The 288,358-nt window shown below is 41.7% G+C and overlaps 3 protein-coding genes and 1 long non-coding RNA gene across 8 annotated transcripts in view; 3 read left to right on the forward strand and 1 right to left on the reverse strand.

Annotated features, from left to right (window-relative positions):
• The first annotated feature begins 3,487 nt into the window (after positions 1-3,487).
• MCCC1 (methylcrotonyl-CoA carboxylase subunit 1) lies at positions 3,488-85,529 on the forward strand. The gene is made up of 19 exons (XM_058662214.1): positions 3,488-3,626; positions 6,255-6,301; positions 15,233-15,369; positions 18,498-18,593; positions 33,886-34,007; positions 34,193-34,340; positions 34,411-34,532; positions 46,702-46,813; positions 48,433-48,514; positions 61,062-61,189; positions 65,840-66,023; positions 68,948-69,057; positions 70,493-70,709; positions 73,160-73,246; positions 78,366-78,415; positions 79,766-79,903; positions 80,930-81,037; positions 83,869-83,940; positions 85,177-85,529. The coding sequence occupies exons 1-19, from the start codon at positions 3,538-3,540 to the stop codon at positions 85,303-85,305; spliced, it is 2,178 nt and encodes a 725-aa protein (XP_058518197.1). The 5' UTR covers positions 3,488-3,537; the 3' UTR covers positions 85,306-85,529.
• A 28,452-nt stretch (positions 85,530-113,981) lies between these two features.
• DCUN1D1 (defective in cullin neddylation 1 domain containing 1) lies at positions 113,982-154,608 on the forward strand. 3 transcript variants are annotated; one of them, XM_012928734.2, is made up of 7 exons: positions 113,982-114,121; positions 135,028-135,244; positions 136,389-136,557; positions 138,147-138,277; positions 149,751-149,833; positions 150,002-150,098; positions 153,338-154,608. In XM_012928734.2, exons 2-7 carry the CDS (start codon positions 135,070-135,072, stop codon positions 153,415-153,417), a joined length of 735 nt encoding a protein of 244 aa, XP_012784188.1. In that variant the 5' UTR covers positions 113,982-114,121; positions 135,028-135,069; the 3' UTR covers positions 153,418-154,608. The 3 variants fall into 3 exon arrangements, with proteins under 3 accessions (XP_012784188.1, XP_058518198.1, XP_058518200.1); XM_058662215.1 differs by lacking the exon at positions 113,982-114,121 and adding an exon at positions 120,198-120,363; XM_058662217.1 differs by lacking the exon at positions 113,982-114,121 and adding an exon at positions 120,803-120,959.
• A 24,844-nt stretch (positions 154,609-179,452) lies between these two features.
• Positions 179,453-277,250, reverse strand: ATP11B (ATPase phospholipid transporting 11B (putative)). Of its 3 annotated transcripts, XM_058662213.1 has the most exons (31): positions 276,954-277,250; positions 251,177-251,293; positions 247,091-247,180; positions 245,160-245,240; positions 241,355-241,462; positions 241,052-241,180; positions 240,509-240,612; positions 234,780-234,827; positions 232,900-232,964; positions 229,592-229,673; positions 227,353-227,503; positions 226,270-226,467; positions 222,562-222,804; positions 221,901-222,076; positions 221,104-221,172; positions 220,805-220,878; positions 220,627-220,730; positions 218,252-218,433; positions 214,747-214,950; positions 212,792-212,945; positions 211,585-211,687; positions 209,028-209,173; positions 207,928-207,987; positions 206,114-206,241; positions 204,552-204,690; positions 201,157-201,222; positions 200,679-200,782; positions 199,304-199,469; positions 195,883-195,968; positions 187,642-187,775; positions 182,961-183,160 (listed from the first exon to the last, which is right to left on the reverse strand). In XM_058662213.1, the coding sequence occupies exons 1-30, from the start codon at positions 276,978-276,980 to the stop codon at positions 187,670-187,672; spliced, it is 3,510 nt and encodes a 1,169-aa protein (XP_058518196.1). In that variant the 5' UTR covers positions 276,981-277,250; the 3' UTR covers positions 182,961-183,160; positions 187,642-187,669. The 3 variants fall into 3 exon arrangements, with proteins under 3 accessions (XP_058518195.1, XP_058518196.1, XP_058518194.1); XM_058662212.1 differs by lacking the exons at positions 182,961-183,160; positions 195,883-195,968 and adding an exon at positions 179,453-179,599; XM_058662211.1 differs by lacking the exon at positions 195,883-195,968.
• A 140-nt stretch (positions 277,251-277,390) lies between these two features.
• Positions 277,391-288,358, forward strand: part of LOC131479931 (uncharacterized) — a 147,103-nt gene continuing 136,135 nt past the window's right edge. Inside the window, exons 1-2 of the long non-coding RNA XR_009245185.1 lie at positions 277,391-277,558; positions 288,313-288,358. The exon at positions 288,313-288,358 is cut by the window's right edge and continues 59 nt beyond it. This is a non-coding gene — a long non-coding RNA (uncharacterized LOC131479931). The remainder of the gene's footprint in view (positions 277,559-288,312) is intronic.

The raw sequence follows: 288,358 nt of genomic DNA on the forward strand, positions 1-288,358 counted from the left end.
TCACATATCACCCAGCTTCTAGAGGGGAAATTGTCCCAGGTTGGAATAGAGGTGTTGAAATGTATTGATGGGAGAAGGTGCAGAGGGATGCTTTGGCAAGCCTCAGTAGAAGAATGTTTAAATGAATTATTTATTTGACAGAAACAGAGATGCAGATAGAAATACAGCAAGGAGCACTCCCACCCAAAGGTTCACTTCTCATGCATTATAGGAGTTGGGCCACACCTGGGAGCCAGGAACTCCATCTGATTCGGTGTCCCACATGGGGGACCTAATTACTTGAGGCACCAAGTATCCTGGAGGGTCTTGCTACCTCTGAGGGTCTGTACCAGCAGAAAGTTGGAGTCAGGAACTAGAGGTTGGAATTAAGTTAGACACTCTGATACAGGATGCAGTTGTTTTAAAGATTCATTTTTTATTTTAAAGAGTTACAGAGAGGGCCCGGCACGGTGGCCTAGCGGCTAAAGTCCTCATCTTGAATGTGCCAGGCTCCCATATGGGCATCAGTTCTAATCCCAGCAGCCCCACTTCCCATCCGGCTCCCTGCTTGTGACCTGGGAAAGCAGTCGAGGACGGCCCAAAGCATTGGGACCCTACACCCACATGGGAGACCTGGAAGAGCTCCTGGATCCTGGCTTTGGATTGGCGCAGCTCCAGCTGTTGCAGCTGCTTGGGGAGTGAACCATCAGACGGAAGATTTTCCTCTCTGTCTCTCCTCCTCTTTGTATATCTGACTTTGCAATAACAACAAATAAATCATAAAGACGAACAGAGTGAAGGAGACACAGACACACACACTCCACCTCTGCTAGTTCACTCCCTAAATGAACACAATGGCTGGAGTAGGGTTAATCAGTTAGAAAAAAAAAAGATTTAAGAACCAACAAATTAGTTGAACGGGAAGAAACATCAGCTAACTATAACATTTGGGCCTTTACTGGGAGCTGGTTTAATTAAACTGCAGAAATCAAATTTACAATGTTTCAAAAAATACATAGAAAGTACACTTATAGAAACCTGAAAAGTATATTTTGTGATATTAACTAATCATTGCTAACTTGGCATAATTAGGACATTTTGCTTTACTTCTTAAAAGAGTTACTACTTTTTTTAAAAAAGATTTATTCATTTTGTTACAGCCAGATATACACAGAGGAGGAGAGACAGAGAGGAAGATCTTCCGTCCGATGATTCACTCCCCAAGTGAGCTGCAACGGGCCGGTGCGCGCCAATCCAATGCCGGGAACCAGGAACCTCTTCCAGGTCTCCCACGCGGGTGCAGGGTCCCAGTGCATCGGGCCATCCTCGACTGCTTTCCCAGGCCACAAGCAGGGAGCTGGATGGGAAGTGGAGCTGCCGGGATTAGAACCGGCGTCCATATGGGATTCTGGTGCTTTCAAGGCGAGGACTTTAGCTGCTAGGCCACTGTGCCGGGCCCGAGTTACTGCTTTTGTACATAAATATACTTATGAAGGAAACTAACTGGTGGTTTGCATTTGTCTCAGAATAAATTGGCAGGAGGAGACTCTTGGTGGGAGATAAATGAAAAAGATCTGTCAGGAGTTAGTAATTGTTGAAACTGTATAATGGGAGCAGGGATTTATGATGTAATTTCACCTACAATTATGAATTTAAAAACCTTTTTGTAATAAGCATTCTTAAAAGCCAAGGTAAAAAAATGTCCTTTCTTTGATGTATGTTGTATCTCCCGTCATGGCAGGACCCACTGCGACCTTTCTGTGACACTCACTGGGAATAGCAGGCAATATGGACAGCCCGTGGCTGTGCCCTGAGTGACAACATCAAGCTGTTTAGTTACCAGTTCTGCAAACAGCCTGTTCTTCATCCTTATTACATGAGACAACAAGTTTCGATTGGGTTTTCTGTGAGTTCTAGGCAAAAACATCTTCACTGATTTGGGGGATAACCAGAAATGTGTAAGACTGACAAAATTATGGGACTGACGATGACAAAACTGCCTGAGCCTTTCTCAGATGCTGCAAAGCCAAGTAGGCATGTATTCGTTTCTGGTGCCACTGAGAGGTCGACCTATGACACAACAACACTGGTCCTCACATGGTTTTACATTATTATTTATTTATTTTGTTTGGAATGCAGAGAAAGAGAGAGAGGGAGAGAGAGAGAGAGAGAGGGAGAGAGAGAGAGAGAGCGCTCTTCCATCTGCTGGGTCATTCCGCAAAGGCCCACAACTGAAGTCAGCAGCCGAGAACTCCGTCTGGTGCTACTCGGGGCACCGGGGCCAGTGCCTGCTGCCAGGCTGTGCCTTAGCGAAAGCTGAATGCAGGCACTCTGATACACAGCGTGGATGTCCCAAGCAGTCACCTAAGTGCTGTGCCAAATCCCAGAAGTATTTTTTAAAAAATTATACGATGGACCAGTGAGTGCCGTAAATACGGGGCTGTAGGTACTGTCTAGGTGTGTTTTCTGCTGCCATAGCAGAACACCGAGCCATTTATGTGGGTGCACTGTGTGGGGACGGCCGAAGCGGCAGGAGAGTTCTTTGATAACATTCTGTTTTGCAATAAGTTTGCTTCTCTTTTTCCTCTTCCAGGATCTATTTTGATAAAGTGTATTTGCTTGTAACATCATTTTCTCCAGACTTCTGTTCATTATGGAAAAGAATCAACTTCGTACTGAATTTATCTGTAACCTCATATTTGCATTTATCATGCCATGTGAGCATTTTTTCCAACTTAAAAAAAAAGATTTATTTATTTTTATTGGAAAGGCGGATATACAGAGAGGAGAGACAGAGAGGAAGATCTTCCGTCCACTGGTTCACACCCCAAGCGGCTGCAAGGCTGGAGCTGAGCCAATCCAAAGCCAGGAGCCTCCTCCGTGTTTCCCACGCAGGTGCAGGGTCCCAAGGCATTGGGCTGTCCTCGACTGCTTTCCCAGGCCACAAGCAGGGAGCTGGATGGGAAGTGCAGCCGCCAGGATTAGAACCAGCGCCCATATGGGATCCCAGGCGCGTTCAAGGCAAGGACTTTAGCCGCTAGGCTATCGCGCTGGGCCCGGCAACTTATTTCTGACCAAGTATTTTGCTGATCTTTTTTCTCTGAATCCATCTCAGTCTTCTTAGTTCATTAACTTCTTCCTTAACTGCTTTCCCTTACTTCCCTCCTACTCGGTTTTGTGTTTTCTTACAACGTTTGGTCTCTGCCTGTTTTCTATAAATATCCGAGAAACGTCACAAGCGGGGTCAGCGTCAAGGACGCCAAAGCCTGCCGTTCGATGTACGCATGCGCAGCCCGGCCTCCCACGCCCTTCCGCTCCGCGCAGGCGCAGACCCGAGGTGGCTGCGGAGGCTACACCCCTCGGGCCCAGACCCCGACTGCCCAATCAGTGCCGCGGCAGCTCGGATCTGCGGTTTGATTGGCTCTCTCGGAGACACCTCAGCCTGCCCGGGATCGGACGGTGGCCGGTGCGGGACGTCAGCCTGGACGGAGATCCCTGGAGCGCGCGCGGGTGCGACTCGGCTGGCGGTCAGCTCGCTCTCGGTCGCTCTCCCGGGGAATGGCGGCGGCCTCTGCGGCGGCGGTGCTGCTGCTGGCGGCGGAGAGGCAGAGGTGGCAGCGTCTGCCGGGACTCCTGCTGCCGCCGAGGTACTGGCGGCGGAGGGGCGGTGTGTCTACGTGGCGCCCGGTGATGGACGGGAGGAAACCCCGCGCCCTTCACGGCGTTCTGCCCGTGCTCCCTTCCCTTCCCGAGGGAGACGGCTCCTCCTGCAGCCCGCCTGTCCTTCCCCCTTCCCCCAGTCCTTTCGGCTCGCGTGGGCGTCTGTTTCCACGTCAGAGGTGTAACTGGGCCCGCCATCCCCTACGCTGCAGCAGCCCCCCAACCCTTTGTGCTTTAGCAGCGCTGGCAGCCCCAGGGGGCTCACCGACTTGCCCGAGGTCACTACCTTGTGAGAAATGGGGCCAGGACGTCCCCCCCAAACCCCCCAGTCCGTTTCCCTGCTGGGGCTGCCGTTTAGAGAAAGACCGCTGGACTTCTCTGTTGTTGCAAGGACTCAAACCAACACGAATACATGTACCTTCCCGAGCGCCACGTGTTTCACAGAGGTTGTGTGTGAACAGGTGGCTCTCGGGGCGACCTGACTCCACATCCGCCTCAGACATGGAGCCTCCCTGACCGTAACTGGCAGGTAGCCGGCCTTTTCATCCTCCTTGGCTTCCTGGGGTCGTGGTGCTGGATTGTTTTAGCACGACAGGCCAGCTTAGTGATGAACAAGGGCGACAATGGGGTGTCGCTCCTTGAAGCTACTCAGCCAGGCCTGTCACGGTGGACCGAGTGTCTGGTGCTTCTCTTTCCTAGCCTCGGAAGTGACACAGTTCTTTTGTGCAAAGTCAGTGAATTAATGCTTGAAAAGAGCTTAGAACAGAATCCAGGACGTTTGGCTCAGTCCCCAGATACAAGTTACCTCATGGACCCCACTGCCTGCCTGGATCAACCTGTTTTTCCTTACCTTTCTACCAGTTCTTATAGGTGCCTTGACTTTTCAGTTACTGAATTATAGGACAAGATTTTGGTGGGTGTACTGTTAGTGTCTTTCTCTCTCCTGATTTTCTTTTGTTTAGGTCCTGGGGGCTTCTTCAGGATACTAAGTGAACTCCGTGTCTATTTCTGTCTCCCCTCTCCGAGTTTAGCCAAAGAACCATTCTCCAGTCCAAAGAACCATTCTCCAGTCGCTGTCACCCAGAGGATGTTAGAGTTGTCAGTGGCTTATAGAATTGAAAGTCTTTGTATAGGAAACTGGATATTAATTTCTGTGCAGTGGTTCTTCATCTCCAGTGATGGAATTGTGGCCCTTTAGAATGAACTGGTAGAGAAACTATCCTGGATTAGAGTGTGTTGATTTTCATGGAAGCAACTTCTTTGTCTTGTGAGTTAACCACTGCTTTAAGTTGTAGTTTAAGTGACCGGAACAATCACAATGTCATTGAGGGTAAGGATTGGTATATATTTGCAAAGTCTCCACGTAGTTATGTATGATTACATGTGCCAGGAAATAAAAAGTTCATGGGAAAATGGAATGAAGGTGTTAAGTAAGGACGCACATTGGTTCACTAGTTAAAATATCAGATGGGACTGGCATTGTGGCAGTTGGACCACCTGTGACACTGGCATCCCATATGAGCACAGGTTCAACTCCAGGCTGTTGTGCTCCTTGCTGCTGTGTCTGGGGAGGCAGTGGCAGATGGCTCAAGTCTTGGGGCCCCTGCATCCACTTGGCAGACAGGAAAATGGGTAAGAGTATTATTTCCATTTTGTTTCCTTCATGTATCTGAGGGGGATTTTAAGGGAGAAACCCCACCCAGTCTCCCACCCACATGCTTTTTATTATTGCTGTTTAATTCAACAATAAAAACTTACTTTCTTGTGCTTCTGGAGCCTGGGAGTGCAGGATTCAGGTAGCAGCAGGGTTGGTGTCTGATGAGGTGTTTCTTCCTGGCTGACAGCCACCTGTGTCCTCCCGGGGCCTCTTTATCTGTGTGTGCACAGAGAGCAGTTCCTTGGGTTTTCATCACTCCTTACTGTGTTTTTATGCCAGGCTCAGGATCAAACAGGTTAGGTGACTCAAGGGGAGAAATTTAACTTCTTTTTTCTTTTTTTAAAAGATTTATTTATTTTTTATTACGAAGTCAGATATACGTAGAGGAGGAGAGACAGAAAGGAAGATTTTCCATCTGATGATTCACTCCCCAAGTAAGCTGCAGCGGCCAGTGCTGCGCCTACCCGAATTCGGGAACCAGGAACCTCTTCCGGGTCTCCCACGCGGGTACAGGATCCCAAGGCTTTGGGCCGTCCTCTCCTGCTTTCCCAGGCCACAAGCAGGGAGCTGGATGGGAAGTTGGGCTGCCGGGATTAGAACCGGCGTCCATATGGGATTCCGGTGTGTTCAAGGTGAGGACTTTAGCTGCTAGGCCACGCCGCCGGGACCGAGAAATTTAACTTCTGATTTCTAGATTAGTTTTTTTCTCATAAATGAAGTCCTATTAAATCCCATTTCTGGTCAGATTAAGGCTTTTATTATTATTATTTTATTTTTAAGAGCAAAACCTTTTTAAACTTTTAAAAAAATTGTTTCTATGATACAGTTCAGATGAAGGTTCAGTTTAGTTTATACTTGGACTTGGCTTCAAACTAAAAAGTATAGATTCTTTTCAAAGAATAATTACTAATCTTGAATTTTCTGTATAGTTACAATTTCACTTGGATTTATTTTTTAGGAGATGGGCTTGGAAGCAAAGAACCATGAAGTATGCAACAACCACAGGTACTGATAACATTTCTTATACTAATTGGCTTTGGTTCAGGTTGTAAACTAAGGAAAAAACTGTTTACTCCCTTAATTTGTGCATACCAGAATTAGTTCTCATAAACCTTTAACATTTTGGATTTAAATGATAATTTTCTTAGTAAGTGTTAAATTGTGGTTTTTAGTATCTTCTATATTCTCTTGCTGTTAAGTTTAAAATATAGGAAGTAATAATGGAGATATTTTATGTTTGTATTTTCTGACTGACTTGTGTAACTATGCTGATTAAATCATTGTTTTATTTTGAAATACTTGTTTATTTTTATTGGAAAGACAGATCAGAGTACAGAGAGAAGGAGAGACAGAGAGAAAGCTCTTCCATCTGTTAGTTCACTCAACAAATGGCTATAATGACTGGAGCTGAGCCGACCCGAAGACAGGAGCTAGGAGCCTCTTTCAGGGCTCCCATGTGGGTGCAGGGTCCCAAGCCTTTAGGCCATCCTCTACTGCTTTCCCAGGTCACAAGCAGGGAGCTGGAAGGGAAGTAGAGCAGCTGGGACAACCCATATGGGATCCTGCTGCTTGCAAGGTGAGGATTTAGCGATTGAGTCATTGTGTTGGGCCCTAAACCACTGTTTTTAAAATAATAATTTTAAATAGCAAGAATTTTTTCCAAATGAAAAAATTTACATGTAATTTCCAACTGTAGGATTTATAAAAGTATAATTTCCGGTTATTTGTGTATTAATTCCCTATCAATCCCATCCCTACATCCTCCTGCTGTCCTCCTCTCCAGCATAGTGCATGTGTGTTCTCTCTCTCTTTTTCTCTCTCCCCGACCTGGGACAGTTCTTGGGTTCCATTGATCACCCCTGAAGAACACCGCCTTAGGTTCTGTGAAATCTAGAGCAGGTTTGTGGCTTAGTAGTTAAGATAACTGCATTGTACATCAGAGCACCTGGTTTTGGTTTGCAACTCAGGCTCCTAACTCCAGCTGCTTGCTAGTGCAGAACCTGCAAGGCAGAGGTGATGGGCATGTAGTTGGATCCCTGCCACCCTAGGGCAGCCCTGGATTTCCGTCTACTGGCTTTGCCTGGGAAACCTGGTCCCAGGGGTGCATTTTCTATGAAAATGGCAATAGCATGTCATGACACTGATGCTGGTAGACTGGCACAGTAGTCATTTACATTGCAGGAGAAGCACACATCGCTGTGTGTGGAGGCTGCGCATCCGAGCAACTATGAGCTCCAGTTTTGTAGTGACATAGACTCGGGTTCCAATCCTGAGCCTTCACTTTTTTTGGGAAGGTAATACCTCTTTTATATATATATATATTTTTATTAATTATTTTGCATTATGTGACAGTTTCATAGGCTCTGGGAATCCCCCCACCCCTCCCCCTCCCCCCTGGTGGATTCCTCCACCTTGATGCAGCATTACAGTTCAAATTCAATCAAGATTCTTTCCTTGCAAACATATACCAAGCATGAAGTCCAGCTACTTATTGTCCAGATGGGTTGAACAGTTTCTTGGGGAGACCATTTCTGGTCCGAAGTTAGAGCTGGTATAATATCATCCCAGTCAATTAAGAGTCCCAATGTAACATCAACAGCAATTTGCAACATTATAGAATTGACATGGTTTTGAGTAACCAGTATGTTAAAAAAAAAAAAAAAAAAGCAAGTCCTAACCACAACCTATGATTAGCTCATTGACATCTCAACCCTAGTTTATATACAGGACCGGACCGGCTGCTATATACCTTAAAATGGCTACAGGGCACCATTCAGCTGTCTCGTGTCTACCTCATTTCAGTATTTAGCCATTTGTTGTGTTGAAGTACAATTTTGCTGATCTTGGCAGATTTCGGGATAATCTAGACTGGCTTGTAACTCTAACAAGATATTTGTCGACATTTAAGGTGCAGAACATTTTTTTTGGGGGGGGGGTGTGCAGGAAAATCATCACACCATGGTGAGGAGTGACTAATCTTTGTGTCCCACCCAGCGAGGCATGAGCCAATCCACTCCAGCTCTTTCCTGTCAGATTCCAAGCTCTACTTTTTGTTGTTTGTCTATTTATTTTAGTTTTTTTTAGTTTGTGTGATTGTTTGTTTGCTGTGAGGGGTTTTTGAAGCGATCCCGATGGTCATTGCGAGGGATGGGGGGTCCAGAGGTGGAGCCAGGCTCGGGCCAGAGAAAGCTCTTCTCCCTGGTCCCGAAGGACGTTTATTGTTCTTCTGTGTCTGCGGACTGCTCAGGGCTTCTGGTTGTCTTTCCGATGAGGTTGGTTTCTGCGTGGTAGTGTTTGGACTTCTTCCATCCCCTGCGGAAGCTCCGGTTGGGGGTGGGTGACCTCAGAGTACTCAGCCTCCGAGGGCATCCAATTCCCTGTGGCCTCCTTGGCAGTTGGGATATAGTCCTTGTTGCTCGTATTAATAGTTTGTGGTGAAGGTCTGGGAGTCTTCGTGGTTGGGATCCAAGCTTCCTCCTTACCACCTGCTCCACTCTGGAGTGCCCCCCTGCTCCACGCACATGACCTCCTGTTAAGAGGTTGTCAGGATCGCACCCGATTCCCACCTCATGCATTGGTATAGTAGTTTTATTGTTGTTTAGTGCCGCTTTGAGTCTGCTGTCTATGAATTACCAGATTTGATCTTGATAGGCTATATTGTACTTTTTTCTCACTCTTTTTATGGTCCTGAAAGATTTCCCTGCACTCCCTCCCCATTACAGGCTAACATAGCGTATTGAGGGTATAGTAGGTTTTACAGTTTTTCAATGTAGATCTTAAATATTCTGACATTAATTGTTGGTTTATAGATTATATTGCGTTATCTTATTGCATTGGATACAGGTTGTTAGAGATTGCACTAATATTACAATATACAGGTACTATCTTTCAAGTTGTCATCTTTTCATCTCAGATTAAGGCGAACATGTGGTATTTAACCTTTTGGGATTGGTTCATTTCTCTTAGCATGATGGATTCCAGTCGGGCCCATTTGTCCACAAAGAACTGCATTTTGTTTTTTTTAATAGCTGAGTAGTATTCCATAGAGTAGATGAACCATAGCTTTCTTATCCAGTCTTCTGTTGATGGGCATTTTGGCTGCTTCCAGGTTTTTGCGATTGTAGATTGTGCTGCTATGAACATAGGCGTGCATGTTGGTTTCTTGTGTGGGAGATCTTTTGGATATATCCCAAGGAGTGCTATTGCTGGATCATATGGTATGTTGATTTTCAGTTGTTTTAAGTATTCGCCAAACTGATTCCCATAGAGGCTGTACAAGTCTGCAGTCTCACCAGCAGTGAAGAAGGGTTCCCTTTTCCCCACAACCTCGCCAGCAAGTGTTGGTGGTATTATGTATGTGTGCCATCCTTACTGGAGTTAGGTGGTACCTCATTGTTGTCTTCATTTGGATTTCCCTTATTGCCAGGAAACTTGAGCATTTTTTCATATGCTTGTTTGCCATTTGGGTTTGTTCTTTTGTGAAATGTCTGCCCATTTCCCACGCCCATTTCTTGAGCAGTTTGTTTGTTCTGGTGTTTTGGTTTCTCTGGAGATCTTTGTATATTCTGGAGATCAGCCCTCTATCTCCTATGTAGTGTGCAAAGATCTCCCATTCTGTAGGTTGTTTTTTTACTTTGTTGATTGTTTCTCTAGCTGTACAGAAGCTTCTTAGTTTGATGAGGTCCCAGTTGTTTATTTTGGTCTCGATTTCTACTGCTTTTGGAGTCTTTTTTAGGAAGTCAGGGCCTACCCCTAAGTGTGGCAGTGTGTTTCCAACATTTTCTTCCAAAAGTTTGAAGGTTTCTGGATGTAGGTTTAGATCTTTTATCCATTTAGATTCGATCTTGGTGTATGGTGAGAGATGTGGGTCTATCTTTTTGTTTCTGCAGGATATCAACCAGTTGTCCCAACAGCAGTTATTGAACAGACCTTTCCATTTGCTTGGGTTGTTGTCTGTCTTTTTGTCAAAGATTAATTGACTGTATCTGTGTGGGTTTCCATCTGTTGTTTCTATTCTGTTCCACTGATCTTCCTCTCTATCTTTGTGCCAGTACCAGGCTGTTTTGATGACCACTGCCCTATAGTATGTCCATAGATCCGGTGCTGTGATTCCCCCTGTTAAGTTCCTGTTCTTCAGAGTGGTTCTGGCTATTCGTGGTTTTTTGTGTTTCCAGATGAATCTGTATGTCATTTTTTCCAGTTCGATGAAGAATGCTGTGGGTAATTTGATTGGGATTGCATTGAATGTATATATTGCTTTTGGTAGTATAAAAATTTTGATGATATTAATTTTGCCTATCCAGGAGCATGGGATGTTGTTCCATCTCTCGAGGTCTTGTTCTATTTGTTTTTAGAGTGTTTTGTAATTTTCTTCATAAAGGTCATCTACGCTTTTGGTTAAATTTATTCCCAGATATTTCATGCATTTCTCTGTTATTTTGAATGGTAGCTTGTTGGTTAGATCTTCTTCCATCTTGCGGCCGTTTGCATACACTATGGCTGTTGATTTTTGTTCATTTATCTTGTATCCTGCCACTCTGCCAAATTCTCGTATGAGTTCTAGGAGTCTTTGTATTGAGTTTTTTGGTTCTTATATGTAAAGAATCATGTCGTCTGCGAATAGTGAAAGCTTGACTTCTTCATTTCCAATTTGGATTCCTTTGATTTCTTTGTCTTGTCTTATGGCTTCTGCAAGTACCTCTAGGACTATATTGAATAGCAGTGGTGATAGTGGGTAGCCTTGTCTTGTTCCAGATCTCAGTGGGAAGGGATCCAGTTTTTCTCCATTTAGTATGATGCTGGCATTGGGTTTTTCATATATTGCTTTGATTATGTTGTGGATTGTTCCTTCTATCCCCACCCTGGTTAGGGTTTTTAACATGAAGTGGTGTTGAATTTTGTCGAAGGCTTTTTCTGCATCTATTGATACTATTATATGGTTTTTGTTTTTCAGTTTTTGGATGTGATGTATCACATTTATGGATTTCCTTATGTTGAACCATCCCTGCATTCCCTGGATGAAACCTACTTGATCTGGATGGATGATCTGTCTGATGTTTTTTTGTATTCTATTGGCTAGGATTTTGTTGAGAATCTTAGCGTCAACGTTCATCAGGGAGATCAGTCTGTAGTTTTCCTTCTCTGTTAATTCTCTATTCGGTTTGGGGATTAAGGTGATATTGGCTTCATAGAATGAGTTTGGAAGAGCTGCTTCCTTTTCTATTGTTTTGAAGAGCTTGTAAAGGATTGGGGTTAGCTCTGGTTGGAATGTTTTGTAGAATTCTGCGGTAAAACCATCTGGGCCTGGGCTTTTGTTTGTTGGGAGCTCTTTAATCACTGATTCTATTTCTGATTTGGTAATGGGTTTATTCAGGTCTTCTGTTGCTTCTGGGGTGAGTTTTGGTAAGTGATGGGAGTCTAGGAATCTTTCCATTTCCAAGTGGTTATCGGATTTGTTGGCGTATAGTTCTTTGTAATAATTTCTAATTATTTCCTTAATGGTAGTAGTGTCTGTTGTTATGTTGCCTTTTTCATCTTTGATGCTGCTAATTCTTGCTTTGTCTTGTTTTTTCTTTGTCAGTCGGGCCAGTGGGGTATCTATTTTGTTTATCCTCTCAAAGAACCAGCTTTTTGATTCATTTATTTTCTGAATGGTTTTTTTAATTTCTTTGTGATTTAGTTCTTGTCTTGTTTTGATAATTTCTTGTTTCCTCTTGTTTGTGGGGTCCTTCTGCTGTTGCTTTTCCAGTTCCTGGAGGTGTGTGCTTAATTCCTGCATTTGTTGCCTTTCTTGGGCTTTGACGTGCACGCTAATTGCAATAAACTTACCACGTAACACTGCTTTGGCGGTGTCCCATAAGTTTTGGACGTTTGTATCTGGGTTTTCGTTGGTTTCCATAAATTTTTTGATCTCATCTTTAATTTCTTCTCTAACCCATTGTTCGTTTAGTAGCATATTGTTCAGCCTCCAGGAGTTTACATGTTTCCTGGGACATTTTGAGTTGTTGATTTCCAGTTTCACTCCATGATGGTCTGAGAAGGTACATGGTATGATTCTGATATTTTTGTAGTTAGTTAAACTTGCTTTGTGTCCTATTATGTGGTCTATCCTGGAGAAGGTGCCATGCACTGCTGAGAAGAAGGTGTAGTCTGTGGCCTTAGGATGAAATATTCTATAGATGTCTACTAGGTCCAGTTGTTTTATTGTTTGTGTGAGTTCTGTGGCTTCTCTGTTGAGCTTTTGCTGCGTTGATCTATCTGTTGGTGTTAGTGGGGTGTTCAGATCTCCCAGAATTATCGTATGTTCATCTATGTCTCGCTTTAAGTCCAAAAGTAGTTGTTTCACGTAGCTGGGTGCATCCTGACTAGGAGCATGTATGTTAAGAATTGCGATTGGTTCTTGTTGGATCCTGCCTTTCAAGAAGATGTAGCGCCCTTCCCTGTCCATTTTGACGTTTGTTACTTTGAAATCCGTATCATCTGAGAATAGGACTGCCACACCAGCCTTTTTTTCTTGTCCATTGGCATGGAATATTTGTTTCCACCGTTTCACTTTTAGTTTCCTGAAGTTTCTTCTGGTTAGATGTGTTTCTTGCAAGCAGCATATAGTTGGGTCCTGATTTTTAACCCAGTCTGCTAATCGGTGCCTTTTGAGTGATGAATTTAAGCCATTTGTGTTGAGGGTTAATATTGAGAAATTATAATTTTGCCGTGACATATGCCTGTGTTTTTGAGGTTGTTGGTAATTGATTGTCGTTTCTGTGGATGGACTTTATTGAGATCTCCCTGATTGCCATCCTTGCTTATGGCTTGCTTCCTTTTTCTCTGGGAGTAGCGCATTGCTAAGGAGATTTTGTAGAGTTGGTTTTGTGTTGGCATATTCTTCTAATTTCTCTTTGCTGTGGAAGTATCTAGTTTTGTTCTCGTATACAAATGAAATCTTTGCTGGGTAGAGTATTCTTGGTTGACAGTTGTTCTCTTTCAGTACTTGTAAGATTTTGTTCCACTCCCTTCTTGCCTGGAGCGTCTGTTCTGAGAAGTCGGCAGTGATTCTGATGGTCCTGCCCCTAAATGTAAGCTTCTCTTTGGTTCATGCTAACCTTAGGATTCTTTCTTTGTATTCATTGGAGGGTAGCTTGATTACCACGTGTCTTGGGGAGGATCGTTTTGGGTCCACCCTGTGGGGAATCCTCTGGCCTTCCTGAATTTGGATTGGGTTTATGTTCCAGGTATTTTGGAAGTTCTCCTGCATAATTTCCTCAAGTACTGGTTGTATGCCTGTTTCTCTTTCCACTCCTTCTGGGAGCCCCATTATTCTGATATTTGACTTCTTGGTGTTGTCGTTCATCTCCTGAATCGTCTTGGTTGCCTTGTGTAGTTGTGACTCTAGTTGGTTAATAATCTGCCTGCTTTCATTCTAGGAATCTTCTAAGTCAGATATCCTGTCTTCTGCTGCTGTAATTCTGTTGGCTAAGCTCTCAACTTTATTCTTCAAGTCTAGGATCTCGTTTTTGAGTGATTTTGTTTCTGTGATTATGTGGTTTTTAAAATCTTTGAGCTCGTCCCATCGTTTTCATTGTCTCTGAAGAGTTTTATAATTATTTTTCTGAACTCCTTATCAGAGACGTCTTCAATTTCTTCATCTGTAATCTCTGCGATTGACCAGGCTTTATGGTGGCTTTTTGGGGTGGAGCAAGCTTTGTCTACGTCACTAACTCTCTTATTCCGTTTCATATTTGTGGCCCAAGGTGTTGCTGGATGATCACCCTTGACCTCTGTTGCTACCTAGTGGGTGACCTGAGGTCTTGCTAGCCTAGGTTTTTGTTTTCCTTCTGGCCCAGGGAGTTGTTGTTTTTGTTTCCCTTCTGGGTTTCAGGTTTCAGTGCCTTAGGTTTCAGCCCTAGGCGCTGGAGTCTCCTCTGTTGGATTTTTTTTTTTTTTTTTTTTTTGCTTTTTTGCTTCGGCCTGGGTTGGCCCAGAGTTTAGTTTAGCTGTGATCCTGGGGTAGCTGCCGGCTACCGCACTTCAGGGTCCTAACGCCCTTCCGGTACCGTAGCGTTCGTTATGGGGGAATGTGTGTTACTTAGCCGTCCCTGTCTTTGTCTGGGTCCCGCCAAGGTTATTAATATCGCCACCAGTGCTAGAGGTTTCAGCACTCCTGCAGTCTCCAGCCGCCACTGGAGGGGCCTTGTGCAACGATCTCCCAAAATTGCCTGTATATTTTCCGGTCAAAACTCCCGCCGGCCTTTCCCCTGCTGGGTTCCCAACTCACCGTTTTCGAGCTGCGGTGCCGCTGAGCCGGCCGCTGAGCACTGCCTTGGTTTTTTTGTTGTTGTTATTTTTGGTTGATTCTCCAAATTGCGTGGATCTTGTTGATTCCGCAGTGTCCTGTGGGATTCGCACACCTGTTTATACTATTTTTAACTAGACTTGCTCCTTCTTCTGGCACTTTTTGGCCCTCTGTCTCTGCCTTCCCCTTTACATCAACCCTCCATGGTCGGCCATTTTTTCTCCTTGGTAATACCTCTTTCAGCATTAGTTTCTGCATCTTTAAAATTGAGACAATGCCAGCAATATTCGCTTTTATTAGGATTGTTGTGAGAATTTAAGTACAGATTGAGTCTTTGGTGCGGAATTTAGGGCTTTGAAAGTACTTGGGAAAAAACAGTTGTTATTCATTATGGTGATTATTTTAACTTGTTGCAATTTGATCTTTTGTGTACAAAGCATCTTTTCATTTCAATGTTTTTGGTTAAAAATCAGAGTAATTTAAGAATTCATATAAGAGTATCTTCAATTTCAGTTGATGAATACGTTAATATCAGTTAAAATGGTAATTTTAGGCTCTCTTATGTTGATCTTAGCAAAGACATTTCTCTTTCTTATTCCTTCCTCTCCAGTAACAGTTGTGTATGATTTTCATGGTATTTTAAACAGGAAGAAACATTACCAAGGTCCTCGTTGCAAACAGAGGAGAAATTGCCTGCAGGGTGATGCGAACAGCCAAAAAAATGGGTGTACAGTCCGTAGCTGTTTACAGTGAGGCCGACAGGAATTCCATGCATGTAGATATGGTATGTCATGAAACCCTGGCAGTATCTTATACATGACCACTTTTGTTTATTGTGTCAGTATTTTAGTCCTTTCCAATGACAGTTGATACTTTTGGAGTCAGCAGGATCTAAGTTGTTCAAACTGCTCAGAAAAGTTCTTTCCTCTTGGGACTGTTTTCTTAATGGAACATACGTTGAACTAAACACCGTACTGAGTGGTGAGTTACAAGCAAATCCTCATCTCTTCGAGGATTGGTTAGAACCAGAGTGTGGCTGATCCACACATGAGTTATTTGGAGCAACTTGTGTCCAGATCCTTGTTGTGCAAGGGCAAAGTGCAAGGCTGTGTTTTGAACAGCCATCTGAGTGGCCTTGGCCTTGGGTAAGCTGTTTTACAGTTCCTGAGCCTTGTTTGTTTTTTTGTTTGTTTGTTGTTTTTTAATTAATTTATTTTTATTGGAAAGCTGATATACAGAGAGGAGGAGAGACACAGAGGAATATCTTCCATCCGATGGTTCACTCCCCAAGTAGCTACAGCGGCTGGAGCTGCGCCAATCTGAAGCTAGGATCCAGGAGCTCTTCCGGGTCTCCCACATGGGTGCATTGTCCCAAGGCCTTGGGCTGTCCTTGACTGCCTGCCCAGGCCACAAGCAGGGAGCTGGATGGGAAGTGGAGCATCTGGAATATGAACCGGCACCCATATGGGATCCTGGTGCATACAAGGTGAGGACTTTAGCCACTAGGCCACCATACTGGGCCCAAGCTGCTTTATTTCTGATCCCATTCTTGCTTATGGTCTGGGAAAGCAGTGGGAGATGTCTCCCTGCACCAATGTGGGAGATCTGGGAGAAGTTCCAGGTTCTATGTTTCACACCTGCTCAGCTCTGGCTGTTGGGAAGTGAACCTCTCTCTCCATCTCCCAGTTTAACTCTGCCTAGTTAAAAGACCTGATCTTTGGCCCTCTTATTTTCTCAATATCTGTTCTTACCCTAGATCATGTGACCTACTCCAGCTTTACAGGAAAAAAAAAAAAAGAAAAGAAAACAGCTCCCAAATTTCTGTTTTCAGCCCAGACTGTTGGACATGTTACATGTTGTTCCAGTCACCTATGCCTTATTGTCTCCTCTAGGTCATGTCATAGATATGCAATTAGTCTGAAACTGAACTCTATACTTCTCATCTTATTAAATCTGATTTTTTTTTGCACACATACTTTACCCAATAGAGGGCTGTGAAACTCATAAAAATTATAGTGCCAGAGATCTGGGCGTTTTTGAGTATCTCTCTCCTTTCTTCTTACTTGAACACTTACCTACCACCTCTCCGTCTAGAAAGATCCCCAGGTGTTATTAAATCTATTTCCCAAACACTTCTTTCTGTCCTCTTCCGGCTATACCTCAAGTCCAAGCCACTACCATCCCTTGGGTGGCCACGTGCTGTGCTCCAGAGTCCTCTCCTTATTTCAGTCACCTCCTGTGATCTGTGACACCATGGATTAAATCACCCCCTATGGTGCTGGTTTTCTGTATGAGCTCTGGTTTGAATCCTGGCTGCACTTCATATCCAGTTCCCTGCCAATGTGCCTGGGAAAGCTGTGAAAGATGGCCCAGTTTCTTTGGCTCCTGCACCCATGTGGGATACCCAGATGGAATTTCTGGCTCCTGGCTTTGTTTTTTGTTTTTTTTTTTGTCAACCTTTACATAGTTAATTAGGGTAAAAAGGTTCAAGGGCTATAGGAAAGTGGGCAAGACCATTATTTCCATATTGTTTCCTTCATGTTTTTTTTTTTTAAAGATTTATTCATTTTATTACAGCCAGATATACACAGAGGAGAGACAGAAAGGAAGATCTTCCGTCTGATGATTTACTCCCCAAGTGAGCCGCAACGGGCCGATGCGTGCCGATCCAAAGCCGGGAACCTGGAACCTCTTCTGGGTCTCCCACGCGGATACAGTGTCCCAATGCATTGGGCGGTCCTCAACTGCTTTCCCAGGCCACAAGCAGGGAGCTGGATGGGAAGTGGAGCTGCCGGGATTAGAACCGGCGCCCATATGGGATCCTGGGGCTTTCAAGGCGAGGACTTTAGCCGCTAGGCCACGTCGCCGGGCCCGTTTCCTTCATGTTTAAAGGGGGCTATTTAGGGAGATGGTCCACCCAATTTCCCATCCACCCCAGGTCCCGGATGTAGGGCATGCTCTGAGGTTCTTGGTCAAGTGGTTTCGATAGTTCACCAGTTATGAATCGCTGCCAGTCTTCCCACTCCAAGCACAATGAGGTCTTTGAAGACTCCACTGGCTCTGTTTGCCCAGTATTTCCCTGCCCACATACAGCTGAGATGGTTGATTGACCTGTTCTGTCTTCTGTCTTTTCTTGGATAGGGTTCCGAGTCCAGCATTTCGATTGGGGCTCCTGGCTTTGGTTTGGCCCAGCTCCAGCCCTTGTGGCTATTTGGGGAGCAAACCAGTGGATTTATGATCTCTCTCTCCTTTTAACTTCCTTTCTTTCTCTCTGTGACTCCACCTTTCAAATAAATAAAACAAATCTTTAGAAAAACTTCCGAATGATTTAATGGATTGGTAGTCATATATGTGTGCAAATCCTCACAGTGTGATGGTCTTCCTGTTGAGGGTTTTCACAAAATCTGCATCTTAGTGACAGTCCCAACACAGATGGTGGATCCAAAAATAGGCTGCATGGAAGTTCCAGGGGACAGTGTAAAATAGCTCACAAACATGTGGAAGAAGCACTGTCTTCATACTTTCAGAGCTGTATACACTTTTGTAAATGTTTTCATGCAGAATGTATCTATTCAAATGCTTTGTGTCTATTTTCAAATGTTAACTGTGAGACATAAAATGTAGTTTAGATTATTGTTACAGTTAATCATATCATGACTAAAGGCCATTGCTCTCCAGTGTGTGACACTTGAATTTCACTCCAGTGCGAAGAGCACATGTGAATATCTTTTCATATAAATGATTTCAGGACTGGTTCATTTTTCATAACACAAACACGAGCCAGTACTGTTGTTTTTGAGTGCTTGCACTGTTCTTAGGGAGCCAGGATAAAAAGAGTCCAAAGCATTTCTCTGTGGTAAGAGAGTATATACTTTTGCATTATCTTTTAAGCGCATCCTATTTTTCCAACAGGCTGATGAAGCTTACTTTATTGGCCCTGCTCCCTCCCAGCAGAGCTACCTTTCTATGGAGAAGATTATCCAAGTGGCCAAGATTTCTGCTGCACAGGTAAGAGTTGTAAGGATATTTGTTATGTGTGTACAGCTTAGGCACAATTAGCTATTTGCAAAAATGGTCTACTTAAAAAAAAAAGTCTTCTTTGTTTTTTTTTTTTAATTTATTTATTTTTATTGGAAAGGCAGATTTCCAAAGAGAAGAAGAGGCAAAGATCTTCCAGTCTCTAGTGGTTTACTCTCCAAATGGCCGCAACGGTTGCAGCTGAGTCTACCTGAAACAGGGAGCCAGGAGCTACTTCCTGGCTTTCCATGTGTGCAGGGGCCGTCCTCAACTGCTTTCCCAGGCCACAACCAGGGAGCTGGATCAGAAGTAGAGCAGCCAGGACACAAACCAGTGCCTATATGAGATGTAGTGCTTAGAAGTGAAGGATTAGCCAATTGAACCAATGCATCAAACCCACATTTTTTTTTTTTTTTTGCTTATTTTATTTTGAAATGCAGAGACACAAAGAGGGAGACAGAAATTTTGCATCTGCTGGTTCACACCCCAAATGCCTGCAGCAGCTGGAGCTGTGCCAGGCCAAGGTTAGGAGCTGGGAACTCACTCTGGGTCTCTCATGTGGAAGGCAGGGACCCAGGAACTTAAGACCGCCTGCTGCCTCCCAGGGAGCACATTAGCAGGAAGCTGGAATCAGTAGTGAGGCAGGAACTTGAACTCAGGGGTTCTGACATGGCTTGCAGGCATCCCAAACAGCTTCTAAAGTGCTCTGCCAAATATCTGCCGTTTTCTATTTTTAACCTTTCCCAAGATTTTATATTTATTTCTAATAACATTTATTTGAGAGGCATTGCATCCTGGATGTCTCTAGTGACTGTGGCTGGGCCAGGTGAGAGCCAGGAGCCAGATACTTGATCTAGTTCTCCTTCAGGGCTTGCAGGCTCACCAGCCGTGCCATTATCACTGCCCCCAGGATGCACACCAATAGGAAGCAGGAACCAGAACTGGGCTCTGAACCCCGGTTCTCCAGTATGGGATGTGGGCCTCACAACCAGCACCTTACCAACTAGGTCAACACCCCACTGCTCAACTCGGGGATTTTTAGATTTGCTTATTGGGTTGCTTGTGTAAACCAAGCATGCCAATTTTTGATCCTTAGCCACTCTGCCTTCTGGCTGAAGCCAGTACATTTCAGACCTTTTGGGAAATCAGTGGAGGAAGGGCTTAAATTATAAAATGAGAGGAAATTTAGCTCTCTATCAAAAATGGATACTAGAAACATCATATTCTAGGGGAGAAGCTGATGGTGCTGTGCACAAGGTAAAATACGTCAGAAGAGCTCTGCTTCCTCCTTTGCTCCCAGCCTTATCCGAGGGCCTCTGTGCTGTACATCCATTTCTCAAATGTCCAGTCTCAAAGTTTTGCTGGGATGCCATCTCCTTCATCCTTCAAAATGACACAGGAGCCAAGTTGTGTTGGGCCATGCTTTGAAATGTCTCAGAAATCACACAGCCAGATCTTGGGATCTCTTTTCTGATTTTTAAATTGCAGCTGGTTTCTCTACTTCTTCTTTTTTTTTTTTTTAAACATTTTTATTGCATTTCATTTTTTTTAAAATTAATTTCATTGCATTATGTGATACATTTTTTATGCACTGGGATTCCCCCCGCCTCTCCCCACACCCTCCCCCCACAGTGGATTGCTCCACCTTGTTGCATTTTCATAGTTTAAATTCAGTTGACATTCTTTCATTGAGGTATTTACCAAGCATGAAGTCCAGCATCTTATTGTCCTGGTAAGTTCAATGGTTTCTTGGTGAGAAACCAATCTCTGGTCTGAAGGTAGAGCCGGCAGAGTATCATCCCAATCAATTAAAAGCCCCAACATAATATTTCCAACCATTTATAACATTGTGGCATTAATTGACATGGTATTGATTAACCAGTATGTTAATAGGAAAATGCAGGTTCTCAACCACAACCTGTGACTTCTTCATAGACATTTCCATTTTGGTTTATATTCAACCGTGTTCTGTACACCTTAAAATGGCTTAGATTGCTATTCAGCTGTCTCATGCCTATTTTAATTTTAGTATTTAGCAGTTTATAGCATTGAAGCATGTTTTCGCTGAACCTGGCTGTTTTTCAGGTGGTCTAACTCTATAATTCTAACAGGATATATGTCAACAGTTTAGGTGAGCATGTTTAGGAGGGGTGTGCAGAGAAATCTTCCATACCCCAGTGAGGAGTAACTAATCTTTGTGTCCCACCCAGTGAATTTTAAGTGCATCCCCGCTGGCCGTTTCCTGTCTATTTCTAAGCTTTCCTTGTTGTTCTCTATCTATTCTAGTTTGGTTTGTTTGTTTGTTTGTTTGTTTTGAGGGGTTTCTGGTGCGCTCCTGATGGTTATTACACGAGGGAATGGGGACCCAAAATTGGAAGCAGGCAAGGACCAGAGAAAGCTCCTCTCCCTAGTCCCGAAGGAGGTTTCCCTACTTCTAAACCTCTTACCAAGCCATGCAGTTCTAACGGCTACTGGATGAACATTTCTGAAATGCTGAACTCATTATTTCCTGTTCTATCTGTGTCTCATTTTGCACTCTTCCCCATCCTTTCTGCCAGTTAGTAAATCTTCATTGGTTATAAGACAAAGTTGAGACTTTCAGGCTGCATTTAAAGTGGTCCCATTCTATTTGTCAAAACTTATTTCCCATCTCTTCTGTTTTATCACTGGTTCAGTGAACGTTCCTGCTGCTCCTTTTTACACCGTGCTAGTTTCTTCTTCTCTGCAGTTGCTTATGCTGATCTTTCTGCCCTTGGTTCTTTGTGTATTTACTCTTCCAACAACTGCTGAGTGGCTCTCTCTTCTAGGACAGTTCAGCAGTGGCTGAGGCAGACCCAGTCCTGTCTGTCCTGGGAAGCACACTGTAGTAGGTAGTAGGTAAGACAGACAGTAAGCATTTAAACAAATAAAGAAATAATGCAACAGGAAGTATGGCAGGATGAGGAGGTGAAGACTGAATAGGCGGGTCAGAGGAGGGTTCCCTGTGGAGGGGACTGTTACACAAAGGCTGATGCTGTGAGAAGGAGCCTGCCCCGGGAGGGATGAAAGCAAGAAGGTGCAAGTAGCTGGAACTGCCATGACGCGGAGATGGAAACAAGCTTGGCTCAAGGGCACAGGAGTTCTCATTCGGGTTGGCTGCAGTGAGGGGCTGAGTTTTCAGGGCATAGTTGATGGAACTACAATTCTAAATCCCACTGTTTCAACAGAGGGAATTTAATTTAGGAATTTGTTACACCAGGTTTAGAGGGCTGTGGGGGTAGTTGAAGAGGTCTTTTGAAGAAGTTGAAGAAGTTGCCCAGTGACAGTGATACCAGAAATTGCCCATGGGGAAGAAGCTGGAGGAGCCATCTTCTGTAGCTCTTGCTCACGCCTGAGCAGGGAGCTCTATGTGGCTGCAAGGGACTTGGGGAGCCTGGTGCTGAGAGACTCAAGGAAGCTGAAGACCAACACACTGCTGATCCCCATGAGGCCAGTGCTGTGGCATAGCACTTAGTTCCTTCACCGGTAGTGCCAGCATCACATATGGGCACATGTTCAAGTCCCATACTCCACTTCTGATCCAGCTCCCCGCTAATGTGTGCGGGAAATCAACAGAAGGAAATAAACCCACATGGGAGACTCCCAGGAAGCTCCAGGCTGGCCTAGGTCTGATTGTTGTGGTCATTTGGGGATTCAGCCAGCAGGTGAAGGCTGTCTTTTCTCTGTCTGTGCGTCTGCCTGTCTGTCTCTCTTTCTCTCTGTGTAGTTCTGCCTTTCAAATAAAAAAGGAGTGAGCTTACCTTGCTTTGGCTTTCATTATGGTGGCTCCAGCTGACAGAAACTGACAGGAAGACCTCCTGACAAAGATGGAGAGAGCCCTGTCCCAACGTGCAAGATTGGGTTTGGACCTGAGACGACCAACTCACACGAAGAAAGTATAGCTGCCAAAGCAGAGAGAGTAGGGAAGGGTAGCATTGTTTACAACGTTGAAGGCCTTAAAATAGTGTTCGTATTTAATTGTGAATAACCAGCTGGAGGTTTTAGAGGAATAAATGGTCTGGTTTGCATTTTAATAAGATGGCTGTGGGTGTGACGGCATGAAGGCGGTGTTAGAAACAGTGACAGTGAGTATGGAGAGTGATGAGTTGGTCATGGAACCCGTGTCTTGCTCCACTGCCTGAATTCCTGTCCCTTCAAGTCCTTTCCTTTCCTCCAGTCATGTTGATCTTTCTACTTGCCTTTAGCATTTGGTTTCCTGTTCCAGTCCTTCTGTCTAGTTGTGTCAAAGGACAGTATTATGACAACTTGTTTAAATGTCTCAATTGGCTTTATTTTTAATTCCAAGATTGAGTAACATTTTGCTTTTTATGACAGAGTAAATGTTTGCATCAGTTGATCAGAGGGTATAGAAAGAGCCTGGAAAAAGCCGAAGAACATACAGGGGTTAATCATTTCTTTCTTGAGCAGAGAGGGAGTCAGAAGGGCAGTGATTAGTTAGTGTCAGGTTAGGCAGGTTACTTTTTGTGTAAGCATAAGCATTTCTTTCTTTTTTTTTAAGATATATTTTTATTATAAAGTCAGATATAGAGAAGAGGAAAAAGAGGTGGATCCCTCACTGCTTCACTCCCCAAGTAGCCACAATGACAGGAGCTGAGCCAAGCCAAAGCCAGGAGCCAGGAGCTTCTTCTGGTCTCCCACACAGGTGCAGGGTCCCATGGCTTTGGGCTGTCCTCAACTGCTTTCCCAGGCCACCAAGCAGGGAGCTGAATGGGAAGCGGGGCTGCTGGAATTAGAGCCGACGCCCATATGGGATCTCTGAACATGCAAGGCGAGGACTTTATAGCTAGGTTACCATGCAGGGCCCTGTGTAAGCATTTCAAACAAAGGAAATTTCATTATTATGCCAATTAAAATTGATTTTTAGAAATATTATCTATTTGAAAGCAGTTACACACAAATTTCTTTTTTTTCTTTTTTTTCTTAAAGATTTATTTATTTTTATTGCAAAGTGGAGAGGCAGAGAGGAAGATCTTCCATCCGATGATTCACTCCCAAAGTGACCTCAATGGCCGGTGCTGTGACGATCCAAAACTAGGAGCCAGGAACTTCCTCCAGGTCTCCCACATGGGTGCAGGATCCCAAGGCTTTGGGTCATCCTCTCCTGCTTTCCCAGGCCACAAGCAGGGAGCTGGATGGGACATAGAGCCACTGGGATTAGAACCGGTGCCCATATGGGATCCCGGGGCGTTCAAGGCGAGGACTTTAGCCGCTAGGCCACTGCACCAGGCCCTCTAAAGCTTTCTTTGTTATTACTTTAAGTACATGGCGCTTAGGAAGGAAAGGAGATGAGAATAATATTTTATATAATATGTATCCTGAAGAATCCAGACACTTTCTCATGTCACCTGTGACTTAGTAGTATTATTGCTTCCATCTTATAGATATAAATGCCCATGTACATGACGGTAACATTGCATAACCTTCCGAGTCTCTTGCTAGTGCAAGTGTGGTCCACAGTAGCACTGGATGCCTTGGAAGCTTGTTAGAAATGTGGCTTTTAGACCCCTACCCAAACCCTCTGTAATTTGCATCTTTATGCGAAACTTGAATTTTAAATCAAGATTTCCCAGGTGATTTGATAGCAGAATTTGTCTAATTATTGAAAGAAAAAGAATTGAACCAGAATATCCCAATCCCAGCCCTCTCCCTGTTTATTAGACCAGACCAAGCTTGGAATATTTATGCACAGCATTTGAGGGGAAACCAAGAGTGTGTGGTATGCTAATTCCAGGGGATTGACCAACTCTACCTGTTCAGATTAAAATTATGTTAGATGCTATGATACAGACAGTGAAGAAAGAATAAATAGTGTTTGCTCTGAAATAGTGTATAAATTAAATTTTGAAAGGAGTATTTTCTTTTTTCTTTTTTAATACATTTTTTATTATTATTATTTTATAATACAGTTTCATATTCCCTTATCCCCTCCCCAGATCCCTCCCCCCCAGTTCCGCTATATCATTACTAACATATAGTTCTTCATACTCAGTCATATGTCTATCATTGCGGGCACGGACAATGGCAGAGAGTCCAGAATCCTATTGTCAAGATATAGTAAACAGTTTCATTGTAAGTCCATCTTTGTCTGGAAGTAGAAATGCATGCCACACTAAATCCTCACATCTGAATGTTAGTCTCCATTTTACAGCTACCATACATCCCCTTAAATGAAAAGTCATGATTCAAAATCAACAATAGAAAGAAAAATAGAAATTTACAATGCCATGAAGTTAAATGACATGTTACTAGATATGACAGTCTCCATTACACAACTGCTGTACATTCCGTTAAATGAAAAGTCGTGATACAAAATCAACAATGAAAAGAAAAATAGAAATTTACAATGCCTGTAGTTAAATGACATGTTACTAGATATGACAGGCTCCATTACACAGCTACTGTACATCCCCTTAAATGAAGAGCCACAAAACAAAATCAACATCTGGGAGAAAAAAGAAATTAACAACACCAAGAAACTAAATAACATGTTATTAAATGACTAATGTGTAGCTGAAGAAATGAAAATCAAGAACCTTCTTGAAGAAAATGATGCCACTGCATAATCTATGAGTCCTTGAATGATTTAATCAGAAGGAAGTGTTTTGAAGAGATGAAACTGACAGAAAACAACAAAACCCATGTGATATAGTTTCTGCTGATCTTTGTTGAAGTGAGTCTCCTCCAGAAATAAAAAAATGGGTTTTGATTTTTAATCCAGTGTACTAATCTATGACGTTTGATTGAGCTTAAGCCATTTACATTCAGAGTTTAATATACATGGGTGGTACTTTGGTCCTGTCATTTTAGGAATGGGTTGTTCATTGGTTTAGTCTTCTGTTGTCATTTTACTGGGATGTTCTTCCTGTTTGCCTTTGGTTTGGGTAGGTGCTATTCCTCTTCTCTGTCAAGATAACATCTTGAAGTATCCCTTGTAGGGCAGGTTTGGAAGAAGCAAATTCCTTTAGCTTTTCTTTACTGTGGAAGAATTTTGTGTCATTTTCAAAGACAAAAGAAAGCTTTGCTGGATATGTTATCCTGGGCCGAAAATTTTTTTCTTTTAGAATCTGAAATATGTCACTCCATTCTCTTCTTGCCTGTAGAGTTTCCTGTGAGAGATCTCCTGTCAGCTTAATTGGCTTTCCTTTATGTCAATTGATTTTTTTCACGTGCACATTTAAGGATTTTTTCCTTATGTTCAATTGAAGAGAGCTTGATGATCATATGTCTTGGTGAAGATCGTTTTTGATCAAGCCTGTTGGGAGTTCTGTGCCCCTCCTAGATTCTGTTTCCCAATTCTTTCTCTAGATTAGGGAATTTTTCCTTTATTATTTCATTAAATATATTTGCAAACTCAGCTTCTCTTTCTGCACCTTCTGGGACTCCCATAACTCTTAGATTTGGCCTCTTAATAGTGTCTTTCAATTCTTAAATACTTTTTTTGGCCTGATCCAGCTCTGCTTCCAGCTTTTTATTTGCTTCCCGCTGAGGACAGGAAATACCTTCCAATTCTGAGATTCTTTCTTCTGCTTGCTTCATTCTATTTTGGAGACTCCCCACTGTACTCTTAATTTGCTCCACTGTGTTCTTGATTTCTGATATACCAGCCTTGATTTGCTTTATTGCTTCTTTAAATTCTTTGAACTCTTGCATGAGCTTCTCATTGTTAATCAGAATCTTTAAAATGAGTCTTATGGATTCTGTGTGCCCCATTTTCTCAATGTCTTCCTCAGTTAACTCTGAGGTTGGCATAGGGTTTTGCTCCCTTGCAGGGGAATTTTCGGGAATATTCATTGTGCCTTTGTCTCTTCTTTTGCTCTTGGTCATTGTACTTCTGGTTAGCAGAATCTTCTCCTTGGGGCAGGTTTCTAAGCTCTGTCATCCACAGGTCTACAATGCGATTTTACTTATTGCAGTTGGTACACACCTTTTTGCTTGCAGCCACTTGTGCCACAACCTCCAGCGAGTTCCAGGTCGGGGTTCTTACATCAGATTTCCACCGTGGTCTCCACAGCCCCAGCTCTTGGCTCACCCTTCTCCACCTCCTGTGATACCGTGCTGAGTTTGCACTGTTGTCTCTGCAACCTTTCTCCCACTTTCAGTTGGAGCAGGTCCCAGGATTAGAGAGACACCAGGTGTCCTATATAGCTAAGTTGTTGGTGGCGCTGATCTTGTCAGAACCTGTTGGACGTTAGGTCTGCATGCCACACGGACCCCAGCAAGTTCTCGTGAGATCAGCACATGCGTAGTTCACTATTGTCCCCTGCAGTCCCAAAGCTGGATATACAGAGAGGAGGAGAGACGCGGGTGCAGGGTCCCAAAGCTTTGGGCTGTCCTCGACTGCTTTCCCAGGCCACAAGCTGCCGGGATTAGAACCGGCATCCATATGGGATCCCAGGGCGTTCAAGGCGAGGACTTTAGCCACTAGGCCACGCCACCGGGCCCAGTTGGGTTGGTTTTATGGTATATAAGTTATATTTCAGTAATGAAATTTTGAAAGTTTAGCATGGCCACACTTCCATAGAATAGCCAGAATCACAACTAACAAAAATATATTGTCAGGGTTCCAGAGAATCCTGGAACCCACATTGTTGTTAGAAATGCAGATAGTATAGCCACTTAAAAAAAAATTTTGGCTTTAAGATTTATATATTGGAAAGGTGTTGTTATGGAGTTGAGGGGTTGTAAAATAGATGGAGAGAGATATAGTCCGTTGCTGGTTCATTCTCCAAATGGCTGCAATGTCCAGAGCTGGGTCAGGTTGAAGCCAGGAGCCAGGAATTCTGGTTCTACCATGTAGGCTCAGAGGTCCAAGCTCTTGGCCATTTTTATTGCTTTTCCGAGGCCACTGGAGGGAGCTAGATTAGAAGTGGAGCAGCTGGGATACAAAGCTGCGTCCATCTGGGTGTTGCAGGTGGTGGTGTAATGTGCTATGCTATAACACCAGCCCCAACCGTTTCTGAAAAGTTAAACATATACTTACCATGTTGTAACCCAAAAATGGCACTCCTGAGTAGTTACTCAAAGAAGCAGAAACTTTATTCACACTGACTGTCCATGAAATTCCATAAGACCTTTATTCAATATAACAGCAAATAGAAAATTAATGGCAATTAATAAACACATGTGCTGCATCAAAAAAGGGAATTTGTTAGAAAAAAAAAATGACCCATGAATTTATAAAATAGCAAAAGCAAGCCTCAGAAATGGCTGTTGAGTTGAAAGCAGACACCTAAAACTATACTATGTGATTTGATTTGTGTGACATTATCTTTTTTTTTTAAAGATTTATTCACTTTATTACAGTCAGATATACAGAGAGGAGGAGAGACAGAGAGGAAGATCTTCCGTCCGATGTTTCACTCCCCAAGTGAGCCGCAACGGGCCGGTGCTGCGCCGATCCGAAGCCGGGAACCAGGAACCTCTTCCAGGTCTCCCATGCAGGTGCAGGGTCCCAAGGCTTTGGGCCGTCCTCGACTGCCCTCCCAGGCCACAAGCAGGGAGCTGGATGGGAAGTGGAGCTGCCGGGATTAGAACCGGCGCCCTTATGGGATCCTGGGGCGTTCAAGGCGAGGACTTTGGCCGCTAGGCCACTGCGCCGGGCCCGTGTGGCATTATCTTTAAAGGCAACTGTGAAATGACAGAAAGCAGGTCAGCAATTGAGTCTTAGGATCAGGGATTGCTTATTGGCACCGGGAAACTTTTTCAAATGATGAAAGTGTTGTAAAAGCAGACACTTTTGTGATAGTTACACAGTTTAATATGTTAGTTCACCAAACTATAAATGACTGAGTGTTGAGTACTATGCATCATATCTTTAAGGAAAGCCAGCTCCAAAGAGGACTAGGTTTGTGTCCTGGTTGCTTTCTTATGATCCAGCTCCCTGCTTTTAGACTGAGAAAGCAGCAAAGGGTGGCACAAGTCTGGGGCCCCTGCACCCATATGGGAGACCTGGAGGAAGCTCCTGGCTCCCATCTTTGGATTGGCTCAGTTTCAGCTGTTGTTGTCATCTGGGGAGTGAACCAGTGGGTAGAAGTCTCCCCTCCCCCCCTTAACTCTGACTTTCAAGTTAAAATACATAAAACTTTAAAAAACTGCTAAAATAAAAATTTGACTTAAGAGGGGGAAAAAAGTACAAAATGATAGCAAAATGTGACTCTCCAGCATTTTATCTTCATCTGGCATTTGGTGGTTTGTTATCAGAAGGATGTGGGGGAAACAAGATGGCAGTATAGGGTAAGGACACATTGAAATAGATGGAGAATCTTTAGCCAGGGTGAAGTGTAGAGGATGCGATCCTGGGAAATAGGAGAGGACAACGCCAGAGGGACACGTGGAGACCCATGGTACACAGGGAAACAGCAGAGACAGTGGAGCAATATTGCAGTGACTAGATACCCCAGTGGTAGTCAGCAGTCAGAGCGCCACCAGCAGCCAGGTGGGAAGGGAAGTTCACCAGGAACTCAGGAGGTAAATCCAGGCATAGAAGTACCCATCCTGCCCGGAGACACAATGAATATTACTGATGCTTCCCCTGTGAGGGAGCAAAAGCCTTTGTCAACCTCAGAGTTAACTGAGGGATGCACTGAAGAAACCAGGGATAAAGAAGTTAAAGAACTTGTGATAAAGCTGCTTAACAAAAAGAAACACATACAGGAATTCAAGGAATTTAAGGAATGTCATATAGGAAATAGCAACACTGAAGCAAAATCAAGCTGAATTATTAGAATTGAAGAACACAATGGATCAAAGTAAAAATTCAGTGGAAAACCTCAATAGTAGAATAAAGCAGGCAGAAGAAAAAATCTTAGAATTGAAAGATATTCCTTGCCACAATGGGGAAGCAATCAAAAAGCTAAAAGAGGAACTGAGCCAAGCTAACAAAAGTTATTCAAGAATTAAGGAACACTATTAACAGGCTAACTGTAAGAGTTATGGGAGTTCCAGAAGGTACAAAAAGAGAAGCTGGGTTTAAAAATGTATTCAGTGAAATGATAAATGAAAACTTTCCTAGTTTGGAGAAGGAATTGGGAAACAATACCGGAAGGGCACAGAACTCCTAATAGAGTTGCCAAAAGCGATCTTTGCCACAACACGTGACAGTAAAGCTAGCCTCTTTTGCACACAGGGAAAAGATCCTTGAATATACATGTGAAAAAATCAGTTAAGATGTAGAAGAAGCCCCACTGGACTCACTACTGACCTCTCAGAGGAAACCCTACAGGTTAGAAGAGAATGGAGTGGCATATTCCAGATTCTAAAAGGATTGCATCAGCCCAGAATAATGTACCCTGTGAAGCTTTCCTTTGTCTTTGAAAATGAAATAAAATACTTCCACAGTAAAGAAAAGCTCAAAGAATACACCTCTTTCCAGTCCTGCACTACAAATGATACTTAAAGTTGCTCTGTTAATAGAGAAAAGGAATAGCACCTACCAAAACCAAAGGCAAATGTGAAGAACATCCCAGTAATATAAGAACAGAAAGCTAAATCAAATAATTAACAACCTATTGCTAAAATGACAGGACCAAATTACTACCTATTTATATTAAACCTGAATGTAAAGGGCTTAAACTCATCAATCAAGTGCCATAGATTAGTGGACTGGATCTATAAGTACAGCCCAGGTATCTGATGCCTACAGGAGACACAGCTCGCCAATAAAGATATGTGGAAACTGAAAGTGAAAAAGATATTCCAGGCTAATGGAAAGGAAAAACGAGTTGGTGTAGCCATTCTTATATCAGATAATACATGCTTTGACATGAAAATTGTTAAGTGAGATAAAGAAGGACACCATAAAATGATTAAAGAATCCATTCAGCAATAAAAGATCATCTTGATAGTCTTAGGATGTTTTCTTTTTCATCTCTAAATTTATTTGGTTTTCTCTTCTTTTCTAATCTGACTATAAGTTTGTTTTTCTCATATTTAAAAAGTGGCTCTTTATTTTTTTAAAAAAATTTATTCATTTTTATTGGAAAGTCAGATATACAGAGAGGAGGAGAGACAGGAAGATCTTCCATCTGATGATTCGCTCCAAAAGTGACCACAACGGCCGGGTCTGCACCGATCCGGATCCAAAGCCAGGAGCCAGGAACCTCTTCCGGGTCTCCCACGCAGGTGCAGGGTCCCAAAACTTTGGGTTGTCCTCGACTGCTTTCCCAGGCCACAAGCAGGGAGCTGGATGGGAAGTGGAGCGCCGGGATTAGAACCAGCAAAAAAATGGCTCTTTATTGCTAAGGCCAGTACGGTGAACAACATGTCCAGCTGCTCTTTGGGGACATGACAACCAGTTCATTGAGGCCTGTAAAGACATCTAGTACCATGGAGGACAGAACTAATTGGACAGCTCTCCCAGAGAAGTGTCTGGGAGAATTGAGACTCAAAAGTGGACTATGTCAGGCAGTGGACCTTGGAAGGATTTCCTCAGCCTTGGAGCAATGAAATCAACAGTATCTCAGAACTATCAAAATCACTGAAGCAGTATCCTCAGAAAATGCTCCATATTGGGTACTCTGGCATGACATTGGGCGGCCTTCCCTGATTCCTGGGTAGTGATGCAGTTGTGTTGCTGGGAGCAGCCCTCTCTTCTTTCTCCACTTTGCCCAGATACCAGAAGAACAGGCGAGGTTGGAGGCAGTTATCTTGTCCATTGTCCGCCATTCCTCCACCCACCCCACCCTAATTGAAGATCCACATGGGCATGCATCCCTCTCAACTGTGTTAACATCATCAAAAATAAAATGAATTTTTTATTAAAAAACTCCAAAATGGTTATTTCTTGTTACAATTTATAGTTTTTTTAGTTTCAATTCCATTTATTTTTGCTGTGGTTTTTATAATTTCTTGCTTCCTGTTTAATTTTTCTTTTTAGTAAGTCCTTGAAATGCATTATTAGATCATTTATTTGAGATAATTGGATTTTTTGTAAGCACCTGATGTTATTAATGTCTCTTTCAACTACTATTTTTGCTACATCTCCTAGGTCTTGACTTTTTTTTAATGTTCATTTTCATTTCTTCAAAAAAGATTTTTAAAATTTTTTCAGTGACACGTCCTACAGTAGCATCATTTTCTTCAAAAAGGTTTTAAATTTACTTTTTCATTTCTTGAGCGACACATTGTTCATTCAGTAGCATGTTATTTAACTTCATGTAGTTGTAAATTTTCTATTTTTCTTCCTGTTGTTGATTTTGTTTTATGGCTTTTCATTTTAAGGATGTATAGTATCTGTAATAGAGACTGTCATATCCAGATGTGAAGATACAATGGGATGAAACTGTTAAATGTATCTTGACGGTAGGATGCTAGACTCTGCCCTTGTTCATACCTACAATGTCAGGATGCACTTTCATAGCAGAATGATGAACATAGAACTGTTTATGAAGGACTATACTATTATAATAATACAGGGGGAATCAGTGTAGGGGGAGGGGATTTGAGGAGGGACAAGGGGAAAACCCAGAGTCCATGGAACTGTAGCATAAAATCAAATACGTAAGTAAAACAAATAAATAGATATAAGTTGAGACACGATGTGGGTTTTTCTGATTATTTGAGTTTGCCAAACATCTGAAGTTACTCCTTTAATTTTGAGATGTTATTTGAACTTAATTATTTGGAAATACAGTTGACTGAACCTTTTCCTCTTTTTTCAGTCTCCTGAGTATAGTTATATTACAGATTTATTGTTTTAGGAGAGCAATGTGCCCTCAAGGTTATTGATGTTGGCTAGAGTTGTGTCTTCCCTCACTAAATCATCCAAGCCTGTCTGCCCTCTGCTTTCTTGTTTCCTTCCTTACTGCTGTCACTGTTTATTCTTAGAAATCTGGTCTTCCTTCAGCTGTTGATTTCCCTCTTCTCTTGGCTGAAAACCAGATCAGTAACTTTGTTCAAAATCTGAGTAACTTAGGAATGACTAGGGCAGGGGTGGGGGAGTGTGTGGTGGTTCTCTTCACATAAGGCTATGTGGACTTGAATACATTACACTTTTGCTGTGTTTCTAAACTTCTCTCTGGGACGATAACCTTGAAAGACAGGGACCTGAAGATAAATGAGATAACATTGTGCTGGTGCCCTCTCAGCCTTTAAATACTGTAGTTTCAGTTCTGGGCCAGTTTTACCAGAGATAGTAAACAAATCCCACTCTCATTACTCTCAAACTATTCTTTGACATTCTACTCTAATAGCAATATGATTTTCAGTTGAAATATTGTTTCTCCTATACTGTGTGATCAAGCAGTTCTGCTTCTAGGTATGCCTAAAATAATAGAAGGCAAGGACTTCAGTATACATAGCCACATTATTCACAACAGTTAAAATGTACCATGGAGCTGGTGCCATGGCATAGCACACTAAGCCTCCAGCTGTGCACCAGCGTACTATATAGGTACCAGTTTGAGTTCCAGCTGCTCCACTTCCCATCAAGCTCCCTGCTAATGGCCTAGGAAGGCCTTGGAGGATGGTTCAAGTCTTTGGGCCCCTGCTCCTACATGGGAGATTTGGAAGAAGCTCCTGGTTCCTGAATTTGGACCTGTCCAGTTCCTACTGTTGTAGCCATTTGGAAAGTGAACCAGCAGATGAAAGATCTCTCCCTTCCTCTCTTTCTGTAATTCTGCCTTTCAAATAAAAAACAAGTAAAATTTTAAAAAAATGACAATAATCTGTTAGCATGTGCATCAACAGATGAGCAAACAAAATGTGGAATTGTGCTTATGTGTGGTAGAATATTATTTGGCTTAAAGAAGAATGAAATTCTGATACATACTACAACATGAGTTACGCTAGAATACATGGCACTAAAATGAAATCAGCCATAGACACAGTCAAAATGCTAACTTACAGGAGGTACCTAATAGTCATTTCCATAGAATGAAATGGAGATTTCTACGGGCTAGGGAAACCAGGGAATGGGTAATTGTTTGGTGGATGGTGGTCCTGCTTGCAGCCTGCGATTGTGCTTGATGTTTCTGAATCATATGCTTAGGTGCTTAAAATAGTAAATGTTATGATATTTATGTATTATTACAATTTTAAAAATACAGGTTCTTCTGGTTTAGCCCCAATATCAGGACCGTAGTATGAGTGTTTAAGACATTTCTTCGGAAGCAGATTTTGATGCTGACTACAGTGTCCCCATCACGAGTGTAAGGAGAGGCCTACCCAGAGGACGACCACGTTACCTGCATCAAACCTGTGCTGGCTGAAAATTAACTAGCCAGTCTTTTGTGTTTCTCATTTTTAGGCCATCCATCCCGGATATGGTTTTCTTTCAGAAAACATGGAATTTGCCGAACTTTGTAAACAGGAAGGAATTATTTTTATAGGCCCTCCTTCATCTGCAATTAGAGACATGGGTATAAAGAGGTAAGAATTTTTATCTTTGTTAATGTAGCCACACGAATGTAGGTCAATTAAAAGAGGAGTTTTTTTTCCTCCTAGAAGCAGGCATTTTAAAGAGGGTGATTGTTATTTGCAGACTAGGCCGTTTTTGTATCTTTTTTGTATGAAACAGTTCATAGAATGAGAGTGTCTTGTCTTTAACTGCAAAGCACATCCAAATGCATAATGGCTGCTGCTGGGGTGCCCGTGGTGGAAGGTTATCACGGTGAGGAGCAGTCAGACCAGTTGCTGAAGGAGCACGCAAGGAGAATCGGTTACCCCGTCATAATTAAAGCCATCCGGGGCGGAGGAGGAAAAGTAAGTTTTGGAATGCTTGTGGAGTCTTTGTTTTCCTGTGCTGTGGTCCTCACCGTCTTCTCTCTCTTAGGGCATGAGGATCGTTAGGTCAGAAGAAGAATTTCAAGAGCAGCTGGAATCTGCACGGAGAGAGGCTAAGAAATCTTTCAATGACGACACTATGCTGATCGAGAAGTTTGTGGACACACCCAGGTGCCTTGAGCTGGTCTTTCTTACTCAGATTTTTTGAAATTTCATTATGCAAGTAATGCATTCACCTTCTATAAAGTATAAAATTTTGATGGTAGATCAGTTATTAAGTTCTGCTGACCCACTCCATGGTATAACCAGTGATTCTATCCAGAATCTATGTGATAGTATAGACTCTTCCAAATATTTTCTGTGCATATTTGGGCCTTTGTGTCCATGGGTTTACCTCTGTGGATTCAGCAAACCACAGATTCAAAATAGTAAAAAAAAAATGTCATTAACTTTTAGATTTTGAATTTGCCATGCACTGAGTAATGCACTGAATCCATAAATGAAGTAATATAAGGCATTGTATTAAGTACTGTATGTAATCCTGAGATGATTTAAAGTATATAGGATGCTATATGAGAGTTATGCATAAATGCTCATGCAGTTATATACGGTATAACATTACAATCAATGGTGGACCGTATATATGATAGTACATACCATGTGGGCTAGTGTATAGGTTTGCATAGATAGATTGTATGATGTTCTCACAACAAAATTTCCTAACGATGCGTTACTCAGAATGTATCCCTGTAGTTAAGAGATATAGCTATACTGTGCCCAAGAGATTTGAGTATATGCTGATTTTGGTATTTGAGGAGATGTCTGGAACCAATTCCCTGTGGTTATCAAGAAATGATGATATATATGTGCATGTCTATATATGTGTGTATGTATACATATGTGTATGTATATGTGTATGTGTATTCTATATACACAAAAGTACACACTAAAGAACAGTGAATAGAATCTTATACACTGATACAGACATCTTTTCATGTCAATAAATGTAGGTATTCCTAAGTTTTAGAATAAAGATTTATATATTTTTATCGGAAAGTCAGATTTACATAGAGAAGGAGAGACAGAAAAATCGTTCTTCTAGTTTACTCCCCAAGTGGCCACAGCAGCTCAAGTTGAGCTGATTCAAAGCTAGGAGCTTTTTCTGGTCTTCTGTGTAGGTGCAGAATCCCAAGGCCTTGGGCCATCCTTGACAGCTTTCCCAGGCCACAAACAGGGCCAGGAGCAACTGGGATACAAACTGCACCCATGCAGGATCCTGGTGCATGTAAGATGAGGACTTGAGGTACTAGGCTACCATGCTGGTCCCAGATTTTCCCAATTTTTATTGGTGCCTGGTTTTGAGTTAATTGAGGAATTTTGTGGAGACAGCCAGCTATTCCAGTGATTATAACTCATTGTCTACAGCATTTCTTAAAGATGTAATTCTCTTTTCAAAATTTTACATATTTGTTTGAATATGAGAGTTATAGAGAAAGAGAGATGGTGACTCATGCACAGAGAAAGAGATCTTCCATCAAGTGGTTCACTCTCCATATGACCACAATGGCCAGGGTTAGGTCAAGCTGAAATGAGGAGCCACAAAATTTTTCCGGGTCTCCCACTTGAGTAACCAGGTCCCCAGCAGTTGGACCATCTTCTGCTGCTTTCCCAGGCCATTAGCAGGGAGCTACATCAGAAGTGGAGCAGTTGGGATATGAACTGCCACCCATATATAGCATGCCAGCATCACAGGCAACAGCTTTATCTTGCTATACCACAGTGTTTCCAGTAAAAATAAATAAATCTTTAAAAAAAAAAGTATGAATGCATTACAAACTTCTGGAAAATACAGGATCTAGAAAACAAAGCAGCTCACAATCTTATTTACATAATAGAAATATGAACATTTCTGTGTATTTCTATTCTCTGTTTTCTTGTAATAACTTCTGACTATTGGGAGAGCCGTAATGCTTTAGATCCTACATAATTGCCTTTGCATTAATAGAGTGCCAGAAGATGGTCAAGATGATTATTGAGAAAAGCACATGCCAAGAAATTTTACACATCACAACTCTTGGCCTTTTCTGAAAGTGTACTGTATAAGAGAAACAAAAGAAATCAAATTATCTTCAGTTCTTCCATCTGTGTTCTCGATTAACATGTAAATAGAAAAATAAAGACATCAGAATTCTTACTAAATGTCAGAGACCTCTGAGGGAATGCATCTGGCACTGTCCATCTCTGCCTAACTAACCAGCCTCCAGCAATGGCTGAATTGGAGCAGCTGGAATGGGTTGCACCTCCTGGTTCTGAACCACTTCTGTATACCTGTCTCAGAACCTCTGAGTTAGATAGAACTGCACCGAAAAAGTCAGACACAAAAGTAGAAAAGAGTAAGAGTTGGATGAATGATAACAAAAATCATAATATGGAACACAGACCTGTAGTAGACGTCCCTTGTAAGCTACGTGAGCGAGAGCTGCGCTGGGCTCTTGGGATGGCCCCTGCATCTTCCCTTCATAAACTCAAGTCCCTGGTGTCCATGTCCCTTCGCTGGAGCAACTAGAATGTAAGGGAGAGTCCACAGAAGTGGTAGAATTTCACAAGTGGAATTTGAAAAACAAACAGTTCAGCTCTAACCTACGAAGAGCTTGGAAGTCATCACTCACATCCAAAACACAGGTAAAAGCTGAACAAAATCAAAATCAGTGGCTTTCAGACCCTCAGATAATCAGAGGCAGACAGCATACCACCACTCTAAAACCTGGATGGGTGTGTGATCCAGCGGTCATAACCCAGGGCAGTTTAATTGGAACTGAAGCTGCTGGAATTAGACTGTATAAGGGGGAATTGTGGCCAGTAGCTGAAGGTTGACCTTGAGCTAGTTTGAAAGTGAAAAACTCCTTGGAACTCAGTCTTTTAAAGGAAACCCCCCTTTCATGACTTCTATCTCCAAGAACCTCAGCAGGTTCTCACCATGGAGAACATTCATTGTAACCTTAAGCCAGACCGTCCTAACTCCAGGGAAATGATAGCAGTTTTTTATGTTTGAACTCCCTTTCCCCTTCCTGCCTCACGTAACGGAAGCAAAGAGAAAACAGACTAGAAAACACAGGCCCATTAACAGACCTTGTCATCTAGCAAATTTATCTTTCAAGTGGCAAGGAGAAATAAAAATTTGTGTACACTGAATTTAAGGAAATTTACCATCTGGAGGCCTTGCCAAGAGGTGGGCTAATGAAGTTTTTCAGAGAAAGTGAAAATGGCACAGATGAGGAACTGCTATCTTCATGAAGAAAGAAGACTTAGAGGAGAAGCAAGTAATGGGAACATAGAATCTCTTATTTTTCTTATTTTGAGTTGGCCTAATAGAGAGAAAACAGTTTGTTCAAAGTCGTGGTGACAGCAGTGTCTTTGCCGAAGATAGCTTCTGGGCAACAGAAAGAGAAGGAATGATCAAGAAGGCAAAGCCAAAAAGAAGTATTGCCTCCCTGGTGTTGGGCATATTGGAAAATGTTTTCAGTGGACCCTTCAGGCAAAATGCTGTATCAGGAAGATATATTCCTTGAAGTGGTTAATGAAGTTTGCTGCAGATCATCCATATGGAATGGAACTGACCTGTTGTGCCAAAGCAGCACGTTCACAGGACTTTGGGACTGGTTTATTATAGGAAATAGGAAGAAAAAACATTGGCTGAATACTCACATTTTGGGAAGTATAAAGTTTATTTAAAAGGTGAGGAAATCAGAGACATTATTAGGCCATCTTCAGGTGTGGAGTGGGCAAGGAGGGTAAAGGTGAGTGAGAGGCATTTCTGCTTCCGCCTTGTGTCTTAGGGAAGAGAGAGGACGCCCCTGCCGTTAGCCTGACTTCTTGTGTATCTGGGAAGGAGAGTGGCTGAGTGATACCATACCCCACATCATAGATGCAGAGGTAGGCAGACAAAGGCTCACTTCTGTATTGGGGTGGTGGGAAGCTGCAGTGAGAACAAATGAGAAGAAACCTGGGGGGAGTGCACTGTCATGGTCACCAGGTAGCCTGTGCTGGCTTCCCAAAGTGTTACATGCAATCATTATTAATATAATATATATAATATGTAGTATTTCTGCTTCATGATTTGACTATTTTGTATTCAGCATTAAAGTATCTTTCTATGGTTAAATGTTAGTATATCCTAAAACCACTAACAATCCATATATATTTCTTTTTTTTTTTTTTTTTTTTAAGATTTATTTATTTTATTACAGCCAGACATACACAGAGGAGGAGAGACAGAGAGGAAGATCCTCCGTCCGATGATTCACTCCCCAAGTGAGCCGCAACGGGCCGGTGCTGTGTCGATCCGAAGCTGGGAACCTGGAACCTCTTCCAGGTCTCCCACGCGGGTGCAGTGTCCCAAAGCATTGGGCCGTCCTCAACTGCTTTCCCAGGCCACAAGCAGGGAGCTGGATGGGAAGTGGAGCTGCCGGGATTAGAACCGGCGCCCATATGGGATCCCGGGGCTTTCAAGGCGAGGACTTTAGCCGCTAGAACACGCCGCCGGGCCCAATCCATATATATTTCTATAGTTTCTTAATTCTTCTGTGGATTAGCAGGGGTTTTATTTTTAAAACTAGAATTATAATTATACATTTTTTTTAAAGATTTATTCATTTTATTACAGCCAGTTATACACAGAGGAGGAGAGACAGAGAGGAAGATCTTCTGTCCGATGATTCACTCCCCAAGTGAGCCGCAACGGGCCACTGCAGCGCAGATCCGAAGCCGGGAACCTGGAACCTCTTCCAGGTCTCCCACGCGGGTGCAGGGTCCCAAAGCTTTGGGCCGTCCTCGACTGCTTTCCAGGCCACAAGCAGGGAGCTGGATGGGAGGTGGAGCTGCCGGGATTAGAACCGGTGCCCATATGGGATCCCGGGGCGTTCAAAGGCGAGGACTTTGGCCGCTAGGCCATGCCACCGGGCCCATAATTATACATTTTTAAATTGTTTTCTGATACAATTTAGTTCGCACTGGGCTCTCCCTCTCCCCTCCCCAAATTTCCTGCCCTTCCCTCTGTTCTTCCCTCCAGGTTCATGATGTGTGTCCTTCGTGAATTTTCCCAAGACCATCATGTTTCCACTGGAGTGTCTCCCAACCATGTAGGAGACTGTCATTTTGTTGTGGGTTCATTCTTGTATCCTGGGGCCCTAATGTAGGTACAGCGAGGATTAGATCTTCATTATTTATGGGCAGTACCAATAACAGTGATAAAGGGGACATTGACTATCTCAGGTGATTATAAACAATCAGCCTCTTATGGATGGTTGATTAATGAATTACATCACAAATTCTTGTTGCAGAAGGTACAGGTAAGTATGAAGTGACATAGAGCAAGATTCATATGTAATATACCTAGATTTGACATCATATTATCTTATATTAGAACAAACATATGATATCTGACCTCTTGGGATTGGCTCATTTCCCTTAGCATAATGGTCTCTAGTTTGGCTCATTTGGCCACAAAGTAATGTATTTCATTTTTTTTAAATCACCAAGTAGTATTCCATAGTGTAGATGAACCAGTTTCTTTATCCAGTCCTCTGTTGATGGACATTTAGGTTGCTTTCATGTTCTTGGCTATTGTTGATTGTGCTGCAATAAACATTGGGGTACATGTTGCTTTGTCATGTAACAAGCCTTTTGGATATATTCTTAGAAGTGGTATTGCTGAGTCATATGGTAGGTGAATTTTTAATTGTCTAAGTGTTCTCTGTACTGACTTTCATAGTGGCTGCACCAGCCTGCATTCCCACCAGCAGTGGAGTAGGGTTCCCTCTTCTCTGCAACCTTACCTGCAGGTGGTGTTGGTAGTTTTCTGTATATGGGCAATTCTTTCTGGTGTTAAGTGGAACCTCAGTATTGTCTTTATTTGGATTTCCCCTATCACCACTGCTATTTAATATAGTACTGGAAGTACTCACAAATGCTATTAGACAAGAAAAAGGAATCAGAGGAATTCAAATGGGGAAGGAAGAAATCAGATCATCTATGTTTGCAGATGAAATGATCCTATACATAGGAGAACCAGGAGACAAAAGAGCTAATATGAGAGTTTGGCAAAGTGGTAAGGTATAAGATAAATAAAAATGAATCAGTAGCCATAGTGTATGCAAACAACCCTAAGGCTGAAGAAGAACTAACCAGCATGGTGCCCTTCAAAATAACAGAGCAGAAAATGAAATACCTAGAAATAAACTTAACAAAGGATGTGGAAGACCTATACAAGGAAAACTACAGAACATTAAAACAAGAAAAAGAAAAAAAACTTCAAGAAGTGGAGAAAAATACCTTGTTCCTGGATGGGCAGGGTAAATATCAAAATGTTCATACTAGCAAAAGCAATATATACTTTCAATGAGATGCCAATAAGAATACCAAAAACATACATCACAGAGCTGGAAAAAATGATGCAAAGGTTCATCTGGAAACACAAAAAAACATGAATAGCCAGAACTACCCTGAAAAATAAGAACCTAGCAGGAGGGATCACAATCCCAGATCTTCAGACATATTATAGGGCAGTAGTGATCAAAACAGCCTGGTACTGATGCAGAAATAAGGAGTAAAATAGAAACTCCAGAAGGGAACCCACACATGCACAACTATCTAATCTTTGACAAGGAAACAGAAAGCAATCCGGGAAAAAAAGGAAGGTCTCTTCAGTAGATACTGTTGGGACAGCTGGCTAATAGCATGTAGAAAAAAGAGGCAAGACCCGAGATACTAAGAAATGAGTTGGGGGATTCAAGATGGCAGAATAGGGTAAGGACACGTTTAAGTGGATGGAAAAACATTTAATCAGGATTAAACACAGAGGACACATTCCAGGAAATAGGAGAGGACAGAACAACAGCACAGGGGTACCTGGAGACTGACAGACACAGGAAAGCAGTGGACACAACAGTGTGGTGTTGCAGTGACTGATACTCCTGCAGCATTCAGCTAACAGCGATCTGAACTCCATCAGCAGCCAGAACTCTACCAGCAGCAACAAGATGGGAAGGAACTTTCACTGGGAGCTTGGGAGGTAAACCCAGACAAAGAACCGTCTGTCCTGCTGATCCGTTTGATTTGACCAGGAGCAGAGACAGAGCAGCAGACCTCAGACAGGCAGTGCGAGAACAGAGTGGATTTCACAGCCCAGTCAGTGCCCCCTAGAGCCAAATTGGGCACCATTTTGCGTAAGGAGGAAAAGGCAAGGGAAAGGACTGAGCATATGCTGAGCTGGGAGTGATCTGATTTCTGACTCAGTGAACTGCATCAACATGACATTCTACAGGTTTCACCCAAGACAGGTCTGTGTAGCCTTCAGACCTGATGGCCAGCAGATCAAGAACTCTAGTAGTGGTACATCAGGCGCCATTTTGTACACTGTGGCAAAAGCTTTAGGACTGCAGGGGACAACAGTGAACTGTGCCTGTGCTGAGCTCACAAGAACTCACTGAGTTCCGTAGATTGCACTGGTCCTGCAGGAAAATAATACCGACTGTGGCATCGTACGGGTCAAAATAGGTCTGTGTGGCACCCAGACCTAACGTCCAACAGGTTCTGACAAGATCAGCGCCACCAACAACTTAGCTATATAGGACACCTGGTGTCTCTCTAATCCTGGGACCTGCTCCAACCGGAAGTGGGAGAAAGGTTGCAGAGACAACAGTGCAAACTCAGCACGGTATCACAGGAGGTGGAGAGTGATGAGCCAGGAGTTGGGGCTACGGAGTTCTTTGCGAAATCTAACATAACAACCCAGACCTGGAACTTGTTGGAGGGAGTGGCACACTTGGCTGCAAGCAAAGAGTTGTGTACCAACTGCAATAAGTCAAATCGCATTGTAGACCTGTGGATGACAGAGCTTAGAAACCTGCCCCAAGGAGAAGATTCTGCTAACCAGAAGTACAATGACCAAGAGCAAAAGAAGAGACAAAGGCACAATGAATTTTACTGAAAACTCCCCTGCAAAGGAGCAAAACCCTATGCCAACCTCAGAGTTAACTGAGGAAGACATTGAGAAAATGGGGCACACAGAATCCATAAAACTCATTTTAAAGATTCTGATCAACAATGAGAAGCACATATAAGAGTTCAAAGAATTTAAGGGATATTTTACACAAGCAATAGCAGCAATAAAGCAAATCAAGGCTGGTATATCAGAAATCAAGAACATAGTAGAGCAAATTAAGAGTACAGTGGGGAGTCTCCAAAATAGAATGAAGCAAGCAGAAGAAAGAATCTCAGAATTGGAAGATATTTCCTGTCATCAGGGAGAAGGAAACAAAAAGCTGGAAGCAGAGCTGGATCAGGCCAAAAAAACGTATTCAAGAATTGAAAGACACTATTAAGAGGCCAAATCTAAGAGTTATGGGAGTCCCAAAAGGTGCAAAAAGAGAAACTGGTTTTACAAATATATTTAATGAAATAATAAAGGAAAAATTCCCTAATCTAGAGAAAGAATTGGGAAACAGAATCTAGGAGGGGCACAGAACTCCCAGCAGGCTTGATCAAAAGCGATCTTCACCAAGACACATGATCATCAAGCTCTCTTCAATTGAACATAAGGAAAAGATCCTTAAATGTGCACATGAAAGAATCAATTGACATAAAAAGGAATGCCAATTAAGCTGACAGGAGATCTCTCACAGGAAACTCTACAGGCAAGAAGAGAATGGAGTGACATATTTCAGATTCTAAAAGAAAAAAATTTTCGGCCCAGGATAACATATCCAGCAAAGCTTTCTTTTGTCTTTGAAAATGACACAAAATTCTTCCACAGTAAAGAAAAGCTAAAGGAATTTGCCTCTTTCAAACCTGCCCTACAAATGATACTTCAAGATGTTATCTTGACAGAGAAGAGGAATAGCACCTACCCACACCAAAGGCAAACAGGAAGAACATCCCAGTAAAATGACAACAGAAGACTAAACCAATGAACAACCCATTCCTAAAATGACAGGACCAAAGTACCACCTGTACATATTTTTTTTGTTTATTAATTACATTGCATTATGTGACACAGTTTCATAGGCTCTGGGATTCTCCCAACCTCTCCCCACGCCCTTCCCCCATGGTGGATTCCTCCACCTTGTTGCAGTATTACATTACAAATTCAGTCAAGATTCTTTCTTTGCAAACAAATACCAAGCATAGAGTCCAGCATCTTATTGTCCAGACAAATTCAACAATTTCTTGCCACCCATACATATTAACCCTGAATGTAATTGGCTTAAGCTCAATGAAACATCATAGATTAGTGGACTGGATTAAAAAACTAAACCCATCTATTTGTTGTCTAGAAGAGATACATTTCACCAGCATACATCAACGGAAACTATGCTGCATGGGTTTTGATGGTTTTTGTTAGTTTAATCTCTTCAAAACAGTTTCTTCGGATTAAATTCTTCAGTGATTCGTAGACCATACAGTAGTATCATTTTCTGCAAGAAGGTTCTTGATTTTCATTTCTTCAGCTACACATTAGTCATTTAGTAGCATGTTATTCAACTTCATGGTGTTGTTAATTTCTTTTTTCTTCCTGCTGTTGATTTTGTTTTGTGGCTTTTCATTTAAAGGCATTTATAATAGCTGTGTAATGGAGACTGTCATATCTAGTAACATGTCATTTAGCTTCATGGCATTGTAAATTTCTATTTTTCTTTCTATTGTTGATTTTGTATTATGACTTCATTTGAGGGGACATACGGTAGCTGTGAAATGGAGACTAATATCCAGATGTTAGGATAACAATGTAGTATGCATTTCTGCTTCCAGACAAAGGTACTAACAATGAAACTGGTAACTGTATCTTGACAATAGGATGCTGGACTCTCTGCCATTGTCCATGCCTGCAATGATGGACATATGACTGCATATGAATAGCTATACTTTAGTAATGATATAGAGGAACTCGGTTGGGGGAGGGAGGAATTGGGAAATTGGGGCTGGGATAAGCCTATGGAACTATTTCATAAAATGATAATAAACAATAATAATTAAAGAAACCAGACCGACGCCTTCCGCCATACACAAAGATCAAATCTAAATGGATAAAAGATCAAAACCTACACCCAGAAACCATCAAACTCTTGGAAAAAAAAGTTGGACATACTTTGCAAGATATAGGCATGGGCATAAACACAGAAAAAACACCAAAAGCAGAAGAAGTCAAGACCATAATAAACAAATGGGACTACATTAAGCTTAGAAGTTTCTACACAGCAAAGGAAACAACAAAGTAAAAAAAGCAGTCAACAGAATGGGAGAAGATCTTTGCACACTACGCAGGAGACAAACGGCTAATTTGTAGGATATACAGAGAACCCCAGAACAACAATAAGATTAAAAGAAATAAACCAGTCAAGAAATGGGCGCAGGAAATGGGCATACATTTTACAAAGGAACAAATTCAAATGGCTAATAAACACATAGTAATCACACATTTTAACGGGAAGCAGTATGATATTTCAACACAGGTATGCAGTGTGTAATGATCAGATGATGAGCCATTTTAATTTATCCTCGATGTTACCTGAAATCTGACTACTTACAGTTTAAGAAACTAAGGGTTGGGGTGGGCTTTGACCCAGCAGCTAGGGCACCAAGCCTCCTGCATCCAGTGTGGGAAGCCTGGATTCACTTCCCAGTCTCCACCTCTAGATACCAGCTTTCTACTAAGGTGAACCCTGGGGCAGCGATGATGGCTCCAGGGTCTGGGTTCTTGCCATCCACTTGGGAGATCTGGATTGAGTTTCTGGCTCCTATGTTCCACCTTGACCCAGTCTCATCCTTGGTGGGTATTTGAACCATTGGAAACTGTCTCTCTCTCTCTGATAAACTAGTTTTTTTTTTTTTTTTTTTTTTTTTTTTTTTTTTTTTTTTTTTTTAAAGATTTTATTATTATTATTGGAAATCCGGATATACAGAGAGGAGGAGAGACAGAGAGGAAGATCTTCCATCCGATGATTCACTCCCCAAGTGAGCCGCAACGGGCCGGCACGCACCAATCCGATGCCGGAAACCAGGAACCTCCTCCGGGTCTCCCACGCTGGTGCAGGGTCCCAAAGCCTTGGGCCGTCCTCAACTGCCTTCCCAGGCCACAAGCAGGGAGCTGGATGGGAAGTGGAGCTGCCGGGATTAGAACCGGCGCCCATATGGGATCCCGGGGCGTTCAAGGCGAGGACTTTAGCCACTAGGCCACGCCGCCAGGCCCTGATAAACTAGTTTTTAAAAACTCCTCATAAAAATATTTCCATTAACCTTGTGAGGATATGTGAAACATGATGATAATTTGGCATTAAATTTTTTTAAGATATATTTATTTTATTGTTTGAAAGGCAGCATTACAGAGAGAAAGAGGCAGAGACCAAGAGAAGGGATCTTCCATCAGCTATTTCAGTCTTCAGATGGCTGCAGGAGCTGGGTTGACTGGGGCTGGTCCACACTGAAGCTTTGAATTTTTTCCAGGTCTTTTATGTGGATGCAGGGGCCTAGGTACTTGGACCATCCTCTGCTGCTTTCCCTTAGTGTATTAACAGGGTGCTGGATCTGAAATGGAGGAGCTAGAACTCAAACTCACACCCATATGCCAGCACTGCAGGCAGCAACGTAACCTGTTAAGCCACAGCACCAGCCCCTATTTATGTATTTGAAAGGCAGAGTTACAGAGAGAGGGAAAATAACATGTCTGGTTGCTTCACTCCCTAAATGTCTGCAGCTGCCAGGGCTAGACTAGGAGAAGTCAGGAGCCTGGGACGCCATCTGGATCTCCCTCATGGGCGTCAGGGACTCAAGTCCTTGAGCCGCCTTCTGCTTCTTTCCACTAGCATACTAGCAGGGAATAAAATTAGAAGTGGAAAGCAGCCAGGACTCCAACCAGCACTCAATGTGGGACGTTGCTGCTCCAGACAGTGGTTTAACTTGCTGTGCCACACTGCCAGCCTCTGTAATTTGCCGTTTTTACGTAGCCGTATGTGTCAGTTGCGTTCTTGCAGTGTGTTCTATTTATGACTGCCACTACTGTGAGTCTCATCTTGCTCCCCTTTACTTACTTCCTGGTCATTTCATACATGTAAACGTTCTTTTTTAATGTTTACCCTACACATGGAAGCTTTCATTGAGCTTTCACAAAACTATAGATCTGTTTCTAAATCCAAAACCTCTCTTTTGAGACTGAAAAACGAATATCAAATCTTCCTTAAAAATAAAGACCGGAGGAATCCTGCTCATTGTGGTCAATGGTATGATTTACTGAATTGTGTTTATCATCCTCAACAGGATGTATTTACAAGTGTTCACTTTTCGCCAGGCACATAGAAGTCCAGGTGTTCGGTGACCACCATGGCAATGCCGTGTACTTGTTTGAAAGGGACTGCAGCGTGCAGAGGCGCCATCAGAAGATCGTTGAGGAGGCCCCGGCGGTAAGCGCCTGGTAAAGGAAAGTGTCAGCTTCTCTGTGGCGGAAGCCTCTTCCACTCTCACTTTCTCATCAGAAATCGTGGAAGCTAGTGCCTCTCTCCCTCAAAGTCCTGTGGCCGCCTACTTCCCAGGAGAAATGTAATGATGAGGCCTCACTCTCCTGTTGGGGATGTGGATGGGCTTGAAGTTCTGGGGCTGGACACCACTTCTGGATAGACTGGGAGAAAGCTACACAGTTTAAGCAGCTTTACAGAGCTGTCTCAGCGTGCACTGTAAATTGTGATTAACTGGTATTGATTATGGACATGGATGGAATGGTCTGGTTAATTGAATGTATTTTGTATAGAGAAGAATCTTTTGAATCTTTTGTTTTCACTTCTATTTCCAGTGTTCCAAAAAAAAAAAAATGTGTTAGTTCATCATCCTGGCTTGTAGATTATGCTGTAGAAAAATGAGGATGGCTTTCTTTTTAATTTTTTTAGAAGATTTACTTATTTTTATTTGGAAGGCAGGTAAGGGGAAAGAAAGAGAGAGAGACATGAGGTCTTAAACCCACTGGCTCACTCCACAAATAGCCACAGTGGCCATAGCTGAGTCTATCTGAAGCCAGGAGCTTCTTCCAGATCTCCCATGTGGGTGCAGGGTCCCAGGGACTTGGACCATCTTCCACTGCTTTCTGAAGCCATAAGCTGAGCGCTGTATTGGCAGTGGAGCAGCTGGGACACAAACCAGTGTCCATGTGGGATGCCTCTGCCACAGAGCAGAGGACTAGCCTCTGTGTGGCCCCAGAGGAGGGCTTTGGTCTGGCCACTTCTGCCGCCTCAATGTTAGTTGTTTGTTTGTATCTCTTTGAGTCTTCTTCATCGTTGATTTGAATTGTTATTTGGGTTAAGGCCACTTACTGGGACTGCTTATTTTCAGATTCAAGCTTTTGGACCTTACCACTGCCATGAGTTCTCATTCAAAAATATATACATGTTGTTTTGTTGATATGTATTTCCAAAAATGTCACGAAACAGATTTCTGTTTAATCAGTTTGTTTTTCTTAGTTAATTTCCACTGCAGAGTGTATAATACTATTTGAAGTAAATGTTGACAAATTTCAGGAAACATTATTTACGCCAAGACTGCTTCAATATGTATTTATAGAGCACCCTCTTAGAATGATAAAAAAAAAAAACCTTTGATGTGTTTCTTTTACAGACTTTATTAATTTGGAATCTTAAGGCTTTGTCCATTATTCCAAGGTCATCATTAGGATCAGCTTGCTGTGTCATTCTGAAGGGAAATGGGATCACAGGAGAGTTTCCATGTTGGTCCATGTAATTGTAGATGAGTATGTAGCTATGACAGTTATAATACAGGTACAAGGAATAAGGATTTGTAATTATACTAAGTAGTGTATGTGATCCTTGCAAATTATTAGCAGAGCCGCTAAACATTAGTATTTGGACAGTTGAACTGCAATAGGACAATGTGCCTTGATGAAGTAGATGTGTTAACTTTTTATCTTTTTGATGCAATATTTGGTACATGGAAATAGTGCACTTTATTTTAATGAAAATTTCTAGTAAGGCAAACTTTGAATGGAGATTTACTTTAAATATGTATTTTTTTATAGCCTGGTATTAAGCCTGAAGTAAGAAAAAAGCTTGGAGAAGCTGCAGTCAGAGCTGCTAAAGCTGTAAATTATGTTGGAGCAGGTATGGTTTGTTAAAATTTGCTTCTAACAGAAGAGTTGAAACAACATTATGTTTCAGAAGGCAAGAAAAAAATATAGTTTGAATCAGTGAGTTTTTACTTGACTATAACCACAGGGAGAAATGCATTCTTTAACATTTTTACCTATTTATTTAAGAAGCATAGAACAGAGGTCATCCATCTGCTGGTTTACTCCCCATATGTCCCAAAGGGTGAGGTTTGGGACTGGCATTTTAGCTCAGGGCATGAAGCTGCCACCTGTGACGCTGGCATCCCACAGGGACATCAGTTCATCTCAGGTGCTCCAACTCCCATCCAACTTCCTACTAATGTACCTGGGAAAGCATTGAGTAATGACCCAAGATCTTGGCTCCTTGCATCCACGTGGGAGACAACTGGTCCAACCCCTGGCTTCTGACTTTGGTCTGTCCCAGCCCTGGCCTTTATACCCTTTAGGGGAATGGAGCAGCAGAAGGAACATAATTGCTCCATCTGTCACTCATGCTCTCCCTCTATTTATAACTCTGCCTTTCAAAAGTGGATTTTTTTTTTTAATTAGGAGAAAGTAAAAGGAAAGGCAGACCAAAGCCAGGAGTCTGGAACTCAGTGCAGTTCTCTCGTATGGATAGAATGGATCCAAACACTTACGCTGTCACTGCTGCCTCCCAGGAGTCCCATTAGCAGGAACCCTCTCATATGGACACAGGTATCCCTATCAGTGTCTCAGTCAATGCATCAAACTTCTACCCCAGAAATAGATTTTGTTGAGACCGTCTTTGTATATGTGTTAATCTTTGCATTCATGTTTATTTTAAATTTTTGTTTGTTTATTTCAAAGAGTTACAATGAGAGGGAGAGAAAGAGAAAATGTCCATCTGTTGATTTGCTCTCCTGATGGCCACAACTACAGGAGCTGAGCCAGGCTGAAGCTAGAAGCCTGTATTATCTGGGTCTGCATGCAGAGAGCAGGGGCCCAAGCACTCAGGCCATCTTCCAGTGCTTCTCCAAGTAGGGAGTTGGATTGTAAATAGGTGCAGCCAGGATTTGAATTGGAACCTATATGGGATGCTGGCATCATAGGCAGCAATTTAATACATTGTGCCACAATGCCAACCCCTCATATATGTTTGAAATAAAGATTTTACCAAACAGTACTTGGCTGTTATTATATCTGATGAGTTTTTATACACTTTGGTTCTATTTTAAAATACATCACTGGGCCTGGAATGATAGCCTAGTGGCTAAATCCTTGCCGTTTACACACCAGGATCCCATATGAGTGTCAGTTTGTATCCTGGCTGCTCCACTTCCCATCCAGCTCTCTGCTCATGGCCTGGGAAAGCAGTAGAGGACGGCCCAAAGTCTTGGGACCCTGTACCTGCACTGGAGACCCGGAAGAAGCTCTGTTGTGGTGACTTGCAGAATGAACCAGCCAATGGAAGATAGTTCTGTCTCTGTTTCTCTCTGTATATCTGCCTTCCCAGTAAAAAAAAAATAAATAAAATAAAAACTTAAAAAACCAATATATCACTAAATTAATTTTCTTTTTGACTTTGTACATTTTAAATTTACTAAAATATTTTTTTATTTACTTGAAAGCCAGAGTTACAAAGAGATAGAGAAAGAGATCATCCAACTCTGTTTCACTCCCTAAATAGCTTTAATCACCAAGACTGGGCAACTCCGAAGCCAGGGGCTACATTCAGGCCTCCCAGGGGGGTGCAGGAGTCTGAGTACCTGGGTCATTGCTGATTTTCCTAGACAACAAGCAGGGAGCTGGAAGGGAAGTGGAACAGCCAGAACACGAACTAGCACTCATACGGAATGCTGGCTTTACAAGTGGTGGCTTAAAAGTACTATGCCACAACGTTGATCCCAAAACTTTTATATTTTAGAACAATTTTTTAAGATTTATTTTTATTTTGAATGCAGATTTTTACAGAGAGAATGGGAGAGACAGAGAGAAAAGTCTTCCATCCACTGGTTCACTTCCCAAATGACCACAACAGCCTGAGCTAAATCAATCCAAAACCAGAAGCCAGAAGATTCTTCCAGGTCTTCCATGTTGGTGCAGGGGCCCAAGGACCTGAGCCATCTTCCCTTGCTTTCCCAGGCCACAAACAGGGAGATGGATTGGAAGTGGAGCAGCTAGAATCCGAACTGGCATGCTGGTACCAGAGGCAGAGGATTAATCCTCTGTGCCACTGCGCTGCTCCCTTAGAACAAATTTTAAGTTCCTTGCAAAATTGAACAGAGTAGAATTCCCATATACTTCCTCCTGCCCTCACCCGGTACACACACACACACACACACACACACACACTCTCTCCAGCACTATGTTCATGTACCACAATAATTCATTTGTTAAAATTGCTGAGCCTACACTAACAAGTCACTATCACTCAAGTTCATAGTCTATGCCAGGGTTTACTCTTGATGTTGTGTGTTCTGTGGGGTTTGTGGACTGTTTAAGTGCATATGTCTGCCATGGTAGTATGATGTGGAATAGTTTCATTACCCTGAACCTCCTATGTACTCTGTCGATTCATCCCTCTCTATCCCCCCAATCCCTGCACCTGCAGACATTTTGACTACCTCCATAGCTTGGCCTTTCCCAGAATGTTACACAACTGGAATCCTACAGTGTCTAGCCTTCCCAGGCAGCCTTCTTACTCTTAATGATATGCGCCGATGTTTTCTCCCTGAGAGCTCATTTCTTTCGTACAGTGAATAATCTTCATTTTAAAATGTATTGGATTTTATCTCTTTACCTACTTATAGACATCTTAATTGCTCCCAGATTTTGACAATTATGAATAAAATAACAATAAGCATTCACATGCAGGTTTTTCTTTGGGCATAATTTTTCAGCTCATGCATGTTAATTCCATGGAAAGTGATTGCAGGATTATATGAGAAGCGTTGCTTAGTTTTGGAACACACTGCTGAGCTGCCATCCAGAATGACTGTACCATTTTGTACTTTAGCCAGCAACGACTGAGGGTGCCTCTCACTCCAGTCCTCCCCAGTGTTTGCGACCAGCAGCTTTGGCTTTGGGTCGTTTGCTGTTATGTTTGTTTTAATTTTCACTTCACTAATGATGTAATGCTGAATATCTGTTGCATCTAGTAGGGTTTTATGTTTGGTTTTTTTTTTTGGTTTTTTTTTTTTGCCATCTTTATAGCGTCACTGGTAAAGTGTTTATTCGTGGCTTTCATCCATTTTTTAAAATCTGGTTGTATCTTCCAATTGGTGAGTTTTGAATAATAATCCTTTACCTCTCACTCTGGTGCCTGTCTTCTCATTCTCTTGATACTATCTGTTACAAAGATTTTTATTAAACCCAATTGCTCAGCTCTTTCATTGATAGGTTAGGCCTTTAGGAAGAAGTGTCATCATAATACCAGTTTATTTAGGTATCCTATATTTTCTTCTAGAAGTTTAGCAGCCCCAAAAAATTAAAATTAAAAAAAAGTAAAATAAAGAAGTTTAATAGCCTTGCATACATCTAGATGTATTATCCATTTTGAGTTAATTTTAGGAAAGGAAATGAAGTTAGTATGTAATTTTTGTTTGCCTGTTTTTTTGCACACCATTTTTGGAAAAGTTCCATTGTTTTGCCTTCCTGACTTTGTCAAAGATCGGTTAAGTGTGGGACAGTAATTCAGCCTAGCAATTAAGATGGTGATTAATTTAACTTCCTTCCACATCAGGGTATGATTCATGACCCAGCCCTAACTCCTAACTCCAGCTTCCTACCAAAGCAGACCCTGTGAGGCAGCACTGCCACCGGTGTGGGAAGCCTGGCTTGAGTTCCCAGCTCCCAGCTTCTCCTAGTCAGTTCTAGCCGTTGAGTACATTTGGAGAGTAAACTAGCACATGGGAGCTCTGTCCCTCTGTCTCTTTGCCTCTTGAATATTTAAAACCATTAGTTAAGTATATTAATATGCATCATTTCTGCAGTCTGTCCTATTGAATTGATGTATTTGTTCTTTCATCATTACCAAAATATTTTTGGCTATGGTAGCTTTTTCATAAGTTTTGAAGTTGGGCAGTGTCATTCTTCAGCTTTTGTTTTATTTTTTTTTTTTAAGATTTATTTATCTTTATTGGAAAGTCAGATATACAGAGAGGAGGAGAGACAGAGAGAAAGATTTTTTTATCTGATGATTCACTCCCCAAGTGGCTGCAATGGCCAGAGCTGCACTGATAAGAGGCCAGGAGCTGACAGCCAGGAGCCTGTTCCAGGTCTCCCACGCAGGTGCGGGGTCCCAAGGCTTTGGGCCATTCTTGTCTGCTTTCCCAGGCCACAAACGGAACTGGATGAAAAGCTAGGCTGCCAGGATTAGAACCAGCGCCCATATGGGATCTCTGAACATGCAAGGCAAGTTTAGCCGCTAGGCTATGGCACTGGGCCTTATTTTCTTTTATGCTTAAGTAGGATTTCTAGTATGAGGCTAAAAAGAAGCGGTGAGAAGGAACATCTTGTTTCATTTTGGCGGGAAAGCTTCTAGTTTTTCACCATTAAATATTACGTTAGCTGTAGGATTCCTGTAGATTCATCTCTCAACTTGAGGAACCTTTCTTCTGTTCTTGGTTTGTAGAGAACTTTTATTATTGTGAATGAGTATTAAGTTCAAAGCTTTATCTGCATGTATTAAAATGGATTGATTTATTGTCAAATATTGAATTAATCTTTCATACCTTGGTCTTGGTGTACATTCCTTGTCTATATTGTTGGGTTCAGTTTACTAGTATTTTGTCAAGGATTTTTACCTCCATTGGTATTCCTGAGACATAAGGATCTATGGTTCTTGTAATATCTGTCTGGTTTGGATATTAGACTATGCTGGTTTAAAGACTGAGTTAAAAAGTGTTTTGTCTGCTTTTTCTTCTGAAAGAAATTGTACAGACTTATTTAAGGCTTTTAGGGAAGACACTTCAAGGAGAGATCTCTGAGTCCGGTGCTTTCTCTTTGTTATGGGATGCAGCCAGTGATAGCCAGCACCCATTGACAGTGGGCAAATGAAATTTGGCTGTGTTCTCTACCCTGTTGTCCTGAAGGTGGGCCCTAACAGCAATGGAATGTTAATTCCATCATAAGCTCCCCCATCCTAATTTAGCCAGGATATTGGATACAGACAAGTCCAATTAGTCTAGGCATTTTTAGCTATAAGCCCAGTTCCTGTTCCTGCCCATCCCAACAAGCACTAATCAACTCCTTAGCTCACAACACTTAGGAATTGGCTCCTGCCCACCTGTGACTCACCTATCAACTGAGAGGGGACAGTATTGCATTGTTGTTTAACCACTTCCCACACAAGCCCCTTTAAAAGGCCCATGAGGCAGGAGCTCTCACTCTCTTTCTGGCCAGGTGCTTCCATTACTCTGACACCTCGACTCTTGGCTGACCCAGGACAGGTAATCCCCCAAGCATGGTCCCTGTGTACTGCTTAGATGGGACAATGGATATAATAATGTTTGTGGTTTGTGTGCTGTCAGGAGTTCCAGGAGGGGTGAGGCCTAGCAGCAGTGGAATGTGGGCAGAGAAGCCAGGGAAAGGGGAATGTCTGCAGCTTTGCAAGTGTGTCCGGGTTCTTTGTGAGTGTGTCCGGGTTATTCATTGCATGTCTCTTAGGATAACTTATCTTGTTGGGGAAGCTGGGACATAGGTCTTCAGCTTAATAGATGGACTTAAGGATAATGACCATTTGTTCCTTTTGGGATTATGTTTGGTTGAATTATGATTGGTTGGATTGCTGAACTTGTGATTAGCTATTGTACTCTATTATCACCAAGCTTAATTAATAAAGACTCCTTAATAAACGTTAGACATGCCTGGTGTGATCTTGCTCGCACCCTGCAACATCTTTTGGGAGGTATTAATTATTGAGTGTTTCTTTAATAGGTATAGTTGCTTCAGTTGTCCATTTGGCAGAGTGCGTCTTTCAAGGAATTGGTTCATTTAATCTGGTTATCAAATTTGTGGGTATGGAATTAACTATAATATTTGCTGATTATCCTAGTTAAAAATGTTTAAAATTTTCTCTTTAGATTTCTTTTTTGGACATGTGTGTTATTTAGAAATGTTTTGTTAAATATTCAAATATTTGGAGGTTTCACGGTTATTTTTTATTTTTCTAAGATTTATTTTAAATCAGAATTACAAAGAGAGGGAGAGAGGCAGAGCTCTTCCATTCTTTGGCTCATTGCCAATCGCCATAATAGACAGAATGATATTTTTATTAATCCCCTTGCTTTAAATCTGTATGTCTTTATTTTGATATGGTTTATTTTTTAAAGTGTGGTTATTGCAACCGGCATTGTGGTAGAGCAGGTAAAGCTGCCACCTTCGCACTGGTCTCGCATTTGGGTGCTGGTTTGAATCTCAGCTATTCTTCCAACCTAGCTCCCTGCTAGCAGCCTGGGCAAAACTGCAGTGTTTGGGCTCCTGTTACCCAAGACAGAGACCAGGAAGAAGCTCCTGGCTCCTGGATTGATCCTTGGCCAGTGTAGCTGTCTGGGAAATGAACCAGAAGGTAGAGCATCTCTGTCTCTGTAACTCTTTCAAATAAATAAATCTTTTTTAAAAAGTTTACAAACCACTTAATCAGAACCCTTGGAGCATGCTCCACGTCAGGTCACCTTGGATGACACTGGGTGGTTGTTCCCCATCCCCGGGTACTGAGGCTCTTGGGAGGTTGGGTGTGCCCTCTCCCTTTTTTTTTTTTTTAAAGATTTGTTTATTTTATTGAAAAGTCAGATCTACAGAGAAGAGGAGAGACAGAGAGGAAGATCTTCCATCCGATGATTCAATCCCCAAGTGAGCGCAACAGCCAGTGCTGCGCCAATCAGGAGCCAGGAGCCAGGAACTTCTTTCCAGGTCTCCCACACAGGTGCAGAGTCCCAAGGCTTTGGGCTGTCCTCTTCTGCCTTCCCAGGCCACAGCAGGGAGCTGGATGGGAAGTGGAGCTGCCGGGATTAGAACCAGTGCCCATATGGGATCCCAGAGCGTTCAAGGCGAAGACCTTAACCATTACGCTATTGTGCCGGGCCCAGCTTCTCCCTTTATTTCCCCACTTCCCCCGGATACAGGAAGAAGAAGCAGAAAAAGTGGAAACAGTGTTCCCACCCACATTCTCCTGATCCTGATCCTTCTCAACAAAATCAACTATGTACATGTCATGAAAAGAAAATTGGAAAAGTTTACTTATTTTTATCTGCTTAAAAGAGATGTCCTGTCTGCTGACTCAATCCCCCATATCCCTAGAACAGCCAGGACTTGGCCATGACAAAGTCAGGAGCCTGGAGTCCTGTTTGGATTTCCCATTTGTGGGGCAGAGCCCCAGGTCTTGTGCTCTCCTTAGCTGCCTCCCTGGATGAATTAACAGGAAGCTGGTTCAGAGGGCTGGAGTAGTTGGGAGCTAAACCAGCCACTCTAATATAGGACGTGAGCTTCCCAAGCAGCAACTGAACTGCTGAGCTGCAGTATCTGCCCCGGTAAAGTGGCTTTCTTGTTTATAGAAGAGTATAAATCTTTTCTTTTTTTTTTAAGATTTATTTATTTTCATTGGAAAGACGGATATAGAGAGAGGAGGAGAGACAGAGAGGAAGATCTTCTGTCCGATGGTTCACTCCCCAAGCGGCCACAATGGCTGGAGCTGAGCCAATCCGAAGACAGGAGCCTCTTCCAGGGCTCCCACACGGGTGCAGGGTCCCAAAGCCTTGGGCCGTCCTCGACTGCATTCCCAGGCCACAGGCAGGGTGCTGGATGGGAACCAGGGCTGCCGGGATTAGAACCAGCACCCATATGGGATCCCAGGGCATTCAAGGCGAGGACTTTAGCCATTACACCATCGTGCTGGGCCCTATAAATCTTTTTGTAAAGAGATTTATTTTATTTTATTATTGTAAAGTCAGATATTTAGCAAGTAGGAGAGACAGAGAAGAAAATCTTTTCATCCGTTGATTTGCTCCTAAGTGGCCACAACGGCCAGAGCTGCACCAATCCGAAGACAGGAGCCCGAGCCTTCTCTGGGTCTCCCACATGGGTGTAGGGTCCCAAGGCTTTGGGCCGTCCTCGATTGCTTTCCCAGGCCACAAGCAGGGAGCTGGATAGGAAATAGGACCACAAAGATTAGAACTGGTGCTCATATGGCATAAGGGTGTGCAAAGCAAGGACTTTAGCCGCTTAGACTACCATGTTGGCCCTATTTTGAATAATTTGTTAGATCATCTAAGAATAAGGACAAAACGTTTTATCTTCATTTATTCATTTTCAGTGCTTTTCCTTTCCTTATGTAGATTTAGATGTCTAACTTTGATTATTTTCCTTCTCTCTAAAGAACTCTTTTGAATACTTTTGCAAGGAGCCTGGAAGTCTGCTGACCACAAACTCAATTTTTATTTGTCCTTTCTTTTTAAAAGTTCTGCTTATTTATTTGAAGGCAGAGTGATAGAGGGAGAAGCAGGGGTAGAAGGAGCAAACAAGAGAGAGAAACAGAAAGTGTTGGGGCGGGAGAGAGAGAAGAGAGAGGTGGATGAAGAGGTCTTGCATCCACTGCTTCTTTGTTCAAATGCCCACAACAGCTGGCACTGAGCTAGGTGGCAAGAACTCACTCTTGGGGCATCATCTACTTCTCCCCAGGTGGAGTAGCAGGATCTTGGATCAGACATGGAAGTAAAACTCAGTCTGAACGCTACAACATGCGTGCCTGCTCCACAGTACCCTCTCCTGACACTCACTTTTTATTCAAGTATCAGATACAGAGAGGAGGAGAGACAGAGGAAGATCTTCCGTCTGCTGATTTACTCCCCAAGTGGTGAGCTGAGCCTATCTGAAGCCAGGAACCAGGATCCTTTTCCAGGTCTCCCACATGGGTGCAGGGTCCCAAGACTTAGGCCCATCCTCGACTGCTTTCCCAGTCCCAAACTACAAGCAGGAAGCTGGACAAATAGCTAGGCTGCTGGGACACGAGCCAGGGCTCTATCATTCACTTTTGTAGGTTCGTTTCTCAGGGTACATAATTCTGGTAAGGTTTTTTTTTTTGCTTCTCAGTTACTCTCAATATTTCACTACACTCTATTCCTGTGTCATGGCTTCTAAGTGAAGGTACATGGCATTATTATATCTGATTGTCTACAGATGAGGTTATTCATCTTTCTTACTTCATTCAAGATTTTTCCTGGGGCCTGCACAGTGATTCAACTGGCTGATCTTCTGCCTACAATTGCTGACATCCTATATGGGCACTGGTCCATGTACTGGCTGCTCCACTTCTGGTCCAGCTCCCTACTTGTGGCCTGGGAAAGCAGCAGAGAATGATCCCAGTCATTGGGCACCAGCCCTTGTGTGGGGGACCATGGAGAGGTGAGCTCATGGCTTCAGATTGTCTCTGCTCTAGATGCTGCAACCATTTGGTGGATGTGAACCAGTAGATGGAGGATCTTTCTCTCTGTCTCTACTTCTCTCTGTAGATCTGCCTTTGCAATGAAGAACAATAAATTTTTTTTTTAAGATTTATTCATTTTATTTTATTTTTTTAAATTATTTATTATTTTTAATTCATTAATTACATTGTATTATGTGACACAGTTACATAGGTACTTGGGTTCTCCCCCCCTCCCCAAACCCTCCCCCCATGGGATTTATTCGTTTTATTACAGCCAGATATACAGAGAGGAGGAGAGACAGAGAGGAAGATCTTCTATCCGATGATTCACTCCCCAAGTGAGCCGCAATGGGCCGATGCGTGCCGATCCGAAGCCAGGAACCTGGAACCTCCTCCGGGTCTCCCACGCGGGTGCAGTGTCCCAATGCATTGGGCTGTCCTCAACTGCTTTCCCAGGCCACAAGCAGGGAGCTGGATGGGAAGTGGAGCTGCCGGGACTAGAACCGGCGCCCATATGGGATCCCGGCGCGTTCAAGGTGAGGACTTTAGCTGCTAGGCCACGCCACCGGGCCCGATCAATAAATCTTTTTTAAAAATACATTTTAAAAAGATTTTTCTTAAGCTTTGAATTTCTGAGTCTTAAATGTAACATGCCTATGATGTGTATTTTGGACAGAGCAGGGGCGTTTATCTTCAGTGTCCTCTGAGTTTCCTGGAGCTGTGATTTGTTGTCTGACAATTTGAGGAAATTGTTCATTGTGATCGCTGCTATTCCTTTCTCTTTTTTCCTGCTTTCCCATGATATGTGTTCTACACCTTTTGTAGCCATCGTTAAGTCCTTTGTTCCTTTTGGAAGATTCTGTTGTTGTATCCTCAGACTCTGAGAAATTTGTCTCAGTGTGTCCATCCTGCTGATGAGCCCATGATAGCATGCTTCATTTCTGTGTTTTTCTCAACACTGGCATTTCTTTTTGATTCTTAGAATTTCCATCTCTTGGCTTGCAGTATCCACCTGTTCTTGCGTATTGTCTACTTTTCCCATTAAAGCTATTAGCATATTAATCATAATTTTTTTAGATAAATTCATGTTCTGATCATTCTTTTTAATGAATTCCAGTAATCTCTTTTTTATTGTTTATATATATATATATATATATATATATATATATATATATACACACACACACATATATACACAGTTCAGATGGTGCTGGGGTCTCCCTTTCCCCTCCCCCAAGTTGCTTATCCTGCCCTATATCCTCTCCTCCAGTCTCACTGTTCTGATAATTCTAATATGCTTCCCACATATGACTCTGATTCTGATGTTTATTCAGTCTCCAAACTGGTCTTTTGTTTTGTTTGGTTTTTTGTTTGTTTTTTTCTTTCTTTTTTCTTTTAATATGCCTGGTAAGCTGAATTTCACCAATGCTCCTCTGTTTTTATTTTGTTCTCCTCCACCTCTTAGGTGGGACAGGATGGCCGGAGGGACTGGGGTTGACTATTTCCCTTCTGGTCTGATAGGAATGCCAGCAACTCAGACTCAGATGAAAGGAGTCTCTCTTGAGGACTGAACCTACTAAGAACAGAGAGGCAGGGGCCAGCACTGTAGCATAAGAGATTGAGTCAGCCTGCAGTGGCAGTATTCCATATAGGTGCCAGTTCAAGTCTTGGCTCCTTCACTTCTTTTTTTTTTTTTTTTAAAGATTTTTTTATTATTATTGGAAAGCCGGATATACAGAGAGGAGGAGAGACAGAGAGGAAGATCCTCCATCCGACGCTCCACTCCCCAAGTGAGCCGCAACAGCCGGTGCGCGCCGATCCTATGCCGGGAACCAGGAACCTTTTCCGGGTCTCCCACGTGGGCGCAGGGGCCCAATGCATTGAGCCGTCCTCTCCTGCTTTCCCAGGCCACAGGCAGGGAGCTGGATGGGAAGTGGAGCTGCCGGGACTAGAACCGGCGCCCACATGGGATCCCAGGGCATCCAAGGCGAGGACTTTAGCCGCTAGGCCACGCCGCCGGGCCGGCTCCTTCACTTCTAATCTAACTTCCTGATGATACACTTGACAAAGCAGCAGAGTTTGGCCCAAGTACTTGGTGCTTGCTCCCATGTGGGAAAGCTGGAGGAAGCAGTTGGATCTGAAGGACAGGGTGGAGGGCATGGCTGCAAAAGGGGAGGAGGGCTTTTCTGGAGGAATTGATCATTGTATTTTCATTACAGTGTTGGTTCTCTGATTGTATTCCATTGAGGAAGTCGGCTCATGCACATTTAAAACAGTTGGGTTTTGCTATTCTAATGGAATCTTGGGGATAGTGTTTTGTCACCATACAGGTTCCTGTGTGAGTCCCAGCTGTTTCACTTTCAAAGCTGCTCCCTGCATGTGCCTGGGAGAAGGAACGTGTGGGATAGGAGTGCAAGATGGCTGCAGTGTTAGGGATCTTACCACCATGTCGGGGGGCCTGGAAGAAACCCCTGGCTCCTGGTTTTGTTCTGGCCCAGCCCTGGCCATTGTGGCCGCTTGGGGAGGAAACCGGTAGATGGAAGATGTCTCTGTCTCTCCTCTGTTTCTATAATTCTGCCTTTCAAATAAGTAAATCATGAAGCCTTAATAAATGAATGAAACCACAATAAAGTTGGGAGAGATTTTGTCAGGCTTAATAAAATACCAATAGATACAACATTAATACAAGGTTAAGTTGCAAACAACCTTTCAATGGATCACAGGCAAAAGAACTTTGAAAGGAAACTCAGAAGGCCCATAATCTAGAAAAAGAAAGTCTCTTCCTCCACAGAGTTAGCATAAAGTAAGGTACCAGGGTGCGAGGTTCCTGGGGCTCTTGGTGCTCTGTGTAGTGACCATGGTCCAGCCACGTGCTCACAACTCTGGTGACCAAGACTGATTCCCAGTTTGAGCATAACGATTGACTCACAATTCCAAATACATGTTCCAATTGCTACATTTCAGGCAGCTTCCTTTCTTTTGACTGAGACTCATTTGTTGAGTCAAAATGTGAGATGTAGTTGGCATGAAATGCCGAGTGTTTCCCGTTGAGTGAAGGCAGCAGTGCAACTTGCTGTGTTGCATACTGAAAGCTTTGGTTTGCTCCTCAATCAATCCCATTGAACTATTTTTTTTTTTATCACATTTTATCTTTCAGGAACAGTGGAGTTTATAATGGACTCAAAGCATAATTTCTACTTCATGGAGATGAATACAAGGCTGCAAGTGGAGCATCCTGTCACAGAAATGATCACAGGAACTGACTTGGTGGAGTGGCAGCTTAAGGTGAGGGTGATTTTTCTGCTAAATACCAGTTTTGAGAATAAGTTAGCTTCTTTTTTTTTTTTAAAGATTTATTTATTTTATTACAAAGTCAGATATACAGAGAGGAGGAGAGACAGAGAGGAAGATCTTCCATCTGATGATTCACTCCCCAAGTGAGCCGCAATGGCCGGTGCTGCGCCGATCCAAAGCCGGGAACCAGGAACCTCTTCCAGGTCTCCCACACGGGTGCAGGGTCCCAAAGCTTTGGGTTGTCCTGGACTGCTTTCCCAGGCCACAAGTAGGGAGCTGGATGGGAAGTGGAGCTGCCGGGAGTAGAACCGGCGCCCATATGGGATCCCGGTGCGTTCAAGGCGAGGACTTTCGCCACTAGGCCCCGCTGCCGGGCCCAAAGAGGTACTACTTTGACCAGGGTTCAGTTATGGTTGTGGTGAGGACAGGAATTTGGGAAGTGACAAAAAAAAAAAAAGGCCACATTTTATGCTGTGACTGTTAGCACATTAGGGACCTGGATCCTTACTCTGTTGCTTGCCTTCCTGTACTCTAGCAGAGGTTAGCCAGCAGGTACGCTGCTGTAACCAAGGCGTGCTCTTGAGCACACCCTCCCAATCCCTGTGGGTTCCCTAGGACTGTATAGCATTCATAGCAGGACAGATGCTAGCCAAATGAGCTAAGGCAGAGTTGGCAATGAGAACCCAAAGGAATGATCTAGACCATTGGAGTGGTTCAGATAAAGTGCTAACTTACAAAATATGACCAGCCTGGGAGGAAGCTATTCTGAATAAATGCCTAGAAGCTTTTAAGTCATTTTGATAGTATGACAACTCACCTATGGTATTTTACAAAATGTGTGTCCATAACTGTTCTTATCCTTTGGATAGTTGAGAAGCACTGATATAAAATAGGGTTCCTTCAGATTTTAATTATAGCTTAGTCTTTGTTTTCTTTATTGGAAACAATACATTTTAATGTACCTTCTTTTTGAAAATATGAAACAAAACTTTGCCGTAGTATCAGAATTTTTGACTGAAGGATTTGGGCTTCTTTGTATGTCCTGGATCTGCATTGCGTTTTTCTATGTTGTGATGCTGAACTTGGGATTATTTTGATAATTTTGTCCTTGCAGAACTGTGGAAAATAATAGGATGTTCTTTTTGCTGGTTCCTTGGGAATGATTAGTGGTTTTAATTGAACCAAAAGATTCTTCTGGGCTTCTAAAACCTTGGGAACTAATGAAGACCAGACCATAAAACTGGTAAATGTTAGTGAGTGTCAGGAAAAATTGTAATGGAAGCTTCTGGAAAGGATGTTGTGTCCAGAATTCAAGGAAAAGAAGGATTTTTTTTTTTTGAAGCAATAAACCAATAAAGTCTGGACCTTTGAAAGCATGGAGGATGAAGGTCCTTAAGGATTAAGGAACAAGGAAACTTTTGGATATTAGGAAACCAACAGATATTTATTTCTGAAAATCAAGAAATTAAAATAGCTATTGAGGCTGTTCAGGAAGAGAAGCAGGCTCCTTATCTGAAGAGGGGATTCTAGAACTTACAGGGAAGCAGCTATACCTGGCTTAAGTTTGGCTGCTTTCAGAGGTAAAACAAGGGGACTTACCAAGTGGTGAGTCAGAAGTTCAAATTCCAGGACCTGCCTGTGAAACCAAAGGCTTCTTGGCAAGAGGGTTTATTTATGTGAACATTTAGGGTTCATGGTGCCAGTCCAGATAACTAATAGCATTCATGTCCGGCCTAGTATTCTGCCAATAGATAAGATCAACACAAGGTTTAGTTCGTAAACAGCCTTTCAGTAGATCACTGGTAAAGGACTTCAGGGGAAGCTGCTGAAGGTGTCCCAGGCTAGAGGTTTCCAAAGAGTCAGTACAGACGAAGGTGTGCTTGGGGCCAGTGTTTCCTGGGCTCAGATGGAAGCCAGTCTCAGAGGGCACAGGTGAAGAGGAGCTACACTATTTGAAGTAAGAGCATATTTTGAGATATGGCTATAGGGGCCTCCTTTTTCTTGTTATATTAAATAGGGTTATTGATTAAACCGCTGAAAAGAATTTCATTAGAAAGGATAAGAGTGGAGTGATAATAGCCAGCACTTAATGCTTACATTTTGCCAGACAGTTTTCTCTAAAGCATAGGGAGCTTACAGAACTTGTCCAGTGCATAGGGCAAGTGCAGAAACAAAATTTGGACCCAGGCCATGTGGCTGCAGATCTGTGGTTTGAAATCCCACACCGTAAAGCATTCAGTTCAGTTCCTCTCCTTTCATTCTCCGCCACGATGGCTCCTGATCTTTCTTATTTGCAGATCCAAGGAGACAAAACTTTGCCTCTGTTTTGTGCTTATTTGTTTCATTTAATGTGATGTTAAATTACTTACAACCTTTTTTCTACATCTGTCACGTTGTTATTTTCTCATGTTGAAGCAAAACATAGAGTCACGTGAAGAGAGAAGCTGATAGCGTGTCTTTTAATAATAGCATTTTCTGGGCCCGGTGTGGTAGCCTAGTGACTAAAGTCCTCACACTGCACACGCAGGGATCCCATATGGATGCCAGTTCTAGTCCTGGCAGTCCCATTTCCCATCCAGTTCCCTGTTTGCGGCCTGGGAAAGCAGTCAAGGATGGCAACCCTGTACCCACATGGCAGACCCGGAAGAGGCTCCTGGCTCCTAGCTTTGGATTGGCTTAGCTCTGGGTATTGCGGCCACTTGGGGAATGAATTGGGTCTTTCTTTCTGTCTCTCCTCCTCTCTCTGTATCTGATTTTCCAGTAAAAAATAAATAAATGATAGCATTTTCCAGTGTAAGGGGACTTCAAAGAGTATGTGGGCAGTGGAAATTCATACATAATTGTTTTATAATATGCATTTTCATGAACACTTTGAAGACTCTCTCCTGTACATGCATGTGAAAACAAAATTTGTACTGCCTCAGCGTGGTAGCCTAGTGGCTAAATCCTCACCTTACATGCACTGGGATCCCATATGGGTGCCAGTTTGTGTCCCAGTGACCCCACCTCCCATCCAGCTCCCTGCTTGTGGCCTGGGAAAACAGTTGAGAACAGCCCAAAGCCTTGAGATCCAGCACCCGCGTGGGAGACCTGGAAGAGGCTCCTGGCTTTTGGCTTTGGATTAGCTTAACTCTGGCCATTGCGGCCCCTTGGGGAGTGAACCATCGGGTGAAAGATCCTTCTCTCTGCAAATCTGACTTTCCAATAAAGATAAATAAATCTTTTAAAAAATAATTTGGTATTGACATTAAACATTTTAATTCCATTTCCCACAGGCTTTTTGAAGTCCCTTTGCACTTGGTGAAAACAGAGATGTTGTATTAATGCATAATAGCCAAAATGGTAATAATTATTGTAGTGATGACTAATAACAGTTATTCTGTTTATAGTCTGATATCCAATATAAATGTAATACAGTTTAAATCTGTCAGATTCCCCTTGCTGTTTTGCTGTATCAAATACTTGCTGATGAATTTTACAATGTAGATTACTAATTCCAGGTACACCTTTTTGATGGCAATACAGTCCTAAACACCAACTAATAATTTTCCTATCAAAAAATGTGGGAGATAAGTACTGATACTTATTATTTGAATACTCATATAATGAAGATTTACTTTATTGATTTCAAAGGCGGAGTGACAGAGAAAGGAAAGAGCAACAGATCTTCTATCTGCTGGTCCACTCCAAACGGCTCCAATGACCAGGTGTAGTCCAGACCAAAGCCTGGAGCCTGGAACTCTGTGCAAGCCCCCCACAGAGGTGGCAGCGGTCCAACAACTCAGTCATATTTTGCTTCTTTCCCACGCATGTTTGAAGGGATCTGAATTGGAAGGAAGCAGTCAGGCCTCACCTGCATTCTCGTGTTGGATCCTGATATTGTGGGCTACAGTTTAACCTGCTGTACCACATGTCAGCCTCAAGTGTTCATATTTGGAGTGTTCATTAAGTGAAAACTGGTCATGTCTTGCCAGTAAGAAATCTTGGTTTTTTGTTTTTTTTTTTTAAAGATTTATTTATTTTATTACAAAGCCAGATATACACAGAGGAGGAGAGACAGAGAGGAAGATCTTCCGTCCGATGTTTCACTCCCCAAGTGAGCCACAACGGGCCGATGCGCGCCGATCCAAAGCCGGGAACCAGGAACCTCTTCCAGGTCTCCCACGTGGGTACAGGGTCCCAATGCATTGGGCTGTCCTCAACTGCTTTCCCAGGCCACAAACAGGGAAGTGGAGCTGCCGGGATTAGAACCGGCGCCCATATGGGATCCCGGGGCTTTCAAGGCAAGGACTTTTAGCCGCTAGGCCACGCCGCCAGGCCCGAAATCTTGGTTTTGATTGTATTGAACAAACACTGGTTTTTATGTTCATAATTTAGTTCCTGATTTGCCTGCTCTCTCCATGTCAAACCTCCAGAAACTCATTGTAGTGAGTAGATTATTCCTCAGGCTATATCTGTTTCTTAATTTATTTTCATTTTTGCCCAATGCCAAAGTGGGAGAATAAAATAATGGTTTCATTTGGCTGACTTGTGAAGTCCACAGGTATGCTTTACGTGGGGAAAAAAGTGAGAGCATTGAGTTTGTAAGCCTTTTAGCTGCTGAACGAGCGATTTTCATTGAAGACATTGTTCTTTTGCCAGATTGCCGCAGGAGAGGAGATTCCCTTGAGCCAGGAAGAAATAACCCTGCAGGGCCATGCCTTTGAAGCCAGAATATATGCCGAGGATCCTAACAATAACTTCATGCCGTTGGCTGGGCTCTTGGTGCATCTCTCAACCCCTCAAGAAGACTGTTCCACTAGGATTGAAACTGGAGTACGGCAAGGTAAAATTCAATAAGACCAGAATCTCAGTCTTGCTTAGTTTTTGGATGAGTTGTATCCTTGAGACTTACAGAGATGTTTGACTTTTTTTTTTCCTTCAAAATCTCCAGCCACCAAATGTGCCACTTTTCTTTCTTTATTTTTACTGTTCATCTTTATTGAAAAACAAAGTGACAGATTTTTTTCCCATCTACCGGTTCGTTCTCGCAGATGACCACAGTAGCTAGGGCTGGGCCAGACCAAAGCCAGGCGCTTGGAGCTGCAGTTGGTTCTCCCACATGGGTGACAAGGACGTATGTACTCGAGCTATCATCTGCCACCCAGGCACATGCAGGAGGCTGGATCAGAAGACAGAGGGGGGAATCCATTCCAGGCTCTTGTTTTGTTTTGTTTTTGTTTTTGTTTTAAATTGCAAAGTCATATGCAGAGAGGAGGAAAGACAGAGGAAGATCTTGATTCACTCTCCAGGCAGCCTCAATGGCCGGAGCTGAGCCGATCTGAAGCCAGGAGCTAGGAGCTTCTTTCGGATCTCCCACACGGGTGCAGGGTCCCAAGGCCTCGGGTCATCCTTGACTGCTTTCCCAGACCACTAGCAGGGAGTTGTATGGGAAACGGGGCCGCCGGGACATGAATCAGTGCCCATATGGGATCCCGGCGCATGCAAGGACGAGACCTTCATTGCCAGGCTGCTACACTGGGCCCCCATCCCAGGCTCTTTTGTGCTGCTCTCCTGTACCAACCCAGCCTGTTAAAATATAGGATTTAATAGATTTGTTATTAGCCTTTACTTTTTCCTTCTGGAATAGTTCTTTTTAAAGAATAGCTTGCATTTTTAAAAAGATTTATTCGTTTTTATCAGAAAGGCAGATTTACACAGGGAAGGAGAGACATATTCCATCCACTAGTTCACTCCCTAAATGACTGCAATGGCTGGAGCTGTTCCAATCTGAAGCCAAGGGCCAGGAACCCCTTCTTTGCCTCCCACAAGGGTACAGGTTCCCAAGGCTTTTGGCCATCCTCCACTGCTTTCTCAGGCCATAAGTAGAGAGCTGGATGGAAAGGGGAGCAGCCAGGACTCAAACCAGACACCATATGGAATCCTGGAACTTGCAGACAGAGGATTAGCCAGTTGAGCTATTGCTTTGGTCCCCAAAACAGCTTGTATTTTAAGCAAGGTAATCTTATTTTTAGATGCCTCAATACAAACTTGACTAAGTTGTTTTGTGTGTATTGTTTCTCTTTTTTTTTTTTTTCTTTTTTAACTTTAGTTGCAGAAGTGAATTGGGGTGATATCTGGTATTGAAGACATTCTGCCTTTAAGGGTTGTAAAGTTGTTGAATTACAAGAGAAACTTAGTATGGCTGACATTGTAACACAGTGGATTAAACCACTGGCTATTATATAAGAATTCCATATGGCTGCCTGTTTGAGTCCTGGCTGTTCCGCTTTCAACCCAGCTCCCTGCTGATGTGCCTGGGAAGCAGCAGAAGCTGGCGTGAGTACTTGGGCCCCTGCACTCACATGGCAGATGCAGAAGAAGCTCCTGGCTTTTGATCAGCTCAGCTCTGGCTGTTGGGACCATTTGGAGAGTGAACGAGCAGATGGAGGATTTCTCTCTCTCTCTCTCTCTCACGCTGCTTTTCAGATAAAAATAAATCTTAAAGTTTTTTTAAGAAAGGAAATTATATCTAGGGACAAGGACTCAGAAAAGTTGAGCTGTTGGAGATGTAGTGTAGATACATTCTGAGGACAAATCATGTTGTGTCTGAAAGCCAAATCAAGGAACTCAAATTTTTAATAATGGGAGAGCCATGGCCATGGCTAAGCCACGGTGGGTTTGGTAGGTGATAAATTTTTAACTTACCAGCACAGCATCTTACAGACCAAAGGAGCTGCAGTAATGAACGAAGGAGCTAGTGCGGGACAAACAGCTGATGGTGGGACGTACAAAGGGCATTCAAAGAATGGCAGAAATGCAATACTTTAAAGGACTTCCAGGTTTTCTGTCTTGGTGCTGGGAGAGAGAATCTATTCCAGGAAACTTCTCCCAACCCTCCCCTTCTGTGTCCAGTGTGTCCCTTGTGCATCCCTCAGACGTCACCCTTGTTGTGCATCTGCCATCTCTAGTTCCTTGTCTGTTTCTCCATTAGATTGTAAGACTCTTGAGGGATGGATTCCAGGCTGTGTTTGCAGCACCTTGTTCAAGCCTGGGCCCAGGAGGTGTACGTTATGGGTTGGTGGTTAAGCAGGTAGATGACAGAGCAGATTCCAGTCCCTTGGTTTTGTAGAAGAGGATCTGGAGTTCAGAGAGGAGAGAGAACCTGACACAGTTAAGAAAAAATGCTATTTGACCACACCACATGCTTCCCACTTGGACTGCTTCCAGTTCAGGCTCTTTCTTCTCTAGGACTGTAACTATCACAGTAACCATAGCAGCCTTTCTTTTTTTTTTTTTTTTTTTAATCAGCTCTGCCAGGTCCACACCTTATTGCTTGTACCTTATTGTCCCTCCTCACAACAACCCTGCAGGATAAGGGAATTAGTCTGTTTGAATGGCTGATGAGAGAGGGAGGGCATCGCCAAGGGAAGAAGTGAGTGTCAAGTGAGAAAGTAGAAGGAATTTGCATTGCCTTTGTAAGTAAGTATGGAGCAAATGATTCATAATAGGACTGGGAAAGCCAGCCTGTGAGCCCTGAGTCACCATATGAGGGCCTGATGGTCTCCTGTGGCTGTCGCTTCCTGGGACTCTGGACAGATGCTCAGATATTCCTGAGCTTTGGTCTCCTCCCCGGATAAAGCCATGATAGTGCAGGGGTTGTGAGAATTAAGTCTGAGGTGCATGTGGGAAGGTGGCTTGGCTGTCCCGTTGTGGTCCTTACAGATTTGCTTTTGAGAGCTGACCATAGATTTTTTTTCTCAATTTCAGGAGATGAAGTTTCAGTACATTATGACCCCATGATCGCGAAGCTGGTGGTTTGGGCGGCCGATCGCCAGGCGGCCCTGCTGAAGCTGAGGCACAGCCTTCATCAGTACAACGTGAGTGACCTGGGCCGGTGGCCCTGATGATTCTGGTCAGCATCCAGAGTCAGCCTTTGTCGTCATCAGCCTGGCCTTGGCAGCTTGCTTCCACCAGTTGCCCAGAGGTCTCAAAATAGTTTCACATGAGACATTTTCTCTCAGATCAAAATAGGTGTGAGGGCTTCTTGTTTGCAGTTAGGTTATAGCAACCCAACTGTTAGTGTCGTGGTTACATTTCGGTGAAATCTTATTCATTCATTCAGTAGGTGAGGCCAGCTACACAAGTAAAGCCTGTAATCGGAAAAGTGTTCCATAAAAGGAAAATAATTGTGTCTGGTTTCATCCATTTGGTAGTGTGTTATTTTCTGTAGCACATTTATTGCCATAAATCACAATATTAAAATTTGTTAAGATGTTACTGGTTTGATTAAAATCTTTATCTCTGGCCCCAGCTGTACTGGCTTCCTAGCCATTTCTCAGACACATCCAGTGTCAAGTCCTGTTTTCCTGTCATCTCTTCCAGAAAGTTCTTCCCCCAGCTTGATGGTAGAGCTTCCTGCACAGCCGTGCTCACCCCCCGAGTTCTTTCCTGGGCTACTGCATTTAAAATAGGATGCTTGGCTGTTTTCCATCGCCTCAACCAGCTTTAGTTTTCTTCAGAGCAAGTAATATCAATCATAGAGGATATGAAAAGTTTGTGGGAATTCCCCTTTTACTTTCATTTTTCCACAAACCTCTTCATGTAAGATATTAGTTCATAGCTTTGCTTAACATTTTCCTTATAAGTAAGTTCTGTGAGGGCAAGGTCGCTGGTCCATTTTGTTCCTTCACTGTGACCCCAGGGGTCTGGACCTGAGCCAGACACCTAACAGGTGCTCAGTACATGCCTATGAGACAAATGAAGGGGTGGATGAGTGAAGCCAGGCCCAGGTGGCTGGTTTTAGCTTTGACCCTGCCTCTTGGGATCATTAAGGGTATTTTTAGCTTTTTTCTATTAGAATGGGAAAGCTGGATTTGAGGGTGGAGTGGAGACTCGGTAGGGGTCAGTTGATCCTGCCTGCTGCCAGTGGAGCCGCCCACCTGCTCCTCTACGCTTTTCTACTTTGGCAGAAAGTGCTCAGGAGCAATGCCTCGGTAACTTGCAAATGGATTTCTTGTATGTTTCTCAACATTTAACTAACTGACATCTTTTAAATATCTCCTCCCTGCCTACTTAAAACATCTTATTAGTAAGTCCGTATCCATAGCTGTGCCTGTAGGGATAGTGAGGTTGTGCTTTTTGGAGAGTTTTTTTTTTTTTTTTTTTTTTTTTTCTGAGTTTCACTATTGCTCCATGGGACCCTTTCACCTCCACAGCAGAGATACTGGGGGAAAGGGGCAGGCGTGTTCCTGAAGGTGCTGATCTCTCTACTTACCAGGAACGCGGGGGGGAGGGGGGTTCATTCTCTCCTAGATTGTCGGCCTGCACACCAACATTGACTTCCTACTCAGCCTGTGTGGCCACCCGGAGTTTGAAGCCGGGAACGTGCACACCAACTTCATCCCTCAGCACCACAGAGAGTTACTGCCCAGCTGGAAGGCTGCCACCAAGGAGTGGCTGTGCCAGGCAGCCCTGGGGCTTATCCTGCAGGAGAAAGCCGCAACAGATGCCTTCAGACTCCAGACACAAGGTTAGAATTCGTGAATCACCATTGGACATGTTTGTCCTTTTATTTCATGGATGTTTTTATCTCCTTGTAAGGCAGAGAGAGAGAGATCTTCAATCCGCTTGTTTACTCCCCAAATGCCCCGCCAGGGCAGGGCTGTTCAAAGCCACAGGCAGAAGCTGTCTGGGTCTCCCACCTGAGGGCAGGACTGGAGCACGGGCGGTCTGCTGCTGTCTCCCCTGCCACCCCCAGGATGCATTAGCAGGGATGCAGTAGCTGGGATTCAGCAGGCCCTCTGATGTGGGGCACAGGTGTCTCGAGCAGTGGCTTAGCGTGCTGCACAGCTGTTGCTGTTTCTTGGTGCCACTCTTGCCTGCCTTTACTGCTCTCAGTGACTGATACAGAGCATCCTTTAGTGTGAACGGAGGCTTCTTGCCCATCGAGAGTGCATGCAGCTGAACAAGTCAACTCACCCTTCTCAGCGAAAACACCAGCTCTTCCCATATCTGCAGCAGCTCCCTTGGTCCCAGATAGAGCCCTGGCAGCTGTCAATTCCCTTGTGAGTCATTTGTGAGTTACCTCTTCCTCTCTTTCTGCATTCTGTGACTTCATGTATGTCTACCTGGAAATATTCACACATCATCACATTACAGACTCCGAACACAGGGAGGCCCGTGACAGGCCCAGGACTGCTTCTGTTCTGACAACGTCTTCCTGCCTTTTGTCCCTGGAAATTCATGACCTCTTCAGGTAGTCATTATAGTTTCATGATGGTGAAACTCTCCATTCGAGTTATTGCTCTTAAGCCTGCATTGTGACACAGCATGTAAAGTTGTCGCCTGTGTTGCCGGCATCCTGTATGGCCTCTGGTTTGAGTCTAGGCGGCTTCATTTCCAATCTAGCGCTCTGCTGATGTGCCTGGGAAAGCAACAGAAGATAGCTCAAGTGCTTGGGCCTCTGCACCCACATGGGAGACTGGCTTCAGCCTGGCCCTTAGCCAGCCATTTGGTCCTTATGGGGAGTGAATCAGTGAATGGAAGATCTTTCTCTCTCTGTCTCCCTATCTCTCTCTCCTTCTTTCTCTCATTCTGTGACTCTGCCTTTCAAATAAATCTATAAAAAATTAAAAATAAGATGAAATCTGAATTGTGTCAAACTTTCTCCAATATGTTTACTATGCTAACTCTGACATTTGGCACAGATTAAAAAAATTCCGTTTATATCATTATTATTAGAACTATTATATGCTATCCTGAGTTATAATAGGATCCTATTTTTGGAATCTTTAGTTTCTAGATTTATTCAAGATATTTATGTTGAATGTTTAAGAAGTACATCTATGGCAGCAGGCGTTTGGCACAGACAACCACATCCCATATTGAGGTGCCTAGGTTTGGGGCCTGGCTCTACTTCTGGTCAAGCTCGAGTCCATGGGCCCCTGCTGCCCACATGCACAGCCCCAAGTACTGCAGGCACTTAGGAAGTCAAAACAGCAGATGGAAGATTTCTGTGTTTCCACCTTTCAAATAAATAAAAGCAAATAAACAATTTAAAAAAATGTAACTCTGATGGCAGGCGTTTTCCTGGTCGTGGAGCTGCCAGTTGGGATCCTCACATCCCATCTCCGAGTGTCTAGGTTCAGATGAGGCTCAGCTCCTCGTGCCAGCTTCCTGCTAATGTGCAGCAGTGATGGCTTCCCTTACATGAAAGACCTGCACTGGTTCCAGACTCCTAGCTTGGGTCCCTGGCCCTTGGTGTTGTGGGTGTTTGGTGAGTGAATCAGCTGAGGAGAGCTCTTCTGTCTTACCCTCCGCCCCACCCCTCAAAGAAATAAAAGGTTTTCAAGTATACCAGAGATTTATGCTCTGTTCTCATCTTGTCCTCTTACATTAAATGAAAAATGTATCCAGATATACCCTATGTGGTATTCCTGAGTCTGAACTTAACATTTTTAGAATGTTTTTGGGGCAAGTGTTTGGCACAGTAGTTAATATGCCACTCCAGACACCCACATCTCATATATCAGAATAAACTGCTTTAGTTTAGTGCTGCTGAAACGCCTGGATTTTGTCCACGGAGAATGTGTAGCCAGGTCCAGAATGGGTCTGTGCCAATAATGTGAAGAGCTGACCAGGTGGAAGTAAAAACAGTGAGGGTTAGAGGGTTGGTGACCTGCAGTCCATTTGCCCTGTCAAATGGGGTGAGCCCTGTGTCATCTATGTCATGTGAGGTGGAAAGCTGAAGGCACAACTACTGTGAGTGTTCAAGAGAAACTGGGATTTTCCGCATGAAATTTCCTGAGATGTAAATTAACATATCTAATTAAAACACTGAGAACAAAGAAAATGCATTTGAGCTGCCAATTTTAGAACCTGTGTTTTATGCTTTTTTTTTTTTTTTTTTGCTTTTGCAAGGCATCAGTTTAGCAAGCTTGACATTCATAAATTTGTTTTTGAATTTTAAATTCTTTCTAGATCAATTCTCTCCATTTTCACTCTGCAATGGAAGAAGATTGAATGTCGGGTATACCAGAAACATGACACTTAAAGATGGTAAAAACAGTAAGTAGTGTTTTTGCTAAAGGAGAAGTGTGAGCCCTAGATGTACAACATCACATGAACTTGAAAATGAAGATTCAGCTGGTCATGACCAGGCAGTTACCTTTTTTGAATTTCCCAACCTAACCATTGGGAGAAAACATGCTCCAATCATAGAATTGTCTGTGAGTAATACAGTTAATTATATTCACTTTTCTTCTTTACACTTTTTTCTGTATTTTGTAAATATTTTAAAAACGTGTGATAAAGAAAAGCAGCAAAACAAATAAAATATGCCAGAGTGTTAGCCAAGTTACTGCTGGGTAGTAAGATTTGAGGCAATCTCCTTTCTCCCCAGTCTGTATTTTTCTTTGCTTTGTAATTTTTCTGCAGTGAGAGCACATTCCTTTTTTTCTTTTTTAAGATTTATTCATTTTATTATAGCCAGATATACACAGAGGAGGAGAGACAGAGAGGAAGATCTTCCGTCCAATGATTCACTCCCCAAGTGAGCCGCAACGGCCGGTGCTGTGTCGATCCGAAGCTGGGAACCTGGAACCTCTTCCAGGTCTCCCACGCGGGTGCAGGGTCCCAAGGCATTGGGCCGTCCTCGACTGCTTTCCCAGGCCACAAGCAGGGAGCTGGATGGGAAGTTGGGCTGCCGGGATTAGAACCGGTGCCCATATGGGATCCCGGGGCGTTCAAGGCGAGGACCTTAGCCGCTAGGCCACGCCGCCGGGCCCGAGCACATTTGTTTTGAAGAAGAACAATAAGCCCACTGTGCCAGGGAGTGAGGATCACCCACTTCCTAGGCAGTACTGGAGGCAGACGTGAGTCACTGAAGAGCTATCATTTATTAAGTGCCTTGCCACATTTAAATCTTCACAACCCTTCAGTGAGGGAGAGTCACTGTCAGATGATGAAACCGAGACCTGGAAGACGCAATGAGTTACTTAAGGACAGGTGGTGGCTAACCAGAATCGACACCAATTCTTTTTGACATTGATGCCCATGCTCTTGCCACCATTTTCCTAGTAACAAAATTGATTTTTTAATAACCAACTGATCTGAGTAGGCTCAAGTCAGAAGGCACTTCATGGACAGGTGGCTGGAGCAGTGTCCCCATGGCAGCAGGATCCTGTTGTAGTCCATGGACCATATCCCTTCTGCTGCAGGATGACCTGCACAAAAGCCAGATGGGCACAGTCAGGGCTGAGAGTGCCAGATCCTTGCAGACTCCTGTGGGCTCAACACTACTAGGATCAGAAGCAGTCTAGCTCCAGAGGCCTCTTCTAACAAAAGTTGACAGCAGAGCTCTGTGTGTGTGATTATCATTCAGATGGGCATGGATCAATGGATCATCACCAGAGCCCTGCAAAGTGTTTTTGAATTATACAACATTTTAATTGGAATTTAATAAAGATAATTGATTTAAAAATAAATAGGTAATTGAAAAGCCAGTGTGATTGCTATTCACTTATTTGGCCATATCCCATTATAACAACCCACGTGTGAGTGACACAACTTTCAGATGTGTTACAGTGACTACAGCTAAGTAAGGCAGAATAAACCAACTAGGAAGTCTAAGGACCTAGATGCATTTATAAATCCGAAGCAGAACCAACTTTTAGTGACTGCATAGAGAAGGAACAAATATTTTAAACGTTTGATACTTGAAGAATGTTATGACTTTGGTACTAGTAGTTATGTTTCATAGAACTGTGCCCAACCCGTAATAATAGTGGTAGTAATAATAACAAAACTGAAATGTATTGAGTATTTGGTTCATGTCAGATACTTACTCTATCAAACCTTTTCCAAGATTACTTCAGTTTCAGAGCCAATGAAAACAAAGTTATTGTCATCTTTATTATTAGTGTCAGCTTTATAAATTACTAATCTTGCTGAACCAAAGTCAAGAGTTAAAGAAATTAGTAATTTTCCAAAAAGTGACATCACTTTTTGTATTAATTGAAGGAAATCACAGTTTGGACCCATACCCCATGGATTACATGCTTAGCTAATACTACCCTATGTTAAGCTTCCAGACCTTATTACATGTGTAAGAGGAGGCTTAAGGGACTCTTATGGGGGACTAGAGATATTTGAATATGAGAGAAACATATTCAATGTCCCACACGAAAATAAAAATGTATAGAGCTTTCCTGGCAGTGTCCTTATAGTGCTACCAGTATTCATATCAGTTCAAGGCTTTCCATATTTCATAAGTCAGAGCCAATCTGGTATAACAGGAAGCCTTTTCTCCTAGGAGTTAGGACCTGTTGACCAGAATGAAAAGGGTTAAAGAAGTTTCCTGCATTTAGTACAACTTTTCAGAAAAGATAAATATGCTGAGTTAATACGGAGAAGAGGAAACAAATATGTCATCATCCCTCCTTTTTTCTCTTGAAGAAGTGTACCACTTCAGACTATTGTGTATTGGGAAGATAGGGGGCATCACGGGTGATACTGCCAGCCCTGGATATTATGGACTTTTCTAGATGACTTCTGCAAACGTTTTTGTTTTTATAGTTTTTAAAAATAACCAGTGAAGAAAAAAAATCACTCATAAGCTAGGATAGAGGAGAGAATTAAAAGAAGGTGTTTTGTTATTGTTTTGATTCTATTTTGTTTTTGTTTTTTTTTTTTAATTTATTTTATTTTTATTACAAAGTCAGATATACTGAGAGGAGAAGAGACAGAGAGGAAGTGGAGCTGCCGGGATTAGAACCAGCGGCCATATGGGATCAAGGCGAGGACCTTAGCCACTAGGCCACGCTGCCGAGCCCGATTCTATTTTGTTTTAAATTATATTTTAATAGACAATTTTTAATATTTTGATCTTCATATGTAGATATCATATACTATGTACTTTTTTCTTGAAAATGAGAATGTTAATGTTATATGACATGGTATTCATGGACATGATCATAAAGGGAGAAAAGAATATATTATACTGTAGAGGATTTCGTGAAGATAATATTTATAACTGTATACCACATAATATGACCTCCCTGCATTTTTATGCTCTCATGTATATTAATTTCCACACAGAGAGAAAATGTGATATTTGTCTGACTTATTTCACTGAGTAGAACTGTGTTTTCTGTGTAAAAATCCATGGGTAGCCAGGAGACCATTCATTTTGTATAGAAAAATTTTGCCCTAGGACAGTAGGCATGAGGTGTTTGAGAGGTTGGATTTAAGTGATGTGGCTGGACACCAGCAACATAGTGGAGGAGGGCCATGGCTACAGTGGAAAAAAAGCTGAAATCATGTGTGGGGAATATTGCTGGGGCCATTTGTACTTTGAGGTGGAGCATCTGTGTAGGGGAGCAGCAGGAAGGAAGACTGAGAAGTTGCCCCCTTCAGTACCAAAGCAGGAAGTTCGAATACAATGAAGGTATGCAAGAAAGCAGCTGCTGGAAGGTTTGAAACAGAGAAGTAGCAGATCCTGGAAGATCTCTTCACAAATTAGCCAGACCTAAGACTGTTGGGCCTGGACCAATGTAGAGCAGTAGGAATTGAAAGAGACAGCATCAAACGTTCAGATGGAAGAATTTGTGTTTTTTTTTGTTTGTTTGTTTTTTGTTTGTTTGTTTTTAAGATTTATTTATTTTTATTACAAAGTCAGATATATAAAAAGGAGGAGAGATAGAGAGGAAGATCTTTGGTCCGATGATTCACTCCCCAAGTGGCCACAATGGCCGGTGCTGCAGCGATCTGGAGCCAGGAGCCAGGAACTTCTTTCCAGGTCTCCCACGTGGGTGCAGGATCCCAAAGCTTTGGGCCATCCTCCACTGCTTTCCCAGGCCACAGGCAGGGGGCTGGATGGGAAGTGGAGCTGCCGGGATTAGAACCGGCGTCCATATGAGATCCCAGGGCTTTCAAGGCGAGGACCTTAGCCGCTAGGCCACGCCGCCGGGCCCTCAAATGGAAGAATTTGGCAGCAGTGTAGTGACTGTAAGATGTGGAAACCCAAGAAGAACGAGGCAAGGATAGCCAGTTTCGAACCTGGATGAAAAGAGGAGCAGTGCTCATCTCAGGAAGGTTCCCAGTTCAGGAGGGACGGTGATTTGTTGACCCAGCATGTTCATGCTCAGTTGTGAGGAGAGCATCCACCTTGGAATGACTAAGCAGAGTTCTAAGTTCAAGGCTAGACACAGCTGTGGGCCGGAGCATTGAGTGGGCTGGAACATCAAAATGATGATTGCAATGCCGGGAGCTGATGAAATGACCTGGACCTGCAAGCTGTGCTCCACCCCACACAACTTTTAATTTCCGGTTTGTAGGCTAGGCTTTAGCCAATGCCATACTCATGTCATAACATAACTAATTTCTTGTGTTTCTGCAGGCTGTTACAGTCTCAAAAGTACTTTCACATTTACTTAGTCATTGTTACATCCTGATACCCAGTGATTAGCTCAGACAGTCAAGATTTAGTGACTAGAAGACCATAGAGGTGATCAATGGCACATTTACATTTAAACCAGAACTTCTCTGTACAAATTCATTGCATTTTTTTAGTTTAAGAGTTTGTTGTTGGGCCTGGCGGCGTGGCCTAGCGGCTAAAGTCCTCGCCTTGAACACCCTGGGATCCCATCTGGGCGCCGGTTCTAATCCCGGCAGCTCCACTTCCCATCCAGCTCCCTGCTTGTGGCCTGGGAAAGCAGTTGAGGGCGGCCCAATGCATTGGGACACTGCACCCATGTGGAAGACCCGGAAGAGGTTCCAGGTTCCTGGCTTCGGATCGGCGCAGCACCAGCTGTTGCGGTCACTTGGGGAATGAATCATCGGACGGAAGATCTTCCTCTCTGTCTCTCCTCTTTGTATATCTGGCTGTAATAAAATGAATAAATCTTTAAAAAAAAAAGAGTTTGTTGTTATTGTTGAGGGAGAAATGTCTGAAATATCCTTTAAGCTTAAATATCAAAAACTCCATTTAGAAAAAGTTTAAAATTCACCTTTACTGAAACCTACCTCACAGGTATTTTTCTAAAATATGTATCTCCAGGGAACTAAACATGTAATATTCCTTTAAACAGATGGTTATGTTAAGATTGGAAATGAGATTTGTGGCTTCTCGGTTATTAAATAAATGTTTTCTAATTTTTATTCCATTTTTTTCCCCTTTTCTATAAAGATGTAACCATAGCTGTAACATATAATCATGATGGGTCATACAGCATGCAGGTAAGCCAATGGTTTTGTTCCACAGTTCAGAGCTCAATCTGACCTCTCTATTATTCAGTTGGGTCTTTTTTCACTCTGTGATTTGTCATAAGCCTTTGACTGTGATGACATGACTGTAGAAGGGCAGTCAGTTCCTTTATCCAGAAGTCTGGGTTTGAGTCCTGTCTCTGCTTCTATTTCAGTCACCTGCTAATGCACACCCTAGGAGTGACCCATTTGTTCACTCTTCAAATAGCTCTGATGGTCAAGGATGCACTGGGTCAAAACCAGGAATCAAAAACTCCGTCTGGGTCTCCCATGTAGCTGCAGCGGTCCAAGCACTTGGGCCACTTTCTGATACCTTCCCATGTATCTCCTTCTTTGTAAATCTGCCTTTGCAATAAAAATAAATAAGTGTTTAAAAAAATAGTCAAGTAAAATTTATGTCCTGTTATGAAAATCATTAACTTCATGTGTTCTCTAAAAGGGCATTGAGGGGTAGGTATTATGACACAGCTTGGTTCACTCCCCCAAATGGCTACAACTGCTAGAGCTGAGCCAATCTCAAGCCAGGAGCTTTCTGCTAGGTCTCCCATGTGGGTGCAGTATCCTAATGGCTTGAACCATCTTCCACTGCTTTCCCAGGCCACAAGCAGGGAGCTAAAGGGGAAGTGGAGTAGTCAAGATATGAAGACATGAAGACATGAACTAGTACCCATATGGGATACCAGCATTACAGATGGAGGATTAGCCAGTGAAGCCGTCATGCTGGCCCCTGGGGAAAAAATATTTTAAAATATTATATAGTTATATATGGTTCTGATCTTTTTATTACTGACTTTTGCATAGGAAAATTAAATTTGACTTGTATGCTCAGCAATGAGAGCTAAGATGAAATGTACTGAGATGAATCTTTTTGTAAAAATTTCTTTATTTTTATTGCAAAATCAGATATTCAGAGAGGCGGAGAGACAGAAAGGAATATTTTCCATCCATTGATTCACTCCCCAAGTGGCCGCAGTGGCTTTAGCTGCGCTGATCCAAAGCTAGGAGCAAGGAGCCGCCTCAGGGTCTCCCACGCGGGTGCAGGGTCCCAAAGCTTTGAGCTGTCCTTGACTGCTTTCCCAGGCCACAAGCAGGGAGCTGGATGGGAAGTGGGGACACTGGGACACAAACCGGTGCCCATATGGGATCTCAGTGGTTGCGAGGCTAGGATTTAGGCACTGGGCCATTGCGCTGGGCCCTCTCCATTTTATGTATTACCTGTTGAAGTTACCAGCAGTGAAGAATTGATTCTGATTTCATTAACTCTGTGGGGATGTTGTTAATTTTAAATATATTTTTCTGGGTGTTTTTTTTTTTTTTTTTCAGATTGAAGATAAAACTTTCCACGTCCATGGTAAACTTTCTAGTGATGGAGGCTGCACTTACCTGAAGTGTTCTGTTAATGGAGTTGCCAGTAAAGCCAAGCTGATTATCCTGGAAAACACTGTTTACCTATTTTCCTTGGTAACGTTTCTTCTTTATAAGATCTTAGGGTTTAGGAGGAAATTACTTGACCAGAGGGATTTCACTAAGTGAGATGAGCCAGCTCCTGCTTCCTCCCTCCCTGACCCGACCGCGCCCCTCCAGGCCTTTGCCAGATCCCTGCTGTCTCTAGCTCTTGCTTCCTTGTACTCTAATGGATTCTCATGGATAGATATTTTCTGCACAAGTCTACTTACAGTCTACTTGCCAGAGAGGACCTCCTGGCTCAGGGCTTGGTTGCCTGAATGCCATGTCCTCCTTTCAGTTGGAGTAATTTTAAAGGAGGCGACCACTGGGAGAGATGTCTGTGGACCAGATGTCCGTCATGGGGAAGGTGGCCAGTGGGAAGGTGGCTGCATCTAGTAGTGGTTCCTGGGCCATCAAAGGATTGCCACGGCTGGGTGTGCATGGGTTTGGTTAGGAGCCAGCTTCCCAGGGAGTCTTTCACACACTGTCCTGACAGAAGGAGAACCAGTGGTCAACTTCATTGTGACCTCCTTGAAGACTGTCACGTTCTGAAACTGTCTTGCACAGTCTTCAATACTGTGGTAGTTACGGACTCCGGGATGATTGCATTTGACCAGGCCTTCCTTTCCATTGTCAGTTATGCTGTAACGCTAGGGTAGTGGAGGCAGTGTGAGGTAAGGAGCCTGAGTTCTAGACTGTGATGTTGCTGTAGTTCAAGTTCTGGCCTTGCCACTTAGCAGAGAAGTGGCCTTGGACTTCAGCTTCCCCACCTATAAGCAGGAATAGTAGCAGTGCCTACATCACTGACCTGCTTGTGATAATTAATGATATAATTTATGTAAATGTTAAGAACTGTTCCTGGCTCCTCTGTAATGGAAAAACAAGACTGGGAGGGGCTTAGTAATTCCTTCAAAGTCACAAAAGAGAGATTGGAATGCCAATATTCTAATGGCTGATGTTTAACGAAGAACATGCAAAGAATCATTGTCTCGTGTATATTAATAAAAATGTTGTAATGTTGTGTTTTTTTTCTGTTTACAGGAAGGGAGTATCAAGTTTGACATTCCAGTACCCAAATATCTATCTTCAGTGAGCTCAGAGGGGCCTCAAGGAGGTGCTGTCGCTCCTATGACAGGAACCATTGAGAAGGTAACCATATGACATTTGTAGAATGTTGTCTAATAAGGCCTAATAAATGATACTTTGTTGAGTTTAGTCCATCTTAAGAAAGCAAGAGAATTTATTATAGAATCAAATTCAATGATATATAATTTTCAGTGGAAAAACTGACTTATGATGAAAACCATGGTTTTGGGAGGTAGAAATTTGCATCAAAGTACAAACAATCCAATTTATTTTGCTACAGTTAAAATGGCACATTCACCAACTATTACCCACAAAAACTGTCCTATCATGAAACAGTGACATTTTTTTCTAATAGGCATATTTGCATCTGTGTTAAAATAGCATTTGAAGAGCTGATACTGGTGAACAGTGTGGTTGGGAGTTGAAAGCAGTACACATTCAGACTGTAACAAAAAGCCGTAGACTAAATTACTTGTAAGCAGAAATTTGTCATGAGTAGCTCTGTATGTCAGGAAAGCAAAATCAAGACACTAGTAGACTCATTGTCCAATGGGAGTCTGGTGTCCTCAATGGCCACCTTTTCCCAGTCACCTCACCTGCTGGTTGAGGCCAGGGATCTCTCAAAAGGAAGAATCCCATTCACAAGGGCTGTCCTCCTGATCTAGTCACCTCTCCGCTGCCTCTCCAGTTGCCATCCACATGAATTCTAAGGTGACATCCATGACATGTATATGGAGCTTCAGTAGTGATGGATCAGTAGTCTCCCTTTACACTTTGAATACAGAGTCTTCAAATGTACTTACATCACAAACATTAAACTGTATGTTCTTGGTACCAAAAAAAAAAAAAAAATTAGAGGATGGGGCCCAGGGCTGTGGCCCAGCAGCTAACATCCTCACCTTGAATGTGCCGGCATCCCGTATGGGCATTGGTTCTAATCCCGGCAGCTCAACTTCCCATCCAGCTCCCTGCTTGTGGCCTAGAAGGGCAGTCAAGGACGGACCAAAGCTTTGGGAACCTGCACCCATGTGATAGACCTAGAAGTTCCTGGCTACTGGCTTGAGATTGATGCAGCGCCAGCCATTGCGGTCACTTGGGGAGTGAATCATCAGATGGAAGATCTTCCGTTCTGTCTCTCCTCCTCTCTGTATATCTGACTTTGCAATAAAAAATTAAATCTTTGGGCCCAGCGGCGTGGCCTAGCGGCTAAAGTCCTCACCTTGAACGCACCGGGATCCCATATGGATGCCGGTTCTAATCCCGGCAGCTCCACTTCCCATCCAGCTCCCTGCTTGTGGCCTGGGAAAGCAGAGGAGGACGACCCAAAGCTTTGAGACCCTGCACCCGCGTGGGAGACCCGGAGGAGGTTCCTGGTTCCCGGCTTCGGATCAGCGCAGCACCGGCCATTGCGGCTCACTTGGGGAGTGAATCATCAGACGGAAGATCTTCCTTTCTGTCTCTCTTCCTCTCTGTATATCTGACTTTGTAATAAAATAAATAAATTTTTTTAAAAATTAAATCTTTAAAAAAATCAGAGGATAAAGAGGAGATAATACTTTTTTAAATAGTAGAGGAAGAAGAGGGAAAGAGAAGCATGAAGTAGTGGAGAAGTTGCTAACATTTAACTAGGGGTGATTCACCCACTGTTCCCCCCTGGAGATAATTGCCCCCAATGCAGTCTGGGCTCACAGACTTGGATCTGCTTCAGTTCCTTCATTCTCAGTACCTGCAGACCTCGTGTAGTGTGGGCATATCCGTCCAGAGTGTTCACCTTTTACATATGTGCAGATGCACAGGTTCCCTACTGTTGACCTCCAGATGCAGACCCCGGATTGCATCAGCTTGCACAGAGCATCACCTGGGGGGAAGTGATGTGGGGGACTTTTAGGGTGGGTCCCACTTCTCACAGTTTTAGCTATGCACACTGACTTCAAACCTAATTTCTCAGGGAAATGTTTCCAAAAATTCTTTGGTAACTACATTAAACAAAATGATAGTATGATTATTTAAGACATATGAATTTATTTAAGCCTATAAAAAGGAAAACAAGTCTTTTTTGTTGCAATCGAGTTTTTAATGACTATTTCATTCATTTTTTTAAACCACTTTTTTCCTCCAGAGCTAAACTCTTTTTTTTTTTTATTACAAAGTCAGATATACAGAGGAGGAGAGATAGAGAGAAAAATCTTCCATCCGATGATTCACTGCCTAAGTCACCGCAACGGCCAGTGCGTGCCGATCCGGAGCCGGGAGCCAGGAACTTCTTTCCAGGTCTCCCACAGGGTGCAGGGTCCCAAAGCTTTGGGCCGTCCTCCACTGCTTTCCCAGGCCACAAGCAGGGAGCTGGATGGGAACTTGGACTGCCAGGATTAGAACCAGTGCCCATATGGGATCCCGGTGCATTCAAGGCGAGGACTTTAGCTGCTAGGCCATGCCGCCGGACCCTGACTATTTCATTCATATATGGTACATTTTTAAGTAATTGCAGGTCATTAAATCTGTAGTAACCTAAAAATCTGTATTAGCCATTCATTTGACAAAGGTATAAAATTAGGTTTTATAAAACTATGTTTACAGAAACACTGATACACAGAAACTTTTCTTTCTTTTTAATTTTAGCTTCCACAAAGAAGGGAGAACATGCAGTATTTGTCTTTCTGAGTCTGGCTCATTTCACTCTACATGATGTCTTTCAACTGAGTCCATTTTATTGCAAGTGGTAGAATTTCATTCTGTGGGCAGGATTGGGGAGCTAAGTGATGCCACCCCCTACAGTGCAGGCAGTGCCTCACTGACCTGGACCTCTCAGCTTCCGCTCTGCATGTTTACAGGTCAGCTCTGTGGGTTTCAGATCTCTGTGTTCAAGATACTAACCTCTCATTGTGAATCTCTAGGTGTTTGTGAAAGTTGGGGACAAAGTGAAGGCTGGAGATTCCCTCATGGTCATGATCGCCATGAAGATGGAGGTGAGTGAGATCGCAGGCTCTTTTGCCAAAGGAACCATGAGAACTGGTCCTTTCCCTTACTGTGTCAGCTAATACCGTTTTAAATATAGAGAGCCGTGGGTTAACTAAGCATTGACTTCAGAAAATGAAACTTAATGATCTTTGTTTTCAGTAGGTTTTCATCAGAATTTGGTGAAGGTACACCTATCATTTCTGATGATGTCATTGTCAATAGCTTGAAATTAGGAAGTAACCTGACTGGACGTTTCCACTATTACTGTTTTCTAAGGCTGAATTCTAAAAATTCCAAGCATCGATTTCGAAGTAAAAACCTCAGATTAAATTGAATTAGCTGGGGCTTGGCGCGATAGTGTAATGGTTAAGGTCCTCACCTTGAACGCGCCGGGATCCCATATGGGCGTCGGGTCTAATCCCGGCAGCTCAACTTCCCATCCAGCTCCCTGCTTGTGGCCTAGAAGGGCAGTCAAGGACGGCCCAAAGCCTTGGGACTCTGCACCTGCGTGGGAGACCTGGAAAGAAATTCCTGGCTCCTGGCTCCTGGCTCCTGGCTCCTGGCTCCGGATTGGTGCTCCTGGCTCCTGGCTCCTGGCTCCGGATTGGTGCAGCACTGGCCGTTACGGCCACTTGGGGAATGAATCATTGGATGGAAGATCTTTCTCTCTGTCTCTCCTCCTCTTTGTACATCTGCCTTTCCAATAAAAGCAAATAAATCTTAAAAAAAAAAAAAAAAAAAAGATAAATTAAACTAGCTGGGCAGGATTCTAGGCTTCTAGGTGGTTGGAAATTGCGGATCAGTGCTTATCAGCCCTGGTCAGCTGTTAATGGTTACCTGGGAAACTTCTATGAACAAATTCTCTAACTCAGTGGAAATCAGCTGCCCAGGATCAGGGCCCAGAAATCAGTACTTTTTGTCTCAGGTGAGATTCTAATGTGAAACTGAAGTTGGATTAGGAGGCTCTAACCTGACCACGTCCCTGGATGGGTTCTGGGTGTTTCCCAGCATTGTCTCCTTCAACCTGCAAATATACCATGAAAACATTACTATTGTCCTATATCTTCATGAGGTTTAAAAAATTAAGAATTTTAATTAAAAGTTTTATTTAATAAATTTAAAATAATAAAAAGTTGAGCAGACTTGATAGACCAGAAAACATCAAAAACAATTGATTGTAATTGTCACTTTTCCTCTTCCTTGGTTTTCTATCCTCATTGGTATTTCCATTTGTGTTTTTGCAGCATACCATAAAGTCACCAAGAGACGGCACCATAAAGAAAGTCTTCTACCAAGAAGGTTCTCAAGCCAACAGACACACTCCCCTGGTCAAGTTTGAGGAGGAGGAAGCTGACAAAAGAGAAGCAGAGTAAACCCCAAAAAGAAATGGCCAGTTCCGCACTTTCTTAGCCCTGTCTGGAAAAATAAAATGCCTCCTGCTTTGCTGGGGTTCCTATAAGGAGCAGTTTCTACTAAATGATGGTGTGATTGTGTTAAAACCCTTTCATATTTAGGAACCATGCACTTGAGTCACAAATAAAATATGATCTCAAAATATTTTAGACTAATAAAATTGATTTACACTTTTTCTATTTGAGGTGGATGTTGCCTTGATTACAAAGTGGGCAAAAGTTATGTTTCTGCATAAGTTAGAGAAAAAAAGGAAGAAGGGGGATTCAGGGAGAGAAGAATATGATTATCTTAAAATGCACCTGCAAAATACATGAAATCTATTCTTAATATTTTAAATAAAAATAAAGCATGAATAAAAGTAGATGTGGTTGGGCCCGGGGGCATGGCCTAGCGGCTAAAGTCCTCGCCTTGAACGCCCCGGGATCCCATATGGGCGCCGGTTCTAATCCCGGCAGCTCCACTTCCCATCCAGCTCCCTGCTTGTGGCCTGGGAAAGCAGAGGAGGACGGCCCAATGCATTGGGACCCTGCACCCGTGTGGGAGACCTGGAAGAGGTTCCAGGTTCCCGGCATTGGATCGGCACAGTACTGGCCGTTGTGGTCACTTGGGGAGTGAATCATCGGACGGAAGATATTCCTCTCTGTCTTTTCTCCTCTCTGTGTATCTGATTTTGTAATAGAAATAAATTTTTTTAAAAAAAAGTAGATGTGGTTCCTGCTTCAGATTTTGTTTTTCATTTTATTGGAAAGTCAGATGTACAGAGAGGAGGAGAGACAGAAAGATCTTCTGTCCGATGGTTCACTCCCCAGGAGGCTGCAGTGATCCAAGCTGCTCCAATTGGAAGCCAGGAGCCAGGAGCCTTTCCAGGTCTCCCACACGGGTGCAGGGTCCCAAGGCTTTGGGCCGCCTCCTTCAGGTTTTACACATGTGCTACTTTTTAGGAAAGTGGGTAGCAGCTTGATGAAAATATGTTTGGAAAAATCAAGGTCATTTACACCCTAATGAGTTACTTTCCAGTTACAGTCATGGTAACGATGGATAGTAGCATCCATCAGACAGATGCCACAGAACACAACTCAACCAAGGTTTTTTTTTTTTTTTTTTTTTTTTTTTTTCTTTTTTTTTTTTTTATTATTATTATTATTAATTTCATTGCATTATGTGACACACATTTTTTTTTTTTTTTGCACTGGAATTCCCCCCGCCCCTCCCCAAACCCTCCCCCTCCCACAGTGGATTGCTCCACCCCGCTGTATTTCCATAGTTCAAACTCAGTTGAGATTCTTTCATTGGAGGTTTTGACCAATCGTAAAGTCCAGCATCTAATTGTCCTGGCAAATTCAACGGCTTCCTGGTGAGACCATCTCTGGTCCAAAGGCAGAACCAGCAGAGTATCATCCCAATCAAGTAAAAAACTCAACCCAATATTTACAACCATTTACAGCATTATGGCATTAATTGACATGGTATTGATTAACCAATATGTTACTAGGAAAATGCATGTTCTCGACCACAACCTGTGACTTCCCCATAGACATTTCAACTTTGGTTTACATTCAACCATGGTCTATATACCTTAAAATGGCTATAGATTGCTATTCAGCTGTCTCTTGTCTTTTTCAATGTTAGTATTTAGCATTTTATAGCATTGAAGCGTGATTTTGCTGAACCTGGCTGTTTTTCGGGTAGTCCAACTCTATAACTTTAACAGGACAAATGTCAACAGTTCAGGTGAATATTTTTGGGAGGGGTGTGCAGAGAAATCCTCAACACCCCAGAGAGGAGTATCTGATCCAGACCAGGCTGGAGGGCTAGCTCCGCCCCTCAGCCATAAGCTGCAGGTGGGGCGAGTGGGGGAGGGACTGGAACCTTGCTGGCCTAGAGGAGGCTGGCTGCCCCTCAGGGCTGGGGCGGCCCTGGGGGAGCGGCCCAGCCAAGCCGGACCCGAGAACGAGGAGCCAGCATGCTAAGACCACCGCCACAAGGCAGTGGGGGGGTCCCTGGCTATCTCCCAGGCCCAAGTGCTACCGCTTCCCCCAGGGTAAGCCTGCTACAAGGGAACCTCCAGACCAGGCTGGAGGGCTAGCTCCGCCCCTCAGCCATAAGCTGCAGGTGGGGCGAGTGGGGGAGGGACTGGAACCTTGCTGGCCTAGAGGAGGCTGGCTGCCCCTCAGGGCTGGGGCGGCCCTGGGGGAGCGGCCCAGCCAAGCCGGACCCGAGAACGAGGAGCCAGCATGCTAAGACCACCGCCACAAGGCAGTGGGGGGGTCCCTGGCTTGGGGCGGCCAGTGCACCAAATGGTGCCAGGCTCTGCCTGCTGGCCGCCCCGCGGCCAGCTACAGAGTTTTTACGATCAGAAAAAGCTTCCCTGTAACACTCTTGAATAGCGCCAGCCTTTGTATGGGATAGAAATGAATTTCTGTTTTTTCCCAGCAATGGTAAACATAAACACTGTGGGAGTATTAGAATTTTGACATGAAGGCTTGAATGAGAGTACCCATAAGAACTAGTATAACCAGATTGGGTTGCCAACCAAGCCGGGACCCAGAAACTTGAGTGTCCTAGTTGGGAGGTGGTGGGCATCTTCCTCCTGGGTAACTACCCCTCTGATGGACACGGAACCAAGATAGGGGTGGGATTGCTTAATAGAGATGCTTATGCCAGTTTTTATCTGGGCTGTGTGGAGGGCTGGTCGGGTCGAGTCTGGCATCAAAATGCATCAATAATTTCCAGAGTTTGATGGGGGGCGGGACAGACTGGACAAGACAGCAGTAAAGTTTTTTATGTATGTCTGATTGCTCCCAAATAATCTCTTTCTACTACTAGAATTCATCACATGCTCATGAAGCAGACGATGGCATCATTTTTCCCAAAAGAATTCTGTGTTTCCTTTTAATTAAGCATGTGTTGGTTACTCAGCTGCCCATTATTTTACCAGGGTGCTATACTCTGGTGTTGATGATGTTGTTGTGGTTGTGATGATGTGGCTGTTATGAAATGATGTCAATGCAGAAAACAGTAACATTATTCCAACCCCAAACAGCCTGTATCTCAAGCAATAAGACATTGTGAAGTAACCAATGAACCAACAATCGATATGAGTCAGATTGCTTATGATCTACATCAAGAATTGTAAAACCTAACAAACTTGTAAAGCCCTATGACACGTGGAAATGGGGAGGGAGGGCAGAGAAATCTTACATCACCCCAGTAGGTGTGAGGAAGACGGGGGAAACATAACCCATCAGGATCATAACTGGTAACTCATAGAAAGCAGTCTCGAGTCAGCATTAGACAATAGCAAAACTACAAAGACATGTGGAGGGAATCAGGAGCAATCCTAACAACCTCTTAACAGGAGGTCATACGCATAGAGTCGGTGGCGGACCCTAGAGCGGAGCAGGGGGACAGGAGGAGGCTTGTGTCCCAACCCTGAAGACTCCCGGAGCCTCACCAAGGACTATCAGTACGACCACCGAGGACTACATCCCTACTGCCAAGGAGACCACGGGAGAAAAGGAGTGCCTTCGGAGGCCAGGAACTCTGAGGTCGCCCACCCCCATTTGGATCTACAATATGGGATGGAAGAAGCCCAATTCCTGCCTTGCAGGATTCAGGGACATCGGTGCGACAGCCAGGATCCCTGGACGGTCCGCGGAAACACAAGAACAGTAAGCTTCCTTCGGAACTAGGGAGGGGAGCTTCCTCTGGCCCTTGCCTGCTTCCAACTTTGGGTCCCCACTCTCTTTTATAAGGACCATCAGGATTGCTCCAGAAACCTCTCATAATAAACACGAACAAACAAGTTAGAATAGACAGACAGAGAACAGATGGGAAGGCTTGGAAGCAGACAGGAAGTGGCCAGCCGGGATGCACTTGTGACTCACTGGGTGGGACACAAAGATCAACCAAGGTTTTGTTTTGCCACGGAGTAACTTATTGGGCAGTTTATAGTCATGGATGTTTGTTTCTAGTTTTTGATTGGAAAGTTCCTATCTAGATAGCATTTTTCTCTATTGTACTTTATAAGCTCATTAAAAAAATAAATGTGGGCCCAGCGCAGTAGCCTAGCGGCTAAAGTCCTCACCTTCAACGCCCCGGGATCCCATATGGGCGCCGGTTCTAATCCCGGCAGCTCCACTTCCCGTCCAGCTCCCTGCTTGTGGCCTGGGAAAGCAGTTGAGGACGGCCCTAAACCTTGGGACCCTGTACCCTCATGAAAGACCCAAAAGAAGCTCCTGGCTCCTGGCCTCAGATCGGTGCAACTCCGACAATTGCAGTCCCTTTGGAGTGAATCATTGGACAGACAATCTTCCTCTCTGTCTCTCTTCCTTTGTGTATATCTGCCTTTCCAATAAAAGTAAATAAATCTTTAAAAAAATAAATTAAAATTGCATGTATGAGTATGTATGAGTTATATGATAAATTTTTAAAATTTATACAAAGACTGGATAAAATTATAACACTGAACTTCTAAATATGTTTTGCTGGGAACATTTTGTTCATTAACAAAAACAAAAAGACTTTAGAATTGTATTTGTTTGCTTTTGTCTAACTTATTTTGTTACCAGCACTTAATGCACCCCTCTGCATTTTCATGTATGCTTTGCAGCATCAATTATTTTTTTTAAACATTTATTGGGCCCGGCGGTGTGGCCTAGCGGCTAAAGTCCCCGCCTTGAAAGCCCCGGGATCCCATATGGGTGCCGGTTCTAATCCCGGCAGCTCCACTTCCCATCCAGCTCCCTGCTTGTGGCCTGGGAAAGCAGTTGAGGACGGCCCAATGCATTGGGACCCTGCACCCACGTGGGAGACCCGGAAGAAGTTCCTGGTTCCCGGCATCGGATTGGTGCGCACCGACCCGTTGCGGCTCACTTGGGGAGTGGAGCGTCGGATGGAGGATCTTCCTCTCTGTCTCTCCTCCTCTCTGTATATCCGGCTTTCCAATAACAATAAATCTCGGACCAAAGATCTTCCTTTCTGTCTCTCCTCTCTGTATATCTGACTTTGCAATAAAAATAAATAAATGTTTATTTATCTTTTTAAAGATTTATTGTTATTGGAAAGCCGGATATACAGAGAGGAGGAGAGACAGAGAGGAAGATCCTCCATCCGACGCTCCACTCCCCAAGTGAGTGCAACGGCCGGTGCACGCCGATCCGAAGCCGGAAACCAGGAACTTCTTTCCAGGTCTGCCACACAGGTTCAGGGTCCCAAAGCTTTGGGTCGTCCTCTCCTGCTTTCCCAGGCCACAAGCAGGGAGCTGGATGGGAAGTTGGGCTGCCGGGATTAGAACCGGCGCCCATATGGGATCCCAGTGTGTTCAAGGCGAGGACTTTAGCCGCTAGGCCACGCTGCCAGGCCCTGCAGCATCAATTATTTGTCAAATTGTGTCTTCAGTGAATTTATAAAGCTGTGTTATTTGTGGAAAATACAAAAAAATAAATAAATAAATAAAAGATGGTCTCTGTAAGATAACTAATTTAACCTGCAAAAGCAAAACATAATCATGTCAAAAGTTAAGTTATGTCAGAAGGTGAAATCCTGGTTTTGTCCATCTCTTGACTGTGGTCCAGGCAGTGGCAAGAAAGGTACCAGTGGGAGTACTAAAATTGGAAGTGCTGAGTTCTCAAATAAATCTGATTACGCAGCCCAGTTAGAATGTCCACTTCCCCAACAAGGAAACCTGAAATTCAATCTCTCCCAAGATGTGGGTGGAGGTGAAGCCGGCTGTCATGGCTGTGCCGGAAGTAGGTATTTTAGGAGCCAGGATGAGGGAGGCTTCTCTAGGCTGGTTTTATGATCAGTGTGGGTTTTGCAAAGAAGAAACAACCAAGGGCCAGGAGTGGGGTGGGGATCAAGGACTGTGTAAGTGAAAGGAGCAGAACTGCACCAGAGAAAATAAACAAGGTGTGCTCCATGCTGAAGAGCAGATTTGCCCATCTGGGCTGGGAGGGGCTTTTGGAGGCTGCTCTGAGGGACAAGATATGGTCAGATCATAACCTGCTATGCAGTGGCAAGCCTGGATGTCAGCAAATAGTATTGACACTGAAGTATTTTTGAGATTTTGGGGGAACGTTATCTGGCTGTTGGATCTTTTTGAGAAATACTGACACCATGTCACAAGGTTGGACACTTCCATCCCGTAGAACAATGTGCAAACCCACACATGTGCCCTGAAAATGCTCATGGCTGCAACCCCTGCAATAGAAGAGCATTAGAAGCAACCAGAGTTTGTTGGCCAAGGCAGGATAAATGTGGTTTGAGCCTACTACTAACTACTGTTTAGCGACAAAATAGGTTAATAGCATCAGCAAAGCTAAATCTTGGAATCCTAATGAAAGGTGAGATAAGCATGTCCCAAGAGACTCATGTGGTCTGTTCCTACCTCTGCAGACCTCCAGAATGGACAGCTTCATCAGTATTGTCTGAATACCATGATAAAAACTATTTTCCGGGCCCGGCAGCGTGGCCTAGCAGCTAAAGTCCTCGCCTTGAACGCCCCGGGATCCCATATGGGCACCGGTTCTGGTCCCGGCGGCTCCACTTCCCATCCAGCTCCCTGTTTGTGGCTGGGAAAGCAGTCGAGGACAGCCCAAGGCTTTGGGACCCTGCACCCGCGTGGGAGACCTGGAGGAGGTTCCAGGTTCCCGGCTTCGGATCGGCACAGCACTGGCCGTTGTGGTCACTTGGGGAGTGACTCATCGGATGGAAGATCTTCCGCTCTGTCTCTCCTCCTCTCTGTATATCTGACTTTGTAATAAAATAAATAAATCTTTTAAAAAAAACACTATTTTCCCAAAGGCAATGAAAAATTCAAAATTAAAGATCGGGATTACCCTGGACATTGTGCAAGGGTTGGGATAAGCACAGCTAATGCTCTAGGTGTTGCACTGGGCAGTTGATGGGTTATAGTCATAGTTATGAATTTTGGCTTCATAAAGAACAATAAGCAGGCCAGATGGGGGAAGGAAAAGCCTGAGACTGGAGAACCAGCTACAAGACAGGGCTTAGATATTAAGGAATGAGGTCATAAAGAACTAAACCAGCTAGATCAGGGCTTTTTAAACTATATTTAGGGCCCGGTGCGATAGCGTAGTGATTAAAGTCCTCGCCTTGTGCGTGCCGGGATTCCATATGGGCACCGGTTCTAATCCCAGCAGCCCCACTTCCCATCCAGCTCCCTGCTTGTGGCCTGGGAAAGCAGTTGAGGATGGCCCAAGGCACTGGTACCCTGCACCCGCGTGGGAGACCTGGAAGAAGCTCCTGACTCCTGGCTTCAGATCAGCTCAGCTCCAGCCGTTGTGGCCACTTGGGGAGTGAACCATCAAACGAAAGATCTTCCTCTCTGTCTCTCCTCCTCTGTATATCTGCCTTTCCAATAAAAATAAATAAATCTTTAAAAAAAAAACCATGTTTAGTAACAGACTTACTCCCCCTTCTGAAACAAAACATTGTTTTAAAAAGGGACAAGCAAACATGTTCATTCGCATGAAAATTCCAGGTTGCTCAGCAGGACAGGATAGAGCTCTAGGTTTTGTCCAGTGACAATGTGGAGGATCTGTGCATGGAGGCACACTAGCCCAGCCACTCCATATTGGAGAGAATCTTTCTTTGAGGAACATCACCAGATGTGAAGTGTGAATTCCTTTGCGCAGGAGTGCATTTGTGTATCCTAGTCACTTTCACTTACAAGACTTTCCACCAGGGCCTCTGGAGACAGACAGATGCAAGATACAGCTCTTTTCTGTTCTCACTGCCTAAGGGGAAATGGAACCTAACTATATAGAAACACTGTAACTGACAGTGTTAGCCCTGTGCAGTAGATGCTGTGTAGGGCTGGGTGGGTAGGGTGATAAATTCTGTGGGTCAGGATGCTGAGGGACACCCTGCCATTTGAACTGGGTTTGGAGGATAGGCATTTGCCAGATGGAGAAAGCAGATGAGAAGGGCAGGCATTGTGGGCAGAGGGACTGGCATGGCTGATGGTAAGAGTAAGACAGGGAAGCACCACAAGTGTTTGGGACATTGAGTGATTCAGCACAGGCTGGAGTGCAAGGGTCACAGCAGAGAGGGAGGGACGGAGGAAGCCACTGCTCATTAGAGAGGGAGATCTTCCTGTCCCACAAAGACTGACTGCTGGAGGCAGTGGGGAGTCCCTGGGGATTTTCCCAAGTTTCATTGTGTGCTGTCCACCGTCTGGAGCACAGATTGGTGATGCAAGGCAGTCCAAAAGTGACCTCAACTGTGAGGCCTGGGATGGGGAGTGGTCATTAGAACATCTTGACTCAAAAGTAGTTCTTCATTTGGCTAATGAGTTAAGATCCATTTGTATGTGGGGACCCGAGCAGAACAGAGTCCCGCAATTAGAAATAGCAGTTTGCTGCTGCCTTCTGGAGTTAGCTAATGAGGCCTATAATCGGAGAGGTCAGTCTTCTGTAACCAAGAAAACAACGAACAGCGAATCGTAAGAGCTCTATTGGAAGAACCCAGAGCATTGTAGTCAAAGCTGCTTTGGAGCTAAAGTTCTTGCACTTAGACACTAACTTTCTGACCTCCCGGTTGTATTGCCCTGGGCAAGTCATTTCACCTTTCTGAGCTCTGTCTATAAAACTGAGGTGGCAGCCAGACATTACACGATTGTTTTGGAGGTCAAATAAGAAAATGCAGATATTGCCTTTAGCACTGGTCCTGGGAACATCATTTATATTCAACTGATAGTTACGATTAATTTCAGATTCTACTTCTCACTAGGGAGCAATTAAGAAACCAATCTAAATTCAGCCTCCCTGGTTCCTCTTTGCCAGCAAAACTTCCTGGTTCCAGGGTGATAAGAAAAACCCCGCCTGGATGTGCAACCCCTTGTTCTCTCTCTCCACTCTAGCTCTAGCCTGCTAGTCACCCAGTGTCATCCAATCACCTGACAACCACAGCCAGATTATGTTGCTGTCAGCAGACTCCAGTCACTGGCCTGTCAGCGCAGCCCATGAGCTGAAAGGAGATCCACAAGCTCACACATGGAGGCTGGACACGGACTTGCTCCATCTGCCCCTATCAGGTGCCATGCAAGCATGTGGCTGGTCCTGGAGGGGCAGCCTCAGCCTTCAGCCTCAGCATGGGTGAGCATCCCCAGCGCACTCTTTTCCACTCCTCTCCCTCTTGCACATGTAGTGCCCTTAATCTTCACTTAGTTCTCTCTGGAATGGTGAAAGTTGAAGGGTGCCTCAGGCCCCACCTGGCTGTGGCACTTCTGCTGTTGTTATTGTAATATTTACATTGACAGCAGGAATACTTTGCACTTCCATTGCACCTTTGATTACAGGAGCCCAAAAAGCACTTCCTAGATACTCACACTAAGCTCCAAAGTACCCAACAAGAGGAAAATGTGATGAATGGAGTGGTGGGAGGTATAGAGCCGCATGTGCTTTGCTCCAGCGCTGGGGCAGGGAGCCTTGGGTCAGCTGTCCCTTTCTGCTAGGGGCACACTGTTCTCTGGTGGCAGGCCCCAGAGTGCTGCAGCCTGGCTTTAGCAGTTCTTGCCATAAGAGTCTGCATTTAGGGCATCCCAGGAGGTCCTGCCCACAGCTCTCAAGTCACAGGCTAGATGGATGCTGACTTGCCCATCTTCCCTGTTTTATGTGAATAACCCTAGGGACACCATTCCTTCTGGCCCCCAGGGTGCCTGGGCTTTTGGTAGATTACAGATCTGCTATCCTATGATTACCCAGATACCCTGGCATTGCTCTTCCATCTGTTGGACTCCTGGGGAATCAGAATGCCTTAGTGCCTCTGACTTGTCCAGTCTCCCGCAGTGAGTTCCAAGAACAGTGTGCACTCTGCTTATAAACCTCCAAGCCACAGCGTGGCAGTAAACCCCTCCCTCCCAACAATGCCCGACTTCCTTCTCTGTCTGCTTCCCCCATTCTTTAGCATGTTCCTAAACCTTTTAGATTATATTAGAAATGGCTCATTCTGAAATCAACCCTCCCCCAAAACAAAAAAGGACAAACGGACACCAGGTAATGTGGGACTTCTCCCTCTCTGCAATTATCCCTTTATCGTTCCAAACAATATCGTAAAACGTTGTGGGCTTTTTTTCCTGTTACTTAAGGCCGACTTCACATTAATGGCAATTCAGACTGGCATCTCTCCCACTTGTCTCCCCCGTTGCCCACCAGGCCCCACTGAGAGCATCTTTGAGGTCGCAGTCTAAGAGGCATCCTCCACCAGCCTGGGTGATGAGCAACACTTGTGCTCCACCGTCCCTCTTCCTCTCATAGGCCTGACCCATCACGTATCTAAGCCTGGGATCACTTACCATTAATGTATCAACTAATTATTGAAGATCTAGTATTCAAAAAACAAACCTTGGATATTCAGTTCTTTTCCTTTTATTCTCCTGGTGCATTGGGGATGTGGCATGGGGATAGGTCCGGACCTTGCTGTCAACTACATCAGCACCCAGGGATGGGGGACAATTTTTATGATACTTGAGAGACCCCAATGTGGGTGTGAAGAAGAATGATCTGAGCGTGTCACTTGAGTGGTTTTGAGAGTTCTGAGACATTATTGGCTTCGTTGTACCAGGGTTGAAAAAAATCTTTTCAAGATTTATTAGTTGACAAAGCCCAGTTCAGTGTGCATCCATGGACCCAGACACTTGCTGCAAAGATTGATCAGAATACTTCAACCTGTTCTGCTCTCCATCCACTGACAAGGCACTTGGCATCCTCTGCTGACCTAGATGAGCTGGCTGTCATGTCCCTCATATGCGTCTAGGCATGCTGTTCCCTACACAGGCATCAGCAAGAAACCTCACCCGGAGTGATCTCAGATTTGACTACTGCGGACCAGCTAGTGCACAATCAGGTTCAGTCCATCACCTGTACAGCTGGTGCACATACTGGTGAAAGCAGATGTCTGGTGAATTCTGCCCCCAGTCCCATCTCTCATATGGACTGGCGGGCACTGTGGCCTAGTCAGGATGACCCCCGCAATAACCCCCACTTCCCTTCTAGGTCCCTGCTTGTGGTCTGAGAAAGCAGTTGAGGATGGTCCAAAGCCTTGGGATCCTGCACCCACATGGGAGACCCAGAAAAAGCTCCTGGATCCTGGCTTCAGATCGGCTCAGCTTTGGCCGTTGGGACCACTTGGGGAATGAACCACTGGATGGAAGATCTTTCCTCTCTGCCTCTCCTCACTGTAAATCTGACTTTCTAATAAAATAAACAAATCTTACACACACACGAAAGAAAGTAAATTCTAACAAATATAACTTGGATGTTTTCCCACTTATCAAAAGCTGTGCCGGGGTGTGTGGCCCTTGGAATGGTGACTGAATCAGAAATAAGAAGAGTGGAGCTGACTTTCAGGACAGTGAGACTGAAGTGGTGAGCAGGACACAGTCCAGGGCCTGAACACCAGTGAGCAGAGCTGAGATGACCTGACACGTGGGAAGGGAAGTGGCAGAGCCATGACTGCGGCTGGAGGCCACGGCACAAAGCTTGCCATGTCTACACATGAAGTGTTCCTTAACAGGGGCTGACACTATGGTGCAGCATGTTAACCACTGCTTGTGATGCTGGCCTCCCGTAGCACAGGGCAGCTTTGAAGATCTTGGGTGCTCTGCTTCTGCTCTGACTTCCTCTAATACACCAGGGAAGGTGGCAGATGTTGTCCAATAACTTGGGCACCTCCTGAATGGAGTCCCTGGATCCTGGCTTCAGTTGGCCTGGATAGGGTTGTTGTAGCCATGTGGGGTGTGAACCCTGCTTATCTCTCTGTTGTTCTGTGTTCCAAACAAACAACAGATACATAAATGAACAATACATTTTTAAAGAAATTTCAGGGCCACCATTGTGGTGTAGCAAGTAAAGCTCTTCCATATAGGTGCTGGCATTCCACGTAGGTGTTACTTCTCCATTTCCAGTCCAGCTCCCTACTAATGCTCCCGGAAAAGCAGCAGAAGATGACCCAAGTATTTCGGCTCCTGCGCTCATGTGGGAATCCCTGAAGAAGTTCCTGGATCCTGGCTTCACATCAGCCCAACTTCGGCCATGCAGCCATTTGGGGGTAAGAAAGAAGATTCTCTTTCTCTCTCTATAAGTATCTGAATATATTAAAAAAAAATTTTTTTCAAAGATCTATTTATTTGAAAGACTGTAAAAAAGAGAGGTGGGATCAATTTGTTTTGTCCTCCATCCTCTGCCCTGGTACCAGGTGTCCTCTGCAGGCTCCAGTGTACTGCCATATCCTCCAAGTGCACCTGGATGTGCTGTCCACTGCTCCATTGAGGAGGTCCAGCTCTGACACATGCACTCCACTGTCAGATCATTGAACCTGCCATTCTCTCCATGGTTGGGGTTCTGAGACCAGCAGTTCAGTTGGTAGGAAATTGCCGATGAAACATTATCTGCAGCCATCCCAGATCTGATGTGTGTGTGTGTGCGCGCGTGCCAATACAGGACCCAGCACAGCCTGTCACCCAAATCAACCTTTGCATACACTGATAATTGCAATTGCTGGGTCAGTTCTGTCTCCAGTCCCATATTTTATACAAACAAGAGTGTTGGAGTCCAGGCTGACCCTGCTCACCACATACTTGGCCTTCACGCAAACCAGTGGGAGCTGCAGCCTCGTCAAAGCGACCCGCAATAACCCCCTCTAGGTGCACCCCCTACCCTGGTTTATGTGCTTGCCAGTATGTACAGTTGACTGGTCCAATCTGTCCCGTATCCCATTTGGCTCTTGTACATGTCAATGGGCATTGAAGTCCAGTTCATCCCATCCAGCCCCCCTATCCAATCCACACTGGTGCCAGCAGGTGCCACCATCTGTCTAAGCCGTGCCTGTGCCTAACAGAATTTGCCCCCCGTGCCAGCATCTGCCAGCTGATGCTACAGCAAAGCCCAACCAACCCACACTCAATCTGGCTTATGCATGTACCGGAAGGTACAGTCAACCCAGCCTGGCTTTTCCCTGATCCAGCACATATGTAGGCCATCAAATATTTTGGCCCTGCCCAACCTGGTCTGCCCCCATCTCAGCTCTCATGCTCATAGGTGGGAGTAGTGGCTCAGTAGGGAGGCCCCCGTAGCCCCCTTCACTAGATCCATTCCCCACTCCCCTGGGTTTCACATGTGCTGGCTGGGTGCTGCGGCCCAGTCTGGCATAGCCTGCCTCACCTCGGCATTTGCCAGTGGGTGCTGTAGCCTGGCTGGACCTGGCCCACCCCTAATTCCAGCTCACACTGATAGAGGTTATAGCCTAGTCCAGCCTTACCAGCCCCCAGTCCCGACCCTCAAGTGGACTGGCTGGTATTGCATCCTGACCCAGCCCACACTCCATTCTGGTATTCGGATTCTCCAGTGGGTGATGTGAACTGACCCAGCCTGGCCTGCTTCCTGCCTGTGCCAAATGTATGCCAGTGGGTACTGTTCCCTGGCCTGGTCTGGGCTGCTTCTCATCTTGGCTCTTGCAGCACCTGCAGGGAGTGTATCCCAACAGAGGAGTTACCCAAGCTCCTCCCACAGGATCTCTCCCAGTGCCAGATCTCGTGCACACTGGTGGGTCCATGGGCCAGCCCTGCTTAGTCCACCTCCTGTGCTAGCAGGAACAGTGGCCTTTCCTGACCAGCCCTCATCCATTCCGGTTCTTGTTGTTGGGCGTCACAGCCCAGGCAAGCTTCGTCCATACTCAGACACAGCTCACACATGGCTCAGCAGGAGCAGGGACCTAGCCTATTGCATTCTACACCCATCCTGGTTCTCACGAGCACCAGCGGGTGCTGGAGTCTAGCCCAGTCTGGCGCATCCCAGACCCAACCCAGATCCATGCTGAGGTACCCTGCAGCCATATCCAGACCAGACCGAGGCCCCGACCCTGGCCCTAGCACTCACCAATGGGAATCACACCCCGGCCATGGCATCCTCTTTGCTCTACAGCTAGGCCTGACCCATCTACAGATCCCATGCATGCCAGTGGTTGCTCTGATCCGGCCTGGCATAGCCCCTCATTTGTCTTAGCCTTTGCCTTCGGATGCTGCAGCCTGACCTGACCTAGCCAGCTCCTAGTACCAACTCTCTCCGACAGGTACTGCAGCCTGACCCTGATCAGTCTGCTGCCAACCCCAACTCATGAAATAGGTGTGATACCCTAACCTGGCATAACCTGTACTCCAGCCTGGTTGCTGCAGTTGCCAGTGGGCTAAGCTTTGTTTGGCCCTGCCCAGTCGCCCCCTTCCAAAACCAACGCACACATTTGCCAATGGATAGGGCTACCTTACCCAACTTGCCTAACCCCTAGGTCTGGACCGTGTGTTCAGCAGTGGGAGCTATGACACTGTAGGGGAGTTTTCCAGGTTCCCCCACTCGGCCCACTCCCAGACCCAGATCCCACATGCACCAGCAGGTGCTAGGTCCTTGTCCGGCATAGCCTGCCCCTCCATCTTGGCCTTTGTATGAGCTGGAGGATGTTGCGGGCTGGCCCACCCCACAACCTGTCCTAGGATACACAGGCAGGTGCTGCAGCTTGGACCTGCCCGGGTTATTCTTAGTCACAGTGCCTGTGAGCGTTGGCGGTCCCATGTTCATACCTAGCTCAACCCATCACCAAAAATGTAGAATTTGCGTTGTTGTATTTTTTGTATTTATGAAGATGCCTCTTTTTCTCTTTTGTCTGTGAAGCAAGTTTCATCTGGTATTTTTAAAGCAGAAATAAGATCATATAAGGTGATTTGACCATGATTTGGTCAGTGTTTCATCTGGGAGCCTATCCAGGGCCCTCTCGCCATACCACCTATCTGTCTTACAGACATGAAAAGAGACAGACCACCTGCCAAGATTAAGTGACTCTGGGTTGATTTGCTGTCTTGATTGACGACGGCAGAGAAGCAAGCTGGCTTCTTTTGTTTCTCTTCTGTAACACAGAGAGGCTGGCCATTTTTCCTGAGTAGTCATTGTCCATCATCATCATAGTCCCTTGAGATTTCAAGAAGAAACCTGTTAATGATACTTAGATTTTATAACCAAGCAAGTTGCTTTGACCGATCAAAAATATTCCAGTCTCTCCTTTAAAAAAAAAAATTCAGATGCCAGAGGGACCCCACCTGTCAGAAAGCTCCATGTTGATTTGATGTTTGGGGAAAGCTGATTACCTAGCCGATGTAGCCTTCATTGTGCCACTCTCATACTTGCTGCGATCATGGGTGATGTGGGTTATCCTTCCATATATGAAATGTAAAGAACAATTGCTCTATGTAGGGTGCCTTTTGGCCACAGAAACATCAAGTGCAAAAGGACGAAATGACTTCCTCTCAAACTTGTCTCTGAACTGCACTCCTCTGCTGAAAACAAAATCAAATCGCTTCAGCTGGAGACCCACTGGTACTCTTCCTTCAGAGCACCACTCACAGCTCCACTTTTCCGAACAGGCAACCCACATGCATCCAGTGCCTGCCACCAGAATGACACATGTGAGCTTCTCTCTCTCTCTCTCTCTCTCTCTCTCTCTCTCTCTCTCTCTCTCTCCCAATTTATTTACTTGAAAAGCAGAATTACAGAGAGAAACAAAGAGAGAGAAAGAGAGCAATCCTCTATCCCCTGGCTCACTCCTCAGATGATTGCAGTAGCTGGGATTGGGGCAGCCTAAGTCAGGAGCCTGTAACTTCTTCCAGTTCTTCCACGTGGGTGACAGAGACCTAAGTACTTGGCTCATCTCCCATTGCTCTTCCAGATGCATTAGCAGGGAGCTGTATCAGAAGTGGAGTGCCCAAGAAGAAATAGCAAATTTGGAAGCAATGAATTCACCCAATTTTCCCTAAACCTTGATCCTTCCCACCCTGATCAACCAAGTAATCATTATTTTAAAAAATAATAATAAATTTTAAAATGAAAAAAAGAAAGTGGAGTGGCAGGGACATACACAAGCACTCTTGTGGGATGCTGGCTTTGCAGGTGGCAGCTTAACACGTTGTGTCACAATGTTGGACCCATCATTTACTCCCTTTAAATTTTTTTGAAATTTGTTTTATTTTTATTTGAAAGGCAGACTCACAGAGAAAAGGAGAAACAAAGAGAACTTCAATCTGCTGGTTCATTCCCCAAATGGCTGCAATGGCTGGAGCTGAGCCTATCCGTAGGCAGGAGCCTGGAACTTCTTCTGGGTCTTCCAAGTGGGTGCAGGGTCCCAAGGACTTGGACCATCCTCTACTGCTTTCTCTCACTGTAAGCAAGGAGCTGGACCAGAAGTGCAGCAGCTGGAACCCAAACCTGTGCCCATATGGGATGACAGCACGACAGACAGAAGCTTAGCCTATACTCTACGGTGCCGGTCCCAACATCGTTTGCTCTTTATGCTACTTTATGAAGTGGATATTTTGTGGATGTAGAAGCTGAGGCTAGGGGAGGTTTGCAAATATGTCAGCGTGACCACACAGTTCAAGCACCGACATAATTCAGAGTGTTCACTCTGCTGCCGCACATCACCACCTTGCTCGGATGCAGCACTTGCCCAGTCTGTTAGGAGACCCTTTCCCACCCTGCATAGCTTTCAGGTTTGGTCCTGAGCGCCTGGGTTGAGTAGCTGAGTAGGGGCTCTAGGACTCTTCGACTGCCTTTTCGTATCCCCTCTCTTTCACACTGTGGCTGACTCAGAAGGTGTTCAGAGTATTGAAAAAGAGGATTGAATGAAAATAATTACATTTCCTGGAATCTTGAGCAAAGCTCAGATTTGAAGTTGGAGGGAAACCAAGAATGCATTTCATTCAAACTTCTCTTTTTACTATCAGTCAAGGAAGGCACAGTTCTAGAAAGACAGATAGGATTTGCTCCATCAGACGGTGACAGGCAAGCGAGACTACAGTAGTCTGGTTCCATGACTCTTGCACGTAATGCCCTGTCCACTCCCCAAGTTTCAAGGCTGATGCTACTCTCCAGTTCGTAAAGTGACATAACTGTCATAAAAACACAGAAAGAAAATGCTGAGAGATTCAAATAATGGAAAGAAAAAACATAGGGGGGGAAATTCTGACGACAGTGACTTCACAAGTGATAATCAATACTCTTCATTACTCCCTTTGAAAGCCATCCATCTGAAGGAATGAAATGAACTCTTAGCCCCTTGACAGGCACAAAATCGAACCAAACACTGAGACCTGGCTAACCCTAACCCTAATCAGGGCTCTGAGCCGTAGACTCCACCCAGGGTATGTGGCCCTGTTGCGATTGTACAGACTGAGTGAGGTATCCTCTTACCTCGTTCACAGCCATGCTGCTACTCTGCATGGCTGCCACTTGCTCTTTACAGCCAGACCTGATCTGCCAGTGGTGTTGTCCCCAAACGCCTTCTTAGAACACACCTGATGGACCTGTTCCTGACCTTGGTGCCTCCTTCCTGTGTGCCCAACCCTCTGGCCCCTGCATGACCTGCCTACAGTAAGCTTGTCAAGAGAAATCAAGATAGCTCTTCAAATTTTCCAAAGTTTAGTATTTTGTTTCAGTGTGGTGATTGGTTACCGTAGTGTTGTCTCTCCCCCGTCCTCTCTCTCTCTCATATGGGATAGATGGGTGTAGTTCTTAGCTCCTAGCTTCAGCCTGGCCCAGTCCCATCTGTTGTGGTCATTTGGGGAGTGGACCAGCAAATGCTAATCTGTTTCTCCATCTTTGTCTCTTTCTTTGTCACTCTATCTTTCAAATAAATAATATATATATATATTTTAAATTTTTATTTTAAAATTTGAATTTTATGGTAGAAATCTGTAGAGTGTTGGGTTCCCCCTCTCCCACAATTCTCACCCTGATTGATTTCCCCCATATCATCACAATAGCATAGTGTTTATATAACTACTTCATAAGGAGTTATAATTCCATCAGTCTGTTATTTAAGTGTGCCCTGACATTGCTGGTGCAGACAATGTTAGATGATCCATCATCCCATTGTCTAGAGATGGCCAACAGTTTCACTGGGAGTCCATCCCTGAGTTGGAAGTAGGAATACATGTTACATTGTGTCTTCACATCTGGATATGGTAGTCTCCATTACTCCATTAGTCCACATTCCAATTTACATGATGATTTCCTTATATTAGAGAGACCATATGGTACTTCTCTTTTTGGAATTGACTTATTTGACTGAGCATAATGGTCTCTAGTTAGGACCATCTAGTTGCAAATGCTATAATTAACTTCTTTTTAACAGCTGAGTAATATTCCATAGAGTGGATATACTATAGTTTCTTTAACTACTCCTCTTTGGATGAGCATGTGGATTGTTTCCATGTCCTTGCTATTACAGATTGTGCTGCTGTAAATATAGGGTAGCAAATCCCCTTCTCATGGAGTTTTTATTTCCTTTGGGTGCATTCCTAGGAGCAGGATAGCTGGGTCATACGGCAGGTTTATTTGCAATTCTCTAAGCACTCTCCATACTGATTTCCACATTGGTTGTACTAGCCTGAACTCCCACCAGCAGTGAAGGAGGGTACCTTTCTCTCCACATTCATGCCAGCAGGTGTTGTTGGCAGAGTTCTGAATGTAAGCCAATCTCACTGGAGTTAGGCGGTACTACAACGTGGTTTTCATTCGTATCTCCCTGATGGCTAGGAAGCCTGAGCATCTTTTCATATGTCTATCAGCCATTTGAATCTGTTCTTTTGAAAAATGTCTATTCATTTCCCTTGCCCATTTTTTTTTTTACTCTCTCTGGGTTTCTGAAGCTCTTTCTAGATCTTGAATATTAGTTCCCTGTCATTTGTATAGTATGCAAAAATTTTCTCCCATTCTGTTGGTTTCTTCACTTTGTTAATAGTTTCCTTTGCTGTACAGAAGCACTTTAGTTTGATGTAGTCCCACTCATATGGGGGGAGGAAGTATATGATTTTTGTATACTGTGACAGGTGTGGGTCTTGCTTCTTTATTTCATTTTTATTATATTTTTGACAATCTTTACATAGTTAATTAGGGTAAAAAGGTTCAAGGGCTATAGGAAACTGGGCAAGACTATTATTTCCATATTGCTTCCTTCATGTATCTGAGGTAAAGGGGAATATTGAGGAAGAAGCCCCACCCAGTTTCCCACCCACCCCAGGTCCCTGATGTGGGGCATGCTCCAGGATACTTGCTCACGTGGTTTCGATAGTTCACCAGTTATGAATCGCTGCCAATCTCGCCACTCCAATCACGATGAGGTCTTTGAAGAATCCACTGATTGACATAGTCCATCATAGAGTCTCCATTTGCCCAGTATTTCACTGCCAACATATAGCTGAGGTGGTTGATTGATTTGTTCTGTCTTCTGTCTTTTCTTGGTTAGGGTTCTGAGTCCAGCATTTCGATTTGGGATCCCCAAAGAAACTTTGTCTGAGATGTTCCCAGACCAGATTCTTGTATGTACTAGCAAGCACAGGGCCCGGCACAGTCCAATGCCCCGATCAGCTGGTGGTTGCAATTGCTGGGTTGGTTCTGTTTTCAGTCCCGACTTCCAGTAGAAACAATGGGTGTTGCAGTCCAGCCTGGCTCTGCCCAGGACGTACTCGGCCCTCGCATAAACCAGTGGGAGCTGCAGCCTAGTCAGAGCGACCCACAATAACCCCCACCTGGCCTGCCCCCTACCCTGGTTTGCTAATATGTGTAGCAGACTAGTCTCGTCTGTCCCACATCCTATTTGGCTCTCGTACTTGTCGATGGGTATTGAAGCCTAGCTCTGTCTAATCAGCTCAACTATCCAGCCCTCACGGATATTGTTGAGTGCCTCTCTGTCTAGCCACCCCAGACCCGTCCTAGTTTTTGTGCCCTCCCATGGGAGTGGTAACCCAACAGGGAGGAGCCCACTATTTCCCTCCCAGGTCTCTCTCACTCCCGGATTATGCACTCTCCGGGTGGTTCTGTGGTTTAACTTGACAGAATTAGCCCCCAGTGCCAGCTTCTGCCAGCTGATGCTGCAGCTAAGCCCAAACAACCCTTACCCACTCTGATTTTGTTTGCACCAGTAGGAATAATCTGCCCAGCCTGGCTTTTCTCTGATCTAGTCCACATGAGGCGCACGGGTGCTGTAGCCCTGCTTAGTCTGGTCTGTCCCCATCCCAGCTCATGCTCTCCAGTGGGAGTAGCTGTCCAGCAAGGGAACCCCTCCCCCAACCCGTATTTCCCCTGCTGGCTCTGCCCCCTCCTTTCCTGGTTCTTACGCATGCTGGTTGGGTGTTGCAATCACATCCGGTACAGGCAACCTCACCTTGGCATTCCGTATTGTGCACTGGTTTTTGTCGCCACCATACCTGGCCTGACCCACACTCTGTTCTGGTACTTGGATTTGCCAGTGGATGACGTGAACGGATTCAGCCTGGTCTGCTCCTGAACCATGCTAAGTGTATGCCAGTGGGAAATTTTCCATGGCTTGTTCTGGGCTGTTTCCTATCATGTTTCTTTCGCTTACCTGCAGGGTCTGTGTCCTGCCAGAGGAGTTGCCCAGGATCCTCCATCAGAACCTCTCCCAATGCCAGATTTTGTGCATTCCAGGGGGTTCATGAGCCTACTCAGTTCACCTCCTGTCCTAGTAGGAACAGTGGCTTTTCCTGACTGGCCTTCAACCCATTCTGGTTGTTGTTGTTGGATGTTTCTGCCCAGCCACGGCTCATCCATACCCACATACAGTTCACACATGGCTCAGTAGGGGTTGAGACCTTGCCTAGTCATCCCACATCTGCCCTGGTCCTCCAGGACACCAGATGGTGTTCGAGTCTGGCCCAGCTTGGTGCGTCCAGTCCCAATCCACACTTGTGCCAAGGGAGACTACAACCGTATCCTGATCAGAACTCAGCCCCCATTCCAGCCCATGTGCCCCTTGGTGGGAACCTCAACCCACTCAGGGTGTCCGCTTAGGTCCCCAGTTGGGCTTGTTCCCAGCCATAGATCACACGCATGGCTGTGGTTGCTCTGACTCAGCTTGACTCAGCCCCTCACCTGTCCCCATCTCTGCCTTAGACACTGTGGCTTAGCGTCCCTGACTCACACAGACCAGTAGGTGCAAGAGCCTAGCTTGGCATGACTTGTGCTCCATCCTGGTTTCTAGTTTCGCTTGTGGGCTAAGGTTTGCTCAGTCCTGCCCAGTACACCCCATTCCATTACCAATTCACACATTAGCCAGCTGTTGGAGCTACTTTGCCCAGCTTGTCCGACCCCGAGGTCTGTACCATATGTTCACCAGCAGGAGCTATGACTCGCCAGGGGAGTGTCCCAAATTCCTCCACTTGATTCACTCCCAGTGGGTCTTGCTTCTTAGTTCTGCATGCTGCTATCTGGTTGTCCCAATAGCATTTGTTGGATAGACCAGCTTTTCCCCTGGATTGTTTTCAGGTTTCTTTTCAAAAAATAGTTGGCTATACATGTGAGGGCTCCCTTCTGGGATCTCTGTTTCTGTACCATCACCACACTGTTTTGATGACCACTGCTCTGTAATATGTCTCAAGGGCTAGAATTGTGATTCCTCTAGCTTGATTTTTATTCTTCAGGATAGCTTTGGCTAATTAAGTGATCTCTTCTATTTCCAGATGAACTTTTCTATCTTCTTTTCTATTTCTGAAAAGAATGTTGTTGGGATTTTGATTGGGATTGTATTGTATCTATATATTGCTTTTGGTAATATGGTCATTTTGATTATGCTGATCCTGCCAATCCAGGAACATGGTAAGTTTCTCCATTTTTCAATGTCCTCTTCTATTTCCTTTTAAAATGTTTCCTAGTTTTCATCATAGAGGTCTTCCACATATTTAGTTAGCTTAATTCCTAGATATTAAGATTCCTCTCTGCTATTTTAAATGGGACTGTACTTACAATTTCTTTCTCAGCCATGGAATTATTTGTGTACACTAGTGCCATCAATTTGTGTTCATTAATTTTGTATCCTGCTACCCTGCCAAAGTCTCTTATGAGTTCTAGAAGTCTCTTGACTGAGTTTTTTGGTTCTTCTATTTGGAGAATCATGTCATCTGCAAATAGAGATAATTTCAGTTTCTCGTCTCCAGTTTGGATTCCTTTAATTCCTTTTTCTTGCCTAATAATGCTGACAAGGACTTCCAATACTAAATTGAAGAGTAGTGGTAACAGTGGACATCCCTATCTAGTTCCAGATTTTAGTGGAAAGGCTTCCAATCTTTCCCAATTTAGTATGATGCTGGCATTGGATTTTTCATAGATTGCTTTAGGTGTGTTGTAGAATGTTCCTTCTATGCCTATCTTGCTTAGGGTTTTCAACATGAAATGGTGTTGGATTTTATCAAATGCCTTCTGTGCATCTATTGAGATGTCATATGGTTTTTATTTTGCAGTTTGTTGATGTGATGTATCACATTTACTGATTTGCGAATGTTGAACCATGGCTGCATGCCTGGGAAGCATCCCACCTGGTCTGGGTCTGATCTGTCTGATGTACTGTTGGATCCTGCTGGCTAGTATTTTGTTGAGGATCTTTGCATCTGTGTTCATTAAGGATATCAGTTTGTAGTTCTGTTGTTTCTCTGTCTGGCTTTGGTTTTAAGGTGATATTGGCTTCATAGAAAGAGTTTGGAAGGATTGACTTTCTTTCTATTGTTTGGAAAAGCTTGTGGAGGATTGGGCTAAGTTCCTCTTGAAATGTTTGGTACAATTCAGCAGTGAAGACATCTGCTCCAGGACTTTTTTTAGTTGAGAGGGCTTTAATTACTGATTCAATCTCAGTCTATTTTATTGGTCTATTTAGACTGTTAATTGCTTCTTGATTCTATGTTGGTGAATTGTATGTGTCCAAAAATCTATCCATGTCTTCTAGATCTTCTGATTTGTTTGCATGTAGTTGCTTGTAATAGTTCCTAAGAATTCTCTGTATGTCTGAGGTATCTGTTATATCTTCTTTTCTTGTCTCTGATGCTATTGATGTGTATCTTCTCCTCCGCCTTTTTTGTTTAGTTGGGCTAGTGGGGAGTCTATTTTGTTAATTTTCTCAAAGAACCATCTCTTTGATTCATTGATGTTATCTGTAGCTCTTTTGGTCTCTATTTGGTTTATTTCCTCGCTTATTTTGATGATTTCTTTTTTCCTACTAATCTTGGAATTGCTTTGCTGTTGTTTTTCTAGCTACTTCAACTGCAAGGTTTGCTGATTTACTTAGTGCTTTTCTGGTTTCCTCTTAGCATTGATTGAGATGAACTTTCCTCTTAGCACTGCCTTGATTGTGTTCTATAAGTTTTGATATGTTGTGATGATGCCTTCATTTGTTTCAAGCAATTTTTTATTTCACCTTTGATTTCCTCTCTAACCCATTGCTCATTTAGTAACATATTATTCAGTCTCCATGTGTTTGCAAGTCTTCCTGGGTGTTTTGACTGATTGGTCTCTAGTTTCACTCCATGATGGTTTGAGAGGATGAATGGTATAATTCTGATTTTTTTTTAACTTACTGAGGCTTGTTTTATGGCCTATAACATGGTTAATTCTGGAGAAGGTTCCATGTACTGATGAAAAAAAGCATATACTCTGTAGGATGAAAGGTTTGGTATATATCAACTAAGTTCATTTGCTCTAGAGTTTGGGAGAGTTCTGTTGTTTCTTTGCTGAGTTTCTATCTCTTTGATCTGTGCATTGGTGTTGAATGGCGTATTAAGGTCACCCACCATGATTGTAATGGAGTCTATTTCTCTCTTTAAGTCTATTAATGTTTGTTTCACATAGCTAGATGCCTTGGCATTTGATGCATATACATTTATTATGGTGATTTCTTGCTGAATGAATCCTTGGATCATTATATGGTGTCCTTCTTCATCTCTTTTAATGTTTTTCACATCAAAGTCTATATTATCTGATATAAGAATGGCTACACGTGCACGTCTTTCCTTACCATTTGCTTAGAATATCTTTTTCCATCCTTTCACTTTCAGCTTCCTCTGATCTTTGTTGGTGAGATGTGTCTGTTGTAAGCAGCAGATAGATGGGTTTTGTTTTTTGATCCAATCCTCTAATCTATGACATTTGGTTGATGAGTTTAAACCATTTACATTCAATGTTAATATGGATAGGTGGCAATTTCTTCCTGTCATTTTAGCAATAGATTATTCTTTGATTTAGTCTTCTGCTAGCTTTTTAGTGGGATATTCTGCATATTTGCCTTTGTGCTGTTTTTTCTTTTAAATGGATTTTACTTTTACATTTACTAGAATGACCACCATAGCAGTACTAGATTTTAATTCTTCCTTTAAACTTCATATATAATATTTATATTTTACTTTTCCATACTTTAGCTAGTTTGATCATGTTACTATTTTACTTTCCTGTCTCCTCCATTGTTCTGTTAAAACTTTCCACAACATTTCACATAATCAGGCTTTGAAAAAAACATGTAAGGGGCCAGCACTATGGCACAGCAGGTTAAACCACTGGCTGCAACATGAGTGACCCATATGAACACTGGTTTGAGTTGTTGCTGTTCTACTCTGATCAGCTTTCTGCTAATGCTCTTGGGAGGCAGCAGAAAAGGACACCAGCGCCTAGGTCTCTGACACCCCCATGGAGACCCGCATGAGACTCCTGGCTCCTGGCTTCAATCTGGCCCAGCCCCAGATGTTGCAACTGTTTGCAGAATATACCAACAGATGCAAGTCTCTCTTTCCTCTCTCTTCTTCACTCTTTCTCTCCCTTTCTTTTTCTATAATCTGATGTTTCTTTTTAAATTTCTTTTTATTAAACAGAAGGTGTTTTTTTTAATTTTAAAGAGAACAGTGTTTATGTATTTGATAGGTACAACTCCGAAGAGACAACCTCATTTCCCTGCTCCCCTCCAAAATCTCCCTCTCCTACATTTCTTAGTCTATTTATCCTTACTGGAAAGGCAGATATACAGAGAGGAGGACGGACAGAGAGAACGATCTTCCATCCACATATTCGCTCCCCAAGTGGCTGCAACAGCCAGAACTGAGCCGATCTGAAGCCAGGAGCCTCCTTCGGGTCTCCCACACAGGTGCAGGGTCCTAAGGCCTTGGGCCATCCTTGACTGCTTTTCCAGGCCACAAGCACGGAGCTGAATGGGAAGCGGGGAGCAGCCAAGAGTAGAACTGGTTCCCATATGGGATCCTGGTGCATACAAGGTGAGGACTTAAGCTGCTAGGCTATCATGCTGGCCCCCCCATAATTCTTATGTTGGCCTTTTAATCATTTCTTTTAGGTCTTAGATACATTTTTTTTTAAGCTTGGCCTACCTCTGCTTCCAGCTTTTTGTTTGCTTCCCCTGGTGACAGGAAATATCTTCTAGTCCTGAGATTCATTCTTCTGCTTCATTCATTCTATTTTGGAGACTCTCCACTGTACTTTTAATTTGCTTCAGTGTATTCTTCTGGAATGTCAGCTTTCATTTGACTCATTTCTTGTGTGACATATTCTTTGCATTCTTTGAACTCCCGTATTATGTGCTTGTCATTGTTGGTCAGAAGTTTAAGAAAGAGTTTTCTGAATTTCTTGTCCCCCATTTTCTCAATGTCTTCCTCAGTTAATTCTGAGGGTGGTAGGGGCTTTTGTTCCTTTACCGGGCAGTCTTTAGTCACATTCATTGTGCCTCTGTCTCTTCTTTTACTTTATGACATTGCAATCCTGTTTGGCAAAGGATTCTTCTCCTTGGTGCATGTTTCTAAGATGTATTACGTACAGGTCTACAAGTTGATTTTTATGTTCAACCAGTGTTCTGGTTGAACACTTCCTAAGACACCAGCTGTCCCAAATAACTAGTTTGTCAGCGGTGCTGATCTTGCCTGTACGTGCTGGTCGTTGCGTCTGGGTGCCACCTGAAGTACCCCAGACGGAGTCAGTAGAGTGCCACCATGGATCTCTTTTTTTCTGAGGAGCCTGTGCAGTGCTCTAAGCTGGAAGTGAGTCAGTTCCCAGCTTAGCCCTTGCGCAGCTCAGTTGTCCTTCCTTCAGTCTAACAGTGCCTGGTCCTGTGAAAATGGGCTTTGAGCGCTACCGATTCAGCTCACGCACAGTTCACCACAGCTCTTCCCGATGCTGAGCCCAAGATGGCGCAAGATGGCAACCAATGGGGCACTGACACAGGTCTGGGGTCACCGGCCACCAGAGTTGAGGACCTCCCAGACCCCGCAGGATACAAGGCTGGTGCTCCTTTCTCCATAGGCTTCAGCTAAGTGTGATTGGTTAGAATTGAGCCCACTCTGGACTGCTCCCTGAACTCCGCACTCTCTGTACCCTGACACACAAGATGGCACCTGGCAGGGTACTGCCAGAGAACCGGGACTGTTGGCCTTCAGATCCAGGGACCACATGGATCCTGCAGGACGTGAAGCTGGTACTGTCCTCCCTATGGGATAGCCCAGCGTGACCAATCAGAAACACATCCACTCTGGCATCCGATCCCCATGCTGTGAGTTCCATCTGCCCCATGCAGCTGGTGGATCCCTCTGTTTATTGCTGAGCCAAACTATTTGGCCCAGTCCCAGCCTGTCTTCACCTCCCAAGCTCCCCATGTGAACCCAAGCTCCCACCTGGCTGCTGCCAAGAGCTGATCCATGGCTTCTGCTGGATCCCTGGTTGTCGCTGGAGTTTGGATCACAGCTCACCGGTGGCTGGTGGGTGTTCTGTTCACTGGAACACTGCTCCACTGTTGCCTCCTCTTGCCTGCGTCCAGGTAGTCTCCAGGTACCTCCCTGTTGACTGCCTGACTCCATCCTTTCCTGTAATCTGCTCGCTGTGCTTCATCCAGTCTAGTGATTCTCTGAATGTGTCTGCACCCAATGTTACCATTTTGATTCTCCTAAAACGTTTTTTTTTAAAGAATTTATATTGTCCTCTTATCCTAGTTTTCTCCCAATTGTACTGTTAATTTCCCAAATGCTAAATATTTCTGCTTTTGTAACTGGTTGTATTTATATAGGGTCTACTTTAATTGTATTTCTTGAATGTTAGAGTACTTACTCCCAATTGCTATGAATTCACTGCAGATCAGCATTGCCTAGGTCTGGCTGGCCAAAATGGAAGCCACTCTCATATGTGACAACTGAACACTTCAACTGTGGCTTATTCAAATTAATATTATATTGTATATGTAAACCATACTTTGAATTTCAAAGACTTGCTATGAAAAAAGCAAAAATTTCAGTAATACTTTATATTTAATACATGTTGAAATGCTGGATATATTGGATTTTTAATAAAATGCTAAAAATATACAGATGAAGCCTTTTTAAAAAGTGTATTATTACTTCTGCCTGTGACATGGCCAGTTTGAGCCCCGGCTGCTCTGCTTCCTATCTAGCTCCTTGCTTATGTACCTGGGAAAGCAACATAGGATGGCTGAAGTGCTAGGACCCCTGGCACCCTTGCTCCAGGCTCCTGGCTTTTGCCTGGCCTAGCCAGGCCATATGGCCACTTGGGGAGTGAATCAAAGGATGGAAGATTTCTCTCTCCTCTTCTTCTGTCTCTATAACTCGGCTTTTCAAATTTTATTTATTTATTTAAGCATCACTATGAGAAGGTGAAAAATTTTGTAATTACCCTACCCATGTGGATTTCATTGTATTTCTCAAAGATTATTGACCTGGGCATTTCGTATACTTAACAGTAAATGAATGAATAAATGGATGCTATTAGCTACACTTTTCCTGATTTTTAAGACAAATTTATTTATTTATTTGAAGGTCAGAGTTAGAGTGATTGAAATCTTCTATCTGTGAGTTCATTCTCCAAGTGGACACAATGGTCAAGGATGGGCCAGGTCCAAGCCAGGAGCCAGGAGCTCCTTCTAGGTTTCCCACATGTATGCAGAAGTGCTAGGACTTAGCTGTTCCTCTGCTGTTTTCTCAGCGGCACTCATAGGCAGCAGCGTAATCTGCTACATGACGACTCTGGCCTCTCCTGTTCTTTTAAGAGTGACAGAAACAGAACAACGGAAAGGGAAAACTCAAGAGCAAGCAAGCAAGCCCTTCTTCCCCCATCCTCTTGCTCACTTCCCAAACTATCTCAAATGGGGCTGGGCCAGGCTTGGAAGCCAGTTCAGGTCTCCCATAAAAGTTGGTAGGAGTGAATCACTTGAGCCGTCGCTTCTGCCTCCTAGCATCTGCACTGGTGGGGAAAGTCGGAACCGGGAGCTGAGTTGGGAATGACTATGGGATGCAGGCGTCTTAACTGCTATGCCACATACCTGGGCCTGTTTTCTCAGTCATTGAGGGTAGCTCATCACAGCCTAGCAGGAAACAATTAAACAAACTTGGAATCTAATGAAAGCTTTCATAACTTTTTGTATAACATTCTGATTTTGTAAGTCTCAGAGAAATTGCCTGTCTTAAGTGTTGTCCACCAGAAAAAGACTGGGAAGCAGGTGTTGATTAAAACCAGCATCCCTCTACCATCATCAGTGGAAAATGCCTTGGTGAAGACAGTATTAGTGTCCAAGGACAGACCCCCAGGATTCCAGGGACCCTTTTCCCCTGCCAGCTTCCAATGAAACTGTTTCAGCCATTACAATCACAATGAACTCAGCCTTTGCAACTGAACAGAACTATCTGTGTCAAATAACCCAGACTAAGCCATGGACCCCTCTGAGAGCAACCAAGCTAACCCGGGCATGGGAGTCCAGGATACTCACTCTGGGACAATGGGGGTCTTGTGACATCATCAGTGGTGGTCTTGGGTAGTTTCCCCTGGTTGGCCCTCCAGTCTCAGCTGCTACTCCCAAGTGCAATCCTCTACCATGAGTGTGGAGCAGCTAAAATCAACAGATCCACATGTACCCTGAGGTGGCAGACTGGCTCTGGTGAATACTCTGTCCTCTATAGCTGGCAACCCAGGGAGTAATGTTTTTGTTGGCTTTTTGTATAAAGGGGATGATGAGATGAGGCCCAGTCTCCTGGGGACAAGCCCTGAGGCTGATCCCTTTGTGTTAAGGATCATTCTTCTTCTTCTCCCATTCTTCCTCCTTCTCTTTCATTTTCTTCATCTTTATTTTTTTAATCTACTGATCTCGTTTGTCTGAAAGGCAGAGGTACAGAAGGAGGGAGAGACTTAGATACAGGTAGAGAACTCTTTCATTGGCTGGTTCACTCCTTCAGCTGCCTGGAATGGTTTGAACATCCAGCCTGGGCCAGGCCTAAACCAGGAACCGAGAACTCCATCACGGTCTTCCACATGGGTAGCAGGGGCCCAAAGACTTGCGCCATCTTCCTCTGCCTTTCCTGACACATGAGCAGGGAGATAGATGGGAAAATTAGCAGCCAGGACTCAAATCAGTGCTATGATGTGATCTGCTGGTGCTGCGAACAGCGGCTAAACCTCCTGAGCCACAGTGCTTGCCCCAGGGACTCCTCTTGAAAGGGGACAGAATGTAAAGGATACCATCTTCAAAAGCCTTTGCCTCTAACCCCCACACTGGTGAGTTCTGTGTGAACTTGGGACTACAGCTTTCAGGCTTGATGTCTTTGTGGTCACATTAGGGCTCACCTCCAACCTAAAGGCCCAATCTTGCCTGCTTTATCCTTTAAAAAATTGTTATAATTCGGGGTGGATAGGATCTAAATATTATCTTTTACTCAAACCAAAATCAGTTGCATCCGTCTCATTTACTCTTACATAGTTATAAATAGGCAAGTTTGAATCTGATAGGCACATTTATGTAAATGTTGGGCAAAACTGAGTCCACCCCAGTGAAGTGTGGGAGGACGGTTGAGGCTGTACCTCCCAGACTAGCGCCTTTGAACTATCACTATGTATACATAGTTAGCCTACAGGCTTAATTTTAGCTAGATGAACTACCAGAAATGTTAGCAATCTGTCTTTTCAGATTTCTTCTGCTGTTTCTCTCTGCTGCAGACAGATTCTAGGCGAGTGGAGTCCTTAGTCTTACATGTTACTTTAAACAAATCTGCAATTATTTGTTCAGCCTAAAATGATTTTTAAGCTTTTCTTGCAACAGAATTAATTGGGTCTTTCAGCTGGAAGTATCACATATCTACAAATATTCTGTATTTTGATGCCTAGATAGCACTAGGTATATAGTGTGTATAGGTTGTGGTGTTGTGTGTGTATGTATGCCATGTGTGAGTGTATGTGTATAATATGGGTGTGCACATCTGGAGAGAGAGAGGAGAAACAGAGTAGTCAAATTCAATGAGTTATTTCCATTTTATTTCTTGTTGCTATATTCAAACTTTTACTGTAAAATAATCTTTATGAATTTTACACTTGAAAAACTCAAATGTTTGAAGCCTTTTAACAAAATGTAATATCATAATATGTACTTTTTACGAAGCATTCTTTTGTTAATCAAGTATTGTAATTTATGCTTTACCCTTGTTTCTCTTTTTCCATTTTAAAAACAATCAGGTCAATGACAGCACAAGAAATGAACTCTCTGTGAGATGAGCATACTGAGAGCTAACTGATGTGTGCAGCAAGTGCCTAACTCATGAGGACTAGCAGAATCCCAAGTTTAATTTTAGATTACTTTTATTATATATAATTTCATTTTTTCTCCTTCCTCTACTTGCTATGTCATGATACTTATAAAAATTGGAAAGTTAGGCTTGTTTGTATGAAGTGAACAAATATGCTATTATAATAATTTAAGAAAAAATAATAAGGGAGGATATAGGGAAACATTGTGAAATCAACTTACTTAAGCTAAAACGAAGAGATAAAATAATCAAGAAAAAAGTCAAGAAAAGCATAACAAATATATTTGTCTGAATAAGGATGACTAAATAATAATTCACTTTTTCTCATGTGTTATTGCACCTAGGAAATGCAGTAACAGGTACAGTTGCTACTCCATTTGCCATCTGACCATATGGCATGACATAACACTTGCCAGAGAGGACAATTTCATTATGACAGACAATATAGGCAGTCTTGAGACAGATCTTCAGAATCAGACATCTCCTTTCTTTTATCCAAAAATTATTATTTTACACACACATTGCATCTATGGTGGGCACTTGTTCAGACACAAAAGACTGTAAATATGTGTAGTTTGATCTCTAGCCTGGAGTAGTTCACACTGTCTGGCTGAAAAAGTGGTCATGTAGGCAGATGATGCAAGTATACTAGAAGTATATACAAGGTGTCATCAAAGTGTAGAAGCGGCAAACAGATGCTGGAACCTAAGCGTGAGTCAGCAGACAAGCTCTGGGAGATGGCTCGTGAGTTGATCACTACATTCTCAGTAGATACACAGTGTGGTGACTGAGAAAGAAGACTGTTGACAGACCATTGGCTTTCTTTCTTTCTTTTTTTTTTTTAGATTTATTTATTATTTTTATTGGAAAGTCAGATATACAGAGAGGAGAGACAGAGAGGAAGATCTTCCATTCGATGATTCACTCCCCAAGTGGCCACAACGGCTGGAGCTGAGCCAATCCAAAGCCAGGAGCCAGGAATCTCTTCCAGGTCTCCCACGCAGGTGCAGGGTCCCAAGGTTTTGGGCTGTCCTCAACTGCTTTCCCAGGCCACAGGCAGGGAGCTGGATAGGAAGCAGGGCTGCCGAGATTAGAAATGGCGCCCATATGGGATCCTGGCATGTTCAAGGCGAGGACTTTAGCCGCTAGGCTATCGCACCAGTCCCAGACCATTGGGTTTCAATTGCAGCCCGACTAGGTCGTTGCTATGGAACTTTAGGCATGTTGCTGAATCTCTCAGCCTCAGTTTTGTCCTCAGTAGAATGGGCATTAGAGTCAGGAAGAGCGCACAGGGATTGAAGTGAGGATTATGTGAGTTCGTGTGCGTCATGATGTGAGAACATGAGAAGCCCTTGTCAGTGCCAGGGATAAAAGGATGAGACAAAGCTAGGGCCTGTGCAGGAGAATGGCATACTTGGTTTAGTTAAAAGGGAAATGCACGTGTGTGGAGGGTCCTGGGAAATGGCGAAGGGAATGCAGAGCCCGTGGAGAGAACCTTAAATGCCTGCTCCAGAGGCTCAAGCAAGCACAGACCTGGGGAATTTTAAGGAGCAGATTCAAGCTTGCACTACAGAAATACAGCTGTGGACCTTGAGCAAAGAGAAGAGGTTGAAGACTAGTTAAGATGCTACTGAGAAAACAAGAAAGGCTTGGATAAGGCAGAATGCAGGTTTGAAAGTTATCTAGGATGTAAAATTCATGAGTCTTGGGAACAGATTAGATTAACAGAGATGACATATAAAAAGGGCTGGTATTGTGCCACAGTGGGTTAAGCTGCTATGTGGGACGCTGGCAGCCTGTATGTGTGCCTGTTCACGTCCTGGCTGCTCTAATACCCATCCAGCTTCCAGTTCCTGTGCCTGGGAAAGCAGCAGAGCATGGTCCAAGCACTTGAACCCCTGTCACCTCTTAGGGACCCAGATGGAATTCCAGGCTTCTGGCTTTAGCCCGGCCATTTGGGGAGTGAAGCATTCAGATGAAAGACTCTTTCTCTGAAAAGTTGTAGATGATTCTGGGATTGCTAGTTTGGATAATCTGGTGACAAGATGAAGGAAAGTAGGTTTGGCTATAAGATTTTTAGTCTTGGTTAAGCTTGGTGGGCCTGTGTTCAGGCCTGTTTTTGGGAGCTGGAAGCCAGGATTTAGGATTCCTCGGGACAGAGGCGGTAGTTGACATTGCGGGAATGTGACAAGTTGTTTACAGGAAGCTATTCAGGAATAGTTCTGGAAAGCCCAGCAGTGAAGAGACAGAGAGGGGCTGGTGCTGTGGCTAAGCAGATGGAGCCGCCACTTGTGAAGCTGGCATCCCACAAGGGCGCCAGTTTGATTCCTGGCTGCTCCACTTCCAGTCCAGCTCCCTGCTGATGTGCCTGGGTAGGCAGCTGAGGATGGTGTAAGTGCTTGGGTCCCTGCACCCATCTGGGAGACAGGGATGGGACTCCCAGCTGCTGGCTTTGGACTGGCCCAGCTCTGGCTTTGTGGCATTTGGGGAGTGGGCTGGTGGATGGAGGATCTCTCTAACTCTGCCTTTCAAATAAATCCATAAATAAATCTTCAAAAACTGTATGAAAAAGAGAAGTCACAGCGACTAGAATCAACAAAGGAGAGTGATCCCAGAGGAAAGGGGAGATGTAGAAGAAAGTGGAGATAGGAAGTTCAAGGAGGAAGTGTTCAAATGGAGAATTAAAATGAAACTAAAAAGTGTCCTTGTAGTTGGTAATTAGAAAAAAGATCTTAGGAAACCCATGAGCTGTTACTTCAATGAGGCAGAGAAGCGCAAGAGATACAGTGACTAACTGAGCATCCTAGATGTTAGTTAATAATTCAGCCAAATGCTCAGGGGATTCCTGGAAAACATTTATGGATGTGGTCCAGTTCCAGACCGGCAGCAGCAGACAGGTCTAGCCTGTCCTTATGGAGGGGCTTCTTGTCTCAAGTCTAGCCAGAAACTTGCCATACTTGTGAGAACCCCTTAAAGGTCAGCAGAAAGGAGGGACAAATGATTGGCAGCCAGAGACCTGGGAGTTGCCACCAGGCTGCCAGGGTCGTAACTGTCAGGACACTGTCAGGAGTTGCAAAGCCTGTTGTTCTCACAGGACTTGAGAGTCTGAGTTCCAGGGCTGATCTGGTTAGCTCAGCCCCTTGCTGTGGGCAGGGCAGTGACACACCAGTTCTGCTCGGGTTGGTCTTGTTCCTGTGTCGTTTAGAAGCTCTTAAGCACTTGACCCAGTCTTGGATGGGGCTGTCTGAGGTTTGTTTTATTAATTCTTTCAAATGTGGAGATGTCTGACCCCCTGTAAGATTTATTTATTTTACTGGAAAAGCAGATTTAAGAAGCAGTGTCAGAGAGAGCTCTTTCATGTGCTGGCTTATTCCCTCAAATGGCTACAACAGCCGGAGCTGAGCCCGTCCAAAGCCAGGAGCCTGTTCTGGGTCTCCCATGTGGGTCCCAAAGCTTTGGGCTATTCTCTACTGGTTTCCCAGGCCATAAATGGAACTATATGGGAAGCAGAGCAGCCAGGACACAAACCAGCAGCCACATGGGCCTCTGGCACTTGCAGGGGGCAACATTAGCCAGCAAGCCCAGTAACGCATTTCTTAAGGGCAGGGACCCTCTTTCTCCAGAAGTCTTGTGGCAGGGCTCACAGCACACACGATCCAGTTGGTGTGCAGCTCTGAGTCCCTGGCCCTCTCCCACCTCAGGTCAAGCTTGGACTGTCCACTTACTGTGATGTCAACCTTTAGTGGAAAACATGTCCAGTGGCCACTCACTTCCTAAAACCTCACACCACGAAGGCTGAACTGAGGGGAACATTTAAAGCAAGCAGTAAGCAGGCAGGTGCTGACAAGGTCACGTGGACCTGTGGCCTGCATATAGCGCCTGTCCCCTCAGCCCTGTGTGGGAACCTCGGGCTGCCCCACTGGTCTCCCAGAGGACACTGAAGGCCAGAAAGAGCCTGTGCCAACCTAAAGCGTACTGCAGCCCTTACAGGGCCAGGCTCAGGTCAACCCGGGCACGTCCACGTGGGGTCCAGCTGTTGGCGCGGGAGGAAAGCAGAGAACATTGTGGGGGGGGGGTGTTTGGAGGTGTTTTCACTCTTTCCCTTTTTTTGGCAGCGACGGGGAGGAGTGGTTGGCTGGATCTCTTGCTCAGTCAACCCTTCGGGTGGCTCTGGCCGCGCCGGTCAGTACCCGCCGCCGGTCCCCTCCGAGCCGGCGTGGACACGGGCCAGCGTCCACCGGCGGAAGGAGCCGCGTAGGAAGCGGAGGTCGGGGTCCCCGGCGTCCCCGGCGCCCCCGGCCCGCCGCGCCGGTCCGCGGGACGGATGGCGCGCGCGCTCGGGGCCCGCGTCTCCGCCTCTCCCCAGAGCCGGGCCCCCCGGGGACCCCCGCGCCCCGGGGAAGCCCCGCGCGGGACGCCCGGCGTCCGCCCCCGTCCCTCCGCCTCCCCGAGGCCCGGGGCTGCCTCCTCGGGCCGCGCCGGGGCCGCCCCGCACTGCGCATGAGCAGGAGCCCGGCGAGCCCGTGAGAGGAGCCGCCGCCGCCGCCGCCGTCCATTCGCTGCGGAGCCGGAGGAGGAGGGGAGAGGCCTGGAGGACACCAACATGGTGAGGCACTGCGGCCGCCCGCCCCGCCGGCTGGGGGCCCGGCGCTGCCGCGCACCCCCCGCCCGGCTGCCCTGCGCCCCGCGGCGCCCCCGGCGCCCCGAGCCTGGGCCCGCGGCCTCCGTCCCGCTCCCGGGCGGGGGCTCTCCTCCCCGCCTCTCCCTTCCTCCTTCGCCCCTTCCCGCCCAGGCGCCGCCGCTACGCGAGAGCCGAGGAGGCGGAGCGGAGCCGGGCCTAGTCGGGAGCCCTGGGGAGTTTGGGGCGCAGGGAGCGGCCCCGGTTGCCTCTCTCCCGGTGCGGCCCGGGAGGGGGAGGCGTTGGGCCGGGGGGAGGGGAGGGGGCAACGGCCTTGGCCCTGCCCGGCTCCCCTCGCCGGCTCCATTGTGTCTGGCCGGGAACTGGGGGTTCCGGGGGTTCCGGGTGAGGAGCTCCCCCTTGCTCCGGAACCGGGGCTTCCCCCTGCGCCCGGCCGGGAGAAGGCGAGACTTTGCCGGCACTGCGCTCGCTGCTCCGTTCCCTGCTCCAACACCCCGCAAGTCTCCCGGGCAGTTTTGCCTGGGGCGGGGTATGAGCCCTTTTCCTTTCTCCATCACCTCTCGGTGCGTCCCTTGCTTTTGGAAGATGAGAGTTTGGCTGGCCAGTTGGTGGAGATTATATTTACCTCTCTGCTGAAAACATGGGGTGGCTGCTGAGGTGGGGGGGGAGGGGGTACGGAAGTGCAACCTGTTCTCATTTCATAAAATTAGGAAATCAGACTTGCTATCCTTGGAGCACTTTATTTGCAGTGGGTGGGAGAACTAATTACTTTATTATGGCAGTTAAGGCCCATTTGTGATTTTTTAAAAACACTTTGTCAAGTTAGTCCCCTCGTGTAGTTTGTTTTGGAAAGAAAGTCCTCGAAACTTGAAGCCCTTGTAGTGAACTTGTTTACTGTGGTCGATTATGGACCTGAACTGTCCGAGACTCTTTTGTTTTTCCCAGGGACATTATACAGTCTGAGCATGAGTTGAATTCCGTGCAGGTTACTGTATGAATAGCAGAAATGATAGAGTTGTCCTTTTGCTCCAGGGAACATAAAGGCCTCTTTGAAGAGGGTGTATGTATGTGCCCAGTGTCTTTGTTTTTAGAGGATCGTTCTCCTAGCAGAACGCTTAACCGAGTCCCGACTTCAATCTGGCAAGTATTGGGGGGGGGGTGTCATGTATGGGTGCGTGGTTTAGTTTGCCGCATGCTCAAGATTTGTGATGTCTGGGCCATTTGTGAAAACTTAGAATCGGTAAGAAAACCTTGCTATGAAACACAGGTCAGTGTTACAGGGTTGGGAGATCCGCTGGGGAGTCCAGTTGATTTCTCGAGGATTTAGTCATGGGCATTACTCGGAAAGTTTCCAGACTCTTGGCATTTTGCGAGTGTGGTAAGCTTGAGGTTGGGAAATGCAGTTCCCTGGTGAAGGCGTGCTGCTCTCTCCAGTCAGCGTGGTCCCGTGTAATGCAGGTCGCCGCCTCAGGTGTTCAGGATCTGGGTGGTTCACAGGGCAGCTCTCTTTGGGAGTTTGTAAGCTTCTGTCCTTTTGGTTAGTATTAAATTATTCAGGAATTTTTTCGTAACTCATGTGACAATACTAGGGGTGACGGGAGCATTAATAGAACATGCCTTGTGTAGCGGAACTCGGTTGTCCTTCACAGTTGCCTTCGTATGCTCATGTTAGTTAAGAAACTCGGCTGTGGACCTTCATAGAGGTTAGGCCGTAAGAATTCCATAGTTTTGTCATTGTAAATTTACAGTTGTTTGTTGATAGAAGTTTTGGGATGATGGCAGTTTTTTGGTGTGCAGGTCAGCCTGTTTCTAGGGCATGCATTCATGTTAATTCTAGGACAGGCTTTAATGATGGATCATATGAAATGTTTTGTAGGGTATGGAGTTAACACACCTCACACACAGAGGCCAAGAAGTGACTCTTAAACTAGACGATGTTGATTTGCCAATCTTTCCAAAAGTCTTCAGTTCTGGGTTGTTTCCTTATTTGTGAGGGGACGGAATTGAGTTTCAGGATTCCCAACCAGCTGCCCAGCCTACATGTCTCTGATTCTGATGACTTATGTTCTCTGTGTGTAGACTAGCTTACAGGGTTTTTGCTTTGACTTAGAGCATCATTAAACTTGGTATGCCCCAGGTGGCCTCAGAGCTCATCTGATTTGTTCTTCCTTTTTACAAAAGGCTGCCTTGAGGGTCAAGGAGGTTTTGAGATTCAAGTTTGTAAGGTTGTTGCAGAACTGAGAGTATTGTCTCCTGGTCTTCTGTTTGTCTTAGTGTTGGTGACACGTGTAAATTGTTTTAACACAGGTGACCTCTCTGGAGAGGTCAGGAGCTGCGTTTGCAGTTAAGTTGCATTACTCAAACAGAGGCGGTCTCGGGTATCACAAGTGAAAATGTTAAAGACAATCAAAACTAATGGATGATTCATGGTGTTAATTGCTAGTTTTAAAGGCTTTTGCAAACATGTGAACTTTCTTTTTTTTTTTTTTTTTAAGATTTATTTATTTTATTACAAAGTCAGATATACAGAGAGGAGAGACAGAGAGGAAGATCTTCCGTCCGATGATTCACTCCCCAAGTGAGCCGCAACGGCTGGTGCGCGCCGATCCGAAGCCGGGAACCAGGACGGATGCAGGGTTCCAAGGCTTTGGGCTGTCCTCGACTGCTTTCCCAGGCCACAAGCAGGGAGCTGGATGGGAAGTGGAGCTGCCGGGATTAGAACCGGTGCCCATATGGGATCCCAGGGCGTTCAAGGCGAGGACTTTAGCCGCTAGGCCACCACGCCGGGCCCAACATGTGAACTTTCAAGGAATGCCAGAATTTAGATATTCAAACAAATGCAGGCCTTTTCTAGGTTATCTTAGAACTTGTTGCATGTTCTTTTGTGTATCTAGAAGGAAATTAAAGGAGGGCCTAATTCATCCCAACAGTTATCTACTGAACATCTCCTTTGTGTCAGACACTGTTCTTGACCCGGGAAAGATTCACAGACACTGAACAAATTCTTTCTTTGGTGAAAAAAATAATAGACATAGTGTATAGTTTTCTTTATAATCTTAGAAAGCGTTAAGTGATATGGGAGAAGCAGCAGTGTGGATGATGGGGATAGAGAATGCTGGGGCACAGTGGAAGTGGGGTTGCAGAAAGGTTTGAGTTGGGTTTTGAACATGTGAAAAGATGAGGAAATCAGCTATGTAGAAATGTGGTGAGACAGAAGACCTGTGGGAGGCAGTAGCTGACCACTCGTGCGTGTGGCGGGCGGGGGGAGAGAGCATTGGAGCAGATGAGAACTGAAGGGGGGGGGTTAGGCATGGGTAGGCATTATATGAGTATTGCATTTTTGTTTACAGGAGAGATGGGAAGCCATGAAAGAATTCTGACTGGTGTGATAGATGTTAGATCTTCTGTCCTTACTATGATGTTAGAGATAATTGAAATTTTAAAAAATGTATTTGAAAGGCAGACAAGAGATAGCAAACTGCTTCAGTGTCGAAATGCCTGCAGTGGCTGGGCTGAGCTGCATCCTGGCTAAAGTCGGGAGCCGAGAGCTAGTCCAGGTCTGACAGGAGTGGAGTCACCACTGCTGCCTCCCAGGGTCCGCATCAGCAGGAAGCTGGAATCAGGTCTGGGGTGGGGACTGAATCCACATGCTCCCTTGTTTCCATGTGGAACGTGGCCGACTTCACCACTAGGCCATATGCTCACTTCTAGATAAGTGGTTTTGTCTGTCTTTGGAGATTTACTTATTTGTATTTATTTTCTTTTTAATATTGCTTACATACTTGAGACGGGTGCATGTCCATATGGGCCTCTGATTAGAGTAGGGACGATGAAGATTTGAGAAAGAGACTGGAGAAGAGAGGATGATTTCTGCTGCTTGTTAATTCCCATGATGGTTGGAGCTGCCAGAAGCCTGGGAACTCCATGGGGTCTCCCACATGGATGGCAGAGGCCTAGGTTTTTGGGCTGTCTTCCATAGTTTCCCTGGCACATTAGCAGGAAGCTGGATCAGAAGTGAAACAACCAGACGGGACCCAGCATTCAATTCCCATGGGATACTGTCACAGGCAGTGGTCCAATATTGCTTTGCACCAGTCCCCATAATTACTTTTTATTTTTTTATTTTTTTAAAGATTTATTTATTATTATTGGAATGCCGGATCTACAGAGAGGAGAGACAGAGAGGAAGATCTTCCATCCGATGATTCACTCCGCAAGTGAGCCGCAATGGCCGTTGCTGTGCCGATCCGAAGCTGGGAACCAGGAACCTCTTCCAGGTCTCCCACATGGGTGCAGGGTCCCAAAGCTTTGGGCCGTCATCGACTGCTTTCCCAGGCCACAAGCAGGGAGCTGGATGGGAAGTGGAGCTGCTGGGATTAGAACCAGCGTCCATGGGATCCCAGCACATTTAAGGCAAGGATTTTAGCCACTAGGCCACGCCGCCGGCCCCATAATTACTTTTTAAAGACAGTACTTACAGTTTTCTTTATCATGCAGCATTCACGTAGACTTTTTTTTTTTTTTTTTTAAAGATTTTTATTTTTTATTTTCATTACAAAGTCAGATACACTGAGAGGAGGAGAGACAGAGAGGAAGTGGAGCTGCCGGGATCAGAACCAGCGGCCATATGGGATCAAGGCGAGGACCTTAGCCACCAGGCCACGCCGCCGAGCCTATTCACGTAGACTTTTAAAAAATTTTTTTAAAAGATTTATTTATTTTCATTACAAAATCAGATATACAGAGAGGAGGAGAGACAGAGAGGAAGATCTTCCGTCCAGTGATTCACTCCCCAAGTGACCGCAACGGCCGGTGCTGCGCCGATCCGAAGCTGGGAACCTGGAACCTCTTCCAGGTCTCCCACGCGGGTTCAGGGTCCCAAAGCCCTGGGCCGTCCTTGACTGCTTTCCCGGCCACAAGCAGGGAGCTGGATGAAATTGGAGCTGCTGGGATTAGAACCGGGGCCCATATGGGATCCTGGCGTGTTCAAGGCGAGGACTTTAGCCGCTAGGCCATGGTGCCAGGCCCTCACATAGACTTTTAAATTCTGTTTAAGATGGCTGTCTAATGTTCAATAAAAACTAGTTGACCCTAGTTTACCTTGCTAAAGTTACTTAAGACAGCACAAACCCTTCAGCATAGATTGTTGAAACTGTGTAAAAAAAGTTGGAAGTAAGTGGCTAGGGTGGTGGTTCAAAAGGCTCTTCATTTGGCTACTGTGTTGGCATACCATATGTTGCTCCACTAATGGTCCAGCTCGCTGTGTATGGCCTGGGAAAGCAGAGGTGGGACGGGGAATAGCTGAAGTCCTTGAGCCCCAAGTGCCTGTGTGGGCAGCCCTGAAGAAGCTCTTGGCTCCTGGCTTTGAATTAGCTCACCTCAGGCTGTTCCAGCCATTTGGGAAGTGAACCAGCGGGTGGAAAATTATTCTCACTCTCACTCATTCCCTCTCCCTCGCTCCTTATCTATAAATCTGCCTTTCAAATAAAAATAAATCTGTAAAAAACCAGTTGGAAGTAAAATGAACTCAGTGTGGGTGAGTTTTAGTGTTTTGTTTTATTTTCTGGTAAGTTTTAAAAGAGTAGAGCTCATTTGAACTGAGCCACTGTTTTGACATGGTTTTGTAGATTGGGCCAAGCTTATGGAAAATCAGAGAGACAGCACCCTTTTAAATTTGTGTATGCAAGTTGTGAAAGTCTTAGCTGTGAAAAATAGCATCCAGTTGGTTTGTGAACATGAAGGTGCTGTAATAGCTAGCAGACTGTCACATTCACCTGGTGACTTCATGTGTGTCCTTTGACAACCCCTTGGTGCCTGCCCCAAGAAAGTGCAAAGCACAAGGGAGACTGTGGTACTAAAATTGGCATCTGTTGAGTTTATTTAGTACCTAATCACTAGGGTGCTCCTTTGCATTTTGAATTTTGAAAATATCTTTTAAAGATTTATTTATTTATTTTTATTGGAAATGAAGATTTACAAAGAGAGAAGGAGAGACAGAGAAATCTTCTATCTGCTAGTATGCTCCCCAAATGGCTGCAATGGCTGGAGTAGGGTGGGTCTAAAGCCAGGAGCCAGGAGTTTCTTACAGGTTTCCCATGTGGGTGCAGGTTGCCAAGGCTTTGGGTCATCAGCCACTGCTTTCCCAGCAAACTGGAGCAGCCAGGACTTGAACCTGCATCGATACAGGATGCTTGCATCATTGGTGGAGGTTTAGGCTGCCGTGCCTTATTGGTGGCCCCTAAGTAGAATTACTTTTAAATAATTCCTTTCTGAAGAATTGTAATTAATTAGGCTTTTGACTCTCTTGAGTGCAGAGAGAAGTTGAAGGACATGGTTCATTCCCTGGTTACATTTGGGTGTTTCCATTTTAACAAACATTGGAAATGTTTATTATTTGTAAGATTTTTAAAAAAAGGTTTATTTATTTTTATTGCAAAGTTAGATATATAGCGACAAGAGGAGAGACAGAGGAAGATCTTCCATCCGATGGTTCACTCCCCCAAGTGACCTCAACAGCCGGTGCTATGCCGATCTGAAGCCAGGAGCCAAGAGCTTCTTCCAGGTCTCCCACGCGGATACAGGATCTCAAAACTTTGGGCCATCCTCGACTGCTTTCCCAGGCTACAAGCAGGGAGCTGGTTGGGAAGTGGAGCTGACGGAATTAGAACTGGCGCCCATATGGGATCCTGGCGTGTTCAAGGCAAGGACTTTAGCCACTAGGCCTCGGTTTCAGGCCGAGTTGGTAAGATTCTAGTGTTTCTGCATTTACATTTGAGTAGATAGGAAATCTTAGAATATTTAATTTTTTAGGGATCCTTTATTTTCTTTGTGAATCACATGACTGTTGAATGCCAGCTGTTGTTACTGTGGAATTCTAAAATCAAATTGTCTTTGTTAGTTTTACAGCTTGCATCAGGATTTCTTAGGAAAAAAGTTTGTGGTCAAAGGAAGGCAAATTTAAAATAGTTACTAAATTCGGGCCTGGTGTGGTGGCCTAGTGTGGTGGCCTAGCTGTTAAGGTCCTTGCCTTGAACACGCCGGGATCCCATATGGGCCGGTTCTAATCCCAGCAGCTCCACTTCCCATCCAGCTCCCTGCTTGTGGCCTGGGAAAGCAGTGGAGGACGGTCCAAAGCCTTGGGACTCTTCACCCGCGTGGGAGACCTGGAAGAGGTTCCTAGCTCCTGGCTTTGGATCGTATATCTGATTTTGTAATGAAAATAAATAAATCTTTAAAAAAATAGTTACTAAATTCAGGAAGGGGCTGGTTTTGTTCTTTAGTGGGTTGTGCCTCTACCCGTGACACCAGCATTTCATGTGTGCTCCTGATCCAGGTGCTCCACTGCCAATCCAGCTCCCTGTTAAAGCACATGCAAAGACAGTAGGTGAAGGAAGGCCTTCACCTACGTGGGAAGCCCTGATGAAGCTCCTGGTGCATCCTCAGCTGTGTGGCCAAGTTAGTGAACCAGCGGGTGGATGGTCTTTTATCTCTGTAACTGTGCTTTTCAGGTAAATCTTTGTAAAAAAAATTAGGCAATAAATTTGGGAAGGTGATTGAGATATAATGCCTAGTAAGCATAATTTTAAGGAGTTTTTTCCTGACGTATTACAACTTCTAATAAAGTAACTTTGTAAAGGTTGAAATTGGGGCCAAAATTGTGGTAGAACGGGTTAAACCCCTATCTGCAACACTGGCATCCCCTGTTGCTATTGGTCGCAGTCCTGCTTGGTTTACTTCAGTCCAGTTCTCTGCCTGAAAAAGCAGCAATGCAAGAGCTTGGATTGCTGTACCCATATAGGTTAAAGATTTTATTTTGTTTTCATTTGAAAGAGTTACAGAGAGCAGAAACAGGTCTTCATCTGTTGTTTCACTCTCCAACTGGCCGTGACTGTTTGGAGCTGGGCTAGTTCAAATCCAGGAGCCAGGCACCGCCTCCTCTCGCTGTCCCATGTGCGTGGAGGAGTCCAAGCACTGGCGCTATCTTCCCCAGGTGCATTAGCAGGGAGCTGGACAGGAAGTAGAGCGATGGGGACTTGATCTGGTGCCAGCCAGTATGAGGTACCTGTGCTTCAGGGATGGCCTAACTCAGTAGCATGTTTAAAAATATAGTCAAAATAGTCTCTAAGCCGAAATCCAGATATTTATTTCACTTACATGGTGATCATTTTTTTTTTTCTCTTTAAGAAACCCCCAAAATAAAAACAAACTACATTTATTTAGAAAAGTTAAGACAGCGCGAGAAAGAGGTTTTCCATTTCTTGGTTAACTTTCCAAGTGGTCACAACAGTCAGGGCTGGCCCAGTCCCAAGCCAGGAGTTTCATCTGGTCTCCCATGTGGGTGGCAGGGACCCAGCATTTTGGCCATCTTCCATTGATTTCTTAAGTATATTAGCAGGGAGCTGGATCAGAAGTGGAGTAATGGGTAGTGGGGACTGAAACTGGCAGCTTATACATATCATTGTGTACAGTAATTCATGGTGTATTCCACATATGATGCCGTAATGCAGTGCTTCTTAGCGAAGTGTCAGTATTTTGAAATTTATTTCAGAGAGAGATTTACTCACCAAATACCCACAACAGCCCCTCAGGAGATTGAGGGAAGGCGGGGAGACAGAGGCTACAGTTGGGAACTCAATTCAAGTCTCCCTGATGGGCACCAGGAAGCCTGCTTTAAGCCATCACCACTGCCTCCTGGGGTGTGCTTTAGTTGCAAGTTGGACTCAGGAGCCAGAGCCAGGAATTGAACCCTGGTACTGTGTTAGAGTGCATAGGTATCTGGATGGTTAGTCTAAAGGCCCACTTCTAAGGAGTTGATTTTAACTTATTTGAAGTGCAGGAAATTAAAATGACTGTCAGGAAGCATAGGCCTAACATTAAATTATTCACAACTGTAGATTAGATTCTAAAAGAACATTCATGGAAGTTTTGTTTGTTTTGCTTAAATTTAGGATTTGCATGTCCTTGCATTTTCTGGCCAGAACCGATATGTATGTGTGTATTTTTTCTGTTCTTTAAGCCTTTTCATTAAGCAGGAAAATGAAGACCCTAACTTTGAGTGGATAGTTAAAAACCTACAGCTTTAAATGAACACAGGTAGAAAAACCAGGGCCCTGTGTTCATTTAAACCTGTAGGTTTTTAACTATCCATTTTAAAAACAATGTGATAGGACTATAAATACTTTGTTCCTGTTGGGGCTGGCATTGGGTGTCGTGGTCATCCCATATAGGCACTTGTTCATGACCCTGCTGCTTCACTTCTGATTCAGCTGCCTGGGAAAGCCAACAGGATGCTTGGCCACCTGCCATCCAGATGGGAAACCAGAAAGTTCCCAGCTCCTGGCTTTGGCTTGGCTCCACCCTGACTGTGGATGTGAACCTATGCATGGAGTCTGTCTGTCTCTGTAATTCTTCACTTTCAGATAAGTAACTAACTAAACAACAACTTACCCACTTCTCTTCCTACACCTGTGCAGAACCCTGCAGAAGTGGCCCATGCAAATAGTTTACTTTTGGAGGGGGAAATGTTAATTCACTGCTTACTTAACTTTTCCATAAAAACAGGTGAAGACACTGCTCACAGTGCCCCTCCCTGACAGAGTCAGTCAGAGGTTGCCCTTTTGCCCTTTTTGTTTCCGCTTTCACTTTAAGACACTGGAAAAATCAGTGGAGAAGGCTGGAAGCCTTGAAGCCAGGTACCAGTAGTTCTTAGCTCTGCTACTTTTAGGATAAATAGATTGTATTTGTGTTCCTCACTGCTAAAGTGGGATCAATAATACCAGCTTTCAGGATTGTTAATCATTAAATACCTAGTTCAGTATTTGTTACACAGTAGGAGCTTATATAAATGTGATTTGCTGTTAAGTTTGTTTTCTCTGGAGTTACATCATTCCTTGATGGACCCTTATGGGGGTCACTACTCTACAATAGTTCCAAGAGAAGCTGACTTAATTTAATGTAACCCTAATACCATGTTTCCAGAAGAGGCAGTTGAAGCCCAGAGAGATTAAGTAATTTTTCCAAAGTCACACAGCAGTGAAGAGGCAGAGATTAGATTAAAATCCTGCTGGTCTGGTTTGAGTCTGCCTTTCCAGAAGAACTGCTCCTGCAGTGGTCGGCCTGACCGTCCTGTGGAGGAGCTTTGCCCCTGGGGGACAGGCTTCTCTAGGAGGGGTAGTCCTCAGATCTGTGTGTGGATGGGAAGGGTTTTTGTAGATGAGTATTTTTGGAAACTGGCCATGTTTGTGTTTGCTAAATACAGTGTATCATATATGGGAAATGTGGTTTGCTAGACCAGAACTAATTCTTCTGAGTTGTAGGTGAAGTCTATGGCCATACCACCCTGAACACGCCCAATCTCGTCTTGAGTTGTAGGTGAGGTTACTTTGTTAGCTAAACTTTTAGTCAAATTAGAATGTATATATGGGGCTTATAGTGAGAATTAGGGGTGATTGGTATTTTGATTTTTTAAAAAGGATTTATTGTACTGGAAAGGCAGAATTAGAGAGGGAAGGAGAGACAAAGATCCTCCATCTGCTAGTTTACTCCTTGTATGACGCCCGTTGCTGGAGCTGAGCCAATCAGGAGCTAGGAGCTTCCTCTGGGTCTCCCATGTTGATGCAGGGACCCAGAGCCTTGGGCCATTCTCAGATGACAGGTGGGAAGCTGGGTGGGAAGTGGAGCAGCTGGAACAGGAACCTGTGCCCATATGGGAGGTGCTTGCAAGCGGAGGATTAGCCAACTGAAGCATTGTGCCAGCCCTAATTACTTTGAGATTTTTAACTCAAAAAATTGAGATTTTGACTTCTGTGAGCTAGATTTATTAAATCTGAATTACCTAGAACTGAGTTAGAAAATAAATTCCTTAAAAAATATAAGGGAATTTGCAAGTATTTGTTAGCAGATCACTTTGCAGTCTTCCTGGTTTCTTACATTAGGAGGCCTTTTGTAGCTTTGTTGTGTTTTACCTTGGGTCTTTAGGAGTCCCCCACCACTGCTTCTTCCTTCATCATCTTGTTATGTTTCAGTCACAGTGCTTTGGAGGTTCAATAGTAAAATGTGCTTTCCTGTCTTGAATAGTTGGTTGCATTTTAAGTGCTGTGTTTATCACGTTTTTTCCTAAATAAATCCTTAAGATTTATTTATTTATTTTGGAAAGATATACAGAGAGGAGGAGAGACAGAGGAAGATCTTCCATCCACTGATGCACTCCCCCAGGTGGCTGCAACGGCCAGAGCTGAGCCGATCTGAAGCCAAGAGCCAGGAGCCTCCTTCGGGTCTCCCATGCAGGTGCAGGCTCCCAAGGCTTTGGGCCGTCCTCTGCTGTTTTTCAGGCCACAAGGAGGGAGCTGGATGGGAAGCGGAGCCATAGGGACATGAACTGGCGCCCACATGGGATCCCGGTGCTTGCAAGGCGAGGATTTTAGTCACTAGGCTGCTGCGCCAGGCCCTATCTCGTTTCTTTCTTTTCACATGTATTATTATTTAAACGTGATTCTTAAGTTTCTTATAAAAAGTGGAAATATGTGATTATACACTGATCATTTTATTTTGTAAAGATAAACAGATAAGTGCATTTTTCTGTACAGGTTATGGTAGTATTTTTAGCTTTGGTAGTTTTCAATGCAGTTATAACTAGCTTTCATTGTAAGAACTGATATCTCTCCATCTCCCTTTTTTTTGGCTAGAATTATAAACAAAATATATCTGATGTTTTACACATTTTCCATACTCAACCACTTTTGCGTTTCTTTGAAAATTGGGTAATGCTGAGATTGTTTTAATGCTTGAATACTACAGATTGTATTGCCTAATCTTTTTTTTTTTAATTTTTTTTTCAGAGACCAAAAAATTAATTTATTATCTCATGCAACTGTTGGGGGCAGGAGAGTATTCTAAGAAGTAGACTTTACTTAGATATTACTGTATTTAAAGTTACAAATAATGACATGTGGTGTATTGCCTAATCTTAAGTAACAATTCCAATTTATTACATTTAATACCTATTAAAGTAAAGGGCATATAATTCTTTTGAGTGCTGAATCATTATAGCTGTCACATGTTTTCATTCTTGGGAAGATTCCCCACTGGGTTTGTAGTAGAAATAGAGAAAACCCATCTGCTTTTTCTTCCACTTCAGTTTTTCCTCTATCCTCTTCTCCCCTTTAAAATAAATCTAAGATAATTAGTCACTGCTTTTTCTTAAATTGATAATACTTAAACCTTTCATGGACAGAACATCTTACCCTGTAACCCTTTATGACCTTGGAAGAGGGCAGATACAAGTCACCCATGCCAGTCTGTCCCTCACACAGACGGCCCTGGAGTGTACAGAGTCGTCCATATCCTCCCTGGTAGGGAAATGGCTGTTAAAGCCGACAGAGAATAAATGAGTGCGGAGTGGAGAGTTCTTCCCGGACTGCAGGGATGGCCTGCCCATGGGCACTTGGCCTGGCGGGGACCACTCTGTCACTTCTTCACTGGGATCGCTCATTAGCCTTCAGGATGTGGGAAATGAGTCACTGCAAACCTTGTTCTTAAAATACTTGGATATTGGTAGTGCCCCATATGCTAGAAATTTATACTTAAGCCAACAAGTATAACATTTATTTACATGTATCATCCATGATACATAGCTGTTTGCATGCTCATTATTTATTACATTTTTTCAAGTAAGATTTATCACATGGAATTGTTAATTATGTTATATGAGTAAGAAGTTTTTAATTTTTTCAGCTTTCTGACAAGAAATCATGAGGGGAGTGAACAGATTGTTTTTGACTTCCAGAAGTGACTTAAGCTGTGAGATGGTCACTGGTGCTCACAGCAGCCCTTAGATATCTCCATGTCTTCATAGAAGCATAAACTCACATCTGTCCTGAGTGTCTTGCTTCCCCCAGGGAGAATCGGACACTGAGTTTCAGAGTAATTTTTGGTCACATAAGTTTAGAATTTAACGTTCAGTTAAACAGAAAATTATATTAGGGCAGTTATCTTCCTTGGCATTTGATATCATTGTGTGTTGTCCTTGAATCTCAAGGAGGGCATAGTTTTCTAAAGGGAGGACTCTTGGATGTTTAAGAGATATGGCTTATAAAGCCATATGACCTGGCTGATGTCCAGAGATCTTGAGTTATTAGTGAAGAAGCAGATTAGTGAGATGATTATAGTTGTCAATTTTAATAGAGAACAGAGGTTTCAATTTTAATCTGTAATCCTAAATGATGGTCTCTTCTTACAGTCTAATCAGGGGGTTGAAGATTTGTCATCTGTTGGTTTGGGGTGGCTTGGAGTTGGATATCTTGCTGAAGCTCAGGGGTACTGTAACTGTTGTGTGCACTGCCCAGACTTGTTAGCCCTTCATTTATAGCTGTGGCTCAGGAAGAAGCCAGGTGTTTTCCTGAGGGGTGATTTGGGATTATCTCGGAGGCTGAAGTTGCATTGGAGCTTGGGTGGGAAGGGAGAGAATCATGGCTCTGAATATACTGGCAGACCATGAAGAGCGTATTTGCTTACCTCATTTTAAGTTCAAGTCCTGAGAAGTGAGTCCTTTCACTGTGTCGCAAATTAGAGGAGTTTATTGTGGTACAAAACTTGTTTGGAGACAACAAAGAGACTCAGCTCAGGCAAAGGGAAAGATTTGATACTTCTGCTGGCCAAAGTCCTATTAAGAATTATCCCCCAGGAAGGGTGGTAGTGATGGCGGCGGAGGAGGAGGCAAAGGAGAAGGAAGAGTGCTTGACCTAACATTCACACATTTTGCGTTAGAATTCCTGAGGTCCATGCCTGCCCCATGCTCTGGCTTCTGATCCTGGTTCCTGTTAGTACATCTCCTAGGAGGTGATGACTCAAGTAGTTGAGTCCTTACCATGTGAGAGACGTGGATTGAATTCTTGGGTTTCGTCCAGCCCAGCCTTCACCATTCTTGGCGTTTGGGGAATACAGTAGCAGACGCTAGTGAGCTCTGTCTTTGTCCCTGATTCTCACATTGAAAGCAAAGACAAAAGTATCTAGATAGAAAGATTTTTTTTTTTGATGTGAGCGAAAATATGAGGAAAAGCCATTGATAATTGCCTTGATTTCTGTGAACTACATGGAGAAATGTACGATACTCATATTCCTATTGCTTTCTCCCACTTAGTAAAATTAGGAAAAATGTGGATGGTGTCAGGACAGTGGCAACCTATAATGGGTATTAGGACTGTAACAAACACCTGTTAATCTGACTGTTGCCTGGATTCATCTGACTGACTGGCTAGTTAATGTCACCACTTTTCCCACTAGCCCTGTGCATCCTGCTGGGAGTTTTGTGCTTCATCAGGGTTTTACAAATAGCTGCACTTGCTTTCTAGAGTCTTTATGCCCTCAGGATCCACTGTTAGGAGAAATGCAGGGTGATTAAGCTTTCTTTTCTGTTTCTTAGTATCTTTACCAAAATTATGCCCAATTTTGTGTTTCAGATTTTCAAGAACTTTGAATGATTAATATCAGATCAAAAATAAGTCTTAGGCTAAAACGTTTAATTGTGTTTTATGGGGGAAACAGTATTATTAAGAATGACTAGTCAGCCATATAGAAATACTTAGCCTTATATGATTTTACTTAGAGTTTCAGTTTATTTTCTGGTTTCAATAGAACAAGTTGAAATCATCGCAGAAGGATAAAGTTCGTCAGTTTATGATCTTCACACAATCTAGTGAAAAAACAGCAGTAAGTTGTCTGTCTCAAAATGACTGGAAGTTAGATGTTGCAACAGATAACTTTTTCCAAAATCCTGAACTTTATATACGAGAGAGTGTAAAAGGATCATTGGACAGGAAGAAGTTAGAGCAACTATACAATAGATACAAAGGTGAGTGTTTGGTTTGCTTGTGACTTTAAGTGTTTTGAACCAGGTTTTCCATTATTGGCTTGTGATAAAATCAAATACTCTATAGTTCATGAATTGGGGGACTGGGGAGAAGTTTCCATCTGAGCTCTGCGGATTGTGGAATGATTTCAAGAAATCTAAGAGGAGAAATTTTCCTCTTTTCACTAAAACTTGTTCTTGGTTTCTTTGTTTTTCTTCCCTTTGTTTTCTTCCCCATTATTCACTTTGTGGATGGGAGGTGGAGAAAGGATTATTTTTTCCTCCCTTTTCTGAAGTCCTGCCTAGTCATTTTTAAGCAATTATAAAATTGTGCATGCTTTTAAAAAATGTTAAACTGGGTACATAATAGATGAGTAAAGAAAGTGTTAGTAGTTTCTCAATTCTTATTTGTTCACCTCAACCAAGTACTTCAGAGCCTGTTGTGATCCCTCCGTCTTTTATGTTTCTCCAGAAATATTTGTGCAAAATTTCTTTTAATGGTTTTCAAAAAATGGAATTTTACTATGCATAATTTAGGCTGCAAAATCAAAGGGTATGGATATTTATTAATGCTGAGGATACTGCTAGATTACCTTTAGAAAGGTGCAAGCCACATTTGGCAGCAGAATTTGTCACTGTTTTAAATTTTTGTTAGTCTGATAGGTATATATATTGACTTTTTTTTACAATTGGTGTTTATGTTATTAGGATTGAATTGCATAGTTTATAATTTTTGCTACACTCTTAAGAAGTAATTACTTTAGTAAAATGAACTTTGGGTTAAGAAAGAATGAATTTATGTGAATCCCTTTTTAAACAAATTTGAGTATGTTGAATTAGAACCCCTTGTCCCTGTATAGGAAAGTCCGATTTTCTCAGTGTGTGTAACTCTGGAACATATTTCATGTAAATAAGTGGGACTTAAAAATTAAGTGCTCATCTGTATGTATACCATCTTGTATACTTCAGGAGTGCTATTTAAGGGGCAATGAGACCTTAAACATTATGTGAACAATCTGTTATACTATTTCATGTCTTTGGCATATTGTGATTTTTAAAACCAGAGCATACGCTATATTTTTCAGTTTTAGTAATAGAGCCTAATAAAATATGGCAGTAATTTAATTTTGCATTGTTACTTTTCAAGATCCTCAAGATGAAAATAAAATTGGAATAGATGGTATACAGCAGTTCTGTGATGACCTGGCACTCGATCCAGCCAGCATTAGTGTGTTGATCATTGCATGGAAGTTCAGAGCAGCAACGCAGTGCGAGTTCTCCAAACAGGAGTTCATGGACGGCATGACGGAGTTAGGGTGAGTATGTCATTACCGTGAGAGTTACTGTGGAACTGAATTATGTCATTTACATTTAAAATGTAACGACATTTACAGGCCCACAAACACTGATACAAATAGAAATGGGCTAACATGCTATTCCCATGTTATACAGTTTTCTGGGTTTTCTAGGTTTTCTGTATAATTATTCTAGCCTAGTCTGCATTTTACTTTTATTGGAGGTTTCTTGGGGAGATTGACTTGTACTAAAATAAAATTATGAATTTATATTTAACATGGGCAGTGAAATCAGGATGTTTGTATGCTCTTTACTAATGTGAGTCAGTGAACTCTGAAATCTTAAAATTCTAAAATTTAGAAACTCACCTAAGAAGTTGGCAGTGACTTGCTTCACCCCCGTTATGGTGGCTGATTAGTTGAGTGTCTTTGCATAAATAGATTGAAAGGTCATGGACAGAGGTTTTCTGCCAGTGAGTCCTGTTTATCTGTGTTGAACACAGTGTCGGTCTGTGGGCATGCAGCCATCTGCCCTTTTGGGTTTTAGTGCCCACTAATGGAAAACATGAAGCACGTTTTTAAGAGGTAACTTCCCTAGAAAAGTGAGAGACCATGCTTTCCATTAGTGTGGAAGCTGGAGAGGATTCATGACCTTCATGACGGTTGGAAACTGATGGTTACTCTGAATCTCTGAATACTATACATTTTTCTTCACTGAGAGGTACTTTTGTAAGTTAGTGTGTTGATACTCCAGGAATTATGTAATTAACAGTAATATCCATTTCTTTTTTTAAAAAGATATATATATTTTTTTGCTTACAGTCACTCCAGATTTCCTCTTCTTCCAGCTTATCCCATACAAAGTCTCCCTCTACCCACAGTTTCATGTTTTGTGACTTCAGTGACATGTGTTTAACTGTAGTCTGGAAATATTACATGGAAAATTCCAGAAATAAACAATTCTGAGTATGCTGATGAAATCTCATACTCTCCTGCTTTGTGCTGCTGGGGATGTGAATCACCCTTTGTCAAGTGGACCCATATTGTATTTGCTCCCACCCACTGATCACTTAGTAGCTGTCTTGGTATTCAGAATGCCTTGGTATCGGAGTACCTGTGTTAAAGAAACTCTTAATTACTTAAAAATGGTCTCAAAGCACAAGCATAGTAATGCTGGCAGTGTGGATATGCAATGAGAAGGCATAAAGTATTTCCCTAAGTGAAGAGATATTAAATGACAAGATATAATAAACTATTTTGAGAGTCACCACACTCACATAGCATTAACTGTACTATATTGTTCTAATTGTTTTATTGTTAATCTCTTAGTGTGTCTCACCTATAAATTAAACTTATCATAGGTTTTTGTACATATGTATAGGAAAAACCAAAACACCTGGAGGGTGTGGTGCCTGTCTGCAGCTTTGGGCATCCACTGTATGTCCTGGAGTCTGCCCTCTGTTGATAAGGGGTGGAGGTACTTGTTTATCTAATGTTAAAAAAAAAATTCTACTGTGTTTTATATTAAGGAAATAAATGTAAGCTCTTTAAGGAAAAACAACTTACTAAGAAAATTAACCTTTATAAATAAACTTCATTTTATAATGTAGATGTGACAGCATAGAAAAACTAAAGGCCCAGATACCCAAGATGGAACAAGAATTGAAAGAACCAGGACGATTTAAGGACTTTTACCAGTTTACTTTTAATTTTGCAAAGAATCCAGGACAAAAAGGATTAGGTAAGAATATGTAAAAATTATATTTCAAATATATTTAAATACATTGGTAGCATCACTTTTGTAATAGAAAACTAATGTGTTTGAGGTATAAAGTTGTTATAAAAATATTATCCAAAAAAAGGAAAATAAAACTTTGATTCAGAAAATCATGCACATTGAATAATAGGGTTTTCCTGGGTGATTTATTTGAGCCAGTGATGCATTTTAAAGTAATTACAGTATAGAAGATGGTGAGTAGTTGGTGCCGCACTTCTCGGGAAGCAGCATGGGCTGGTTCTTCCAGGCTCCACACTGGGGAGGTGACAGCATTGCTTTTATGTAAGTTATACCATACAGATTTTTAAATTTTTAAAAATGTTTACATTAAGACCTCAGTGTTTAAAAATTTTGTGTTATTTTGAATGATCAACCATTATGGGCCCTATTTTTGTCCCCTAATTTGAAATATATGAATACTGATCTCTTTGAAGGTGATTTGAGATGTGGAAGCAGCCAGCTCTTACGTGTACATTGACTTTAAGATCAGTTCAATAAAAGCACACACATTAAAAATGAAAAAGGAAACAACATGATAGCTATTAAAATTCCAATGACATCCCTCCCTCCCTCCCTCCTTCCTTTTCATTAACTTCTTTTCTTCTCCCTTTCTTTTCTTTGTCCTTCCCTCCCTCTTTATTTATTTATTTATTTCAAAGGCAGAATTACGGAGAGGGAGAAACAGAACAAGATACCTTCCATCTGCTGGTTCACTCCCCAAATGGCCACAAGGGCCAAGCCAGAGCCAGGAGTGTCTTCCCAGGCTCCTGTATGTGTACTGGGCCCAAGTATTGAGCCATCTCCTGCTACTTTCCAAAAGATGCATTAGCAGGGAGCTGGATCCGAAGTGAAATGGGATATTGGCATTGGAGGCAAAGGCTTAAGTTACTACACAACAACGTCTGTCCCTTGGGCCTTCTTCCTTTCTCAGGTATATTAGCAGAGAGCTAGATCAGACTCCAACCAGCTTTCATAGGGGATTCTGGTGTCGTTTAAGTGCTACAGCGCAGCTGCTATAATTTGAAGTTTTTATGTAGCCATGCACCAGTCATTTTCTTGACATTTGTTCTTTTTGCGACTACCACTACTACGATTCTCTCAGTTTTGATTATTTATGATTTAAAAATAAGCATGAATAAGAAGATATTTATGAAGTTATTATCCAGAAATAACCTCTATTAACAGTTCACATCAACCCCTTTGTGCTAAACATAATACCCACACAGACTGATGGGATATGGAAGTAAAAAATGCAGTATAATTTATAAACTCTCTAAAAAGGTTAGGTAGTAGTAGACAATTGGGAAATGCTTTGTGACCAAGTTAGTGTTTGGTTGGACCAGTGAACATAGAATGTGTAGGGAGTAGTTGTGAAGAAAGAGCTAAACTAGCATCAGAAACAAGCATCTTTTTTGTGAAAGAGAAAACTTGGAGAGAATAAATTGATAAGATATAATAGGGCTAAACAGTCAACAGACTTCTTTTTGAACATGGAAAAGAAATGTTTGAACTCGTAGGAAATGAGGACCCGCAGAAGATAGTGGTGATGCCAGTTCAACTTGATTTCACGACCTTTGGTGTAAGTGGCAACGTTCTAAGCACTTCACATGCATTGCCTGTCTTAATGTACAACAGTTTTATGAGTTACTCTTATGTGTGCTAGATACACAATAATAGAGTTCTGTCCTTTTTTTTGTCCTTAATTTGTAGATGAGGAAATGTGGTCACAGGAAGTTTAAATAACTTTTTTTTGAAGTTTAAATAACTTTTAGTCAGTGATAGAAGTCAGGTTTTGTTTGTGTTTTTGAAACAGCTTGTTGGGGAGTCTAATACGACCTTTTATGCTAATCCTTTCATGTATTTTAGACTAGGGGGCAAAGCACTGGGAAACAGTTGCACGAATAAGGCTCAGACTGAGAGAATGATTGAATGCAGAGGAGGAAGGTGATAGATGTAAATTTGTAATGGAGAGTTTCCCTAAAGAGTGACTAAAGGCTGAATTAAAGATTTACAAAAATATCTGTGAAGCTAAATTCTAAATGAAGCCTCCGTTCCAGCAGATTGTTTAGTATGGTCTGGGTCTTATTCTTACAGGAAATCTGATTTTGTAGGCCGCACAAGCTGGGATACCTGTGATTGGTTTCCTTATCTGTGTCCACAGTTAACTGAGTTACCTTGTTAGTTTCCTCTTCCTTTCTCACAAATAAAATTCCATTAAAGTATTTGATTTTGCATTGAAAGAGTTATTTTGTGCTATTAATAAATGACACTATATTTTCATAAGATTAAGTAAAATGTTGCAGATGTCAAATGTTAAGAAAACTTAAAACCTAGCCTGTTTCTCAGCTGTGACCCTATGCACCAAGTAAATAACTTTTAGGCAAATATGTAATTTGGATATTGGATCTTGGCTTTTATGTGGAGAAAATCAGGCAAAAATTTAAAAACTAGTGGATATATTAATGTGGTAAGTTGGAATTTCAGATTGTAGTGCACATTAAGAGAAAATTTTTATTTATGTTTATTAGTCTGTGCTTAAGAAAAAAATGTAATGGCTTCAGGGGTTCTGTTTTATAAATTGAAGAAAATTCTGAGATGGGTTTTATAGTCTGATTGTATCTAATAGTATTGAACTGTACACATTAAAATTGAGATGTTGAATTTGTTATGTGTATTTAATCACAATTATAAAATTATTTAAATCTTCATCTGCCAACCATAGAAAACACAAAGAGTGAGCCCTAACATGGACTATGGCTTTTAAAGTGTTAAGAAAATAAAATTTGCTCTTTGTTTTGCATTAATGCTAGGCACTGAGAAATGCAACGACTGCTTACACAGAGAACAGTTCTCTTGACAACCTCTCTTAAGTGTTCACAGTGCTCTTAAATTACAAGATTTGGTAGGCAGGAATTAGGAAGTCATGGGGAAGAAGTGAGACCCAAAACCAGTTGGCAAAAAGTGACAGTGACAGCACTGTTGTCTGCTAATAAACAGCAGTGCTAATTACCGTGAAAATAGATGTTTTTCACGTTTATTTTTTCATTTTCTATCCTGACACCAGGAAGGGAAACTTCCGGTACTGCACGTTAGTTACCTGCATTTTTAAAAATTTTTTTTTTACATTTATTTGAAAGGCAAAAAGGGAAAGGCACACAGAGATCTTCCATCCACAGGATAAAAATAATGAAAATAGTCTCAGTCCACAGACTGACAACACTGGGGAAGGCAGAAGCCACAACTCCAGACTCCATTGGATGGCAGGGCCGGTCCTCCACTGCTTTGTCTGACACAGTAGTAGGGAGCTGGCTCGGAAATGGAGAGTGGCCAGAATTTGAAACAGTGCTCCAGGAAGCCAGCACCAAAAGCCACATCTTGACATACTGTGTGGAAGCTGAGTCCCTCACCTCCCATTTCTGGTATCACCTAAAGCTTAAAGGAATTTTAAAATTTTCTATGAAATCCGACATATCCAAAGTAGCATTCCTCCCTGATGCTGATTCATTTCTACCTTTGAAATTATGCAAGGACTGGAACGTGTCGTCTTAGGAAGTTGTTCATTTATGTTACACAATACTCTTAGTTGTTGTTATATAGCTCTTTTTATTAAGCTGATTTAATAAAAAAAAAAAAAAAAAACTTCAACATTGTTTTTGCTTGTCTTCCTGTGCACCAAAGGGTATCTGACCATTTGAAAATCATCACCATTCCCCCCTTGTCCTTTTGTTCCAGGCCAGCATTCTACTTATTTTAACTATTCTTTCTTTTGGGAGATTCCTGTTACTGCTTCCTCAAATGTATTTTCAAGTTCTCTATTTGAAAATAGGGCTCTTAAAGTTGGGCATAATATTCCAAAAGGAAGATATTTAATGTAGACCACAGTGAGGCTATTCATTGTTTAGTTTGGCCAAAGATTGTTAGCTCTTCAGCAACCATGTCATTTTAAGAATCATTTATTTGGAAGGTGGAGTTACAGAGTTAGAGAGAAGAGGAAGTTAAGAGAACAAGGAGCAGGGGAAGGAGAGCGAGCTCTTCTATCCATTGATTGATTCACTCCCCAGATGACCACAGTGGCCAGTGCTGTGGCACAGCGGGTGAAACCTGCTGGCATCCCATGCAGGTACAGGTTCATCTCCTAGCTGCTTCATTTCCCATCCAGCTCCCTGTAAATGGCCTGAAGCAGCAGAGGTGGCTCAAATGCCAGGGCCCCTGGGCACCCACATTGCAGACCTGGATGGAGTTCTTGACTCCTGGCTTTGGCCTGACAGTCTTGGCCAGTGCAGCCATCTGGGGAGCAAAGCAGCAGATGGAACATCTCTGTCTCTCCATTTCCTGTGTAACTCCTTAAATCTTTTCTTGGGCTTGATGTGGTAGCCTAGATGTTAAAATCCTCACCTTGTACATGCCGGGATCCCATATGAGCACTGGTTCTAATCCCGGCAGTCCCACTTCCCATCCAGCTCCCTGCTTGTGGTCTGGGAAAGCAGCAGAGGATGGCTGAAGTCCTTGGACCCCTGCACCCATCTGGCAGATCCAGAGGAAGCTTCTGGCTTCAGTTCGGCTTGGCTCCAGCCATTTGGGGAGTGAGCCAACAGATGGAAGACTTTTCTGTCTCTCCTCTGTAAATATCTGCCTTTCAAATGAGAACCAGGAGAAGTCTTAAGTATTTACTAACTACTTTGAGAACATGGAGTCAAAAGTATCTTAAATTTGGGGGCTTCATAATATCTTCGAATGGGTAGTAATTTCTGAGTTTTGAAGCCCATAGAGGTAATAGAAAACATCACATCTTTGAGTAATTGGAAGTAACTTCATTTCACTAGGAGCATAGATTTTATCTGAAGACTATAGGAAGTTATTAAAGAAAAGATTTTTATTTTTAAAAAAGATTTATTTTGTTGAAAAGTCAGATATACATAGAGGAGGATCTTCCGTCCCATTAACTCCCCAAGTGTCCGCAACGGCTGGAGCTGCGCCGGTCCAAAGCCTGGAGCCCAGAGCTTCTTCCCAGTGTCGCACATTGGTGCAGGGTCCCAAGGCTTTGGGCCATCCTCGACTGCTTTCCCAGACCACAAGCAGGGAGCTGGATGGGAAGTGGGACTGCCGGGATTAGAACCAGTGCTCATATGGGATCCCGGCATGTACAAGGTGAGGATTTTAACATCTAGGCTACCACATCAAGCCCAAGAAAAGATTTAAGGAGTTACACAGGAAATGGAGAGACAGAGATGTTCCATCTGCTGCTTTGCTCCCCAGATGGCTACACTGGCCAAGACTGTCAGGCCAAAGCCAGGAGTCAAGAGCTCCATCCAGGTCTGCAATGTGGGTGCCCAGGGGCCCTGGCATTTGAGCCACCTCTGCTGCTTCAGGCCATTTACAGGGAGCTGAATGGGAAATGAAGCAGCTAGGAGATGAACCTGTACCTGCATGGGATGCCAGCAGGTTTCACCCGCTGTGCTACAACACTAGTCCAATTATAGAAGTTTTGACATGAATCTGTTGCCAGATTCATGCCTGAAAGGATCCATCTCAAAGTATTGTCCTTTTAGAAGGAGTGGAAGCAGGAATGGAAGAGGATACAGAACTGTTTTTGTCTTTAGCTAGAACTTCAGATAAAAGAATATCTGGACACACACTTGCTGGTGGAGACAAAGAATAGGAAAGGACTTAGCAAATTGTGAGAGGGAGAGGTGGGATATGTAATGCAAAAGAGAAGCTAACCGTCCCCAGAGATTATTAATGCTTTCGTGGACATTTGGAAATCTTTACTATTACTTTTTGATTATCACTAATAACCAAGGGTTTCTACTGGCTTTATGGGGATACTAAACATCCTACAGCGTACAGGACATGGCTTACTGTAGGATTTCTTTCATTGAGAAACATTTAGGGGTGGCGGCATTCATTGAGAAAAAGAAGAATAGTAGTTCTGTGGTGGGAAGATGAGTTGTTTGTAGATGCCCTGGGTATGTCCTCGGTAATTAGGGTTATGAGTCTGCAGAGAAATTTCATACATAGGAATTGTTAAAGGTGATTGAATTATAACATGGAACAAGGAATAGATTTGAAAATCTACTGAGGGAGGTAAGAGAAATGGTGGTTGTTGATAGGTGCTGCTATAAACACCATTTAGTGGAAGAACGGAGTAAGAAGCCAGGGGAAGAGAACGAGAAGCCCAGCAGGGACAGATGAAAACAGAGTGCTGTCATTGGAGCTGAAGAAAGTCTTCCCGCACCTAGTTCTCCAAATATGGCAGAGGGCCAAAGAAATGAACAACAGAGAAGTATTGATTCGGCAGCTGGAAGGGTCTGATGATTGGAGAACGTGTTAGGAGGTCAGGAAATAGGAGGATGAATGTACAACCTGCGTTGTCAAACACCATGCACATCTTTTTTTTTTTTTTTAAGGTTGATTTATTCTTGACAGAAGAGAAATTAATATCTATGTACGGGTTCACTACCCCGCAAGGCCCACAGCAGCCAGAGCTAGGCCAGACTGAGACAAGGAGCCTGAATCTCCTTCCTGGGTCTCTCCCAAGTAGTGACTTCACTTGCTCTACCATAATACCTATCTCAAATATATTTTTTCTTTTTTTTTCCTCCTCAAATATATCCTTAACCCTTGTCAAATTCTTACTTTAATGTATCTGCTGGCAAATGGACATTCATGGATATCTCATAGTTTGCAATTATTTGAATATTTCCCTGGCCATCCTATGTTACTGGAAAAAAGAAAAAGACTTGGGAGAAAAAAAGTATGTACTATTTTTAGTAGTAAAGTCATTGTAAATTTGATGAATTTGGAGTAATTAGGCAGGCTAATAATGGCCTATGTAGTCTCAGTTGAATATTTACTGACCTTAAGCCAGAAGACTATGTGCTGAGTTAGTAAAGAACAGAAACTTACAACCTGGAAGTAGTATTGGATCTAATAAGGAGCTCACCCTTTTCTAGAAGAACAGACAGCTTTTCAGTTGAGTTTAAAGTATGGATTTGAAGGTAAGTGTGCTAGTATTTGAAATCCTAAGAAGTCTGTTCCTTCAGCAGTTTCTGAAGACCTTCCATGTGTTTCTGTCCAGTTGGAGATGTGAAGTCCCTAAACCACAAAGATTAAGATCCAGTGACAATGAGACATTTTCTCTCCTAAGACCTATGTATTTTCCTTTGAATTAGGAGGTAAAATTACCTGCGCCATAAAGTGGAGTGGGGAATTAAGCAAGTTGAACAGTTTTCCAGGAGAAATTTTTTTTTGCTAAATCAGTGAAAATTTTTACTAAAGTTGTAGGTTATTAATTTGATGACATTACTACTGAAATGGTATTTTTCTGCAGGAGAACTGAAGAGTGTCCTCATCTGAGGTTAGGATTTTTTCGGAGAGACGGGCAAAGGAAATATTAAGGGTTTGGTTGGGAAAAGCCATCATGAAAAGAGGAAGAACTCAGATTTTGTTGAGATTTTAGATGTGGTGGAAATTGGGCAAAGAGCTACAGTGGTTAATGATGAGTGTGAGATGTCAGAGTTTAAAGCTTGAAAGTCAAAACACTTGGGGTGGCACAGAGATTAACGTTAAGGTTGTGACTGTTTTCATACTAGAGCAGAGGCAAATACAACCCTAACAGGTCACGGGGCTGTATAACTTTGTACATGGCAAGTGAAGGCCTTCAGGGTGATGTCAGAAAGACTATGAAGGAAGTACCAGAGGAATCAGTGGATGTGACAGGTTTAAACAGGAACTTGTTAGATGTTAGGGATGAGGAAGGAGAAAGTGATAGAACAGCAAGCTGGTGTATGTTTCACAGGGCACGTGTGTGTTTCTGTGAAGGTTAGGAGCAGTGACTGTTAGGTGCTGGTATTATTCCCAGATGTCAGCTCCCACTCCCCTCTCCCTTGTAGAAAAGACAACCATTAGCTGATGCCTGGGGAACAGTGCCGGAAGTTAGTGTCTTGAGGTAGAGCCAGGCTTGCAGACAGCACAAAGGGGCTTGAGGAAGCATCCTCTAAAAAAGGTTCAAAGGGATTTAGTTGTGTTATAGGGGCTTTCCAAGGATACAGGGTAGGAAAAGAGGACAAATGAAGAATCAAATCTGGGCAGAAAAAAATGAGTTTTGGGGATGAAACGATGCTCTAAAAAGATAATTGAGAGTTTTACATTCTTGGGTAATATTAAGTATGATAAGATTAACTGACTTCACAATTTAACTGAAATGCTGATAAAAGTTATTCTAGTAGGCACAGTAGTCTAGTGGCTAAAGTCCTCGCCTAGTACGCGCCGGGATCCCATATGGGCACTGGTTCTAATTCTGGCAGCTGCACTTCCCATCCAGCTCCCTGTTTGTGGCCTGGGAAAGCAGTGGAGGATGGCTCAAAGCCTTGGAACCCTGCACCCACATGGGAGACCTGGAAGAGCCTCCCAGCTTCAGATCGATGCAGCTACAGCTGTAGCAGCCACTTGGAGAGTGAATCAACGGACAGAAGATTTTCCTCTCTGTCTCTCCTCTTTGTCTATTTGATTTTCCAGTAAAAAAAGCAAGTTGTTTCAGTCCCTTCTTGATTGAGTTCCTGTGAAGATAGTGCCGATCAGAGATCAGTTACCAGTGAATGTGGTGAGACTGCTGTGTTGTGTTAGCAATCTGTTCTGTTGGCCATTTCTCCACCTTTGTTTCCTCTAGATATAATCATGTTTTAGGATAGTTTTGTCCGGTCACTGATGAGATTTTTGGATAGACTGGGATTAACAGAATAGTAATGTTGGGGAGATTTTCCTTCAGTTTGACCCTGTGCTTTTATTGAGGGCCTGGTTCTTTAGTTAGCTTTTCTTTATCCTAGGTATTAAGCTTTTCCTTTCATGGCATGCTACAAATTCTCAGAGGCTGGTACTGTGATCTAGTAGGTTAAGCCTGTGGTGTTGGCTTTCTAAACAGGTGCCAGTTCAAGTCCCAGCTGTTCCATGTCTAATCCAGCTCCCTGAAAATGTGCCTAGGAAAACATCAAAAGATAACCTTCCACCCTAAAAAAGATGACCCAGGTCCTTGGGCCTTGCACCCACGTGGGAGACCAGGAAGACTGCGAACGAGCCCAGCTCTGGCCATTTCAGCCACTTGGAGACTGAACCAGCAGATGGAAGGGCTCTCTTCCTCCCTTTCAGTATAATCTGCCTTTCACATCACTTTATATATATAAAGTATATATATATATGAAATTCTCATAAACCAAGAAGATTCATTGTTAATATTATTTGGTAATACTCTTGTATGTTTCTAGCTGTTGTGCTGATTGTTTTTGCTCATCAGTATCAAGTATGTTCCTTTTTTTTTTAATTGGGACAATATTTTCTCATCTCTCAAAATCTCTCACGCTTCCTCCAGTGTCACTGGAGAAGTCATTTAGCTTGTATGAAGTAGATACCTTCTTAATTACCTGGATTCCTTGAAAAAGAACATAGTGTTCTCTGTTATATATAGTTTTTGTCAGGAAGCATTTTTTAAATATTTATTTATTTTTGAGACATATCCTCCATCCACTGGTTTTTTTCCCTCAGTTCACCATGACAGTCAGAACTAGACCAGTCCGAAGACAGGAGCCAGAAGCTTCTTCAAGGTCTCCCATATGTATATGGGGCATAAGCACTTGAGTCATTTCTTGCTAATTTCCCAAGCACATTACCCGGGACTTGGGTAGGAAGTAGAGCAGCTGGGACTCACCCCAGTGCCAGTGTGAGATAGCAGTGCTGCAGGTCGTAGCTTTACTCTCTGTGCCACAGAGCCAGCCCAGTCGTCTGTTTTGAAATCTTGGCTTCATGCCCAGTTCAAAAACCGTGTATGCTGTGTTTGGTAAACTTTATTTGGAAGACAGAAAGGGATTGATATTGTTCCCATCCAGTGGTTCACTCCTAAATGCCTACAACAGCCTGGGAGCTCGGTGCAGGAAGCTTGTGTGGGTGGCAGGAATCCAGTTGTAAGCCATTGTTGCAGTCTCTCAGGGTCTGTGTTAGGAAGCTAAGTCAAGAGTGGAACCAAGTATCCAACTCAGGCGCTCTGACACAGAATATAAGCTAAGTGCTCATCTAGGTGAACTTTGAAAATAAAATCATACGGGCCGATACTGTGGCACAGTGGATTCAGCTGCTCGTTGCAACACTGGCATCCCGTACTGAAGTGTCATGTTGAGTCCTGGCTGCTTTGTGTTTGATCCAGCTGTTTGTTAATGTGCCTGAGAAGGCATCAGGAAGTGGCCCATCCATGAGAGTAGCTCATGGCTCCTGGCTGGTGCCTGCTCAGCCCTCCTGACCAACAGCCATTTGGGGCGTGAACCAGTGGATGGAAGATCTCTTTCTTACTGTCTCTTTCTCTCTGTCATTGTACTGTCTGAATACATTTTTTTTTTTTTTTAAGAAGTGTGGCTTTTTGGGGCCAGTGCTCTGATGTATGAGGCTAGGTCTCCTCCTGTGGCACTGGCATCCATATGTGTGTTGATTCAAGTTCTGCCTGCTCTGCTTCTGGCCCAGCTCCCTGTGTATGGCCTGCAAAAACAGCAGAGACTGGCCAAGGTCCTTGGGCCCCTGCACCTTCTTGGGAAACGTGGAAGAAGCTCGAAGCTCCTGACTCCTGGCGTTGCACTGGCTTAGCTGCAGCCTTTGTAGCCGTTTGAGGAGTGAACCAGCAGACAAAAGATTTCTGTCTCTCCTCCTCTTTCTGTGACTGCTTTTCCAATAAAATAAATCCTTTTTAAAAACAGAATCTTTTAAAAAATATTAGCTTGTTTCAGTGTTTAGGTCAGTACTTTTAATAGTTTCCTTATGGTCAAGATCAGTTAACTGACACCTTGGAGCATTAGCTTTTTTTTTTTTTTTAAATAATTATTTATTATTTAACTTCATTAATTACATTGTATTATGTGACACAGTTACATAGATACTTGGGTTCAGCATTAGCTTTTTTATGACTGTGAGCGGAGTCCTTTGTATTCTAGCCTATAAGTATACATCATGATTCACAAATGGGAGCCGTATCTGTCACCAGTGGGGGACATTGCTGCTGGCATGTAGTGAGTAGTGGCCAAGATTCCACTACATTTCCAACAGTGGTGTTTTCCAACAACAGTTTTCTGACCCAAAATATAAAGTGCTGAGGTTGAGAAACTGGCATGTATATTAGCTGACATTTGAATACTTATGAGCCAGTCAAGTATGCTTTACTGTATTATTGAACCCTCCCTCCTTCCTCCCCATGAGCTAAGTGCTGTCATCGTTTTTACCCCCAGAGACCCATCATTCAGAAGGCTGGATATAACCTTAGGCTGTTTTCTGTAGGAAATTCTTAATACATAAGTACTCAGAGTACTTGACATGGTTTTCTTTTAAGGTTCTTCCCTCACTTGTTCTTTTCCAAGGGATAAATGTTTGTAGCATTAAAATACATAATATATTTTTAATATTACAGATCTAGAAATGGCCATTGCCTACTGGAACTTAGTGCTTAATGGAAGATTTAAGTTCTTAGACTTATGGAATAAATTTTTGCTGGTAAGTTCCTATTTTCTGTAATATTTTCAAATATGACTAGTTGATCTTAGAGCATGTAGTAGTGGCCATAGAGTGAGAAATTTGATAATCAGAGTTTCATTGTACAGTTGTTTTACATTGTTGTGTGTACTTTGTGGTAACTTTAATATTTTCTGTTTTTTTTAATAGGAGCATCATAAACGATCAATACCAAAAGACACTTGGAATCTTCTTTTAGACTTCAGTACAATGATTGCAGATGACATGTCCAATTATGATGAGGAAGGTAATGATAACTTTTCTTACGAGTTTCTCCTTTAATAGCCTCTTTATCAGGTTTTCCTCAGCTTATTACCCACTTCTTTTTTTCTTGAATTCCCCTCTTCTGAATGTATGAAATGCTTTCTCTTTACCATTGCTCTTGTGTTTCTTTAAATTCCAGTTTTCATGTCTTCCTGAAAGATATATATAATTTTCTCTTCTTTTTAAAAAGGATTTTTATTCATTTATATATTTGAAATCCAGGGTTACAGAGAGGAAGAGACAGAAAGTTCTTCTATTCAGTGGTTCACTCCCCATATAACCACACCAGCCAGGGTTGAAGCCAGGAACCAGGAGCTTCTTCCCAGTCTCCTGAGTGGGTGACAGGGGCCCAAGCACTTGGAACATCTTCTGTTGTTTTCCCATGCATATTAGCAGGGAGCTGGATCTGAAGCAGAGTAACTGTGACTCAAACAGATGCTCATACGGCATGCCAGCATTGCAGGCAATGGCTTAACCTGTAGTGTCAACAGTGCTGGCCCCAAAGCATAAGTAATTTTCATACATGTCAGATCTTCAGTGTACTTTAGAAGCATATTCTTGGGACAGACGTGGTAGCCTAGTGGCTAAAGTTCTCGCCTTGCATGTGCCGGGATTCCATATGAGCGCTGTTTCTAATCCCGCTTCCCATCCAGCTTCCTGCTTGTGGCCTGGGAAAGCAGTTGAGGATGGTCCAAAGCCTTGGGACCCTATGCCTGCGTGAGAGACCTGGAAGAAGCTTCTGGCTCCTGGCTTTGGATCGACGCAGTTCTGGCCTTTGTGGCCACTTGAGGAGTGAACCAGTGGACAGAAGATCTTCCTCTCTGTCTCTCCTCCTCTCTGCATCTGACTTCCCAAGAAAAAAATAGATCTTTAAAAAAGAAAAAGGAAAAACGTGTTCTATTCTCATTGTTCTCCTACACATATTTATGGGTTTTTTGTTGTTGTTGTTGTTGTTGTTGTTACTCTTGGGTGTAAGATTAATAGCAAATTGCTTAAATTAGATGCGATCTAACTTGAAATGTTCCATAGTTGCCTATTATAGTACTGTTTGCATTCAATAATCACCACTTGGCTGCTTTCCTGCTGTTTGCTCGTGTGTGTAGTAAGTGTGATGCTGCTGTCTACTAAACGTTCATTTTTGTTTTTCTAGAAGCAGCAATAACTTAAGAGTATTTTATACATATTTACCTAGTCTTTCTTCAGAACTACCATTATGTATTTTTAAATTTTGTTTCCTTGAGAGGCATAGAGAAGACTCTGATCTGCTTCATTCCCCCAAGCACCTGCAGAAGCCAGACTGTCCAAGGCAAAGCCAAGAGCTAGGAACTGAGTCCAGGGCTCCCACATGAGTGACAAGGGCCCAGGGACTTGTGCCATCACCTGCTTAGGTTCCATGTTACCGGGCAGCTGGAATTGTGTGGGGAAGCTGACATGGTGAACGTAGCACTCCATTAGCAGACAGGTCTGCCAACCTGGCATCTTAACCACTAGGCCAAATGTTTATCTTCAGAGTACATTTTTTTGAGACTGTGAGTAGAAACATGAGTTTTGGAAAAAATCTGTTACCTTGGTGCTATTCCATATGGATGCCAATGCGAGTTCCAGCTGCTCTAGTTTTCAGTCCAGCTCCCTGCTAGTGCACTTAGACAAGGAGCGCATGACCACCCGAGTGCTCAGGCCCCTGCCCCTCCACTCAGGAGACCTGGAAGGGACTCTTGCCTTCAGCCTGGCTTTGTGGCCACTGTGGGGTAAATAAGCAGAAAGAAAATTCTTTCTCTCCGTATCTCCCCTTCTCTGTCCATAACTCTCTGCTTTCAGATTGAAAATAAATCTTTAAAAGAAAGAAAGTATCCTGTCAGCTTGTTTGCCTGCACTGTGCTTCTGGTGCAGACAGCATGTGTCAGCTCATGGCTTGCAGCTTGAACCACACTGCCTGACTTCACTGACATTCAGAAAGCCATAGCACTGATTGCTGGAAGAGTTTTTTGTTTTTGTTTGTCAAAGATTTATATATTTTTTATTGGAAAGTCAGATTTACATGGAGAAGGAGAGGCAGAGAGAAAGATCTTCTGTCTGCTGGTTCACTCCCCAGGTGACTGCAACGACCATAGCTGAGCCAGTCTAAAGCCAGGAGCTTCTTCCAGGTCTTCTTAGGTACAGGATTCCAAGGACTTGTTCTGTCCTTGACTGTTTTCTTAGACAACAAGCAGGGAACTGGATAGGAACTGGAGCAGCCAGGACACAAACCAGCACCCACATGGGATCCTGGTGTGTGCAAGGCTAGGGTTTTTAGCCTTGGTTACTATGCTGGGCCTGAAGAGGTTGTGCGTGTGGTTTTTTTGTTGCCTTTTTTTTTTTTGTCTCCTAAGAACAAACATAGGTATAATAGATTAGAAGGAGCAGAAGGAATATTTTAGCTCAAAAATGCTTGAAGTTGGAAAGATTTAATCCGTGCAAAATAGTTTAACTCTTCTGAGAAAAGTATTTCTTAAAAAGCATGTATTAATGGGACTCTTGTAGTGGCATATCACGCTAACCCTCCACCAACACCTCACAGGGACACCGGTTTGTGTCCTAGCTGCTCTGCTTTTGACCCAGCTCCCTGCTAACAGCCTGGGAAAGCAATGGCAGATGGCCCAAGTCCTTGTACCCCTGGACCCATGAGAGAGATTGGGAAGAAGCTCCTGGCTCCCAGCTTTGAACCAGCCCAGCTCTGGCCATAGTGGCCATTTGGGAGTGAAATAGCAGGTGGAAGACCACGTGACTCTCCCTATCAGTAATTCTACCTTTCAAGTAAAATGAATAAATCTTTAAAAAGAGTATATGAAGGGCCCGGCGGCGTGGCCTAGCGGCTCAAGTCCTCGCCTTGAAAGCCCCGGGATCCCATATGGGCGCCGGTTCTAATCCTGGCAGCTCCACTTCCCATCCAGCTCCCTGCTTGTGGCCTGGGAAAGCAGTCGAGGACGGCCCAATGCATTGGGACCCTGCACCCGTGTGGGAGACCTGGAAGAGGTTCCAGGTTCCCGGTTTTGGATCGGCGCGCATTGGCCCGTTGCGGCTCACTTGGGGAGCGAATCATCGGACGGAAAATCTTCCTGTCTGTCTCTCCTCCTCTGTGTATATCTGGCTGTAATAAAATGAATAAATCTTTAAAAAAAAAAAGAGTATATGAAAATGTTAACCTGATTTCTGCCTTTCTTAAATATTTCTTCTTTTTTCCAGGAGCGTGGCCTGTTCTTATTGATGACTTTGTGGAATTTGCACGCCCTCAAATTGCTGGGACAAAAAGTACAACAGTGTAGCACTAAAGGAACCTTCTTGAATGTACATAGTCTGTACAATAAATACAACGGAAAATTGCACAGTCAATTTCTGCTGGCTGGACTGAGCTGCAGATCAATCCTCACAATTCAGCCCGAGGGTTGAGACAAACGTTAAGGATACATCTCGGACCATATCGTATTTCATTCTTCTAATGGTGGTTTGGGCTTGTCTTCTAGTCTGGGCCGCTCTAAACATTTGTAATTCCAACATTGTGGATTTCATCTGATATCTGTGGACCATCCTAGTTTATTCTCCCATAAGTCTTAGAAGCTTTATGGTGATTATTTTGAGGTTTCCATTCTCGCATAAAGCACAATGCTGTCTTCATCAGAAAACAGTTGGCGTAAGAATTAAACATGAACATCACAAACAGTTTATAAAAACTTCTTAAATACATGCTTTGGGCTAGTTGCAAAGACTATGCTGATAGCACTTCCAGTGAGAATGATATATTTAAGTGTACTGGATGTGGAATGGTGTTTTGGTTTTGGGGGGATTTTTTTTTCCTGGCAAATCACATGTATTGTTGATGTGAATAGAGTATCTGGTGAAAAATGTCAAAGTAACCAACGTGAAGATTTTTTAGGATAACTTGGTGCCTACCTGAAACATGTATTGTGTCTCAGACTTGATTTAAAAAGGTTCCACAGAATAGTCTGCACTTATCTTACCAATGTTTATAGATAGCTGTCCTACAGGGAGCTTTCCTTCAGAAAACGTCTGCCTAATGTGAGCATCACTCCTGCCTGCATTATGCACCACATGATTGGGTTTCATTATGCTTTTGAAATGCTTTCATGCCTGTCAAATAAGTTACCGTATTTAATTTGTTTTGAATGTTTTGGATTGCTACACAATACAATATTCTAAATTTAGGCATGAGGGTTTTTTTTTTTTTAATTTTTCTTTTTGATCATCGCACTATGGAACACAAGTGAAATTCTCTTTAATTTATAAGAAGATATTAGGAATTAAATTTTGAAAATGGTTTTGATGAGCCATGAAGTTCAATCTTTATATAATATAGGTACTACTACCCTTTCAAATAGTACATTTTTGATGACTTCTTATTTTGTTGAAATTGCTTTCATTGTTAATCACTGTGGTTGCCAAATATGTATTTCAGGAGCAAATTTTTAAACAAGCACATACTTGATGCAAAATATCAATTTGGCTTCTATTTTCATGAATTATTTAGTCTGTTTACTGTTTTTGCTTTACTAGTTTCATTTTCACATCGAAGCAGAATGCTATCTTTTGTGATTTTTTTTCTTTTTTTGCTTCCAAGATCCATGAACTGCTTTCCTGCTGAAAAATGTTCATTTCTCTGTTCACTTACTGACATGTAAAGATGAATTTGTTGCTTTCTTAAACATTTCCGGAAGGCAGGTTAAAAATGTAAAACTTATAATGCTGAATGGCTGGGGTCCTGAGGCAGGACTGGGTTTTGCTCGGTGTAGCCCAGTATTTTCTAAGGTCTAGTGTTGGCATTAACAAAAGCGTGCACATCACAACAGCCGTGCATTATATGCAGACATGGAAATGGTTTTAAGAAGCAGTGACATTAAAATTGCTTTTTTTACGTGACTTGATTTTGAAATCAAGTAAAGAGCTTACTCCAGAGGCAATTGTTAGTATTTCAGTCATAACTTTAATTCAAGAATGCAGTTCTACCAAAAGAAAAAAAAAATCTTTATTCAGGTAACTGGAATTGGTTATTCAAAAGAGAAGAATCCTGCTGCTTTCAATATTTGCTGATTTCATTTTTGTAAATATAAAGAGGAACTTCAATTATGAAAAAATTTAAAAAGATATATATATATGTGTGTGTGTGCGCGCTATTTTGTGTCCTGTCTTGAAGATTTGAGTTATTGGAATTGTTTTCAGATGAATTCAAGTATGATATATTTTGAATGAGATTCCATTAACTTTTTCTCCAATACAAATTGTTTTTCATAAAACTCTTTATTGGTTCATGGCCCAGTGCCTTGGGTTTTACAGATTCCTCCTCTTAAATGCAAGATCTTTTCAACAAAATAGTGCTTGTCATCAGTTTGGTACTAAACATTTATAATTACTGTGTAATTATAAACAAAAATACATAAAGCTTTGAATATAATTATGTAGCATAAAAGATAAGGTTGTTCACTATGATGACATCTTAGAATTAAAACTATTACTAGGGCTGGAAAGAGAAGACTGGTGTAATGTGCTGTGATTATTAGAATGAATGTCTGGTTACAGGGAATATTTTGTACTAAAAATGCTAACACGTGTGGCCCAGATGTGTGAGTGCGTCCGAGAGTGTGAGAGCAAGAATGCACACACACACACACACGCACACACACGTGTGCACATTTTGAATTGCTTTAACTCACGAGTGTTTCTGTCTTCATTCTGGTAAACTCCCCGTGCTGATTCTTTGTTTGAACCTGAATCACAGGTACAGTTTCCTTTTTGCCAAATGTCAGAACAGGTACACATTTTAAAATGTAATGCTTTTTAAATAGTAAAATGTGTAAAATTAGAAGTGCCCACACATAAAAATACTTGAGATCAAGATTATCTTTAGTGACTATCATCTGCATATCTCTGTAAATTTAATTGTGTTTCTTACAATCCCTGTCTTATTACCAACAGAGGCAATAAAAGCTTCAGTGAAATTGCCATGACTAAATCTTTTTACATATTATTTCAGTGTATCATCTTTTTTTATATATATAAGACTACGATTACCTGAAAACTTTCCTAGGAAGAAAAATTATTCATGCATTGTAATGGCAAGTTTTGGGAAGAAAAGACATGCCAAGCCTTGTTTACTACATTTAAAATGTTTACAGCTATGCTGGGGCTGCTCTATTTATATAACAGTGTAAATATGCAATTGTAAGTTCATGTTCTTCATTGACTTAGAGTTTTTATGAGGGAAATTAAGTTTACTCAAGATAATATGACAGGTTTTTACATTATGTTCTTACTGAAGAATTCTTATTTAGGCAAGTTAATACTATTTTTACCACTCAGATGTAAGTGAATCAAGTGGGTTTTTTGCTGATAAGCAGTCAAAAATTTGGATAGTTAAGTTTAATATGCACTTTGCTTAGTTTTAAAAAATGTTACTGTTATGACTACATGTTGTAAACCTGTGGTTTTTATATTTGAGGGAAGTTAGGCCTAGTGAAAGTTGAAATAATATGGCAAAGTGGTGCTGGCAGACTGTATCATGGTTCACAAAATATGCCTTTGTAAAACCGAAGCAACTTCAGCAAGAGCTAATTTATATAATTCTGATTGTTAAATTGTGTATATTTAATAGAAATTACTTAACTGGCACCTCAGCAGTTTTCTTTAGATGTTACCTTATACTTTTAACAATATGATTTTATGTAATACTTAGATGTTCTAATAAGACTTTTGTCAAATTTGATAATGTAATGATAAAGTGGTTTAAAATGTGAATTATTCAACATATATCTTAATATCCGAGGACACAAACCTCACTTGTGTTTTCTACCTAATGTGATGCTCAAATGATGGCTCATCATTTAACTGATCATAAACCTGAGTGTATTTCTGAACTCTCCCTTGCCTCCATGTTTACAATCAAAGCACTGATTTCTACCTTATTTCATAGAAATGTGAAGACACCTTTACCTTTGATTGCTGAGGGGAAGAGGTTTATGCTTTGCAGTGAAAGAGAAAAATGCAGAGTTCTTAATAGTCCAGATCCCTTTCCTATGTCTCCTCTTATCATTGCTGCCGCTTGGGTAAGACATTTGCTGTATTTGTACCCGGTTCTGGAGGCAGAGCGCCGTGTTGGTTGTGCCAAGCATTCTTACCGCTCTGTGTACTGCTTGTTGGGGGAGTGGCATTTGCTGTTGGTATACTTCCTTAGTTGGTCGCTTTTTCTGCTAGGCCCAGTGTTTCTGTTAATGTGACTTTTGACTTCTCTTTGGTTGATTTTTATTTAATCTGCCTAGATGAGGAAATTATGTTGAAAAACATGTGGCCTTGGTAATCAGTGGAATTTCTAAAAAACCTTGTTGGAGATTTGAAGGGGATCATGTTGTAGTGACCTATTGAGTTGAGTTCATGCTTAAGTGAGTATTTCAGGTATACCCTATATTTGTTTTTTGATTGTTTGATTCACTGTTTTCAGTTTCTTGTTTGGTAGTTGTGCTGTGCAGAAACGATAATGCCACTTGCAATAAGCAGTGGTCTCCCTTTGCAATAAGCAGGCTGTCCCTTTGTTGCCTTGGTGAGGCTGACCCATAGCGCACGAGCAGCAGCTCCCCTACTGCTGCTGTAGCTTTCTACTGTAGTGTGGGACCCCACTATTGCTGCGTAGGAGATCAGTTTGCAGCAAAGTACTGGATTAGAATGTTGCCTGTCTGCATATCTGACTGAAAGGCCAGTCTAAAAGCATTGAAGGTAGAACTGCTTTGAAAAAAGTTACCAAAGCAAAGAATTTCAAAATAGAATCATGAAAGTAAAGCCTAATTTTGAAGTAAATGCATGTGAATGACTTAATGATCAAATAGGAAGACTCATTTTAATTGTAGTTCTATGTAAATGTTCAGTATAAATATTAAAGTTTTATGTCATGTCATGAAATATTTAAGAAAACCAATGAACAACTTGTACTATACTAAACCAGAATTATTATTAGTAGTATTATTAGTATTGTAAAGTCAGATATACAGAGAGGAGGAGAGACAGGAAGATCCCGTGTCCAATGATTCACTCCCCAAGCAGCTGCAACAGCCGGAACTGCAGTGATCTGAAGCCAGGAACCTCTTCCGGGTCTCCCACGCTGGGGGTAGGGAGCTGGATGGGAAGCGGGGCTGCTGGGATTAGAACTGATGTCCATATGGGATTCCGGTGTGTGCAAGACAAGGACTTTAGCCATAGTCTACTGTACCGAGTCCAAAGGACTTGTACAGGGCAGGGCAAAAGGTTAGAAAACTAATGTTTCAGAGACAAGGCTAATGAAAGCAGTACGTAATGATTGTGTTACATGGCTTTTAGCTGAAAGAGTGGTTTGAATGCGTGTACTTTAAATGTAGTTTGCTAAGTTTTTAATGAGATGTTAATGTTCTTAATTCTAATAGTTACTAGAATTCATTGTGTTGGAATTACCCAAAATTAGTGAGCTGTCAGCAGAGCTTTAAAAGTAGTCATCATAAGAATTTGTTACAATATTTTTAAAAAACAGCTTTATTGAAGTGTAGTATGTGCACCATAGACTCATCCATTGTGAGTGTACAGCTCTGTAGCTTTTGTAAATGTACCACACTCATGATAGTCCAGTTTCCAAACTTGCTGTCTGGAAGGCCCTTCATGTTCTCCCCCCGCCGCTCAGCCGCTTGCTGGGAGCATCTTCCTCCGACGCAGTGGTTAGGGTGCTGCCTCATCTGCCGGCAGCACCTATCCCGTTCCGAGGTGTGGGTTTGACTCCATTCCTGGTTTCAGCCGCCGCCTCACATGCACCCTGACAGATGCTGGCTTAAGTAGTTGTATCCCGCTACCCATGTGAGAAAGGCCCCAACTGACCACGTGGTCACGTGTATGTATTGAGCTCCTTTGATTGCAAGATAGCTTAGAGATAGACTACATCTGGATTATCCGTTCACTAGATGATAGGTGTTGGCGTAAGTATGGGCTTGCTGTGAGTGATGATGCTGTAAGCATTCACACGTGTGTCTGGGTGACCCATTCTTGCCCTCACGTAGATTCTCAGCCATGGAGTTGTTGGGCTTGGTCAGACTATTTACCTTAAAAACTGCGAAAGTTTCCCAAAGTGGTGGTGATATTTAGAAATATTTCTACCACAAAGAGGTTATAGTATCTCTCACGCCTAGCCAATTCTTGTTAGTGTCTCTTAGCCATTAGGGGAATGGGTCGAGAATACATGTTTGAAGTATACAAATCACACCTGATTACCCTTGATCTTGCATATCAAGTGTGCAGTTTGGCTGAGTGTCAGATGGCCTGAGGGATTACTGTACTCCTCAAGGATTGTAGTACTAACATTCCCAAAGTCAGAATAGACATGTTCTCCTTTGAAGTAATATTTTCTGTAGTCATTAATGGTTATGGCTGCGCTTCCAGTGAGGGTTCCAGGTGCTCAGTGATCTGTTGAGATGAATTGAGTAGGAAGAGAGTGGTGCCCACGGCTGATGTCTGTCACCGAGGGATTGTGATTGATGTTAGCTGATGGCTAGTGGCTGTAGGGTGTGATTAAAGCTCGGTGCAAATAAAGGCTTGCAGTCACTGTCATTGACTTGCCCAGAACTTTCACTTTTGTCATAAACTTGGGCATTAATGATTGCTTTAATTTGTAAAAGTTGGTAACATTTAGTTGCTGCAGCTACTTGTGATTCATGGAGGTAAATGCTTTTTTTAGGCATGCAGCAAAGGAGAGGAGTGAGCCCATTTCAGCATGATGAGAATCATGACTGTTATGAGTCGTCGTTGCTATAACAAAATTCCAGGTTCAGGGTTCTGGCTCCTGTATCATCTTAGCTCTGGGACAAACCATGTAAATGACATCACAGTGGTGGTGCATGTGGAAAGGAGAGCTTGTCACCAGGCCACAAGCCAGAGAGCAAGTCAAGGGTGGACTCCTTTAAGGATGTGTCCCCCTGCCCATTCCCCTACTGCCTTAATCCCCTTCTAGAGCAGAGCCCTCGCTGGCCTGATGACTTTCCAGGAGGCCTCACTGCCTAACACTGCCACGCTGAAGACCCAGCCTCCACCTCATGAACCTTGGGAAGGCAAACCACAGTAGTGGTCAATTTTGATTTACCTGTGTGCTGCCTTTCTTTTAAGCCTTGATGTGTCTTGAAGCAAGTCCAAGATAGTAAATTGTATGCACATCTGAAAGGTAGGAACTCAAATAAAGCTACAGTTCTGCTGTTAATTCCGTTGACTATTCCACCACCACCACCCTGGCCCCTAGTTCATAATTCACAAAGTCGATGGACTCAATCCTTAAATCTCTTAACCCGTGGAACCTCACGCCCCTCTGTGTCCTTGGCTTGAAATGAAAATAAATAGCTTTAACAGTTCCTATGCAGTTTCAAGTGTAAGTATGCTCAATAGAAATGTATTCTAACTGGAAAGCATTTTGGAAATTAACAAAATGTGGTATAAAAAACTTCATCAACAGATTTGACTTTAAAATACAATGTGGTGTATTTTATGTATCTTTAAATCTTTTATACTCTGACTTGCAAATGAGCAGAGTTTGAGTAGATTTCAAAAACAAATGACCAAAAAGTAGAATGCAGAATTGTACCATTCAGTGGTCCTTAGGGAAATGTAAATCAAGCCTGTAGTGATGCTGTTTGACACGCCCCAAGCTGCTGTAATCAGGAAAGACAGTAACCGGTGTGTGGATGTGGAAGCTTGGAACCCTGGTATTGCTGGGAGACTGTAAGCTGGAGTGGTTAGATGGGCTACTCTGAAGTTAAGCCTGTAGTTAGCATGGCAATTCTAGGTGTATACTCAATTGAAAACATTCATGCAATAACTTGCACATGAATATTCATTGCATTATTTCTGATTGCCCCCTCCAAACCCCACAGAACAAGTGCAAACAACCCATATATTCACTAATGACTGGGTAAGTGATGTGTATCCACATCATGGAATATTTGGCAGCAAAAAAGATTGAAGTACTGACATGCTACAACACAGATGAACCTTGAAAACCTGCTCAGTGAAAGAAGCCACTCAGAGCTCCTAGGGCGACGTTGCGGTCACACGATGGTGTGTCCAGGACGGGCAGACGGTGGTTGTCAGGAGCTGAGCTGGGATGGGGGAGCGGCACGACTGCTAGTGAACAGATGAGAGCTTTCTCGTGGGGATGATGAGGTGCACAGCTTTGTGAGTATCCTAAACACCGAGTTGTATGCCTTAAAGCCAACTTAAGATGTAAGAATTGTATGTGGAGGTTTTTGTAAGTCCAGGCAGACATGCTAACAATATTGCCCTGCATTGAGGACGTCAGGAAGATGTATGCAGTCAGGTACCGCATAATGCTTCATCAGTGCTGCCTAGGGACCCAGGGTGACCTTACAATACTGTGTGGCCTGACCACCTCAGCCGCCTGTGCTTACCCTCTGAAGTTCGCCTGAGGATGAAATTGAATGTTTCTTGGAACTCAGCCCTGTCATTGACACATGACTATATTTCTCGATGCCACTTGGTTGTGGAGATAACTTAGGATTACCCAGGGAATTACTGCACAACTCTTTTACAAAGGAAATACTTTGATGGATAGAACTTGGGAAATATCTGAAGTAAAAAATCTAATAGAATTGGAGGAACAAGGATACATGTTTTGTTGTATCAGGAAGGAATGTTTTGCTAATGAATGAGTTCTGGTTTTTGAAAGGAGGGAGGAGCAGCAGCAGGTGAGAGGCCGCTGGCCACGGGCGGTTAGGGAACCCCGGTGTGTGTATCCGAAGTAGGAAGGGGTTGGTCTTCGCTCTGTGCTTATCTGGGAAAATAACAGCAAGAGTTACTAGCACCCTACCAGTCACTGAAAGAATTTAGCCAGTTTGTGTTTGGACAAAATGAACTTATTTATCTTGATTTTAAATTTAAATACTGCTGTTGTCTCCTCTTCGGTTGCACTGTAATTTTTTTCCCCGGAGATTATTTATAGTAAGGGCAGAGTGAAAGAGGATGAGACAGAGATCTTCCATCTGCTGGTTACCTCCGTGAACAGTAGCAACCTCTGGGACTTGGTCAGGCCAGGTCAGGAGCCTGGAGCTCCATGCCTGATCTCCCACATGGGTGGCAGGGCCTGTGTCTGCTGTCTGCGGAAGCTGGATGGAGGCAGTGCAGCCAGGACTCAAACCAGCACCGGCATGCACAGAGTGACTATGCAAGGGGAGGATCCGTGCATTTAGCCAACTCTATTCTGTGTGGAATAAAACTATCATTTCTTTTTCCTTCGAGTCAAGTAGTAGCTGGATTAGATTTCTCACCTCTAGTTCATTGTCAGTCAACCTGAGCGAATGATCTATAGGTTATTCTAGGGGGAAGTAGCCCTTGATACTTTTAACTGTAAAAAGACAAAATCTCAACAAATTGAGTTAAGTGAGTTAATTGGCTGCTGCTTTGTGAGTCGTGAGTTGGGTAGCTCTCACTTGAACATCAGTGCTTTTCTGGGCATGGCAAAGAAGTTGGTGTTTTTGAGGCCACTTGAGGAGGATCAGAGAAGCAAACAGTGTAATTTCTTTTTTTAAAGATTTATTCATTTTATTACAGCCAGATATACACAGAGGAGGAGAGACAGGAAGATTTTCCGTCCGATGATTCACTCCCCAAGTGAGCCGCAACGGGCCGATGCGCGCCGATCCGAAGCCGGGAACCTGGAACCTCTTCCGGGTCTCCCATGCGGGTGCAGGGTCCCAAAGCTTTGGGCCGTCCTCAACTGCTTTCCCAGGCCACAAGCAGAGAGCTGGATGGGAAGTGGAGCTGCCGGGATTAGAACCAGTGCCCATATGGGATCCTGGGGCTTTCAAGGCGAGGACTTGAGCCGCTAGGCCACGCCGCCAGGCCCAACAGCGTAATTTATATAGCAGATGTCGGACATCAGGTTGTTCTGGGCTACTATGAAGGAGAAGAGCAGAGGAAACTTCTTTGGCCAAAGCTAGCAGCTTGACATTCAGCTGTTTTTATGTCCTAATTTTGCAGAAGGTCATAGCAACGGCTTTGTGTCTGATGACCAGAAACTTCGGAGTGACTGACAGACGTCAGGAAGAGGCTCCCAGCAAGGAGAGAGTTCAGGCCACCAGCCCTTTACCACCGTGCCTGCTCCATCACCCCCTTTTGGGTTGCAGCTGAGGTAGAACAGGGCTGTGCAAAACTGCCCAGGGCAAGCACTGCCTTGAAAATGCCCAACACAGCTGACCAAGGGTGGCTGCGGTGACCTGTAGCTAATTGGCATGAAATGACTGTGGCTGATACTCCTAACATTCACCTGCTGTGTGACACTTCTCCTTCCTCTCCCCCCTCCAAAAAAAAAAAAAAAAGGCAAGAAAAACGGGTGGCATTGAAACCTTGCGCTGAACACAAGCCTTTGAATATTGAGTTCTTCCAGATTATAGGAAGGGCTGTCTCCAAGCCGTTCTGCACATTCTGGAGTTTGCATGTACGTTCACGCTGCAAATAATCTTCATTTGCATAAGGTGCTCTGCTGTACCTTGCCTGTCTTCCTCTGTTTGGGACAGGCTAGACAAAAGCCAGGAGCCAGGTCTCCCATGTGGGTGTGTGCTAGCATTCCAAGCACTTGGGCCATGTTCTGCGTTTTCAGGCACATTAGCAGGGAGCTGGATCAAAGCAGAGCAGTCAGGACTCAAACTGGCACTTCTATAAGGGATGCCAGTGTTATAGGTGGAGGCTTAACCCATTGGGCTCTGAATTTTAGGTAACAACAAAATGAGCTATGTTATAGGAAGAATAACTTCTAAGTTTGCTTCTGAAAAGATTTCACAAAATTGAAAGACGGTTGATGAAGTGATTAAAATACTTGGCCTTGGGTCTGATGCCATAGCCTAGTGGCTAAAGTCCTCGTCTCATGTGCTGAGATTCCCATATTGGCGCCGCTTCATATCCTTGGGACCCCTGCACCCACCTGGGAGACCTGGAAGAAGCTCCTGGCTCCTGGCTTGGGTAGGCTCCACTTGGGGAGTGAACCAGCCAATGGAAGATGTTTCTCTCTCTTTGGGGCCCTGTGCAGTAGCCTAGTAGCTAAAAGTCCTCACCTTGCATGCACCGGGATCCCATATGGGCCCCAATTCATGTCCCAGAGGCCCTACTTCCCATCCAGCTCTGCTCTGGCCACTGTGGCCACTTGGGGAGTGAATCATCGGATGAAGATCTTCCTCTCTGTCTCTCCTCCTCTCTGTATATATGACTTTGCAATAAAAATAAATAAATCTTTAAAAAAAAAGTTTGGCCTTGATTTATACATTATGCCAGCGTCTCAGAGAGCCTGAGTGAGGATTTCCTGTGAGAGTGTGTAATTCACCTGCTTTAGCAGGGCTGAGAAGGGAGGATGCTGGCTGTTCTAAAGACGCCAGAGCTGGGGCGTATTTCAGCTACTGCCGGGTCGCTATTTGGAGGACAGATTCCCAAGGTTCACTTTGAAGAGATACAAATTTTCAGTCCAAATAATCCGTCTCGCTGTTTTTCTGATGGGCAGAATCTTCCCTGAGTGCCTTTTCACAGCCTGGCAATTCCCCTTCTACAAGGACACAGTCAGGTGCTCAGTGGTTCAGCAGCAGGTCTCCATCCCGTGAGCACCTGCAAGCGGCCAGCCTAAGGTGACATCCATCCCAGGATGGGTCCCTGTTGACAATGTACTGTGACTAGAAGCGCGGGGTCCCGCGGCGTTAGATGTGACATGCAGAATGTTTGGTTTCTATTTTCTGCCACCCTTTCTTGTGCCTCCTGACTGGGAGGTGGGACTTACAATGTTTGGTGAATTTATGAAAAGTGCTTTGGGCTCAGCAGAGGGCCTGATGTGTTTGCTTCAGTTCTGTCAAGCACCCTTCTTCATATTTAGAGGTCCGTGGAAATGTTCATTCCAGGGCTGCCTTAGAATGCTTTGTCTTTTTTTTATTGGTAAAAGCGGTTTTAAAATATTCTGGATCAAGTTTTTAATTTATGGATATATATGTATTATGTATATATGATACTATGTATAATATTTATCTTCTACTCTGTGTTTCTCCCATTTTCTTAATGATATTTTATTGAACAGCAAAATGGTTTCATTTGGAGTAAATCCAGTTTACCCAATATTATCTTTTCAAGCTTATTCTTAGGGCAGGCCTTGCCCAACTTGCCCATCAGAAGGTTAGTCCCAGCTCTCCTCTGCCTCCAGTTTGCTTCCGGATAAGGTGCACCCTGGGAGGCAGCACATGGTGGCTCAAGTACTCGAGCTCGGGTCATCTATGTGGGTGACCTGGATGGAGTTCTGGGCTCTGACTTTGGCCTGGCCTAACCCTGGCAACTCTGGATATTTGGGGAGTGAACCAGGAGATGGAACATAGATCATCAGTCAGTCAATCACCTCTCTGACTTTGAATTAAAACAAAATAATAAAGAGTATTCTTTTACTACTGTAAGAATATAAGAAAAGTTATTAAAGCCCTCTAATTGCTTGATTCAAGTCCACTAAGATTTTCTCCAATTTCTTTTTTCCTATAAAGTTTATAGTTTTAGGCCATCAGTTTTGTGAGTTAATTTGAGTTATACGTATGGCATGTGAAGTAAGGGTTGAGGTTCATTATTTTTTTAAGATTTATTGGGCTCGAGCAGTTTCCTGCGAGCCAGCTGGCTGCAGCTGGCTGTGAGGGCCGCCGGGGAAGCCACGGGTGGGCCGGGGCGGGCACGGGCCTCCCAGAGTGGTACCTGCTGCAGAGGGGAATCCGGAGTGTTTTGGGTCAGTCCCTTGTGCAGCCCTAAACGCGCACCAGAGGCCAAGGACCAGAAGAAGCACCGGAAGCAGCACAGTGGGCCCAAGGCCGAGAAGAAAAAGAAGCGACATGTGCAGGAGCTGCAGCTGGGGGAGGAGGAGGATGCCCGCAGGAGGAACCCCAAGGCCTTCGCCGTGCAGTTGGCGGTGCGGATGGCGCGCTCCTTGCACAGGTGAAAAGCAGAGACTCACCATCATTGAATGTGGGTGTGACAATAACATGATGATTGAGCTGGCTGAAGGAGCAGATCTGGTCTGAAGCATGATGGTGTCCGGGGCAGCACTTGTATTCTGGATTGTTGTCCCAAAATCTTTGGACTACTTTCTTAGGCCACAAGCAGGGAGTTGAATGGGAAGCCTCCGGAGTTACTGGGATTAGAACTGGTGCCCATATGGGATCCTGGTGCATGTGAGGCGAGGGTTTTAGCCATGAGGCTACCACACTAGGTCCCACTTTTAGCTATTTTTAAGTATCATATTCTTTTTAATGCTGTTGTGAATCTGTTTTCTTAACTTCATGGTTTTTTTTTGTTACTAGTCTATAAAAGTAAAAAAGGTTTTACATTGCATATTAATGTTTGAACCTGCAATTTAGTTGAACATCTTCATTTTTATGTTTATTTGATTCTTTAAAATTTACCATATGAACAAATATCCCATCAGTGAATAAAGACAGGTCTTCCTTTTCAGTCTGCATGTCTTTACTCTTCACTGTACTGGCTAGTACAATGAGTAGGAGCGTGACTCTGTCATCTTTGCCTATTCCCCAGTCCTAGGGTGTGATAATGAGCTGTAGAATTTTTGTGATTCCTAGTTTATTCTTAGATTCTTACCATGAAGGAGTGGATTTTTATTATATGCTGTTACGTGTGGTTGCCATTCTTTATTAACAGGGCATATCACCTTATCGATTTTTGGATATTAAACCAACTTTGTATTCCTAGAGCCAACAATAGTTGCTTGTGGTATGTAATAGTTTTTGTCTATTGCTGGAGTTGTGTTGCCAATTGATATGTAATTTATATCATGCAAGTTCACTCCCTTGAACTATGTAATTCAGTGCCTTGTATTGTTGTCACGAGATTGTACAATAGTAACTGTCTCCTTCCAGAATCACCACCTTGAATGAAATACTCATTAGCTCTCATTAGTTAACCCAGCCTCTTGGTCCCAGACGACTCTTAATCTACTTTCTGCCTCTATGGATTTGCCCATGCTGGACACTGCACTTGAGTGGCCTCTTGGGACCAGCTTTCTTCCAGTTAAGGTAAGATTTAACAGTGCAGCATCCATCCTTCTTCAGGACCTAACGGTACCAGAGTACTTGAAAAGGCTTGTGGAAAATAACATTAAATTTATTTTGGTAGAAAGAACATTTTAACTTCCATGCCTCCAAGGGTCCTTTGGAAAGTTCATGGAGAATGTGTATTTTGAAAGTAAACACCAAAATAATCATCCTTCTGTTTTCTTTCATGACATTTTTGAAGTCCATATTACATGGAGTTACATTTTGCTTTATAGCCGCCGCCTTATTGATATTTGGGTTTTCGTTTTTTGATGGTTATGTTGAGTGATGGTTCCATGAGCTTTACTATAGAAGTGTTTACCTCTTTTCGCTTTCTTTAGAGATCTGCCTCTGGCTGGGATTACTGAGTCCCAATGCAATCCTGGGCTTCCCTTTTGTAAGAGCAACGGCAGTGGAGATTCCATTCTCCATATCCTCATCAACATGTGTTATTGTCAAAGGTTTTTTTTTTTTTTTTTAAAGATTCATTTATTTTCATTGGAAAGTCAGATATACAGAGAGGAAGATTTTCCATCCACTGATTCACTCCCCAAGTGGCCCCAGTGGCAGGAGTTGCGCCGATCTGAAGCCAGGAGCCCAGGAGTTTCTTCTGGGTCTCCCACATGGGTGCAGGGTCCCCAGGCTTTGGGCCGTCCTCGACTGCTTTCCCAGCCATAATCATGGAGCTGAATGGAAAGTTGAGCATCTGGGACACAAACCGGTGCCCATTTGGCAAGGACTTCAGCCAGTAGGCTACTGTGCTGGGCCCAGAGATAATCTATTTTATTATTATAAATACTTAATAAAGTCTTACAATTTTTTTTAAATGGGCCTGGCACAGTCACCTAGCAGCTGAAGTCCTTGCCTTGCATGTACCAGGATCCCATATGAGCACCAGTTCTAATCCCAGCAGGTCTACTTCCCATCCAGCTCCCTGCTCGTGGCCGGGAAAGCAGTTGAGGACGGCCCAAAGCCTTGGGACCCTGCACCCACGTGGGAGACCTGGAAGAGGCTCCGGCCTCCCGGCTTCGAATTGGCTCTACCTGGGGAGTTAACAAGCAGACGAAAGAGCTTTCTGTATCTCCTTGTCTTTGTAAATCTGATTTTCCAATAGAAACAAATAAATCTTTTAAAAAATTGCTGTATTTTCTTTGTATTTATATAACTTTCATGCTTCTTTTTACAAAAACTGCTATTTTTTAAAACTTTACTGAGAAAATTTTTAGTCAGCATAGGATTATATTTTCTGAGATCAATTTTATGTTTTTGTTAATGTATTTTTATTCTTAAAATCTCTGCTCACCTCAATCCTTTTTATCACTACATACATACATGTTTACTCAATGCAGTATTTACCTATAGAATATTTCATTATTTATTTGAACTGATAATTATGGAGAATATCAAATGAAGCATAAGTTTTTTCTCTAATAAAAATTTAGCTTCTTATTTTTATTTTTTATAATCTTTACATAGTTGATGCATGTGGGAAGGATTGAGGGCTAGGGGAAAGTGGGTGAGACCATGGTTTCCAAAAAGTTAGATTTTTTTTTCTCTTCTATTTTATTTTAAATTTTATGGCACAATTCCGTAGGCTCTGGGACTGCCCCTTCCTCCTCTAATTCCCTCCTCCCAAGTTACTTCCCCCATATTATTACAATAGAATGGTCCTTCATAGGCATCGTAAGTCCATCATTCTGTTATTTAAGTGTGTCCTGATATTCGTGGTACAGTGTCAGACAGCCCAGCATCCTATTGTCAAGATATATCCAACAGTCTCATTGGGAGTCCATCAAAAAGTCAGATTTTTAAAACATTTTATTTTGCTTTTATTTGAAAGGCAGAGTTACAGAGAAGAGAGATATCTCTTTTATCTCCTAGTTCACCCCAAATGGCTGCAGTAGCCAGAGCTAAGCCAATCTGAAACCTGGAGCCAGGAGCCTCTTCTAGGTGTCCCATGTGGTTACAGGGTCCCAAGGCTTTGAGCCGTCCTCGACTGCTTTCCCAGGTCACAAGCGGAGCTGGATGGGAAGCGGGGCCGCAGGAATTAGAACTGGTGCCCATATGGAATCCTGGTGCATGTGAGGCGAGGACTTTAGACAATAGGCTACTTTGCCGCCCCCCTTTAAAAAATATTTATTTTTACAGGAATATTTTAGAGAGAGAAAGAGATACAGAGGGAAAGACCATCCATCTGCTGTTCACTCCTCAACCAAGTATTGCAACAGCTGGAGCTGAGCCAAACTGCACCCATACAGGATCCAGCATTCAAGGTGAGGATTTAGCCACTAGATTATCACACTGGGCCCAAATTGGTGGCTTTTTTATGTGCTAAGAACACACATAAATTAAGAAATACCATTCACAATAAAATTTAACCAATAAATTTAATAAATATTACCAAACATTGATGAAAAAAATCAGCAAGGACACAAAAAATGGGAATATATTCCTTGCACATGAATTCAAATATAATCAAAATTAATAAAATGTCTGTATCATCTAGAGCAATCTTCAGATTCAATGAAATCTCTATCAAAATACCAATGACATTCTCCACAGAATTAGAAAAAACAATTCTAAAATTTATATGGAATCCAAAAATAAAGTAGATCCATACCTCTTACCATATGCAAAAATCACATTAAGAGAATAAAGAGCAAGAACCATGTGCTCATTTTAAACATATTTAAGGTCTGAAACTATGAAGCTGCTTTAAGAAAACACAAGAGAGACACTCCAAGACATTGGTATATGGGATCACTTTTTTTGGACAAGACCCACAAATCTAAGGCAACAAAAGCAAAACTAGAGCTTGGCATGGTGGAGTAGTGCGCTAATTCTCTACCTGCAGCACTTACGTCCCATATGGGTACGGGTTTGTGTCCTGGCTGCTCCACTTCAATCCAGCTCTCTGCTTGTGGCCTGGAAGCAGTAGAGGATGGCCTAAAGCCTTGGGATCCTGAACCTGTGTGGGAGACCCTGGCTCCTGGCTTTGGATCAGCTCAGCCATTTGGGTCTCTTGGGACCCAAATGAGTCTTGGGACTCTTGTGGTCATTTGGGGAATGAACAGTGTATTTCTCTGTCTCTGTAACTCTTTCAAATAAAATAAAAACAAATCATTTTTTAAAAATAGCAAAACTAAATAAATGGCACTATCTTAAGCTCAGAAGCTTCTGTACAGCAAAAGAAATGATCAATGAAGTGAAGAGACATCCAACAGAATGTGCAAGAATATTTGCAAACTACCTATTTGACAAAGGATTAATGTATCAGCAACTTAAACTCAGCAACAAAGAGATAGCAGATCTAAGTTAAAATGAGCAAAGGACTTCAACAGGAGAAATGTGAGGGTCCAGCGTCACAGCCTAGTGACTAAATCCTCATCTTGAATGCTCTGGGATCCCATATGGGTGCTGGTTTGTATTCTGGCTGCTACACTTCCCTTCCAGCTCCTTTCTTGTGACCTGGAAAAGTCTTGGGACTCTGTACCCCCATGGAAGACCCAGAAGAAGCTCCTGGCTCTTGGTTTTAATCGGCTCAGCTCCGGCTGTTGTGGCTACTTGGGGAGTGAACTAGCAAGTGGAAGATCTTTCTGTCTCTCATTCTCTCTGTATATCTGTCTTTCCAATAAAAATAAATCTTAAAAAGAAAAATGCAAATGACTAACAAATGTAAGAGGAAACCCTCCCAACATTACTAGCTATCAGGGAAATGCAAATCAAAACCACAACGGGATATCAGCTTACCTCTTCAGCATGGCTAAAATCCACAACATAGTAACAGGTGCTGGCAAGTGTGACGGCACAGGGGAGCATTCAGTGTTGGTGGGAATGTTAGTACAAACACTGTGCAAAATAGTGTGAGTCTTCTTGAGAAACTAGGAACAGAGCCTGGCGTGATGGCTCAATGGCTTAATCCTCACTTTGCCAGTGCTACGATCTTAAATGGGCGCTGGTTCCTGTCGCAGATGCCCCCAGGCAGCTCTCTGCTGTGGCCTGGGAAAGCAGTCTGATGGCCTAAAGCCTTGGGACCCTGCACCTGCATTGGAGACCTGGAAGACTCCAGACTCCTGGCTTTGTACCGGCTCAGCTCTGGCTGTCGCAGCTGCTTTGGGAGTGAACCAGCAGATGGAAGAGCTTTGTGTGCCTCTTTCCATAAATCTAATCTGCCTTTCCAATGAAAATAAATAAATCTTAAAAATATACCTAGAAATAAATTTACCGTATGATTCAGAAATCTCTCACACACAGGAATATCATTCAGCTATAAAAGGAATGCAATTATTTTTACAATTATTTATATTTGCATCACAATGGACAAAACTGAAGGAATCATGATGATATAAATCAGACACAAGTACCACGTTTTTCTATATATGTAGGAGCTAAAATTAAAACAAAAAATAGAAAAGCAAAAGAAGGATTTATGCAGATCAATCTTATACAACTTTAATTTATACTTTTGTCAAGGGTTAAAGAATGATACATGACCAGTTTCAATGATCTGGTTAAATTTAAAATTTACTGTATATGGAACATATGCTGTAGGTGAAATGACCATTTTTGCAGTAATTGTTTATAACCTTGGTCTCTAATTTCATCAAATTAGAGTATTTTTGCTTTTAACTTGTTGAACTTATTTGCTGACGCATTAACTTTTTACTTCCAAGTAATTTTTAAAAAGATTTATTTTTATTGGAAAATCAGATATACAGAGAGGAAGAACTTCCATGTGTTGATTCACTCCCCAAGTGGCTGCTACAGCCGGAGCTGCACTGATCTAAGTCAGGAACCTGGAGCCTCTTTTAAGTCTCCCATGCGGGTGCAGGGTCCCAAGGACTTGAGCCTCCTCTGTTGCTTTCCCAGGCCACAAGCAGGGAGCTGGATGGGAAGCAGGGCTGCCGGATTAGAACCGGGACCATAACTTATCCCAGCATGTGCAAGGTGAGGACTTTAGCCACCAGGCTACTGCACCAGGCCACTTTCAAGTAATTTTAAGATATCTCAAAAGCTTGAAAAAAAATTAAAAGGAGGGGGTGCAAGGAACACAGGGATGGAAGGGAAAGAGCAAGGGAATATCACTGCATCCTTAGAATTGCATCCATGAAATCTGTAATCTTAAATTAAAATGAAAAATATTTTAAAAAGTATATTTACTTGTTTGAAAGGCAGGTAGATTAATATGAATAGAGGGGGAAGAGAGAGAGAGAGAGAGAGAGAGAGAGAGAGAGAGAGAGAGAGAGAGTGTCTTGAGAGATATTCCACCTATTGGTTCACTCCCTAAAAGGCTCCAACAAGCAGGGCTGGGACAGGGCAAAGCCGGGAGCCAGGAGCTCCATCCAGGTCTCCCATGTGGGTGCAGGGGCCCAAGCCCCGGGGCTATCTTCTGCTGCTTTCCCAAGTGCATTGGGAGAATATCAACTGGAAATGGAGCAACCAGGACTCACACATTATGTTGGTGCCTCGGACAATGGCTTACCTCGCTGTGCCACATCACCAGCCCTAAGATACACATTTGGAAGGAACTGTCCACTGAATATGGGATGGATGAGTGAGGTGGAGGGGAAAGCCTGGTTGGAGCAGGTTAAAGAGCAAACTGGAGAAGAGCGAGTGGGGATGGTGAGCACAGAAGACTCAGGGACCAAAGAATTTGGACATCATTATCAGTGAATTAAATGTAACAGACACTTACAGTAAATAATGTTAGTCAGCAACTGGAGATGGAACCAGCGGATGGTTCAAGAGGACCTCAGAATGCTCATGGAAATATGGAATTAAATCTATTTCGGTGTAACACATGAAAAATCTATTCATAATTTTTTAACACATTTCCATGGAACATGAAAACTTTTTTTTTGCACAAAAATAAGCTCATATATTTAATTCCATTTCCTACATGTTTAATGTTTCTTTTTTTTTACTGAGAGATAGCTTCTACTGATCAATGTACTCCCTGAATGCCCACAAGATCCTGAAGAGGCACGTGGAATCTAGTTTTGGTTCTCTCAGGTTGGCAGAAACCCAGTTATCTGAGTCGTCCCTGCCGCCGCCCAGGGTCTGCAGTACCTCAGCAGGAGCTGGACTCGGGAGCTAGAGGCAGGCAGCAGCTCCAGGCACTAAGACCCGCGGGTCTCTGCCACTAGGCTGCAAGCTTGTCCCTTCCCAAACTGTTTAAATATTTATTCTTATTTGAATGAGAGAGAGAAAGAGAAATAGAAATGAGAATTTTCCATCCGTTGGCTCATTCTCCAAATGGCTACAATGGTCAGAGTTGAATCAATCTGAAGCCAGGAGCCAAGAGCTTCTTCTGAGTCTCCCATGTGGATGCAGAGTCCCAAGGACTTGAGCCATTTTCCACTGTTTTCCCAGGCCATAAGTGGGGAGCTGGATTGGAAGTAGTGCAGCTGGGACTAGAATCAGTGCTCATACGGGATGTTCATACTGCAGGTGGAGGACCAGCCCACTGTGCTGCCACACTGGTCAATCCATAAACTTTCTGAAGTTCTTGAATGCATGGTGTGCAGTGCAATCTGGAACATTCATCAAGACAGATCAAAAGCTCAGTTTTTATATATTTCCAAGGATTGAAGTCACACTGAGTATGCTGTGTATAACTTACAAATCAGTCAGAAAGAGTATATTCTCCTGGGTCCAGCACAGTGGCCTGGAGCACAGTAGCTCAAGTCCTCGCCGCGCCTGCGCTGGGAGACCATACGGGCGCCGGTTCTAATCTCTGCACTCCACTCTGCATCCAGCGCCGATTGTGCCCTGGGAGGGCAGTCTAGGACGGCCCAAAGCCTTGGAACCTTGCACCCCTATGGAAGACCCAAAAGAAGCTACTGGCTCCTGGCTTAGGATTAGCTCAGCTCTGGCTGTTGCAGCCACCTACAGAGTGAACCGTTGACGGAAGAACTTCCTGTCTCTCCTTCTATGTAAATATGACTTTCCAGTAAAAATAAATCTGAAAAGAGTACATTCTCCAAATACTCATATTTAGAAATCAAACAAAACTGTCTTTAATCAGCCAGAATTCAAAGAAGAAACCACACATAAAATATTCTGGCTTAAATAATAATGAAAAAGATGTATGAAAACGTTTTCTAAATATTTATTTAGAAGTCAGAGGGAAGAGGAGAGACAGAGAAATCTTGTTTGACAGTTTATTCCCCAAGTGACTCCAATGCTCATGGCTGGGCCAGGCCAAAGCTGGGAGCCTGGAACCCCATCCGAGTCTCCTATATGAGTGGAATGGCCAAGTACTTGGCTACCCTCAGCCTGCTTTCTTAGACCATTAGCAGGCAGCTAGATCAGAAGTCGAACAACTGGGACACATGCTGCCTTGCAGCCGCAATAGCAGGCAGCTGGAGTAAGGACAGGTGCCAGGTATTAGACCCAGGGACTCTGGTATGGCAATGTGTGTTTCCAAACCAGTTTCCTTTTTCTTTTTAAAGATTCTATTTTTATTGGAAAGGCGATATACAGAGAGGAAGATAGACAGAGAAGATCTTCCGTCCAATGGTTCACTCCCCAAGTGACTACAACGGCTGGAGCTGAGCCAATCTGAAGCCAGGAGCCAGGAGCTCTTCTGGGTCTCCCATGTAGGTGCAGGGTCCCAAGGCCTTGGGCCATCCTCTGCTGCTTTCCCAGGCCACAAGCAGGGAGCTGGATGGGAAGTGGAGCTGCCGGGATTAGAACCGGCGCCCATATCAGATCCTGGCACGTTCAAGGCAGGACTTTAGCCACTATGCTATCGTGCCGGGCCCTCCAAACCAGTTTCTTAACCATGAGAACAGTCGCTCTTAAATGCATGGTGAAACCCTTGTTGCAGTGCCACTGAGTTCTGGCTGCTCTGCTTCCAATCCAGCTCCCTACTCAAGTGCCTGGGAAGGCAGTATTAGACTACTGAAGTGTACCATGTGGGAGACGAGGATGGAGCTTCTGGCTTCTGCAGCTGGCCCAACCAGCTCTGGCCATTACAGCCATTTGGAGAGTGAACCAATGGATGGAAGATTTTTCTCTCTTTGGTCTCTTCCACTTTGCAGTCTTTCAAATAAATAGATACATGAACTGATTGATCTTAGGGGTAAAATGTTTTAAATTAATTAGCTGAGCTTCAAAGAAAAATAGCTTAAAAAAACAAACAAACGCAAATCAGACCCCAAATAGAAATAGGGATTAATAAAAATGGCAGCCTAATGCAGCAAAATAGAAATCAGTCTAGCAAAACCAATAAAGCCAAAATTGGACTTAAAAGGCTTTAAAATGTATTAAATCCCAAGGTAGTAAAAAAGGTAAGAAGCTACAAATATTAAAAACAAAACAAGAATGTGACTACAGAGCTCATTCACTGTAAGGATAACGGTTATATTTAGAACGGCTTTATTTCAAAATATTGGTGATTACATGAAATGTAAAAAACTCCTTCAGAGACAAAATTGGTCAAGTTTGACACGAGAAAATCTGAATTACAAAAAAATATATTTGTAATTAAAATTTTTTCCCTAAGTAAACTCTAGGCACAGACAGTTCCAACGGTATAGTCAAGTGTTAATAATACCAAGCCTACAGTAAACTCCTCCAGAAAACAGGGAAGGGGAAACCTTCCCAAGCTATGTAATGAAGCCACAGCAACCCTGAGACCAAACTACAGGCCAACACTCTCCACTAGCATGATTCACTAGTCCCCAGCGAACAGCACAGGCTGTGGCCTGGGATGTCTCTCCTAAGTTCACGCTGAAATAGCACTGCTCCTGAAACAATGTCTCGAGAGCAGCCTTCCTCCTCCTGATTAGGTGAAGGTTGCAGTGCAGGAGCGAGTTCAGCTCAGCTTTCCTCTTTGTGTCTCATGTGTTCACCTGTCCTTCAACCTTCTGTCACAAAGTGACCCTTGCCAGTGTTGGTGCCATGCTCCTAAGACTTCCAAGTTTCCACAGGACTGTGAGTATAAAGTATACTGTTGTGTATAAAGTAACCATTCTGGGGTACTCTGTTACAGCAATAGACAAGAGACAAAAAGAAATACAGTGGCAATACAGAAAAGTTACAACCACCCTGTGTGATTTACGAAAGCAATGTAAGGTAGCATTAACATTTAAAAATCAATGATAATTCATATTTTTTTTTAAAAAAGATTTATCTATTTTTATTGAAAAGGCAGCTCAGATTTATGAGAGAAGGAGAGACAGCAAGATCCTCCATCTGCTGGTTCTCTCCCCAATGTCTGCCACAGCCAGAGCTGAGCTAATCTGAAGCCGGGAGCCAGGAGCTTCTTCCAGGTCTCCTACATGTGGGTGCAGGGTCTCAAGGCTTTGGACCATTCTCCGCTGCTTTCCCAGGCAACAAGCAGGGGGCTGGATAGGAAGTGGAGCTGCTGGGACATTAAACTGGTACCATATGGGATCCCGGTACTTGCAAGGGGAGGATTTAGTCATTGAGCCATCGTGTGCCAGGCCCAGTAATTAACATATTACCAGACTAAAAAATTAAAACACATCTGATAGTATCAATAAATAGAGAAAATATCTTTTCCCCTCAAAATGTATTCATGCTTCTTAACAGGATGACTTTACACTGAATCAGAAGTTCTAGAGGGTGACAAGATGGCAAGAGACAAAAGGCAAAAAGGTTGGAAAGAAAGATGAAAACTCTTCTTGGGTCCTACAATTGCGTATATGAAAAAGCCAAAGAACTATTTGGGCTAAAAAGAGAATCGAATGAATTCAGCAGGATTGTAGATTACAAAGTAAACAAGAAATTACACAAATTAATTGTATTTCTGTTTCAGTAGTATGCAACTGGAAAATAATTTCAGTAGGGTAACATTAGCCATGTAACTTAGGGGTTTTACAACAGAGGTGCTAGATGTCTGAACTGACTTCATGAGTGAAGAACTAAAGAGATAGGTAAATGGAGAGAGAAGTCATATTTAAGGCTTGGAGATTCAGCATTAAGATGCCCATTCTTTCCAAACTGGGAGGAATCAGCTGATTCCAAAGTTCATAGAGATGCTAAGAATCTACGAAAGCCAAAACAGTCTTGACAGCTAGCGGAGCCCCTCGACCTGACTTCAAAGCAAACCACAAAGCTACTGTGCCCCAGATGGGGTACTCTTAGTGCAATGACCAATGAACAGAATGCAAGAGTAAGAGTTGAGAAATAAAGTTGACTTACGCAGTCAATTTCAAATGCATGCATCAAACCAACTGAATGCAGAGAATATTTTCAGTCAACAGAGTTTAGCCAAACAGATAATCTTATGGGGGTTGGGGAAAAAGAAAACCCTTAATTTTTGCCTCACAGCACACACACAAATGAACATGAGACAACCACAGACCTAAACATCAAAACTAAGATTATCATGCATTCTGAACAAAGGAAAATATCTTCACAACCTTGGGTCTGGTGATGGTGCTAGAAATATATGCGTCTGGGCCCCGCGGCGTGGCCTAGCGGCTAAAGTCCTCGCCTTGAACACGCCAGGATCCCATATGGACGCCGGTTCTAATCCCGGCAGCTCCACTTCCCATCCAGCTCCCTGCCTGTGGCCTGGGAAAGCAGTCGAGGACGGCCCAAAGCCTTGGGACCCTGCACCCGCGTGGGAGACCCGGAAGAGGTTCCTGGTTCCCGGCATCGGATTGGCGCGCACTGTCCCGTTGCGGCTCACCTGGGGAGTGAAACATCAGATGGAAGATCTTCCTCTCCGTTTCTCCTCCTCTCTGTATATCTGACTTTGTAACAAAATAAACAAATCTTTAAAAAAAAAAAAGAAATATATGCGTCTAGTAAAGCAGTTATTTCTTTGTCATATAAGGGATTCCTGCTGTTCAGTAATAAGAAAACACGGCCAGAGATTTGGACATTGCAGAAAAAAATGTCTTAAGTATATGAAAAGCAAGTCATTAGCCTTGGGCCCGGCGGCGTGGCCTAGTGGCTAAAGTCCTCACCTTGAATGTGCTGGGATCCCACGTGGGCGCTGGTTCTGGTCCTAGCAGCTCCACTTCCCATCCAGCTCCCTGCTTGTGGCCTGGGAAGGCAGTTGAGGGCGGCCTAAAGTTTTGGGACCCTGCACCTGCGTGGAGACCTGGAAGAGGTTCCTGGATCCTGGCTTCGGATCGCTATAACATCGGCCGTTGCGGCTCACATGGGGAGTCAATCATCGGATGGAGGATCTTTCTCACTGTCTCTCCTCTCTGTGTATCTGACTTTCCAATGAAAATAAATAAATCTTAAAAAAAAAGTCATTAACCTTCATGGAAACTAAAATTACAGTGATACATAACACATTAGGTTAGCTAAGACTAAAATGACATCAGATGTTGACAAGGATATAGAACCAGAACTCCTATAACTGCACATTTGTAGTGATTTTCGAAAATTTTCTGGCAGTTACTTCTGCCAACATTTTGCTATTAGCTGTTTCACAATGGTAATAAAGACAGATCCACAAAGAATTTGTATAGTAAGATTATTTACAAAAGCCCTAAACTATAAATAACACAAACATTCATAACAAGTTTGGTAAATATGCTCATGCAACAGAATATTCCTGAGTGACACAAAGAAACAAACTATAGACACATGAAATAACCCAGATGAATTTCATGGACAAGTAGGGCAACAAACGTGAAAGTGAACACACTGTGTGATTCCATTTATATGAGATTCAGAAGCAGGCAAAAAATTATCCTAAACTCTCTGGAATGATCGAGGGGCTCTGAAAATTAATATTAAGACCGTGACTTATCAGAGGGCCTCTGCTATTTCTAAGAGCTACCCAGATGTGCCGATTTATCTCCCTTTGCAAACATCTTGTCCTTTATCAGTTAGCTCTTCAGTATAAACACTGAATTATTTTCGAATTCACTAAGTTTTCTGATGAAATGTTTCCTCATATTCTTCTTTGTCCTAAAAATCTTTTATTTATTAAGAATACATTTCATCATGCCTTCTTTGTTGTACACCCAATGTTAAAAAAGTCATGTCAAAAATAGTCCTTTTGAAATATAAAACCACACCTGGATAAACTGATTTGTCAATATTCTATTACATTTCAAAACACACAAGTCATACATTGTCATCTTTTGCAAAGTTAATAACACTGATTAAGCAATTATGTGTACTGTACACGTATTGAGACATTAGCAAATTGGAACAGCTTAGGTACATCTGCACATGGATATGTATTTAACTTGTACCTATTTTATTTAGACCAGAGCATTTGCAGGTTCACATGTGCTTTGGCTACTTTCACGTACGGTACAGTTCCTGGGTGAAGTGTTCTGTGTTGCTGTTTCAGCTGCAGCGTTTTTGGCACAGCCTCCTGCAATGTTGTGCTGACAATGCATAAAACCTGCATGATTCAGGGCCGCATATACTGAAAAATAAACTTAGCTGGTGAAAGGTAGAGATGATATTCCTGTATAATAACGGAAGAGAAGTATGGTGAAACTGAACTTGAAACAAGTTTTGCAGTTCTGGTTGTGAGAGACTTAAAAATGCTTCAATAATGGAGAAACACTTTTTATTTTATAGGAAAAGTTTTATTTGATAAATATAATTTCATAAACCTTATAAAATTACCGAGCTGTACAATAAGTATACTGCATTTACTGACAGTGCTGACAAGTTCTGGAGCATTACATCAGACGGCCACAGTGTCTCAGGTCTAACATTTCAAACCAAATATTGCCACGGTATTCCAGTTATTTGTTCCTCATAAAAAATCTAATAATTATCATTATCACAAATGTATCATTTGTTATAACCTATTTTTTGTAGGAATACCGTTCAAGTTATTTTACATAAAACAGCACTTTAACAGTGTTTTTAATTTTATGAAAATAGACAACTCACTTTAAGATAGAAATAAAAATGTCTTTATGGGGGCCCAGAATGAACAAAACACGCTTTCCATGGAATTCTTTGGTGTGTTAATTTTATCAATACCTGCTTGTATGATGCTCTAAATTGATCTTTATAGAAAAAACACAAACATGAAAGATTTTGCTCCTCCCCTTACCCCCTCAGCTTCCAGGAGATTCTGAGTACCACATTTTAAAAATGTTTGGCTCTTACTGGAAATTTTTCTTAGTGGCCTTGACTCTGTATCAGCAATTTCACACTTATCAGACAAGTTCAATTTCATAATCCTCTGTAGCAGAAAAGAAGCCAGTTTTGATACTAATAATAGGGTTAAGTGCAAGCAGTTCCTAACAGGATGATCTGCCCCACACTTCATTTCACGCTCAGGACAGCGTGGGCACCAGGTCAGGCCTGGGAGCCTTTGGGCATCTCGGAGCTTCAGACCCAAGGAGCCAGGTGGTTAGTTAGATATCCAGGCCCCGCTGTCTCCTCTCAACACGGCACAAGCCCTGGTAGCTGTGGTTGCTCCATCCAGGGTGAGCCACACCTGCCAAAGCTGAGTCACTGCAGGTGGCTCCTCGGCAATTTGGAAACCTGACCAGGCCATGCCACTATCTTCAGGCCTACAGCCGAAGCAAGGGCAAGCAAGAGAGGCAACAGATTTGAGAGCATTAACTAACTTGCAGTTAACACACTTAACAGTGCTATCCTGGTTCTGGGAGATAAGAGTAAGTTAACTATCAACATAATACTTTCGAAAGAATTTGAAAGAAATATTGCAGAGAGGAAACTTTTCTGAGATTACTGATAATAGTTTTACAACACAAATATTAACCCTAGAAAACTGAAAACTTGTGGATTGTATTATTACTTTTTTACACAGAAGATCCTTAAAATTAAAAGATATTCTTTAAACCTGGTGTAAGCTTTGAACAAAGGTAAGCACATCAGGACACCATTTACCATGTTTTTTAAAATAGTTTCCTAACTAATTTCAAATGTGAATTAAAAAAAAATGACATTAATCATGCCTCAAGCACCACACAGGTGCCCTACTTCCGCCTTGCCACTACTGGCCATAGGCTACTTGATGATTTGTAACCCTTCTCTGGGTGGGAGGTCAGTTTATCTGGTGGCAAATAGCAGTGTAAGGTAGACATAATACAGGCCGCCAAATATCACTTTGTAATATGTATGTTTTATAAGACTAAGAGAAAGAAAATTCCAGGTTCCCTTTCATGAAACTACTCTGTTGAAGGTTTCCTCTTTGGAATATGAACTGGTGACTACCCCCTTTTCTTGTTTAGATAGAGTACTCCCTGGACGTGTCTCCAGAGTAACTCACTTTGCCCAGCTAGAGAGCTGGAGCAGCAAAGTTAAAGGATTAGTTATGAAAATTACTATTTAGCCACAAAGTAATACCTTAATATCCTCGCATTACTGAGACAGGCAAATAGGATATCTATCAGAAGGCAGTTTACCAGCAGTTTCTGTACCGTCCTGCCCTCCTCTTCCTGTCAGTCTATCGGTACAAGCCCCCGTCTGTGCAGAGGGCGGGCAGGGAGACAAACGGGGAGTCTTCCAAAAGCAACGATTACAGTTTTATTTTTCAACAATTTCAAATAGACGTTTATATAATCATTATATGCTCAGATATGGGTAGTATTCTTAAATAATCATTTCTAAATCCTAAAATATTTCTTCTTAACAAAATAAATGACAATATTTGTAACTTTGGGGAAAAATTTGAATTTTGAAGTGTAATTAAATACAGCAATATGTACCTGGTTACTCATTCTCAGCATTTTAACTTATTGCTTTCATTATCTGACAAAAATTTCTGACAATGTAACTTATAATGGGATACTATGCAGAATTCTAATGATTTTTTGCTGTAACTTACAAAACATATACTCTAACCCCAAATAGGAAATTATCTGAAATCCTTTATTCTAAAATTCAGCTTACAAAAAGGCAAGAGCAATTCTAGATTGGCTACAAGAGACTTTTTCCTCTTTCTATTGATTTGATTGTCCATATTTTAATTTGTATAATCAAAAATATTTGCGATATTCAAATACTGTCCAAACTATTTTTATTGATAGGGTTGAACTTTACATTATCATGAAAGGAACACAAACTTCAGATAAAGAAAATAAAGCAAAAGATTCAATGATAACACATTAAATTAATAATATGCTAAGGGTTTCCAATTTACCCACTATGGGGGTCTTCATATTCTATCACAAAAATAGTAAACATCAATTTGAAATCTGGTGACTGGACCTGATTCCTGGTTTCTATATAAGAGAGTCTATATCCCTTGCATTTATATGGTGTTAGCTTTCCTGGCTGTGTTACAGTACTTGGGGAAAAATTTGTTATCAGTATAAATTGACTGCCCAGACTGTAGTAAATAAAGGTTGAAATGCATTCTTCTATTTTCACCTGTGAACTTACAAAGGCTACCGAATGAACAATGCAGGCCAGGGAGGGACCAAAATCCCTTACCATTCATGTTCACTTTTCTCATGAAAAGCTTCAAATATAACTCTAATAAAAAAATAGAGTTCTTGAGACAAACTTTCAGCATAATTTACAGAAGCAGATTTAAATAGTCAATAACCAAGCTAACACTAAAAAATACGTGTAAGTTATCTTTTTTTTTTTTTTCCTTTCTTGAAATTAAAATAAAGTGGTCTCAGCAACAGGCTGAAATGCCATTAGGAGTCTCTTAAGCGTAAGGGACAAATCCAGACAAAGAGACAGGGACTGTCTCTTTATTCACACACTGATACGTTGAAGGTCAAGGTGGGATACGAGGGATTCACGTTAATGTTTTCTGTTTGTTTGCCATTTTAACTCTGTGTGGGGATGAACTACTCGAAGTTTCAGCAAGAGATTTCAGAGCAAGTGTGGCCATTCACAGGATGGCCAATGCGGAATTTTAGCCTAGCAGGTGAAATGGCTCCCACACAGTGCTACTGCCCTTTAACAGGTAGACGAGTCCATAGTGGAGAGAGTCAAGATGCTCCTGTCGTTGGTATAGAAAGGATCCGAGGCACTCCATGATCTAAAGCAACAATAAGAGAAAAGTTTGGCTCACTAGGACCCATGCTTTCATTGAGAAAAAAAAAAAAAAGACTCTCAACAGGACCAAAATGTAATGATGAGTTTTAGAATAATCACCGATGGGTTTGTTTCTTTTTTTTAATGATAAAGAAAAGTTTTTCATGCTACACTGAATGCTCACTCTATCTATAATATACAAAAACTTGGCAAAAATAATGCTCTATTGAGTATATGAAAATATCAGCCAAAATGCAGACATTCTTTACTGTTAAAACAATTTCTACAGGTAGTAAAGCATGAACTGCTTTTCAAAACCTTAACAATTATTAAGAAATAAGTATTTTATTGAGAGCTATGCATATTCAGTTTTACTGAAAAGCAGTTAGGCTATATTTAATGTTGCAAAAACAAACAAAAATCCCACTTACCAAAAGCTATGGAAACAATTAGTACTATGTTCATATTGCTGGTCATTTCTTTTCTGCTAAAAATAGTATCCTAAATATTTTAGCATGATCAGTTTGAGAATGGTAATGATTTATTCAAAAGGCATCAAAGACACAAGCGTTTTCACTTGATTCTGACCAGATGATCTTCTACTGGTCTGGAAAAGCTAACTGCTGCCTGAATGACAAGATCCTTAAACAAACTTGTTATATAATGGTTTATTTGCAGCTGGAAACCTAAGTTAGCTTGAGTTAACTTACACTAATGTAACTGAAGACCCAAAGTAACCTACCGTGCTTCAAATAGACTGACCTCGTTCAAGGGCAATATTAGGATTACCAAGTGCAAGGTGGCTTTTATTGTGAAATTAAATTTATGCCAGAGTTGCCACTTTCTCTCTACACAGATGTTGGCAGAAGAAATCAACATTTAATTCATCTTTACCAAATACCTCATTTCCTAGACTAAGTTTCTGTATAGTTCATGCTTAAATCAATTATCAGGAGAGCTCAGCCACACTCACATTCAAAATCTCGACATTTTACAGATTTGGCAGACAGAAAGACAAGCAGCAACTGGACCAGTTCTCCAACTTTACTAGTTTCCAGAAAAGCTGACAGTTACACCCCTCGGGGCAAGAAACAGCTTTCCCACTGCGTTTCTCTAGCACCTAGAACCATGACTGGCACATATCAGGCACCTAGGATTTACAGAGTAAGTGAATGGTATGAGAATATAAGATTCCTTTTTAAAAAAATTTCTTAAACAGTTATATTTTTGTAGAGGAAAAACTGTAACTTGCAACTATAATTACAATGCTGGAATTATCTGGAGTCAGACATCCAATTTTGAATCGTTGATTTATATTAGTTTTTCCTCTTTCCAACAATTGCTTTCACAGAATTTGTTTTCCATGTTTTCTCTTTTTGAAGCATATGTGTGCATTCATAGGCTAAATATCATTTAGACAGGACACTAAACACCTCAACTGTATATTAATTCCTTTCCATGAAAAGAGTTTTAATTAAGAGAAAGTTATTGTTGGCAAAATACACACAGAAGTACAGCTTTTTAGGATATGCCATGGCACATCCAGAGCTCTGTCTGAAACTGAGCTCGCAAATGGCATTCTTCCTCGACAATGATCGATAACATCTAAGTAGATTTCTGTGCCAGGGTGGATGGTGACCATTCAATCAGGAGACAACTCTGCCCCATGAAAGCATTAGCTGTATTTCTCCAGCGATGCCCAGTGCCCTAAGGCTGACTTTATTTACTTGAGAGGTGCAGTTAGAGAACCCAGGAGAGAGGGCCCATCTGCTAGCTCATTTCCCAGACGCCAGCAAAGAAACTAGGAGCCCGGCCCACAGTCCAGCTCTCCAGTGTGGCTTGCAGCTCAGTTACTTGAGCTCTCACTGCTGCCCCCTTGGGGTCTGCATTAGTAGGAAATTGGAGTTAGGAGCTGGAGCCAAGAAATGAACCGAAGCATCCTCACGCAGGACACGGGTAACCTGATTGGTGGCTTAATCCTGGGCCAAACGTTTGTGCCTAAAAATGACCTTTAAAGTTCAAATATTATATTAATGGATCAATAGATTTTCTTTTTTTTTAAAATTTTTTTTCTTTTTATTGTATTGTTGTTGACAGGATCAATAGATTTTCACATAGCCCTTTGAAAAGCACCGAATAGCTTTGTGTGTTAATGATTTCATCCTCTAGAAAAAAATTAGGAAATCTAAAAATATTTTTTAGGTTATTCATCTGAGGAAAAGAGGGAGAAAATAACAGTAACATCTAATAATGTCACCTGAGATGCTAGATAAAATTGGAAGGGCTTTTACAGTCTGTCCAATGCGATGTTAACTACCAAATTAGATATTTCATTAGGAAAATGAAACAAAAAAATCACCAAAATCTCAGAAGAGAATACAGCACAATTTTAACTGAAAAGAAGTACAGATGATAACAGCTGGCTTCAAATGAAAGTATTAAGGTAAGTATGATAACCCCTGGAGCAGGTGCCAAAGGGGCAACACAGCATCAACACAGCCACGTAATAAAAACTAACACACAGTATCTACACAGCTGAGAGCAAAACAGGTATATGTTTAAAGCAGAAAATACAGTTTAGGTCATTTAATAGTAATTCTAGCTAAAAAAAAAATCATTTGCAGAGATGTACTTTGTCATAAATGGGGAATTTGTGCTAAAATTTTAAAAACACTATGGTTACTCCATTGTGTAATCTTCATCTAATTCCCACCGTGGTTCTATGCAGTAAAGCTGTCTCTAGTAAAACAACAAAAATTAGATCCTTCTAGAACAAACTTTGGGAAATTCACCAGCCTAGGCACATGACAGAGCTATTTTCTATCTTTCAACTGTGTAAGTCATATTTTTTAGTTAATGGAATCCTTTTATGTGAAACAATACTATCACAAAATGACATCACAGTATTATGGAAACATTTTGGATCACAGATTATTTGTAGTCAACTCAGAATAAATAGGAATTGGACAGTCATATAAACACAAATATGGCATTTATAAATTCAATTATACTATAAAGGCATGGTGGAACAAACAAACAAAGAACCACCCAGGAAGAAAAATAGCTAAAAGTAAAGTGAGTACAAGTTCAATAGTATCTTAAATTCATGATACATGAATGATATCATACTCATCTTTTTTTTTTTTTTTGAGGTAAGAAGACTGTTTTATTACAACTCCCCAAGAGGTATAGTTCACAGTCTCCCTTCACATACAGACCACGGTCCTCATTTAAGTTCAAGGTGTCAAGGCCAAATGAAACTGACAACGGAATCTTTGCAAAAGTCACTTACACACATCCATATCCCCACAAACACTCACTCAGGAATTTGCAGGATTTGCTATCTAGTAGATTATATATAAGCATAAGAGGTAAAAAAATTCTTAAAATTGTACAAAACTACATCATTTTTTAAAACATAAAGCTAGCCAAATATTAAAATTATTTTATCAGTAGCTAAAACTGGGCATTTTCATCCTTCCATTCCCTGCTCCTAGGGTATGTCCCTGTGTGCTCTAAGCTGTGGCACATTTAGCAAGTGATAATGCTCATGTGGCACGTGGAGGACAATGGCAATGGACATCTGTAGTCGTGCACCTGAAAGGCTTCCTGCCCACTAAACGCTCTTGCTGACCGGGTGAGTGTGATATCATTCACCTGGAAACACCAAGCACAGAACAAGCCATTTCTACTCCATACCTCTTGGGGGAAAGCATGAAGAAATGGATTCATTTCACTTTCAAGTGAATTTTAAATGTCAATGAACAAAATCTGGATTTTGGCTATGATACAAAAAGGAAGCATGAAGGTAACAAATTCAGGAGACAGTGGGAGGGGACAAAAATGCTGAGATTCTTCTAATTTATAATTTAAAAAATCTGTTTTAACCTCCGTACTTTTTAATTAGATAGTAACCAACCAAATGGAACTGAAAAATCACAACCCATTTTATAACATTTTACAGACAAAAGGAGTAGGGAGCAGAAATGCAGCCTTTTATGTTCATCCATATCTCAAAGCTTCCAATGACTGACTAGAAAACATATATGAAGAAAAGCAAAGCCTTTTGATTTGTGATGGTTTTTGTAGAGACAGAATGCAAAATTTCAGAAGTGCAGGTAATGAAACAGTATATAGGTGGAGTTTTAAAAAGAAACTTGTACAAACCATGAACAACTAGAGTATACACATTCCTAGCCACCACGTTTGGAGAAAAAATTAAAATATAAAACACTTTTTTTGCTCACTAGATGAAGTCTCTTCAAAGAAAGGTGTTTTTTCCCTTTGTGAAGGATAGAACCCCCGGCCCCAAAGCCACCAAATGCAAGTGCAATCTACCATTCAAGCCTGCTACTGCACGGTGGCCGTCCTGCTGCATTTGGTGACACCCGCTGGATTTATTAGGGATCTGCAGCTGCATGGTCAGCCTGCTCCGGCTTAGGGGCTACTCATCTGCAGCATAGGCTACTTAGAGAAATTTCACACCTGCTGAGGTGGGCGGGACTACACCTTCCTATAACTCGTTCCAGCATTCTTCTAACAGATGTGCACGTTGCCTCTCCTTCTGGGAAACAGCACAGGGAGTCCACGCACTTGATACTTGAATTTGTTTCAGTAAGCTGGAGGAGTTGAAGCAGAAAAATATTAGTTATTTATATATCTGAACTTCCAAAAAGCAAAACAAAAAAAATTATAACAAGCACTTTGAAGCCCAAAGTAATGCATATAAATATTCATGCTTTTCTATAACATGGAAATCTATAAAAAGCTTTGAGTATATTCATACAAAAATATTTAAAAGCTTTATGCTCTAAATTAAAGGTCTACTAGAATAAATAAAGTAAGCAGCTGCATATTATTTAAACCTACAAAGGCATGGGACTTCATCTCTTTAATAATTTATTGTGGTTAAAAGAGTATCTATATTAAGCATTGAGGAACACAATGAATTCTAATTCTTCCTGAGACACTCCAAAAATCTCAGTGACAGCGTCTAGCAATCGAGAAAAGTGGAGTGTCAACTCTCTTAAGACTGGGAAGGATAAATCAGGCAGGCCCTAACTACAATCTTCAACAATAGTAACAACAGCGTCAAGCACCTCACCCAGGTTAGTGTGTGCCAAATTCTAAGCACTCTACATTATACTGGCTTCATAGTTATCTGTGGAAAAGGTATGATTTACCTTAAGTTACTATAAAGCAATTAAATGCCAATTATGCTCATTCTATGTAACATCAGCTGATGGCAGGTTGTTAAAACATATTAAATGAGCAACTGATACAATTAAGATTTAAAATTCAATTTTCAAGTATAGAAGATTTATATTGATTCAGGCATAGACAGTGCAGTGAGATAACTTAATTCCATACTGTTAAACAGTTTTAATGATTTTAACATGAGGGGAATACGGTATGACTATGTTACTCAATGAATCCCAACCCAGGTTTTGTTAATCAATAGTGCTCCTAATTTATCACGGGTTGTCACTGTTTTAAAAAGCTTATTTTATTGCAGTTTTCTTTAACAGATAACATCATGCATAGCAAATCTTTTGAAGATTCCAAGGAAGGAGAATAACAACAAATTTCCTAGAGGTTGGGAATCATGATGTGTTGGGGACACACAATGGCAGAAATGCTCACGGTGGACATGAAGACAGACGTGGAGCATGAACAACCTGGCACCCTGGACGGAAGCTACTGGGGAGGCTCTGCAAGAGTCGGGTGCACAATCATTCGGCCTGACATGGAGCAGTGCAAGCTCTGAGCTCTCTGAATGCACTGACACGCTTGTTCTTCCACTGCAGTCCTGGGTTTAGGATCCGTTAGGGTACTGCTGCTGCAACTGTGCATTGTTTGTAGGCATTTCCCAACAAGCGGTTCTGTTGGCAGTTAAGTTTGGAAACACTGATTCAACAGAAGCTCTACAGGGGCTCTTAAACTAAAGAATTTTCTAAGCAAGTTAGGATTCAGGGTCAATCTTTAGAGGGAAACGAGACATCATACTTTTCCAACTTGCTTTTGTAGTAAATTCTACTTTCTCACCAGGAAAACATTAAGCAACACATGCTCAGAGTGGGGCAGGTGCTATGGTACAACTGCTACTACAGACACCTGTATCTTATACTAGAGTGCCTGATTCCAGTCCTGGCTGCTCTGCGCTTCCCATCCAGCTTCCTGCTGATGCACCTGAGAGGCAGCAGAAGCTGGCCCAGGCACCTGGTTCCTGCTACCCATGAGGGAGTTGCTGGCCCCTGGCTGTGTCTTGGCCTAGGGGTCATTTGGGGAGTCAATCAGTGACTGAAAGATCTCTCTCGAATAAAACAACTTTAAAAACACACTCAGAGGATTGATCTTGGAAATACTGGTTTAAGTAACAAGATTTTATCTGGTCCCCAATTTCTTCTTTGGGTCTCTGGGATTTAGTTTCACTTAAGTTCACCTCAGAATTCTGGGGCTTCCACATGCTCAATGGAGAAAGTACATTTCAGGGGACCCTGAATGCCCTTTCTAACCTGGCTCCAGGTTGTTTTCCTGCTCTACTTCTCATGCTCCTGTGTAGGGTCCACACGGGCACGTGTCAGGGCTGCTACCATGATGTTACGGTCAGAACTCTGACTACTATGCCAAAGTTCATTTTAAACCTCATCATCCCCTTGCAACTTCTGTCCTCTTGGCAACTATGACTAATCACTTCCTATTTCAACTCTATTCCATGCTTGTCTATCATTTAAATGGCACAATTACTTACATTCGGCTTGTATTTGAGCAAAGTACTGTGCCAATTCCCACAGGAGACAGCAATTTCCCCCTCAATTTGGAGAGTTAAAGGTAAAGAAAATGGTGGGAGAGAACAGAGGAATTTGCTACGCTCTGTGCCCATGAACCGTAGAAGAAACTTCACATGGGTAAGTCTCACAGCTTGTAACAACCTTCGATAGGAGGCACCAAGGTCACCCCCATTCTACAGATGAGACAAAGAGATACCAGAATGTTCAAGCTGGGGACCACGGCTTGGTTTCTTTGATTCCAGACCCCAAATCACATTATCATGCATTAAATATTCTTTTAACTGTGGCATGAGGCAAATGACTCAGAAAAGAGGAGGAAAAACTCACGCTCAGCTGTTGTTATTGGTAAGAGCGCAAGAAAACCGGAATGAAAAAGGATGGCAATTGGAATACATCTTGAAGGATGGGTAGGATTCCAGTAGCTGGAAGAGTGACAGAAAGGACATTCCAAACTGATGGAAGAGAACAAGTCATTATGTGTGGACAAAAGTGTGGATGGTATGTCCTCAGCAGAATCTCAGCGTAGGTTTAAAGGAGTAGTACTATTAGTACTGGCCTCCTGCAGAATAACCAGAGCGACTCAAACTATGACCCCCAGATGGATGTTGGCCCATTAATCCGCTATCATGGGCCTGTGAAGAGAGAAGTGTTTCTGGTGAGAGTGAGAGTTTTCAAAGTTTTACAGCAATTTGATGGACTACTCTGCATTGTTGAAGCAAAAAATGAAAAAATCTGAACTTATTTTATATCTTCTAAAATTAATTTTCCTAATACTTTATTTACAAAATGACTGGTTCACAATGGACTAGGAATTGAAAACAAGCGAACAATAAATTGGTTATGTACTTCATAGAAATACTGAGACCAGAAATTCCAGAGCAAGAATTGGGTCCGGCAGATCTTCCATTAACGTGTGCTTTGCTCAGAGGTGGTGCTGGATCAGGTCTAAAGAGATCTGTGCAAGGTGACGCAGGACAGTCACCAGCCTGAGTGCTCACACACACTCAGAGTGCAGCTCAGGTGTGGACCCAACCTTAGGAATCTATTTTGCTTTGCATGCACTACTCTTCACTGCAAAACCTAAGGGCAGGTATTAGAAATTAAAACATGGACAACCCAACGGAGAGAATACACAATTTGAAGTTTCAGAAATATTATGAATAAATTACTTCTTCAGATCACTTTTGGCATTGAACAAAATACTGTTTCTTTATTCTTAAAAAAAGAAACCCTAGCTGCTTAGAAAATGCTAAATACAGGTTAACTGTGTAAAGCTATCCATAGAAAATGCTAATCTACCTTTCAAATTCCATTACTTTCCCATGGACACATCTCTGACCCCAGTAGAGAGGAACTGGGAGTCTGGCAGAGTACGTGTAGCCATAGTTGCCAGTAAAAACTGGGGGTGGACATGGGATAGGCCATCCAAAGACAAGGAACTATTACACTTTGGGGGAAAAGAAGCAGAGAAAAGAAAAAAAATGCAAGTGACACAAAGAGGTAACTTAAATGATCAGAATTTTGATTGATATATATCATTCTCTACCATACTTGCTTCATAGGAATGGCCACATAATTTAGAGCAAGAATGGGTGCCAAGCAAAACAACCATGCATATTCAACATGACTATGTATGGCCAAGAAATGTTGATCTCTCTAGAACTTCTTTTTGAAATAAATTCGGGCTCTCCACTCTTTTCACATCAATGATAGTAAGCACCAGAAGTTTCTCTTAGATAAAATACCTGCCTTAAATCTTACAACCTTCCTTCAATGTTATAAATGTTAGAAAGCTGTCATACATTTCTGGTTTTTAGTTATTTCTACGACACCTTATCCAAATAAGTCAGATATCTCTTTAAAAAGAGTTTAAATACTGCTAAACTGTTAACCAAATTAGGTCCTTTGTATTTAGATTTTTTTTTTCTACACTGTGTAATCAATGTGAACATCTTGCATAGCCTTAAGGGTGGTATTTGGAAAGACGTTTCAACTGTAACTCTGAAAAAGAAAGAAAAAAATGTGTTTATGGGAGTGATGTCCTTTTCAATGAAAATAAAAAGTCATCAAATACTGCTGATTTCCAAATTTGGCTAAGATCTGGGTAAGAGTCATAAACATCTAAAACAACTGCAGCGAGGAGAGCTGTGATGGGCAGCCGTGGGCAGCTGCTTCTCCGACGCCAGCCTCTTTCCCCAGAGCATGCCTTAAGCTCACCTTCACTCTTCTCAACTCCCTTTCCTCTGCCCTTCTAAGTAGAACAAACAACTCTGGAATACCGGCAGTTGAAAGTATGGAATATGATCACAGACATGGCCACTTCAATACTGTCTTTCAGAGATTCCAGAGGGTACAAATTACATTTATGAGGGAAACTTATTTTGATAGTTTGGTTTACTCTTTGTTTCAGAATGCTGTAAGATCAGCCCTTTTATTTTAATGATGTTCTTATTCAACTAGTTACAGAAACAACAACATGATCAGGCCTTTGTAGTTGATCTAAAGAAGTCGGCCAATACCTTTGAAAAACAATTCCAAATCTAATGGAGAGGGTAAATTAATAATGCCACAAGGCATAAAGGAGAAAATCCACTTATTTTTTCCAAAAGCAACCACAATAAGGTACCTGTTATATTCCAAAAAACAAAAAAAACAATCCAACAAAACCCCCAGAAATTCTCACCAGCATTGTACATTTTAATAGACATATTAAAGCAAAGAGGTACCAGATTCATGTCTTATGAGATAAACACTTGAATTCAAAACCTTTGGGGAATTTTCATCACCCAGGGTGTAGTTTCATAGTTTCAGTATAGTTGGTCTCAAGTGGATTATCTGCTTTCTAGACACTAAATCTGCACTAGATCTTACTCTTAATAAGCTATTCACATGAGCTTTCCTTGCTGCTCAAATCAGGCTACATTAAAAAAAAAATTCGTATACCAGAACACAAGCTAAACTTATTTTAACTATCATCATGTCAAATATACCAGAGCAAAATACACATTCACAATTCTTCAGACTTTCTTCTTCATCTACAATAAACATTTGGTGAATTTTTCTTTAGGGAAATTCACTAAAAGAATCTAATTTTAAAAAAGACATTTAAAAGAATAATTCAGATTCTTCAAATCATATGTGTTCCATTGTTGACAGAACAGTTGAATGAGTTCCAAACCTAACTTGGCTTTGTTCTACACTTTTGTCATTTACTTATCTCAAATGAGAGGATAATATCTTCTTAGCCAGTAATTGCAATAAGCATAGTAAGAACTACTCTAAGTAAAAAATATAATTATTAGTGGTGGGAATTTTTAATCTTCCTAATACCAATCAAAAAATTCTATAGACACCAACTAAGTCTTGTTAGAATTTATTTCTTAAAGTAGGAGTAAATCAAGTCCTCATCAATTCAGTTTTTCACTACAAAGACATAACTACGAAAATGTGTGGAAATCAGAACTGAGAGTTTCATTGATCAACAACACAAGAAGTCACTCCATACTAACTCCCTGTACTTATCAATTTGATCATTCAGCTCGAGATGGGTAAGTAATTTCGTGAGACTACATTAAGCTATATAAAATGATCATTCATTACTACATTTCAAAGGAGAAAAAAGAGGCCAGAAATAATAGAAATAGCATGATATATTTTCAAAGGGAGAAGTGAAAAGGAATGATTCCTTGAATGTAAGATAAAAGGTTCGAAGGGTTCTTCTGCATTAGACTGTGAAGTAAAGTGTGATTTATTATTGTAGCTCCAAAGAAAGACTGATGGACTCATGGATGGACATTTTAAAAATATAAGCACAACAAAACCAGAAAACAATTAAACCAAAACTACATATGAGAAACAATGAAACATTAGTAAAGTAAAGGTGGCAATGTTGGGTCACTTCTCCCATGGCATGCCCCAAGCACAAAAACTTAGCAGATGATCCCCAGGAAGGTCCAGCGCAGTACTACCTAGTGCACGCAACAACTGGCCTGCTGGCTGCATGCCTCAGCTAGCAGGTGCCTACTGTCCTCCCCTCTGTGCTGGCTTTCAGCAAATTCATATGCTGAGCTGACTGAACCCTTATCTTCTTCCATCTGGAAGGACAGAAAAGCAGTAAGTCTCATAGAACAGAATGACACTCTCACCATACACATGTTCACAATCAAAGCCATAAGCTTTAAGTCCACAAACTGAGGCACAAATCATGTTCACATAGAAGCACATTTACTACCACAAAAGAGCAAACAGAGGTTCTTCAGGGCAATCCCACAAAGCACACAAATCCACAATTTCTCAGTGCCCAAAGCCAAGTTAAAACCAAGTAGGTTTCCTTCAATAAAATTGAGTTTCTTCTATCAGACTGATTGCTATCAAGATTAAGGGTTCTTACTAAAAAGATAGTAAGAGCTCCCTTATTGCCAATGTTCTTAGTGTAAAGATAGAGCTCCTTGATCAGCAAAGTACTCCAATGGGACTTTGACAGAGTCAATGGGTCACATGGCCTGACAACGTTATAGATACGTGAGTAAGGGGCTATATTTTGCTCACATAATAAATTTAATTCTTCATCTGAAATATGTTTGGTGAGGGTCAATTAATTTATATGAATTTGTTTGTTGGTTTTCAAATTTATATTTACTTTAGAGACCTTCTAAGGAAGTTTATTATAAACGTACCTGTAGTCATCTTTATTTTAATCCTTATTAAGTTATCAGACACTGTCCACAATGAAAAAACAAAAAACAGTGCCTTATCTGTGTTTTCCCAGAATTAGGACTGATTTAGTAACTATTATTATAAAAACGGAATTGACTGTGATGATATTCTGCCAGCTCAAACTTCAGACCAGAAAAGGTCTCCCCAAGAAACTGTTCAACCAATCTGGACAATAAGTAGCTGGACTCTATGCTTGGTATATGTTTGCAATGAAAGAATCTTGATTGAATTTGAACTGTAATACTGCATCAAGGTGGAGGAATCCACCGGGGGGAGGGGAGGGCGAGGGAGGGGGGGATTCCCAGAGCCTATGAAACTGTCACATAATGCAAAATAATTAACAATAAAAAAAAAAAAAAAACGTTGTGGTTAATTTTTTATATAAATGAAAATACAGTGTAAAGTTCCTTAGCTTCAAGAGTACAGTAAGTTTGTGTGATGACAGCTTAAAAGTTTGTTTAAAATACAGGGGGAGGGAAATACTCAATATTTAATTTAAAAAATTGTTAATAGTTTTATGCTAATGTCTTTTTAACGTGATTAAAAATTTGAAATCTCTTAAAGATATCTAACATTTACACAATTTTCCTGTCACAAGAGTAGAGTTAACCTCTCCATGGAATACTGCTCAGTGCAGTTTAAAAACAAGAAGTCTGTGGAGATACAGGTATATATAAGACATACAAAACATACTGTTCAATTTATAGATGCACTAAATAGTAGCAAGGATCTGAAATACTTGGGCAGCCATTCTGCTGTACAAACACAAATATGCACATGTATTTACAACACAGATTAAGGCAAGATAAAAAATTAACAACTCTCACCTTTATGCAACTACATCTTAAAAGTGTAAACTTAATAATTTTTAAAGCTTAAATTACCCAACATGCAGAAGCATTCATAAATGTGAATAACATGACAAGCAGAAGCATTAGAACTGTGCTAGAAAAGGTAAAAACAAATTAGAAAAGAAAAATAAACCCAGATAACATCTCTGTCTTGTTATCATGTTGAATTTTCATATGAATTTCTTCTCAAAGGAGAAATTTTTTTTTTTAGGTTTTACATACATTATTAGTAAAGGTCAAATTAACCAGAGACAGAGCTGTGCTAACAAAGCTGCCCCACTCTTTGTCATGCCTCTGCCCATCTTTGGAGACTGTTTAATTGACCTTTAGCATGCAGAAGAGTTAACGAGCTTCTACGCCTACTCTACCTAAGTTTGCTCAGCTGATTCCTTGCCCTCGACAAAGGCTGCAGTGCGATGAACTCGTCACTTAAAGCAACTGTGTTGGAGTACATCTATAAGTGGACAGAAAAGGGATGGGACACACAACAGGTCAGTGAGCTGCATTCATCACCTATGAGACAGACAAGGACAAGCTTTGCAAATACCGTACAACTGTTCCTACAAGTAGGTAATATACATAACTGACATTTGTATGGCTGTTAGTTTTGTCACCAAAATAATTTGTTTTTCATTCTTAACACCACATTATTATTCTAGAGAAAAATGAAGCCCAGCATAAACACTGACAGCTTTTCTTTTGATACCATTTTTCTTGCTACTTTTGGTAAACAGTAAAATAGCTGAGTTGTTAAACATTTATTTCTACATCACTTAAAATCAGGAATGATGGTATAAGGCTATACAATCATTACTCCCTGTCGCAAAGGAATAATGTATAGGACTTAAAGGATCATACACTATTTAAGCAAAATAAGAAAATTAATAACCCAAAACTTCACAGCAGGGTAAATGGCTCCTGAGTATAAATATTTCCTTCTTGGATTAGATAACCTAGAATGTCTGGCTAAGTCATTTGGAAATGAATTTAGTGAACCAAAAAGGGAGATTTTACTGGATTTTATAAACAGATTAAATGATTTATTACTATTCAATTTCTAATCAATTTTGGTTTATCATGTGTAAGGGCCCACCTTAATGTACTAAATATTTTTCTATGAAATTCTTTTAAAAAGAGGTTATAGAAAAGATTAAAAACTAACACAATTCCTTTTTTATCATTAAAAAATTTCAATGAATATATCCCATAAGTTTGCAAAAACTCTAGCAAAGAATTTCTAAGGACAAATGAGAATAAATCCAAGTACTTACTTTTATACAGAATTAAACTTAAGGGGCCCAGCACTGTGGCCCAGTGGTTAAAGCCCTAGCCTTGCATTCATCAGGGTCCCATGTGGGTGCCGGTTCATGTCTCGGCTGCTCCACTTTCCATCCAGCTCCCTGCTTGTGGTCTGGGAAGGCAGTGGAGGATAGTCCAAAGCTTTGGGACTCTGCAGAGACCTGGCAGAAGCTCCTGGCTCCTAGCTTTGGATCAGTTCAGCTTCAGCCATTGCAGCTACTTGGGGAGTGAACCAGCAGATGGAGGAACTTTCTCTGTCTTTCTTGTAAATCTGACTTTCCAATGAAAATAAAATAAATCTTAAAATAGAAGAAGGAGTTTAACTTTGAGGCCAAGGCAGTGCAATAGCATGTTAGACCTCTTCCTGTGGCCGTGGTATCCCATACCAACACCAGTTCAATTCTCAACTATTCCCGCTCCAATCCAACTCCCTGTTGGTGGCCTGGGAAAGCAGTGGAGGCTGACCCAAAGCACTGGCCCCTGCACCTGCGTGGGAGACTAAAAAGAAGCTCCTGGCTCCTGGTTTCTGATTGGCTATGCTTAGGCCTTTGCAGCCATTTGGGGAGTGAATCAGGAGATGGAAGATCCTCACTTCTCTCTCTGTAACTCTTTCAAGTAAAAAAAAAAAAAAAAAAACCTTAAGAAAAAAAAAAGCTTTAAAAGTGGTATCAATGATAGACTTTAGTGAAATATACCTTTATAGCAGCCACAAAGGGAAGACAAATGGCTGACTATAAAGGTGTAAGAAAAGTATTATACAGTGTGTATTAAAAAGAATATGATTTATCTTTCTGAAATACATTTAGGCAACACACTGTAGAGTAGAAGTTTGTCCCCACTGACAGCAGCATTTACATACCATAGGCAGACAGAGGAATCAGGATTTGTGAACTTTCTCAGCCCCCCATGGGATCAGTTATCACAGAGCGACATCAGCATCCTCCTCATACTTACAATGACAACTTCTTCACTGACAGTTCACAGAGGCAGTGTGGGGTCAGGTGTTACTGTCTCTCACAGTCATGTAAGGTATATAATGTTACAGAGGAGGAGACTGATGTTGAGTGAGGTAACTTGATCATAGATACATGTCTTATAAATGATTGAAACGGTATTTGAATTACACTTGATTGCTCAATGCTTTGCTGCCTCAATGCTGTTTAGACTGAACATGTCTAGGATTAAATTATCAAAGCAAATAAATGTTGATGAAATATTAATATGACCAACAATTAAAACCAATGCACTATTTAGGAAATACATTTTCTACTTGTAGGATGAATCTATAACTAAATCTCCCAAATTTAAGCAAAATCTGCTTGTTATGAAATAGACACAGGAAAAAAATCTCAATCTAATATTTGTTAGGAGTAAGTATTAATTAATCTTCAGGATATATTACTCAAAACTATGATACAGTAACAAGGACAAATTAGGATAGATTTCTCGCCCTTGTACTAGTCAACTATACAAACTATATATTCAATTAGCAGTTACCATTTCTTGATCATCTACTATATATCCTTTCTTATCACAAAGAAATGGGAAAGAGACTTCTCTACTAATCCTTCCGGTGAGGAAGCTGAGATGCAAAGTCACAGAATCACTAAGTGGCAGAGTTTGGATTTGATATGAGATCCTGCTAGTCTCATATTCTGAAGCATAGTGTCAATATTTGCTGTAGTTCAACACTGATGAGTAATTCCTTAGTGAGAGAATACTTTATGAAAGTCCAATCTACAAAGATTATTTAGGTTATTTAGGTCAAAAAAACTTGTTTCATACCTTTGTTAATAACAAAATAACATGGGGGCTGGCATGATGGTTTAGCATGCTAATCTTACACCTGTGGCTCTGGCATCTCATATGGCTGTCAGTTCTTTTCTGAGGTGCCCTATTTCTGATCCAGCTCCCTGCTAATGAGCCTGGGAAAGCTCAAGTGCTTGGGCCCCTGCATCCTGGAAGAAGCTCCTGGTTCCCCGCCTCAGACTGGCCCATCTCTGGCTGCTGCATCCATTCGGAGAGTGAACCAGCAGGTAGAAGATCTCCCTCTGCTTTCCCTCTCTGTAACTTTCAGGTAAAAAATAAAACAAATCTTAAAAAAAGAAAACACCAAAAAAAACCCAGATAGCAAGAAAAAGTTTACTCAAATTTAATGTTTCAAAAGAGAGCTATATATCTCAATATATCTCTGATGGAATGCTTTGACTTTATTTAAAACCTATTTACTATTATTATCTGGCTTTGTTCAATAGTTCTGTCTAAAAACCTAGAGACCAATTAATACAATATAACTTAAAGATTTATAATTTATCAGTCGTCCTAAAATTCAAAATCATTACTTAAAAAGTTATGTTGAACAAGGTTTAAATAGCAAAATACTTGATACAGGACAGGTAATTTCTTATTTTCTGACATATGAAAATTACAGTGATAGTTATTCATCATTATAGCTCCTAATTGAAAAGAGTGAATACAAAAGGTGGTTACCTGTGCCTTTTCAGTACTCGTAGGATGGAGCTGTCGGTCAAACACCTTCTTTACGACATCAAGAAAGAGACATGTGACAACCATAAGAATTATGGCAAACCAAGCAGAGCCACTTGACAGGAGCTGAATAAATACAAAGTACATATTCTGGGAGCCCAGAAATGGCCTGCAAAGAGAGACCGTGAGCTTTGTGAAAGTGAAAACTCAAAGACATCACACAAACACAGGATAGTTGAAAGTAACAATTTTAAGAGCAGTCTAGGAAAATGTTCTAATTGTATATCATTATAATTAATTGAATAATTAAAGAAGTGTTAAAACCCCAAAACCAATTTCATTTGTTTTTAGAAATAATTAAGTTTTTTCCTTAATGGGAAAGTGCCAGCAGTTCATCAGATAACCCTGGCTTAGTGTTAGGACAGGAGAAGAGAAATGTAGTTATTCAGATTCAGAGATGAAGGAAACTGACAACATATTTTCTATTTATTCCTCTTCTTTAAAAACATTTTAAAAATAACCACCACACACAAAAATAAACTATCAACAGTAGGTATTATAAAGACGATTATTACAAAGATTACCTTTTTTGGATTTTATTTGTTTTGCTTAATGTATATCATATCAAAAGAATATGGGGACACCAAGAAAGAAATAGGAAATTAAGAGGTTAATAAAAATATTCATAAGCATATTCTTTTATAATTCAAAATGGAGGTTAGTGTTCAGTTAATTCAAGGTTTCTTTTTGCCTACTTTTGGAGTTTTTTGCCTGATAAATGAAACAAAGACACAACAAACAAATGTAATACAAACTGTCCAACAGAGAGACATCAGGTGTCCCTCACTCAACACAGACTCTCAGGGCAACTGTTCATTTTTCATAGATCAGAACAGCTAGCTAAGATTCTGATTCTACCAATGAAAGTGAAGTATATTATCTACCTATCAGAGAGACATTAACCTAACAACATTTTAATGGTTCTGTTTGACATATTTTATTACACATAATTAGATTTGGAGGAAATATGGTTAGCAAAAAGAAATACTCATTATAAGTAAAATAATTGAGGTTTAAATCCCAAGTTTGCTACTTTTTTCCTCTTTGTGTCCGTGGAGCTCAGTTTCCATATAGGAAAAACGGGGTAGGACCGCTGTCATATAATACCTTATGTCAAACTTCTAGAATTTAGCAGTCACTCCATAAATGTTAGTCCTCCCCCCACACCTTCATGTTGGTAAGCTCAAATGAAATAATGACTTCATAATTAGGATAAGTTATCAAAAATCTCCTGAATAACTTATTCATACTAAAATCATCACAATAAGCATTTGTTATAGTTGAATGAATATAATCAAAATATGGTATAGTTACTCACCAGAGAATCCCTCCATAAAACAAAGAAAATACAAAATAAAATATAATGGATCCCCAGGTAACAAGATGATTGATCCATGTCCAAAAATGAGTTTCCAAAGCCATCTAAAAGATAAATAATAAAAAATCCTTAGAAGTTTAAAACAGTAAAGCTTTAACATTTTAGATAAAACTCAGGAACCAGACCATCTTCTGCTGCCTTCCCAGGCACATTAACAGGAAGATTGATGGGAAGTGAAGCGGCCAGGACTCAACCAGCATCCACATGGGATGCCAACACCACAGTGGAAGCTTTTCATCCACTACACCACAGTGCTGGCCCATTTTTTGACAAAATTTAAATGAATTAGTTAAAAGTGTCATCGGTGAGAATTATTAAATACTTTAAAAGAAAAATATCTGTAACTAAAGAAATAAAACTATGTAAGTACTAATTACACAAACACAAATGTGTCTAAGTTTGTAATTTCACTACTAACCTTTACTGTCACTGTAATAACCATGACTGTGAAGACCAAAGTGCCAAATGTCCAGTTTCCAAACATCTAAATAGAAAGAATAATCCATCACATTTTGTGTTATGATGTTAGATCAGATGCTGAACAGAGATTTCACCTTTATCATAGCAATTCTAAGTTTATTCCCAAGTATAGTGATCCCTTAGATAACATCAGGAAACCCAAAGATGAGTGTAGAATTGTGTGGCACCAACTGACATGGCAGTTAATAGCTGTTTCATTCCTGTTACGCAGTGAAAACGATAACAAAATCATGTTCGCCTAACCAGAAGTAGCAGTTTACTTGACAGCCCTGCCACAAAAAACTACCCAGCTGAAAATGTCAATTGTGTACAAGTTGAAAAACTGATTCTGAGAAACAAAAGACTAAAAAGGGATTAAAAAGTACTAGGAAGCCAGAGTAAGCTATAGGCCCTGAGAGCAGACATCAAAGGAACACAGCATCTCATGGTCAAGTTCCTAAGGTCTGAGACATGTTCTTGGATTTAGAAATGTACAATGCCTGGAGGTAGAAATGGTGATAAAAATTAGCTTCTTCAAGTTTTGTTCTAAATACAGAGAAAATATGTAATTACAGCAAACAATTGTGAGTCAAGGAAGTTTTGTTTTGTTTTGAAATTGCAAGATAGGAGAGGAAGTTTAAGATACTGGGCCTGATCCAACAGAGGACAGAGAAGGCTAACTATAAGGAAGAACTGGCTTAACAAACTAGGCTTGACTACTCACCGACTTATGTAAGAACTTACTTAAAAGTTACCTTTTATAAAGTAATTGGTTTTTCAGTTCACCAAACTATCTCATTACAGACAAAGTGTAACATATGACCAATTGTTGGATAATAAAAAGTATATTTTTCTAAAATATCCACAGAAAGCAAGAAAATATTTGCAAGTTATTCATCTGTGAAGTGTAACCTGACAGGTAATTCAAATAATTTCAAGTAAAACATTCAATTAAAAATGGGAAAATTTAATTTAAGAGAGGGAAAGAGAGAAGGGAAGTGGTGGTGTTGGGGAGTCGGGGCAGAGAACATTCCTTCTGGGCCTGGGCCAGGCTAACGCTGGGACCTGGGAACTCAATTCAGGTTTCCCCATGTGGGTGGAAATGAGCCAATCATTTTCACCATCAACCTGATGCCTCCCAGGGTGCACATTAGCAGGAAGTTAGAATTGGAGCCAGCACTCCAATAAGGGATGCAGGCATTATAACTAAAGGCATAATCACAAAGTCAGACGTTTCTCAAAGGAAGACATACAAAGGCCAGCAGGTGCTCATAAAGCTGCTCAACATCCCTACTCATCAGGGAACTGCAAATCAAAAACACAAGGAAGCATCACTTGGCTTCAGTTAGATTAACTATTATCACAAACACGAAAGACAAGTGCTGGTGATAATGTGGAGAAAGGAGAAGCCTTACATAATGCTGGTGAGAATGTAAATTAAATAGCCAGCGTAGAAAACAGTACGGAGATTCCTCAAAAAATTAAAAACAGAACTAGCATATGACCCAATAATCCCAATATTGAGTTTATATTCAAGGGAAAGAAAATAATTTTCTGCACTTTGTTTGTTGCAGTACTATCCACGACAGTCAAGAAATGGAAACAACCTAAGTGTCCACAAAGCGATGAATGGACTAAAGATGCAGTGGCTGCACACAATGGAATATTACTCAGCCATGAAAGGATGAAATCTTTATAATTGCCAAGACATGGATGGAAACTGAGCCTATTATGTTAAGTGAAATAAGCCAAGCATGAAGACAGGTACTGCAGGATTTTATTTGTATACAGAATTTTTAAAAAGTTCATCTCATAGAAGTTAAGATAATGATGATAGTTTATCAACGGTTGGGGAATGTAGAGGTAAGGGCAGATGGGGAAAGGCTATTTTTTAATGAGTACTAGGCCACTGTTACACAGTTAAGAAGTTTCCGGGTTCTACTGCACAGTGGGAGAATTATGGATAATGATAAGGTACTGTATATGTGTCTAACTAGAAGAAATGATCTTGAATTTTGTTATTATAATTTTAACTGTTTAAAAGACATATTTATTCTGATATCACATAGTGAGACTATGTATTGAAACACCACATGGTTATTGATTTTTTTTGTCATTCAAAAATTTCAAAATTAAGAAATTTAATCCAAATTGGTTATGTTTAAAACTTATACTCAAAAGGAAAGTGCAATGATATTTATGTTATAATTCTAAAACTAAAGGAATTTAAATGGTTAATGTTCCTTGGTATTAGAAACCTCTTTCATTTATTACACTGGTCTATTTCATCATTGCTTCATTTGCTCATTTCTGTATGCCTTATAAGTTTGAAGATCAAGTTGGTTAGTTATACATATATTGGTACATATGTATAACTCGTACAGCTATACATATATGTGTATTTGCATTCTTGGTTCTGGCAGAGCAGGAGTGAAGCAGGAGAATCTGGGAGGGTGATTCATGTCCTCCACCCAGCATTCTGCAAAGCTGATTGTACAGTACTTGTGCATGACTGGTCCTTAATAAATGTTGGTCAGACAGATAACATTCATATTCTTCTAATAGCAATTCTTGTATATCTGTGTTTCCAAATATTTTTTGCAAGGTGTTGCCAATGGAAAAAAGAACCCAAAGATGAGAAGAATTTCCAGCAAATCCCAGTACCAGTGACTTCATTTCTTTTCCTCCTAAAATCTATCCAGCTAAGCCTGTAAAGAGAGGCCCCACTTGGGGCCAAGAGTCTCACGGTGTGAGCACTCCAATCAGGACACAATATCCTGGTTAACAATTTAATGACTAGCATTCTATCTCAACTTCACAGTTTTGATGATATCAAATGGTAATTTACGACATTAGAATTACCACTGTGCATTGAAAAGTATCGTAGTGTTGCTTAGGCAAACAAAAATAAATTTATGCAATTAAAGCAAACCAAAGACCTTATTTCTCATCTGAAAAACAGGATGTCATAACAGCATTATTGTAAGGATTAATACACATGGGGCATGCAAGACACAAACGTAAGCATCAAATACACAGTAGCTATTAGCAAAACTGAATTCTGAGGTGAACAGGAAGGGGCATACCATAACCCATTGTGTCAGCTCATTTTTGAATCATAAAATTGTGTAGGTATTTGAGTTTCATTTACAGATTATACTGTATTGCTTTTCTGTTTCAATTTTTATATGTATGAAACTTTATAAAGTGAAAAAAATTTAACACCTATATTTACATTTTAGTTCAACATCTCAACTATTATGAATTAGCTTTTAGTTTTATTCTGTATGATAAAAAATCAACAATAAACAAACCAAGCTATTTAAGTATTTTCCTTCCAAAACTGTATTTTACCTGGCCGTTTCCAAGCAGAGATGTGTCTTCCCCCATTAGAAAATAGGATCCAAAAAAGAAAATAAAGGCATGACTGAAACCCAGGATGGTCCAATAAAGAAATGTTTTAATGCTTAAGAGACGATTTTTACTAATGTCTCTGAATTAAAAAAAGAGAAAAAGTGACACATTAGGATTTATTATTTATCTGTTAAATAATTATTACATTTGGTCATTAAAGAGATTTTAATCTAAAATTGTTTGAAAATATTAGCAGAGAATAAATATAAATTGACAAACCACTGCTTCTAATAAGATCACACATCTCACACTTGTTACCTGCTCACAGTTCACATAAGTTCAAACATATTTTCTCATTTGATAAAGAAATGACAAATGCATAACTCTTCAGTTTAATTTTGGTAAGATACCTGTTATACATTCTTCCGCTAACATCCAGTCACTCTGCCACAATGTTCTCTTTGGTGAGGTCAGCTGAGTGAGGTTCAGCATTTACATTCCTAGTTTTGTTTTTAAAGGTTTATCTTATTTATTTGATAGGCAGGGTTACAAAGAGAGGGAGGGAGGGAAGAAGGGAGAAGAAGGAGGAGAGAAAGAGAGAGAAAAAGGAGAGAGAATTTTCCATTTGCTGGTCACTCCCTAAATTGCTTTAACACCCAGGGCTCAGGTCAGGTCAAACCACAAACGTGGAATTTCATCTATATATCCATGTGGATGGTAGGGGCTCAAGTATGTGGGCCATCGTATGCTGCTTTCCCAGTCACATTAGCAGGGAACCGGACAGAAAGTGAAACAGCCAGGACTCCACACCGGTGCTCTTAAGGGATGCTAGTGGGGCAGGTGGTGACAGGTACTGGCTTAACCCACTGTGCTACCACACTGGCCCCAAGCTCTTTATGAATGTCTCTTACAACAGTAGCTATCAAGACAAGAAACAATTTGCACCAATCATGGGTTATGTATACCCTATGGAAGATAGCCAGGGAAATCAAAGTGAGCTATTCCATATCTGGATAACTGGCTACTCTGTAAGGGAGACATCTCTAGAGCCTTCTGCAATTACTTCACAGCAGGACCCCCACGCTGGTCCAGAGCAGCAGGTTTCCCATCCTTTCATTCTCGGTTCTGGCAAAGCAGGAGGGAAGCAGAATCTGGGAGGACGATTAATGTCCTGTATTCTGCAGTGATTATTACTCAAAAGCTGACAATATCAAAACACATGCCACTTGCTGAGAATTCTAAACATCGCTAATTAATGAATAGCTTCTATGGGAAAGGTAGCATTATTGCTTTACAATAGTAGCTGTAAATTGCACAATTATCTAACACATTTCCAGAATAAAAGTATTCATTGCGTAAAATGTAGGAATATTTACTCAAATTTTCTTTGATGTTCAGTAACTTCACACCATAAGACAAGTACATTCCCTAATTTAGCATTAATCACCAAGATACCACCTCATATATTTGGATTATTTTATATACTTCTTAAAATTAAAAAAACATAGAATATTATTTGCAATCACAAATGTTATGGACATTTAATACTGGAAAATGCTTACCGATAGAGGGTAGGTTTGTTCTGTAATATATGAGGGTCTATATGTTGTTCCAAAAGACTATATATCAGAATAGGTAGGGAAGTAAAACAAATATTGTATAAAGTTAAATACACGCTGTCATACAGTGTCTAGAAAAAAAAATTGGAGAAATTTTGAAAATTAAAATGATGTATTTCTAAGATTATCCTTTTGTATAAAATGACAAAGCATAAAATTATAGTTTTCACAATTGACACCTAAACCCATTTGAACAATTTGGATTTATTTTTATATAAACAAATCATATTCCTAGACTTATATTTTGTGGAAACTGGAATGTTTTGCTATGGCACATGTTTTTGGAATTGCAGTGAAGTGGATGTAAATTTCAAGAATCTCCATAACTTGGCCACAATAATATTTAAAAATTTCCCACATGCACCTATCATGCCTTACATCCGTAACACATAGGTCTTGCTTTCATGGCTTTGTTATGTCATGTATGCTGTATATTTCCTTTAAGGCAAATGAATAAGTCTTTCATGGAGATTTGTCATAGTGGTCCAACTCCCTGAGGATGGCTTCCTTCTCTGAACAGTCACAGGTGATACTGCTGGTTGGTACTAGCTGTTTAGCACTTTGCTCAGGCTTCAAATACTGATTTTTATTAACACTGTCTCCAAAATCACACTGTAAAATTTCTGAAAACTTTAAATCCATCCAGATCAGGTCCCATGAAAAACTAGAGATAAATATATTGCCTTTCAGGCCCTTGTGGTTAAAGTTCTTGCCTAGCACGTGCTGGGATCCCATGTGGGCACCAGTTCTAATCCCGGCAGCCCATTTCCCATCCAGCTCCCCGCTTGTGGCCTGGAAAAGCAGTCAAGGACTGCCCAAAGAATTGGGACCCTGCACCTGCAGGGGAGACCCAGAAGCAGCTCCTGGCTCCTGGCTTTGGATCAGCTCAGCTCTGGCTGTTGTGGCCGCTTGATGGAAGATTATGTGTCTCTCCTCTCTGTATATCTGACTTTCCAATAAAAATAAAATAAATTTTTAAAAAGTTATTTAAAAAATACAGCTTTTCAATAAATCAAAATCAGTGCTTTGATCAATTTGATTGGTATAGTGTATTACGTGAAAAGGATGGCTCAATAAATCGGAAGCAGTTGGTTCAAGTCACGGTCAAGACTTCAACTTAGTTAAGTGAATCTGGGCAAGATGCTTGTTTCTGTGAATTCAGCTCTCCTTTCCAGTGAAATAAAACAGATCAGGAATGACAAATATCTGACACGTGTGTAACTGAAGACTTAACTTGTGTCCACTTAATAGTCACTGCTAACAAATTACAGCATTTCCTATCTGAATTTATGGCCTCTGAAACCTTTTCATTACAGTACTGGAGATAGCCCTACCAATTATTGAAAACTATCTTCTCAGATGAAAACTTGCTTGCAATCCTTGGCTAAATCACTAAGTGTCCTTCTGGACCTAAGACAACTCTGTCAAAAATAAAAGTGAAGTGAACTTCCAATGCTTATCTGATCTGGTTTGATACAAGTAAGCTGAAAAGTTATCAAAATTCTCAGATAAGAGTTAAAAGGTATTTCTTTTAAAGCACCTGCAATTAAGATACATGTTGGTATCAACATTCACTTCAAACTGAAAATCAGAATACATACTGTGAATGTTATGCTGATTAAATGTATGAATCACAAGGATTTTGTTTAGTTACCTATAGGACTAGCAAAAAATGAAAAAACTGTACAGATAACTATCAAAATCTAAACATACATATCATACTCTAAAAGGAAAGAATATAACTTCTGTTTACTTACTTGTTGAGAAAACAAGCAGTAGAACTGATATAAAAACTGGGGTGTGATAAAACACACATTCTGAAAAACAAGATGAAATGAGAAATAATTAAAATACGACTAAAAGACAAAAAATTCAGAAAATAGCTAGTTACCAAAATGCCTGGACACACAAGTTCAACTAAGAATTTGCCTGCGTGAAATGAAAAATTAGATTTCCCGTTCGATTAAAAATGGCTCCAATTTTTCTAAGCCAAAGTGCAGATATCAGAATGAAGAAAACTTTAGTTTTGGCAACTTACTAGCAATATCATAATTTTAGATTTATAATCTTCCAATTCTTATTCTTTTATACATGTAAAAAAATTTACCTAAACATAAGGGCTATGATAGCTTTATATATTACAAAAACAGTTAAATCACACAATAAATAGAGCTATCACAATACCTACCTCAATATACTCAGAAGTAAAAGCTACAATAATAAGAAGACAACCACCACAATCATCTGCTAACAATATGCAGTGTAGTAATGGTGTTTCATTAGCTAGCAGTTAGCAATTACAGAAGTTCACACAATAAAGGACACAGGGGTTTGTCAAACGAGTTGGTAGCATGGACCCTTAACGTGGGTTCCACAGACTATTACATCCCAAATAGTCCAGAGATAAGACAGTATTTCAACATAACTCTAGTTTCCTTGTAATCCAATGTTTTATTTATACATACAAAACCAATATACTGATTATTTATTATATACCTATTTAAATTTACTGGCTCAAGACAAAATAACTTTGAAGAAATCAAATTTATTATATCATACAATAAAACATGTCAATTTTCAGTGCAAATTTTGATAAGTTTTGACAAATTTAAGTGCCATAATAAAATTACTTTTTTATCAGCAGTTCTTATGTTGCTTTCTAGTCAAATCCACCAACTGTATCTTCTGTCTCTAGCTACCACTGATTTGTTTTCTATATAAAGATGGATTAGATTTATTTTAAAAGATTTTGCCATTTTACTAACTGAAACTATCAGGAGTAATTTTTATCATTATAACATTTCTTAAATTGAAACTTCAAATTATGATATCAACAACTTTTGCACATGAAACTCACCTTATAAAAAAAATACTGTACAAGGGTTGCTATTCTAATATAATAAAAATGACCATGAACAAAAAGTAATTTGGAGAGAAATTTAAATCTAGCTATTGCATAGTCACTATTCCTTGCAGCCTGTCGTCCTTCTTTACCCATGATTCCTGCATGGAAGAAAACAAAAAGCCATGTTTACTGTTAACACATGGTGTAATTTTCATCATATGTCTGCAAATATCTTAATTATTTAAAGTGGCTGAACCTGAACTTGAGAAGAACCCTAAATCCTCTTATACAGTAGTTAGCAGCTATCCAAAAAGTTCTACTTAAATATTTAAATACAGCTATAATGTAACAAAGAATTAAAATAAAGTACAGGCAATACTGTAGAAATAATACTGAACCTCTAGGATCTGTTAGGAGCATCAGTTATTACACTGATAAGAAAAAAATATTGGGCAACAAACTTCTGATGGACAGAATACTATAAACTAACCTTAATCTCACTATTGCCACTGAACATATTCATTTGAATTATTCATATTGAATTACGGGACCTAGTAAAAAATGAGATTTAATTGTTTTAAAACTTTCATGTAAAAATGTGTTATCAAGGAAGATGTACATTCAAAATAAGAATATATTTTAATATTTACAAAAGCATTTAAATATATTCTCTTATCGATGTGAGTACAATTTTCAGGTTATAATAATGCTTTAAGCTTCAAAAGAGCAAAAAAGTTATTGTCAAATTTGTTCTTTTGAATCTAAAAATAATTTTTAAAAATTATTTTTCAAGATTAGAATTTAAAAATTTTGTTATTAAAGATCAAAATACTCTAAAGTCTATAGGCAAATAAAATTACCTATATTCATACCTAAGCACAGAAAAAATCAGTGTTTTCTATCTGTATCCTTTTAGAATTTCATTGTATGTATTTGTACATTTTATATATAAGAAAATATACAAAAATGAAATTGTTTTGTAATCTGCTCTTATTACATAATAAAAATGGGTAATACTTGTAAACTTCCTTTTATTACCTAATTGAGTATGCATATTGCTTATACTATATACATGGGCACTTCAAAAAGTTGTGGCAAAGAGGATTTCAAATGTAAAGTTTATTTTGGGGTTAAAGAATCCTTGAAATCCATGCACAGTTTTCTGAGGACCTCTCATATTTTATCAACATATTCAATAATTTCATTAGAAGAAAATCCTGGATGCATAACTGCAATGCTAACAGACATATTGGGGAACTTCAAAAAGTGCATGGAAAAAACAATTAAAATACAATGTGTATTTTCCATGAAGAAGGTACACTTACAGTTTGATCATGCATGAGAGTGCAGTGTGTACAAGTTCATATTTCTGATAACACTGCATGAGAATACCTGTTACTCGATACATTTGCCAACCCCAGGTTTATCAGTTGATGTAACTGTTGCCAATCTGATAGGTAATTTTAACTTGCACTACTTTGACTGTTAAAGACTGAATACTTTCTTATACCTTTTGTATAGTTTCATTGAAATATTTTTCCTATTTTACTTCATTAGTTAAAACTTCACATACTAGGGATATTAGATTTAATCATTCACTTTGCAAATACATTAGTGCGCCCTGTTCTTACAATTTGTTTTCTAAGCTTCAAGTGTTTGAAATGCATCTTTTGTTACATATTTCAACACTTGACAGCGAAAATGTCATCAAGTAATTGTGGATATTTATAGCATGAACAGTATACAAACTAGAAAGGAAGTCAAGGGCCCGGTGGCGTGGCCTAGCGGCTAAAGTCCTCGCCTTGAACGCCCCGGGATCCCATGTGGGCGCCGGTTCTAATCCCGGCAGCTCCACTTCCCATCCAGCTCCCTGCTTGTGGCCTGGGAGAGCAGTCGGGGACGGCCCAATGCATTGGGACACTGCACCCACGTGGGAGACCCGGAAGAGATTCCTGGTTCCCAGCTTCGGATTGGCGCAGCACCAGCCCGTTGAGGCTCACTTGGGGAGTGAATCATCGGACGGAAGATCTTCCTCTCTGTCTCTCCTCTCTGTGTATATCTGGCTGTAATAAAATGAATAAATCTTTAAAAAAAAAAAAAAAGAAAGAAAGGAAGTCAAGATCCCAAAGAGGAGGGCTTTGATTTGAAAGATTCTCTTGCAGATACTAGACTTTACCACTCCCCATCACAGGCCATTACTGACACTGTTCCAGAACAGGGACTAATCTCTCTTCTGTAAACTTTCATCCTTCAATAAAAAGTTTATGTCCATATTTTTGTTTGATCTTTATGTGTAAAAGAAAATTACAAAGGAAGAGAGGTCAGAATGAAAGTTTCTTTTATTTAGAAGAACTAGCAAAAATAAATTCCTTATAGCCACATTCATTTCCTTTAAAATTTGGAACTAAAATATTATCCTAAATGGTAAGTTTTGCAGGCATTTACAGGGACACACAGCAATATTGTAACATGTTGTATTTAGTTTTGATTCATATGTCTGCAGAAGGAAAATATGAAATGACTAAATAATTACAAAAATTTTAAAAGTTCTCAAAAAAGCCATCATTACCTATTCCAACATGTGCCTCTTGTATCATACTGACGTCATTAGCACCATCCCCAACAGCCAGGGTAATAGGTTTCTCAGGGGAGATTTTTATTAGTCTTATTACCTGAAAAGATAGTGTATTAGCTCTTTATGACAAATTTTCAGTCTCCACATATTTAAACAAAGCCATGTTTATACTAAAAGAACAAGAATGAAGAAAACTAATTTTAGCATACATGAAATACACTGATTTTCACTTTTTTGCGAGATATCTCTTCTAAGATCTTAGAGATGTCACTGAGATGTCATAACACAGCACTGAATTTGTATTACATATTTTAAATAAATTTTATATTTAAAGAAGTCTAACAACTTTTGTAAAAAAAACCGCCTTTTAATTAAATTGTCAGGACATTTTTTTCTCATGAATTATTCTTTTCACTTGATACAGAGAAATGATAATCATTCTTTTACAAAATATTGAGAAATTTTTACAAAGCAATCAAAATTAGATACAATGCAATCAAAAGGAATCTTAGGAATTCCGGAATGTACCTTTATAAAAATCTAGACACTATTTGTTTGCGTTCCAGTTTTAGTTTGCGTAAATTATGACATCTGAATTATAATAATATAGGCACTCTAATAAAACTCTACAAAGCCAAGAAAACTGGACACTTACTTGGTTAGATGTATGTGAAATAGTAAGTACTTAAGCTGTATTACAACAGATGTTTGTGAAAGATACAGTCTAAGACCTCGAGTTTCATATTTGGAATTTAAAGTTTGTATACATTTCTATCCCAACCACAGGCAGCTGAAATCCTGAATACAGGTTCACACATCAGTTTCTCAGCTTTCCACTGAAGTTCTGTTTGCCACTTGTTGCTTATTCTTCGCAAAAACTTCTCACTTCATGAGAATGAAATAATCATCCCAGAGCGTAGAGGAATTGAAGTCTTCTAGGCTCCTTTACTAGCAAAGTAGCCAATTTGGGTAATATGAGTTATCATTGTTGAAATCTGTGTTGCATCAAGCTAAAAAACTGTTGCTGAGCACAGGTTTTATAGTCACTACAAATGCCTGAAACTTGAAAGATTCTAAATTATAGGATTTGAAGTGACCAAGACTCACATTCTACATATCACCAAATGAAAGTTTGGGAAACATTAACCTTGAAGAATATTTTTGGGTCTAAATATCTACACAGAAACTGTTATATACATACTTTTGCTTTCTGCAGTGGTGCCATACGACAGCATAACACAGCTGAACAATTTCTGCAAACTTCCATGAATAGCTTTTCATGCTCCCTGAGTGCAAGAGACAGGCTGGTTCCATCCACTACTAGCCCGTGCTGAATGACATGATCCTCTGTAATTCTGAAAGACAGAACAGTGATACCCTCTGTAAGATGCCTTGAAATCATCCTGTTTACATTTATACAGAACAAGATTCTTGATGAATCTTGAACAGTTTACTCAGTCTGTTGTAAGAATGATATATTAGGGAAAACATTCAGTTGTATAATCTGAGAGTTAAGATGAACAACAACCGAAGGTCACCAACACAATGAGTAAAACAAATCGTATTCAATTGTATGATGAATCTTTACAGACACAGTAACTATATGCTTTTTTATAAAAAGATATATTTATTTATTTGCAAGTCAGAGTATCAGAGGGAGGGGAGAGCAGAGAATCATTCCACTGGGTGGTTCACTCCCTGGATGGCTTCAAAGGCCAGTACTGAGCCAAGTCAAAGCCAGAAGCCAAGAGCTCCATTTGGGTCTCCCACATGCATGTCAGGAGACCAAGCATGTGGGCCATCTCTGCTTCTCTTCCTGGGCCACTTACAGTTAGTTGGATCAGCAGCGGAGCAACTAAGGTATGAACAACTCCCACATGGGATGCTGGCATCCCAGACAGTGGATTTATCTGGAATTCCACAACATCAACTCTAGCAATTACAATTTTTTTTTTGTTAAAGATTTATTTTATTTTTTTATTACAAAGTCATATACAGAGAGGAGGAGAGACAGAGAGAAAGATCTTTGTCTGAAGATTCACTCCCCAAGTGAGCACCATGGCTGGTGCTGCGTCGATCTGAAGCCAGGAGCCAGGAATCTTCTCCGGATCTGCCACGTGGGTGCAGGGTCCCAAAGTTTTGGGCCGTCCTCAACTGCTTTCCAGTCCACAAGCAGGGAGCTGGATGGGAAGTGGGGCCGCCGGGACTAGAACCGGCGCCCACATGGGATCCCGGGGCTTTCAAGGCAAGGACTTAGCCGCTAGGCCACGCCGCGGGGCCCCAGTAATTACAATTTTTAAGATGTGATTTTTGTAACATACAATCTAGTCTCCCAAACCATGGAAATGAAAATTCTTATACAAATAAACACTATTAGCAAATTCCACTAATTGAAAAAAAATCAAATGAAGTAAGAATGTTTAGGAAGATTCATGAACTAGATTTACTATTTATGTAAGCAGAAGGAAAAAAGGAATCAATGCGTTTACTATTAACTCCTGTAATGAAATGTAATAGCAGATTTAAAAATGTTGCAACAGGAATAATACCTCACTTCTGGGTATATGTTACGAAAGTGCTACTCAAAGTATGATCTGACTACTGGCAGCTGGGCAAACTACTGGATGTCAGAAAGATGTCAGGAGGAACCTCCTTAACGCACAATGACAGGATTTCCTCTAGATGTATTATGCCATCACAGTCCATGGGATATTCCAGACATATGAAAAGGGGCTGGCACTGTGACATAGTGGTTAAGGCACTGTATCTTGACAGTAGAATCCTGTACCAGAGTACCAGTTTGTGTCTCAGCTGCTCTGCTTCCAATCCAGTGCCCTGATAAGGCACTGAGGAAGCAGCACAGGTTAGCCCAAGTGCTTGAGTCGCTGCCATCTACATGGGAGACCCAAATGGAACTCAATTCTGCTGCTGGAGTCTAATGGGGTCACTGACAGCATGCACACAAATCTAAGTGTGTGTGCTCCAAGCAGCTTCAATATATTTTCATGTAATGAAAAAGTATTCTTTTTTATTTACCTCAAAATAGAAAAAAACTAAGAACCACTTGAAACTCCAGGGCTGTGTAGAGCAAGCAGTGGCAGTAGGCCACAGTTTCCCGATCCCTAGCCTTCAGGATCCAGGGACCTGCATTCTTACCTTCTGGCAAGCTGCCGTAACTGTTCAGCACATTCACTGTCTGACTTCTGGTTTGTAAGCTCAAGGATGTTCATGGTTCTATGAAAATGTCCACATGATAAACTCACACTAACAGCTGTTTCATGTTTATCTCCAGTGAGGACCCACACTTTGATGCCAGCCATTCTCAATGCTTCAATAGTTTCTCGAACTTTATCTTGTAGTCTGAAAATAACAGGAACAAAACTGGTAGCAGAAAATATTTTTCTAAGTCTATGTTAAGCATAAAGAAGATGGTATATGTGAGATAAATCTTGGACTCCAATGTAGAATTGGACAGGATAACGACGTGAGATCCAGGAAGGGAGGGGCAGAGCTGGCGGGGGGGTTAAGGGGCTGGTCCCCTCGCTGGACAACCACTCCCACTGGAGAGTGTTGGCTGGGAAAGAGACAGACACGACTAAGCAAGGCTACAACACCTGTGCGCTGCATGTGGACAAGATCAGGGCCACAGCATCAGCTGGCAGAAGCTGGCACTGGGGACTAATTCTGTCAAGTCAAATCACAGGACCACCTAAAGAGTGCATAAACCGGGACAGAGAGACCTGGGAGGGAAAAAGTGGGTTCCCCCTTCTTGGGTCACTATTCCCGTGGGAGGGCATGAAAACTAGGACGGGGGCTGGGATGGCTAGACAGAGGCACTCAACAACATCTGTGAGGGCTGGATGGTTGAGTCGATTAGATAGAACTAAGCTTTAATACCCATTGACAAGTACCAGAGCCAAATGGGATGGGGGACAGACTGGTCTTCTGCTACACAAATTGGCAAACCAGGGTAGGGGGCAGGCTTGGTGGGGGTTATTGTGGGTCGCCCCGACTAGGCTGCAGCTCCCACTGGTTGATGTAAGGGCCGAACCAGACTGGACTGCAACACCCATTGGTTCCAGTGCAACTCGGGACTGAAAACAGAACCAACACAGCAATTGCAACCACCAGCTGATCAGGGTGATGGACTGTGCCGGGCCCTGTGCTTGCTAGAACATACAAGAATCTGGTCTGGGAATACCTCAAAGTATCTTTGGAGATCTCCCCACTTGAACTGCTGGACTCAGAATTCTAACCAAGAAAAGACAGAAGACAGAATAGGACAATCATTCATCTCAGCTACATGTTGGCAGCGAAATATGGGACAAATGGAGACTTCATGATGGACCATATCAATCAGTGGACCACCTCATCGAGCGAAACTGGCAGTGACTCATAACTGGAGAACTATTAACTCCACTTGAGCACATATCTCAGAGCATGCCCCACATATGGGACTTGGGGTGGGCGGGAAACCGGGTGGGGCTTCTCCCTCAATACCCCCTTTTACCTCAGATACATGATGGAAACAATATGGACATAATAGCATTGCCCACCTCCCTATCCCCCTGAACCTTTTTTTTTTTTTTTTCCTTCTCTTTCTTGATTTTCCTTCAACTATAGTTAACTATGTAAAGATTGTCAACAACAATACAATAAAATGGATTATATATAAAAAAAAAAAAAAAAAAAAAGAAATTTTCACTCATTAAAGAAGAAATAATAATCAGAGTAGTAATGATCTGTTTAATACAAAATTAAGTCTACAGCTTTGTATTTAAAGAGTATATCTCCAGTGCTGATTTTTATAAAAAAAATCTCTAAACTGCTGATATTCACAAACTCCCTGTTTATGAGGATGTTTGTTTCAAACCATAAGATTTGTTTTTTTATAAGAAAAATTTTCAATTCATTCAGTTCAAAAATCACACTGTGGAAAAATAAAGGACTACCTAACTTCAGTTAAGTCTTGGAAATCTCCTGAGAACAGAAAAGTGAGAATATAGATTTAAAACATGCAAACATCCTTAGATCTAGCGGGTAAAGGAAAATCGAACAATAGTCCTAATTCATAGGATTCAGCTTAATTCAAGCCACCGAGAAACAATCACTAGAGGTTTTAGGGAACAAAGACAAAGAACAAATGGCCTTCAGGAATGCACAGGCTAACAGAGAAAAATGCCTCTAAACAAACAGCCCTGATTCAGTGCTAAAATAATAGGAATAACCGTACAACATGGAGACTTCACAAAGAAGGGAATTTTAAATTCTGTAAAGTGTCAGGAAAGACCTTTCAATAGTGGGGCTAATATCCAAGCTAAACTTCATGAATGGTATTCACAGATGAAAAGAGAGGACTCCTCCAGGCAGAGGCACTGCCTTACTCAGGAAGAAAGGTACAAAGCAAAAGATTTGTAACTATAGTTGATGTTTGTTGTAGAAAACTACAGTGTAGCATTGTTCAAATGAAAAGATGCTCAGGCTCTCTAACCATCAGAGACACACAAATTAAAATCACACCGAGGTACCATCTAACTCCAGTGAGATTGGCTTACATTCAGAACTCAACTAACAACACCTGCTGGCGTGGATGTGGGGAGAAAGGCACCCTCCTTCACTGCTGGTGGGAGTGTAGGCTAGTACAACCACTGTGGAAATCAGTATGGAGAGTGCTTAGAGAATTGCAAATAAACTTGCCATATGACCCAGTTATTCTGCTCCTACGAATATACCCAAAATAAATTAAAACTACATATGAGAAGGAGATCTGCTACCCTATATTTACAGTAGCACAATCTGCAATAGCAAAGACATGGAAATAATCCAGATGCCCATTCAAACAGGAGTGGCTAAAGAAATTGTGGTACATCTACTCCATGGGATATTACTCAACCATTAAAAAAGAATTAAATTATACCATTTGCAATTAGGTGGTCCTAACTAGAGACTACTATGCTTAGTGAGGTAAGTCAATCCCCAAAAGAGAAATACCATATGTTCTAATATAAGGAATCCATCATGTAAATTGGAATGTATAGTGGTGGAGTAATGGAGACAACTATATCCAGATGTGAAGACACAATCCAACGTGCATCTCTGCTTCCAAACAAAAGATGGACTCCCAGTGAAAGGGTTGGACATATCTAGACAATGGGATGATGGCCTGTATGACATTGTCTGTACCAGCAATGTCAGGGCACACTTAAATAGCAGACTGATAGATTTGTAACTCCTTATACAAGTTGTGACATTATGGAAAAATCAATTGGGGGGTGAAAACTGGGAGGAGGGGAATCCCAAAATTGTACAATACAGAACTGTATGATAAATTAAAAAAAAAAAACAGGAGCAGGCAGTGGTGAGAGGTGACAGTGACAGAAGTACCTAAAATCTCTTTGCAGTACATGGAAAAAGTCTAAAAGTTCAAGTCTATAGAAAAACCTATAAATAGCTGGTATCTTTATTTCAGATAAGTGGATAGAACAAAATTATACATAATGACTGGGGAAAAATCAAGGCTTTCAATCTCTGTTTTGATTTTAAATTTAAAGTCTAGGAAGGATCATGAAGATACTAATCAGGTTAATCCAGTTTATGTTAGAACTTTTGGTTAGAAAAATTCTTGACAGAAGAACGACAGTGCTTACTCATCTATACTTACCTGTCTTCCACTGCTGTGGCTCCAAGTAATACCAAGTCTTTCTCTATAAACTGGAAGACATCTGCCAACTTCTCTTCCCGCTGCTGCAGGGCAGTCCTAGCCTCAAACAGGCGTCTGTCTATTACCTCATATTCTTTTGGTGTAAATTTTCTATAGGCTATACACAGAGTTCTTAGTCCTTTCTAAAACACATAAAAATATTAAAAATAAGTGTTGAACACAAATAACTCATGGAAAATTAAGAGGTCATAAGAAATAATTTTTCAGGCCAGTGCGATGGTGTTAGTAGGCCAAGCCTCTGCCTGTGGAGCCAGCCTATCATCTGGGTGCTGAGTCCTGGCTGCTCCGCTTAAGAACTAGCTCCTATTTGCACCTGGGAAGGCAGCAGAACATGATTCAAATCCTTGGGCCCTGCACTCACGTGGGAGACCAGGAAGAAGCTCTAGGCTCTTGGATTCAGACTGACCCAGCTCTGGCCGTTGTGGCCATTTGGGGAGTGAACTAGAGGATGAAAGACTTCTCTGTCCTTCTCTTCCTAATTCTGCCTTTCAAATAAAAATAAACATTTTTTTTAAAAGGATCATTTTAAAAAGTTTTATCATTTAGTAACAGGAAATAAATGAAGTGTCACAAAACCCTAATGGTCTGAATTATGAGACACACACTATCACAGCTCTTTAGATTTTAAAAAGTTGCTTAAAATTAAGGTCACTGAATCGCAAAACATTTGAGTCTAGGAAGGATCATAAAGACTACGCTATTTGTGCTTTTCAACTGTGTTAACATGGAAAGCCAGCATACCCTATAATGAATCTTAAAGGTTGTCAAGAGACAGATAGCAATTTAATTTACAAATTCACTTATGGGCCCAGTGCTGTACCCTAGTGGCTAAAGCCATTGTCTTGCATGCACTGGGATCCCATATGGGTGCTGGTTCATGTCCCAACGGCCCCACTTCCCATCCAGCTCCCTGCTTGTTGCTTGGGAAAGCAGTCGAAGACAGCCCAAAGCCTTGGGACCCTGCACCTGTGTGGGAGACCTGGAGGAAACTTCTGGGTCCTGGCTTCAGATCAGCTCAGCTCTGGCTGTTGTGGCCGCTTGGGGAGTGAACCACAGATGGAAGATCTTTGTCTCTTTCTCTCTGTATATAACTTTGCAATAAGAATAAGTAAATGTTAAAAAAAAATTCACTTTTACATTGTGGAATTTTTTTTCTTTAAAGTGAAGGAAACCAAAAGTTCCTGTGGGTTAATTGCGTTACAAAATTTGGCATTTAAATAAAGAAATCAATATGCCATAATCAAAACAAAAATACAATTCTAGATTTAACAAATACATGATCTTCACAATATCATATCTTCACAGATTTGGAACTTTGCAAAAATTTAGGAATATTTTGATTGCTGTGTTTTAGTGGCTTCAAATTTTTTTCACAGTGTTAACTGAAAGTTTGTATCTAAATCTAAAGTTCTTTTTCTTGCTACATACTTTCCTCAGAAAAACTCACAGCAGATATTGTAATAGCAGAACCTGGAAAGAGTCGATTTAAAAATGCTATATGACATTATTTAGCACATTTCTAAATAATGATATTCTCTGACTTTTTAATTTATTTTTAAAGATTTAGTTTTTTTTTTTTTTTTTGGTTTTTTTTTTTTGAGAGACAGATTTACAGAGAGAAGGAGAAATGGAGAGAAAGATCTTCCATCTGTTGGTTCACTCCCCAAGTGGCCACAATGGCTGGAGCTGAGCCGAATCTCATGATTTGCTTCTTTCATTCAGGGTAATCTTCTCAAGGCTCATCCATGATGTGGAATATGCCAGGACTTCATTCCTATAGACACCCCAGAATTTTCTACAATGTGGAATACCACATTTTGTCCATCCATTCACCAGTTGGGTATTTGCATTTTTCCATATTTTGGCTACAGCAGTATGTTTATAAAGTCATATATGTTTGTGCATTCAATTCTCTCACGTGTGTATGTGGAATTGCTGGATCATATACTGAGTCTTTGTTTACTTTTCTGAGGACCTGCCAACCACTTCCCAAAGTGGCCATACCATTTACAATCCCACCAGCAACACGTGAGGCTTCTGCCTGCTCCATATTCTCGAAATCCACCTACATTCTTTTAATAACTCTCTCTTCAAGTGTAATTTGAGAGGTTCTTGTAACCGAAAGTACCCTTATTCTAACAGGTTTGAAGAAGACATATTTTAACAGGTTAAGTTTCTCTTACAAAAAAACACGGACAGCATATAGTATAATATGTAGAATTTTCATAATTTTTAATAAATCATTTATATTTCAAGCTCTAAGATCTTTTATAATTATATTCTCAGAGTTTTTACAAATAGAGATATATACTCACCAAAGCAAATTCATCTACATGAATTCTGGTTTTTTCTGTTTCTCCTCCTACACATTTGGGGAGAATAGATGACTCGGCTCCCTTAGCAAATAAAAGCCTTTCACCTAAAAAGAAAAAACAAGTTTTCAAGCTTTTAATACTCAACAAATGAAATGCTGTAAAAGTTTAGATTGGTTACCTGAAGGTGCCTGAACAATTACACTCATTCTCCTACGATCTGAATCAAATTCCAAGATATGAAGCAGTTTGTACCTGAAGGAAAAAACATCACATTTTTCAATTATTTAAGTAGAAATTTGGAAACAAACCACATTAAACATAAAAGTGACTACTTCAGACCAGGAAATTCATCTCAACCGCAGTTCAGGGTGACCTATTACTCACACTGGATGAGAGATGGAAGGAGCTGACAGAGATGCTTACTGCAGGTCACAGACTTCTATCTTATGTTATTTAACACCATGAAATAGGTCTTACCTTTCCAGTTTTCCAAGTATTTTAACTTCCATAGTTTCTTCAGAATTGCCGACAAATACAACACCAATTCTAGTGATTAAAAGAAATAAAAAATATCAAGGATTATATCTCATACTTCACAGGGTGTAATTATAACACAGCTGGAATAAAATTAGTTAAACGTTCAAAATGTAGTCCAAAGAGCCTTTTGTTGCAAACCCTATCATTACTTTAAGAACCTGAAAGATCAAGTATCCATAAAAATACACAGGCAAGTATTCCTCAGAGGTTTTAATGCACAGATTTTGCAGTACCAGATTGTTAAACAGCTCTTTAAAAACAAAAAAACAAACAACAAAAAAAACACCACTCAATACCAGCTTAACCAAATTGATGACATACCTCAAAATCCCATTTGAAATTTAAGTTAAAATTAATTTCAAACTTTATGTATCATGAATTCTACAATTTAGAATACATTTATCTGTTTGAAAGTTTTAAATGAGAATTCTCCAACATCCTAACATTCAATTAAAAAGTTTTTTTTAATATTTAGCAATCAGTGGGGCCCAGTGCAATGGCTCAATTGGCTTATCCTCCCTCCTCAAGCACCAGGATCTCAAACGAGTGCCAGGTCATGTCCCAGCTGCTCCACTCCCGTCCAGCTCCTGGCCTTGGACTTGGTCAGCTCTGGCCATTGCAGCCACTTGGGGAGTGGACAAATGGATGGAAGCTCTTTCTCCCTGTAACTCCTCCTTAAATTTGCCTTTCCAATAAAATAAATCTTCAAAAAATTATTTCAAAGTTTGATGCATTACCGTGCAGCAGCTTCCACGAGTGCCTTTTCGTCTGGGGAAGAGGCATAGTACTCCACCTGGGAGGGGGCCAGGCTGGACTGCCAGGGGCCATCCCCAGTGCCGTCGGTTTGAACACTGCTGATCTGCACCGTGTGACAGAGACTGACTGCTTTAAAGAAGAGATCATGTTCTTTAATCTGTGGAAACACAAGCAACAGTCATGATAAAAACCTTGAAGAACTACAAGGACACTACAAGCTCAAGTGCCTGAATGACAGCCAGCTGCTTCTGACTTTAAGGATCTATTAACATGCATGCAACCCTTTAGGAGGTATAACGCAATTGTAAATAAAGAAGAACACTCTTGTTGAAAAAGTGAGATCTCAAAAAAAGTACCTTAGATAAATGTAAGCTCTATTTCTCAGTAAGTCTTTTTCACCTGAAAGCAATACAGCTTTTCTTAACTTGGTTCTTCTTAAGCACCCAGAGAGATGAAGCAGACACATAGTCTTGGATAAGGTTAAATTGGGTTCTAACCATGTATCTAGGATTATATTTTACAGCAATGACTCAAAGATATCCATTTCAAATACATAATTTCTTACTCTACCTACAACTCATTAACTACTAAAGAAAAATTACTTCATATGAAATCCTTCTTCATTAATTAAAAGTCACTTACCAGTTCAGCATCATTTTCAGGACTGGTTTGGAAAGAGGAACTGGTTCTAAGATGGGAAAAATTGTTAACATGAGATAAACTGCTAAGATAAGATAAATTTCCTTCTGGAGAATCTGGTGTTGGTCCTTCGGGTACAAGTCTACCGTTGATTTCTTGATATTTCATGCCATTAATTGAACATTCTCGAAACTGCATCTCATTTTCCGTCAGTGTACCAGTTTTATCTGTAAACACATATTCCACCTAAAGAGACCAGAAACAAAGAAAGTAAACTTCTAGGGGCCTGGTGGCATGGCCTAGCGGCTAAAGTCCTCGCCTTGAACATGCCAGGATCCCATACTGACGCCGGTTCTAATCCCGGCAGCTCCCTGCTTCCCATCCAGCTTCCTGCTTGCGGCCTGGGAAAGCCTTGGGATCCTGCACCCGTGTGGGAGACTTGGAAGAAGTTCCTGGCTCCTGGCTTCGGATCAGTGCAGTCCCGGCCATTGCGCTCACTTGGGGAATGAATCATCGGACGGAAGATCTTCCTCTCTGTCTTTCCTCCTTTCTGTATATCTGGCTTTGTAATAAAAATAAATAAATCTTAAAAAAAAAAAAAGTAAACTTCTATGTTCATGGTGCTAAATTAAACAAAAAACCCTGTCCTTTGTCTCCTGAAGTCTCCTAAAATCTTCAAAGTCCTGAAATCTACCTAATCTCATTATCCTTATAATTCAAGTACAATTGAATAACAAACAAGCTAAGGAAACAAAATAGGTACTCAAAATATTTTAAATTTACCCAGACTCTGAAAGTTTCGCATCTTTAGATACACTTTCATCTCTACAGCTGACTGAGAATGTGGTGCCAGAACTTCATTTCTATCTCTCTGGTCAGGTGTTTTTTTAAGTAGTAGAACTCAAGAATTACCTTTAAAGCAAGGGTGAAAGAGAATAACCTAGAATGTAAAAGATTATCTGGACCAGGATGTAGCTGGAAACACATACATAAATGATAGCAACCCAATAATTTAGAGGTGAGAGGTTGCCTAAAATAGATAGGAAATTAAAACCAAGGGCAGCAAACAAATTCAGTTAAAAAAATAAAAAGAGGTCTAAAGGAAAAAAAGGTAGACAACACAAATTTTAAACACCTGGAAACCAAATTCTAAAAAATTAATTCTAAAAGGCAAATCCATGAAGAGAGGAATGCAAACTCAAGCCTTGATAGAACCAGGACTTCTGTGAGAATTCAACTACAATAATGATGACTTCAGAAGGAAATTCTTTACTTAAAAAGTGATGCAGACATCACAGGGAAATAGTAAACCTATGAATACTTCTTACAAACATACGTGCAAGCCAAATCCAAAAACATATGGATATGAGATTCACTCTAAGAATGCAAGACTGATTTAACATTAAAAAAATGTGTTGACAAAATCCAATATACTTCATTACTTTAAAAAATTCAGTAAGATGTTTCCTACAAAAATACCCAACATCATACTTAATGGGGAGAGCCTGAAAGTTTTCCTTTGAAGATCAGGAGTAAGATGTCTGTGCTTACTACTTTCACTCAACACTGCACTGACTGTTCCAGTCAGGACAATTAGGAGAGGAAAAAGGAACAGATGTCACCCAAATCAGAAAAAAAGACTTAAACTATCTCCACGTGTACTTGACTATGTAGATAAAAGGAAATCCCAAGGAATCCATTAAAAGCTACTCTCATGAATAAATTAATTCAGCAAGATTCCAAGATTAAAAAATACACAAGAGGAAAGGAAAGAGATAAAGCTGGCGACCTTGCAATGCGGCATAGTGGATAAAGCCGCTGCCTGTGATCCTTGCCATCCCCATAGGAGCTAATCTGTGTGCCAGCTGCTCTACTGCTCCAGCTCCACTTCCACTTTAGCACCCTGCCAATGGCCCAGGAAAAGCAGTGGAAGATGATCCAAGGGTTTTGGACTCCTGCCCCCATGTGGGAGACCCAGATGAGGTGCCAAGTTCCGGTTCAGCCCTGGTCCAAAACTGGCCTCTGTGGTCATCTAGGGAGCGAACCAACAGATGGAAAATATTTCTCTCTCCTGATCTCTCTGTAACTTTGACTTTCAAATAAATAAATCTTTTTTTAAACAACTTTTTTTTTTTTTGGAGGTAAAGCTGGAAAAATATTGTTTTGAGTGAGAAGTAAAGCAAAGTCAGAAACTGAACTTGAAGTTTCATTTACTTGAGAACTGTAATAATCAATACAACTGAGATGCAAAATTCTGCTATATAAATTAATAATTTAATTAATAAGCTCTCACTATATTCTAACCATTGCTATGTGTCTGAACTCATCTAATCTTCTCAACTTCTCCATGAAGTACATACTTATTTTAGAGCACAGGACGCTAAAAAAAAATTGTAAGAAGTCATAGCTGGCAAATGGTGACATTAGAAATAAAAAGCTCAAATGTTTAATTTTTGCTATTTGATAATAAAGACTGTCCGGTATCAGTAACAAATGTGCAACTGGAAATGTAAGTTGGACACAGAAAGATACCACTTACCTTAACAAAGTCAATAAAAAATGCTTTAGATTAGGAAGATGAGAGATGAGATACAAAGCAAAAATGTTACGACATAAAAGAAAAATCAGCAGTGAAACAGAAGGTAACGTTCCAGGGACAGGGAGAGGCAAAGGAATTTCTAGGGTGATGGTAGAGCGAAGTACAGAGCAGCATCTGAGAGGAAGGCCCACACAAACTCCAGACAGAGCAGAAAGAGTAAGGCTACAGAAGAACTGGTTAGAGGGATAGAGAAGGGAGGTAAGGAATGAGAAAGAGGGAGAGAGTGAGAGGAAAGACGATGCTATCTGACATGCCTGACAACGTAGAGAAGCTGCCTGCGTCTGTCAGAGGCTTACTGTGGAATGTGAGAATTAAACAGACGAAAAGCAAGAGCACTTAACTCTTGGGAAACATAAAAACAAAACTGTAATTATAGCATTTCATAAGGTATACACAAACAGTTAAAATCTCAAACAAATATTCATAGATTTTACATTTTAATATAAGGGGGTAAAGTGGGTATTTACCTGGGTGTATGTGTCACAGGAGCAGTATAAGAGTTACATGTTTCTATTCCATAATAAACTATGTGCAAAATTTGAAAAATCAAGAAAGAATACCATGGAGAAATACAGTAGTAAATAATAGGAAAAGTAACTTTACATTTAAAAATGGGAAATAATGGGCCCGGCGGCGTGGTCTAGCGGCTGAAGTCCTCGCCTTGAGGGCCCCGGGATCCCATATGGGCGCCGGTTCTAATCCCGGCAGCTCCACTTCCCATCCAGCTCCCTGCTTGTGGCCTGGGAAAGCAGTTGAGGACGGCCCAAAACTTTGGGACCCTGCACCCGCGTGGGAGACCCGGAAGAGGTTCCGGGTTCCCGGCTTTGGATCGGCGCGCATCGGCCCGTTGCGGCTCACTTGGGGAGTGAAACATCGGACGGAGGATCTTCCTCTCTGTCTCTCCTCCTCTGTGTATATCTGGCTGTAATAAAATGAATAAATCTTTAAAAAAAAAAAAAAAAAAAAAAAAAAAAATGGGAAATAAGAACTAGCAGTAAACCAGAGTCAGTTTTGCTATTAGTTTTATACTAACTTATGTTATATCAGTCTTTCTACATATATTGCTTAGATAAAAGTTAAAAATTAGGTTTAAAAATGAGGATTATTCTTACCTGTCCAAGCTCTTCATTCAGATCAGAAGTATTGACTTGAGCTTTCTGATCTGATTCTTCATGATAAAGATCAAGATCCCAACCAATAAAAAATGACCCAAGAAATTTCTGCATTTCAACCGTGACATATAATGAAATTGGAATGATGAAATTGTAGAGTACCAAAAAAGCAAGGAAGTCTGAAATAAATCTCAGAATCTAGAATAAAAGAAATGGTTGTTTGATAAGAGAACATGCCTAAAAATTTCTTCAATTATCACTGAAGACAAAAAAAATCATTAAAAAGTTTCATGTCTAAATATTCCATCCACTACATTCTGAGGTAGGACAGTATTATGGATGGAAATTCACTGACTGAATTGGCCTTTTAATACATTTCCTCTGGTTATTTTATTATTAACTAAGATCCTGATCAAAGAAAAGCAAGATACTGTTAAGTCCAAATAATTTAATTTGCTGTTCTTCAGATGTTAAAGTCTCCTGGTATGATTAAGACTAAAACTACCTTTGACAATACTTTAACTACTTCTTCCCTTCAAAAGCACATCACCAAAACTGTGTTTACCTTTAAAAAATTATAAAATAACTGAAGGCTAGATAACTGGAAATGACAACTCTCAGTTTATCTTCCATTATGTGTATTTTAATCAAAAGTGAAATCTGCAGAATAATTATTTATCAGAAATGTAGATTTTATTGCTGGTTTAAAATTTCACATAAAATAATTTATGTATTATTTCTTACACCACAGTAAAAGCTTTCATTCATATAGAATAGAAAATAACATATTCTTGCATTTACAATATCACAAATAGAATTGAAAACAGAATTTGTAGCACTGAGTAGAAAGGATTCACAGGAGGTAGGCTTTTGTAGGAACCCAGCTGCTTTCCCCTCACACTTCCAGAAAGCACACCATGGCAAACATTAAGGCTATTCTTCATTTGCAATGGCATTTTGTCAGCCTTTTGTACTAATGGAAACCACAGTGGTCCCTTCTATCCCAGGACACTATCAAAAAGCATTAACGGCATCAAACAATGAACCTTAATTTACATCTGAGTTAAGACCACCATAAAATACCTTACTACTATTTCTCTGATGTTCTGTTTTTTGGTTATACCAAGGCTCATCCCATTTTTCTTCAGCTTGCCATGTATATTTCAAGATAGTACTGATGATGGCTTCAGAAATAAGGATTATTAGATAAATGATCAAAAATGTATTCATTGACCTGGTACAAAAAAGAGAACACATATCAACTATGTATTACTATAGTCATTTGTTTAGTGTAATTTAAAAGGATATTATAAAGATATTAAAATATTTAATACCAATTAACAAAAATACTTAAACATATACTGTTGTAGTAGTTTCAAAGAACATAGTCACTGCTATCAAAAAATGACCATTCAACAGAATCTATTTATTAGTAATACAAGCACTGCTATCTGTGTAGTCACGGCTTTTGCTCATTTCTAATCAATTACTGTGTTACTCTTGAGTTTGAGAGTTCTTTCTTTTACCATTTCTAAGCACAAGGCCTTTGGGATATCTGCAGTCGGCAAGCATTTCCTCTTGTGGGTAGCTTGTCTTACTAAAAGTAGTTTTAGTTTTCTTACCTTTGCTTTTTTAAGATTTGTTTTTATTTGAATGGTAGAGAGAGAGAGAGTGAGAGAGAGATCTTCCATCCACTGGTTTACTTCCCCAAACACCAACAACAGCTAAGGCTGGACCAGGCTGAAGTCTAAAGCTGGGAACTCCATCAGAGCTCCTGTTACTCCACTTCTGATCTAGCTCCCTGCTAATGGGCCTGGGAAGCAGCTGATAACAGCTCGAGCACTTGAGTCCCTGCATCCTGAATAGAGTGCCTCGCTCCTAGGTTTTAACCCAACTAAATCAGGTTGCCTGAGCCATATGAGTATGAACCAGCAGATGACTGGCCTCTCCCTTTAAATATTTTAAATTTTATTTATCATATACTTTTGTTTATTTGAAAGGTGAGGGACACACACACACACACACACACAGCCACACACAGGGAGAAAGGAAAGGAGAGGAGAGGGAAGGAGGGAGGTGGGGGAGAGAGAGACAAATTTTTTATCTAGTGATTCACTCCCCAAATATCTACTAATACCTAGAGCTAGACTAGGCTGGTTGAAGCCAGGAGCCTGGAATCAATCCATGTCTTACATGGGTGACAGGGATCCAAAAATATTTGAATCATCACCTACTGCCTCTCAGAATGCTCACTACAAGGAAGCTGGAATTGGGAGCAGAGCAGTCTCAAACCCCAGTACATAACATATGAGATGTAGAAGGCTCAAGGAGTGTTTCAACAGCTGTATCAGTGGCCTTTACAAATCACAGGGTGTGCAGAGTCTGTGTTCTTTCTTGTTCCTCCAAGAGTGACAGCTATTGTTTAAGATTTTTCTTTCTCTCAACTTAATTACTTCAGAGACAGAGCTAGAAAGACAGCGCTCTTCCACCCCCTGGCTAACTCCCCAACGGCCAGAGCTGGGCAGGTCTGAAGGCAGGAGCCAGGAACTTCTTATGGGTCTCCCACGTAGGTGCAGTATATATATATACATACACACATACAGTATATATACATACATATGAATATATGTATATATATGAATTCATATATATACAAATATACATTCATATATATGTGAATATATATTCATATATATATATATATGAATAGAAAGAGAGAGAGAGAGAGAACATGAATGCACCCATCCACTGGTTCACTCCTCAAATGGCCACAACGGTCAGAGATGGGCTGGTCCAAAGCCAGGACCCTGATGCCTTCTCTGGGCCTCCCATGCAGGTGCAGGGGCCCAAGAACTTGGCTCGCGTTTCACTGCTGTACCAGGCACATCAGCAGGGAGCAGGATCAGAAGTAGAGCAGCTCGAACTTGAACTGGTGCCCATATGGATGCTCGTGTCTGAGGTAGAGGCTTAATCTACTATGACTCAGTGCTGACCCTGCCCTCTAGTCCTTTCAAGTAACTGTTCACTTTTAAAAAGATTTTTTCCTTTCAAAAGAATAACTGTTACCACAGAAGGGTTAGTCTGATAAGTGTTTCCACTATTTACCTAATGGTACTTTTTTAAAGTCATACTTTAGAACTTAGTAGATGCTAGGCACCATGAAAAATGCTACATGTGTAAAAAGTGAGCTGTCCCTAACTCTAAGAATAGCATATTGTGATTCAATATATATATTATATACTTTTAATATTTTACACATACAGAAATGATACATGCATAATTATAATTACACATAAATAAATTAAGATGGAAGTTTTCCTACTTTTCTACTGCAGATCGCTTCTGTGATTTGCTTTTGTAATTTAATGCCATTTTAGTTTCCATTCCAGTGTATACAGCAACACCTGCAACGATAAACAATTCTTTAAAGTAATCCTCGATGTTTCACAGGATGTAAATGTACTCACTGGCACAGAAGCTTTTAGAAAAATATGTCACCTGACGGTTGTTTTCATTTAGATTCCCTTTAACACTTTTTAGAGTTTTTAAAGCTTTTCAAATCCACACTTGGGGCATCCTAGTCACTCAATTTGATCGATGAGGGAGGGTTATAGGGATTCTGTTTCAGAGTTATAACAGATAAATGAATGAAAAAGATACCACATGAGTTAGAATTAGTGGAGGAAAAGGATTCAAAAAACATAAAGACACCAAGGAAGTCCATTAGAGATAAAGCCAAAATGGGTATTAACAAAGACACAGATGAATTGGGGCCAGGGTGCGTACGCCCTGAGTCCAGGATCTGGAGTCTAGGACATCATTCCATAAGCAATGAAGAGGTCATACAGAAGACACTCAGAGAAGCTCTAGCACAGGAGAGTGCTGTTTCAGTGTGTGCTTCATGGCCAGCTATTGTATAACTAGTAAAGCTGCGGCCTGATGCCAGCATGGTGCTGGTTCCAGCTCTAGTTGCTCCACTTCTGATCCAGCTCCCTGCTGGTGGCCTGGGAAAAGCATGGCAGTCCAAGTGTTTGGCCCTGTTACTGGCAAGAGACCAGAATAAAGTTCCTGACTTTGGCCTGGCTTGGCCTGGCCCAGCTACAGCTCTTGTGGCTAACTGGGGAGCGAACCAATGGATGGAAGCTCTCTCTCCCTTTTAAAATAGATAAATAAATCTCAGAAACAAACAGAAAGTGCCACCGTGAGTCTAAAATAATGAGAACAACAGTAATAATGGGACTAAAATTGGGAATGAATGTATAAGGCCAGCCTTTTAAAAAACTTTGTAGTTAGTTCTTGGTTTGAATGATACCTCTGCTGCTTAAAAAAGTTCTAGATTTTTGGTATAACATTCCCTGAGTCTCAATATTCCTGTCTTTGAATAAGAAAAAAATACCTCACAGAGTTGCTGTGAAGTCTGAACAATCAGCATAGTGCCCAGAAACAGATAGATGATCAATCAACATTCACTCCATCTTTAATACGACTTGAAAAGCAGTGTCGGGCCAATCATAAAATCTTTCTGAATATTTGTCCTGTAATTTTCATTGCTAGAATTATCCTTTCAAAGATAAGGATTGTATCTCAAATGACAAGGACACTGAAATTGTATAAATGTGAAAATAGCCAGCTAGCAAGCAAACACATTGAGGCAAACAATGGAAAGTAGCCTTAACCTGTTCATGGAAAGAGCAAATAAAAAGATAATACAAAATTTCTGTGAAATTTCTGACATACTCTTGCTGAAGATGCAGCTAAAGATGTGCAATCTTCCAACAGTATGCAAAATTTTAAATCTCTGTTTTAAACTAAACTGGAATGAAGGTATTACTGCTGGAAAGGTGTACTAAAACAGTCTTTTTAGATGGCTTCTTCCATTAGAATGTTATGAATTTTTAAAAAAGTTGACAGTAAATACGTATAACATGCAATTTATCACCTTAACACATTTTTCAAAGATTTCTTTTATTTTTATTGGAAAGTCAGATTCACAGAGAAGAGGAGAGACAGAGAAGATCTTTCATCCGTTGATTTACTCCCCAAGTGGCTGCAATGGCTGGAGCTGAACCAATCTGAAGCCAGGAACCAGGAGCCTCTTCTAGGTCTCCTATGCAGGTGCAGGATTCCAAGGCTTTGAACCGTCCTCTACTGCTTTCCCAGGCCATAAGCAGGGAGCTGGATGGGAAGCAGGGATGTTGGGATACGAACCAGTGCCCATATGGGATTTTGGTGTGCACCAAGTGAGGACTTTAGTTGCTAGGCTACCACACTGGCCTCTGTTTTAACCATTTTAAAGCATGTGATTCAGTGGCCTGAGGTGCAATCACACTTTGTGCAACCATTCTTACTATTTCACTAGAGTACATTTTCAGTATCCCCAGAGAAAACTATGTGGCCAAGCAATCATTTTCTCTACTCCCAGCTCCAGAGAACCACTTACCTGCTTTCTGTTTCCATGAACTTGCCCATTCTGGTTATTTCAAAGAAACAGAAGATAGCCTTTGGTGTCTAGCTTTTTTGACTTGGCCAAATATTCTCATGGTTTTACCATACTGGGGCACACATTAGCACTTTCCTGTGGCTAATTACCATTCTATCATATGGATACACTGCACTTTACCCATTCATTAGCTGATGAACAAGTGAGCAGTTTCCAGTCTTCGGCAATGGTGAATAGGCTGTTCTGAACAATTTTGTCACGGTTTTCTAAACGCTGATTTTGAGTTCTGAGGGGTGATTTATCTAGGGCGGGTTATTTATCCAGTATCATCTAAACTTAGTGAAGAACTGTCAAACTGTTTTTTCATAGCAGCTGCAACATTTTACATTCCCATCAGCACTAAAATTCCAATCTTGCAAATACTTGCCAACACTCATTCTTTTTTTTCTTTTAAAATTGATATATGGATTCCTTTATCAGAGAGCCTAAATCTGAGACACGAACTATAGCACAGGTAACTACAGTACAGTAAGGAAGAGAAAGACTTCAAATCTGTAGACCTCTAGTGGGTACCAACAGATCAAGATACTAAGGGCTGTTCTGCAACTGGGGGAGCTGATGGCTGAAATCATCATCATTAACTTCACCACTTTTCGTGAGTTGACTCAGAGTACACTGAATTAATTTAGAGTTCCAGGGCAGGAGAACTACTTATTCATCCTTTGAGACAGTTAATGTATGTCCCAATTATAACTGGTATATAGTGGAGACAAGCATTCTTGAATGAATGAATATAGAAATGAATATAGGAATAAGAGTTGACAGTTATTAACCCAATTCAAAAATAATTGTAAGAGAATTACAAAACTGGTTTATTAAACAAGGATAGATTATATGGGTCCTGACACACTATTACTAAAGTGCCAGAATTATCTTCTTTGTCTCACAGTTATCCACAATGACTATCTAAGTGCAAGGTACTAATCTATTACTCAAAAACAAGATTAGCAGCAAAAAAATATATAAACAAGTTCAAAACTATACTAATTATTGTAATAGAACTGTACCATAAACACCAGTTAAGTAATATATTATCCAAACCAAAGATCACAATTACTGTGCCATTAAAAATACATTATTAAAAGGATTAACACAAACCAATAATTAAAACTTATTAATTATGTACAAACCAAAAATTTCTTTTGTGTTTTTTAATCTAGCTCCACGAAGCAAGAGACTCTCTGGCCCCAGAGGTCTATGGAAAAAAAGAAAATAAACAAAAAACATTGAATATATTACAATTCAACTGAATTCTAAAATGTAATCTTCAGTACGAGGCATTTAAATTACAGCTACAATATGGCCTAAGCCAACCACAATGTTAGGTACTGTAACAACAAACACCTGCTTTAGCATTTAAATCACGTTAAGGTTAGTGGTTCAGAAATGATTATGCATGTAAACAAAACCCCAAAGCCACTGGTTTAAAATATTTAAAACAAAATACAACAATGGATTAAGCAGTGCTTTAGGAATGTTTAGCAGAAGGTAAAGTTTAAAAGCTTTTGAGCAAAATTAATAAACAGCTTTGGAAGTAAGATACAGAATTAAGATGCAATGTAAACATACACTATGGTATATTTGTGTATAAATGCATGAGTTTGGTGCAATTAAAATTATACTGGATTACAAAATGTAATGTAGAAGGTATGTTAGTGCTACTGGAGGGCAAGATTGCACAGCTCAACTCAACTACTTGCATTGCATACTTCTTGGAGCATTGGTCTTCTTGTTTGAAATTCTCCCCATAAGGGAGAAACATAACAACAAGGAATAACTAGAAAGGAAATTGTATCTTCTTAGTGAAAACAAAATGGTAAGTGCCTTGGTAAGTTAAAAAGTATTTTGTTCATCTTCTTTATGGTTTCTAAATATACATACACAACTATTAAAATCAGACAGAATCTGAACCATTTATAAAGACAGGTATAAACCCAAACACTGCAACAAGTCAAGGGGGACCAGGTGTTTGGGACACAGTAAGTATACTTTTATTCCATGCTTACTCTCAGCTATACTGGCATATAAAATTGGGACATATGAGTTTCTGATTAAAGGAAAATTCATCAATTCATTTCTTCTGTAAAGAACAGTTCATTTCTTTAACTGCAGAGTTGAAGTTACATAATTTCTATTTTTCTTTACTAGCCACAATATCTTAATTCAATTCAGACTATAAACACACATATTTTTCACTGTAGAAATAAAACATCATAGTTACTCAGCAGGAGTCCCACACATAAAAAAAATTCTCATCACAGAGTTCACTGGACATGCCCCAGTGTTCATGCTCATTAAAGTGGAAATCAGTGTTGATGAATGGTAGTTCTGGTGTTTTGTCTGAAGAATACCCAATTGCTTCTGTTAGTAGTTTATTTCATGCAGCAAATATAAACTGAAAGTGCCCTCAGAAAAGAGGTGGGATATCAAATGTGATTAGAAACTCAAGGGCTGATTCCAAGATTGATTCTAAATTAGTCATGAGTAACAATGTACTCTCCATATTCTATTGGCAAGTTTTTACTGACTCAAATCCTTTAATTTTGACACCAGAAATTAACTTGAATACTGAGGAAAATCAAACTGAAACAATCAATCAAGCAAAAGAAGACTAAATGAGTGGACTGGCCACTAAAGCTTACATGGAATAATTCTAAGTTAAGAAGACAGTAGTACTGATGCTAGCTCAACATCATATAAAAGATTATTCACACACAAAAAAAGATTATTCACATTCTCTCCTTTATTTATTCCTTTAACACCCCTACACTTGAGTTGAATGTCTAATATTACTAGAAAAACACAAATACACAATCTTACTAAATTATTTTAACAATATTTCATGGAATTTGTTTCATCCTTGTTCTGCTATACATTAACTAGCAGACAAATGCAAGACTTTTGAATTAACCCTTTCCAATAATATGCTGCTTATTTACCAAATCTCCCTTTTCCTTCTAATCCCTCCCAAAAAGTTCTCACTTAAAATTAGGTAACACAAAATTCTTACCTTACAATTTCTTCCATTTGTTGAGTTATTATCATTCGTCCCATGAATCTATCAAAGAATTCATCACATTACAAAAATATATGAAACTTATGACATCAATGAGTAAAACACTGTTTTGACACTATTCTCAATGCAGAAAACAAAACTGGCCTTTTGTATATATGAATGGCCTAATATTCACGCTATGAATTAGAAAAGTATTTAGTTTTTTAGCCTTAACAAATTTTATTAATTCTTATCTCTACTCCAGCTACAAAAGAGGAAATGGATGAAAAAAGCCTTTCAGAATGATAACAAAAGTGCTTATTATGACTTGGATGATCGCTTGGACATCCCCTAAGGCCCATGTATTGGGGTGTTGTCCCCAAAGCCTTATGTTATTGGTTAACAGATTAACAGTGGAACCTGATCTAATTATGGTGTTCAGGAGGTGGGCCTCACGGGAAGTCCCTAGGTTACTGCAGGTTTACTTTTAGATGAGGCTCTCCGAGACAGTTGGCACTGTAAGGGGAGAGTGCTTCTCAGCTTATCAGGATCCTCTCTCCATAATGTATTTCACCCTCATCAGATGCCAGACTACTGGCACCACCTACTCTTGTGAGCCTCCAAAACTGTAAATGTTGAAATAAACCTTCCTTCTTGGGGCCTGGCGGCATGGCCTAGCGGCTAAAGTCCTCGCCTTGAAAGCCCCGGGATCCCATATGGGCACCAGTTCTGGTCCCGGCAGCTCCACTTCCCATCCAGCTCCCTGCTTGTGACCTGGGAATGCAGTCGAGGATGGCCGGAGGCTTTGGGACACTGCACCCGTGTGGGAGACCCGGAAGAGGTTCCAGGTTCCCGGCTTTGGATTGGCACAGCACCGGCCATTGCGGCTCACTTGGGGAGTGAATCATCGGACGGAAGATATTCCTCTCTGTCTCTCCTCCTCTGTGTATATCTGACTGTAATAAAATAAATAAATCTTTAAAAAAAAAACAAAAACAAACAAAAAAAACCTTCCTTCTTCTAAAGTACCATTCAGCTGTTTTAGTTAAAGTAATGAAAAGCTAACTGATACAGTGTTATATATTATCACTATTATTAGTTTGGCCACTGTGAGAATTTATTATTGCTACACAAAGATGACTACAAGGAATGTTCACATTTTTCATTCATTACAATTTGTTGCAGAAAGCCTCCTGTAACTCAGAGATCATTACAACCTGAGCATGCTCATTCAACAATTATTCATTAAGCAACTGCTATGTATGAGCTAAATGCTGGGGACAAGGTAATAAGCAAACACATTAAAAAATTTTTGTTACCCTTCCGGTTATATTTCAATTTTTAAGAAATTTATTTATTTGAAAAGCAGAGTGATGAAGAGAGAATGAGGGACACAGAGAAAAAGAACCTCCATCTACTGGTTCACTCCCCAGTGGCTGTGACAGCTGTGACTGGACCAGGCTGACACCAGGAGCCAAGAATTCCATCCAGGTCTCCCACAGGATAGGAATGGCAGGGTCCAAGTACATAGACCATCCTTCCTTGCTTTCCCAGATACATTAGCAGGGAGATGGATCAAAACAGAGCAGTTCCAATACAGGTTGCTGGTAAATGAGGTGGCAGCTTAACTCATTGTGTCAACACTGGATTCACACAGTTCATTTTTTGATCGCATGAAATCTAGAGTGACCAGGTATCACGATGCATCTTTAGAGCTTGGCCTCTCAGGCTTCATAACACAGAGTCAATGCAAGTGTTTAATTAATTTATACTATAGTGAGAAGTAAATTACAAATTAAAGCAAGCTTCATGTTAATCTCTGGACAAATACTGAGCATTTCTTTCCCAGTGGCCCTAGTATCCCTTCTGTTTCCAGGTCACAGAGCCTTTATCTTTGACTTCTTATTTCTTGCTAACCGCAAACTTCTGTTTCCTTTTCATGTCAGTGAGAAAGACTGTTTTTATCTTCTCCACTTAGCGTGGTTCCAGCTTAGACTTTGAATTTACATTGAAAGAATCACTTCAGCTGCTGTGTCTCGGGGAACTCCCATGTCTCTGTAGGTTTTTAGGGAAGAGACTAGGACTACATTTATAAAGATACAGGAGCAAGGGCATCACGGTGGCTTCATCATTTTTAATGTCTAGCATTATGTCTTGATTAGGGGACACACTTAATACCTGCTGCATGAGTATACAAGATAAATTTCACATGCTCTGAGTAATAATTTAGCATGCTATCATTGATTTAGTACATGTTTATTGAATGCTTACTATGTAGCTGGTATTGTTCTAGGCATTTCAGTAGTTAAGTGAAACACACACATATCGTACTGATAAATACTGAGAATTAAGTAAAAGGAAAACTTAAACATATAAAATTAAGTACATATATGTTTGTTTTCTCATCTGTCAATAAACAAACAGCATGGCTTCCTATGCTGCCAGGTACTATTCTAGGTGCTCAGGGTACACCGCTGAATTTATACTCTTTCAAGAAATATTAGAAAATAAGAAAAGAAAAGCAGACGTTTAAAAATAGGAATATAGGAAATGACTATTAACATTATGATAGATAATTTCTCCATGTTCTTCTTTATCTTGCTCTCTAACTACCCATCCACTGGATACATAGACAAATACATTATTTTTACATAATCAGGATAATCTGAAATCTACATCTTTGTACCTTATTTAACACATTTCAATATGTGGCCATGTCATGAAAGTTTCTAAAGATATCATCTGTTCTTTCTTTCTTTTTATTTATCTGACAGATTAAAACAACACAGAGAGCGTGCCAATTCACAGGTTCATTGCCCAAATGCTTACAATGGCCAGGGCTGGGCCAGACCAATGCTAGAGGACAGAAACTCAATGTAGGTCTTCCACCTGCACAGGAGAGACCTAACCACTTGAGTCACTGTCTGCTGCTTCCCAGTGTGCAGACCAGCAGAAAGCTGCAGTCAGGAAGGGACACAGGCATCCCAGGTAGTGTCACAATAGCTGGGACAAAAGTCCTCCCCTGAAAGCATTTTTAATACTTCCAGAAATCCTTAAGTGTTCTTGTACCTGAACATTTATTATGCTTTCAGAATTTCATTTATATAAAGTGAAAAAATACTTTCACATAAAGGCTATCTTTAACTCCTATGAGTTCTTCAAAGGCAGAAACTATATTTTATATATCATGTACTCAACAAGCACATGGATGCTTGAAATAGTCTGTATAATAAACACGTCAATAAAAAGAGCAATCAAATTTTTTGTAGCGTAGTTACTAATAACTTAGTTTTCTATTATAAAGGGGAGCTTTGGGGTTAGATGCTTGCACATGCTTCAGATGCCACTGAAACTCCCACATCCTGTATGGAAGTGCCTGGGCTTGGGTTTTGGCTCCACTCTCAGTTCCAGTTTCCTGCTGGGAAGCAGTGGGTAATGGCTGGAATGCTTGGGCTCCTGCCACCCATGTGAGAAGACTTGGATTAAATTTCAGCTCTTGTTTGCAGCTTGGCCCAGCCTCAATTTTAGGGGGCATCTGAGGAATAACTCTGGATGCAAGATCTTTCATTTTCTTGGTTTTTCAAATACATAAATGAGTTTTAAAAATACCAAATTTAATGATTACATTACATACATATTTAAGATTTATTTTGTTTATTATTCGATAAAGAGAGAGCTCTTCCATCTGCTGGTTCACTCTCTAAATGGCCACAACAGCCAGAGCTGAGCAGTTTCAAAGCCAGGAGCCTGGAGCTTCTTCTGGGTTTCCCCCATGGGTGCAGGGGCCCAAGGAGTGGGGCTACCCTCCCCTGCTTTCTGAGGCCATAAGCAGGAAGCTAGATCAGAAGTGGGACTGCCAGTATTCAAACTAGCACTCATATGAGATGCCAGTGCTGTATTAGAAGCTTAGCACACTAAGCCATGATACTGACTCCCATTACATTTAAAAAACTATATATACTTCCATTAAGATAAATTATTTCCTAATTCAAAAAGTATTTATTATCTCCCTATTTTCCAGGATAATTTAAGAACCACAGACCAAAACACTAGTTATATTTGAACTCATATGAATCTTACACTTGTTTAATTATGCGTTTTTTACTTTCATAATTTTTTGGAGTTCACAATTACCTAGATTATAACAGCAATAAAGACATTTTAAGCTGTTTAATTTTTCACAGTTCAGTGTATCTTGTAGCTTAAAAAGCTTTTAAAACATTTAAAAAATTAAACTAAAAACTTAATAGTTCTAAACATTTCTTTTAAACTTTTAAGTGTTACACACTTAAATTTTTAACTTTAATGAAATAGGAGATTTTTATAACATCACATGAAGAAAATCTCCCCTTGAAAAGTATGGATCTAAACTAGGTATGTACATATTTTAAAAAGGGACTAAAAAGCATCAAATATTCCAATTAAAGGGGGTTATATATATGTAATTTATATTTTACTATTATTGAGCAAAAATGAGTTTAGTTTCCTATATATTTATTAATCCAAGATGATTTATACTAAATTCATATTTAGTAAACCATAATGTTCAAAGAAGTTAGTTCCTCTGTTCCTTTCCCTCCTTTCAGAAATAAGCTCTATAAAAATCTAACACATTAAAAAAAGAAAAAAGGTGGGGGTGGGGTGGGGGCATACTGAGTCCAGGTCCTGGCTATGTTCTGATCCCAGCTCCCAGCTCCTGGCTAACACCCATCAGGGAAGGCAGCAGGTAAAGGCTCAGTATTTGGGTCCCTGTCACTCACATAGCAGACCCAGAATGTGTCTTGGGTTCCTGGTCTCGGTCTAGCCCAGTCAGAGCTGTTGTGCATATGTGGGAAATGAATCAGCAGATGAGAGAACTCTGTTCACGTTTTTAAAAAAGTAAAGAAAAACTATTTTGTGTTTATCATAATGGAGGAATAATTTCTGTCCTTCAGTAACTTAACAGCTATTAAAGAGATTTAAAGGAAGTTTTTTTTAATTTATTATCGATAGGTAAAATATTAAAAGTTATACAAAGTATAAGATTCTGATTTAAAATCTTTTAAAACATATATATAGGGCCCGGCGGTGTGGCCTAGCGGCTAAAGTCCTCGCTTTGAAAGCCCCGGGATCCCATATGGGCGCCGGTTCTAATCCCGGCAGCTCCACTTCCCATCCAGCTCCCTGCTTGTGGCCTGGGAAAGCAGTTGAGGACGGCCCAAAGCATTGGGACACTGCACTTGTGTGGGAGACCCGGAAGAGGTTCCAGGTTCCCGGCATCGGATTGGCGCGCATCGGCCTGTTGCGGCTCACTTGGGGAGTGAATCATCGGACGGAAGATATTCCTCTCTGTCTCTCCTCCTCTGTGTATATCTGGCTATAATAAAATGAATAAATCTTTAAAAAAAAAAAGATATATAGTAGTAAAACCCAAAATGTGGTCACTGTTTTCATGAAACTTATTAAAAACAATTGCTATTTCTTTTTCTAAACGTCTACTAACTACTGTTATAACTGAAATAAACAAACTAAATAGAAGGTAGTGCGAAAGAGTTGGTGGACAACAACATTCTTTTGAATTATATCTTATACTAAGAATTCTAGAAAATTTTTACAGCCTTTTCCCACCTAAGTGGCACTTCCCTTGACTCTCCCAAATACAATGCCTCCATTTAGCTACAGATTTCATTTTATGATTTTGGTTCTTCAACTGAAATTTGTAAAAAGGACATCATGAGTGAGTATACTGTATAACTGTACCATACCTGTATAGGTCTGCTTCTGGTTGCTGGCATTCTACCACTGCTACCAGAGTATCCAAACTGGCAACTGTTTGTAACACTGCTGTTTCTGGAACTGACACATGTGTCTAGGGAGGAAAAGAATTGAATTGAACTCCAGGAGCTATTTGCATACAAAATAACTGTAGGTGTAGTCACCGGTCAAAGTTTGTCATAAGCAATTGAGCTGGAAAAAATGTGAATTTTCACCCTTGATTGTACTCTGACAAAGTTTCCATCTGTTGGTTACCTTTTAACATGATGAAAAACATCAGAAGACTGAATTTTTCCTAAAAATACTTTCAATTTTTTACTTGAATTGACTAACCCATGTGAGACTACTACTGAAATAAATAGTAACATTAATTTTTTTAAAGGAACCTTATAGTTTTTTTTAAAAAGTTCCAGTAATTAAAGATTTTTCGTTTATTAGGTCATTTAAAGCAAAGGAAAATATCACTTGAGCAACATATCTTTCACTATACTTTGTTTACTAAGATTAAGAACAAAAAATACATATGAACAAACCTTGAGGTTAGTTTCTCCATCCAAACTGGCAGTTGTAATGTGACATGAACCATCAAGTCTATCCGAGGACAGAAGCACCAAGTCTGCAGGAAAAATCTCATCTTTGGCTACTCGAACAATATCACCCACCTATGAAGAATTGGGGCAGCACTGAATATACACATTTTAAAAGGCAGAAGCATATTTGTATCTCAATCTAAAATGGCCCATAAGAGAAAAGGTTTTCAACTAAAAAATAATGGAAATTAGAATTACATGTTATCAAAATGCCAAAAATTTTTTTGTAATTTACCAGATGCATACCCGAATATTTTTTGATCTAGTTTTCACAAGGCCACCACTTCGAACGACATAAACAGGAGCTCCATTTACTTCATTATCTGAGTTATGCCGCAACCAATCTTCATATCCCTGTAAATATCCAAAGAATAAAACTGAACATAATTTGAAAATATTTTATCAAATGAGAAAAAAAAAAAAACTTCTGCAAAGAATTTCATTCACTAGAATTGTTTGGCTGTTTGACAAGTACACTTCCAAGTATGTGATGGTCATCTCTGCTTAGAAACATTCTTCTTTTGTTATCATACATTTGCTCCTGGTTTTCACAGAACATTGCTAGCTACATCTCCGTTTCCTTCCAGGAAGTTCCTTCCATGTAACCTTTTGAGGACACATTCTCAGAATTTACCCTCTACTAGAAGATTCTTTCATTTCTATCTTCAAGTAGCATAACCATACCGGCACTTCTGTAATTCTTATCTTTAGCTATCTCTTTTCTGGATTCCAAACTTGAATATCTAACTGTATTATTAGTATCCCCTTTTGAATGCCTTACAAATGTCTTGAACACGCTTAAAAGAATGAAGTTATTCTCAGAGTCTGTTGCATTTCTGTTTCTCACTTTGATAAATATTATTTGATAATTGACAGCCAGCATTATTCATCACTGTATTCATGCTAGTAAGCTGCGGAGTCAATTTATGATGCCTAACTTTTCTTAACATTACTCAATCACTAAATTCAACTGCTTCTAAGTGCTAATGAAATTTTGATGAAAAAGCGTAAATCCAGAGAATTATCAGACAATAAGCAGAAAACAAAATAGATTTTGCAACTGAGGTTCAGTTCTTTTTACACTTTTCTTAAACAGCTCACACGCACCAATTGTAATTATAGGCTGAGTACCCCTAATTTGAAACAGGGTGAGTATCCTTAATTTGAAATGGGAAATGGTCAAAATCCAGAATATTTGGAGCACTGACATGTCAGTGGAAAATCCCATACCTGATCTCACAGAACCTTTGTGTTATGCACAAAATCATGAAAAGTAATGTACAAAATTACTTTCATGTCTAGAAGGTGTATTTTAAATACAAATTTTGTGTTTAGGCTTGGGATCCTACCCTGAAGATAGCTTAATACATATATGCAAATGTTCCAAGTTCCTCTCACCAAAAAAATAAAACCTTAAACATTTCTTGTACCAGGTATTTTGGCTAAAGGATACTGAGACTCTGGTTCTTTAAAATACATGTGTCAAAAGAGAAACATGGACAGACACTTTACCAAAAACGAAAAAAAAAAGTAAAGAGTGGTGATTTTCTTTTAAAATGAAGAGAAAATAATTAATTTTGTATTTTACCTTATCTTTCTACTTCACAGGCTTTCAAGCTTTATGGAGAGGAAAGACTATTTTACCAAAACACTACATCTTCCAGTACAGAAATGCAGAAAGGACTTAATATGAGTATGTTTAGGAAAAGTTAAAAATAAGTAAGTACTTATAAGTACTTCACTCATAATAAAGTATCTTGATAAAAATACAAGCGGTAGAGGTGGCCTAAAAGGGTATATGAGAAGAAAGGAAGGTGGGAAATTTTGACTTTTCAAATCATTTTGTCACCTTTTGTCAGGAAAAGTCAAAATTTCAAGTACCAGAAATAAATGACAAATTGACCTGTATAATTATCTGGTGGAAGAACTTCTCAGCAAGAACAGCAATTCTTAAAGGCTTGAGACAGGAGCATGCACACTTCCAAGGACAAGAAAAAGAGTATGGCTGGTGGGAAATGAAGTGAAAGAAGCAACCAGGGTCTAGCCTGTGCAGATCTTCAGCATCACTAGAAAGACTTGCGTTCTGGGCTGAGTGTGATGGGAAACTACTGAACAGCTTTAAGGTGGGAGGGTAGTATGATCTGACTTTAAGAGATCTGCCTGTTGTGTGAAAACTGTAGGAGGCAAAGTGAGAGAAGTACAGGCAGAGGAACTGCAAATGTCCAGGAAAGAGATCATGATGGCTTGGATTAATTAAGACAGGATAAAAATGGTCAAAGGATGAAGGTGCCAAAGTTTGTGGTGGTGGATGGTAGTGTCACTTAATAAACTGAGGGTTAAGAGAGTTCTGTTTCAAACTCATGTACGTTGTCCAAGTGGAAACACAATACAATACTTGTCTTTGAAGTTTAGAGAATAGTTTTAGGAGAGACTATGATGAAATAACATCTGCAAAATCAAATAAATATGTAATGATATAAAGAGACTTGCGTGCTTCTTAACTTACAAATTCCTATCTCCTACAGAAGAGTGAAGGAAAGTCAAATTTAGTGAAAGCTGTGGTATAATATCATGACACACCAGACGCATAATGTATCTGTTAATCCACAGGCTCCTTTTAGTCATATAAGTAATAAAGAATAATTCCATCCCAGAATTATAAATTTTTTGTCAAATTTATTTTGGTATTTATATCTTTTTTATTATTTTATGAATTTATATATTTTTAAATAATGATTACATGCTTGATCAGGGTAGGAAGGATTGAGGATTAAGGAAAAGTGGGTGAATTCACTGCTTCCAAATTTGCTATTTCTTCTTATTGTTTCTGGTGGAAGGGGAGAGACAAAAGGGGAAATCACCCACGGCTTTCTACACATCCCAGTACCCAGGGATGAGAAACTGCCACCTCTTATCAACCCAGAGTGTTAATGCGTACATATTCCTAGAGTTCTGTCCAAGTGGTTTGGATAGTTCTGAAATGCTACCAATATCACCGATCTGAGGATGATGTCATCCTCCAATGTCCTTTGGCTCCATTCACCGAGATTTTTTTGCTGTCATTGTTTGGGGTAGTTGTCTTCTAGTTAGTTCCATTCTGCTACAGCGCTAAATGAGCTGCCATATTTTCCTTTAACAACAGGGCCTGTGTCCACTACTCTACCTTTTTCATTATGTAGGGCATGTACTTGCAGGTGAGTCAAAGCACCTGGGCCAGGTGTCTCAAGCATCGTGGATCCCCCATCCCTGGGGTTCAGGAACCCAACATCCACCTACTAGGTGGGTCCAGGGCCTGAGACAGAAGATCTGAGCCCCACCTAATCCCCCACCCCTGGGGCTCATAAACTTAGCACCCACCTCCTAGGTAAGCCCCAGGTCCCAGGCCAGGTGACCTGAGCCGTGCTGGATTCCCCAACCCTAGGGCTCACAAATTTGACTCCCACCTAGTAGGTGGGCCCTGAGACCTGACCCAGGAGACCCAAGTCACGCCAGATCCCCTACCCCAAGGATTCACGAAACCAACACCCACCTAGAAGGCGGGCCCCAGGATCTGGGCCAAGTGACCCACACCTCACTGGTTCCTCCGTCCCCAGGGTTCAGGAACCCTTCTCCACTGGATCGTACTTTAAGGAGTTCCTTAAGTCAAATGTATAATTCTAGAGCATGTTACTTCAATAAAATTTTAACTTATTATACATATGAAGGCATTTTTAAAAGCTCATAAAATGTATTCTGAAAAATCTATGAATTATTGAATTTTTTGTGTCAAAATAAATCTTTTTTTCCACAAGTATTTTGAAGTCCTCGTATACAACACTTGTTTCTGAATGCTTTAGGTATATAAAGAAAATAACATCTTGACAATTGTAATCATTCCATAAGGTGCTGAAACACAGCATAGTCGTTTAATTTAATTTTACCATATAGCAAACAAACTTGCTGCTTTCTTACAGAAATGATTTTCACAACCATAAACATTTTGGAGTGGAAACACAAGTATTTAACATCTTCTGAGTGACTTTGGGGAAAGTAACAGAAAATGTTCCCATACCTGTTTTATAGCAGTTACTGTTATCACAAAGAATAATGGAAGTCCACTGGTAATAGGACTGGTAGGTGTATCAATCATAAGCTAGCAAAAAAAAAAAGATTATTATATTTTTACATTGTTCCTATCACACCATTACATCTCAACTCTTGCAATGCTGCATGGTGAGTATAATCACAATTTCACAGCTTCATGTTGTTGGCTATTATGTAAGATTGGTAAACTAAATCTACTGCACACACACTATACTGCCACAGTGGAATCACTGTCTTTCTCCTTAACACACAGGTATTAATTCTTCCTTATTATTTGTCTACCAGTGGAGCTAGAGCAGCTCATATACCCACAGATAATCACACACCCTGATAAATGCTGAAAAGCGTGTCAGCAAATTTTATGGTGGAACTCAGAAAAAACTCAATATTAAAAAAAAGAACTAGTGACCAGACTATGAAAGCAGTTTTTTTTTCTTACATTACAGCAAAGTCAGAGGGAGAAAGGAAGAAAAATGATGTTGCAATTATATTCTTATCACAAAATCGAAGTTTCAGTAAACTATGGGAGAAGAAAACATGTGTAATAAAAAGAAATGATGCATGTTTCAAAAGCTAGAAATGTTTATCCTGATTGGAACATTACAAAATGTCTAAATTTATTGAAACATCACATGCTAACCCATAAATTTCCATAATTTTAATATATCAGCGAAAAACAAAAATTAAACACATACTGGTCATACTGGAGGCAATCACCTGGGTTTAGGACATAAATGTAATGACTTATTAATATTTCTTTACTTTGAACAGGCCATTCATTTGCTCTATTTCATGGTAACTTTTCATGTCTGGTTTTATCTAGTGATTCCACAAAAGCACACATGTTATATGGATACGGCCTGTATAAACTGTTTTTGTTTTTTCCAAGAAACCAAACTGACACTATTGATAGAAAATTTGGAGTCCCTTCTCTGCTTATGAAGGGAAGAATTTTTTAAAGTAAATGTTTTCTAAAGTGTTAAAGTGATTGCTTGACAAGTTTTAATTTTTCTTTTGAAATTCTGGGTTCTACTGACAGAAAAGTTCAGATTATATAAAATTTAATGTCACAGTGAAAAGAAATGCTAAAGTTTTAACAGAGAAAAGCTTTTCAAAGGAAAAAATAAAATCACTTCTGTTTTTTCAAATTGAGAGAGGAGGGCAACAGAGAGGGAGACAGACTCTACAGTTTCATTCCTCAAAGGCCCTTAGCTGCCAGCACTTGGCCAGGCAGAAGCTGGGATGCAGTAAACATGTCTGCCATGACTGGCAAGGATGCAATAACCCAAGCCATCACCACTGCCTCCCAGGGTCTGCGTTAGCAAGAGCGCAATCAGGAGCAGACACCAGAGTACCATTTGTCCAATATGTGATATGGGTGTCTTACTGTCTAGCCCAGATGTATGTGTGTGTGCTCCTGATTCTACTCAATTTAAAAAAGTATTTATAAAATAGTAATACACAACACACTTATACAATCTGAAAATTACAAAACTGTCAAGTAGCCTGTAATGAACAGAATTTTAATCTTATGGAGATGCTTAAAAATTGAAAAAAATTTAAACCCCAAAACACATTTCCTTTGTACCATGCTGATCCCACATGCAGACACACACAAAGATATGGATTGTGTCTTATAAGCCCAAATATTTATGTTACTAGGAACTGGCATTAAAGTACATCAGTGATGAAATAAAATACAATTAATCTTGACAATCAGAGATAATTTTTTAGAAATTTAGATGTGATTTAGATCCTAATATTCACTGTATACAATGGAGAAGCTTTGCAGAAAAATATAGTGTCAAATAATTAAGAACAAAGTGTAATTTTTTCTCTAAGATGCATTTTCTGAAATCTTGTTTAAAATCTTAATAATCATTGAATAATTAAGCTTACCTGAACTAAAAATATAATAAGAAAATAAAAGTTTGCCACTCTTCTGAACTGTTCAAATAAATTTTTGGGAACAAAATTCCACACAGTATACTAAAAACAAGAGAGCAAAAGAGAAATCAATAAATTAATATTTTAAAATAGTATATAATATTATACATTTAATGAGAAGAAAAACAAAATAAAGAGTTACCAAGACCTTAGACAAATTCATGGAACTGTTGTTTTAGAAATTATTTACCTGGTTTCTAGAATTCAGGACCTTTATTCCTCTTTCTGTTTTTCTTTAACATTTACTACCACTCTTCTTATAATTTTTAAAAATTAGATAAATTGGAACCTATCAATTTTCCTACTAAAATCTTGATTTTCTCTTAGAACTAGAGAAAGTAGATCTAACATAGTACTTCATCATTTACTTTATTTTGTTAAACTGGTTCAACATCAGAAATAGGAATTTGCTAAACGCAAAATTACTCTTTGCTCTTACAGAACATGGAAAAATAATCTAGAATGCTAAAGAAAAAATGCTTTAGGTAAGTGACCACTGGAATAACCACTAAGAAAATTTCAAAATAGACGAAAATTGGTTATGTCAGTTTTAATGATAGCCTAGCGGCTGAAGTCCTCACCTTGAATGCGCCAGGATCCCATACAGATGCTGGTTCTAATCCCGGCAGCACCGCTTCCCACTCAGCTCCCTGCTTGTGGCCTGGGAAAGCAGTCGAGGATGGCCCAAAACCTTGGGACCCTGCACCCACGTGGAAGACCTGGAGGAAGTTCCTGGTTCCTGGCTTCGGATTGGCTCAGCACTGGCCATTGCGCTCACTTGGGGAGTGAATCATCGGATGGAAGATCTTCCTCTCTGTCTCTCCTCCTCTCTGTATATCTGACTTTTCAATAATAAATAAATCTTAAAAAAAAAAAGGTATGACAGTAGAACACAGTGGTCAAGAACCTAGATGCTTGGGGATTAAACTGCCCTAATCTCCTAATTGCAGCTCCCATCAGCTGACCTGGAACTTTATAAAATATGCATAATAAAATCATACACTATAAAGGCCTTAAAAAGGCAACTGAACACACCTATGAAGCACTGAAGGTAGAGTTGTGCATAGTAATTACTATACAAGTGTTTGTTCCTGTTATTAATCAGTTCCTAAGTCTATAATGCTATATTACAAGGAGAGTGTAACACACTATAATTTTTATTGGCCTTATTACTCAAAATATAACTTCATATATGAAATAGGGAAAGAATTTAGAGAACTTTTACTTCATCCAAGAACATGCTCCCAGTAGAATGAAAGATCCCTTAGGCCAGGCACGTTGTTTCATGCACTCTCTACCAATAGTACTTACACTGCTACTGGCACATAACTGGAGATCAATTAAAGAGGAATAAATAAGCATGAGTAAGATGTGCTTTTTTTTTTTCAGAGGAACATCACAACATTCGGAGATGAAGCCTTAATGATTATTAACCAATTCAAGATTTTTAAAGGAGCAGGTAACCTACATTTCTTTGCTCTAATGCAAGTCAGTTGTTACTTCTAAATTTTCATGTTACAAATTCACTTCTTAATTAGCCATTTGGATCTGAAGTATCCTTTCCTATTCAGGCAAATTTTGCCAATAAAATTAGGTTTTCAACACATATCCAACATAAATTTCTTTAGGTATATAACACCTAACATTCTTTCTTTGGTGGAATCACATCTTCAGCTTTAACCTAGCACTGCATGTAAAATGTGCTTTCCCTCAGGAGTAACAGCACCAGCGCCTCTAGAATCAAGGGATGGGAATCACGTTCAGAGCAGTAGCCACAACACAGGCTGATATGATGCTTCCTGGAACCAAAAGATGTCACTATTTAACACCGGGTCAAGAAAGCTCTAGGCAACTGCAATTTGGATAAAAAGGCCGTTGTCTATATGGGGGACAAACTATCTCACGTAATCTCCTCAGTCATCAAGTCAAATACATAAACTTTATGTGAATTGTGCTGGCAAGGTTTTAGAATCTTAACAGTGACAATACATTATTTTGTCTTACAGAATCTTGAGGAGAGCAACCATGTAAGCTGGTAGGTAACAGGTTTCCAAGTATTTTCTCTGGTTATCTTAATAACACAAGGGAAAACTCTGAACAAATAAAAATTTCTTAGGAAAGCTAGCTTATAAATGATAGGAACTGTCTTTGAGAACAACACTCAGCTTCCAGCACTGGCAGGGCAATTAACTGATCCTATGAATTCCCAGTAGATGAGAATTATAAATTAGATATGGAAAAAAGCTATCTGAAAATCTGGGAACTGTCCAAAATTTAGACAGAAATTGGAAGAGTTTGATTTAAAAAAATGCCCAGAAAATGGGAAGAGTATAAATTGTGAATTTTGGGTTTCTTAACCTGCAGATACTTTCTAAAACCCACAGACACTGTAAGAAAAGAGTAAGGGTAAAAACTATAGCCTTATCAACAAAATGTGGCTGAGAGCAGAGTTCATGGCTGGAAATAAAAAAGGAAAAAAGTAGGCAGGGAAAAGTGTTACACAAAAAAGGCTCCAAATTCAGAACTTAACTGTGCAAGCCCAAACTATTAGCAATATTACACATGAGAAAAATACTGATCCTTGTATCTGCAGCCACACATGAAACTCAAAAACATTCTGCTGAGCAACAAGGAGTCAAACTTAAAGATTTGCTTTGTACAAACTTCTAGAAAAGACAAAACTATTGTCACAGAAAGCAGAAATTATCACAGAAGCAGTAGCTAAAATTGGTGCTACTGGTGACAACAAAGAAGATGTTGCAAAGGAGCCTGAGACAGTTTTGTGAGTGATGGATATCTTCTATTTATCAACTATATCAGTAGTGGTCACCTGATACACAACTGTCAGAGCTCATCAAACTAGATACTTAAAACTGAATTTACAGTAGTAAATAAATTATACTTTAAGTTACTAAAAAGTCTTAAACTTCTTGCATAAATTGCTTAGCATTCTGTGGTTGAAGTTGATTCAACTTTCTGATATTACTCATCACACTCCTTGTTTCAGAACCTTTGTCCAAAATTAGAGACATCACTGATGGGAGTGTCACATATGTAAACATAAGGGTAGAAATAAAGAGGGCAGGGAAAAGAAATCACTCGTAGGACATCACGGGGCAAAATGACATCAAGACTATAGTAGATCTGATCTGATTTGACCAGATGAGAGGAAAACCATTAGTTGCTCTGGAAAGGAAGAAAGGTGATGATATTTCTGCTGGTGTTCCTTCAAACAATAGCTATGATACGAGAAGAGTATTATTCTTAGTATCTTTGATTCACACCCTTATCACTAGCCTGTCCAAGCACAGAGCCACTAGTCCAATGTGGTCATTGACATTTAAGTTACAATGAATTTAAATTCAACTTAAAATTCAGTTCCTCAACTGCACCAGCCACATTTCAAGGTCTTGGTAGCCGTATATGGCTCCGACTGGACAGTGTGGAGAGATTTCCATAAAGAGTGAAAAGTCTATTGATGGTATTACTTAATAACCTTCACCTTCAAAATAAACCAGACATCTTACAAATGCCATAGAAAAAAATGAAACAAGGACAACACTTTAGTATCATAAAACGTTTACAGAACAGTGGTAAAATTCAAAGAAACAGGCTTTAAAGTTACACAGAACTTCACTTTAGCTTCTCACTAGTGTATCCCAGCACTTCAATTGTAGAAACACAATAAAATGAGTGTAACAGCACTTGTAAAATAAGTTTAATGACAGCTATCTAAAAGGGTTGCAGGAAACATGAGAAGCTATGAGAAATACAGTGTCTGACACACAGTATAAATATTAGTTTCTCAGTTAAATTACAGTAAAGAAAAAATTTTGAATGTTGACTACTTGATATCAGTAGCTAACAACTTCTTTTATTTTATATTTCATTATTGTTAGTTAAGATAAACCTATCTATCACCAGTTTCATGAATTTGTAATGAACATAAATATGTAATCAAAAAACACAGGCTAAAATACTTTCAAAATAAAGTGATAGCATATCTACAGTTCTAACAATGAAAGGATTAATCCTTACCTTAGATGAAATGATCCGGTTATCTATAAATTTCTGAGGTGTATAAAGGCCATTCTGAGGAAATCTGTTGGCTATGTAAATTGTTCTTGTGTCACTTTGATGTGGTGGGTCAAAACCCTGAGACCAAGGCAGAGGAAAACATCAATCAGCAAGGTTAGTTATTCTGACACTTCACTGTCTTATTTACTTGGACATGTAGGTGCAATACTGTTGGTCTTACACCGGTTATAGACAGCCTACTTGGAAGAGTGAAGTCACCTACTTTTTTTTCTTTTTCAGGTAAATATGCATATTTTCTTCAGAAACAAACCAAAGAGATAAGGTGCAAAACCAACTAGATAATACTTCTGGTAATGTAAACAGTTCTTACTCTGTCAGAAAGACTGCTATAAAAAACAATGTATAGAAGATTTACAGGCCTCAGAACAAGGCCTTTTCTCTGATTGCACTGCTTCCCTTTTACTCCTGTGGGATCCTTGCCTTCTCTTAGGATGGATTCCTACCCAGTGATAAGGAAGTCCAGTGTAGCTATTGCCTAGTAAGTACCTACTAGTAAGCACATATGGTGGCAAAGGTCTATATTTCTACTTTCACAACCACACTAACTTCTCTTCTAATAACTTCATTCCTAGAGGACTTGGTAAATTAGATTCTCAATTATTCCACACATCATTATTTTGTCCCAACTTACATACCCATATATACATGTATACTTATATGGATAAGTAGATATAAATATTTTTAATTCCAGGAGTTGAGGAAACTCAACATTCTAGGCTCAGATTCAGAAGGTCATCTCTCAAGGTACATTTGAAGGTAAACTCAAAACACTGTCTCACAAGATATAATAATCTCCAGTGCCAAAGTTTTCACTGTTGACAAACCTGTACTCTATTCCTATAGTGCTACACCTTTTCCAGAGAAGCAAGCGAAAATGTAAGACTCCTTTGGCAGATCCTTAGAGTTGACAATCTGAAAGCAATGCTCAAATGCAAGATTTTCTGTGGTTCTAATAGGTAAATGAGTAGAAATTCCTAGACTTTCATTTTTCATGGTGGTCAACAGTTGTTTACTATAAGCAAATTATAAAAGTTCAATTAAACTTAGTATTCATCAACTACAATGATTCATTTTTTAAAAATTATCAAAGACTCTATTAACCTATCGAATAAATAATCTTACTACAATTCAATGTTTAGCCTGCCTGTAAAATTTTGAATAAGCACAGATATGCAAAGTTAATGCAAATTTCCACATTACCAAAGGCAGGGTAAGGAAACCATTCTGCCATGGGACATTTATGTAATTTTAACACCATCTGTAGGCCACACAAAATTATCAAGTTAAAAATTAGCTGGCTACAGGGATCAATGTTGCAGTGTAGAGAGTTAAGCTATTGCCTACAATGCTGGCACCCATGTACCAGTGGAGTCCCAGCTGCTCCATTTCTCATTCAGTTCCCTGTTAACATGCTTGGGAAAACAGCAGAAGATGGTCCAAGTGCTTGGACCCCATGACCCATACGGGTGACCCTAATGGAGTTCCAAGTTCGTGGCTTTAGCTCGACCCAGCATGGTTGTGGCCATTTGGAGGTTGAACCAGGAGATGACAGATCTCGATCTCTCTCTCTTTCTCTCTAATCTTGCCTTTCATGTAAACGAATAAATCCAAAAAACAGATCTGCCTGGTAAAGATTTTTTTGAATTCCAAGTCCCAACCACAATTGCTTTGGCAGGATCAGACCAAATGATTTTGAAGGCCACAACCTACCGGCTGGACACGCCACCCCTGACTCAGAGGGTATTCCTTTAGTGCATCAGAATATTTATAACGTCACATGTAACACTTAACTTCTGTTACTCTTGGTTTTAAAAATGTCAAGACAACCGAAACTAAGAAACACTGATGTTAAACTATACTTTTTGGGCTAAGTTTCACTAAGATTGTAATTTGCTATTATGGACATCTAAAGTTAAGAAGACAAAACAAAATCTCAAAATACTAGAAAGAGAATGATAGCGATTTTTTAGTTAAGACAAAAATTTATACATAAACTCATGGCTTTGCATACAGCAAACACTCATCATTCCCCACTCATTTCTACTGGATGTGAGCTAGTAATCACAATTCAAAATCTTGGAACTCCTGAGATTTTTATAATTATTTCAAAGATATATGCTGAAATGTTCATAAGAAAATAAATTTACATTAAATTTTTAAAAGTCCATACAGCACCTCTATTTTCATGTTATTTATTTATTTATTTATTTATTTTTAAAGATTTATTCATCTTTATTACAGCCAGATATACACAGAGGAGGAGAGACAGAGAGGAAGATCCTCCGTCCAATGATTCACTCCCCAAGTGAGCCGCAACGGGCCGGTGCTGTGCCGATCCAAAGCCGGGAACCTGGAACCTCTTCCAGGTCTCCCACGCGGGTGCAGGGTCCCAATGCATTGGGCTGTCCTCGACTGCTTTCCCAGGCCACAAGCAGGGAGCTGGATGGGAAGTGGAGCTGCCGGGATTAGAAGCGGCGCCCATATGGGATCCCGGGGCATTCAAGGCGAGGACTTTAGCTGCTAGGCCACGCCGCCGGGCCCTATTTTCATGTTATTACAATTTAAAATAAAATGACAATGGAACTAAGATGGCATGAGTAAGAGGATCTGGAAGTCATCTCCCTCCTGAGACACTAACGTGAACACTATAAACATAGCACGTCCTCTTCACAACAGCTATGGGAGGCAGGAGAAAGAGCACAGGCCTTAAGAAAGCTTACATGGAAGGAAGCAAGAATAGGGAGTTACCTGCATCACCACTCAATCAGATCAACAATGAATTGTGCAGTTGAATCAGTAACTAAAACAGACACACAAACAAACAAAAAACTCCTCTGAACAAACAGATCTTTTTAAAATGTAATAAAAACCCTTCAATCAAAGAAAAATCTAGGACCAGATGGCTTTACCAGTGAATTCCAACAGCTAAAGAATTAGCACTAGTTTTTATTTTATTTCAAAAACAAAGAGGAGGGATTGTTAAAATTCTTTCTATGATGAAGCATTACCTTGATATCAAAACCATAAAAGACTCAGCAACAAAAAGCCAAGCTACAGGCTGATATCCTTGGTGAACACAGCAGATACTAGCAACTCAAATCCAATAGCACACTGAAAAGATCATTCAACATGATCAAATGAGATTCATCCCAAGGATGCAAAGGCAGTTCAACATAGGCAAATCAACAAATGCAAGATACAACATGAACAGAATGAAAAACAAAAATCATATGCTCATCTCAATAGATGCAGAAAAGGCATTTGATAAAATCCAACATTCCTTCATGATTAAAACTGACCAAATCATAACATGGAAGGAACATACCTCACCCCAAAAAAGGGTCTATACAACAAGCCAACAGTTAACATCCTGTTAAATGGGGAAAAGTTGAAGGATTTCTAAGATCTGGAAAAAGAGAAAGATGCAGGCTTGAATTTTTTTTCTTACAATATTAAGGCAAGAGAAAGAAAAAAAGGGCATCCAAATTGAAAAGGAGGAAGGCAGACTCACCACAGATGACATGCTCTTCTATATAGAGCAGCCCAAAGCCCCCACCAAAAAACTGTTACAACTAAGAAATTCATTCAAGAAAGTTATAGGATGCAAGACCAATGTACAAAATCAGTGATGTTGTTATACACTAACAGTGATCATCTAAAAAACACATCCAAAAAGCAACCCTAGGCCTGGTGCGATAGCCTATTGGCTAAATTCTCCCCTCGCATGCACCAGCATCCCACACAGGCATTGGTTCATATCCCAGCTACTTCACTTCCCTCCCAGCTCCCTGCTTGTAGCTTGGGAAAGCAACAGAGTAGGGCCCCAAGCCTTGAGATCCAGGATTCGCAAGAGACATCCTGAAGAATCTCCTGGTTTTGGATTGGCTGAGCTCCAGCCATTATGGCTGGAGTAAACCAGTGGATGGAAGATCTTTCTCTCTGTATCTTTTCTCTTCTCTCTTTTCTGCCTCCAACAAAAATAAATAAATCTTTTTTTTAAAGAAAACCCCATTTCCAGGGCCCAGCGTGGTGGCCTAGCAGCTAAAGTCCTCGCCTTGCACGCACCATTTCTGGGCACCAGTTCTGATTCTGGCAGCCCTGCTTCCCATCCAGTTCCGTGTTTGTGGCCTGGGAAAGCAGTGGAGGATGGCCCAAAGCCTTGAGACCCTGCACCTGTGTGGGAGACTTGGAAGAAGCTTCTGGCTCCTGGCTCCAAATCAGTTCTGGCCATTTTGGCCACTTGGGGAATGAATCATCAGATAGAAGATCTTCCTCTATGTCTCTCCTCCTCTCTGTATATTAGACTTAGCAATAAAAATACATAAAATCTTTTTTTAAAAAAAAATCCTGTTTCCAATAGTTACAAAAAACAGGCCAAAACCAAACACTGGGAATAAATTTAACTAGCTGTAAAATATATCTGCAATGAAACTAAATAATTAATGAAAGAAACATAAGTCACAAAGAAATCCCATCCCACATTCATGGATTGGAAGAATCATATTGTTAAAATGCACAGTCTCAAGTGATTCACAGATTCAATGCAATCCCCTTAAAAGTCCTAAAATTTTTTTTCACACAACAAAAAAAAAGGTACAAAAATATGTATGGAACCACAATACATCCTAAACAGCCACAGTTATCTTAGGCAAAAAGAACAAAGCAGGAGGAGTTGGCACTGTGGTACAACAGTTTAAGCTGACGCTTGTGAAGCAGGAGCCCCACACTGGAGTGCTGGTTTGAGTCCTGTTGCTTTCCCAGATCAGCAGTAGAGCTGATCTGGGAAAGCAACAGAAAATAGCCCAAGCGTTTGGGCTGCTGACATCCATGCGGGAAGCCCAGATGGAGTACCTCGTTCCTGTAACATTGCAGCTATTTGGGAATGGAACATTCTCATCCTCTCTTTCTGCCTTTCAAATAAATAAATCTTAAAATCTTAAAAACAGACAAAATAAACAATAAAGAGCAAATAAGGAAGCAAATAACTGCACTTAAAATATATTACAAGGCAACAATAATTTAAGCACCATGGTACTGCTAGAAAAACATACCAGTGGGTCAATGAACAAAATTGAAACCCTAGAAGTGACCCACACATCTACTGTCACATAATCTTTGATAAAGGTATTGAGAACATGCATTGTAAAGAAAAAAGTTTTTAAGAAATGGTGCTGGACTCCTAGGAATATATCCAAAAACCTTGTTTTATGAGAAACCAACATGCACTCCTATGTTCATAGCAGCACAATCAGTAATTGCAAAAACATGGAAGCAGCCAAAATGCCCATCAGCAGAGGATTGGATAAGGAAGCTATGGTTCATCTACTCCATGGAATACTACTCAGCTATTAAAAAAAAAACAAAACGCAGTTCTTTGCGGCCAAATGGGCCAAACTGGAAACCATAATGCTAAGAGAAATGAGCCAATCCCAAAAGGTTAGATACCACATGTTTGCCTTAATTTAAGATGATATGATGTTTGGGCCTGGCGGCGTGGCCTAGCGGCTAAGGTCCTCACCTTGAAAGCCCCGGGATTCCATGTGGGCGCCGGTTCTAATCCCGGCAGCTTCACTTCCCATCCAGCTCCCTGCTTGTGGCCTGGGAAAGCAGTTGAGGACAGCCCAATGCATTGGGACCCTGCACCTGTGTGGGAGACCTGGAAGAGGTTCCAGGTTCCCGGCTTTGGATCGGCACAGCACCGGCCCGTTGCGGCTCACTTGGGGAGTGAATCATTGGACGGAGGATCTTCCTCTCTGTCTCTCCTCCTCTGTGTATATCTGGCTGTAATAAAATGAATAAATCTTTAAAAAAAAAAAAAGATGGTATGATGTTAAGCATAACACGTTATGTTATGGATGTTATGTCATATGTCATATATAAACTAAAATTGAAATGTGAATGGGGGGGGTCACAGAAAGTGGTTAAGAAGTTGCATTTATTTTTAACATGTTGACTGCTCAATACTATGTCAATTAATTCCATAACGATGTTAATTGTTGCAGATGGTATGTTAGTGCTTTTATTTGACCGGGATGATACTTTGCTCTCTGCCCTCAGACCAGAGAGGGTCTACCCAATAAGTAGTTGGACTTGACTGGACTATGAGATGTTGGAATCTATGCTTGGCATATACTTGCAAAGAGGGAACTTCAACTGAACTTGAACTATGGTTATGCAACAAGGTGGAGGAACCCACCATGGGGGGAGGGCGGGGGGGGAATCCCAGATTCTACGTAATTACAACACAATGTAATTAATGAATAAATTTAATTAAAAAAAAAGAAATGGTGCTGGAAAAATTGGTTAACTACATGCAGACCTTTATCTCTCATTATGATCAGTTCAAATTGGATTCATGACCAACTGTAAGAGCCAAAATTTTGAAATAGAAGAAAACATATGAGGAATATTTCATGACATTGGGATAGGCAAGGATTTTTCCATATCAGATCCCAAAAGCACAGAAAATAAAATTAAAAACAAATCAACAGGATTTCATCAAACTAAGAGAGCTTTTGCAAAGCAAACACCAAAGTGGAGAGACAATAAGAAAATATTTACAAGTTATACCTCTCACAAGAAGTTGATATTCAAAATACATAACAAACTCAAACAACTCAATTGCGAACAAAGTAGCAAAAAGCCCTCTCCCCAAATACTCCAGACCTAAGCATACATTTCTCAAGGAAAATAACTGGCCAACAGATACATGAAAAAATCCTCAACATCATTAATCATCACAAAAAGAAAATCAAAACTGCAGTGAGTTATCAACTCACACCTACTACCAAAGAGACAAAGATAACAAGTGTTGTCATGGATGTAGAAAAAAAAATCTACCTGCTGATAAGACATATGCTGCCCCATGTTTGTTGTAGCACTATTCACAACAGCCAAAAAAGGTAAATCATCTAAGTGGCCACCCAATGATGAGCTGATTTTAATGTGGTACATGTATACAACAGAGTACTGTTTGGCCATAAAGAATTAGGAAACCTTGCCACTGGGTAGAACTGGAGGTCATTGTGTCAAGTGAAATAAGTCAAGCACTGGAAGACAAATATCACATGATCTTACTCATATGTGGGATATAAAAAATAGGTGACCCAGTGGCTTGGAAGAGAAGTAGAGCATGCAGGATGGGTAAAGGCTGACTAACAGGTAACAAGCTACAGCTGAATAAGAATAAAAGGTTTTGGATTCTATTGTATAGCAGAATGACTACAGACACTGTACTATATAATTCTCTATTAAAAAAAAGACTAAGACAGAATGTTGTATGCTTCCACTGGAAAAAAAAATTAGATGAATGAAAAGATAAATTCATTTCCCTTAATTATTACATAATGTATACATGTAAGGAAATATCAAACAGTGCCCCAAAACACACATGATTTGTATGTTATCTCAAATCAAGGCAAAGAGAAGTACCTTGGTCAACTAGCCAAATAGTTTTACTGCATTCCCCACAACAGAAAAGTTATAATTCAAAAAGGATAATAATTTTTCTTATTCCCAAAGATGAAGTAATACCCACTTTCAGGCCTGGCGGCGTGGCCTAGCGGCTAAAGTCCTCGCCTTGAACAGCCCAGGATCCCATATGGGCGCTGGTTCTAATCCCGGCAGCTCCACTACCATCCAGCTCCCTGCTTGTGGCCTGGGAGAGCAGTTGAGGACGGCCCAAAGCTTTGGGACCCTGCACCCACATGGGAGACCCGGAAGAGGTTCCAGGTTCCTGGCTTCGGATTGGCGCGCACCGGCCCGTTGTGGCTCACTTGGTGAGTGAACTATCAGACGAAGATCTTCCTCTCTGTCTCTCCTCCTCTCTGTATATCTGACTTTGTAATAAAAATAAATAAATCTTTGAAAAAAAAAAAAGAAATACCCACTTTCACATTTTGAACGTTTTCAGTTATGGTTAATTTACATAATATTCAATCATAATCAATGACACATATATGTGTGGGTGTATATGCATATTTTTCCTCATACAAAATAAATATGTGACTACAGCACAAGTATAGCTAAATATCTTTTATGAAAATTAAGCCTATAATTTCTAATCATCAACATGTACTCTACAAAAAAACTAGGCAAACCATGAATTAAATAAAAAACAAAACAAAACTGCCCCGAAAATGAAGAAACTGAATTAGAGCAGTCTGTGAATCCCTGACAATATATATATATTAAATATTCCTGACAAGTTTCCACATATATGCATTTTTCTGACAAGAATATACAGATTTCATCAGCTTTCCCTCATGCCAAGAAGCTTGAAATTTAGCACAGGAGAATTTTTACTTTTCAATTACAGTTCAACCCTCTTTAGCAAGAATCAAAACACTTATTCACAGAATATATTGTTTCTATATTTTTAATTTGAACTTCAACAAGTTTCACACTACATCTAGCAAGCATTATCAGCAACTTTATGTCACTCAGGAAGAAATACAATCTAAAACTCCCTAATTTAAGGACAAGGTTATGTGCCAGAGTTGATACCTTTGGCACATATTATATTTTCTATTGTCATACCAGATTGCCCATTCACACCCTCAACATGGTGCTGTTTCTTGCCTGCTCCTTCCTCCTCAAAGGCTGACACTGGGAGCAGACTGCTGGGGAAGGGCCTAGCACCCACTGGCACAACGTTAGATCCGAGTTTGGGAGTGGGCCTGGTGGGGGAACCAGGGCAACTCACTTGGTGGACCATTGCTCCCACTGGCAAGTATGTGAGTCAGGCCGGGCAGGGGTGCTTCATTTGTTGGCTCTGTAGGGGATGGACCATGTATTGCCAGGCCAAACCATAGCACACGGGCATGTGTGGGAACCAGGATGTGATGGTGTGTGTCATGCTGGGCTAGGCTAGGTTATCATACCTACTGGTTTGCACAAAACCTAGGGATGGGGGCAGGCTGGGCAGGACTAGGCTGCAGCACCCACCAACGAGGGCTGGGACTGGGGGTGGGCCAGCCCAGGACAGGCAGAAGCATCTGATGGCAAAGACCAAGACAGGGAATGGGTTATGCCAGGCTAGGTCAGAGAAGCCACTGGCACATGCAGGATCTGTGTTGGCGAGCTAAGATGACCTGTCCCTGTTGGACTACAATTCCCACTAGAGAGGGCGAGAGCTGGAATGGGGGCAGTGAACTATTATGGGCATCGCTGCAGCATCCCTTGGCATGGGTGAGGACTGGGTCCAGGATGTGCCTCACTGGGCTAGACTCTAGCACTCACTGGTGCTCACAACAGTCAAGGTAGGTACAGGACAGGCTGGGATAGGTCTCTGCACTTGCTGAACCATGCAAGAGCTGAGTTTGGGGGTGGACAAGGCCATGGTGGACTGTAGCACCCAATAGTAAGAGCTGGAATACATGTGGACTGGTCAGGCAAGGTCACTGTTCCTGCCAGAACAAGAGGTGGGCCTTATCAGGCTGGGCCAAGGGCCAACTGGTGTGCGTTGAATTCTGCTACTAGGAGGATTTAGGAGCTTGGGGAACTCCTCTGTTAGGACGCAGGCCCTGCAGGTGAGCACAAGAACCAAGGCTAGAAGAAGACCACACCAACCCAGGTTACAGTACCCACCCGCACACATTTGGGTCAGGTCTGGAGGTAGGCCAGGCTGGGCAGAGGTGAGAACCAGGACAGGGTGCAGGATGGGCTAAGGCTGGGCCGCAACACCAGCCAGTTGACATTAGGGTTGAGACTGAGGACTCACTGGACTGGGCAAGGCTGCAGCACCCATCAGCATGAGCTGGAACTGGGGGCAGGCCGGGCCAAGCCAGGCTGTAGCACCCACTGGTGGATATCGAGGTGAGGCGAGCCATGTCAGTCTGGGCCGCAGCTCCCACCAGCACAGGCAAGACCCAGGATAAGGGATGTGCCCATCAGGAGAGCTGCAGGGGTTCCCATGCTGGGCCACTGCTCCTGCTAATGAGCGTGGTAGCTGGGACTTCAGGCAGTCAGGTTGGCATCACCTCTAGCAAGGTTTCTTTGCCCCCAACCCCGCAACTGGATTAATGGACTCAGAACTCCAACCATAGTGAAAATCACAGGATCTGTGGTCTGACTGTGGAGTACATGTGTCAGAACTGGGTCTCCACAGTTGCTGAGGCCTGTGTGGTGGACGGCATGCCCAGATGCTCATGGGGGATATGACAACCAGTTCATTGAGGCCTGCACAGGACATCTAGTACCATGTCGGGCAGAACAATCACAACTCTCCCAGACAAGTATTTGGGCGAACCAAGACTCTGAGGTGGACTGTGTTGGCCAAAGGCTTTGGAAGAATTTCCTCAACCTTGGACCAATAAAACCAACAGCATCTCAGAACTATTAAAACCACTTAGGCAGTATCTTCGAACACGCTCCACATCGGGGATCCTGGGATGAAACTGGGTGGCCCTTCCTGATTCCTGGGTACTGATGTGGTTGGGTTGCTCTCCCCTTCTTCCTCCACTTTCCCCAGATGCTAGAAGCCAAAAGGAGATTGGAGACAGTTGTTTCAGTCACTTTCTGCCACTCCTTGACTCTCTCCACCCTAACTGGTAGTCTACATGGGCACACCTCCCTCTCAACTATGTAACCATCAAAGAGAAAATGAATTTGTTATTTAAAAAAATTAAATAAATGAAAAGAAATTTTAGTTACATGCACTTTACAGGACAGAAAATGACTTTTGTTAGCTATATGTTCCTATGCACATTGGCCCCAGCAAAAATACCAATCCTTCAGGAAGAACAACTTAGCGCATTTTACCAAAATCCACAAAGTGAATCTGAATGAGTGTTAATGACATAAACTTGCAATAAAGTATAATTACCTGAAAGTAATATCAGAGCAAAATAATTTGGCATTGTTAACAGTGTCCAGGTAAAGAAGAAGAGTTATTTTAAATACTCATTATGTATAATAACCACACTAAACTTTTTATTATGTATTACATACTTTTCATTTTGGAATTTAATGTTCTCTGCCATTCATTACAGAAATCTGGGGTTCTAAGAACTCTGGGTTAGTTCAGGCCTGGATTGGGACATGCTTTCGAGTTACAGGGTATAAAATGTACAGTGCTCTTAGAAGAACTGACTCAGATATCTCAATTACCTGCCAAGAGTACAGCGAGCCTATCTCTCGCAGGTGATGATACTACTCCCCAACTTGCATTTCCTTCTCTAACATACTCTCCAGCAGTCCATTCAGCCTTAACACTCAGCTGGGAAACTGCCTGATTCCTGTCCTTTCCCAGAAACAAGAACATAACTGCTATATTATTCCCACCAGATCTTTTGTATTTATTATCTATTAATATTTATTTTATATTTATTATACATCCATTAGATGAAATTGCAATTGTCTGTATATACATCTCTCCCTCCAGATTTTATGTACTGACACAAATCTACATAAATAATTAAATGAATGTTTACTTTATAGATTAAATTCTTTAGTTTTTCAAGTTCTAAGTCTGGTTTAAAAATATCTTTAAGAATAAATTTCTACCAAATTGAATTCAATCCCCAACGTATTTAAAAGGAGAACATTCTAAGTTATTCTGTAGGGTAAAGTCAGCCACAGCTAGTGAAATAAGACACGGTTGGATATTGTTTATTCTGTAGTTCCTAGTTTGTCTCACTCTCCTTAAAGCCATTTACTGTAGCTTTCCAGTCAGAGGGGAAACCCTTTCTGGATATGAAAAAAATCAACTTCTATCATGAAAACGCAAATTACAGCCACAACAAGATCAAGTATCATCCCTTCGAAAGAACAACAGGAGTGGGGGGTCTGAGTGGAAGTCCATGGCCCATAATGGTATGCCCAGGCTGGACTGCAGGCTTTAGCTCGCAAGCCCCACTCCTGGCCTGTGTGGACTCCAGCAGATAGCACAGCAGGGCTCAAGCAGCTACTAGGTCCCTGCCACCCATGCCAGATACTGGGATTTGGTTCCCACCTGCTAGATTCAGCCCAGGCCCACATCTTGCATTCTATGGGCCTCTGGGAAGTGAACCTGATGATGGGAGATCTCTGTGTATTTCTGTCTGTATGTTCCTCAAGCTCATTAAATAGATAAATAGAATAATCAGTAGAAGCAATGATTTGGACAAACATAGACCTTTATACACTGCTGGTAGAAAAAGTTGGAAGCAACCAAGTATCCAAAATGTCCATGGATAAACAAAATACGGTACAGCTGCCCTTAGAAATATGAGGGGGATGGTATAGGATCCTCCATGGATACTCGAACCCATGGATGCAATTGCATATAATCTAAGCATATATTCTTATGTAATTTAAACAGCTTCTAGATCACCTGTAATACTTAGTAGAATGTGAATGCTATATAAACAGTTGATACCCCATGTTACTGAAGAATCACAAGAAAAAGTCCTCACGTGTTTAGTCTAGTTGCCAATTTCAAAAAAATATTTTCCATCCAAGGTTGGATGTGAACCACACACACACACACACACACACACACACCCTAACAAAATTATTCCACCTTAAGAATGACTAAACTTTGGTACACGCTGCAATTTGGGAGGGAAAGAAGACCCCTGAGGTAAAACTAAAAGAAAAGGGTGGACTTTGGGAAAACTCGGGAAAAATTCCATTCCCGGGGGGGTATGAGAGAATAAAATGTAACAAAACACAATTTAGAATAGACCAAAGGGAAGAAGGGAGGCAATATGGCTCCTAAGATAAGGCTACGAGAAATATTAACCAACTACCAACCTTTGCACATGGACAGAGTGTGAGGAGGAGATCCAATTCCAGGCCCTTGGACAGAGGAGGGGAAGCCAATCCAAACGCAAGACCTACAGCAGGCACTAGGTGAGGGGCTGTCACAGACAAGGGAGGAAGGACACAGAAATAACACAGTTCAGCCCCATGGGGCAGGGGAATCTCAGCTCTGGGGCCTCTATCTGAGAACCGAGCAGCTTCTGCAGCCTACTGCAGACAAACTTGTTTTCTCCTCCTGGCACTCTCTTGGGCTTCCTTCCTTATTTCAACACTGAGCAACAAGTATTGATAATAGAAAGCAGCTCCCCACACATATCAAAATGAGGACATTTTATTAAGTGAAATAAATAATGCCCGATTCCTCTTATATAAAGAGTAACAGAACACTTGTTTTATGAGAAACCAACATGCACTCCTATGTTCATAGCAGCACAATCAGTAATTGCAAAAACATGGAAGCAGCCAAAATGCCCATCAGCAGAGGATTGGATAAGAAAGTTATGGTTCATCTACTCCATGTAATACTACTCAGCTATTAAACAAAACAAAATGCAGTTCTTTGTGGCCAAATGGGCCAAACTGGAAACCATAATGCTAAGAGAAATGAGCCAATCCCAAAAGGTTAGATACCACATGTTTGCCTTAATTTAAGATGATATGATGTTATGTATAACATATTGTGTTATGTATGTTGTATGTTGTGTATAAACCAAAATTGAAATGTCAATGAGGTGGTCACAGAAGGTGGTTAAGAACTTGCATTTACTCTTAACATGTTGGTTACTCATTACTATGTCAATTAATTCCATGGTGATGGAAATTTTCGCTGATGGTATGTTCGAGCTTTTGATTGACTGGGATGATACTCTGCTGGCTCTGTTTTCGGACCAGAGAGGGTATACCTAAGAAGCCGATGAACTTGACTTGACAATAAGATGCTGGACTCTATGTTTGGTATATGCTTGCAATGGGGGATTCTCAACTGAACTTGAACTATGGTTATACAACAAGGTGGAGGAATCCACCATGGTGGGAGGGTTTAGGGAGGGGTGGGGAGAATCCAAGTACCCATGAAACTGTGTCACATAATACAATGTAATTAATGAATTAATAAAAAAAAAAAGAGTAACAGTATTTAAATGAGACAGAAAACAGGCAGGTAGTTGCCAGTGGCTGAGAAAGGGCAGAAAACCAACTAAGTGCTTACTGGATACAGAATATGAGTTTGAGAATATGAAAACTATTCAAGAGACAGATAATGGTAACTGTTTAACAAAGTGAATACACAAAACAATAAACCTAAAAATGTTTACAGTCCCAAATTTTATAATATGCATATTTTAGTACAATGTTAAAAGTCAGCTTCATTCAAGATTTTTGTATAGATTTGCTGGATTGGATGTGTCCCATTTATGTATAATTAAATTCTGACAATAAATATCTCTTAAGTGGAAGACTGGTAGTTTCCATGTATGAAAACCAAGAGATATTTAAAAGAAAAATAAATACGTGAGGCTCTTTCAGTTTAAATTTAAGGATCAAAGATATTGGTGTGGGAGAAATGAAGATTTATACAACCTAAATTTGTATATTCCTAAATTTGTTCTTGGGGCCCAGCTCGATAACCTAGTGGCTAAATTTTTGCCTTGCATCCACTGTGATCCTATATGGGCTCCAGTTCGTGTTCTGGCTACTTCCCACTTCCCATTCAGCTCCCTGCTTGTGGCCTGGGAAAGCAGTCGAGGACAGTCCAAAGCCTTGGGACCTTGCACCTGTGTGGGAGACCCAGAGGAAGCTCCTGGCTTTGGACGGGCTCAGCTCTGGCCACTGTAGCCACTTGGGGAGTAAATCAGCAGATATAACATCTTTCTCTCTGCCTTTCCAAAAAAAAGTTGTTCTCAAAGATCTGAGAAACTATCACTGGCAAAAGGAAGTTAATACACTGACCAACTGTAATGTGGTATCCCAGAGGGATTCTAAGGTGGAAAAGTAATAAAATACAAATAAAGCAGAAGATTAATAGCACTGTACTGGTACCGAAGCAATGAATGCAACACAGGAGGTAGGTAAAATATTAATAAAAGGCAGATGGGACAGAATTATACAAGATTTCCTTGTACTGTCTTTGTTAATTCAAAAAGTTTAAAATTAAAATTTATATCTAAAAAATTTTATGTAAGACATCCCTCAGAACCAAGAATATCTATATATGCAAATATACACATTACACTGAGAAAACTTCTCTCATTTTGTTAAAGATCACTGAAAACTTTACCTCAATTTATATAAAACACCTTTAGAGAACTTATGATCAAATAGACTACAAGCTAAAAAAGACCATTAGAAGTATATCTGCTCTGATACTACCAAAAATATGTGAGGCAATGCATATGTTACTTAGTTAAATTTAGCTATTTATAAACACACATATTATAGAAGACAAAATTGCACATGATAAATTATGTTTGCCAATACAAATAAATATGCTTATGTTTATTTTTGCAAACAAATTTGTAACATCCCAATTCAAAAAAAAAAGTGTGTCTGATTGGGCCCCAGCGCAACAGCCTAGTGGATAAAGATACTCCTCCTGCAACACTGGCAACCCACATGGGTGCTGGTTCACATTCCACCTGCTCCACCTCATCCAGCTCCCTACTTGTGGCCTGGGAAAGCAATTAGAGGATAGCCCGAAGCCTTGGGAACCTGCACCTGCATGGAAGATCCAAAGAAGCTCCTGGGTCCCAGCTCCAAAATGGCTCAGCCCCAATTGTAGTGGCAATTTGGGGAGTGAATCAGCGGATGGAAGATCTTTCTTTTTAAAAAATGCATTTATTTTACTTGGAAAGGCAGATTTACAGACAGAAGATGAGAAGAAAGATCTTCCATCTGTTGGTTCACTCCCCAAGGGGCCAAAACAGCCAGAGTAGAGCCGATCTGAAGCCTGGAGCTTCTTCTGGGTCTCCCAAATGGGTGGAGGGTCCCAAGGCTTTGGGACATCCTCAACTGCTTTCCCAGCCACAAGCAGGGAGCTGGATGGGAAACAAGACTGCGGGGATATGAACCAGCACCCATGTAAGGTCCCGGCGAATACAAGGTGAAGACTTTTATCACGCTGGGCCCAATAAAAATACATTTAAAAAACAGTATATCCGATCAAGACACAGATTTGGCTTGGGAGGGGGAAGGTGGGGAATGCTATTGTGGCATAGTGGATGAAGACAATCCTCCTGCAACACTGGCAGATAGCCCACGAGTCTAGGCCCTTGCCATCCTTGTGGGAGATCCAGATGAAGCTCCTCACCCGTGGCTTCTACCGTGAGCATCTGGGGAATGAACCATCAGTTGGCAGATCTCTCTCTGTAACTACGTCGTCCAAAACAAATAAATCTTTTTTTTTTTTTTTAATGCTGCTAATGACACCTACATCACATATTGAAATGACTGGTTAAATCCTGGTTCCACTTGATTCCAGCTTCCTGCTAAGGTGTACCATTGAAGAACTGTGTAATGACTTAAGTGCTTGGATCCTTGCCACACACATCCAAATTGAGTTCTGGGCTCCTGGCCCTGGCAACTGATAGCATTTGGGAAATGAACCAATAAATGGAAGACTTCTTTCAAATACAATGAAAATAAATAAACAAAAATGCAAGGCATATTTGGCTATTCTGACTTTAACTGTCCCATAATAATTCCCAAGACTGCTTCAGTTTTCCCGTCATTTTCAATTTAATTCTGCAAATTTATGCCACAAAAACAAAAAGGAAAAAAAAACCAGCTGAACATTGGCAGAGAGGCACAGCCTCCATTTCTTTTAAGTTAACAGAGCTGGATTTACAAAATCTGAAATTAGACAAACTGACATGCCCCATCTAGGAAAGTAAAGGTCCAGTGATATTCTGGTGTGGGAAGGGCGGGAAGAGAAAAAAAGAAAGGATTCTGTCTTGCTAGATGCCAATACTTACCAAAACAACACTATTATGACAATGCCTTACAGGTACATCAGAGTGAATCAGGACACAGAATCTAGAAAGAGACTAAAACACATTGAAGAGGATGCTGGTGGTGACAGGGAGCACTGTCATTAGGATGGGAAAGGCCAATGACACATATCAGTGAGGAAGATAGCCCATTCTAACAAACAGCACTGACACAATATCCCAGGAAGGGAAAACAAAACTCTTCATATATATATTCCATATATGTAAGCCAATTACATACATTAAAAACCTAACATAGGGCCTGGTGTGATAGCGTAGCGACTAAAGTCCTTGTCTTAAATGTGCCGGGATTCCCATATGGGTGCCAAATCTAATCCTGGCAGCTCCACTTCCCATCCAGCTCCCTGCTTGTGCCCTGGGAATGCAGTCAAGCATGGCCCAAGGCCTTGGGACCCTACACCAGTGTGGGAAACCTGGAAGAGGCTCCTGCTGCGGTCACTTGGGGAGTGAATCATCGGACCAAAGATCTTCCTCTCTATATATCTGACTTTGCAATAAAAAATAAAATAAATCTTAAAAAAAACCTAATATAAATTTTAAAATAATTTGAAGGAAACATTAGGAAAAGACTTTTTTTTATAGGTTTATTTTTACTTTTATTGGAAAGGCAGATATACAGAGAGGAGGAGAGACAGGGAAGAAGATCTTTCGTCCGATGATTCACTCCCCAAGTGACCACAACGGCCGGTGCTGCGCCAATCCGAAGCCAGGAGCCAGGAGCCAGGAGCCAGGCGTCAGCAGGCAGAAGCCTCCTCTGGGTCTCCCACACGGGTGCAGGGTCCCAAGGCTTTGGGCCATCCTTGACTGCTTTCCCAGGCCACAAGCAGGGTTGTAAGCGGGGCCATCGGGGTTAGAGAATGCAAATTAGAAAAAAATCAGATACTATTTCATATCCATCAGACTGGTAAATTCTTTTTCAGTTCTGACAGTACAAAGTATTGATCAAGATGTAGGAAAAGAGGTCCTCCTATAATTTGAAAAATAACTTAGTAATATCTAGAAAGTCACAGTGTGTACTCCTCATGACCTAGCAATTCCACTTCTAGGTATTCTACTTAAAAATTAAATAAATAAATAAACAAGAATGATTACAGCAAAATTTTTTTGTAATAGGAAGAAAATTGGCAATAATTCAAATATCCATTAGGGAAGAACCTCCTGGAAGACTTGGCAGGAGCAGCCATTTCTTCACCTTGGTAGTTCCACAGCCTAGCAAAAATGAGACCATAGCACAGTTCATATTATGAGTAAATGAGTAATGGGGAGAAACGGCCATAACCAAAAACGGGTGCAGAGTGGAGGACTACCGCTTTTGTTGGCTGGCAAACTAAAACAGACAAAAATCCCCACCTCATGAGACAAACTAAAGTGAGTAAATCAGGAGTATGTTCAACAGTGGTAAGCACTACCAGAAATAAGGCAGGCCAGGGAAGTTACACAGTACTCATGAGTGTTGCCATTTTATGCTGAATGGCCACAAAAATGCCTCCTTCAATGATAAGGCAATATTTAAGTAAGAATTTGTAGTAGAGTGAAGGAGAAAGCTGTCGCTGCCCAGCAGCGACACTAAAATGACGAGGCACACTCTGAGGGTCTGGGAAAAGCTGGAACTGCAACTGGACCCCTTATTGCCAAGAGCGGCTGCGTTTATACCCTTCTCTGCGCTGCCCCTTTCCCCACTGGCCTTAGCTTTCCTCCCAGCTTCTCCAGCCCGCTCTCCGTCACCCTTCTTCCCATCCGTCTTTCTTCTCCTGTCCCAGTTTTTCTCGTCGTCTCATCTTCGTCGTGGGTTGTTTATCCGTCCGCTAGCTTTTACCAGCTACTTTTATATTGTTTTCCACCAGTTACTTCTCCCCGTGGGTCCACTTGGCTCTACCTGATAGGCCAGTAGCAATGACATAATCGCAGCGAGGGCATCAGCCTATCCCTGTGACTTCCTGTTTACCTGCTGGCGAGACCAACTCCGCCTCCTGCCCTGGGCCAGCCGCCATCTTGCAACAGCCCCTCCCAATCCCAGGAGTGGCTTTAGCCCCCGCTCCCCACAGAAAGCAGTTATCTATACCAGATAGAAGTAACAGCAAGGACAGATCGGAGCAGGTGTTTAGCGTAGAGACCACTGCACCACTCTTCAGTCTGGCCCAGCCCTGGCTATCCCAGACACACACTCTGTGTGTCCCTCTGATAAAACAAATTGAAATGAAAAACACAATGAGGACTTCAGTATCCCAAGGAGGTCAGTGTGTGCTCGCTTCGACAGCACATATACCAAGGCGGTCAGTGTGGATCAAGTAGGATAACTAAAGAATGGTGAAGAATGTTAAGTGGTTTGGGGGATGGGTGGATAAGGGGAGGAATGGGAGTTTAGGATCTAGATCAAGTACATACGTGGGTTTTTACTTTGAACAAGAGGGCAAGGTCTTGGGAGATTTCACAAAGTACAGTTACATCATGTATTGTGTTAAGATCACTTTGGGTGCTCTATTAAAAACAGACTGCAAGGGTAAAAGAGGAGAAACAGTGAGATGGACGAGGAAGCTTTTGTGATGTCCTAGGTAAGAAACATGGGTGGTCAGTCTGAGGCTGTGGGAGAGGAAGGGACATCAATGATCTGAATAGATCATTTTTTAGCAACAAACACAGGCATCATTTGCTCCCCAAACGTTTAAAACGTGGCTCATTCTCCCATTTTAGACATTTCAACTGACAAATGAAAATTACATGTTCATGGTATATAACATGATATTTCAAAGCAAAGGTTTTTTTTTGTGTTTGTTTTGTTTTGATTTGTGTGCCCCCTGATTTCTTTCCCTCACATATGTATCCGTGAGGGAAAAGTAGTCAGCTTTTAAAGAATTTTATGGTTACAAGGTAAGAATGGGAGGAAAGGGAGCACGAAGAGAATGCAGAAGCCACACACACAAGGTTAGTTAATAAGTATATACACAGCTATACACTTTTTAAGAAGTTATCTTTTGGAGAGAAGTCTCTCCAAAAACTATGGATAAAATTATAGAATGGTTGGAGTATGCTTCAAAATAATCTGAAAAAGGTAGGAGCGATGGAAAAACAAGATCGGACACATACTGCCAACGGTTGAAACTGAGTAAAGGGGGAAATGATGGCTCTTTGTTGTATACTTTTTATTTTTTTCTGTGTGGAAGAAACACAGAGCTCCCATTAGCTAGTTCACTTCCCAAAAGCCTGCAATGCACAGGGCTCAGTCCAGATGGGTGGCAGGAACCCAACCACTTGACCCATGATTCACTCTTTCCCTTGGTCTGCAATGGCTGGCAGCTGGAATCAGAAGCTGCACCCAGCTACTGATACAGGGAACAGGCATCCTAACCACTTGGTTAAATGTCTGCCCTCTACTTTCATATGCTTGAAATTTGTCATAAGAAAGAAAGGATACCAGCTTCACAAGAATTAGTTATTTATGTACAACATCTGTTTCCTGTTTTACTTCCTAACTCTGGCAAGGGGAATAACTTAATGGACGGATCCACACACTTGTTGCAAAGCTTGGCCAGGAGAGTGGTCCAACCTGTACTGCTTGCTATCCTCTGATGAAGCACTTGGTATCCCTACTGGCTTAGATGAGCTGGCTGTCATATCCCCTTTGTGCATCTGAGTATGCTGTCTACTGCACAGGTATTAGCAACTGAGGAGGCCCAGTCCCGATACATGTACTCCAAGGTCAGGCCACTTATATTGTGACTTTCCCTGTGGCTGAGGGTTTCCCAGTGATCTAGCTGGGGAGACCCCAAGAAACCTCATCTGGAGTAACCTCAGACTTGACTCTTGTAGGACCAGCCAATCAACGGCCAGGTGCAGACTGTCACCTGAACCAGCTAATGCACATTTGGGTAGATGCCTGGTCAGATCCACCCCCAGCCCCATCTCTCACACAAAGTGATGGGTGCTAGAGCCTAGTGCAGCCCAGCCTTCCACAGGCCCAGTCCTCACACACACCAGTGAGAGCCACAGTCTAGTTGGGCTGATTCCCAATAATCTTTACTAAGCCCGCTCCTAGCCCTGGTTTTTGTGTGTGCGAGCATGTGCGATGGCCTAGTCAGTCCATCCTGCATCCCATCTGGTTCTCATGCATACCCATGGGTGTTGCAGCTCAGTTCAACCCACCCCAACCCCAGAACCAGCCCACATGTATGTCGACAATGATGCTCCCCTGACCAATCTGGCCCAGCCTCAGCCCTGGCTCTCATACTCACTAGTGGGAGCTACAGCCCTGCAGGGGAGTGGTCACAGTTCCTCTACCAGGCCTGCTATCAGATTTGGATCCTGTGGCAGCCAGGGAATACTGCAGAGTCCAGTTTGACATGACTTGTATCTAGTCCTGGCACTTGCCACCAAGTGCTGTGGCAAGCCCAGCCCAGCTCACACCCATACCCAGCCCACACCAATTCTGAGTGCTGCAATCTTGCCTAAGCTGACCTGCCCCCAGCCCTGGCTACTGTGCTCCCCAGGGGAGCTAGTTTACAGAGGGAATTCCCCCAAGTTTCCCTACCAGGCCCGTTTGCAGCCCTGGCCTCACATGTGCCGACAAGTGCTTAACATGGTCTGCTCTTTGTCTTGGCCTTTGCATGTGCCAGCAGGTGCTGCAGCTTAGCCCAGCTCAATACCCCCCCCCCCCCGCCCCCAGCCCCTATGAGTATCAGGTGAATTCCATAGTTCAGCCTGTCTCAGCCCTTCACCACCCTCAGCTCTCCCCATAAACCAGCCAGTGCTGCAGTCCCACAGAGGCAAGCCCACAAGTCCCTTCCAGAATCTGCCCCATGTCCAGTTCTCTCAAGTTCTGGTGGGTGCTGCAGCCCAGCCTGACTTAGCCCACTCCCTGCTCCAATTCCCACAGGTGGGTACTGTGGCCTTGCCCAGCCAGGCATGCCCCAGCCACAGCTTTTGCATGCACCAGTGGGCCACAGACTATGCTCTTTACCCCAGCTCAGGTCTCCCACGTGAGTGATTTGGCCTGACCCAGACATGCCCTGTTTCCAACTGCCCCTCCCGGCCCCCCGCCCCCAACCACCTGGTCTCAGCTGCCTTGTCTTCCTGGGAGTGTAGCAGCCCAGTCTGTGGAAGACCTCAGAAGTCATTCCTGCCCTGTTAAATATGCCCTCAGCTACTCCCAATTCACTATATCCTCAGACCTCCCTCTCCAGGCAATCTGCAGCCCCATTGCCTGAGGCTGGGATGCCATGTCCCAGCTTGGCATTCCTCATCTTTCCCATATATCTTAAAAAAAAATAAAGACTACGTAACTATGTTATTACATAGTTGGCACACTAGTATAGCGAAAACAAATTTGGCATTAACCAACTCCAGAATGCCTGCCAGCTGACTGTTTTCCCACTAACGTAGCACCTGTCTAGGTACAAGGCAACCTAGCAAGTTGCCTACAGCTGGGGTAAACATTAGTTTTTGAGGTTTAAACTTAGCCACACAAAAATAAAAAGGTCATAGGTCACTGCTCCCTTTTTGCAATTCTTCCATTTCTTCCTAAAGAGCTAAAGAGCAAGGCAATGGGGCCTGGAGCTAGAGCCTAGCTGCTAAAGCCCTCGCCTTACATGTGCTGGGATCCCATATGGGTGCCTGTTCATGCCCCAGCAGCCCCACTTTCCATCCAGCTCCCTGCTTGTGGCCCGGGAAAGCAGTCGAGGACGGCCCAAAGCCTTGGGACTCTGCACCTGCGTGGGAGACCCGGCGGAAGCTCCAGGCTCCTGGCTTCGTATTGGCGCAGCTCCAGCTGTTGCAGCCGCTTGGGGAGTGAATCAACGGACGGAAGATCTTCCTCTCTGTCTCTCCTCCTCTCTGCATATCTGACTTTGCAATAAAAATAAATAAATCTTTAAGAAGAGAGAGAGGTAATGAACATAGACAATTTACAACTGAGGCTGAATTAATTCTGACATTCATTTATGCGACCAACATTTGCTGGATGGGAACCTGCAATGGGTCACCTGATGTCTTGAGCACAGGCTATCAAGACAAGGTAGAGTTTTTGCACTAAGATATTTGCCAGGTAATCTTATGAGACATGGAGGCCCAGATGAATGATGTGCATTACCGAAACACAGGCTCACTTTTAATGTTATATCAGCACTAACAGAAATATAACATAAGCCACAGATGCAAATCATATAGGAAATTAAAATTTTCTAACCACCTTTAAATAAACACATAAAAGTGTAATGAAGCTTACCTAATATGACCAAAATATAATTTCAGCATGTAAATAAACATAAAAATTACATTTTAAATATTTTTAAATCAAGTTTCATTTTACACCTCAGAATATCTCAGCTCAATTTCAAGTGCTAAAAGACAGCAATGTAACGCAGAGTAGGGGGTGCTGAACGTGTTCACAGGTGAAGGGGCTAACGCCCTGGGCCAGTAGACAGTTTCCCTCTTTGACACTAGTACTCCACCGGCCCTGGTTCCCATCCCAGCTGCTCCTTCCTAGCCAACTCCCTGCTAACACGCTTGGGAAGGCAGAAGAGGCTGGCCTACATCTTTGGGCACTTTCACCCACGTGGGAGACCTGGAAGGAGCTCCTGGCTCCTGGATTCAAGCAAGCCTAGGTCCACCTGTTGCAGTCATTTGAGGGAGTGAACCAGCAGATGGAAGATCTCTTTCATTTCTTTTTCATCTCACTTTACCAAAAGAAATATAACACCAAACTGATTTTTGTCATCTGGTAAAGCAGTGGAAATATTCTGTCACAATAAGAAGGCAAACATTTCTTCTTAAAGAGATTACCAGAGCAAAGGAGTTATTTCTGTCATAACTTTTTTTTTTTTTTGGTGAGACAATATAAGTAGTTGAAAAATCAAGATTCATATAATGAGTGATAGATGCTTAAAATTCCAAACAAGTTGTCCTTATAACGTGTTGATTAATTTTCCAAACTTGTCCCATTTAATGGAATTTTAAGATAAGCCCGAAACCAAAAGACATGGTGATTACAACCACTGAGCAAATGTAATTGTTTAAACTAGATTTTGAGTTGAATAACTATTGGTTTAATAACTAGAATGGCTGCTTATAACTGGGATAGTAAAATATATTTTCATTGCTCTGTGTATCCACTATCCTTAATACATAATTTAAATGACTACACAACTTAACCTGAGATACAAAGTCCTACCGGTCTGATTACATACTGAGAAGATCTGATAACTTAAAAGCGAACCCAGTGAGGTGAGCAAGTAAATGTCAGATAGCATTTTTTATGCACAACTACTTGTTCAACTTGTTAACCATCCTTGTAAGACAACAGCCTTGTTAATTAGCCACGCAACTTCCGGTTCTCCCTTTCAACTTTCTTCTATTTGAAGCCACTTTTGAAAACATTGCCAGATTTTGTGCCTTGGCAATGAGAGTGGTTATACAACCAGGACTTTATTCAGGCTACCAAAATTACCTAATACTGAAAAACAATGTCTTAATCTACTAGGAAAAGCAATTTAGAATGGTCTTCCTACCAACACAAACAGCAGCAGGTGAGCAGCCTTCCACATATGAAGGCCCAACAAATCAAAAGCATAAGTTTAGATGTGTAATAATTAACTTGTAGAGTCAAATTACACTTCTACTGCTTGCTGCAACACAGCCAAAGTATTACAATATGCTATTATAATGACATCATTAGTTTTGTTTTCTAATAAAAGCACATATCAGGAATATCCGAATTTACAACTGGCTAAAAATAGCCAACATTTCTGTATGAGGGAGTGGCAACTACTCTAATTTTTTTACAAGGTTTTTTTTTTTTTAAAAGAATGATGCCCATTGTAAAATGAAGTAACAGAAAACTAGTTCTGCAACACAACAACGCACTTCTAGAACAAGTGATAAGCGGTGCTTCAATCTTACTAAAACATTTCTGCTTCATTAAGACCGGCTGCCTCCAGAAGCAGTAAGCCAAAACACTGGATGCAGCAGGAGCATTTAATTAATGCGGCTCGGAAATTAAAACAGCAACTAGACCTCACCACACCGATCAAGTTAGGCTTCTTCAGCCAGAAGCAATTTCTGTGTTCACTGTCATCATTGCCTCAGCGCTGTTTTCTGGGCAGGAGTTGCCAGGAGGTGGGGCGAGATCATCCCTCTTCCTTCCGTGTTAAAGACGTGCTTGTGGTCACCTTATTCCCCTCCTCAGATTCCTTTTTGCCTCCAAGTATTCCAGCAATACTGAAGAGTTAACCCCTGGTTCCAAACCTGTCTCGCTCAAACTAACCCGCGTGGAACGGGTGCAATGTGCAGTTTCACATTCTCAAAGTTTCCCCGGCGGTGGAGTGGGCTGAGGACGGACGGGGCGACCAACAAACCGCAGTCCCACGATCGCTCACACCTCTCCCCAAATTCCACGGCGGAGTTCCAAAATCCCTACCCCCACCCCAATCCAGACCTGGGGTTTAAAAAACAAAATTCCTTCCTCCGAGAGCTATCAGGCTAGACAGGGCACGCCGCTCGGTGATCACGGCCACCCCTCTGAATCGTGACACTTAAAAGCCAAGTGAAGAGGGGATGAAGCCAGCCTCCTCCCCCTCGTCCTCCTCCTCCTCTCCCCTTCACCCAGGCGCGTCCCAAGCGTTGAGGTAAGAAACATAAGCCTCTCTCGCCGACTCCCCCTCAGCCCCCTCAGCCAGCCTCCTCGGAAGGGCTCCCCGACCCCTCGGGAATCCCTGCTTCTGGCTGCAGCCGCCCAGTTACTGCGGAGAGGTGAAGAAGGAGGAAGTAACCGAGAAGCGGCGGCAGGAAGCGGTTACCAAAAGGCTTGTCGCCGCCGCCCGGGCTCGGAGGCTGTGCGGGGGCTCCTCCGGCTCTGGGCCCCACGCCCGCCTCGGCCGCGGCCTAACCCAGCGCCCACGCCCCGGCCTTTCCCAGCCACCCGCAGCCGAGAAGCCGCGCACGATCGCCCGCCCGGAGGTGGAGGGAGCGGAGGCACTTACCAGCTGCTGCCGGACCCAGCGCCACATGCCCCCGCCGTCGCCGACCGGGTCCCGAGGGACGCGGGGGGGCCACGGGGCTGCAGGTGGAGACGGAAGAGCCAGAGGGGGGAAGCCGGCGAGCCCCTCCTGTTGACGTGCCGCTCGCCGCCACCGCCTCACTCCCCGCGCCCGGTCCCCATCCTGCTGCGCCGGCCCTGAGGTCCTACAGGCGCGGTCCCGGCGCCGCCCCCACCCGGAGCAGCCGAGTCTGCCGCCGCGCCGCAGCCACCTTCATTATTGACCGTTGTCACCAGGCGCACCCCCCGCCCCCCGACGCCTCCACCCCACCCCCGCCCTGCCCGGCGCCCCGGCCCCACCCGGGCCCGCCCCCGGCGCCCCGGCGCCCCGGCCCGTCCCCGGACGTGACGAACGGGAGCTGGGGGAGGGCGGCGCGGGCCGGGCCGAGTTGGGCCGGGACCGTCCGCCGCGGCTCTGATGCTGGGTCGGCCGTGCGGGCCGGGACAGGACAGTGCAGAGGAGTGGGTCCTCCGTTGCGGCCGTGTGAGGGGAACTCTGGTGGCGTCTGTGGGTCCTCCTGTCTACGGAGTCCGCAGCTCCTGTTGCAGGTCTGGTGCTGGCTCCGCGCCCTCTTTTCGGTCCACGCGTCCCCCAACACGCAGATGCACCGTCTGAAGTGTATGCGACTGGGTTAAGCCCAGAAATCCCTGTTTTGGTCCTATTACATTATCTAAGCCGTAGGTGGGTGGTGTCAGCGCTGAACTCAGCTCATTTCTTTAGCGAGTGGTGAGAAGGCTTGCAAATCCTCTGAGCCTGGTTCAGTCTGGGCCGACCGGTGTTTGTCGGAGAAAGGACAGGGGTTTTTCCACCTTGCCAGGTAACTTGGGCAGGTTAGAAGAGAAGATACTTTGTCACTAACTGCCAAACCCCTGAAATCAAAAACACCTTAGAAGTAGCTTGACCTGGCGAAGTGTGTGTATGAGATAAGAAAGAATATCAAAGCAACTGGAACAAAGCTTTGAAGGTCTTCTGGCTTTGTTCAAAACCAGCTCCATAAGTACTTCCTGTCATGCATGTGTACCATGTGCAGTGCTTTCATTGAATTAAAGCTCCCTTTACCAACAGACACATTAGAGCAGCAGCTGGAAAAAGGAAGGGGGAAAGCAGTTAAGTGAAGTCAGTTTGTTCGTTCCCTGTTATGTCTTCGATGTTTTCAGCATCAAAATTTTGCACAACAACTGCCTACAAAAGGAATGTAAACCGCACCCAGTACAATCCAGTAGAGTATAAGATTAAGTCCTGAACTACCAGTCACTCATTATAGAAAACTGATGTGGCATTAGCAATTGGGAAAGGCTTTAGAGGAAGGCTGAGCTTCATGGGGGAGGATGAAGGGAGGAAGGAAAGGCTTTCTGATGGGAAGAGCAAATAGGTGTTTGAGGCCCAACAGATTTAGAGTAATGAGAGGTGGAATTGGAGATGGAAGAGAAGGTATAGTGAGGGCAACATTTCTGACTAGTCAGGGGAGTTTACAGGAATTAGGAATTTCTGGAGCTTTCTCAACAAGGAAATGGCAGGATGAAATCAGGTCCATAATCCACAGACACTATTTGTGATAGGGTTGGGGAGAAAGAAGGTCCCGGAGGGAATGTTGCTACAGTGACGTGAGTTAAGAAGTGATAATGCCTGGAGAAATGACCTAGTGCCTAAATCCTTGTCTTGTATCCACTGAGATCCCATGCAGACACCAGTTTGTGTCCTGGCTGCTCTGTTTCCCATCCAGCTCCCTGCTTGTGGCCTGGGAAAGCAGTCGAGGACAGCCCAAGGCCTTGGGACCCTGCACCTGTGTGGGAGACCTAGAAGAAGCTCCTGACTCTTGGCTTCGAACCAGCTCAGTCCAGCTGTTGTGGCCACTTGGGGAGTGAACCAGCAGATGGAAGATCTGTCTGTATTTTCTCTCTGTAGATATGCCTTTCTAATTAAAAAAAAAAAAAATTCTTAAAAAAAAAGTACCAGAGTGGCAAAGATCCAGAAGTGACTGTATGTATGTTCTAGGAATAGGAAGTGGTGGCAATGGAACCAAAACTTAAGCCATTCTAAAGGTGAAGACAGGTTTACTGGTATCGTATAACAGCCACTTTGTTTGTGGTAAATCTGATTGTTTTCATGAGTGAACCTGTTGATACAAGTTTGTGCTAGTTAAACTTGAGACATATTCATTCCCAAGGGGGGTGGAGAATATCTCTTGGTTTAGTGTAATAGTGATTCTCAGATATAACAGCAAAAGAGAGGGTGTTATTTTTCTTGACCAGAACATCTTAGTCCAACAATGAAAAGTACAGACGGTAGCTTATTAAGGTCTGGATTCCTAGTTCATTCATTCTGCTGTTCACAGTGTCTAAAGAGTATTTACTAAGTGTAAAGTGAATGAGGAAGTCGGGACCAATGAGTAAGTAGTTAGGAGAAAAATTGTCTAGTTAGGAATATCAGAGTCATGCAGAGCAAAGCACACCGGATGACTGGTAGACCAGGCAGTTAAGAGCCTGGTGGTCACCATTCTGAGATCCTGGGAGTCTTGCTGAGTGACTCTGAGGTCTTGCAAGGGCCTGTCTGCTTGGAGGACACAGAACTTTGGCAATCTCTTGCTTTGCAATATGTTTCTACAGCAACAGAGCTCTCAGAATGGGCCCCAGACACTGCCTGATCTCAGTCTTTAAAGGGCAGCTGTTCACTTCCTCAGAAGCCATAAATCTAGGAGGTTGCAAACTGTTCCACTGTAATTCCAGGGATCAGCACAGTGAGTTAAGCTGCTGTTTGTGGTGCCAGCATTCCATGATCAGAGCACTGGGTTGAGTCCCAGCTTCGGCACTCCATCCAGCTCCCCTGATGATGCACCTGGGGCAGCAGCAGATGTCGCAACTGCGTGGACCCTTGCCACCCATGCAGAAAGCTAGGGTGGAGTTCTGGGGTCCTGGCTTTGGCCTGGGTCAGCCCTAGGCACTGCAGCCTTTTGGTTGGGAAGTAAACCAGTACAAGGAAGATCTCGCTCTCACATGCACACACATCACGTGTACTTTATGTATTTGTCAGTCCGTATTTCAAATAAAAATATGTAAGTCTTACAGAAATGCAAACTAAGAAAAATGACAATCCCAGGATTTTTAGACCAAACTTTGAGCTTTTTCTAGTACTGAACAAGACTATGTATTATATCATCTTGTGAAGAATTTCATTAGCAACAGTATCACATTACATATTTGCATCTTTTCTTAGAAATTCCTCGAACAGATGTCAGTGTGGGCTAAGTTACATGAACTGTGTTTTTCCATTTGGCTATTTATGCTTACACAGAAGTGAAACTCAAAGCGACTGAGAATTAGAGTCTGTTAAAGTGATCTGTTTCTTGAAAGGTGAGAAGGATGTTAAATATAGACATGTTCTGCAAGTCCCTTATGTTCATGTCTGAAATGTTAATGTTACTTCTTTGAATGTTAGGAAAACAGACACATGACAGAGAATGGTCATCCATCTGCCTGTTCACTCCCCAAAGGCCCACGACATGCAGCACTTGACCAGGCCAAAGCCGGGAATCTGGAAGTACCTGAGCTATCACCTACTGCCCCCCAAGGTGCCTCAGGAAACTGGATTCAAAGTCTAGAAGCTAGACCCCCAAACAGTGCAGCCCACGGAAGGCAGCAGTGATGGTTCAGATGGTTGGGCTTCTGCTACTGGTGGGGGAGACTTGGATTGTGCTCCTGGTTTTGGCTGACTAATCCCGCTCCAGCTCTTGCAGACAATGGGAGGATGCGCTAAAGAACAATTGCTCTCTCTGTCTGATTCTCTCTCTCTCTCTGTATATCCCTCAGCCTGTCAAATTAAAAAAGCAAAAACGTTTGCTCTTTCAGAGAAGGTTATATCCCTTTGCAGAGCTAGACTAAGAAATTTATAAATCTTAAGTACATAAAAGATTTTGGTGACTGCTCCCCCTCAGTAAAAAGTAAAAGAGAAACATAAAACATTATTTTTTTAAAATAACATGCAATAAAAATATGTATTTTGTATAGCTCTTCTTTCTCTCTTTTTTTATATGTGTTGTTCTATGCTCTTTCTGTCTTCTTGTTTTTGAACTTTTACTGGCATCCCAGACCTGTGCTGAGCCTCCCAGCCAGATCACTGTACTGTCTCCCCAGTAGCCTATCCTGGAGTGCATCCTACTTCTCCAAGTGCTTTGCATGGTGGCAGTCATGTGCTTGCTGTAATCTTATTAGGATCCGTATGTCTTCTTCATAAAACCGTTCTTCCAGAGGGCTGAGACTCAGCTTGTTGAATTCATCAAGAGCTCAAATATGGGCCAGCAGGTAAAAGTGCCACCTGTGACACCCGCATCCACTGTGGTCCTTGTTCCTGTCCTGTGGATGTATTCTTCATCCGGCTCCCTGCTTATGACCTAAGAAAAGCAGTGGTGGAAGATGACCTAATGGCAGAGTGACCTCTGCCACTCACGTGGGAGACTCAGATGTAGCTCCTGTCTGCTGGCTTTGGCCTGACCCTTGGCTAGCCATTGTGGCCATCTGGGGAGTGAATCAGCGCATGAACAGCATGAACAATCTGTCACTCTCTCTTTCAAATAAAATAAATAAACGTTTTCTTAAAAAAGAATTAAAGTATGTGTTTGCTTGACTATTCTATAAAAGGTAAGCAACTTTAAGGGACCAATGGGAAAATCAGGAAATATTCTTGTTTAAGACTTCACAGACTGTTTAATTTTGCTATTCTGGTAAGGGTGTTTTCTCTAGATAATTTCTGTCCAAAGAAAGTTGATCATTCTAGTCAGTCTATTATTGACAGTTATACAAAATCTAGTCATAAAATTGTACTAAGCACTTTACGTTTCGCGTGCCCAGATACTAAACTCTGGCTCTCTGCCTGCACTGCCACCAGTTTTGCCACAATTCAGTTATTCGACAACTATGTGTCAAGTGTTTAGCAAAATACTAGCCTTGTGCTAGGGATCCAAGTGGATATCCAGCAGACCTTGCCCTGAAGAAGTTCAAAGTCTAAGACATGGGGTAAAATTGATCATAATGTAACTTTATGTCTGCCAGCTTATGTTCAACAGCAAATGTTACAGATAAAAATAATCAGAAAAGTACTAGCTACACCTATGTGGGAAACCACAGGTTTATAGAGAAAATCTACAGAAAGGTTTAGAAATGCTTAGTTCTGTTGCCCTGATTTGGGATTTGAGACCTGTTTGTTTACTGATCAGTTCTTTTATTCTGCTAGGATGTGGTAACATTTTGGATGAAGCAATGGTGCTTGCTAATCAGCACATGCACACCCAGTGAAACATCCTGTCTGCAGAAAGGGCAGTGATGATGTCAGTGTGTGTGTGTGTGTGTGAAGGCACACATAGATGAATATACATGCTTGTGCTGGGAAGGGAAGGTGGGGAGAAGGGATGTGTGCTTGTTTTGTTGCTTAGTTCACTTGATTTTTGTCCCTGTAAAATGGTAGCCTCAAGCCCCAGGGGAGGTTGTTAGCTTTACACATAGAACAAAATATCTCTCTCATGATCATTGGACTTCCTGTCCCAAAATGCAACAAGAGAAAGCAGGTAACTCAGAGGAATCAGTTCAGTCATCAATAAGGAAGAGTAAAAGATAAATACAGTCGTTATAAATATTACTATAATTCAGATGGATCATTTGAGAAAAGAGGAAAGAAAATTTTAATAGGAAAAATAAGCAACTTTTTAATTGTATGCAAATATATCATGTTTTCTTCTGCATTATTCTGCATACATTCTTTTTAATTTAAATGCTTGTACAGAAAGTTGTGTTATTTAACCTTAGATAATGTAATACTACACGTGACTTCTAATGAACAGGCGTTTCACTGAGTAACGAATGATAAATTTGTTATGTGACTTATATTAGCTTAAATTAGAATTCTGAATAGTATGTTCAGTTGGGGACTGGCACAGAGGCATAATTGGCTAATCCTCTACCTGTGAGTGCTGGGATCCCATGTGGGTGCAGGTTCGATTTATGTCCTGGCTGCTTCCCATCCCATCCAGCTCTCTGCTAATGGCCTGAGAAAGCAGTGGAAGATGGTCCAAGTCCTTGGGACCCTGCACTCACGTGGAAAACTTGGAAGAGGCTCCTGGTTCCTGGCTTCAGATCAGCTCAGCTCTGGCCATTGTGGACATTTGGGGTGTGAATCAATAGAAGGAATATCTTCTCTCTCTAAATGTACCTTTCCAATAAAAACAAATCTTTAAGGAAATATAAATAAGATCTTTTCAAAAATAAAAAATACTTTTAAAAAGTTGTTTTTAGTTTGTTGAGTTGTTTTGATGCATCAGACAAGAATATACAGTCTTTTTTTTTTTTAAAAAAAAGATGTATTTATTTTATTGGAATGTCAGATTTTACAGAGAGAGACAGAGAGAAAGATCTTCCATTTGCTGATTTACCCACCAAGTGACCACAACAGCCAGAGTGAACTGATTCAAAGCCAGGAGCCAGGAGCTTCTTTCGGGTCTCCCACACGGGTGCAGGGTCCCAAGGCTTTGGGCCGTCCTTGACTCCTTTCCCAGGCCACAAGTACGGAACTGGATGGGAAGTGGAGCAGCCAGGACATGAACTGGTACCCATATGGGATCCTGCTGTGTTCAAGGAGAGGACTTTGCCACTAGGCTACTGCGCTGGGCCCAGTCTTTCTCTTATGTTAATGAATTAAGAGTAGGTAGGGAGAGATGCCCTTTGTAGGTTGCCCCCATCATTTTTGTTTTTAGCTCTGGGTTGTTGTGTTTTATCAAATTACTATTTAAATTCTGATACTAGGTACTCTGATACTCTGCCCTTCTAGATCCCCTGCAGTGATTCAGCATCTAGGGTAGGGGTGTTATCAAATACCAGAATCAACCAGGCTTATTTGAGACTAGCTCATTGTCACCTCAGTTCTATTAGTTTTTGTTAAGGCTTTCTCCAGAGCATATCAATGGCATTTGTCTCCAGTTGAAACTTGGAAGTCTCTTCTTCCTGAATTTCCTTTCTCTCCTTTCTGCCTTCTTCCGGAATCCCAGCTGCTAACCCCTGTCACTCCTCAACTCAGAGCCCCGGGGGAAGTGCCACTGCATCTAACCTGGGAAAATGACAGAAACCACGTGCAGTTTTCAAAGCTGCTCGAATCTCCTGTATTTACCATTAACGTTGGCACTAGATTGTTGTTTTTTAGACTATTACTATTTTTAAGAATTGGTACACTAAGCACTGTTACTGCATGTGCCTGGAGAGGCTAGAGAACTGACTGCAGATAGAACTCAAGCGCCTGGCCCTGCAGCACACTCCGTCAGTTGCAGCACACACCGTCAGTTACGGCACTCTAGTCGAGTGTCTTATTGGGATGCAAGCAAGGAGCCTGTCCTGCTGTGATGGGGCTTCCAGGAGACGGATGCTTTCAGATCTCTTTTTTCTTTCTATAATACATTTTAAAATTTTTCTTTGATGATTTTTGGTTTATAATCTCATCCTCCTCTGTGTCCTCTGGCAAGTCAGATTGGCTCCAGTCTTAGGCCGCACGGTGCGGCAGGGTGGGAGTCATAGCACCACCCTAACAGGTGCTATCCGTGAGAACGATGCGGTTCTTCCCCAGTGCCAACTACAAACCAGCCCCTTATTCCATGCGTTGTAGATGACATTGTGGTGTCTCCTCACGCAAATACAACACTCACAGCCCCAGGAGAAGTTTTGCCCACCCAGCTTCTGGGCACAGTACTATTTGTCACTTCCCTGCACATGGTCTGTGTGTCTGCAGCAAGGCCAGTCTCATTTAGTGTTGGCAGTGGGGCATCCCCATTCATACTTGTTTCTTTGTTTTAAAAGATTTACTTGTTTTACTTGCAAGTTAGAATTACAGAGAGACACTTCCAACTGCTAGTTCACTCTTCAAATGACTGCCATGGCAGGAGCTGAGAAGATCTAAAGCCAGGAGCCAGGAGCTTCTTCCGGGTCTCCCATGTGGGCGTAGGGGCCTAAGGACTTGACCCATTCTCTGCTGCTTTCCCAGGCCATAAGCAGGCAGCTGGACTGGAAGTGGGGCAGCCAGGACATGAACCTGCACTCAAACAGGATGCTGGTGCTGCAGGTAGAAAATTATTTTGCTACACCACCACACTGCCCCAGCCTAATATTTCTTTATTTATCATAAATATCTTTGATAGAGAGACGCTCATAACAGCCACATAGTTGAGGCTAGAACTCTGGCAGGGTCTTCTGTGTGGGTGCCAGGGACCCAAGAACTGCAGCCATCATGTGCTTGCCTCCCAGGGCTGCATCAGCAGGAATCTGGATTGGAAGCAGAGGAGTTGGGACTTGAACCAGACACTCTGAAAAGGGAATGAAGTCTTCCTAAATACTATCTTTAAGCCCAAATGCTCACCACATGCTTGTGGCTCTTGTTGTAGGACTTCTTAGTTTTTTTCCCCCCAGTACTGCAATACTTTTGCCAGTTGTTGAGAGATGCCCATAGCTCAACACTAGTTGGGGAGAGCAGTAGTATTTTTATTATCTTACTAATAGTTGTTTACAGACCTTATTTATCAGAGATGAGAAAGTACAGTACAGCTTGCTCTTTCTCTTTCTTCATCTGGCTTAAATCTTTAGGATGAGGGGTCGGGCAGACTTTTGGCCTACCAGTTAGATGTCTACAAACCAAATTTGAGTGCTGGATTCAATTCCTTATTCTGGCTCCAAAGCAGCAGCAAGTGATGGATGCGATGATTGGGTCCCTGCTTGAGCTCCTAGCTACCAGCTTTAACCTGGGCTAGTCCTGTCTGTTGCAGGCATTCGAAGAATGAACAGTAAATTGAAGCTGCCTGTGCCCTAGGACAATTTTTTTTAAAGACTAAGGAAAAAATATGCTTGATTAAATTGAATTTGGCTACTCTTAGAAACATGTTGTGTATTTATAGAAATCTGTTTGGGTGCTCCTTAGCTGCTCCACTTCCCATCCAGCTCCCTGCTAATGGCCTGGGAAAGCAGTGGAAGGTGGCCAAAGGGTTTGGGTTCAGGAACCCATACCCAAGACCCGAAAGAAACTTCAAGCTCCTGGCTTCAGTCTGGACCAGCCCTGCCTGTTATGGCCATTTAGTGAGTGAATGAATAGATAGAAGATCCTTTCTATGTCTCTCCTCTCTCTGTAATTCTAACTTTCAAATAAGTAAATAAATACTTTTTAAAAATTAAAACTAATTGTGAAACAATAATGATTAAATACCTTTTATTCTTATAGAATTTTATGAAAAATTTAGTTATTAATAAGAAGAGCTTTTTGGAATCAGTGCCTCTGCCCACGGTGCTGGCATCTCATGTGGGCACTGGTTCATATTCTGGCTACTCTACTTCGCGATTCAAAGCCTTGCTTCTGGGCTGGCAAGATGGTCAAGAATTGCCCAGATCTTTGGGCCCCTGCACCTGTGTGGAAAACTAGGAGGAAGTTCCTGGCTTCTGGCTTCAGATTGACTTATCTCTGGCCATTGTGGCCATTTGGGGAGTGGATAAGTGGGTGGACACTTTCTCTGTCTCAACTCTGTATATCTGCCTTTCAAGTAAAAAGAAATAGGGCTTTTTTTTTTTTTAAAGGAGAGATCATTATGGCGCTTACAGAAAATATCCGTGTAACAAAAGGCTTGTTTTGTGAATATACAGTGCAGAGGCTCAAAGTGTGTGTTAATTGTTTCTGTCTCCAACCAGAAGTCTCTGTGGATGATAGCAACTTTTAATACCTTCCTCTTACTGTTTGTCTTATCCATGTCCCGCTTGTTTTCGTCTTCCTTCTCTGCAAGCAATTGTCTTTATTTCATCACTCATTAAGACTGAGCCTTTTATTAGTTACTCCTCACCATGGTGTTGAGGATTTTCCTGCACACCCCCCCCCAAAAAAATGTTCTGCACCTTAATTGTTGACAAATGTCTTGTTAGAGTTACAAGCCAGTCTAGATTATCCTAAAATCTGCCAAGATCAGTAAAATTATACTTCAACACAACAAATGGCTAAATACTAAAATGAAATAGACACGAGACAGCTGAATGGTACCTCCTAGCCATTTTAAGGTATGTAGCAGCCGGTCCTGTATACAAACTAAAATTGAAATGTCAATGAGCTAATCATAGGTTGTGGTTAGGACTTGCTTTTTTTTTTTTTTTTTTAACATACTGGTTACTCAAAACCATGTCAATTCCATAATATTGCAAATTGCTGTTGATGTTATATTGGGACTCTTAATTGACTGGGATGATATTCTACCAGCTCTAACTTCGGACCAGAAATGGTCTCCCCAAGAAACTGTTCAACCCATCTGGACAATAAGTAGCTGGACTCTATGTTTGGTATATGTTTGCAAGGAAAGAATCTTGATTGAATTTGAACTGTAATACTGCATCAAGGTGGAGGAATCCACCAGGGGGGAGGGGCGTGGGGAGGGGTGGGGGGATTCCCAGAGCCTATGAAACTGTCACATAATGCAAAATAATTAATAATAATAATAAAAAAGACTGAGCCTTTTGAGAACCGATGAATTGGCAGAAGCCAGAAACGGATAGATGCACAGTGTAGGTGTAATAATCATGTGCCATCTGGGTAATGGGAATATAATTTCAAAAAAAATTCTGCTCAAGCAGAATTTATGTGAATAGCAACTTCTGTCCTCTCTGGCTTACTTGAGTGGGAAAAAAACCCCTTTGAACCTATATCAGCACTTGTGGGTTCAATATTGATTCATTAGTAGCACAAATCAACTTTGAGCTTTCTACCAAAATGCAGGAAAATAAATTTGAATCAATTCTGGCTTCTGTTTCCTTGGGTGACTGTTACCCTCAGAGAAACTCCCCTGACAATGGAGGTGAAGATGGAGCTTATAGAATCAAAACACAATCTTTTGACCTTTCCTATCATGCTGGAATAAAGTCTCAAAAAGGCAAATGCTGTTCGTTTTTAGTGGTAACTGAATTCAGTAGAGCTTCACTTCCTCTCAACCACATTTTCCAAACCGCTAGACCACTAAATGTCCACATGAGATTCTAAGGCCACGATAAATTGAGTTAGCAGTTTTGTAATGAATTGGTTTAATATGAGTGACAAGAAACAGTTGAAGCTGAAACCCCAAACCCATTAAGTTGCCATGTTTTGAATGCTTAAAAAATAAGTAGGTGATTTTAAAAATAGCCGTTTCCTTTTGGGTTACATACTCCTAGTCTGAGGAACTGAATTGTGTGGGAGAAGAAAGCCTTTAGGAGACTCCAGATTTGGGCAGAGGGGAATCTGCTCCCTGGCTAACCCTGTGGCTATTCCCCAGCAGGGCCTTGCTGCTGCCATCTGATGCTGCAGTCACCAGAGGACAAACC

The sequence above is a fragment of the Ochotona princeps genome, chromosome 3 (genome assembly GCF_030435755.1).
Source record: "Ochotona princeps isolate mOchPri1 chromosome 3, mOchPri1.hap1, whole genome shotgun sequence".
Classification (NCBI taxonomy): Eukaryota; Metazoa; Chordata; class Mammalia; order Lagomorpha; family Ochotonidae; genus Ochotona; species Ochotona princeps.

Coding starts and splice junctions, on each gene's coding strand:
- ATP11B (XM_058662212.1), bottom strand. CDS start 276,980: ATGTGGCGCTGGGTCCGGCAGCAGCTG. Junction 222,805..226,269: donor TGAATGAAGAGCTTGGACAG/GTAAGAATAATC, acceptor TGGTCTCTTTAG/GTGGAATATGTGTTTACAGA. Junction 206,242..207,927: donor ACTGCTTGTTTTCTCAACAA/GTAAGTAAACAG, acceptor TTTTTTTTCTAG/ACACTGTATGACAGCGTGTA.
- DCUN1D1 (XM_058662215.1), top strand. Junction 136,558..138,146: donor GACGGCATGACGGAGTTAGG/GTGAGTATGTCA, acceptor TTTATAATGTAG/ATGTGACAGCATAGAAAAAC. Junction 150,099..153,337: donor GTCCAATTATGATGAGGAAG/GTAATGATAACT, acceptor TCTTTTTTCCAG/GAGCGTGGCCTGTTCTTATT.
- MCCC1 (XM_058662214.1), top strand. CDS start 3,538: ATGGCGGCGGCCTCTGCGGCGGCGGTGCTGCTGCTGGCGGCGGAGAGG. Junction 34,533..46,701: donor AAGTTTGTGGACACACCCAG/GTGCCTTGAGCT, acceptor ACTTTTCGCCAG/GCACATAGAAGTCCAGGTGT. Junction 61,190..65,839: donor TGGTGGAGTGGCAGCTTAAG/GTGAGGGTGATT, acceptor TTCTTTTGCCAG/ATTGCCGCAGGAGAGGAGAT.